Source organism: Ranitomeya variabilis, chromosome 1 (genome assembly GCF_051348905.1).
Source record: "Ranitomeya variabilis isolate aRanVar5 chromosome 1, aRanVar5.hap1, whole genome shotgun sequence".
Lineage (NCBI taxonomy): Eukaryota > Metazoa > Chordata > Amphibia > Anura > Dendrobatidae > Ranitomeya > Ranitomeya variabilis.
In genome coordinates this window covers 457,160,176-457,448,533 of record NC_135232.1, presented here as the reverse complement: position 1 = coordinate 457,448,533, position 288,358 = coordinate 457,160,176, and the positions used below count along the sequence as shown (strand labels likewise).

Genomic DNA, 288,358 nt, shown 5'->3' with positions numbered 1-288,358 from the left:
GTAAATGGCAATACACAGTCCAAGCACAATAAATCACAGTTCCAAGGCACACATGACCTGATTCCTCAGGCTTAAGTAGATCCTGTTCGTGACGCCAAACTGTAGCGCCCCCACTGCCGCAGGGCCGAGGGGTACCCGGTACCGGGCCTCTGAGTCTCTGCTCTGGGGGTTGTCACGGTGGTCAGACCCGGTCCGTGGTCCTGCCGTGGGGCGCTTAGGGATCAAATGTAGCAGAGTTCGGTGTGTGGTGCAGGACGCAATCAATCACAAGGACACAGGGGTGCAGTCTCTTTACCTCTTTACTGAAGGTTTTAGAGTCCTCAGTCCAGAGCGCTGTTACCAGGGCTGTCAGAGACCGGCCGGTCCAAAGGCACATCAGGAGTTCTCTTTACAGGTGGGAATCAGTGTCTACCTTCTAGCGCTGGGTGTTGTAGTTCTTCCCTGCTGAGCTCCCGGGATACTCCTCACAACTGGTTCTGTCTATCTCTGATGTTCGTTCTCTCCGTCCCCCAGGTGATATGGTAGGACGCACCCGTATGACGGGGTAGGCCTGGAGTTCTTCCGGGACCCTAGAGTCGCCCCTCTCCCACAGCTGCCTCCATTGTCTGCTTAGGTGTTAAGTGAGACAGCCAACCTGTAATTGGCTGTCCGGCCGTGGTTTGCAGTGTACTTAAAGTCTCTTACTTGCTCGGCGTTCCTGCCACCGACTGTTTGCGCCTCAGAAGGATGTTGCCTCGGTCTAACAGCACGACTCCTTCTGGTCCCAATTCCTCTTTACTGTATTCCCGTTGTGCACTGGTTAGTTCTGCTCCGAGGAGTCTGTCAGGATCCCATCCCTGACAGGTCCTCTCACTAGCTCTTCCCAGCTACTTCTCCCTGTCTTCCTGTCCAACCCCCAGTTTTACCAGAGTGTGAGGAGTGGCCTACTAGATAGGACCACCCCCCCTGGTGGCCGGAGTGTGAAGTGTAGTGAGGTGTTACCTGGTCAAAGAAACTCCTTTAGTGCAATCAGACGTACCATAGCTCCCCATAGTGACGGAGCCACAGTACTGCAACGACCAGGACTCTGGCGCGCTGCAAAGACATCTCCTTCTGACTCACCACTTCACCCTTATGTAGGTACACCAGGGCCAGATCTGTCCCTCATGGCAAGGTGACCTCCCTGGGGCTCACATTCAAAGCTCTTATGGGGACATGTCCTCGCTGGACCACAGCTATCATACGAGCTATCATGACTTCTTGGTCCACTCCTCCGCCTACCACAGGCTGAAAAACCACTTCCAACCCATCAAGGTTGCGGTGAGCCCGCACTGGAAGGTATACTATAGTTTCTCGCTCGGGAGGTAGGATTACAGGTTCTTTACCAGGAGCCCTGATGACCCCTACCGTCTGATAAGATGGCACACTCTTCTGCGTCCCACAGACGCGGATCAGTCGTTGAAGGGCTTCCTGAGTAGGCTTATGTGGAGTAGCCTTCTTCCAATATCCAGGTCCCTGTTTGGTAAACATAATCTGATCGAGTTCACGTAGGATATTCATTCCCAGCACTACAGGTGTTATGATCTGGTGGCCTAGGAGCAGCATGAGACGTACTCTGGAGAAGGTGGTACCTGTACTGACCGCAGACCCTGAACTTAACACCGCAACTAGAAGTAGCCGTGGGATGTACCTAACACTCCCTAGACACCTCGACACAGCCGGAGGACTAAATACCCCTAGAGATAGAAACGGGAAAACTATCTTGCCTCAGAGAAAATCCCCAAAGGATAGACAGCCCCCCACAAATAATGACTGTGAGAGGAGAGGAAAATAACATACGCAGACTGAAATCAGGATTTAGCAAAGGAGGCCACTCTAGCTAAAATAGAAAGGATAGGACAGAGTACTATGCGGTCAGTATTAAAACACTAGAAAATATCCACCACAGAAAATACAAAATCTCCACATCTAACTAAAGATATGGAGGGTATATCTGCATCTCCAGAGATAAAAGAAAAAATCCAGCTCACCATAGTTGTAGTCCCTGGAGGCTCGGAGCACGGAAACACTGTGTCAAGGCGTGAGGAATGCAGGAAATAGAAAAAAATCCAGCTCGACGAGGTGGTGAAAAAGCAAAGTCTTGGTACTTTATTCACTTCTACGCGTTTCTGGTGACATAGCACCCTTAGTCATGAATAAGGGTGCTATGTCACCAGAAACGCGTAGATAGTGTTTTTAATTATATTGTGCTGTTGTTTTATCCTCTATTTTTTGATATGAAGTGAATAAAGTACCAAGACTTTGCTTTTTCACCACCTCGTCGAGCTGGATTTTTTTCTATTTCCTGCATCTCCAGAGATACCAGCTTGGCTGAATAAATCCTTACACAGACAAGCTGGACAAGACAAAACATGGAAATGCACTGAACTATATAAGGCCCACAGCATGTGGACTGCAGAACAAGCCAGAACTTATCTTTGTTGATATGGACAGCAAAGCAGGAGAGACCAGGCAGGGATGTAAATCCTCCAGGAACAATGGACAACTGGCACTGACCAAAGGGTCAAGCAAGACTAAATAGCCCAGTCAGAATTGCAATAAGTGAACACACCTGATAAATGCTGCGATCCAAAGACAGCAGCGCTACCACTTATAACCACCGGAGGGAGCCCAAGAGCAGAATTCACAACAGTACCCCCCTTGAGGAGGGGTCACCGAACCCTCACCAGGGCCCCCAGGCCGATCAGGACGAGCCAAATGAAAGGCACGAACCAAATCGTCAGCATGAACATCGGAGGCAACAACCCAAGAATTATCCTCTTGGCCATAACCCTTCCATTTGACAAGATACTGAAGCTTCCGCCTCGAAAAATGAGAATCCAAAATCTTCTCAACCACATACTCCAACTCCCCATCAATCAACACCGGGGCAGGAGGATCAATAGAGGGAACAACAGGCACCACATATTTCCGCAACAAAGATCTATGGAAAACGTTATGGATGGAAATAGAGGCAGGAAGAGCCAAACGAGATTGATAATCTCAGAAAACCTATAAGGACCAATAAACCGAGGCTTGAACTTAGGGGAAGAAACCTTCATAGGAACATGACGGGAAGACAACCAGACCAAATCCCCAACCCGAAGCCGGGAACCAACACACCGACGACGGTTAGCAAAACGCTGAGCCTCCTCCTGAGACAACACCAAATTGTCCACCACATGAGCCCAAATTTGCTGCAACCTGTCAACCACAGAATCCACACCAGGACAATCAGAAGGCTCAACCCGCCCTGAAGAAAAATGAGGATGAAAACCAAAATTACAAAAGAAGGGCGAAACCAAGGTAGCAGAACTAGCCCGATTATTAAGGGCAATCTCGGCCAATGGCAAGAAAGCCACCCAATCATCCTGATCGGCAGACACAAAGCATCTCAATAAGTTTCCAAAGTCTGATTAGTTTGCTCGGTCTGGCCATTTGTCTGAGGATGAAATGCGGAAGAAAAAGACAAATCAATGCCCAGCCTAGCGCAAAAGGCCCGCCAAAACCTAGAAACAAACTGGGAACCTCTATCGGACACAATATTCTCCGGAATGCCATGCAAACGAACCACATGCTGAAAAAACAACAGGACCAAATCAGAAGAGGAAGGCAATTTAGGCAAAGATACCAAATGAACCATCTTAGAAAACCGGTCACAAACCACCCAGATAACCGTCATCCTCTGGGAAACCGGAAGATCTGAAATAAAATCCATAGAAATATGCGTCCAAGGCCTCTCAGGGACCGGCAAAGGCAAAAGCAACCCACTAGTGCGGGAACAGCAAGGCTTGGCCCGCGCACAAGTCCCTCAGGACTGCACAAAAGAACGCACATCCCGTGACAAAGAAGGCCACCAAAAGGACCTACCAACCAAATCTCTGGTACCAAAAATCCCAGGATGGCCAGCCAACACAGAACAATGAACCTCAGAAATCACTCTACTAGTCCATCTATCAGGAACAAACAGTTCCCCCACTGGACAGCGGTCAGGTTTGTCAGCCTGAAATTCCTGAAGAACCCGTCGTAAATCAGGGGAAATGGCAGAAAGGACTACCCCTTCCTTCAGAATGCCGACCGGTTCAAGGACCTCAGGAGAATCAGGCAAAAAACTCCTAGAGAGGGCATCAGCCTTAATATTCTTAGAACCCGGAAGATACGAGACCACGAAATCAAAACGGGAGAAAAACAGGGACCATCGAGCCTGTCTAGGATTCAGCCATTTCGCAGACTCGAGGTAAATCAGATTTTTATGATCGGTCAAGACCACAATACGGTGCTTGGCTCCCTCAAGCCAATGTCGCCATTCCTCAAACGCCCACTTCATAGCCAACAACTCCCGATTGCCGACATCATAATTGTGTTCAGCAGGCAAAAACTTACGGGAAAAGAAGGCACACGGTTTCATCAAGGAACCATCAGAATTCCTCTGAGACAAAACGGCCCCTGCCCCAATCTCAGAAGCGTCAACCTCAACCTAAAACGGAAGAGAAACATCCGGCTGACGCAACACCGGGGCAGAAGTAAATCGGCGTTTAAGCTCCTGAAAGGCAGAGACAGCCGCAGGGGACCAATTCGTCACATCAGCGCCTTTCTTCGTCAAATCGGTCAGGGGTTTAACCACACTGGAGAAGTTAGCAATGAAACTGCGATAAAAATTAGCAAAGCCCAAAAATTTCTGAAGGCTCTTCACGGATGTGGGCTGAATCCAATCATGAATGGCCTGAACCTTAACCGGATCCATCTCTATAGATGAGGGAGAAAAAAATGAAGCCCAAAAAAGAAACCTTCTGCACTCCAAAGAGACACTTAGACTAGGGTTGAGCGACTTTTACTTTTTTGGAGTCGAGTCGGGTTTTGCGAAACCCGACTTTGTCAAAAGTCGAGTCGAGTGAAGTCGGCCGATTATCGCAAAAAGTCGGGGATCGACCGAAACACGAAACCTAATGCAAGTCAATGGGGAAGCATAGTCGGCAGTGAGTGGAGGCCAGGAAAACACCTACAGTGCCCATTTTAATGGCAAAAACATCCATTCTTGTTACTGAAGCTTGTCAATCTTAATTTACTTTATAATAATAGATAGGCATTAGAAATTGGGGGTCATTTGGCTAAAGTTGTGGGGGGTAGGGCTGGTTCAAGTTTTTAGTGGGCCCAGGAAACGTGGACTACGTCACGGCGGTGGAGCAGTGAGAGGTAAGTATGTCAAGTTTGCAAGTGCTGTGATCCTGAGCAAGCAGGGGGGGCCCACTCGTTGGCATTGGCACTGGCACAGGGCCCCTCAAAGTACAGCGGTGTGTTTGCACGGCGGGGGCGCCTCCCACCGGCAGCGACACTTTTGCGTACTATGAGGAGCCCTGTGCCAGTGACGTAGCCAACAAGTATGCCCCCCCCACCTGATGAAAGAACCTGCACTTTCATCTGCACCTTCCTCTTTGTCCCTGTGTAAGGTGGTATAGCATGCGGGAAGGGGAACCTTACTTTCAGCAGGGTCAGATTCTGGCTGTGTAGAGTGCAAGGGGAATGTAGTGGTCTGGGTCAATGTACCAGCAGACTCATCTATCAGTGGCTGGGCAATGGGCAGGATGAGGAGGAAACACAGATTTAGGGCCAAAGAATAAAGTAGGATAAATGCAGTTCAAAATTGGTAACAGGACTAAACGGGTGGCATTGCTTTGTTCAGTGGAGTAGCAAACCCAGGAGCAGCAGACACCGTTTTAAGGGCCCAACCACACTAGTAGCCAAATGCAGTTTAATATCTGCTACTATAGGCCGAAAGCCTAAAGACTGAAGCTCAGCTTTATACAGTGGAGGACAACACCAGGGAGCGGCACACACCGTTAGTAGGGCTCAGCCAAAGTTGAAGGCCAAATGCAGTTTAATATCTGCTACTATAGGCCGAAAGCCTAAAGACTGAAGCTCAGCTTTATACAGTGGAGGACAACACCAGGGAGCGGCACACACCGTTAGTAGGGCCCAGCCAAAGTTGAAGGCCAAATGCATTTTAATATCTGCTACCATAGGCCGAAAGCCTAAAGACTGAAGCTCAGCTTTATACAGTGGAGGACAACACCAGGGAGCGGCACACACCATTAGTAGGGCCCAACCAAAGTTGAAGGCCAAATGCAGTTTAATATCTGGTGCTATAGGCCGAAAGCCTAAAGACTGAAGCTCAGCTTTATACAGTGGAGGACAACACCAGGGAGCGGCACACACCGTTAGTAGGGCCCACCAAAGTTGAAGGCCAAATGCAGTTTAATATAACCAAAAAAGCACTACCTGAAAAATATACTAATTGACAACTTTATAAAAACCAAAATATTTTATTGTAATACATAAGACACCAACAAAACACAAACGATATCTGAAAGAGGCACAGATCACTAGCCGAATAAGGCTGTACAAGGGACAATTATAATAGTATTCAATATATGTTAGTATTGATGCCCTAGCATAATTTCATATGCAGACAAGAGCAGCGGTAAGGAGTCACATAAAGTGGGGCCATTACATTAATGAGGAATAAAGGACTTTTTGTCCTAATATAAAGTGCATAATGATTTTCTCAAAAACATTACTGCCATTATGCAGAGAAAGAGATATAATGCCCATGCAATATTTATGTATCAAATCCCCATCGGATACCATTAATAAAGTGCATAGTGCGTTAAAGTATTCTTACCGGTGCTCATGTTGCTGTAACAGTGCCTCAGGAATACACTCCAACGTGCGTTTCGCAGCACGTAGCTTCCTCAGGGAGTGATATAGGGGGAATGTGCTGCCTGCTATATATATGGTGGCCCACCCGTACCGGACCAATAACGGCACTCTAACTGGCGCATCCACTGCCGCCATGATGACGGCGTCCCCGGCACATGACCCGCGGCCACGTCACAGAAAGGCGCCGAAGCGCCGTCTGCGACGCATCAGGCGGACCACATGACAAGGGGCGCCCGCCCTGACCGCAGAGGATGCGCACAGTGCCATATTGGAACCGGGCAAGTATAAGGGCAAAATCCGATTATGGCATTGGTGGTGGCGCATCCCACGTCACCGCCGGACCGGCGCCTCCAGTGCATGACCCGCGGCCGCGTCACAAGGAGGCGCGACCGCCACCAGCGACGCCACAAGCAGGCCACGCAATAGAGATCGCCCACCCCGGTCACAAAGGATGCGCGCATATGTCAAAATCGCCATATTAGAGCCAGGCAGGTAAAAGAAGGACAGAGAAATATATACATAACAAAAACCATAATTGAAAAAGAAAATCATTAAATACTGGCATAAACGAACAAAGAGAGCACCACAAGGCACCGCGGCAGTGAGAGCCCAATGTGCATCCCATAGTAACAGCACAAAAAGGGGCATTAGCACCATCTGTGGTATCACAGGGGGAAAACACAGTGGGCAACGCACGAGGCGGAGATATGAGATGTCCACCGATGTCACATATGTCAGATTAAACACCACAAGCAGATAAATAGAAAGTGCTAGACTGGCAAAAATACATGACAAAACATTGATGGCGGCCATAGAGAGATTCCAGACCACAGAAAAAAGGAGAAGTGAATGTGATGATATATATCAGAAATTTGAATAATGACAAAAAAGGAAAATATATATACAAAATAAACATAATTGAACAATAATAAAGTGAAAAGTGCACAATATATATATATATATATATATATATATATATATATATATACATATATATATGCATATAATATAAAATACAATATTGGGGAAAATGTGCACAAGTGGCCATTAAATGTGAAAAACAGGACTGGAGTTTTCCTCTCTTGGTAAATATATTCATAGATCCTCCTCCTGGTGGGTCCTCATATAGGATATCCATATATCAACAATTTGTCAAATCCCTAGATATAATAAAGGGACAAAAACAATTAGAATCAAAGTAGTTGATTTGCATTTCTAATCTAGCATGAAAGTGGTTCGCAGCAACCATCCCATAAAGAAAATATAATCTATAAGATATGAAAGACAAAACACAAAAATTAAAAAAGAATAAAAACAACAAGAATAAGAAACAAATGCAGTTTAATATCTTCTACTATAGGCCGAAAGCTGTTGTGAATAGCACTTCTGTGAATTCTGCCCTTGGGCTCCATCTGGTGGTTGTAAGTGGAACTGCGGATTGCAGCTGTTTTCACTGATCGCCCCTGTTGGCTCTATATAATCTGGCTCTGGGCTTTATTTGATGCCAGCTGTCAATGTTACAAGGGTGGATTCTGTTTGCTCCTTGGATATTTCTCATGGCCTGTCCAGTTCAGCAAAAGATAAGTTCTTGCTAGTTCTTTGTCCATTTGCTTTGGACTTAATTGCTTAGCTCATGTTATGATTCTTTTTGTCCAGCTTGTCACTATGTTATGTTCAGACTAGCTGGAAGCTCTGAGATGCAGATTTGCCCCTCCACACCGTGAGTCGGTGTGGAGATCATTTTTGTAAAACTCTGCGTGGATTTTTTAGTTTTTTTATACTGGTCGCACAGTGTTCTTTCCTATTCTGACTATCTAGATAGTACTGGCCTCCTTTGCTAAATTCTGTGTTCATTCCTATGTTATGTCTCTTCCTCTCCGCTAACAGTCAATACATGTGGGGGGCTATCTTTCCTTTGTGGGAATTTCTCTGAGGCAAGATAGTTTTCTGTTTTCCTCTATAGGGGTAGTTAGTTCTTAGGCTGTGAAGAGGCGTCTAGGGGGAGGTAGGAACGTCCCATGGCTATTTCTAGTGTTGGTGTCAGGATTAGGGATTGCGGCCAGTAAAGTTACCACCTTCTCAGAGCTTGTCCATTTTTGGTTTTAACCACCAGGTCATTTCAGTATTGCTCCTTAACCACCAGGTCATAACAGTACAGCTGGCCCACATTGTGTTGAATGCATCTCAAAAGAGGGAAAAGAAAGTTCAGAGTTTTTTTTTTTTTTTCTTCCTTGCAGGTTGTTTTGTCTTTTTTTTTTTTCCCCTTAATCTCTGGGTGGTTCAGGATTCTGTTGCTTACATGGAGGTTCAGGGTCTGTCCGTGCGGGTGGATCAACTCGCTGCAAGGGTACAGAGTATCCAAGATTATGTTATTCAGACTCCGGTTTTGGAGCCTAGAATTCCTATTCCTGATTTGTTTGCCGGGGATAGATCTAAATTTTTGAACTTCAAAAATAATTGCAGATTGTTTTTTGCTCTGAGACCCCGCTCCTCTGGTGACCCCATTCAGCAAGTGAAGATTGTTATTTCTCTGCTGTGTGGCGACCCGCAGGATTGGGCATTCTCCCTTGAGCCAGGAAATCCTGCATTGCTTAATGTAGATGCATTTTTTCAAGCGCTCGGATTGCTGTATGATGAACCTAATTCTGTTGATCAGGCAGAGAAAGCCTTGCTGGCTCTTTGTCAAGGTCAGGAAGCAGTAGAAATTTATTGCCAGAAATTCAGAAAGTGGTCTGTGCTCACAAGATGGAATGAGGATGCTCTGGCTGCGATTTTCAGAAAGGGTCTTTCTGAAGCCCTTAAAGATGTTATGGTGGGGTTCCCCACGCCTGCTGGTTTGAACGAATCAATGTCTTTGGCCATTCAGATTGATCGACGCTTGTGCGAGCGCAAGGTGGTGCACCATATGGCGGTGTCGTCTGGGCCGAGTCCTGAGCCTATGCAATGTGATAGGATTTTGACGAGAGCAGAACGGCAGAAATTCAGACGTCAGAATGGGCTGTGTTTTTACTGTGGTGACTCTGCTCATGCTATTTCTGATTGCCCTAAGCGTACTGAGAGGGCAGCTAGGTCTGTTACCATTAGTACTTTACAGCCTAAATTTCTCTTGTCTATTACTCTGATTTGCTCATTGTCATCCTTTTCCGTTATGGCATTTGTGGATTCAGGAGCTGCCCTGAACTTAATGGACTTAGAATTTGCCAGACACTGTGGTTTTTCCCTGGAGCCTTTGAAGATCCCTATTCCCTTGAGGGGGATTGATGCTACGCCATTGGCCAGGAATAAACCTCAGTACTGGACACAAGTGACCATGTATATGTCTCCAGCACATCAGGAAAATATTCGCTTTCTGGTGTTGCATAATTTGCATGATGTTGTTGTGCTGGGTTTTCCGTGGTTACAGATACATAACCCAGTGCTGGATTGGAAATCTATGACTGTGACTAGTTGAGGTTGTTGAGGAATACATAGTGATGTTCCTTTGATGTCAATTTCATCTTCCCCTTCTTCTGAAGTCCCCGAATTTTTGTCAGATTTCCAGGATGTATTTGATGAGCCCAAGTCCAGTTCCCTACCTCCTCATAGGGACTGTGATTGTGCTATTAATTTGATTCCTGGCTGTAAGTTTCCTAAGGGCCGACTTTTCAATCTGTCTGTGCCAGAGCATGCCGCTATGCGAAGTTATGTAAAGGAGTCTTTGGAGAAGGGGCATATTCACCCGTCTTCGTCACCGCTGGGAGCGGGGTTCTTTTTTGTTGCCAAGAAGGATGGCTCCCTGAGACCCTGTATAGATTATCGCCTTCTCAATAAGATCACGGTCAAATTCCAGTACCCATTACCTTTGTTTTCTGATTTGTTCGCCTGGATTAAGGGGGCTAGTTGGTTTACCAAGATTGACCTACGGGGGGCGTATAATCTTGTTCGCATTAAACAGGGTGATGAATGGAAAACAGCATTTAATACGTCCGAGGGCCATTTTGAATACCTTGTGATGCCATTCGGGCTCTCTAATGCCCCATCGGTGTTTCAGTCCTTTATGCATGATATCTTCCGGAGTTATCTGGATAAATTCATGATTGTATATTTGGATGATATTTTGGTGTTTTCTGATGACTGGGAGTCTCATGTGAAGCAGGTCAGGATGGTTTTTCAGGTCCTTCGTGCTAATGCGTTGTTTGTAAAGGGGTCTAAGTGCCTCTTTGGAGTTCAGAAGGTTTCTTTTTTGGGTTTCATTTTTTCTCCCTCGGCTATTGAAATGGACCCTGTTAAGGTCCAGGCTATTCATAATTGGACTCAACCTACGTCTGTGAAGAGCCTTCAGAAATTTTTGGGCTTTGCTAATTTTTATCGCCGCTTCATTGCTAATTTTTCCAGTGTGGTTAAGCCTCTGACCGATTTGACGAAGAAAGGTGCAGATGTTATGAATTGGTCCTCTGCGGCTGTTGAGGCCTTTCAGGAGCTTAAACGTCGTTTTACTTCTGCCCCTGTGTTGCGTCAGCCAGATGTTTCTCTCCCTTTTCAGGTTGAGGTTGACGCTTCTGAGATTGGGGCTGGGGCTGTTTTGTCTCAGAGAACTTCTGATGGATCTTTGATGAAACCTTGTGCTTTCTTCTCTAGAAAGTTTTCGCCTGCTGAGCGCAATTATGATGTCGGCAATCGGGAATTGTTGGCTATGAAGTGGGCATTTGAGGAGTGGCGACATTGGCTTGAGGGAGCTAAGCATCGTGTTGTGGTCTTGACCGATCATAAGAATTTGATCTACCTCGAGTCTGCCAAGAGGTTGAATCCTAGACAGGCTCGATGGTCTTTGTTTTTCTCTCGTTTTGATTTTGTGGTCTCGTATCTTCCGGGATCTAAGAATGTGAAGGCGGATGCCCTTTCTAGGAGTTTTGTGCCTGATTCTCCGGGAGTCCTTGAGCCGGCTGGTATTCTCAAGGAGGGGGTGATTCTTTCTGCCATCTCCCCTGATTTGCGGCGGGTGCTTCAGAAGTTTCAGGCGGATAAACCTGACCGCTGTCCAGTGGGGAAATTGTTTGTTCCAGACAGATGGATTAGCAAGGTAATTTCTGAGGTTCATTGCTCAGTGTTGGCTGGTCATCCTGGGATTTTTGGTACCAGGGATTTGGTTGCTAGGTCCTTTTGGTGGCCTTCCTTGTCGCGGGATGTGCGTTCTTTTGTGCAGTCCTGTGGGATTTGTGCTCGGGCCAAGCCTTGCTGTTCCCGTGCCAGTGGGTTGCTTTTGCCCTTGCCTATCCCTGAGAGGCCCTGCATGCATATTTCCATGGATTTTATTTCTGATCTTCCTGTTTCTCAGAAGATGTCTGTCATCTGGGTGGTTTGTGACCGGTTTTCTAAGATGGTCCATTTGGTACCTTTGCCTAAGTTGCCATCCTCCTCTGATTTGGTCCCATTATTTTTTCAGCATGTGGTTCGTTTGCATGGCATTCCGGAGAATATTGTGTCTGACAGAGGTTCTCAGTTTGTTTCCAGGTTTTGGCGGTCCTTTTGTGCTAGAATGGGTATTGATTTATCTTTTTCTTCGCCATTTCATCCTCAGACAAATGGCCAAACCGAGCGAACTAATCAGACCTTGGAAACCTATTTGAGATGCTTCGTGTCTGCTGATCAGGATGATTGGGTGACCTTCTTGCCGTTGGCCGAGTTCGCCCTTAATAATCGGGCTAGTTCTCCTACCTTGGTTTCGCCTTTCTTTTGTAACTTTGGTTTTCATCCTCGTTTTTCTTCAGGGCAGGTTGAGTCTTCTGACTGTCCTGGTGTGGATTCTGTGGTGGACAGGTTACAGCAGATTTGGACTCATGTGGTGGACAATTTGACGTTGTCTCAGGAAAGGGCTCAACGTTTTGCTAACCGTCGTCGGTGTGTTGGTCCCCAGCTTCGTGTTGGAGATTTGGTCTGGTTGTCGTCTCGTCATGTTCCTATGAAGCTTTCTTCCCCTAAGTTCAAGCCTCACTTTATAGGTCCTTATAAGATTTCTGAAATTATCAATCCCGTGTCTTGTCATTTGGCTCTTCCAGCTTCTTTTTCCATTCATAATGTGTTCCATAGATCTTTGTTACGGAGATATGTGGCGCCCATGGTTCCCTCCGTTGATCCTTCTGCTCTGGTGTTGGTTGAGGGGGAGTTGGAGTATGTGGTGGAGAAGATTTTGGATTCTCGTTTTTCGAGGCGGAAGCTTCAGTATTTGGTCAAGTGGAAGGGTTATGGCCAAGAAGAAAATTTTTGGGTTTTTGCCTCCGATGTCCATGCTGCCGAGTTGGTTCGTGCTTTTCACTTGGCCCATCCTGATCGGCCTGGGGGCCCTGGTGAGGGTTCGGTGACCCCTCCTCAAGGGGGGGGGGTACTGTTGTGAATAGCACTTCTTTGAGTTCTGCCCTTGGGCTCCATCTGGTGGTTGTAAGTGGAACTGCGGATTGCAGCTGTTTTCACTGATCGCCCCTGTTGGCTCTATATAATCTGGCTCTGGGCTTTATTTGATGCCAGCTGTCAATGTTACAAGGGTGGATTCTGTTTGCTCCTTGGATATTTCTCATGGCCTGTCCAGTTCAGCAAAAGATAAGTTCTTGCTAGTTCTTTGTCCATTTGCTTTGGACTTAATTGCTTAGCTCATGTTATGATTCTTTTTGTCCAGCTTGTCACTATGTTATGTTCAGACTAGCTGGAAGCTCTGAGATGCAGATTTGCCCCTCCACACCGTGAGTCGGTGTGGAGATCATTTTTGTAAAACTCTGCGTGGATTTTTTAGTTTTTTTATACTGGTCGCACAGTGTTCTTTCCTATTCTGACTATCTAGATAGTACTGGCCTCCTTTGCTAAATTCTGTGTTCATTCCTATGTTATGTCTCTTCCTCTCCGCTAACAGTCAATACATGTGGGGGGCTATCTTTCCTTTGTGGGAATTTCTCTGAGGCAAGATAGTTTTCTGTTTTCCTCTATAGGGGTAGTTAGTTCTTAGGCTGTGAAGAGGCGTCTAGGGAGAGGTAGGAACGGCCCACGGCTATTTCTAGTGTTGGTGTCAGGATTAGGGATTGCGGCCAGTAAAGTTACCACCTTCTCAGAGCTTGTCCATTTTTGGTTTTAACCACCAGGTCATTTCAGTATTGCTCCTTAACCACCAGGTCATAGCAGAAAGCCTAAAGACTGAAGCTCAGCTTTATACAGTGGAGGACAACACCAGGGAGCGGCACACACCGTTAGTAGGGCCCAACCAAAGTTGAAGGCCAAATGCAGTTTAATATCTGGTACTATAGGCCGAAAGCCTAAAGACTGAAGCTCAGCTTTATACAGTGGAGGACAACACCAGGGAGCAGCACACACCGTTAGTAGGGCCCAACCAAAGTTGAAGGCCAAATGCAGTTTAATATCTGGTACTATAGGCCGAAAGCCTAAAGACTGAAGCTCAGCTTTATACAGTGGAGGACAACACCAGGGAGCGGCACACACCGTTAGTAGGGCCCAACCACACTAGTAGGCCAAATGCAGTTTAATATCTGCTACTATAGGCCGAAAGCCTAAAGACTGAAGCTCAGCTTTATACAGTGGAGGACAACACCAGGGAGCGGCACACACCGTTAGTAGGGCCCAACCAAAGTTGAAGGCCAAATGCAGTTTAATATCTGGTACTATAGGCCGAAAGCCTAAAGACTGAAGCTCAGCTTTATACAGTGGAGGAGAACACCAAGGAGCGGCAGACACCGTTACTAGGCCCCAACCAAAGTAGTAGGGCAACTGCTGTCTTATATAAACAACTACTTAATGAGAGCTTGAAGGTTGAAGCTCAGACAAGGAAACCTGGAGGAGAACACCAAGGAGGAGGAGAACACCAAGGAGCGGCAGACACCATTACTAGGCCCCAACCAAAGTAGTAGGGCAACTGCTGTCTTATATAAACAACTACTTAATGAGAGCTTGAAGGTTGAAGCTCAGACAAGGAAACCTGGAGGAGAACACCAAGGAGGAGGAGAACACCAAGGAGCGGCAGACACCGTTACTGGGCCCCAACCAAAGTAGTAGGGCAACTGCTGTCTTATATAAACAACTACTTAATGAGAGCCTGAAGGTTGAAGTTCAGCTTTTTCAGTGGAGGACAGCGTGATTGAGTGGCGCCGCAGACAGACAAAGGTAGTATGTGTTAACTTAAAAAGTTGGCTCTATGAATTTTTAAATTAGTTACAGGGGTACACAGGTAGCATTGGTGTGGTCAGCGGAGGACAATTGGAAGGAGGGACCGCAGACAGACTTCCTAGGCCTAAAATAATAAAATAGGCTCTATGAAGTTTAACCCCTTCACCCCAAAGCCTGTTTTCACCTAAGTGATACGGCCAATTTTTACAATTCTGACCACTGTCACTTTATGAGGTCATAACTCTGAAACGCTTCAACGGATCCTGGTGATTCTGACATTGTTTTCTCGTGACATATTGTACTTCATGATAGTGGCAAAATTTATTTGATATTACTTGCGTTTATTTGTAAAAAAAACAGAAATTTGGTGAAAATTTTGAAAATTTTGCAATTTTCAAACTTTTAATTTTTATACCCTTGGATTAGAGACTCATATCGCACAAATTAGGTAATAAATAACATTTCCCACATGTCTACTTTACATCAGCAAAATTTTGGAACCAAATTTTTTTTCGTTAGGGAGTTATAAGGGTTAAAAATTAAACAGCGATTTCTCATTTTTTCAACAACCTTTGCAAAACCATTTTTTTTAGGGACCACATCACATTTGAAGTCACTTTGAGGGGCTTATAAGATTTAAAATACCCAAAAGTGACACCATTCTGAAAACTACACCCCTTCAGGTACTCAAAACCACATTCAAGAAGTTTATTAACCCTTCAGGTGCTTCACAGGAATTAACGGAATGTGGAAGGAAAAAATTAACAGTTAACTTTTTTTTCCACATAATGATCTTTTAGCAACAATTTTTTCATCTTCACAAGTATAAAAGGAGAAAATGGACCACAAAAGTTGTTGTGCAATTTCTCCTGAATACACTGATACCCTATATGTGGGGGAAAACCACTGTTTGGGCGCACGGCAGGGCTCGGAAGGGAAGGAGCGCCATTTGACTTTTTGAAACCAAAATTGGCTGGAATTGAGATCGGACACCATGTCGCGTTTGGAGAGCCCCTGATGTACCTAAACAGTGGAAAACCGCCACAAGTGACCCCATTTTGGAAACTAAACCCTTCAAGGAACTTATCTAGCTATGTTGTGAGCACTTTGAACCCCCAGGTGCTTCACAGAAGTTTAGAACATAGAGGCGTGAAAATAAAAAATCACATTTTTTCCCCAAAAAATGATCTTTTAGCAACAATTTCTTTATCTTCACAAGTGTAAAAGGAGAAAATGGACCACTAAAGTTGTTGTGCAATTTATCCTGAATACACTGATACCCCATATGTGGGGGAAAACCACTGTTTGGGCGCACAGCAGGGCTCGGAAGGGAAGGAGCGCCATTTGACTTTTTGAAACCAAAATTGGCTGGAATTGAGATCGGACACCATGTCGCGTTTGGAGAGCCCCTGATGTACCGAAACAGTGGAAAACCACCACAAGTGACCCCATTTTGGAAACTAGACCCTTCAAGGAACTTATCTAGCTATGATGTGAGCACTTTGAACCCCCAGGTGCTTCACAGAAGTTTAGAACATAGAGGCGTGAAAATAAAAAATCACATTTTTTCCCCAAAAAATGATTTTTAGCAACAATTTCTCTATCTTCACAAGTGTAAAAGGAGAAAATGGACCACTAAAGTTGTTGTGCAATTTATCCTGAATACACTGATACCCCATATGTGGGGGAAAACCACTGTTTGGGCGCACGGCAGGGCTCGGAAGGGAAGGAGCGCCATTTGACTTTTTGAAACCAAAATTGGCTGGAATTGAGATCGGACACCATGTCGCGTTTGGAGAGCCCCTGATGTACCGAAACAGTGGTATTCTGCCACAAGTGACCCCATTTTGGAAACTAGACCCATCAAGGAACTTATCTAGCTATGTTGTGAGCACTTTGAACCCCCAGGTGCTTCACAGAAGTTTAGAACATAGAGGCGTGAAAATAAAAAATCACATTTTTTCCCCAAAAATGATCTTTTAGCAACAATTTCTCTATCTTCACAAGTGTAAAAGGAGAAAATGGACCACTAAAGTTGTTGTGCAATTTATCCTGAATACACTGATACCCCATATGTGGGGGAAAACCACTGTTTGGGCACACGGCAGGGCTCGGAAGGGAAGGAGTGCCATTTGACTTTTTGAAACCAAAATTGGCTGGAATTGAGATCGGACACCATGTCGCGTTTGGAGAGCCCCTGATGTACCGAAACAGTGGAAAACTGCCACAAATGACCCCATTTTGGAAACTAGACCCTTCAAGGAACTTATCTAGCTATGTTGTGAGCACTTTGAACCCCCAGGTGCTTCACAGAAGTTTAGAACATAGAGGCGTGAAAATAAAAAATCACATTTTTTCCCCAAAAATGATCTTTTAGCAACAATTTCTCTATCTTCACAAGTGTAAAAGGAGAAAATGGACCACTAAAGTTGTTGTGCAATTTATCCTGAATACACTGATACCCCATATGTGGGGGGAAACCACTGATTGGGCGCACAGCAGGGCTCGGAAGGGAAGGAGTGCCATTTGACTTTTTGAAACCAAAATTGGCTGGAATTGAGATCGGACACCATGTCGCGTTTGGAGAGCCCCTGATGTTCCGAAACAGTGGAAAACCGCCACAAGTGACCCCATTTTGGAAACTAGACTCTTCAAGGAACTTATCTAGCTATGTGATGAGCACCGTGAACCTCCAAGTGCCTCACCAAAAATTATAACGATGAGTCGTAAAAAAAAGTAAACACATTTTTTCTACAAAAATGATCTTTTAGCTACGATTTTTTTATTTTCCCAAAGGTTATAGGACAAAATAGACAGAAAAAGATGTTGTGCAATTTTTCATGAGTACGCCGATACCCCATATGTGGGGAAAAACCACTGTTTGGGCACACGTCGGGGCTCGGAATGGAATAAGTGACGTTTTGGATTGCAGACTTTGATGGAATGGTCTGCGGGCGTCATGTTGTGTTTGCAGAGCCCCTAATGTGCCTCAACAGTGGAAATCTCCCACAAGTGACCCCATTTTGAAAACTGGACCTCCCAAGGAATTTATTTAGATATGTGGTGAGCACCGTAAACCTCCAAGTGCTTCACCACGGACCCCATTTTGGAATCTGGACCTCCCAAGGAATTTATTTAGATATGTGGTGAGCAACGTAAACCTCCAAGTGCCTCACCAGTGACCCCGTTTTGGAAACTACACCCCTGAAGGAATATATCTAGAGGCATAGTTTTATAGTATTGATTTTAATTCTTTTGCTTTTACTGGTGTATGAATTTATAATGTGGTGTTATGTGTAAGATGTGCTCGGTACATCAGATAATAAAAGTGTGTTGTGTCAACAGGGTATAAACTAATTTTATTAATTTGTGGATGTGTGGTATGCTTTGAAGCAATCCTTAATGCAAAGGCCAGGTTTCTCAGGGCAGGTTTCACAATGGTAAGTTGTGTCCTTTCGGATTCCCCTCTTGGAACATACTCTGCACCGTTTTTGTGATCGTCCTGTCCTCGCTGTTTGGGGAACCTGTCCTGGGAAATGTTGACCTGGGACAACACGGGCACTATCAGATTCAGAAGTACTGGGTCCCTCACCTCCCTGTGTGCCAAACATTAGGGCCTTGATGACTACCTCCTGAAACTGAAGGAAGGTCCCCTCCGTATTGCCTGTGGATCGGAACAGCACAAATGCATTGTACATTGCCATCTGTACAATGTGCACGGCCAATTTTTTGTACCATACGTAAGCTTTACGCATGGCACTGTATGGTTGGAGGACCTGATCTGAGAGATCCACACCCCCCATGTACCGATTGTAATCCAGGATACAATCTGGCTTTGGGACTTGTGTTGTGGTCCCACGAACAGTGACAAGGGTGCTGTTGTCACGGTGTATGGTGGTCAGGATAAGGACATCCCTTTTGTCCTTATACTTGACCACCAGCATGTTGTCGCTGCATTTGGCTCTGCTTTCCCCTTTTCTCAGCATTTGTCCCATTAGCGGCTTAGGGAGGCCTCGCTGATTTTTTCGCACGGTGCCACATGCAGCTGTACCTCTGGCAGAGAGGGCCTTGAAGAGTGGGATGCTGGTGTAAAAGTTATCAATGTAGAGGTGATAACCCTTATCCAGCAGTGGGTGCAGCAATTCCCACACAATTTTCCCACTCACCCCCAGGATGGGGGGGCATTCAGGGGGGTTAATTTGGGTGTCCTTACCCTCGTAGACCCTAAATCTGTGGGTGTACCCTGAGGTACTCTCGCACAGTTTGTACAGCTTTATTCCATACCTGGACCTCTTACTGGGCAGGTACTGTCGGAATTTTAGCCTCCCTTTGAAATGAACCAGAGATTCATCAATAGCGATGTCCCTCTGGGGTGTGTACGCCTCAGCAAATTTTCTGCTGAAATGTTCAATCACTGGCCGAATTTTATATAGACGATCAAAGTTTGGATCGTCTCGGGGAGGACACTGCGCATTATCACTGAAATGCAAAAATTTTTGGATCCTTTCAAATCGTGTCCTTTTCATGGCCATGCGGAATACCGGTGTACTGTAGAGAATTTCAGTACTCCAGTATTGCCGAAGCTTTGGCTTTTTGATTATGCCCATATGCAGCACAATTCCCCAAAATGTCATCATCTCTGCTGCATTTACGGGGGTCCATCTGGCGTGAGATGACGTGGGATTTTGGGTGAAAAATTGCTGGGCATAAAGGTTCGTCTGGGCCACCATAAGATTTATTATTTCATCACTGAAAAAGAATTTGAAGAAGTCAATTTCAGTGAGGCCAGTCGTGTCAAACTGGATTCCTGAGCTGCTGCTGAAATCCGGAATGACGGGCTGAAAATTTTCAGGGGGTGCAATCCATACGGGATCGATTGCTGCAGGAGTTGCCTGGGTCCTTCGGCGCCTTGTTGGGGGTCCTTCCTCACCAGATGAGGAGGAGGAGGAGGAGGAGGAATAGAGGAATGTGGGATCTTCCTCACTGGCTGTATCCGTGTCGGACGCAAGGATGGCGTAAGCCTCCTCTGGTGAATAGCCCTTGTTGACGAATGGGCCATTTTTTTCCCCAAACCCTGGGGATGTGTGTGCAAGTGGTGCTTTTACACGTGTAATGTGTGGGGCTTTTGTATAGGGTACTCTTTATTATAACCAATCAGAGAGAAAAAACAAGTAGTGAGAAAAAATGTAGAAGAAACAAGAAAAAAAGATGAAAAGAAAATTCAGATGTAAAAAAATAAGTTTGTATAAAAAAAAGTATAAATTTACCGTACGCAACTAAATCTTTTTTTTGCAAAAGAAAAAACGAACGCCACTAATAGTGTGACGTACGCTCCCCTAATGAACGCGCTAAAAATTAGACGACGCAACTAATTATTCTTTTTACAAAAGAAGAGCGAACGCCACTAACAGTGTGACGTACGCTCCCCTATTGAACGCGCTAAAAATTAGACGACGCAACTAATTATTCTTTTTACAAAAGAAAAGCGAACGCCACTAACAGTGTGACGTACGCTCCCCTAATGAACGCGCTAAAAATTAGACGACGCAACTAATTATTCTTTTTACAAAAGAAGAGCGAACGCCACTAACAGTGTGACGTACGCTCCCCTATTGAACGCGCTAAAAATTAGACGACGCAACTAATTATTCTTTTTACAAAAGAAAAGCGAACGCCACTAACAGTGTGACGTACGCTCCCCTAATGAACGCGCTAAAAATTAGACGACGCAACTAATTATTCTTTTTACAAAAGAAAAGCGAACGCCACTAACAGTGTGACGTACGCTCCCCTAATGAACGCGCTAAAAATTAGACGACAAAACTAATTATTCTTTTTACAAAAAAATGCGAACGCCACTAACAGTGTGACGTACGCTCCCCTAATGAACGCGCTAAAAATTAGACGACAAAACTAATTATTCTTTTTACAAAAAAATGCGAACGCCACTAACAGTGTGACGTACGCTCCCCTAATGCACTAGAGATTATCCGGCGATAGCAGATTTTTTTATGCAAAAAAGACGCTACCTCTCTACCTATAAAACTACTCTGTACGATTTTTTTTTTCTAAAAGATGATCGGTCGTCACTAACGCTGTGACGCCGGCTACACTAACACGCTACCACTAAACTACTCGGTACAATTTTTTTTTTCTCTAAAAAAAAAAGACCGGTTGTCACTAACTCTGTGACACCAGCTAATCTACGTCTAAAACTACACTGTACTAACTACTATTTTTTTTCTAAAAAAAAAAAAAACGGACGTCGCTTAGACTGCAACGTCTGCTACGCTAACTAGCTAAAAAAAAAAGAGTCCTGTGGCGCAGTCTCTGATCAGCAGCGATACTGATCAGAGCGCTGCGGACACAGGAAGAGCACGAATGCTCTGCGCGGGACGCCGCGCACAGGAAAAAAAGCGCAAAAAAGTGCGCAAAAAATTTCAATTGGAGGGTGGGGGAGGGGGAGGGAGGGGGTAGTGGAAGAGGGATGGGGGGATGGGAAAGGGGTGGGGGAGGTGCTGCTGCTGTGATCACAGGCCTCACACAGCACAGGAGGCAGGAGATCGCCGGGACGATCGCACTGGCCACCAATGAAATCTTTGACTCAGGTATCACAGAGGGGCTTAGACCACCGCTCTGCACGCCAAATCTGAGAGAAAGATGGCGTGCAGGGCGGTGATCGGTATTTTAAATTAACCCCTTTGGCGCTGATTGGCTAGAAGCTATTGTTCAGCCAATCAGCGCCATAGGGGTTAATCAGGTGAGGTGACGTGGCGATCACCACACCTACTGTGACGGCTGTGATTGGTGCGACGTCACACAGCATCAATCACAGCCTGTCACATGCTTTTTTTTTTTTTTTTCTTAACTTTATTGTTATTTCGCTGTGATTGGCTGGTCAGAATTGACCAGCCAATCACAGCGATCGCTGATGCGGCGGGGGGCGGTGCAACCCCCCGGAGCTACGTGCAGGGATGGCTGCTGTCAGGGACAGCAGCCATCGGGTCCCGATCACCGCGCGATGCGACGCGGTGACCGGAAAATGGCGGCGCCGTACTAGTTCTGCGGCTGGCACTAATGCAGTGCCGGCAGCGCAGTACTAGTACGGCGCATGTCGCGAAGGGGTTAAATTAGGCTACAGGGGTACACAGGCAGCATTGGTGTGGTCAGCGGAGGACAATTGGAAGGATGGACCGCAGACAGACTTCCTAGGCCTAAAATAATAAAATAGGCTCTATGCAGTTTAAATTAGGCTAGAGGGGTACACAGGCAGCATTGGTGTGGTCAGCGGAGGACAATTGGAAGGAGGGACCGCAGACAGACTTCCTAGGCCTAAAATAATAAAATAGGCTCTATGCAGTTTAAATTAGGCTACAGGGGTACACAGGCAGCATTGGTGTGGTCAGCGGAGGACAATTGGAAGGAGGGACCGCAGACAGACTTCCTAGGCCTAAAATAACAAAATAGGCTCTATGCAGCTTCGATTATGTGGCAGGGGTACACAGGCAGCATTGGTGTGGTCAGCGGAGGACAATTGGAAGGAGGGACCGCAGACAGACTTCCTAGGCCTAAAATAATAAAATAGGCTCTATGCAGTTTAAATTAGGCTACAGGGGTACACAGGCAGCATTGGTGTGGTCAGCGGAGGACAATTGGAAGGAGGGACCGCAGACAGACTTCCTAGGCCTAAAATAACAAAATAGGCTCTATGCAGCTTCGATTATGTGGCAGGGGTACACAGGCAGCATTGGTGTGGTCAGCGGAGGACAATTGGAAGGAGGGACCGCAGACAGACTTCCTAGGCCTAAAATAATAAAATAGGCTCTATGCAGTTTAAATTAGGCTACAGGGGTACACAGGCAGCATTGGTGTGGTCAGCGGAGGACAATTGGAAGGATGGACCGCAGACAGACTTCCTAGGCCTAAAATAATAAAATAGGCTCTATGCAGTTTAAATTAGGCTAGAGGGGTACACAGGCAGCATTGGTGTGGTCAGCGGAGGACAATTGGAAGGAGGGACCGCAGACAGACTTCCTAGGCTTAAAATAATAAAATAGGCTCTATGCAGTTTAAATTAGGCTACAGGGGTACACAGGCAGCATTGGTGTGGTCAGCGGAGGACAATTGGAAGGAGGGACCGCAGACAGACTTCCTAGGCCTAAAATAACAAAATAGGCTCTATGCAGCTTCGATTATGTGGCAGGGGTACACAGGCAGCATTGGTGTGGTCAGCGGAGGACAATTGGAAGGAGGGACCGCAGACAGACTTCCTAGGCCTAAAATAATAAAATAGGCTCTATGCAGTTTAAATTAGGCTACAGGGGTACACAGGCAGCATTGGTGTGGTCAGCGGAGGACAATTGGAAGGAGGGACCGCAGACAGACTTCCTAGGCCTAAAATAACAAAATAGGCTCTATGCAGCTTCGATTATGTGGCAGGGGTACACAGGCAGCATTGGTGTGGTCAGCGGAGGACAATTGGAAGGAGGGACCGCAGACAGACTTCCTAGGCCTAAAATAATAAAATAGGCTCTATGCAGTTTAAATTAGGCTACAGGGGTACACAGGCAGCATTGGTGTGGTCAGCGGAGGACAATTGGAAGGAGGGACCGCAGACAGACTTCCTAGGCCTAAAATAACAAAATAGGCTCTATGCAGCTTCGATTATGTGGCAGGGGTACACAGGCAGCATTGGTGTGGTCAGCGGAGGACAATTGGAAGGAGGGACCGCAGACAGACTTCCTAGGCCTAAAATAATAAAATAGGCTCTATGCAGTTTAAATTAGGCTACAGGGGTACACAGGCAGCATTGGTGTGGTCAGCGGAGGACAATTGGAAGGAGGGACCGCAGACAGACTTCCTAGGCCTAAAATAACAAAATAGGCTCTATGCAGCTTCGATTATGTGGCAGGGGTACACAGGCAGCATTGGTGTGGTCAGCGGAGGACAATTGGAAGGAGGGACCGCAAACAGACTTCCTGGGCCTAAAATAATAAAATAGGCTCTATGCAGTTTAAATTAGGCTATAGGGGTACACAGGCAGCATTGGTGTGGTCAGCGGAGGACAATTGGAAGGAGGGACCGCAGACAGACTTCCTAGGCCTAAAATATTAAAATAGGCTCTATGCAGTTTAAATTAGGCTACAGGGGTACACAGGCAGCATTGGTGTGGTCAGCGGAGGACATTTGGAAGGAGGGACCGCAGACAAACTTCCTAGGCCTAAAATAATAAAATAGGCTCTATGCAGTTTAAATTAGGCTACAGGGGTACACAGGCAGCATTGGTGTGGTCAGCGGAGGACAATTGGAAGGAGGGACCGCAGACAGACTTCCTAGGCCTAAAATAACAAAATAGGCTCTATGCAGCTTCGATTATGTGGCAGGGGTACACAGGCAGCATTGGTGTGGTCAGCGGAGGACAATTGGAAGGAGGGACCGCAGACAGACTTCCTAGGCCTAAAATAATAAAATAGGCTATATGCAGTTTAAATTAGGCTACAGGGGTACACAGGCAGCATTGGTGTGGTCAGCGGAGGACAATTGGAAGGAGGGACCGCAGACAGACTTCCTAGGCCTAAAATAACAAAATAGGCTCTATGCAGCTTCGATTATGTGGCAGGGGTACACAGGCAGCATTGGTGTGGTCAGCGGAGGACAATTGGAAGGAGGGACCGCAGACAGACTTCCTAGGCCTAAAATAATAAAATAGGCTCTATGCAGTTTAAATTAGGCTACAGTGGTACACAGGCAGCATTGGTGTGGTCAGCGGAGGACAATTGGAAGGAGGGACCGCAGACAGACTTCCTAGGCCTAAAATAACAAAATAGGCTCTATGCAGCTTCGATTATGTGGCAGGGGTACACAGGCAGCATTGGTGTGGTCAGCGGAGGACAATTGGAAGGAGGGACCGCAGACAGATTTCCTAGGCCTAAAATAATAAAATAGGCTCTATGCAGTTTAAATTAGGCTAGAGGGGTACACAGGCAGCATTGGTGTGGTCAGCGGAGGACAATTGGAAGGAGGGACCGCAGACAGACTTCCTAGGCCTAAAATAATAAAATAGGCTCTATGCAGTTTAAATTAGGCTACAGGGGTACACAGGCAGCATTGGTGTGGTCAGCGGAGGACAATTGGAAGGAGGGACCGCAGACAGACTTCCTAGGCCTAAAATAACAAAATAGGCTCTATGCAGCTTCGATTATGTGGCAGGGGTACACAGGCAGCATTGGTGTGGTCAGCGGAGGACAATTGGAAGGAGGGACCGCAGACAGACTTCCTAGGCCTAAAATAATAAAATAGGCTCTATGCAGTTTAACCCCTTCATGACCCAGCCTATTTTGGCCTTAATGACCTTGCCGTTTTTTGCAATTCTGACCAGTGTCCCTTTATGAGGTAATAACTCGGGAACGCTTCAACGGATTGTAGCGATTCTGAGATTGTTTTTTCATGACATATTGGGCTTCATGCTGGTGGTAAATTTAGGTCGATAATTTCTGCGTTTATTTGTGAAAAAAATGGAAATTTGGCGAAAATTTTGAAAATTTTGCAATTTTCACATTTTGAATTTTCATTCTGTTAAACCAGAGAGTTATGTGACACAAAATAGTTAATAAATAACATTTACCACATGTTTACTTTACATCAGCACAATTTTGGAAACAACATTTTTTTTTGCTAGGAAGTTATAAGGGTTAAAATTTGACCAGTGATTTCTCATTTTTACAACAAAATTTACAAAACCATTTTTTTTAGGGACCACCTCACATTTGAAGTCAATTTGAGGGTTCTATATGGCTGAAAATACCCAAAAGTGACACCATTCTAAAAACTGCACCCCTCAAGGTGCTCAAAACCACATTCAAGAAGTTTATTAACCCTTCAGGTGTTTCACAGCAGCAGAAGCAACATGGAAGGAAAAAATGAACATTTAACTTTTTAGTCACAAAAATGATCTTTTAGCAACAATTTTTTTATTTTCCCAAGGGTAAAAGGAGAAACTGTACCACGAACGTTGTTGTCCAATTTGTTCTGAGTACGCTGATACCTCATATGTGGGGGTAAACCACTGTTTGGGCGCACGGCAGAACTCGGAAGGGAAGGAGCGCCATTTGACTTTTTGAATGAAAAATTGGCTCCAATCTTTAGCGGACACCATGTCGCGTTTGGAGAGCCCCCATGTGCCTAAACATTGGAGCTCCCCCACAAGTGACCCCATTTTGGAAACTAGACCCCCCAAGGAACTTATCTAGAAGCATAGTGAGCACTTTAAACCCCCAGGTGCTTCACAAATTGATCCGTAAAAATGAAAAAGTACTTTTTTTTCACAAAAAAATTATTTTAGCCTCAATTTTTTAATTTTCACATGGGCAACAGGATAAAATGGATCCTAAAATTTGTTGGGCAATTTCTCCTGAGTACACTGATACCTCACATGTGGGGGTAAACCACTGTTTGGGCACATGGTAAGTCTCGGAAGGGAAGGAGCGCAATTTGACTTTTTGAATGAAAAATTATCTCCATCGTTAGCGGACACCATGTCGCGTTTGGAGAGCCCCTGTGTGACTAAACATTGGAGCTTCCCCACAAGTGACCCCATTTTGGAAAGGAGACCCCCCAAGGAACTTATCTAGATGCATAGTGAGCACTTTAAACCCTCAGGTGCTTCACAAATTGATCCGTAAAAATGAAAAAGTACTTTTTTTTCACAAAAAAATTCTTTTAGCCTCAATTTTTTAATTTTCACATGGGCAACAGGATAAAATGGATCCTAAAATTTGTTGGGCAATTTCTCCTGAGTACGCCGATACCTCATATGTGGGGGTAAACCACTGTTTGGGCGCATGGCAAGGCTCGGAAGGGAAGGCGCGCCATTTGACTTTTTGAATGGAAAAGTAGCTCCAATCGTTAGCGGACACCATGTCGCGTTTGGAGAGCCCCTGTGTGCCTAAACATTGGAGCTCCCCCACAAGTGACCCCATTTTGGAAACTAGACCCCCCAAGGAACTTATCTAGATGCATAGTGAGCACTTTAAACCAACAAGTGCTTTACAGAAGTTTATAACGCAGAGCCGTGAAAATAAAAAATAATTTTTCTTTCCTCAAAAATGATTTTTAGCCCAGAATTTTTTATTTTCCCAAGGGTAACAGGAGAAATTGGACCCCAAATGTTGTTGTCCAGTTTGTCCTGAGTACGATGATACCCCATATGTGGGGGTAAAACACTGTTTGGGTGCACGGCAGGGCTTGGAAGGGAAGGCACGCCATTTGGCTTTTTGAATGGAAAATTAGCTCCAATCATTAGCGGACACCATGTCGCGTTTGGAGAGCCCCTGTGTGCCTAAACATTGGAGCTTCCCCATAAGTGACCCCATTTTGGAAACTAGACCTCCCAAGGAACTAATCTAGATGTGTGGTGAGCACTTTGAACCCCCAAGTGCTTCACAGAAGTTTATAACGCAGAGCCATGAAAATAAAAAATATTTTTTCTTTTCTCAAAAAATTTTTTTTAGCCCTGAATTTTTTATTTTCCCAAGGGTAACAGGGGAAATTTGACCCCAATAGTTGTTGTCCAGTTTCTCCTGAGTACGGTGATACCCCATATGTGGGGGTAAACCACTGTTTGGGCACATGCCGGAGCTCGGAAGTGAAGTAGTGACGTTTTGAAATGCAGACTTTGATGGAATGCTCTGCGGGCATCACGTTGCGTTTGCAGAGCCCCTGATGTGCCTAAACAGTAGAAACTCCCCACAAGTGACCCCATTTTGGAAACTAAACCCCCAAGGGAACTTATCTAGATGTGTGGTGAGCACTTTGAACCCCCAAGTGCTTCACAGAAATTTATAACGCAGAGCCGTGAAAATAAAAAATCATTTTTCTTTCCTCAAAAATAATTTTTTAGCCCGCAATTTTTTATTTTCCCAAGGGTTACAGGAGAAATTGGACCCCAAAAGTTGTTGATCAGTTTCTCCTGAGTACGCTGGTACCCCATATGTGGGGGTAAAGCACTGTTTGGGCACACGTCGGGGCTCGGAAGGGAGAGAGCACCATTTTACTTTTTCAACGCAAGATTGGCTGGAATCAATGGTGGCGCCGTGTCGCGTTTGGAGACCCCCTGATGTGCCTAAAAAGTGGAAACCCCTCAATTCTAACTCCAACACTAACCCCAACACACCCCTAACTCTAATCCCAACCCTAACCACAACCCTAACCCCAACACACCCCTAACCCTAGTCTTACCCCTAATTCCAACCCTAAGGCTATGTGCTCACGTTGCGGATTTGTGTGGATTTTTCCGCAGTTTTTGAAAAATCTGCAGGTAAAACGCACTGCGCTTTACCTGCGGATTTACCGCGGATTTCCAGTGTTTTTTGTGTGGATTTCACTTGCGGATTCCTATTATGGAGCAGGTGTAAAACGCTGCGGAATTGCACAAAGAATTGACATGCTGCGGAAAATACAACGCAGCGTTTCCGCGCTGTATTTTCCGCACCATGGGCACAGCGGATTTGGTTTTCCATAGGTTTACGTGGTACTGTAAACGTGATGGAAAACTGATACGAATCCGCAGCGACCAATCCGCTGCGGATCCGCAGCCAAATCCGCACCGTGTGCACATAGCCTAATTCTAACCCTAATTCTAACCCTAATTCTAGCCCTAAGTGCAACCCTAGCCCTAAGTGCAACCCTAAGTGCAGCCCTAAGTGCAACCCTAAGTGCAACCCTAGCCCTAAGTGCAACCCTAAGTGCAACCCTAGCCCTAAGTGCAACCCTAAGTGCAACCCTAAGTGCAACCCTAGCCCTAAGTGCAACCCTAAGTGCAACCCTAAGTGCAACCCTAAGTGCAACCCTAGCCCTAAGTGCAACCCTAAGTGCAACCCTAAGTGCAACCCTAAGTGCAACCCTAGCCCTAAGTGCAACCCTAAGTGCAACCCTAAGTGCAACCCTAAGTGCAACCCTAGCCCTAAGTGCAACCCTAAGTGCAACCCTAAGTGCAACCCTACCCCTAACCCTACCCCTAACCCTACCCCTAACCCTAACCCTAATGGAAAAACAAAAATAATTATATTTTCTGTATTTTATTATTATCCCTACCTATGGGGGTGATAAAGGGGGTGATTTATTTACTATTTTTTTTATTTTGATCGCTGTGATAGAACTTATCACAGCGACCAAAATGTGCAGGAACGAATCTGCCGGCTGTCAGATTCGGCCGGCGTACTGCGCATGCGCCCGCCATTTTCCAAGATGGCGGCGCCCATGAAGCAGACGGCCGGACACCGGGAGGGACATCGGAGCTAGGTAAGTATGGGGGGGTGGGACCGGAACACGGGGGGGGGGGGGATCGGAGGACCTGGGGAGCGGACAGGAGGACCGGGGGAGCCGACAGGAGGGAGGACGGGAGCGGAACGGAGACCGGGGCAAAAAGGACGACTGGGGGGGCGATCGGTGGGCTGGGGTGGGGGCAGATCGTGGTCTCCAGCCATGGCAGATGCTATTGCAGCATCGGCCATGGCTGGATTGTAATATTTCACCATTTTCATAGGTGAAATATTACAAATCGCTCTGATTGGCAGTTTCACTTTCAACAGCCAATCAGAGCGATCGTAGCCACGGGGGGGTGAAGCCACCCCCCCTGGGCTAAAGTACCACTCCCCCTCTCCCTGCAGATCGGGTAAAATAGGAGTTAACCCCTTCACCCGATCTGCAGGGACGCGATCATTCTGTGACACAGCATATGCGTCACAGGTCGGGAAGGCACCGACTTTCATGACGCATACGCTGTGTCACAGGTCGGGAAGGGGTTAAATTAGGCTACAGGGGTACACAGGCAGCATTGGTGTGGTCAGCGGAGGACAATTGGAAGGAGGGACCGCAGACAGACTTCCTAGGCCTAAAATAACAAAATAGGCTCTATGCAGCTTCGATTATGTGGCAGGGGTACACAGGCAGCATTGGTGTGGTCAGCGGAGGACAATTGGAAGGAGGGACCGCAGACAGACTTCCTAGGCCTAAAATAATAAAATAGGCTCTATGCAGTTTAAATTAGGCTAGAGGGGTACATAGGCAGCATTGGTGTGGTCAGCGGAGGACAATTGGAAGGAGGGACCGCAGACAGACTTCCTAGGCCTAAAATAATAAAATAGGCTCTATGCAGTTTAAATTAGGCTACAGGGGTACACAGGCAGCATTGGTGTGGTCAGCGGAGGACAATTGGAAGGAGGGACCGCAGACAGACTTCCTAGGCCTAAAATAACAAAATAGGCTCTATGCAGCTTCGATTATGTGGCAGGGGTACACAGGCAGCATTGGTGTGGTCAGCGGAGGACAATTGGAAGGAGGGACCGCAGACAGACTTCCTAGGCCTAAAATAATAAAATAGGCTCTATGCAGTTTAAATTAGGCTACAGGGGTACACAGGCAGCATTGGTGTGGTCAGCGGAGGACAATTGGAAGGAGGGACCGCAGACAGACTTCCTAGGCCTAAAATAACAAAAAAGGCTCTATGCAGCTTCGATTATGTGGCAGGGGTACACAGGCAGCATTGGTGTGGTCAGCGGAGGACAATTGGAAGGAGGGACCGCAAACAGACTTCCTAGGCCTAAAATAATAAAATAGGCTCTATGCAGTTTAAATTAGGCTATAGGTGTACACAGGCAGCATTGGTGTGGTCAGCGGAGGACAATTGGAAGGAGGGACCGCAGACAGACTTCCTAGGCCTTAAATAATAAAATAGGCTTTATGCAGTTTAAATTAGGCTACAGGGGTACACAGGCAGCATTGGTGTGGTCAGCGGAGGACAATTGGAAGGAGGGACCGCAGACAGACTTCCTAGGCCTAAAATAATAAAATAGGCTCTATGCAGTTTAAATTAGGCTACAGGGGTACACAGGCAGCATTGGTGTGGTCAGCGGAGGACAATTGGAAGGAGGGACCGCAGACAGACTTCCTAGGCCTAAAATAATAAAATAGGCTCTATGCAGTTTAAATTAGGCTACAGGGGTACACAGGCAGCATTGGTGTGGTCAGCGGAGGACAATTGGAACGAGGGACCGCAGACAGACTTCCTAGGCCTAAAATAATAAAAAGGCTCTATGCAGTTTAAATTAGGCTAGAGGGGTACACAGGCAGCATTGGTGTGGTCAGCGGAGGACAATTGGAAGGAGGGACCGCAGACAGACTTCCTAGGCCTAAAATAATAAAATAGGCTCTATGCAGTTTAAATTAGGCTACAGGGGTACACAGGCAGCATTGGTGTGGTCAGCGGAGGACAATTGGAAGGAGGGACCGCAGACAGACTTCCTAGGCCTAAAATATAAAAAAAAGGCTTTATGCACTTTAAAATAGGTTCCAGGGGTACACGGGCAGGATTGGTGCGGTCAGTGGAGGACTATTGGAAGGAGCGACCGCAGACAGACTTAGTATGCCTAAAATAAAAAACATTAGGCTCAATGCAGTTTGAGTTAACTTGCAGGGGTACACAGACAGCATTGGTGTGGTCAGCGGAGGACGATTGGAAGGAGTGTCTGACACAGTTAGTACTCCCAAAAAATAAATAGATGTTAATGTCTCGCAAAACAACAAAACAAAAAAACAAAAGGGTGGCATACTTAGGTACAGTGGTGGGCTCCTCTGCTGAGTTTCAGACAGAGTTATTTGGCGCTAAGTATTTACTGGTGTCAACATAGGACACTGACCCTGTCTATTTTAACTAGCATCATACATGTCAACAAATTGGTATTGTCAGTGCCAGGCATTGAAGGATGTCAGGGCATAGACTAAACATTGGTGGAGCTGTGAGAGATAATTTTGCACGTGGTAGAGCACAGTTTGAGCTGGGGGGGGGGGAACTCTCTTGTGGCCGGCGGCACAGGCCCAGGGCCCCTCATGTTACAACGGTGTGTCTGACGTTGGGTGCGCGCCACCACCGCCAGAGACACTTTATTGTACTATGATGGACCCAGTGGCAGTGCCGTCGACCAAAAGCGGGCACACCCACCTCTTCAGACAAACGGCACTCTAACAGGTGCTTGCGCCAAGTGGCGAGACCACGCCCCCATGGGGGGAGTTTTCCCATTTAGGGAGGTGTAAACATGTCGTATGCTGGATAACCAGCTGCTGCAAAGTAAGAGATTGGAACACTCCGTAAGACCAGTCCACAAGCAAGACCTTTTTATAGGAAAGCTAGGTGTCAGCCGGGAAAGGTGGGGCAAAATAATTCGAAATCCAGGAGTGGTTCATTTTAATGAAGGTTAGATCATCAACATTTTGGGTAGCCAGGCGAGTCCTTTTTTCGGTTAATATTGAACCAGCAGCACTTAATACTCTTTCAGATAGCACACTAGCTGCTGGGCAAGCAAGCTCCTGCAATGCATATTCTGCCAATTCAGGCCAGGTGTCTAATTTAGATGCCCAGTAATCAAATGGGAATGACGGTTGAGGGAGAACATCGATACGGGATGAAAAATAGTTAGTAACCATACTGGACAAATGTTGTCTCCTGTCACTTTGAATAGATGCTGCAGTACCTGTCCTGTCTGCGGTCATTGCGAAATCACTCCACAACCTGGTCAGAAAACCCCTCTGGCCAACGCCACTTCTGATTTGTGCACCTCTAACACCTCTGCCCTGTAGCCCCCTGCAGCTCGTGTGAGAACCATCACCGGCGCTGTGTGCTGGGAATGCCTGAATCAAACGGTCTACAATAGTTCCTTGTTTGGTTGCTAATATTTGTTCGAGGTTCTCATGTGGCATAATATTTTGCAATTTGCCTTTATAGCGAGGATCAAGGAGGTAGGCCAACCAGTAATCGTCATCGGTCATTTTAATAATGGGTGGGTCCCTTTTGAGGATACGTAAGGCATAATCCGCCATGTGGGCCAAAGTTCCAGTTGTCAAAACAGGCAAATCTACGTCACTTGTCTCCCTCAAAAAAACAGAACCCGGCCTTGCAACGCCACCAATTTCTATTGGCCCAGGAGAAGGTTCCTCATTAAAAATATACTCATCCCCATCATCCACCTCGTCGTCCTCCTCCTCCTCTTCGCCCGCTAACGCGTCCTCTACACTGCCCTGCCCAGACAATGGCTGACTGTCATCAAGGCTTTCCTCTTCCTCGGCTGCAGACGCCTGCTCCTTTATGTGCGTCAAACTTTGCATCAGCAGACGCATTAGGGGGGTGCTCATGCTTATTATGGCGTTGTCTGCACTAACCAGCCATGTGCATTCCTCAAAACACTGAAGGACTTGACACAGGTCTTGTAGCTTCGACCACTGCACACCTGACAACTCCATGTCTGCCATCCAACTGCCTGCCCGTGTATGTGTATCCTCCCACAAATACATAACAGCACGCCTCTGTTCGCACAGTCTCTGAAGCATGTGCAGTGTGTAGTTCCACCTTGTTGCAACGTCGATGATTAGGCGATGGTGGGGAAGGTTCAAAGACCGCTGATAGTTCTGCATACGGCTGGAGTGTACGGGCGAACGGCGGATATGCGAGCAAAGTCTGCGCACTTTGAGGAGCAGGTCGGGTAATCCCGGATAACTTTTCAGGAAGCACTGCACCACCAGGTTTAAGGTGTGAGCCAGGCAAGGAACGTGTTTCAGTTGGGAAAGGGCTATGGCAGTCATGAAATTCCTTCCGTTATCACTCACTACCTTGCCTGCCTCAAGATGTACAGTGCCCAGCCATGACTGAGTTTCTTTCTGCAAGAACTCGGACAGAACTTCCGCGGTGTGTCTGTTGTCGCCCAAACACTTCATTGCCAATACAGCCTGCTGACGCTTGCCAATAGCTGTCCCATAATGGGACACCTGGTGTGCAACAGTGGCAGCTGCGGATGGAGTGATTGTGCGACTGCAGTCTGTGGACGACCTCTCGCTTCTGCAGGAGGACGAGGAGGAGGAGGAGGGGGGGCGAACGCCAACAGCCAACTGTTTCCTAGACCGTGGGCTAGGCAGAACTGTCCCAATATTGCTGTCCCCTGTGGACCCTGCATCCGCCACATTAACCCAGTGTGCCGTGATGGACACGTAACATCCCTGCCCATGCCTACTGGTCCATGCATCTGTTGTCAGGTGCACCTTTGTACTCACAGATTGGCTGAGTGCATGGACGATGCGGTCTTTAACATGCTGTTGGAGGGCTGGGATGGCTTTTCTCGAAAAGAAGTGTTGACTGGGTAGCTCGTAGCGTGGTACAGCGTAGTCCATCAGCGCTTTGAAAGCTTCGCTTTCAACTTACCGGTAGGGCATCATCTCTAATGAGATTAGTCTAGCAATGTGGGCATTTAAACCCTGTGTACGCGGATGCGAGGATGAGTACTTCCTTTTCCCAACAAGAGTCTCATGTAGGGTGAGCTGGACTGGAGAGCGTGGAACTAGCGGGGGTGCCGGTGGACATGGCAGACTGAGAGAGGGTTGGAGATGGTATTCTTGCCGGTGCCCTACATGCACTGTTTCCTACTATGAACCTGCTGATTCCCTGACTGCTTTGGCCTGGCGACGTAAGCTGCACAGATACTGCAGGTGGTGCGGGAAATGGTGAGCTTACAGTGAGGGAATGGATGTAGAGTTGCTGACTAGCTTCATTGGCCGAGGGTGCTGCAACCTTTGGGGACGTTTGGTAGTTAGTCCAGGCTTGCAAATGCATGGTGGTTAAATGTCTATGCATGCAACTTGTATTTAGACTTTTAAGATTCTGACCTCTGCTTAAGGTAGTTGAACATTTTTGACAGATGATTTTGCGCTGATCATTTGGATGTTGTTTAAAAAAATGCCAGACTGCACTCTTTGTACTATCGGATACCTTTTCAGGCATTGCAGACTGAGCTTCTTTAACCGGATGGCCACGCTGTCCTCCAACTGGTTTTGGTTTTGCCACGCGTTTTTGGCCAGATACGGGCCCGGCAGATGGAACCTGTTGTGATGTTGATGCCTGCTGCGGCTCCTCCGCTTCAGAACTACTGCCGCCTGCACCCTGTTCCCCCAATGGCTGTCAATCGGGGTCAACAACTGGGTCATCTATGACCTCCTCTTCTATCTCGTGTGCAACTTCGTCTGTGTCACCGTGTAAGCCGGTGGTATAGCGTTCGTGACGGGGCACCATAGTCTCAGCTGGGTTTGATTCTGCGAGGGCAATGTTCTGGTCTGAGTCAAAGGAACAGCATAGTAATCTGGCTGTGGCTGTGCATCTGTGCACTCCATGTCCGATTCAACTTCTAATGGGCATGGCCTGTTAACTGTTTCACTGTCTAACCCAGGAACGGTATGTGTAAAGAGCTCCATGGAGTAACCCGTTGTGTCGCCTGACGCATCCTTCTCTCTTGTTCTGGGTGAAGAAGACAAGGAAGCGACTTGTCCCTGACCGTGAACATCCACTAACGACGCACTGCTTTTACATTTAGCACTTTCAGAAGAGGAGGCAAAAGAGCTAGAGGCTGAGTCAGCAAGGAAAGCCAAAACTTGTTCTTGCTGCTCCGGCTTTAACCCCTTTACCCCCAAGGGTGGTTTGCACGTTATGGACCGGGCCAATTTTTACAATTCTGACCACTGTCCCTTTATGAGGTTATAACTCTGGAATGCTTCAACGGATCCCGGTGATTCTGACATTGTTTTCTCGTGACATATTGTACTTCATGATAGTGGTAAAATTTCTTTGATATTACCTGCGTTTGTGAAAAAAACGGAAATTTGGCAAAAATTTTGCAATTTTCCAACTTTGAATTTTTATGCAATTAAATCACAGAGATATATCACACAAAATACTTAATACGTAACATTTCCCACATGTCTACTTTACATCAGCAAAATTTTGGAACCAAAATTTTTTTTTGTTAGGGAGTTATAAGGGTTAAAAGTTGACCAGCAATTTCTCATTTTTACAACACCATTTTTTTTTAGGGACCACATCTCATTTGAAGTTATTTTGAGGGGTCTATATGATAGAAAATACCCAAGTGTGACACCATTCTAAAAACTGCACCCCTCAAGGTGTTCAAAACCACATTCAAGAAGTTTATTAACCCTTCAGGTGTTTCACAGGAATTTTTGGAATGTTTAAATAAAAATGAACATTTAACTTTTTTTCACAAAAAATATACTTCAGCTCCAATTTGTTTTATTTTACCAAGGGGAACAGGAGAAAATGGACCCCAAAAGTTGTTGTACAATTTGTCCTGAGTACGCCGATACCCCATATGTGGGGGTAAACCACTGTTGGGGCGCATCATGTAAATCAATGTGAAAAAAAAAAGCTGTGCACATGGTGCAGAAAAATCTGCGCAGAAACACTGCAGATTTCAAAGAAGTGCACGTCGCTTCTTTTGTGCAGTTCTGCAGTGTTTCTGCGCAGATTTTTCTGCACCATGTGCACAGCTTTTTTTTTCACATTGATTTACATTGTACTGCACAGAAACTGCATAGAAACTGCACAGAAACTGCATAGAAACTGCACAGAAACTGCATAGAATCTGCGCAGAAACTGCGCAGAAACTGCACAGAATCTGCACAGAAACTGCACAGAAACTGCACAGAATCTGCACAGAAACTGCACAGAAACTGCACAGAAACTGCGCAGAAACTGCGCAGAAACTGCGCAGAAACTGCGCAGAAACTGCACAGAATCTGCACAGAAACTGCATAGAAACTGCACAGAAACTGCACAGAAACTGCATAGAATCTGCACAGAAACTGCATAGAAACTGCACAGAAACTGCACAGAAACTGCACAGAAACTGCACAGAAACTGCATAGAAACTGCGCAGAAACTGCGCAGAATCTGCGCAGAAACTGCGCAGAATCTGCGCAGAAACTGCACAGAAACTGCACAGAAACTGCACAGAATCTGCACAGAAACTGCACAGAAACTGCATAGAATCTGCACAGAAACTGCATCAAATCTGCAGATGCAGATTTAGTGCAGAAAATTCTGCACCACATTTCCTACGTGTGCACATAGCCTAAGGCTACGTTCACACGATCAGGATTTCCATCCTTTTTTTTTCCTGCCCGTTTTTGGAAAACGGCAGCTAAATTCCGCAGTGAATTTGAGCTGCGTTTTCTGATCCTTTTTCTTCAGCGTTTTCCACTGCGGGTTTCCACTAGCAGTTTCCTATTGGAGCTGCTGGAAAACCGGTGCGGAATCCGCTGAAAGAATTGACATGCTACTTCTTTTTTCCGCTGGAAAATCCGCGCGGATTTTCCAGCGGAAAAACGGATCGTTAGCACAGCGGTTTTGGTTTTCCATTGGGTTACATTGTACTGTAACCAACATGGAAAACTGATCCGGATCCGCAGCTGAAAATCCGCTACGGATCCGGATCAAAATCCGGATCGTGTGAACGTAGCCTAAATGTGATTTTACCAGCCACAAGGTGGCGCCATCGCGTGCAATGCAGTGTAGTTCGGGTACACCACGTGACTGTTTGCCAACCACAAGGTGGCGTCATTGGGCGTGGCGCTGAGAGAAAGCCCCCTAGCTCCTCCCCCTTTGTGTCTATCTGCTGCCTGCGGTGTCCTCGCCGTGTGAGGGGCGGGGTCAGCGGGGTCATGGCGCTGCACACATTGTCCGCTGCTTCCTGCTCGTCCTGCTCCCGGTAACACTGCTGGCCAAGAAGGGAGACGTGGTAGAGATCACTGACGGCAGCTGGAGGGACATCCTGCAGGGGGAATGGATGATCACATTGTAAGGGTTAGGGTGCTGTCTGTACGTCTAGGTGTGCTGGCGCTTGTGGTTCCACAGCGGTGACTTGGACTTTTGCCTACTGGTAATTCTACAGACATTAGTGTCTGCTGATACTTGTGGTTCTATCAGCAGTCTGGTCCCAGCTCCTGGCACTTGTAGTTTTACAGCAGTAGCCTATATCTGGCTCCGAGGTCTTTTGGCTGTAGCACAGCAAACATTAGGAAGCTGAGGAGCCGGGTGCAGACTACTATTGGGGAACTACAAGTGCCAGCAAGTTGCTAAAGGCGTAGGTGCTAGGAACGTTGTGCCGTTGTAGAACCACAAGTCAAAGGAAACCTTTGAGATTTTGCAAGACTGGAGCAGAGACTTGCACATGTAGAACCACAAGTCCCAGGAGCCCAGCACAGGCTATGCTGGTTTATTCTTGCTGAGACTTGTGTTTCTAGAGAAGCCAAGGAGACCGGTATTGGCCACTGGTGTAGGAGAACTGCAAGTTCCAGCAAGTGTAGAACCACATGGCTCAGGAGTGTGGAATAGTGTAGAACTACAAGTCCTAGGAAACTTCTGGGTGTTGTAGGATCGCTGGTGATTGTAGTTCTGCAGATGTTACTCTCTGCCCCACTGTTGGCTTTTCTGGGGCTTGTAGTTCTACAATGACAGATGCTATTCCTGACTCCTGCTCTTCTAGACTTGCTGGCACTTTTAGTTCTGCTGTATCAGCTTCCTGGGACTAATTAGAACTACAGCAAGAATAACATGGCAGCAGCCTGTCCCAGGCTCCTGGGACTTGTGGTTCTACCAGAGTGAGTCTCTGCTCTAATCTTGAAAAATCTCGAAAGTTCCCTTGTGCTTGTAGTTCTACAGCTGTAGACTATTTCCAGCCACTGAGGCTATGTGCACATGTTGCGGATTTTGCTGCTGCGGACCATCAACGGTTTTGACGCTGCGGATCTGCAGCAGTTTTCCCTGAGTTTACAGTACCATGTAAACCTATGGAAAACAAAATCCGCAGTGCCCATGCTGCGGAAAAAAACATGCGGAAACGTAGCAGTGTTTATTCCGCAGCATGTCAATTCTTTGTGCGGATTCCGCTGCGGTTTACACCTGCTCCATAATAGGAATCCGCCAAAAAATAGAGGTAAATCCACAGTTTCCGCTGTCTCTAACATCATGTCCTCCCTCTATCTGAAACTGAACCTGTCAAAAACTGAACTCCTCGTGTTCTCTTCCTCTACTAACCTACCTTTGCCCGACATTGCCATCTCTGTGTGCGGTTCCACCATTACTCCAAAGCAACATGCCCGCTGCCTTGGAGTCATCCTTGATTCCGAGCTTTCATTCACCCCCCACATCCGATCACTGGCTCGCTCTTCTTATCTGCATCTCAAAAACATTTCCAGAATTCGCCCTTTTCTTACTTTCGACTCTGCAAAAACTCTTACTGTCTCACTTATTCATTCTCGTCTGGACTATTGTAACTCTCTACTAATTGGCCTACCTTTTACCAGACTCTCCCCGCTCCAATCTGTCCTGAATGCTGCTGCCAGGATCATATTCCTCGCCAACCGTTACACCGATGCCTCTACCTTGTGCCAGTCATTACACTGGCTACCCATCCAATCCAGAATCCAGTACAAAACTACTACCCTCATCCACAAAGCACTCCATGGCTCAGCACCACCCTACATCTCCTCTCTGGTCTCAGTCTACCAACCTACCCGTGCCCTCCGCTCTGCTAATGACCTCAGGTTAGCATCCTCAATAATCAGAACCTCCCACTCCCGTCTCCAAGACTTTACACGTGCGGCGCCGATTCTTTGGAATGCACTACCTAGGTTAATACAATTAATCCCCAATCCCCACAGTTTTAAGCGTGCCCTAAAAACTCATTTGTTCAGATTGGCCTACCGCCTCAACGCATTAACCTAATTATCCCTGTGTGGCCTATTAATAAAAATACAACAACATAATCACGTTCCTCCATCATGTTCTCATACACTTTATGCAGTTAATAGCCTCTGTGTCTGTACTGCTACATACTTAGGCAGTTAACTGGTTCATGCAGCTTTACATGAACACCCGAGCCTTACACTATGGCTGGTCCAAATAACTAAAGCAATTGTTACCATCCACCTCACGTGTCTCCCCTTTTCCTCATAGATTGTAAGCTTGCGAGCAGCAGGGCCCTCATTCCTACTGGTATCTGTTTTGAACTGTGATTTCTGTTATGCTGTAATGTCTATTGTCTGTATAAGTCCCCTCTATAAGTTGTAAAGCGCTGCGGAATATGTTGGCGCTATATAAATAAAATTATTATTATTATTATTATTATTACAGTTTACAAAAATCAGTACGGAAAAATCCGCACCACTTTCCGCAACGTGTGCATGTGGCCTTAGCTTTGCTGAGGGGCTTGCTGGCACTTCTAGTTCTACAACCAATCCCAGAACACTTTGCGGCATGTGCTGACTACTAATAGAACATTTGGCGACAAGAAGCCTAAAAGAGCTCATGTACAACTACAAATCCCAGGAAACCAAATGTGCACACTGTCAGTAATTGGCAGTGCATGGGACACAGCTCGTGTCCGCTGTCAGCTATTAAACGTGGGTGATTCCGCATGTGATCACTGAACCGTGTGGAATCACTGCATCCAATACATTGTATGGGTGAGATTTATCTTGTGGAAGCTCGTGTCTCTGCAGGATGAATAGACATGCTGCGGTCTGGAGAGATGCCACATGTCCGTCTCCACAGGTGATTCCTCACAAGTGTGACCCCAGCCTAATGCAGATTTTGTGTGTATGTGTCTTTATTTAACTCTTTATGTACCATTGTATTATGTTTATTACTAAACATCGGGCTTGGTATTATCTGTCTGTCTATAGATATATCTATAGATCTCTATCATGTATCTATAGATCTAAATATCTATCATCTATCTATAGATCTATCTATCTGTGTGTGTAAAAATTCTTCAATGGAGTATGTAAATGAAGAGGTTGGACAAGAAATGACATCACAATTGTTTTTTTTTTTGTATTCATTAATACATCTTTATTTAGTTTTCAAAAATTCCTACAAATCTGCATGAAAAAATGCATCAAAAACGCGCAGATTTTTACCTGCGTTTTCTGCCAAGAGAGGAAGAATCTGCACGGAAAATTCCACAGGCAAATCCACATGTGCACATACACTAATGGTTTATAGGGTTGATGTCAGCTGCGTAATGTTAGCTGCCATCAATCCCTGTTTTAACCCCTTCATGACCCAGCCTATTTTGGCCTTAATGACCTGGCCATTTTTTGCAATTCTGACCAGTGTCCCTTTATGAGGTAGTAACTCAGGAACGCTTCAACGGATCTTAGCGATTCTGAGATTGTTTTTTCGTGACATATTGGGCTTCATGTTAGTGGTAAATTTAGGTCGATAATTTCTGAGTTTATTTGTGAAAAAAACGGAAATTTGGCGAACATTTTGAAAATTTCGCAATTTTCACATTTTGAATTTTTATTCTGTTAAACCAGAGAGTTATGTGACACAAAATAGTTAATAAATAACATTTCCCACATGTCTACTTTACATCAGCACAATTTTGGAAACAATTTTTTTTTTTTGCTAGGAAGTTATAATGGTTAAAATTTGACCAGTGATTTCTCATTTTTACAACAAAATTTACAAAACCATTTTTTTTAGGGACCACCTCACATTTGAAGTCAGTTTGAGGGTTCTATATGGCTGAAAATACCCAAAAGTGACACCATTCTAAAAACTGCACCCCTCAAGGTGCTCAAAACCACATTCAAGAAGTTTATTAACCCCTCAGGTGCTTCACAGCAGCAGAAGCAACATGGAAGGAAAAAATGAACATTTAACTTTTTAGTCACAAAAATGATCTTTTAGCAACAATTTTTTATTTTCCCAAGGGTAAAAGGAGAAACTGGACCACGACCGTTTTTGTCCAATTTGTCCTGAGTACGCTGATACCTCATATGTGGGGGTAAACCACTGTTTGGGCGCACGGCAGGGCTCGGAAGGGAAGGAGCGCCATTTGACTTTTTGAATGAAAAATTGGCTCCAATCTTTAGCGGACACCATGTCGCGTTTGGAGAGCCCCCGTGTGCCTAAACATTGGAGCTCCCCCACAAGTGACCCCATTTTGGAAACTAGACCCCCCAAGGAACTTATCTAGAAGCATAGTGAGCACTTTAAACCCTCAGGTGCTTCACAAATTGATCCGTAAAAATGAAAAAGTACTTTTTTTTCACACAAAATTTCTTTTAGCCTCAATTTTTTCATTTTCACATGGGCAACAGGATAAAATGGATCCTAAAATTTGTTGGGCAATTTTTCCTGAGTTCGCCAATACTTCATATGTGGGGGTAAACCACTGTTTGGGTGCACGGCGAGGCTCGGAAGGGGAGGCTGTTGTGAATAGCACTTGTGTTAGTTCTGCCCTTGGGCTCCCTCTGGTGGTTGCAGGTGGAACTGCGGATGGCAGCTGTTCCCACTGATCGCTCTTGCTGGCTCTATATAATCTGGCTCTGGACATCAGTCCATGCCAGCTGTCGTTGTTATAGGAGCGGCTCAGTTTGCTCTTGTATATCCTATTGCTTGCCCTGTTCAACAAAAAGATAAGTTGCTTTGTTCTTTCCATGTGCTTGGAATTTATTGTTCCGCTTATGTTATGCATTTTTTGTCCAGCTTTGTCGCTATGATCTTTTGACTAGCTGGTAGCTCTGAGATGCTGATTTTACCCCTCCACGCCGTTAGTCGGTGTGGAGGTTACATTTTGTAATATTCAGCGTGGATTTTAGGGTTTTGTACTGACTACACAGTTTACCTTTTCTATTCTGCTCTATTTAGATTAGTCGGGCCTCCTTTGCTAAAATCTACTTTCATTCCTATGTTTGTCTCTTCCTCTCCGCTAACAGTCATTATATGTGGGGGGCTACCTCTACTTTGTGGGAATTTCTCTGAGGCAAGAGAGCTTTCCTTTTCCTCTGATAGGGGTAGTTAGTCCTTAGGCTGTGAAGAGACGCCTAGGCCTCATAGGTGCGTCCCACGGCCATTTCTAGTTGTGGTGTTAGGATCAGGGTTGTAGTCAGTAAAGTTACCACTTCTCAGAGCTTGTCCATTTTGGTTTAATCATCAGTCCATCCTGTGTGCTATTTCACTACCTGAGCGTTCAGTGTGCCTCCTTACCTACCAGGTCAATTTGGTGTTACACCTTACCATCAGAACATAACAGTACAGCTGGCCAAAACAGACAAATGTGTTGTATTCATCACAAAAAAAGGAAGAAAGAAGAAAGATTTTGAGTTGTTTTTTTTTTTTTTTTCGGGTGTGTTCAGTTTTGCTTGGTACTTTTTTTTTTTTTTTCTCCTCTCTTCCTCTTAAAATCTGGGTAATTCTGGACTCTGGTGTTTTCATGGAGGTTCAGGGTTTGTCTTTGCGGGTGGATCAACTCGCTGCAAGAGTGCAGAGTATCCAGGATTTTGTTGTTCAGACACCTATGGTGGAGCCGAGAATTCCTATTCCTGAATTGTTTTCTGGGGATAGATCTAAATTTGTGAACTTTAGGAATAATTGCAAATTGTTTTTTGCTTTGAGACCTCGCTCCTCTGGTGATCCCATTCAGCAAGTGAAGATTGTCATTTCTTTGCTGCGTGGTGATGCGCAAGATTGGGCATTTTCACTTCAGCCAGGAAACCCTGCATTAATTAATGTGGATGCATTTTTTTCAAGCGCTTGGATTGCTGTATGATGAACCCAGTTCTGTTGATCAGGCAGAGAAAGCCTTGTTGGCTTTGTGCCAGGGTCAGAAAGAAGTGGAATCATATTGCCAGAAATTCAGAAAGTGGTCTGTCCTCACAAGTTGGAATGAGGAGGCTCTGGCAGCAATCTTCAGAAAGGGTCTTTCTGAGGCCATTAAGGATGTTATGGTGGGATTCCCCACGCCTGCTGGGTTGAGTGACTCAATGTCTTTGGCCATTCAGATTGGTCAACGCTTGCGTGAGCTCAAGGGGGTGCACGATATGGCGGTGCCATCAGGGCCGAGTCCTGAGCCTATACAATGTGATAGAATTTTGACACGAGCAGAATGGCAGAAATTCAGACGTCAGAATGGGCTGTGTTTTTACTGTGGTGACTCTGCTCATGCTATTTCTGATTGCCCTAAGCATACCAAGAGGGTTGCTAAGTCTGTCGCCATTAGTACTATACAGCCTAAGTTTCTCTTGTCTATTACTCTGATTTGCTCATTGTCATCCTTCTCCATAATGGCATTTGTGGATTCAGGAGCGGCCCTGAGTTTAATGGACTTAGATTTTGCCAGACGCTGTGGTTTTTCCCTGGAGCCTTTGAAGGATCCTATTCCCTTAAGGGGGATTGATGTTACACCATTGGCCAGGAATAAACCTCAGTATTGGACACAGTTGACCATGTGTATGACTCCAGCACATCAGGAAAATATTCGTTTTTTGGTTTTGCATAATTTGCATGATAATGTGGTGCTGGGTTTTCCATGGCTACAGACACATAACCCTGTGCTGGATTGGAAAGCTATGATGGTGACCAGTTGGGGTTGTCAAGGAATACATAGTGATGTTCCTTTAATGTGAATTTCTTCTTCCTCTTCTTCTGAAGTACCTGAATTTTTGTCAGATTTCCAGGATGTTTTTGATGAGCCTAAGTCCAGTTTTCTACCTCCTCATAGGGACTGTGATTGTGCTATTGATTTAATTCCTGGCTGTAAGTTTCCTAAGGGCCGACTTTTTAATCTGTCTGTGCCTGAGCATGCCGCTATGCAGAGTTATGTAAAGGAATTTTTGGAGAAGGGACATATTCGTCCATCTTCGTCACCACTGGGAGCGGGGTTCTTTTTTGTTGCCAAGAAGGATGGCTCCCTGAGACCCTGTATAGATTATCGTCTTCTCAATAAGATCACGGTCAAATTCCAGTACCCATTGCCTTTGTTTTCTGATCTGTTTGCTCGGATTAAGGGGGCTAGTTGGTTTACTAAGGGGCGTATAATCTTGTTCGCATTAAGCAAGGTGATGAATGGAAAACAGCATTTAATACGCCTGAGGGCCATTTTGAGTATCTTGTGATGCCATTCGGGCTCTCTAATGCCCCATCTGTGTTTCAGTCCTTTATGCATGATATTTTCCGGAAGTATCTGGATAAATTTATGATTGTATATTTGGACGATATTTAGTTTTTTTCTGATGACTGGGATTCTCATGTGAAGCAGGTCAGGATGGTTTTTCAAGTCCTTCATGCTAATGCGTTGTTTATAAAGGGGTCTAAGTGCCTCTTTGGAGTTCAGAAAATTTCATTTTTGGGTTTTATTTTTTCTCCCTCGGCTATTGAAATGGACCCTGTTAAGGTCCAGGCTATTCATGATTGGACTCAGCCTACCTCGGTGAAGAGCCTTCAGAAATTTCTGGGCTTTGCTAATTTTTATCGCCGCTTCATTGCTAATTTTTCTAGTGTGGTTAAACCTTTGACTGATCTGACGAAGAAGGGTGCGGATGTTATGAATTGGTCCTCTGCGGCTGTGGAGGCCTTTCAGGAGCTTAAACGTCGTTTTACTTCTGCCCCTGTGTTGTGCCAACCAGATGTTTCTCTCCCTTTTCAGGTTGAGGTTGATGCTTCTGAAATCGGGGCTGGGGCCGTTCTGTCTCAGAGAACTTCTGATGGATCTTTGTTGACACCTTGTGCTTTCTTTTCTAGAAAGTTTTCGCCTGCGGAACGCAATTATGATGTCGGCAATGGTGAATTGTTGGCTATGAAGTGGGCATTTGAGGAGTGGCGGCATTGGCTTGAGGGAGCTAAGCATCGTGTTGTGGTCTTGACCGATCATAAGAGTTTGATTTACCTCGAGAATGCTAAGAGGTTGAATCCTAGACAGGCTCGTTGGTCTTTGTTTTTCTCTCGCTTTGATTTTGTGGTCTCGTATCTTCCGGGATCTAAGAATGTGAAGGCGGATGCCCTTTCTAGAAGTTTTGTGCCTGTTTCTCCTGAGGTTCGTGAGCCGGCTGGTGTTCTCAAGGAGGGGGTTATTCTTTCTGCCATCTCCCCTGACTTGCGGCGGGAGCTTCAGAAATTTCAGGCGGATAAACCTGATCGTTGTCCAGTGGGGAAATTGTTTGTTCCGGACAGATGGATTAATAAGGTAATTTCTGAAGTTCACTGTTCAGTGTTGGCTGGTCATCCTGGGATTTTTGGTACTAGAGATTTGATTGCTAGGTCCTTTTGGTGGCCTTCTTTGTCGCGGGATGTGCGTGCTTTTGTGCAGTCCTGTGGGATTTGTGCTCGGGCTAAGCCGTGCTGTTCTCGTGCTAGTGGGTTGCTTTTGCCCCTGCCTATCCCTGAGAGGCCCTGGATGCATATTTCCATGGATTTTATTTCGGATCTTCCTGTTTCCCAGAGGATGTCTGTTATCTGGGTGGTTTGTGATCGGTTTTCTAAGATGGTTCATTTGGTACCTTTGCCTAAGTTGCCTTCATCTTCTGATTTGGTTCCTTTGTTTTTTCAGCATGTGGTTCGTTTGCATGGCATTCCAGAGAATATTGTGTCTGACAGAGGTTCTCAGTTCGTTTCCAGATTTTGGCGGTCCTTTTGTGTTAGGGTACCGTCACACAGTGCCATTTTCATCGCTACGACGGCACGATTCGTGACGTTGCAGCGTCGTATAAGTATCGCTCCAGCGTCGTATACTGCGGTCACACGTTGCAATACACTGCGCTGGAGCGATAATTTCATGACGTATTTGCGATGTAGAAGCCGTTGGTTACTGTGCGCACATCGTATACAACCTGTGTCACACGATGCAATCATGCCGCCACAGCAGGACACTAGACGACGAAAGAAAGTTTCAAACGATCTGCTACGACGTACGATTCTCAGCGGGGATCCGGATCGCAGTATCGTGTCAGACACAACGATATCGTAACGATATCGCTAGAACGTCACAAATCGTGCCGTCGTAGCGATCAAAATTGCACTGTGTGACAGTACCCTTAGAATGGGTATTGATTTATCTTTTTCTTCGGCGTTTCACCCTCAGACAAATGGCCAAACGGAGCGAACTAATCAGACTTTGGAAACCTACTTGAGATGTTTTGTGTCTGCTGATCAGGATGATTGGGTTTCTTTCTTGCCATTGGCTGAGTTCGCCCTTAATAATCGGGCTAGTTCTGCTACCTTGGTTTCACCTTTCTTTTGCAACTTTGGTTTTCATCCTCGTTTTTCTTCAGGGCAGGTTGAGTCTTCTGACTGTCCGGGGGTGGATTCGGTGGTGGACAGGTTGCAGCAGATTTGGACTCATGTGGTGGACAATTTGACGTTGTCTCAAGAGAAGGCTCAGCGTTTTGCTAACCGTCGTCGGTGTGTTGGTCCCCGGCTTCGCGTTGGAGATTTGGTCTGGTTGTCTTCTCGTCATGTCCCCATGAAGGTTTCCTCCCCTAAGTTCAAGCCTCGATTTATAGGTCCTTATAAGATCTCTGAAATTATTAATCCAGTGTCTTTCCGTTTGGCTTTTCCAGAGTCTTTTTCTATTAATAATGTATTTCATAGATCTTTGTTGCGGAGATATGTGGCGCCTTTGGTTCCTTCTGTTGATCTTCCGGCTCCGGTGTTGGTTGAGGGGGAGCTGGAGTATGTGGTGGAGAAGATTTTGGATTCTCGTTTTTCGAGGCGGAAGCTTCAGTATCTGGTCAAGTGGAAGGGTTTTGGCCAGGAGGATAATTCTTGGGTTTTTGCCTCTGATGTTCATGCTGCCGAGTTGGTTCGTGCTTTTCATCTGGCGCATCCTGGTCGGCCTGGGGATCCTGATGAGGGTTCGGTGACCCCCTCCTCAAGGGGGGGGGGTACTGTTGTGAATAGCACTTGTGTTAGTTCTGCCCTTGGGCTCCCTCTGGTGGTTGCAGGTGGAACTGCGGATGGCAGCTGTTCCCACTGATCGCTCTTGCTGGCTCTATATAATCTGGCTCTGGACATCAGTCCATGCCAGCTGTCGTTGTTATAGGAGCGGCTCAGTTTGCTCTTGTATATCCTATTGCTTGCCCTGTTCAACAAAAAGATAAGTTGTATAAAGAAAGCAATGAGCGGCACTGACCCACACTTCTGCCTGGAAATAAGAACGCTGCACGGGATTCTCAGATGTGAACCACTAAACACGCCAAAACATTTGACCTCGGGTGCTCCTTCATGGAAACTAAATCTTCAATACATATCGTCTTTAGAGATGAAAATGATGAGTGCACTCATCGGTCTTCCGTGAAATTACTTCTTTATTGATACTAATACATCCAGAGACAGGTGGAGGCCGGGGGAGAGAGGGAGCAGGGGAGGACGACGGCCGTTTCGCGCTAGTCCTGCGCTTCTACGGGTCCGTAGAAGCGCAGGACTAGTGTGAAACGGCCGTCGTCCTCCCCTGCTCCCTCTCTCCCCCGGCCTCCACCTGTCTCTGGATGTATTAGTATCAATAAAGAAGTAATTTCACGGAAGACCGGTGAGTGCACTCATCATTTTCATCTCTAAAGACGATATGTAAAAAAGATAAGTTGCTTTGTTCTTTCCATGTGCTTGGAATTTATTGTTCCGCTTATGTTATGCATTTTTTGTCCAGCTTTGTCGCTATGATCTTTTGACTAGCTGGTAGCTCTGAGATGCTGATTTTACCCCTCCACGTCGTTAGTCGGTGTGGAGGTTACATTTTGTAATATTCAGCGTGGATTTTAGGGTTTTGTACTGACTACACAGTTTACCTTTTCTATTCTGCTCTATTTAGATTAGTCGGGCCTCCTTTGCTAAAATCTACTTTCATTCCTATGTTTGTCTCTTCCTCTCCGCTAACAGTCATTATATGTGGGGGGCTACCTCTACTTTGTGGGAATTTCTCTGAGGCAAGAGAGCTTTCCTTTGCCTCTGATAGGGGTAGTTAGTCCTTAGGCTGTGAAGAGACGCCTAGGCCTCATAGGTGCGTCCCACGGCCATTTCTAGTTGTGGTGTTAGGATCAGGGTTGTAGTCAGTAAAGTTACCACTTCTCAGAGCTTGTCCATTTTGGTTTAATCATCAGTCCATCCTGTGTGCTATTTCACTACCTGAGCGTTCAGTGTGCCTCCTTACCTATCAGGTCAATTTGGTGTTACACCTTAACATCAGAACATAACAGGAGGCGCGCCATTTGACTTTTTGAATGGAAAATTAGCTCCAATCGTTAGCGGACACCATGTCGCGTTTGGAGAGCCCCTGTGTGCCTAAACATTGGAGCTCCCCTACAAGTGACCCCATTTTGGAAACTAGACCCTCCAAGGAACTTATCTAGATGCATAGTGAGCACTTAAAACCCCCAGGTGCTTCACAGAAGTTTATAACGCAGAGCCGTGAAAATAAAAAATAATTTTTCTTTCCTCAAAAATGATTTTTAGCCCGGAATTTTTTATTTTCCCAAGGGTAATAGGAGAAATTGGACCCCAAACGTTGTTGTCCAGTTTCTCCTGAGTACGATGATACCCCATATGTGGGGGTAAACCACTGTTTGGGCGCACGGCAGGGCTCGGAAGGGAAGGCACGCCAGTTGGCTTTTTGAATGGAAAATTAGCTCCAATCATTAGCGGACACCATGTCGCGTTTGGAGAGCCCCTGTGTGCCTAAACATTGCATCTCCCCCACAAGTGACCCCATTTTGGGGGTAAACCACTGTTTGGGCACATGCCGGGGCTCGGAAGGGAAGTAGTGACGTTTTGGAATGCAGACTTTGATGGAATGGTCTGCGGGCATCATGTTACGTTTACAGAGCTCCTGATGTGCCTAAACAGTAGAAACCCCCCACAAGTGACCCCATTTTGGAAACTAGACCCCCCAAGGAACTTATCTAGATGTGTGGTGAGCACGTTCAACCCCCAAGTGCTTCACAGAAGTTTACAACGCAGAGCCGTGAAATTAAAAAATCATTTTTTTTTCCTCAAAAAAGATGTTTTAGCAAGCAATTTTTTATTTTCACAAGGGTAACAGGAGAAATTGGACCCCAATATTTGTTGCCCAGTTTGTTGTGAGTACGCTGATACCCCATATGTGGGGGTAAACCACTGTTTGGGCGCACGTCAGGGCTCGGAAGGGAAGTAATGACATTTGAAATGCAGACTTTGATGGAATGGTCTGCGGGCGTCACGTTGCATTTGCAGAGCCCCTGATGTGCCTATACAGTAGAAACACCCCACAAGTGACCCCATTTTGGAAACTAGACCCCCCAAGGAACTTATCTAGATGTGTGGTGAGCACGTTCAACCCCCAAGTGCTTCACAGAAGTTTATAACGCAGAGCCGTGAAAATAAAAAATAATTGTTTTTTCCTCAAAAATTATGTTTTAGCAAGTAATTTTTTTATTTTTGCAAGGGTAACAGGAGAAATTGGACCCCAACAGTTGTTGCCCAGTTTGTCCTGAGTACGCTGGTACTCCATATGTGGGGGTAAACCACTGTTTGGGCGCACGTCGGGGCTTGGAAGGGAGGGAGCACCATTTGACTTTTTGAACGCAAGATTGGCTGGAATCAATGGTGGCGCCATGTTGCGTTTGGAGACCCCTGATGTGCGTAAACAGTGGAAACCCCTCAATTCTAACTTCAACACTAACCCAAACACACCCCTAACCCTAATCCCAACTGTAGCCATAACCCTAACCCCAACACACCCCTAACCACAACCCTAATCCCAACCCTAACCACAACTGTAACCCCAACACACCCCTAACCCTATCCGAAACCCTAACCACAAGCCTAATCTTAACCCTATTTCCAACCCTAGCTCTAATTTCAACCCTAACCCTAAGGGTATGTGCCAACGTTGCGGATTCGTGTGAGATTTTTCCGCACGATTTTTTAAAAATCCGCAGGTAAAAGGCACTGCGTTTTACCTGTGGATTTACAGCGGATTTCCAGTGTTTTTTTGTGCGGATTTCACCTGCGGATTCCTATTGAGGAACAGGTGTAAAACGCTGCGGAATCCGCACAAAGAATTGACATGCTGCGGAAAATACAATGCAGCGTTTCCGCATGGAATTTTCCGCACCATGGGCACAGCGGATTTGGTTTTCCATAGCTGTACATGGCACTGTAAACCTGATGGAAAACTGCTACGAATTCGCAGCGGCCAATCCGCTGCGGATCCGCGGCCAATCCGCTGCGGATCCGCGGCCAATCCGCTGCGGATCCGCAGCCAAATCCGCACTGTGTACACATGCCCTACCCCTAACCCTACCCCTAGTTCTAACCGTAGTTCTAACCCTAGTGGAAAAAGAAAAAAAAATATTTTCTTTTTTTATTATTGTCCCTACCTATGGGGGTGATAAAGGGGGGGGGGGGTCATTTACTATTTTTTTTTATTTTGATCACTGTGATAGGTTATATCACAGTGATCAAAATATACCTGGAACGAATCTGCCGGCCAACAGATTCGGCAGGCGCACTACGCATGCGCCCGCCATTTTGGAAGATGGCGGCACCCATGAAGAAGACAGACGGACACCGGGAGGCCCGGTAAGTATGAGGGGGGGGGGGGGGGGGGATCTGAGCATGGGGGGTGGATCGGAGGATGAGGGGGTGGCATCGGAGCACGGGGGTAGCGGGCAGGAGGACGGGGGAGCAGACAGGACGACGGAGCGGAGCACCGGACGAAGGACCGGGGAGGAGATCGGCGGTGGTGGTGGGGGGTACATAAGTGTTTCCAGCCATGGCCGATGATATTGCGGCATCGGCCATGGCTGGATTGTAATATTTCACCAGTTTTTTTAGGTGAAATATTACAAATCGCTCTGATTGGCAGTTTCACTTTCAACAGCCAATCAGAGCGATCGTAGCCACGAGGGGGTGAAGCCACCCCCCCCTGGGCTGAAGTACCACTCCCCCTGTCCCTGCAGATCCGGTGAAATTGGAGTTAACCCTTTCACCCGATCTGCAGGGATGCGATCATTCCATGACGCCACATAGGGATCACAGGTCGGATTGGCACCGACTTTCATGACGCCTACGTGGCGTCAAAGGTCGGGAAGGGGTTAAGTAATGGTGTAAGTAACTACTAGCCCAGACCTGGTGAGATCCAGCGACTCTGAAGAGCGGTGACGGTAGTAACAATACCGCTCTTCACAGTCGCCGAGCTCAGCGCAAGACCCAGAATATCTGAAGAGCGGTGACGTTACTGATGTCACCGCTCTTCAGAGTCACTGGGACTCGTGCTGCGCAGCGGAACCAAAAGTGGCTGTAGGCAAAGTTTATGGAGCATCAGAATGAGGTTCCACAATCCCTTCATTATCTACAAGATCCAGTTATGTAGGTAAAGTAGCAGCTTTTCTTGGTACTGCAACTAAGAGCAGTAAATAGGACTGAGCTGTAATGCTGGATACAGCTGTGATTATATGTTATACTAGATGGTGGCCCGATTCTAACGCATCGGGTATTCTAGAATATGTATGCGTAGTGTATAGCACAGCCCACGTAGTATATTGCACAGCCACACAGTACATTGCGCAGCCCACGCAGTACATTGCGCAGCCCACGCAGTACATTGCGCAGCCCACGCAGTACATTGCGCAGCCCACGCAGTACATTGCGCAGCCCACGCAGTACATTGCGCAGCCCACGCAGTACATTGCGCAGCCCACGTTGTATATTGCACGTATATAGCAATGTGGAGATGATATCCCTATTAAAAAAAAAGAATTAAAGGGAACCTGTCACCCCGTTTTTTCGGTATGAGATAAAAATACCGTTAAATAGGGCCTGAGCTGTGCATTACAATAGTGTATTTTGTGGACCCCGATTCCCCACCTATGCTGCCGAAATACGTTACCGAAGTAGTCGTTTTCGCCTGTCAATCAGGCTGGTCAGGTCAAAAGGGTGTGGTGTCCTCCCCCAGATCTTGCGTAGTGTTCCGTTGGTGGCGTAGTGGTGTGCGCATGCCCAAGGTCCCGAATCCTCTGCCAGGGGTGTGAAAACAACAGCGATGTCCGTTATTCCATTGGTGGTCGGTGGGCGCGGCCATCTTGCTTTGGCCGCAGAATCGGCGCTCTGCTGGCCGCGGCTTCAGGAAAATGGCTGCGGGCATCCGCGCGTGCGCAGATGGCTATCGCGGCGGCCATTTTCGTGAAGCCGAGATGCGAATTCTGCTTCACGAAAATGGTCGCCGCGATAGCCATCTGCGCACAGCTCAGGCCCTATTTAACGGTATTTTTATCTCATACCGAAAAAATGGGGTGACAGGTGCCCTTTAAAATAAAAAATAGTTATATACTCACCTTCCATTGGCGCCTGGATCCAGGAAGCGGTTACCGACGCTTGGGATCCACTGAAGCTGCGCCGAGCCGTTCGCGCCGGCCGCCATCTTCCATTCCCAGGATGCATTGCGAAATTACCCAGAAGACTTAGCGGTCTCACGAGACCACTAAGTCTTCTGGGTAATTTCGCAATGCTTCACCGGGAATGGAAGATGGCGGCTCGGCGGACTACGGAGTGTGAGTATAGCAGGTTTTTTTTTTATTATTATTTTTAACATTACATTTTTTACTATTGATGCCGCATAGGCTGCATCAATAATAGAAAATTGGGGACACACAGGGTTAATAGCAGCAGTAACGGAGTGCGTTACCCGCGGCATAACGCAGTCTGTTACCACCGGCATTAACCCTGTGTGAGCGCTGACTGGAGGGGAGTATGCGGGCGCCGGGCACTGAGTGCGGGGAGTAAGGAGCGGCCATTTTCTTCCGGACTGTGCGCGTCGCTGCTTGGTCGTGGGCGTTTTGCCACGACCAATCAGCGACTTGGATTTCCATGACAGACAGAGGCCGCGACCAATGAATATCCGTGACAGACAGACAGAAAGACGGAAGTGACCCTTAGACAATTATATAGTAGATAGTCGTATTACACTCCCCTCACTTCTTGTAACCTACAAGTGTACAAAGATATTATACAGTCACCATGTGACAAGTGGGCCTGTGTAACTTCAAATGCCAGGGCTGAATTTTAGTCCCAGCCCGGCCCTGCCATAAACAGTACCGGATTTATCGCTGTATGTGTGTGTAATACTTGTGGCAACTGTGTGCCGCATCAGTACCCCACGTATCGGTGCTGGGTTATGAAGACAGTTTGCATCATTCTCTAAATAAAAAAAGCGGCATGGGTTCCCTTATGTTATTGATAACCAGCCAGGCAAAATTGACAGCTGCGGGCTGCAACCCTCAGCTGTCGACTTTAGCAAGGCTGGTTATCAAGAATTCAGGGGTCCCCACACCGTATTTTTAATTATTTAAATAAATATTTTTTAAAAAATGGCGTGGGGTCCTCCCCATTTTTGACAACCAGCCTTGCTAAAGTTGACAGCTGGGGGCTGGTATTCTCCGGCTGGTAATGAGCAATGGATATTGCCCCCGCATACCTATCTTCTTGGGCACCTATCTTCATAGCAAAGTACTGCAGTGCGCAGGTGCCAGGAAAGGTCAGAGAGGCCCAGCGCCTGCACACTGCAGTACTTTGCTCTGACCACAACAGGGCAGACAAAGTACGCCTGCGGCGTGAAGACAAGAAGAGGATGTCATCGTAAGAAGATGGGAGGCGCCGGACCGCGATGCCCATCGGACCCGCACCACAGCGGGACCGCCCCTGGGTGAGTATAATATAACCTCTTTTTCTCATCTTTCAGGATACATTGGGGGCTTATCTACAGCATTACATAATGCTGTAGATAAGCCCCTGATGCCGGTGGCCGCAGCTCATCTTCGATTTTTGGGGTGACAGGTTCCCTTTAAATGTCCAGCCAGTTTTTTTGTCTGAGTGTGTGGAGGAAAGGGAGCCTCCATACTGGAGCTCCTGCGAAAGCTGCCATATGTGTTGTCCCAGAAGTGCTGGGCAGGACTTTGTAGGAACTATTTACTTTCTTTTGAGCCAGAAAGGCTAGTTTTCCAGGTCATCCTTCCTGACAGCACTATGGAGATCGTTCTTATCCTTGCTGGGACAGGAAACAACAAGAGGTTAAAAGGTCCCTCCCATCTCCACCCCATCAGTGTTCCAGTGAGGATAGAAACGACGAGAGAAAAGCTCCGGCGTATCCCTCCTGACTGTACCTGGCAGACCCAGTGCAGATCGAGGGGGGCCCAGCCTCTCCCTTTCCGCTGTCAAGCAGTCTGTGGCCGACACCCTCCAATGGGGGTCCCTAAGCCTACCTTCTGAGCGCTGCTCCTGGGCTGCGAGCCACCTCCTCATGTCAGGAGGCTCTCTGCTCCGGCGTCTGCCTCTGGCAGGCTGAATCCCCTGTGGGTACAATTCCGGTGATGTCATCTCTGCAAGCTGGGCAGAGCACTTCCGGGTCACGGCCAGCATGCGTTCCACGGTGGAACGCAGAAAGTATCCAGACGAAACAAGCGGCCAGCATGCGTTCCACGGTGGAACGCAGGAAGTATCCAGACGAAACAAGGATCCTAGTGGTGTCTTGTCTGAAGGGTATCGTATAAATAGGGTCCTAAATGTCTGTAGGCTGCCCTACTATATACTTGGACATGGAGGAATCTGCCAAAGCTGAGGTTACATCTGAACAAGGTCAGGGTTACGTGAGTAGAAGGGTTAGTGAGATACCCACTTACAGCCCCTTACCTCACACATAGAAACACATGGCACATACTCTGTGTATTCTAGGGGGGGAGCATCCGCCTCTGCAACACCTGCAAGAAAGAAGGGAAATGTAGAAGATGTGCTATCTGAAATACTAAGCTGTCGGACACCTGGCAAAAACATCTATGCGAACCTTTCATTTGAAAGGTCATCAGGGAGGAGCAGTCATCTCTGCTGTCGGATATGAGGTCAATTATCAGAGAGGAGGTAAAGGCCTCTATCTCGGGGCTTATCCAGATGCACGCTTTTCAGCAAGAGTGCCAGAGCAGTTCCCGTGCCAAGAGGCCAAGGGAGATGGCACTGACCTCTCAGGATGTATACTAAGGTGAATCTGATCAGAAAGAAGGGGAAATGATTTCACACCCACCAGAGGGAGGGAAGAGATACCTTTTCTCCTTTTGAGGACACGGACGAACTCCTTCGGGCATTCAGGAGCACTATGCAGGTGGAGGAAACCCAAAAGCCTCTCTCTATACAGGACGAGATGTTCGGTGAATTAAGTTCCCAGAGGAACAGTCTTCCCGGTTAACAACCACAGCCGCTCGATGATCATGGAGGAGCGGGAAGACTCCGAGAAGAGGCTGGTTATTCCCGGAGACTTTAAGCTTCGCCTGCTTTTTGAGCCAGAGGACATTAAAGCCTGTGAGAACATCCCCAAAATCGATGTGCCTATAGCCAAGGTGGCAAAGAGGACTTCAATCCCGTTTGAGGACTCATCTAACCTTAAAGACCTGATGGATCGAAAGGCGGATGGTCTCCTTAAGAGAACCTGGGAGATGTCGGCTGCCATAATTTGTGCCAACATCGTGGCAACCTCAGTCGCTCGGTCCATGCACCTATGGGTCGATGACCTAGAGGAACACCTATAGTCTAAAACTCCCCTCCTAATGCTAGCTACCAAGTTCATGGCTGATGCATCTGCAGAATCTGTTAGATTCGCAGCCAGGAACAAAGCCTTATCTAATGCTGCCCGGTGAGCTATTTGGCTAAAAACATGGTCAGATGATACACAGTCTAAAAAAAACAAGCTGTGTTCCATTCCCTTCTCCGGTGATCCCAGGAAATCGGAACTGACAACTGGGTGAGACCGAACCAATTTTTTATAAACACTGGTATTATTGAGCACTTTATATATGTTGTTTTGTTGTCTGGTACCATGGAAATTTTAGATATAAATTAGTAAAAGCTAAGTTTTAATAATAAGTTGACTGTGCTGGTTTCGGTGATAGTGTTTGGCCTAGTTCTAGATGATATTCTGGAAAAGGCATCAGATAAAAAGATGTGGTTCCCTGAGGATAAACCAAAAAAGTATTAGCCCTTTCGTAGACCCCAACCCAACCAGAGTTTAGGCTATAAGGGGAAGGGGAAGTTAGGCAGATGGAGCTACCCCAAAGGAGGTAGGAGTAAGGACTCTTATCTTCGGTTCACGTTCAGGAAGATAATGGCGCTGTGAGGGGGGGGGGGCTAGGACAGTATCTAGAAAGTTGGCAAGAGATCTCAGAAAATGAGTGGGTGTTGGGGATAATCTCTTCAGGTTTCAGAGTAGAGTTTACCCAGATCACGCCAGGGAGGTTCATAATAACAAGCTTCTCACATGTGGTCAGATGTTCTGGATCTCCTAAAGATCTGAAGAATAGTCCCGGTGCCAGAGGATGAAAGGTGCAAAGGCCACTATTTCAGTCTCTTTTCGGTCAAAAAACCCTTGGGAGAGAGCCGCACAATAATAAACCTGGAACCTCTAAACCGCTGGGTAAAGTACAAAAACTTCAAAATGGAGTCCATCAGGTCCACAGTCCCCCTGATAGACAAAATCGCGGTGATGTGTACCCTAGACCTAAAAATGGCGTACTATCACTTTCCCATCCATGCTTCCTTCCAGCAGTCCTAAGATTCGCTCTAAAGGTCCAGGAGAGGGACCTTCACTGCCAGTTCCATTGCCTTCCCTTCGGTTTAGCCTCAGCGCTCAGAGTGTTCACGAAGCTAATGGCAGAAGTGGTCGCCTATCTAAGGAAGTTAAAGTTAGATATTATCATAGTCCCCTACCTGGATGACTTCCTTATCATAGTCAGCTCCAGGGAAGAACTCGTGGAGCAATGTCGGACCTCAGACTGCACGCTACAAAGGCTGGGATGGGTGATAAGCTGGAAGAAGTCAGATCTCTATCCAGAAAAAGGTTCCTGGAAGTTCTCCTAGTCTCTCACCTAAGAACAGCTTTCTTGTCAGTAGAGAAGCAGACCTTAATAGGGGACAGGATCCGTCAATCCTCAGGAAGCCATTGTTCAATCAAGGAGGCAGTGAATATCCTGGGATTAATGACTTCCTACATCCCCTGTGTTCAGTGGAATCTGTTTCACTCACGGGTTCTACAGGGGGCCATTCTGGCTGCTTGGGACAAGAGCCAACTGTACTTGGATACCATGATGCCCCTCTTTGCCTCAGTAAGGAGATCTCTGCACTGGTGGACCATTCCCAAAAACCTCCAGATGTGAGTCCCCTGGGTTCTCTCTCCCTGCGCAGTGATGACCACCGACACAAGTCAACTAGGCTGGAGTTGTCATATTGAAGGGAGATACTTCCAAGGAACTTGGACTCCAGAGATCAGAGACAAGTCCTCAAATTACAGGGAACTGTGCGCAGTGTGAGAGGTCCTATTCCAGGTCCAGTCAGTAGTCAGGGGCAGGCATGTGAGAGTCCTGTCAGGCTACACGATGACTGTGGCATTTTTACAGCATCAAGTATGTCCAAGACATCCCGCTCTGCAACATTTAGTAGGGAAGATCTTTCGGTGGGTGGAGAGGATGGTGCTATCCGTTTCTGCAGTTCACCTAGAGGGGTCCAAAAACCAAGTGGCAAACTTCCTAAGCAGGCAGAGGATATCTCCGACAGAGTGGGAGCTGAACGAGGAGGTGTTCTGCATGCTGTGTCAGCATTGGGGAGTTCCACAAGTAGATCTCTTCGCATCCAGAGAAAACGCGAAGGTCAGGCAATTTTTCTCGCTAAACTCCCTAGACAATCCATCAGGCATCGACACACTATCCCAATCTTGGAAGGGGTGAACTAACCTACGCGTTCCCTCCTCTCCCTCTGATTCCATGAGTACTAGGGAATGTACAGGAAGGAGGGTAAAGATAATTTTGGTAGTGCCCTTCTGGCTAAGAAGGAGATGATTTCCTCTGCTGAGGAAGATGTCAGTGGAAGATCCCATCCTGCTTCCACTGAGAAAAGACCTCTGCCATGGCCCAGTGTTTCACCAGAACCCGGACAGTCTACAACTTTCGGCATGGATGCTGAGAGGCAGGTCCTGAGGTTAAGGGGGTTGTCCAATGAGGTGATATCTACCCTTCAGGCAAGTAGAAAGCCTGTAACTTCATCCACATATAACAAGATCTGGAAACGTTTCTGAGTGTGGGGGATCCTTGGTGGATACATATCGCCCTGATATTCCCAGGATTCTAGATTTACTGCAGGCAGGATTCAACAGAGGCCTAAGACCAAGTACCCTAAGAGTATGAATTTCAGTGTTAAGCATATTCTTTGATTCTCGCCTTGAAGCCCACCCCTGGATAGCAAGGTTCTCCAGAGCTGTACAAAGGCTGAAAACTTTTGTGTGGAGATCTGTTCCACCTTGGGATCGTAACCTGGTTCTCAATGCGCTATGTAAGCACCCGTACGAGCCTGTAAGAAGGGTAGACATTAGCAGATTCTCATTTAAAATGGCCTTCCTAATAGCTATTACATTGGCCAAGAGGGTAGGAGAGTTACAGGCCCTATCTATCAGGGACCCTTATCTGCAGATATTCGAGGATCGAAAAGTCTTGAGGCTCGACCCGGCCTTTCTCCCCAAAGTTGTGTCGACTTAGAATATGAACCAGGAAGTTGTACTTCCCTCCTTCTGTCAGCATCCTAGAAATCTCAAGGAGCAGAACTTCCACTCTTGACGTGAGACAGATGGTTCTCTACTGCCTGGAAACTACCAGGGACTGGAGACGGGACCCAGACTTGTTCGTACAGTACGGGGGAACAAATAGGGGAAAAAAGGTGTCAAAATCCACAATAGCAAGGGGGATCGGATCCACGATCGGCCTGGCCTAAGAGGCAGAAGGTATAACTCCTCCTAAGATGTTAAAAGCCCATTCAAGTAGAGCAATATCCACTTCATGGGCAGAAAGAGGGGGGCATCAGTAGATCAGATTTGTAGGGCTGCAACATGGTCCAGTCTGAGTACTTTTTCGAGACATTACAAACTAGACATAGTCTCAGGTCAAGTTGCCTTCGGTAGAAAGGTTCTTCACGCAGTGGTCCCACCCTAGATCAGTGCTGTCAGGAGGGTGACCTGGAAAACGGTAATTAGACCTACCCGTAATTGCGTTTCCAGGAATCCATCCTGACAGCACAGCTAGTTCCCTCCCTTCTGAGAAATTCCATACTTATGTGATGTAACGTTTGTGTAAAGAACGGTCAATAAATTCTGTGGCATCCATCCTGGTGTGTTACTTGGAAAAGTCACTGAGGGGTGGAGATGAGAGGGTCCTTTTAACCTCTCGTTGCTTCCTGTCCCAGCAAGAATAAGAAGGGCAACCTCCATAGTGCTGTCAGGATGGATTCCTGGAAACACAATTACCGGTAAGTAATTACTGTTTTCTGTTACCAGTTTGGGTTTTTGGTTTATGACGCAATAAACCATCCGGAGACGTTAGCCAAACGTGGTCCTGTGTCTACCTCGAGGAGCAGCTAAGTGAGCCGACTTTCCACAATATTTATCAAATTTGGCCACAATTTTTGGTTTATAAATGCTTGCTAGCATCCATTTAAACCATTGATTCTATGTAGATGGTATATTTTGCATTGTATTTTTGCTTGTTCTGTATTGAATTGTTATATAACCCCTTTTTCCTCTGGATACTGATGTGCACCCCTTGTTTTCACTACTTGTCTTTAAATTGTTTTGTTATCCTCTCATGACCTGAATGGCAATTAAATACATCTTTTTCACAATTTCCTTGTATTGGGACTTTACGATCGGATCCGTTTTTGTTTTTTCTCATGTGTAGTCACCGACTGTCCTGTTGGTATATATATGTACATAGTCCGGTCCTTTTTTTAGTTGTGTGTGTGTACTGCACATCCTATGTTGTAATTCACTATATATACTTGCCAATTTTCCACCACACAATGGGATCTACCTTTATTCCCTTGTTCTCTATGATTACAGCAGTACCAGATTTATATATTTTTTTTTTAGATTTTGCTATTATCGCACACTAAAAATGGGGTTTAGCGTCACCATATTTTGAGAGCTATAATTTTTCTCTTTTTCTGCCGACAGTCTTGTTTTTTGTGGGATGAGTTGGAGTGTTTATTGGTGGCATTTTTTGGCACATAACATTTTTTGATCATTTTCTATTTCGATTTTAGGGATGCAGAATAGTTTTTCTGTTTGCTTTCTTATTTATTTTGTTCATTGTGTGGTTAAAAGTGATTAGATGACTTTATTCTTTGAGCCAGTACTGTGACAGCAATACCACATTTATATAGGGGTTTTTTGTTTTCTTGGTTATTCAGAATAAAAACCATTTTATAGAAAAAAAAATCGTTTTGGCTTCTCTATATTCTGAAAACAATCCCTTTTTTAGATTTCTCTGCTGACGGAGCTAATTGACGGCTTATTTTTTGTGGTACAAGATGATGTTTTTAACGACACCATTTCTATTTACATTTGTCTTTTATATAGTAGATTTTATTCTACGTCTTGTTCAGCTGTCTAAGGCTACTTTCACACATCAGATTTTTGCCGTCAGGCACAATCCGGCGAGTTTTGAAAAAAACGGATCCGTTTTTTTTTTCTGCCGGATCCGTTTTTTTTTCTCATAGAGTTGTACTAGCGCCAGATTGCGCCTGATGGCCACACGTTTCATCCGTTTTTTTGCCGGATCCGTCAGAAAACGTACCGGACTTCAGATTTGCAGCAGCACAAAATCTTGCGGATATCAGAATATGTGAAAGAACCGTCCTCATCTCGACCGGATAATTGTCCAGACCAGGATGTAAGACCGCCAGATTGGGTTCTGGAGGCATTCTCTGGCCTAAAATGTGTGAGCACAGATCAAAACCCCAAAGTCAGAATGGGAAAATTACCGGACAGTCCCACCACATATGGCTCAAGAAACCTTTTTGCTTGCAACTTCTCCAGCAAAGGGGGGAATAAATTGTAGAGAAGTGAGCTATTCTCCCCGGATAGAGATATCATCTGAGGTGCAGTTTTTTAATCTGCTCTAGGTGATTAACACTAAATCTAGAGGATTTTTGTACTAGACTAATAGCATCATGCCACTTCTGAGGGGATGTAAAGAATTTCAATTATTTTTCCCACTTTATCATGTATGGGAGTGTTCTCTCCAAGGGGGGATTATTGAGTATCTTATAAAAGTAGATAAACCCGAGTTTCCCCTGCCAGTGGAGAAAAGTGTTCTTTTCAGGGAAAAAGTCAAAGGTAGAGTCCAAGGAGCAGGCCCAGTGTAAAGCAAATGCCTAATTTGAAGGTATTTATTAAAGGCCCCCCTCAGGAATGGATGAGAAGTCAGGATATCATTAAATGGAATTAAGGCAAAGTCATCTATAAGGTCTCCCAATGGATTAATAGCCGCAGCGTCCCATCTTGACATGACTTTGGTTTTGATAAAACACAGTGGGCCTACACCAGCAGATGACATGGCTCCCCAAACCATCATTAATTGTGGGTACTTAACACTAGACCTTGGAAATCAAGGTCCCAGAGTCTGGAGGAAGAGTGGAGAGGCCACAATCCAGGCTGCTGGAGGTCTATTCTTGCCATTTGCAAGAATTTCTTTCAGGTGTACGGCTGCCCGAAGCGAATTCACTCTGATCAAGGCGCCTGTTTTCTTGGGAAAGTGATGGAAGAATTGCACCATCTGTACCAGATCGCAACATCTCGGACAACGCCTTACCACCCGCAGGGAAATAGAGTCTGTGAACAGTTCAACCGCACTCTTATACAGATGTGAAGATCGCTGGAGGAAGAGCCTGGAGGCCTGAATGCGTAGCTGAGTTAGTGTGGGTGTAGTTTACTGAAAAAGATGCCCGTAAACTGTATAACCTTTATTCAATATCAATTCAGATTCACATAGTGTAAATACCCCTCAATATAATTGCCTATATAGTTTGGGCTATAGAAGACCACAGGGAGACCACTTCCCCTGATAAAGCTAGAGTGATATATTCCTAGCCAATACCAGCCCCTATTTCACAAAATACATAGAGGTAAGCCCATCCTAATATCTCCTAGCGATTAATAGTACCTTACATCAGTGACATAATTGTGCTGACACATTCTCACTCAATAGATGTGCAGATAAGATATTTCGGATAGGGATGCGTGACTCCCTCTTAGGCTGCTTTCACACATCAGTCACAATACATCGAATTGTGAAAAAAAACGGATCCGACGCAGATTGTGAAAAACTGATGCGACGGATCTGTTTCTTTCGCCGGATCGGACTAGCTGATCCAGCTAATTGGATCCTAAAAAAATCGGAGCATGCTCAGTTAAAAAACGGAATCCATCGCCATTGGCTTCCATTCTAGAAAATGACGGATCCGTCGCTGTCCGTTTCTTTGACGGACACAAAAAACGTTTCTATGTCTGTTTTCTCCGGCCGTCGGATAAACTATTTTCCACGGGTCCGGCAAAAAATGGATGAAACGTGAGGCCATCCGTCGCAATCCGTCACTAATATAAGTCTATGAGAAAAAAAACGGATCCGGCGGCAACTTTTGCTGTATCCGTTTTGTTCACAATTCGACGGATTAAGCTTGACGGCAAAAACCTGATGTGTAAAAGCAGCCTAAATCCTACTCCAGGACCCATATTCCCAGCTCGGACCACAGAACATTTCATGGCAATATGTACATTAGAGTTGTCCACTCTCCCTCCCTATGTTGGTATTAATCTATGTTCTGGTTATAAGGTAATAAATGTAATAAAAAGTGGTAATAATGAAAAGAGATTTAGTGCAATATGTTGTTATCCATTTTGCATGGTCCCGTTATTTACTCATTTGCTTTGTATGTTTTGGTAGTGCTGTCAGAAAAGCTCAGCAAAGTTGTTTTATTTTGTTTGAATACCAATTCTATGCACAGTTTAGAGGGGGTGATGGAGCCAGTCTAACGATCTAGTTAGGACGTCTTCTATGTCAGGGTATAAGGCCACAGACAAAAGGCTCACAGTAAACGATCCCTGAATATCGGGCACATCCATAGCCTTATTACTGCCCCATGAAACAGGACCACACTCTATGGAGAGTCATTGAAAAAAAATGAGGAAACACGAACTCTAAACATTTAACTGATCCATATCATAAAACATGAAAGTAAAAATGTGATGTATTTTATATACTACTAATTCATAATCCAGTTCTGTAGCTATTCCATGGTGTTTCACAATTCAGAGGTGACAGGCTCAATGTCAGACATTACAAATGAACACAGAGTTCTATTCCTACAAGAGGAGGGGAGGATCCTGCTCGAACATTTACAGCTCAGAAGTAAAATGTTGGACACAAAAGGTAATAAGTGTTTGTAGCATAAGGTCCGGCCACCGGCCACTATCTGTATATGGACTGAATTTTATCAGATAACAAAATACATAGTTCAGTTTGATCAATGTGAAAAAAATGTAAGTAAACCTAGAAGTATTTTCATTTATTTTTTATTGTAATTAATAATAATCTTTATTTTTATATAGTGCTAACATACTACGCAGCGCTTTACAGACAATGGGGCTCACAATCTACATTCCCTATCAGTATGTCTTTGGAATGTGGGAGGAAACCGGAGAACCCGGAGGAAACCCACGCAAACACGGGGAGAACATACAAACTCTTTGCAGATGTTGTCCTTGGTGGGATTCCAGCGCTGCAAGGCTGCTGTGCTAACCACTGAGCCACCGTGCTGCCCACATAATTAATAATAAGATAGAAGGATAAGGGAGGGGTAAAACTAGGAACAGAATCAGTAGACACAATCATAGTCAGGGAGTCAGCCGGGGTCAGATGCCAGGTGATCAGTAGAAGATGGTGAAGGTCCTTCTATACAGGTAATTAATAGGATAGAAGGACAATTTTTTATTTTTTTTGTAATTAATAATGAAGGTCCTTCTATACAGGTTATTAATAATAGGATAGAAGAACAATTTTTTATTTTTTTTGTAATTAATAATAAAGGTCCTTCTATACAGGTAATTAATAATAGGATAGGACAATTTTTTATTTTTTTTTGTAATTAATAATGAAGATCCTTCTATACAGGTAATTAATAATAGGATAGAAGGACTATTTTTTATTTTTTTTGTAATTAATAATGAAGGTCCTTCTATACAGGTAATTAATAGGATAGAAGGACAATTTTCTATTTTTTTTTGTAATTAATAATGAAGGTCCTTCTATACAGGTAATAGGATAGAAGGACAATTTTTTATCTTTTGTAATTAATAATGAAGGTCCTTCTATACAGGTAATTAATAATAGGATAGAAGGACAATTTTTTATTTTTTTTGTAATTAATAATGAAGGTCCTTCTATACAGGTAATTAATAGGATAGAAGGACAATTTTTTTTTTGTAATTAATAATGAAGGACTTTCTATACAGGTAATTAATAGGATAGAAGGACAATTTTTTATCTTTTGTAATTAATAATGAAGGTCCTTCTATACAGGTAATTAATAATAGGATAGAAGGACAATTTTTTTTTTTACAATTAATAATGAAGGTCCTTCTATACAGGTAATTAATAATAGGATAGAAGAACAATTTTTTTTTGTAATAATGAAGGTCCTTCTATACAGGTAATTAATAATAGGATAGAAGAACAATTTTTTTTTTTGTAATTAATAATGAAGGTCCTTCTATACAGGTAATTAATAATAGGATACAAGGACAATTTTTTTTTGTAATAATGAAGGTCCTTCTATACAGGTAATTAATAATAGGATAGAAGAACAATTTTTTTTTTTGTAATTAATAATGAAGGTCCTTCTATACAGGTAATTAATAATAGGATAGAAGAACAATTTTTTTTTTTACAATTAATAATGAAGGTCCTTCTATACAGGTAATTAATAATAGGATACAAGGACATTTTTTATTTTTTTGTAATTAATAATGAAGGTCCTTCTATACAGGTAATTAATAGGATAGAAGGACAATTTTTTATTTTTTGTAATTAATAATGAAGGCCCTTCTATACAGGTATTTAATAATAGGATAGAAGGACATTTTTTATTTTTTTACAATTAATAATGAAGGTCCTTCTATACAGGTAATTAATAATAGGATACAAGGACATTTTTTATTTTTTTGTAATTAATAATGAAGGTCCTTCTATGCAGGTAATTAATAATAGGATAGAAGGACAATTTTTTTTGTAATTAATAATGAAGGTCCTTCTATACAGGTAATTAATAATAGGATAGAAGGACTATTTTTTATTTTTTTTGTAAATAATAATGAAGGTCCTTCTATACAGGTAATTGGATAGAAGGACAATTTTTTATTTTTTTAGTAATTAATAATGAAGGTCCTTCTATACAGGTAATTAATTATAGGATAGAAGAACAATTTTTTTTTTTTTTGTAATTAATAATGGTCCTTCTATACAGGTAATTAATAATAGGATAGAAGGACAATTTTTTTTTTTTACAATTAATAATGAAGGTCCTTCTATACAGGTAATTAATAATAGGATAGAAGGACATTTTTTTTGTAATTAATAATGAAGGTCCTTCTATACAGGTAATTAATAATAGGATAGAAGGACAATTTTTTTTTTTACAATTAATAATGAAGGTCCTTCTATACAGGTAATTAATAGGATAGAAGGACAATTTTTTATTTTTTTCAATTAATAATGAAGGTCCTTCTATACAGGTAATTAATAATAGGATAGAAGAACAATTTTTTATTTTTTTTTGTAATTAATAATAAAGGTCCTTCTATACAGGTAATTACTAATAGGATAGGACAATTTTTTATTTTTTTTTGTAATTAATAATGAAGATCCTTCTATACAGGTAATTAATAATAGGATAGAAGGACTATTTTTTATTTTTTTTGTAATTAATAATGAAGGTCCTTCTATACAGGTAACTAATAATAGGATAGGACAATTTTTTATTTTTTTTGTAATTAATAATAAAGGTCCTTCTATACAGGTAATTAATAATAGGATAGAAGGACAATTTTTTATTATTTTTGTAATTAATAATGAAGGTCCTTCTATACAGGTAATTAATAGGATAGAAGGACAATTTTTTATTTTTTACAATTAATAATGAAGGTCCTTCTATACAGGTAATTAATAATAGGATAGAAGGACTATTTTTTATTTTTTTTGTAATTAATAATAAAGGTCCTTCTATACAGGTAATAGGATAGAAGGACAATTTTTTATTTTTTTTGTAATTAATAATGAAGGTCCTTCTATACAGGTAATTAATAATAGGATAGAAGGACTATTTTTTATTTTTTTTGTAATTAATAAAGGTCCTTCTATACAGGTAATAGGATAGAAGGACAATTTTTTTTTGTAATTAATAATGAAGGTCCTTCTATACAGGTAATTAATAATAGGATAGAAGGACAATTTTTTATTTTTATTTTTGTAATTAATAATGAAGGACTTTCTATACAGGTAATTAATAGGATAGAAGGACAATTTTTTATCTTTTGTAATTAATAATGAAGGTCCTTCTATACAGGTAATTAATAATAGGATAGAAGGACAATTTTTTATTTTTTTTGTAATTAATAATGAAGGTTCTTTTTATACAGGTAATTAATAATAGGATACAAGGACAATTTTTTTTTGTAATAATGAAGGTCCTTCTATACAGGTAATTAATAATAGGATAGAAGAACAATTTTTTTTTTTTGTAATTAATAATGAAGGTCCTTCTATACAGGTAATTAATAGGATAGAAGGACAGTTTTTAATTTTTTTGTAATTAATAATGAAGGTCCTTCTATACAGGTAATTAATAATAGGATAGAAGGACAATTTTTTATTTTGTAATTAATAATGAAGGTCCTTCTATACAGGTAATTAATAATAGGATAGAAGGACAATTTTTTATTTTTTTTGTAATTAATAATGAAGGTCCTTCTATACAGGTAATTAATAATAGGATACAAGGACATTTTTTATTTTTTTGTAATTAATAATGAAGGTCCTTCTATGCAGGTAATTAATAATAGGATAGAAGGACAATTTTTTTTGTAATTAATAATGAAGGTCCTTCTATACAGGTAATTAATAGGATAGAAGGACAATTTTTTATTTTTTTTGTAATTAATAATGAAGGTCCTTCTATGCAGGTAATTAATAATAGGATAGAAGGACAATTTTTTTTGTAATTAATAATGAAGGTCCTTCTATACAGGTAATTAATAGGATAGAAGGACAATTTTTTATTTTTTTTGTAATTAATAATGAAGGTCCTTCTATACAGGTAATTAATAGGATAGAAGGACAATTTTTTATTTTTTTTGTAAATAATAATGAAGGTCCTTCTATACAGGTAATTAATAGGATAGAAGGACAATTTTTAATTTTTTTAGTAATAATGAAGGTCCTTCTATACAGGTAATTAATAATAGGATAGAAGGACAATATTTTATTTTTTTTGTAATTAATAATGAAGGGCCTTCTATACAGGTAATTAATTATAGGATAGAAGAACAATTTTTTATTTTTTTTGTAATTAATAATGAAGGTCCTTCTATACAGGTAATTAATAATAGGATAGAAGGACAATTTTTATTTTTTTGTAAATAATAATGAAGGTCCTTCTATTCAGGTAATTAATAGGATAGAAGGACAATTTTTAATTTTTTTTGTAATTAATAATGGTCCTTCTATACAGGTAATTAATAATAGGATAGAAGGACAATTTTTTTTTTTTTTTGTAATTAATAATGAAGGTCCTTCTATACAGGTAATTAATAATAGGATAGAAGAACAATTTTTTTTTTTTACAATTAATAATGAAGGTCCTTCTATACAGGTAATTAATAGGATAGAAGGACAATTTTTTTTTTTTTTACAATTAATAATGAAGGTCCTTCTATGCAGGTAGTTAATAATAGGATAGAAGGACAATTTTTTTTTGTAATTAATAATAAAGGTCCTTCTATACAGGTAATTAATTGGATAGAAGGACAATTTTTTTTTTTTTTTGTAATTAATAATGAAGGTCCTTCTATACAGGTAATTAATAATAGGATAGAAGGACAATTTTTTTTTTTTTTTGTAATTAATAATGAAGGTCCTTCTATACAGGTAATTAATAATAGGATAGAAGGACAATTTTTATTTTTTTGTAAATAATAATGAAGGTCCTTCTATTCAGGTAATTAATAGGATAGAAGGACAATTTTTAATTTTTTTAGTAATTAATAATGAAGGTCCTTCTATACAGGTAATTAATAGGATAGAAGGACAATTTTTTTTTTTTTTGTAATTAATAATGGTCCTTCTATACAGGTAATTAATAATAGGATAGAAGGACAATTTTTAATTTTTTTTGTAATTAATAATGAAGGTCCTTCTATACAGGTAATTAATAATAGGATAGAAGGACAATTTTTTTTTTTTCACAATTAATAATGAAGGTCCTTCTATACAGGTAATTAATAGGATAGAAGGACAATTTTTTTTTTTTTTACAATTAATAATGAAGGTCCTTCTATGCAGGTAGTTAATAATAGGATAGAAGGACAATTTTTTTTGTAATTAATAATAAAGGTCCTTCTATACAGGTAATTAATAATAGGATAGAAGGACAATTTTTTATTTTTTTTTGTAAATAATGAAGGTCCTACTATACAAGTAATTAATAGGATAGAAGAACAATTTTTTTTTTTTTTGTAATTAATAATGGTCCTTCTATACAGGTAATTAATAATAGGATAGAAGGACATTTTTTTTGTAATTAATAATGAAGGTCCTTCTATACAAGTAATTAATAATAGGATAGAAGAACAATTTTTTTTTTTTTTTTACAATTAATAATGAAGGTCCTTCTATACAGGTAATTAATAATAGGATACAAGGACATTTTTTATTTTTTTGTAATTAATAATGAATGTCCTTCTATACAGGTAATTAATAGGATAGAAGGACAATTTATTTTTTTTTTTTGTAATTAATAATGAAGGTCCTTCTATACAGGTAATTAATAATAGGATAGAAGGACAATTTTTTTTTTTTTTTTCAATTAATAATGAAGGTCCTTCTATACAGGTAATTAATAATAGGATACAAGGACATTTTTTATTTTTTTGTAATTAATAATGAATGTCCTTCTATACAGGTAATTAATAATAGGATAGAAGGACAATTTTTTATTTTTTTTGTAATTAATAATGGTCCTTCTATACAGGTAATTAATAATAGGATAGAAGGACAATTTTTTTTTTTTACAATTAATAATGAAGGTCCTTCTATACAGGTAATTAATAATAGGATACAAGGACATTTTTTATTTTTTTGTAATTAATAATGAAGGTCCTTCTATACAGGTAATTAATAATAGGATAGAAGGACAATTTTTTTTGTAATTAATAATGAAGGTCCTTCTATACAGGTAATTAATAATAGGATAGAAGGACAATTTTTTATTTTTTTTGTAATTAATAATGAAGGTCCTACTATACAGGTAATTAATAATAGGATAGAAGGACAATTTTTTTTTTTTTTTGTAATTAATAATGAAGGTCCTTCTATACAGGTAATTAATAATAGGATAGAAGGACAATTTATTTTTTTTGTAATTAATAATGAAGGTCCTTCTATACAGGTAATTAATAATAGGATAGAAGGACATTTTTTTTTTTTTTATAATTATAATTTTATTAACAGAGTCAATAGACACAATCATAGTCAGGGAGTCAGCCGGGGTCAGATACCAGGTGATCAGTAAAAGCAGTGATGGTGGATCTGCTGGACTTCCTGTCTTTCAGATGGTTTTAGGGCAACAGGCGCAACAAGCAAATGCTCGAGCAGCCCTGGATAATCCGCGCCGGCAGGATAACATCCGGCGGAAGATGGAACCTATGAGAAGAGAAGTAAATATAATGTAAGTGATGGGACTCCATATGACACAATACTACTGTGCGGTCACTGTGGCCGGACGGCAGAGGAATATTATCACACAGAGGTCAGGGATCATTGTCAGCCATCATACATGTGAGGTCAGGGATCATTGTCGGCCATCATACATGTGAAGTCAAAGATCATTGTCAGCCATCGTACATGTGAAGTCAGGGATCATTGTCAGCCATCATACATGTGAGGTCAGGGATCATTGTCAGCCATCATACATGTGAAGTCAAGGATCATTGTCAGCCATCATACATGTGAGGTCAGGGATCATTGTCAGCCATCATACATGTGAGGTCAGGGATCGTATGAGAATGTACAGCGCATCCACAGATAAAGGTAATGTAAGTGGTGGCGGACCCCCAATCACCACATGAATGAGGAGCCCCCACCCTCATTGCACATGTGAGTGATGGGAAGAGAGCTGAAGCATAGCAGCCATATGCAAATTATCCTGGAAGTGCACTGGGTGCGTGTCACCGCACTCAGATTCCTTCTTCCCCGCCCCAGTGCACTTCCATCCTTATTTGCATATGGCTTCTACGTTACTCTTCTCCTGACTGGCACATTGGATTTCAGCAAAGAAATTCTTTTTATTAGGGGGGACGTCCTACACCAGTGATGGGCAACCTTTTGAGCTCGGTGTGTCAAAATTCGCCAAAAAACCGAGCATAACTTGGGTGGTGTGTCACCTTGATAAAAAAACATAATTTTGCGACATGTATAGTTTAAATAACAAATATGTATAATTAGAATTAACTTACCTGCTTAGTGACTTCTTTGTTCATCTGTCAGTTGGTTTCTTTTGTTGGTCTTGCTATTATTTAACTTGTGTGGGGTGCCGTGAACTAAGATAAGTGAGGGGGAGGGGGAATTCTTCCAGTGATGGCGAACCTGTGGCACTCCAGCTGTTGCAAAACTACAATTCCCATCTGGTCTTCACAGCCAAAGCCTTTGCTTTGAATGGCCAGCCATGATGGGAATTGTAGTTTTGCAACAGCTGGACTGCCACAGGTTCGCCATCACTGATGCCTCCCTCTCACTTATCTCAGTAATGGCCAATGACACCCCACAGTTCACTGGATGATGGTTGCTGTAGTAGTCACAGGGCCTCCAGACAGCAATGACAGGGCCTCCAGACAGCAATGACAGGGCCTCCAGACAGCAATGACAGGGCCTCCAGACAGCAATGACAGGGCCTCCAGACAGCAATGACAGGGCCTCCAGACAGCAATGACAGGGCCTCCAGACAGCAATGACAGGGCCTCCAGACAGCAATGACAGGGCCTCCAGACAGCTATCTCCTCAGGCCTCAGAAGTGCAGCCTGGGACTTCTGGTCGGTGCAGCCTGGGACTTCTGGTCGGTGCAGCCTGGGACTTCTGGTCGGTGCAGCCTGGGACTTCTGGTCGGCGCAGCAGGGAGCAGCGCAATGTCGCCCAAACAACACAGATCCGACGCAGAGGCCTGGGACTTCCGGGAGCTGCGCCTGGCCTACCGGAAGTCCCAGGCCTAGACGCTCTGCACCGGAGCTCTGTTGTTTGGACCCACAGACCTCCTGCATGGCATCCGATCCGATAAAAAATCGGATCGGATGCCATTGTTTAGCATTCCGATACCGCAAGTATCGGGTATCGGCCGATATTTGCTGTATCGGAATTCCGATACAGAGATCCGATACTTTTGTGGTATCGGGTATCGGTATCGAAACAACATTAATGTGTGTAAAATAAAGAATTAAAATAAAAAATATAGCTATACTCACCTCTCCGACGCAGCCTGGACGTCTGCGAGGGAACCGGCAGCGTTGTTTGCTTAAAAATCGCGGTTTTCCTTCCTTACTTGAAGTCCCGGCTTGTGATTGGTCGGGTGCCGCCCATGTGACCGAGATGCGACCAATCACAGCAAGCCGTGACGTAATTTTAGGTCCTTCAGGATTTTAAAATTACGTTCCGACGTTGTGATTGGTTGCGTGCGGTCACATGGGCGGCGCGACCAATCACAAGCCGGGACGTCACGGGAGGCAGGACACGCGCGCATTTTAAAATGCGCGTGTGTCCTGCCTCCCGTGACAAACAACGCTGCCGGTTCCCTCGCGGACGTCCAGGCTGCGTCGGAGAGGTGAGTATAGCTATATTTTTTATTTTAATTCTTTATTTTACATATTAATATGGTTCCCAGGGCCTGAAGGAGAGTTTCCTCTCCTTCAGACCCTGGGAAAGAAGCAATTTCTATGGGGCCGGCGGCCGGCGTGTCACTGAAAATGACTACGCGTGTCAGCACTGACACGCGTGTCATAGGTTCGCCATCACTGTCCTACACCGTCATCCCACCACTCCTATATGCATCATGTGCTGACAGGTCCCATTCCATGGAGTAGAGAGTAAATCCGCCATTATTTTCTGCTGTGTAATATCTGGATATAATGGGGGGAACATCCTACACCGTCATCCCACCACTCCTATATGCATCATGTGCTGACAGGTCCCATTCCATGGAGTAGAGAGTAAATCCGCCATTATTCCCTGCTGTGTAATATCTGAATATAATGGGGGGAACGTCCTACACCGTCATCCCACCACTCCTATATGCATCATGTGCTGACAGGTCCCATTCCATGGAGTAGAGAGTAAATCCGCCATTATTCCCTGCTGTGTAATATCTGGATATAATGGGGGGAACATCCTACACCGTCATCCCACCACTCCTATATGCATCATGTGCTGACAGGTCCCATTCCATGGAGTAGAGAGTAAATCCGCCATTATTCCCTTCTGTGTAATATCTGGATATAATGGGGGGAACATCCTACACCGTCATCCCACCACTCCTATATGTATCATGTGCTGACAGGTCCCATTCCATGGAGTAGAGAGTAAATCTGCCATTATTCCCTGCTGTGTAATATCTGAATATAATGGGGGGAAAGTCCTACACCGTCATCCCACCACTCCTATATGTATCATGTGCTGACAGGTCCCATTACATGGAGTAGAGCGTAAATCCGCCATTATTCCCTGCTGTGTAATATCTGGATATAATGGGGAGAACGTCCTACACCGTCATCCCACCACTCCTATATGTATCATGTGCTGACAGGTCCCCATTCCATGGAGTAGAGAGTAAATCTGCCATTATTCCCTGCTGTGTAATATCTGGATATAATGGGGGGAACGTCCTACACCGTCATCCCACCACTCCTATATGTATCATGTGCTGACAGGTCCCATTCCATGGAGTAGAGAGTAAATCCGCCATTATTCCCTGCTGTGTAATATCTGGACATTCCTTGTAGATGGTCGTGTGATCGGCTCACCTGCAATCAGATCGCTGCTCGGCTCCGGCTGACTCCTAGTAGGGTCAGGGATTTCCGGGGTCACATTCTCCCCATATTCGTCGTCGCCTTCTGGTGTTTCCTAATAGATATAATAGAGATAATTAATTTGAGGAAGATTTCACTAAATCCCCAAATCCTCCAATCAGGACGGACGAAACCAACATTTACAGATGCCCCTGTTGTAACTCTGAGTCTAGAAGGTGATGGCTCCTTACCGGCAGGGTCCAACTGGCCCACCAGAGAACTGGAGGATTCTCCGGGGGCCCCAGGCACTGACACCTGCTGGCATACAGGGCCGGCAGCTGCCTAGGGCCCCTGCTGCTCCAGGGGCCCCCAGCCAGTGGCGTGTCGCTAAAAGCGGCAGACCACACAGCTGCTATGGGGCCCGTGAGTCAGGGGCACCCGCCTGATGGCAGCGGAGCAGCAGTGAGTGACAGGCAGCTGCAGCTAAAGCCTGTCCCCGCTGCTAAAAAGAAATGAATCTTCTCTCAACCCCACACCCCCATGGGCGTGGAGAGTGGTGAAGATTCATTTCACTTTAATAGCGGGCAGTGTTAGCCGCAGGCTGAGGCTAACACTGCCCCCTATCGTGGCTGGCAGACCAGGGCCCCCGCTCCCACAAGGGCCCCAGCCCACGCAGCTGCTATGGGGCCCGTGAGTCAGGGGGACCCACGGGGCCCCAGCACTCCTCCCCAGTGTGCACCACATTCAACTGTATCGGCATCACAAATAAAAGCAATAATGGAGGAGAGAGCGTCAGACCACGCTCCATCTCCCATCATTCCCCTCTGCCTCTGACACTGAAGGTGTGTGATGACGTGACTTCATCGCGTACCCGCTGTGTGTCGGGCAGATGGCAGTGCAGCTGCTGATACCGGAGCAGAGCCGGGATCAGCGGGGAACGAGGAGGAGAGGTGAGAATTGTGTTTGTTTATATATATCAGAGAGTGAGTCCTAGTGGCCATAAGAGTGTAGGACTGTGGGGCTAGATGATATTCTGTGGGGGGCTACATTATATTATATGAGGGGGGCTGCATTATATTTTATGTGGGGGGCTGCATTATATTATATGAGGGGGCTATATTATATTCTATGAGGGGGGCTGCATTATATTCTATGAGGGGGCTATTTTATATTCTATGAGGGGGGCTACATTACATTCTATGAGGGGGGCTACATTATATTATATGAGGGGGCTACTTAATATTATATGAGGGGGCTACTCCAACCACTGCTATATAATTAAGAAGTGTACGACCTTATATTATACCCTGATATTAGTGTATTTTACCCCACAATTGGTGGTCTTGTATTTATTTCTATATAGCTACCGTACATAGTGGGCCCCAAGAATGATTTTCTCTGGTGGGCCCAAGGTGCTCCAGTCCGACGCTGCTTACCTGGCGGTCCGACGAGCAGTCCGGAAGTTCTAGTACACGCAGGATTTTTTCGGCCAGTTCTGTAATATAAGCCAAGTCTCCAGATTGAGACTTTTTTTCAGCCTATAAAGAAGAAAAGAAAAAAAGAAAAATCTGAGATGATTGGCGGCCATTGTATGTGTGATCTGCTCCTCTCTGCAGATACACTGACTCCATACAGGATTTGGGGACTCGTCGTGTTTTATATTGGAGGAAAGAAGAAGCTTCTGTCCCACCATTATTATCTCTGAGTATAGAGAAGTTGTGTGCGGAGCGTCCGCCACTTACCTGCTGTAGTAAAGTCTTGATGTTGTGACATAAATCTGTCAGATACTCTGACGTGAGTTGATTTTGTCGGTTTTTAGTCAGGCAATCCTTTACTAGCTGCACCACCAGCCGGTGAGTGAAGCAGAGGACGCCATCGGGTGGTAGAAGCGCAATGTTAGGGCGATTGAAGATAAGAACCTCTGATAGCGCTTGTTCCTGAAAACCGTTCAGATGTAATTCAGCCATAGTGAGAAATTGCAAATGCTCTCCGTCACTATAGAACCAAAAATGGCACCCGGAACCCTGCGCGGCTTCTATTTATAGGGGCTGTGATGTCACAATGGCCGAGAATCACCTGTGATGTCACAATGGCCGAGCATCACCAGTGATGTCATCATGGCGAGCATCACCAGTGATGTCACAATGGCCGAGCATCACCAGTGATGTCATCATGGCCGAGCATCACCAGTGATGTCATCACGGAATCTTGATAGAATCTTCCAGCATCGGCTCTGCACAGATAGACAGAAAAAAACGCCAATGCCCCTTATGTGAGGAAGCCAGTCAGGCGACACGGCGCTGTCGGGGTCGCTGTGGGACACTCCAATTTACATTCATGCAAGTTTACTTTTTCCAGCAAGAATCTGCATCTTTGCAAATATACCGTATGTTATCAGCATTGGCGGTTTTTTGGCACTTTACTAGTATTTAAATACCTTTTTTTAGCCCAGCATGCCACTAGATGAGTAAGGGACTACCCTTGTTTTTTGGGCTGTGTATAAGATGGTAGGAACATGTGTTCCAGGATATTTAGATGTATTTTTTATATCCATTTATTACTGAGTGTACACGCTTTTTTGCTAGGCATTGTGAGGTTTTTTCACATATTGCGTGCTATGTTGCTAGTCGTACTATTCCATTATATTTATTTTTGCTGCTAGATTTCACGACATTGTGGATGTAGTCCCCAGTTGTTTTTATAGAGGATTTCCCTGTTTTGTGGTATTGTATTTTATTAATTTTTTGTATTAAAGAAAAGTTTTTTATTCTATTGAAATTTCTTGCTTATGCCTCTTTTTCCCTTATAATATCTACATGGGGATTGGTGTGTGAATATGTATATTTGGAGGTGTGCACAACACTGTCTACGGACTTATGATAAAATTCTTCTTTAACCAGCCTACACAAACTCCATATTCTGCTGCTACCCCTTAATAGTGAAAAACAGCACATTTAAAATAATATTGCCAAGTACAAAAGTGCTCATCTTAGATGCTCAAATAGTTATAATGCTCATTACTGTATTCTGCCATATCTACTGTACAAATTCCTACACTGCTGCCGTATAAAGTAATAATATCCCAAATGCCACTTCTAAAGTAATAATGCCTGACTAGTGCCCCCAAAGATGTTAGAATAACCAAGTGTCCCCAAAAATGAACAATTCATCAAATACCCCCCAGAAATAAGTAATGCCCCTTATGTGCCTGCTAGAGAAGATTGGATCAGGCAAAATTCAGATTTGCCTGTTTGCCCAGATTTTCTCAGGAAATTCAATTTGTAGAGAAGTTATTCTCTGTGATTCCCCAGACTCCAGACCATAAATATAAGAAGATGTAAAAAATAAAAAGAACTCATTATATTCATCTCACCGCTCACCTCTCCAGCACTTCCGCTCCTCGCTGTCACCTGTCCAGTCCTTGCTGTATCTTCTGATCACCACCAAACATGGTGAAATGCTCAGGTCTTTCACTCTAGAGGGCTCTACTGAGCATACTTATCAATTCTGACATATGTCATGACTGTGCAATATTCTTTTTAATGCACAATGACAGTGTGCTCCCTTGCTAGCTCTGATTAGAAGTGATGACCAAGCAATCGGGCGCACATGTGGTCCTTTTTCCTGAGGAAGAAGTTCTTGTAATTTCAAAATGCGTAGAATAAAACCATAATTTATTAATAAGCCACACATGGACTGACGTCTCTTTAATCGTTTAGCAGCGCAAAGGATTTCCACTAAACAATTCTTCTGGATAAAAGTTTCATGAGAGTTGATTCTCCAAGATATTTGGAACAACTTTCCTTCCAAATGCTTTCAAAAATTATGTACAAGTGTGCCTAGAAGAATTGATGCTTTGATGATGTTTTGAAGGCAAAGAGCGGTCAAATATTGACAGTGCACTCTTTTGTTGACTTATCCCTTCTCATTAGAGCGACGGTCACTGCACATTGAAAAGAGTACTGCAAAGTCATGGCTCTGAAACTGAGCTGAGCGGACGCATGGAAAAAGATCTAGAAAATCCTTCCTAATAATCAATTTTTCGGGGCCGAAGACACTCCGGACGAAGAGAAGACCTGGTGTGCACGGAGTTCCTCTGGCAGCTGATTGTGAAAGAGAAGATGGTGCCAATCTTGGCGCAAAGGTCCGGATGGGAGCAGTGACAAATGGAGCCAGGAGGAAGATACAGAGGTGGGAAGAGCCTCAGGGGTTACCCCAGCAATCCAGTGTCCATTGGCTCCAGCGGTTCCAGGTGTCACTTGTCTAGTGGTGGAATCAGATCTCCTGCTGTCATGTGACTGAATAGTGAGTGTGTTACTGAGTCCTAGCACTGCCTTGCCTCCACCACTACGAGAAGAAAAAAGTTACTGGTACAGTCTGTGAGTGGAGGAGACAGCAGGGAGTCTAAAGGTCCACTAGAGAGGCTAAAATCAGGATGAAAGGGAAGCCTATTTGAAGACACCAGGGAGGGTGAGTTGAGTGTTCCTCCAAACTGCTGCCAACCCATCTCTGTAAGTCTTGACAATAATATTTCATAGAACCAGTATATATTTGAGGACAGGACGCTGCTCCTGGTTGCTGATGATCTTAATGGGAGCCTTGAAATATGACACATAGCAAGTGTGCTTGCATGGAAGAGGAAGGGTTTCAATCAGAAACCCAGGAAGATGCAAACCCATCCGTTGGATGGAGACAAAGTGATCTGAGATGGGAGGTGACTGCCCACAGGATCTCGCTACTTGGCTCTACCTGGGAAATCTGATGAAGAGAAGGAGGGTGAATTGGTTCCTTCTTCAGGAGTTCCCATGGGCTTGGAAGAACTTTGAAAGGTGATTGTACAAGGAGCACAAATGAGAAGTCTTCACCTGTTAACTCTCATTCTATGTTGAATGTCTACAAAGCAGTAGGCAAATGTTATTCAACCCTGAATACTCTGACAGGCCAAGTTGGATACATTCAGTAAACAGTTTCCATAGTACCACTGGATGTACAAAGGGGAGCGGAACGCACCACAGCCATTGAAGATCGGGTAAGTCAGTTGGAGGATGCACTCCCTCCAGTTCGAAGAGACGTACAAAATCATACTCAAGCAATGGTGGAGATATTGTTCAGAACTGAGGATCTTGATCTTGGCCAGAGACTTAACAATATTAAACTTGTGGAAGTCTCGGAGAAAGTAGAACGCTATTTGAGAAATAACTTCTGAACACTTTTGGTAAAGAAGTCCTACTCCTTACATATTTATTTGCAGTGGAGAGAACACATAGGGTTCCCACCAGAGCATGACCAGTGGACAGACCTCTTTGGCTTGTTTTAATCAAATTCTGCCTTTTAAGGATTGGGACATAATATTGAGAAAGGCATGGGAGATGCAGGACATTTGGCTTGGGGGGCAAAAGGTCTCCTTTTTCCTGGATTTTTCAGCAGCTGTCCGCTGGAAAAATGTATGTTTCTGGACATCAAAAGAAGATTAAGCTCACTGGGAGTGTCATGCTGTAGTACTGAGGGTTAATGCAGAGTAACACAAACTCCACTAGATGGCAACAGAGAAGAGAGTGAGCTGAATATCCTGTTATGAAGCAGACCCACAGTAATACAGCATGGCTACCACCAGGTGGCAGCAGAGTAGTCAGAGAGCCAAGTCAATACCAGAAGATAATGGAGTATCAAAGGGAAATTCAAGGAACAGAGTCAGATGCAAATGTAATGCCTGCCAGGGCCATGGTTTATTCGGGCTTGGTCCGATGGTTCTTAAGGGAGTGGTCACGGCAGCAGTGACCCGGGCCATGGCCCTGGGCATCCAATGAAAGGTTATTAAAGGGGACTAAAGTTTATAGGGGATTAGTTTGTGATGCCACATGTGGTATTCGGCAATAAGGAAATGGCCGATGCTGCGATTCAGGTCCACTGGGGTGGTTGGTGATGCAGCTATGATGTTACAGCTCTCCACAGGTAGAGCTAGGCCCCAGGGCAGTTAAGGAAGTAAAGTCAATGATGGTGAATGTTGTAATGCAGGGCAGGTGATGCAGTAATAATTCAGAGGACACAGCAGGGTGCAGTTTCCACACTTTACTCACAGTTCTTATATGCAATCCCCAGCCGGGTGCTGTATCCTCCGGGTCTGTGAACCAGTCAGCTCTCAGGTAATTTGGGGTACACTTTGCCAGGACCCACCTTCTTATGTTCCTTCCCTGGCTGTCTCACTGTGCTGGCTCCCACCTCTCCTGCCCTGTGCCTTCACACACAGTGTCCCGAGCCAGCAGTCTCAGATCCTGTCGGGTGATGTCCTCTTGGTCCCCTTGGTCCTATATGGCTGCCTTTTCAGTGAATGTGTGTGGATGTGGCATGTACAGTTACTACAGTCTCCAATTTGCTAGCTTAGTCCTCCATTTCTCCACTAGTCTAGGGCCGGTCCCCTACTGCATCCTGGTCCCTCCACCCAACTACGGTCGGCATGGATTTGGGCCCCATGGGTGGACTCCTCAGTACCCAGACCCCTTCTTCCTCTCTATCTTCCTTTTTCTCTCTCTCTGTCCCCTGGTGCTGGGACGAGCTCCTCCTCAAGTCCCCAGCTCCGACTCCCTCCGTGACTAACCAACTCCTCCCACTTGTTTCCATGACAACTCTTCACTACTGACACTCTCCACCCACATCTTCTACCTAGTCCCTCCCTGGCCTGGAGAGATCTAGTGTTGGGTGCTAGTGTGTGAGTACTGGGCAGTATCCCCTCCTTACCTGAGAGCAACACAGTACCTCTGAGGTGACTGGACCCTCAGGGGTGCCACACAAGCAAAAGGTCAGTACCGGTCAGTAGCAGAGATACCAGAAGGGAGAGACAGAATCAGGTCAGAGCCAAGCTAAAGTCAATACTAAGGAATCCAAACACACAGGAGATAAAGGATCAGGTACGGGTGTGCAGCGCCCCAGAGTCCTGGTCGTTGCAGTACTGTGGATCCGCCACTAAGGGGAGCTATGGTATGTCTGATGGCACTGAAGGAGTTCATCTGACCAGGTATCACAGACACCAATACATTTCACAGTCGGGCCTCCAGGGGGAGCTAAGGGTTCTATTCACTAGGCCACTCCTCACATACTGGTAAAACTGGGGGTCAGGCAGGAAGTTAGGGAGTACGCTACTGGGAATCGAACAGGCAACACCTTGTGGCAGAGGGTGTTGTGGGGAGAGACCAGAAGGGTCTCTGTCAGGTTTGGGACCCTGACAGAGGCTTGGCAACGAGAGAGAAGGCTACGGGACCGTGCCTGCACAGTATAGCGGCGGTGCCCTAAGAAAGGATCAGAAGCAAGATATATTGTGCTGAGTGAGAAACGAGATCAAAGCAAGAAGGAGAATACCAGTAGGAGTCGTGCTGTAAGACCGAGGCAACATCCTACTGAGGCGCACAACCGGCGGCCGGAACGCCGAGGAAGTATTACTATATTCAGCTTCAGGCAATACTTCAAACCAACGGCAGGACAGTCAGTCTAAGGCGGGCTGTCTCATCTAAATCACCTATGCAGTCTTGGGGGGCAACTTGTGGGGAGGGGCGACTCTAGGGTCCCGGAAGAGCTCCGAGCCTACCCGTCATACGGGTGCCGTCCTAACCGCAACATCAGGGAGGGACGGAGGATTAGCAGAACATCATCTAATCGAGTTGTGAGGGAACTTAAGAAACAGACACAACAGTTGTGGGGACTTTCCGTAAGCACAGCAGGGAAGGACCGCAACACACAGCGCTAGCAGGTAGGCACAGATTTCCACCTGCAAGGAGAACTCTGGAGGTGCCATTGGACCGGCCGGACTTGCGCAGCCTGGTGAACCCTATTCCGGACTGAGGACTCAGAGATCTTCAGTAAAGAGGTAAAGAGACTGCAACCTGGTGTCCTCGTTATTTCCCTGCGACCGGCACTGCACCGCACCACTACAGCTCCACACAACGAACTCTGCTGTTCTTTCACTGAGCGCCCCACGGCAGGGCCACGGTCCGGGTCTAGCCGCCGTGACAACCCCAGAGCAGAGACTCAGAGGCCCGGTACCGGGTACCCCTCGGCCCTGCGGCGGTGGGGGCGCTGCAGGCAGGTGGAAGCTCAACAGACACGGGTCGGGTGAGATAAATGCAGCAAGACAGATCAGGAACTCACCAGAGCCAGCTTGCATGCCAAAGGCAAGCAATATAACTGGCACTGCACACAGGTTGCAGCACCAAGATATATCAGACCGGACACGGGAATGAGGAAGGGAAAGTTAACCCCTGACATGATCAGACCGGGAAAGGAAAGACAAAACCAAAACCTGGCCTGGATCATGACAGGGAGTTAAACTTTCTATTATTTTTCCCACCAAATTGAGAGTGGTTGCCCTGGGAACTACAACTTTCTTGGAGACACCCAGGGATGCCCTCAGATGGATGGGCACTCATGAGCATCAGATCCAACAGGAGAGGGAGCTGGAGGGGGGAGGAGGGGAAATCTTGGAAAACAAGGTTGTTGGGTTTTGAAAGTCAGGTGGTCTGGGTCTGCATTTCTATGGGCTTGATATAGTTTAAATGTACAAATGGTAAAGTAATGGTTCAGTTCTATGATTGCATTTAATACTTAATGGTTACCTTACAATTTGGGAGGGGTGCTACTCTGGAGTCATCTGCAATTAGCAACAGAGGCTTGGTGGTACTTGTGACAGTGTGTATAACAAGTTGATTTGAAAAGAATATTGCACAGGGGCAAGATCATTCTGAGCATACATTGGAATTAACTATTATTTATTATTTATTGACGAATGCTCAGTAGAGCAGTCACTAGCTCAGCCCCTGAAATGGACATCACTGATTATGCTTTCTTTCAGGGTGGGGGCAGGGGCTGTGTTCATTTGCACTGATGACGTCTTGTTTGAGTAACCCAGCAAGTACTGTTGTTTCTCAAATGAATCATCATAAAAAAGAAAGTTGTTATATAAAAGCAGTAAGAGTAAAGAGAGAACGAAAGGGACTTTTTCATTAAAGTACATTAGAAAAGAAAATTTAAAATATTTCCAGGACATGCTCGGTGATACACGGATATCACTAGAGTATCTGGTTGCTCGGATGTGCTCGGCACTCGACGAACATTAGCCGGTGTTTGAATTTAAAACTCAAATCCCTGCCCGCATGTTTGGCACCTGTTACACAGAAAATAAGCATGCGAAGATTGCCTGTGAGTCACTGCAATGCTGTAAACATCTTGGTTGTGGCATTACTGCGATTGGCTTTCTGCATGAGTTCGTCAGAGATTAAAAAAGAACAGGCGTCATCGCATTCAGCCCACTGACGCCATTGCTCAGCTCAGGGAGAGTTGTTATTGGAGAGAGTGAGTGCTTGTCCCGGGCTGTGTGTAGACAGTTGAACAAATTAGAGTCCTCTAGACTAAAGGTACCTTCACAGTAAACGATATCGCTAGCGATCCGTGACGTTGCAGCGTCCTGGTTAGCGATATTTTTGAGTTTGACAGGCAGCAGCGATCAGGATCCTGCTGTGATATCGCTGGTCGTTTAGGAAAGTTCAGAACTTTATTTGGTCGTCAGATCGCCGTGTATCGTTGTGTTTGACAGCAAAAGCAACGATACCAGCGATGTTTTACAATGGTAACCAGGGTAAATATCGGGTTACTAAGCGCAGGACCGCGCTTAGTAACCCGATGTTTACCCTGGTTACCAGCGTAAAAGTAAAAAAACCAAACAGTACATACTCACCTTCGCGTCCCCCGGCGTCCGCTTCCTGCACTGACTGAGCGCCGGCCTTAAAGTGAAAGCACAGCACAGCGGTGACGTCACCGCTCTGCTGTAAGGGCCGGCGCTCAGTCAGTGCAGGAAGCGGACGCCGGGGGACGTGAAGGTGAGTATGTAGTGTTTGTTTTTTTTACTTTTACGCTGGTAACCAGGGTAAACATCGGGTTACTAAGCGCGGCCCTGCGCTTAGCAACCCGATGTTTACCCTGGTTACCCGGGGACCTCGGCATAGTTGGTCGCTGGAGAGCGGTCTGTGTGACAGCTCTCCAGCGACCACACAGCGACGCTGCAGCGATCGGCATCGTTGTCTGTATCGCTGCAGCATCGCTAAGTGTGAAGGTACCTTTAATCTGTGCTTTGCAGTTTGTGTCAGATACATTCTACATTCAGCCTAGGGAAGGACAGTTGCCGGAGCAAGGAGAGTGGCAGAATACAGTCTCTAGGCAGGGCTTATTGTTTACAGTCTGTTGCTAAATATAAATCTGCATTTATCTAACACTCAAAAAAGCGTTGAAAATTTTTCTGGATTCAATTAGTCATTCATTGGGGGTGCTTTCTGTTACATTTTGGTGATATATAACACTCCAAAAGAGAGTGAAAAAACATACTGTATCTAGATGTCACGACTAGGGTTGAGCGAAACGGATCGTTCATTTTCATAAGTCGCCGACTTTTGGCAAAGTCGGCGTCTCATGAAACCGAGCCGATCCCTGTGTGGGGTCGGCCATGCGGTACGCGACTTTCGCGCCAAAGTCGCGTTTCAATGATGCTAAAAGCGCCATTTCTCAGCCAATGAAGGTGGACGCAGAGTGTGGGCAGCGTGATGACATAGATGTCAGTCCCCACCATCTTAGAGAAGGGCATTGCAGTGATTGGCTTGCTTTCTGCGGCGTCACAGGGGCTATAAAGGGGCGTTCCCGCCGACCGCCATCTTACTGCTGCTGATCTGAGCGTAGGGAGAGGTTGCTGCCGCTTCGTCAGAAGCAGGGATAGTGATAGGCAGGGTACATAAAGCTGCAAACCGCTTGTGCTGTAGCGATTTCCACTGTCCAACACCACCTTTTGTTTGCAGGGACAGTGGAAGCTACTTTTTTTTTTCCTCAGCGCTGTCGCTCATTGGGCTGCCCTAGAAGGCTCCCTGACGCTGATAGCTGCGTTGCTGTGCCTGTGTGTGTACGCCGCTGTGCAAACCAACTGCTTTTTTCAAAGCACAAATCCTGTTGTTCCTTCCTTTCTGCACAGCTATCTTGTGTGTTTGTCCACACTTTTGTGTGCAGCAGTCCTTTTTATAGCTGCCTGCCATACTTTTCTGAGATAACTGCAGGGAGATAAATATTGGCAACTCTGCCTCCGTGCCATTGCTGTGGGTGGCATCTCTCTCTCATTGTGTGCCACCGAAAAAACCACTGTGTGATACTTGACCATTTTTTTTTTTTTTTTGGCTACATTCTCCCTTTTCCAAAATAAAAATTAGTGGGAGATAAATATTGGCAAGTCTGCCTCCGTGCCATTGCTGTGGGTGGCATCTCTCTCTCATTGTGTGCCACAGAAAACCACTGTGTGATACTTGGCCATTTTTTTTTTTTTTGGCTAAATTCTCCCTTTTCCAAAATAAAAATTAGTGGGAGATAAATATTGGCAAGTCTGCCTCCGTGCCATTGCTGTGGGTGGCATCTCTCTCTCATTGTGTGGCACCGAACAAACCACTGTGTGATACTTGGCCATTTTTTTTTTTTTGGCTACATTCTCCCTTTTCCAAAATAAAAATTAGTGGGAGATAAATATTGGCAAGTCTGCCTCCGTGCCATTGCTGTGGGTGGCATCTCTCTCTCATTGTGTGGCACCGAACAAACCACTGTGTGATACTTGGCCATTTTTTTTTTTTTGGCTACATTCTCCCTTTTCCAAGATAAAAATTAGTGGGAGATAAATATTGGCAAGTCTGCCTCCGTGCCATTGCTGTGGGTGGCATCTCTCTCTCTCATTGTGTGCCACAGAAAACCACTGTGTGATACTTGGCCATTTTTTTTTTTTTTTGGCTAAATTCTCCCTTTTCCAAAATAAAAATTAGTGGGAGATAAATATTGGCAAGTCTGCCTCCGTGCCATTGCTGTGGGTGGCATCTCTCTCTCATTGTGTGGCACCGAACAAACCACTGTGTGATACTTGGCCATTTTTTCTTGTTTTTTTGGTAAATTCTCATTTTTCCAAAATAAAAATTAGTGGGCGATAAATATTGGCAAGTCTGCCTCCGTGCCATTGCTGTGGGTGGCATCTCTCTCTCATTGTGTGGCACCGAACAAACCACTGTGTGATACTTGGCCATTTTTTATTTTTTTTTTGGTAAATTCTCCCTTTTAAAAAAAAAAAATAGTTAGTGGGAGATAAATATTGGCAAGTTTGCCTCCGTGCCAGTCCTGTGTGTGGCATCTGTCTCTCATTGTGTGCCACCGAAAAGCACTGTGTAATACTGGGCCTTTTTGTCTATTGGGTAAATTCTCCCTTTTAAAAAAAATAGTTAGTGGGAGATAAATATTGGCAAGTCTGCCTCCGTGCCAGTCCTGTGTGTGGCATCTGTCTCTCATTGTGTGCCACCGAAAAGCACTGTGTAATACTGGGCCTTTTTGTCTTTTGTGTAAATTCTCCCTTTTAAAAAAAAAAAATAGTTAGTGGGAGATAAATATTGGCAAGTTTGCCTCCGTGCCAGTCCTGTGTGTGGCATCTGTCTCTCATTGTGTGCCACCGAAAAGCACTGTGTAATACTGGGCCTTTTTTTTTTTTTTTTGGTAAATTCTCCCTTTTCAAAAAAAAAATAGTTAGTGGGAGATAAATATTGGCAAGTTTGCCTCCGTGCCAGTCCTGTGTGTGGCATCTGTCTCTCATTGTGTGCCACCGAAAAGCACTTTGTAATACTGGGCCTTTTTGTCTTTTGGGTAAATTCTCCCTTTTAAAAAAAAAAATAGTTAGTGGGAGATAAATATTGGCAAGTCTGCCTCCATGCCAGTCCTGTGTGTGGCATCTGTCTCTCATTGTGTGCCACCGAAAAGCACTGTGTAATACTGGGCCTTTTTGTCTTTTGGGTAAATTCTCCCTTTTAAAAAAAAAAATAGTTAGTGGGAGATAAATATTGGCAAGTCTGCCTCCGTGCCAGTCCTGTGTGTGGCATCTGTCTCTCATTGTGTGCCACCGAAAAGCACTGTGTAATACTGGGCTTTTTTGTCTTTTGGGTAAATTCTCCCTTTTAAAAAAAAAAATAGTTAGTGGGAGATAAATATTGGCAAGTCTGCCTCCGTGCCAGTCCTGTGTGTGGCATCTGTCTCTCATTGTGTGCCACCGAAAAGCACTGTGTAATACTGGGCCTTTTTGTCTTTTGGGTAAATTCTCTCTTTTAAAAAAAAAATAGTTAGTGGGAGATAAATATTGGCAAGTCTGCCTCCGTGCCAGTCCTGTGTGTGGCATCTGTCTCTCATTGTGTGCCACCGAAAAGCACTGTGTAATACTGGGCCTTTTTGTCTTTTGGGTAAATTCTCCCTTTTAAAAAAAAAAAAAAATAGTTAGTGGGAGATAAATATTGGCAAGTCTGCCTCCGTGCCAGTCCTGTGTGTGGCATCTGTCTCTCATTGTGTGCCACCGAAAAGCACTGTGTAATACTGGGCCTTTTTGTCTTTTGGGTAAATTCTCCCTTTTAAAAAAAAAATAGTTAGTGGGAGATAAATATTGGCAAGTCTGCCTCCGTGCCATTGCTGTGTGTGCCATCTGTCTCAAATTATTGGGGCACAGAAAACCTAGTGTGTAACATTGGCCCTGATTTTCCTTTCAGTGTCAGGCACCTATAAAGGTATATATAAATCCTACAGAAGTTTGAGTTCACCTTATCAGTTGTTTTACAGTAACAAATAGCGTTATTTTGGTTACGTTTTGCAAACAATGAGGAAGTCTAGTGGAAGAGGTTGTGGCCGTGGGCGGTCATTGTCAGCTGGTAATGATGGTAGCGGTGGTGGAGCATCAGGTGGTCGTGGTAAAAGCAGTACAGCACCTAAGTCTCGAGTTGTTGAGCCAGGTTCATTGTCTGGCTACACAAGGCCTCCAACGCTCTCTTTTCTGGGAGTAGGAAAACCACTTTTGAAGCCGGAGCAGGAGGAACAAGTATTGGCTTTCATTGCTGACTCTGCCTCTAGCTCTTTCGCCTCCTCCTCGGAAAGTGCCAAATGTCAGAGCAGTGCATCGTCAGTGGATGCTCCAGGTCAGGAACAAGTCGCTTCCTTGTGTCCTTCACCCAGAACAACAGTGAAGGATGCGTCAGTCGACACAACAGGTTACTCCATGGAGCTCTTTACACATACCGTTCCTGGGTTAGACAGTGAAACAGTTAACAGGCCATGCCCATTAGAAGTTGAATCGGACATGGAGTGCACAGATGCACAGCCACAGCCAGATTACTATGCTGTTCCTTTGACTAAGACCAGAACATTGCCCTCGCAGTGTACTGAGCCAGAATCAAACCCAGCAGAGACTATGGTGCCCCATCACAAACGCTATAGCACCGGCTTACACGGTGACACAGACGAAGTTGCACACGAGATAGAAGAGGAGGTCATAGATGACCCAGTTGTTGACCCCGATTGGCAGCCATTGGGGGAACAGGGTGCAGGCGGCAGTAGTTCTGAAGCGGAAGAGGAGGAGCCGCAGCAGGCATCAACATCACAACAGGTTCCATCTACCAGTCTCGTATCTGGCCACAAACGCGTGGCAAAACCAAAACCAGTTGGAGGACAGCGTGGCCATCCGGTTAAAGAAGCTCAGTCTGCAATGCCTGAAAAGGTATCCGATAGTAGAAAGAGTGCAGTCTGGCATTTTTTTAAACAACATCCAAATGATCAGCGCAAAGTCATCTGTCAAAAATGTTCAACTATCTTAAGCAGAGGTCAGAATCTTAAAAGTCTAAATACAAGTTGCATGCATAGACATTTAACCACCATGCATTTGCAAGCCTGGACTAACTACCAAACGTCCCTAAAGGTTGCAGCACCCTCGGCCAATGAAGCTAGTCAGCAACGCTACATCCCTTCCCTCCCTGTAAGCCCACCATTTCCCGCACCACCTGCAGTATCCGTGCAGCTTTCGTCGCCAGGCCAAAGCAGTCAGGGAATCACCAGGTTTGCAGTAGGAAACACTGCATGTAGGGCACCGGCAAGAATACCATCCCCAACCCTCTCTCACTCACCCATGTCCACCGGCACCACCGCTAGTTCCACGATCTCCAGGTCTCCAGTCCAGCTCACCCTACATGAGACTCTTGTTAGGAAAAGGAAGTACTCATCCTCGCATCCGCGTACACAGGGTTTGAACGCCCACATTGCAAGACTAATCTCATTAGAGATGATGCCCTACCGGTTAGTTAAAAGCGAAGCTTTCAAAGCGCTGATGGACTATGCTGTACCATGCTACGAGCTACCCAGTCGGCACTTCTTTTCTAGAAAAGCCATCCCAGCCCTCCAACAGCATATTAAAGACCGCATAGTCCATGCACTCAGGCAGTCTGTGACTACAAAGGTGCACCTGACAACAGATGCATGGACCAGTAGGCATGGCCAGGGACGTTACGTGTCCATCACAGCACACTGGGTGAATGTGGTGGATGCAGGGTCCACAGGGGACAGCAATATTGGGACAGTTTTGCCTAGCCCACGGTCAAGGAAAGAGTTGGCTGTAGGCGTTTTCCCCCCCTCCTCCTCTTCCTCCTCCTCATGCAGAAGCGAGAGCTCGTCCACAGACCGCAGTCGCACATCCACTCCATCCGCAGCTGCCACTGTTGCACACCAGGCATGCCATTATGGGACAGCTAGTGGCAAGCGTCAGCAGGCTGTATTGGCAATGAAGTGTTTGGGCGACAACAGACACACCGCGGAAGTTCTGTCCGAGTTCTTGCAGAATGAAACTCAGTCATGGCTGGGCACTGTACATCTTGAGGCAGGCAAGGTTGTGAGTGATAACGGAAGGAATTTCATGGCTGCCATAGCCCTTTCCCAACTGAAACACATTCCTTGCCTGGCTCACACCTTAAACCTGGTGGTGCAGTGCTTCCTGAAAAGTTACCCGGGGTTACCCGACCTGCTCCTCAAAGTGCGCAGACTTTGCTCGCATATCCGCCGTTCGCCCGTACACTCCAGCCGTATACAGAACTATCAGCGGTCTTTGAACCTTCCCCAGCATCGCCTAATCATCGACGTTGCAACAAGGTGGAACTCCACACTGCACATGCTTCAGAGACTGTGCGAACAGAGGCGTGCTGTTATGTTTTTGTGGGAGGATACACATACACGGGCAGGCAGTTGGATGGCAGACATGGAGTTGTCAGGTGTGCAGTGGTCGAAGCTACAAGAACTGTGTCAAGTCATTCAGTGTTTTGAAGAATGCACACGGCTGGTTAGTGCAGACAACGCCATAATAAGCATGAGCATCCCCCTAATGCGTCTGCTGATGCAAAGTTTGACGCACATAAAGGAGCAGGCGTCTGCAGCCGAGGAAGAGGAAAGCCTTGATGACAGTCAGCCATTGTCTGTTCAGGGCCATGTAGAGGACGCGGTAGCGGGCGAAGAGGAGGAGGAGGACGAGGAGGATGATGGGGATGAGTACTTTTTGAATGAGGAAGCTTCTCCTGGGCCAACAGAAATTAGTGGAGTTGCAAGGCCGGGTTCTGTTTTTTTAAGGGAGACAAGTGACGTAGATTTGCCTGTAACTGCCCCTCCAACCAGCACAAACGCAGATTTGACAACTGGAACTTTGGCCCACATGGCGGATTATGCCTTACGTATCCTCAAAAGGGACACACGCATTATTAAAATGATGAGCGATGATGATTACTGGTTGGCCTGCATCCTTGACCCTCGCTATAAAGGCAAATTGCAAAATATTATGCCACATGAGAACCTCGAACAAATCTTAGCAACCAAACAAGCTACTCTGGTAGACCGTTTGATTCAGGCATTCCCAGCACACAGCGCCGGTGACGGTTCTCACACAAGCTGCAGGGGGCTACATGGCAGAGGTGTTAGAGGTGCACAGATCAGAAGTGGCGTTGGACAGAGGGGTTTTCTGACCAGGTTGTGGAGTGATTTTGCAATGACCACAGACAGGACAGGTACTGCAGCATCTATTCAAAGTGACAGGAGACAACATTTGTCCAGTATGGTTACTAACTATTTTTCATCCCTTATCGATGTTCTCCCTCAACCGTCATTCCCATTTGATTACTGGGCATCAAAATTAGACACCTGGCCTGAATTGGCAGAATATGCATTGCAGGAGCTTGCTTGCCCAGCAGCTAGTGTGCTATCAGAAAGAGTATTCAGTGCTGCTGGTTCAATATTAACCGAAAAAAGGACTCGTCTGGCTACCCAAAATGTGGATGATCTTACCTTCATTAAAATGAACCACTCCTGGATTTCAAATTATTTTGCCCCACCTTTCCCTGCTGACACCTAGCTTTCCTATAAAAAGGTCTTTCTTGTGGACTGGTTTTACTGAGTGTTCCAATCTCTTAATTTGCAGCATCTGTTTGACCAGCATACGACATGTTTACACCTCCCCCAATGGGAAAACTCCCCCCACGGGGCCGTGGTCTCGCCACTTGGCGCAAGCACCCATTAGTTACAGTGCTGTTTGTCAGAAGAGGTGGGTGTGCTCGCTTTTAGTCGACGGCACTGCCACTGGGTCCCTCATAGGACAATGTAGTGTCTCTGGCGGTGGTGGTGCGCACCCAACGTCAGACACACCGTTGTAACATGAGGGGCCCTGGGGCGGTACCGCCGGCCACAAGAGAGTTCCCCCCCCCCCACAGCTCAAAATGTGCTCTACCACGTGCAAAATTATCTCGCACAGCTCCACCAATGTTTAGTCTATGCGCTGACATCATTCAATGCCTGGCACTGTCAAACAATGCCAATTTGTTGACATCTATGATGCTAGTTAAAGTAGTCTGGGTCAGTGTCCTATATTCACACCAGTAAATACTAATTTACTGCCAAATTACTTTGTCAGAAACTCTGCAGATGAGCCCACCCCTGTACCTAAGTATGCCACACTTTTTTTTGGGGGTTGTTTTGCGAGACATTAACATCTATTTATTTTTTGTGAGTACTAACTGTGTCAGACACTCCTTGCAATCCTCCTCCGCTGACCACTAAGCTGCCTGTGTATCCATGTAACCGTTGTAAAACTGCCATGAGCCTACTGTTTGATATTTTAGGCCTTTGTTAGCCTGTCTGCGGTCCCTACTTGCAATACTCCTCCTCCGCTGACCACTAAGCTGCCTGTGTATCCATGTAACCGTTGAAAAACTGCCATGAGCCTACTGTTTGTTATTTTAGGCCTTTGTTAGCCTGTCTGCGGTCCCTACTTGCAATACTCCTCCTCCGCTGACCACTAAGCTGCCTGTGTATCCATGTAACCGTTGTAAAACTGCCATGAGCCTACTGTTTGTTATTTTAGGCCTTTGTTAGCCTGTCTGCGGTCCCTACTTGCAATACTCCTCCTCCGCTGACCACTAAGCTGCCTGTGTATCCATGTAACCGTTGAAAAACTGCCATGAGCCTACTGTTTGTTATTTTAGGCCTTTGTTAGCCTGTCTGCGGTCCCTACTTGCAATACTCCTCCTCCGCTGACCACTAAGCTGCCTGTGTATCCATGTAACGGATGTAAAACTGCCATGAGCCTACTGTTTGTTATTTTAGGCCTTTGTTAGCCTGTCTGCGGTCCCTACTTGCAATACTCCTCCACTGACCACACCAATGCTGCCATTTACCCCTGGAACCTATTTTACTGTGCATAGAGCCTATTTTTTTATTTTATTTAATATTAATAAAGCCATGATGGACTACGCTGTACCACGCTATGAGCTACCCAGTTGACAATTCTTTTGCGAGAAAAGCCATCCCACCCCTCCACCAGCATGTTAAAGACCGCATTGTCCATGCACTCTGTCAATCTGTGAGTCGAAAGGTACACCTGACAACAGACACATGGACCTGTAGGCATGGCCATGGAAGGTTACGTGTCCTTTGTGGCGCAATGGGTTAATGTATTGGATGCATGGTCCACACAGGGGACAGCCTGGTAAGTCTGTCTGCAGTCCCTAATTCAAGTTGTCCTCAACTGAACAAAGCAGAGCTTCTACCTTCTGGCTCTTATTAAGCTTTTGTTTAAAAAAAATAGGTGTTTAGGGCCTACTAACGGTGTCTGCCCCTGCCTGGTGTTGTCCTCAACTGAATAAAGCTGTGCTTCTACCTTCTGGCTCTGATTAAGCTATTTTAAAAAAAAAATTGGTGTTTAGGGCCTACTAACAGTGTCTGCCCCTGCCTGGTGTTGTCCTCAACTGAACAAAGCTGAGCTTCTACCTTCTGGCTCTTATTAAGCTTTTGTTTAAAAAAAATAGGTGTTTAGGGCCTACTAACGGTGTCTGCTCCTGCCTGGTGTTGTCCTCAACTGAACAAAGCTGAGCTTCTACCTTCTGGCTCTTATTAAGATTTAAAAAAAAAATAAATAAATGTTTAGGGCCTACTAACGGTGTCTGCCCCTGCCTGGTGTTGTCCTCAACTGAACAAAGCTGAGCTTCTACCTTCTGGCTCTTATTAAGCTTTTGTTTAAAAAAAATAGGTGTTTAGGGCCTACTAACGGTGTCTGCTCCTGCCTGGTGTTGTCCTCAACTGAACAAAGCTGAGCTTCTACCTTCTGGCTCTTATTAAGATTTAAAAAAAATAAGTAAATGTTTAGGGCCTACTAACGGTGTCTGCCCCTGCCTGGTGTTGTCCTCAACTGAATAAAGCTGAGTTTCCACCTTCTGGCTCTAATAATTTTTATTTATTTTTTTACATTGCTGGATGGGGCCTAATACCTCTGTTTGCTGCTCCCTGGTGTTTGTCCTCATCTGAATAAAGCTGAGCTTCTACCTTCTGGCTCTTATTAAGCTTTTGTTTAAAAAAAATAGGTGTTTAGGGCCTACTAACGGTGTCTGCCCCTGCCTGGTGTTGTCCTCAACTGAATAAAGCTGTGCTTCTACCTTCTGGCTCTGATTAAGCTATTTTTAAAAAAAAATTGGTGTTTAGGGCCTACTAACGGTGTCTGCCCCTGCCTGGTGTTGTCCTCAACTGAATAAAGCTGTGCTTCTACCTTTTGGCTCTGATTAAGCTATTTTTTTTTAAAATTTGGTGTTTAGGGCCTACTAACGGTGTAAGCCTCTGCCTGGTGTTGTCCTCAACTGAACAAAGCTGTGCTTCTACCTTCTGGCTCTGATTAAGCTATTTTTTTAGAAAATTTGGGCCTACTAACGGTGTCTGCCCCTGCCTGGTGTTGTCCTCAACTGAATAAAGCTGTGCTTCTACCTTATGGCTCTGATTAAGCTATTTTTTTAAAAAATTTGGTGTTTAGGGCCTACTAACGGTGTCTGCCCCTGCCTGGTGTTGTCCTCAACTGAACAAAGCTGTGCTTCTACCTTCTGGCTTTGATTAAGCTATTTAAAAAAAAAAATTGGTGTTTAGGGCCTACTAACGGTGTCTGCCCCTGCCTGGTGTTGTCCTCAACTGAACAAAGCTGTGCTTCTACCTTCTGGCTCTGATTAAGCTATTTTTTAAAAAAATTTGGTGTTTAGGGCCTACTAACGGTGTCTGCCCCTGACTGGTGTTGTCCTTAACTGAATAAAGCTGAGCTTCTACCTTCTGGCTTTTGGCCTACAGTAGCAGATATTAAACTGCACTTGGCCTATTAGTGTGTATTGGCCCTTAAAACAGTGTCTGCTAGGGTTGAGCGAAACGGGTCGACCATTTTCAGAAGTCGCCGACTTTTGGCAAGGTCGGGTTTCATGAAACCCGACCCGACCCCTGTGTGTGGTCGGCCATGAGGTCGGCGACCTTCTGAATCTGGTATCGGGATTCCGATACCGACTTCCGATATGTTTGCCATATCGGAAATCGGTATCAGAATCCACATTTAAGTGTAAAATAAAGAATTAAAATAAAAAATATCGATATACTCACCTCTCCGACGCAGCCGGGACATCGCCGCTGGTAACCGGCATCTTCCGTTCTTAAAAATGGCGCTTGAAAGACCTTTCGAATGCTTCACGGCCTGTGATTGGTCGCGGCGGCCCACGTGACCGCTCAGCGACCAATCACAAAGCCGTGACGTCATCAAAAGGTCCTTTCACGCGCTGATTCTTAAAAAGGAAGGCTGCCGGAAAGAAGCAGGGCGCATCCGAGGGTGAGTATATACCTAATAGGAATATACTCACCCTCGGCTTCTTTCCGGCAGCCTTCCTTCTTAAGAATCAGCGCGTGAAAGGACCTTTCGATGACGTCACGGCTTTGTGATTGGTCGCTGAGCGGTCACGTGGGCCGCCGCGACCAATCACAAGCCGTGACGTAATTCTCATGTACCTAAGAACCAGAACAGGACCTGAGAATTACGTCACGGCTTTGTGATTGGTCGCTGAGCGGTCACGTGGGCCGCTGCGACCAATCACAGGCCGTGAAGCATTCGAAAGGTCTTTCAAGCGCCATTTTTAAGAACGGAAGATGCCGGTTACCAGCGGCGATGTCCCGGCTGCGTCGGAGAGGTGAGTATATCGATATTTTTTATTTTAATTCTTTATTTTACACTTAAATATGGATCCCAGGGCCTGAAGGAGAGTTTCCGCTCCTTCAGACCCTGGGAACCATTGGAAACCCAATGCACTGCATTGGGTTTCGCGTTTCGGCCGACCCCGACCCCGACTTTTTTATAGGATCGGCCGATTTCACTCGACCCGACTTTTGAAAAAGTCGGGTTTCGTGAAACCCGACCCGATCCTATAAAAGTAAAGGTCGCTCAATCCTAGTGTCTGCTGCTCCTGGGTTTGCTACTCCACTCAACAAAGCAATGCCTCCTGTTTAGTCCTGTTAACAATTTTGAACTGCATTTAGCCTACTTTATTCTTTGGCCCTATATCTGTTTCCTCCTCATCCTGCCCACTGCCCAGCCACTGCTAGATTAGTCTGCTGGTACATTGACCTAGACCACTACATTCCCCTTGCACTCTACACAGCCAGAATCTGACCCTGCTGAAAGTAAGGTTCCCCTTCCCGCATGTTATACCACCTTACACAGGGACAAAGAGGAAGGTGCAGATGAAAGTGCAGGTTCCTTCATCAGGTGGGGGGGCATACTCGTTGGCGACGTCACTGGCACAGGGCCCCTCAGAGTACGCAAAAGTGTCGCTGCTGGTGGGAGGCGCCCCCGCCATGCAAACACACCGCTGTACTTTGAGGGGCCCTGTGCCAGTGCCAATGCGAACGAGTGGGCCCCCCCTGCTTGCTCAGGATCACAGCACTTGCAACGTTGAAATACTTACCTCTCCCTGCTCCACCGCCGTGACGTAGTCCACGTTTCCTGGGCCCACTAAAACCTTGAACCAGCCCTACCCCCCACAACTTTTGCCAAATGACCCCCAAGTTCCAATGCCCAACTATTATTATAAAGTAAATTAAGATTGACAAGCTTCAGAAACAAGAATGGATGTTTTTGGCATTAAAATGGGCACTGTAGGTGTTTTCCTGGCCTCCACTCACTGCCGACTATGCTTCCCCATTGACTTGCATTGGGTTTCGTGTTTCGGTCGATCCCCGACTTTTAGCGATAATCGGCCGACTGCACTCGACTCGACTCTTGACAAAGTCGGGTTTCACAAAACCCGACTCGATCTTAAAAAAATGAAAGTCGCTCAACCCTAGTCACGACTGTTTGGTGTCTCAGGACCAGATGCGCCTTCCCTGTCAGTAACCTAGCTCACCTTGTTCCCTGAATTACTTCTGATGGTGAAGACACTGGGGCAACGTACCTTAACTTAGCTCCTTAATCCGCCCTCAGTCTGTACCCTTCCCCACCCAGTGAATAGGGAAGTAGTAGTGTACAGTAATAGACCAACCAGACTAACAAGGTAATACAAACAGGGATAAAGGAAAATACATACAAGTATACTCACACAAACAAGAGAGGTAAACACCGGGTAGTGGAGGATGGGGTAAAACCAAAGTAGGAGAAGGAGGAGAAATAGCACACACCCAAAACCTTGCAACAGTCTCAGAAACATCCTCCATTCATCTTCTCAAACAACAACCACAGACCACCATCTCCTAACCATACAGCACAAGTCATTCTGGCAATGAGTGCTGGCCAGGGCCCAGAATGTATAGGAGAGGGGAATGGCGAACAGTGAACATTTAATAACAAGGGGAAGTGCTTCTAAACAGTGCAGGAGTAGGAGAAATCAGTCACTGCAGTCTTCTGGCTCTTCTCTGTCGAGATAAACCCATGGCAGTACCCCTTCTACAAGGGACCCACCTACAGAAACTCAGAACTGGGTTTAATCAGTGTGTGCCACGTAATAAGACGAGACAAACTGTTGTGAATTCCGTTCTCGGGCTCCCTCCTGTGGTCATGAGTGGTACTGTGTGAGTTCTGTTCTTGGGCTCCCTCTGGTGGCTTTTAGCGGTACAGCTGGTCTGTAGCTGGGCTCAGCTGCCTCGTCATCTGCTATTCTGGCCTTCTATTTAACTCCACCTGGACCTTTACTTGTTGCCTGCTGTCGTTGTATTCAGTACTGGTTCTGATCTCTCTTGGACTTCACTGCTGACCTGTCTCCTTCTGGAGAAGCTAAGTCTTGCTAGTTCATGTTTGCTCATTATTGTCTTGAAAATATTTCTCAGTATATGATGAGTTTAGTCCAGCTTGCTTATATGTGATTTTCTCGCTTGCTGGAAGCTCTGGGGAGCAGAGTTGCTCCCCTCACATCGTAGTCGGTGTGGGGGTTCTTGTATTCTCTGCGTGGATGATTTTTTGATAGCATTTTATTCTGACCGCACAGATCCCTTGCTATCTTCTGTCTATTTAGTGTTAGCGGGCCTCATTTGCTAAAACCTGTTTTCATTTCTACGTTTGTATTTTCCCCTTAACTCACCGTTATTATTTGTGGGGGGCTGTCTAAACTTTGAGGTTTTTCTCTGAGGCAAGTGAGGCTTTGCTTTCTCTCTAGGGGTAGCTAGTTTCTCAGGCTGTGAAGAGACGTCTAGGATTTTAGGAACGTTCCACGGCTGCCTATAGTGTGTGTTGATAGGATCAGGGTTGCGGTCAGTATAGTTCCCACATCCCCAGAGCTCGTCCTAATATTCCGGTTTAACTATCTGGTCAGTTTTTGTGATGCTACCACCAGGATCATAACAACAAACCTGGCCACAGGGACTTCAGATGCTGGCACCCACATCCTCTCTTCAGGATCATAACCCTTCCAGTATACCAGATACTGATGCAACCCACGAACTAAGCGAGAATCAACGATCTTAGCTATTTGAAATTCCAAATTTCCATCTACAATGACCGATTATGGAAGTAGCGGTGATGGTACAAAGGACACATCGTATTTTCTGAGTAAAAATCGATGAAACACATTATGAATCCTAAAGGTGGGCAGCAAAGCAAGGCGGAATGCTACAGAATTGACGACGTTTACAATTTTATAAGGCCCAATGAACCTGGTATCCCGTTTCCAAGAGGGAACCTTCAACTTAATGTTCCTTGAGGACAACCACACCAAGTCACAAACACACAGGTCTGGACCCACCAAATAAAAGGCTGGACAATGTCAGGCTGTATGCGAATCGGCGCAGATGCAAAGCATGCAACTACAGAATGGCCCTTTTTACTGTAGTTAAAACTTAATCCCCCTTTATGCTGAACTACAGTTTGATTCCCAGAACCTGTCACCCCACCCAGCTGCATGAGCTCCTCAGATGACTCAGACCAGGTTTCCCTTGGCCCCAGACCTTCCACACATTTGGGTGTCTCTGTATATCTCTGGCGATGCCAGCGATGGCTAAAGACATGGCCACCTCAAGGGAGAATGGAGTCTCATGCAAGGCTAAGGCATACTTCACCCTTACTGATAGCCCCTGACAGAACTGGCTACAGATTGTGGGGTCGGAGCTTGGAGCAATACTTCTCCACTGGCTGGCCTCCCTGCTGAAGCTGACGTAGTATCAGAGTGCACTGTCCATAGTGACTGGGAGTCAAACAGGAGATAGAATGACTATACTTGAGGGTCAACCTGAAGGAGATTACTATCCCCAACCTTTGCTCCTTGGTTTCTTAGGAACAAGGACGTAACTTAAAGTATAGATGGCAGGCCTCCCTGAAAACAAACTTGTCATGGTTGCCCAGAGAACCTGTCAGGCAAAGCAATCTTTGGATCCACCAAGGGTTGCCTGGGAGTCACCGTCCCCAAACCTGATCTGTTAGGGTGCTGCAAAACAACAGTGCATTGATCCGCTATCTCCAGGCTGATTTGTTGCAATTGCTGTCAAAGCAGTGATAGGATCCATAATGGATCAAAAAACGGTTTCTGCCAGTTAATGTCACGACTCTTGTCGGGTATCCCGGGACCAGGGGCCCATTCCCTGTCCCTAACGCAAGGGGCACCCTAGCTTGCCCTATTCCCTGGATTACTTTTGAAGGTTGAAGACACTGGGCTCCTGAATCCACCCTCAGTCTGTACCCTTACCCCACCCATGGAAGAGAGAAGTAAGTGTACTGTAATACACCAGACTAACAAGGTAATACAAAACAGGGATAAAGGTACTAATCATACAAATATAGTCACACAAACAGCAGAGGTAAACACCAGGGAGTAGAGATTGGTTTAAAACCAAAGTAGGAGAAGGAGGGGAATTAGAACACACCCAAAACTTGGCAACAGTCTCAGGTAAATTCAACAAATGCCTTCTCAAACAACAACCACAAACCTCTGTCTCCTAACCATGCAGCATAAGCTATCTGGCAATCAGTGCTAGCTAAGGCCCAAAATAAATAGGAGAGGGGAGTGGCCAACAGTGAATAGGTGAGAGCCTTAATGCAGGAAAGCTTCCAAGAGCTCTCAATTGAGCAGACTAACCCCTACACTGCAAAAAGAAACTTGCACTGTTTAATATGAAGGTGAAGTGCTTCTAAACAGTGCAGGAGTAAAAGAAATCAGATGTTGTGGTCTTCTGGCTCATCTCTGTCGTGGTAAACCCATGACACTGGATTCAATTACTATTCCATACAGTATTAAGTGCTTTCTGTTAAATTCCAGTGGTATATAGCACTCCAAAAAAGCATTAAAGAATTTGTCTGGATTCAGTTAGCCATCCATACAGTGTTAGGTGCTTTTTATTACATTTTGGTGGTATATAATACTCCAAAAAAGGATTGAAAAATTTGTCTGGATTCAATAACTCTTCCATAGAGTATTAGGTGCTTTCTGTGATTTAGAGTGGTTTATAAAACTCCCCCAAAAAACTCCCCAAATTTTTATAGATTCAATTAGTCATCCAAACAGTTTAACGCATAATTTCATTGGTGTGAAATAAAAACTGCTACAGGTGTACAAATTTGGCTATTGTCATATATACTGTAGAACTTGGATTATGTGCAATTGGTTTGAAATAAAAAAACAAATTGGCCTGATAAAGGTGTACAAATTTGGTCCCTTTGTACTCGATCCCCAGTGGCCACTATTTCTCTCTGTGTGGCATCTCCGCCTTGTAGCAGCACATTTCCAGAAACATCACCTGTGTCTGTACCAACATGGTTACTGGGATTGTCCACTTAACGAACGACAAGTGGACAAGCGCTTGTGGATAACTCTGCTTGTATTTTTGGCAAACTTTGCACTGTGCAGAACTTTTATGAGTGTAAGAGGACCATATCTATACTACAGTTGGTGCCTTCATGGGTATATAGATAACCCTGCATTTAATATTTGGCAGGCTTTGCACTTAGAGTATAACCTATATGAATCTAGGAGTACCACTACATGACAATTTGATCAAAAAGTGTATGAGGCCCTTCTTTGTCTAATACTGTACACAATGTATGTGAGTCTCTCTTCCATCACTTTTTGGCAGTTATTTCTTCCTTACTAAATTACACTGAAATTTCCAATTTTTTAATACAAATTTCAATTTTGGTTTACTTACATTATCATTTTTTTTAAATGCTTTTTAAATTTTGCCTTATATACTAGTCATTATACAGGAAAGAATGTTTCTTAACATTCTTTTTTCCTGTAAACTCCAATTTCTCGTTGATTTTGAATGTTTTATTGTAAGTCCTTAAAGTAGAGTAAAAGTGTGACACCATTGATCTAAGCAGCGATCTGGGAGTCAGAGATGCTTCCAGGGGTCTTACCCATGCTGTTTCCCTTCCATTCAGCACTTTTTCCATCCTTTTCAACATTTTCACTTAGCTGCATTATAAAGCAAAAGACAACCCCAGACATACAGCCAAAGACACTAAAAACTATTTCAGCTTAATAAGAACAGGAAGTCCCTGAAGTGACATTTCTTCCCGAGAGAAACCTTAAAATAACCTTTACATTTAAATTTGTTAAAAATTTCTCACAGCAAACTAACTATTAACGCCTTTCCAAACCACAAAGTGGTAAATAATATGATAACAAACCATGCAACATTAAGCACCCTAATGGAGCCCCTATCAATCTGCGGAGGGTGGCACTAGTGATGAGCGAGTATACTTGGAGCGCCCCCACACCGCCGCAGGGCCGAGGGGTACCCGGAGCCGGGCCTCTAGGTCTCAGTCTTGGGGTTGTCACAGTGGCTAGACCCGGTCCGTGGCCCTGTCCGTCAGTGGGGGACGTCCGGTGCAATAAGTGGTGATAATGGTAGCGATGTAGCGGTGCAGTTGTGGGGTGCAGGTCGCGGTAAATAACGAGGACACCAGGTTGCAGTCTCTTTACCTCTTTACTGGAGATCTCTGAGTCCTCAGTCCAGAGTACGGTTCACCAGGCTGCGCAAGTCCGGCCGGTCCAATGGCACCTCCAGAGTTCTCTTCTCAGGTGGAAATCAGTGCCTTCCTTCTATCGCTATGTGTTGTAGTCCTTCCCTGCTGTGCTCACGGAAAGTACCCCACAACGGTTGTGTCTGTTTCCTAAGTTCCCTCACAACTCGATTAGTAGATGTTCTTCTCTTATTCCATCCCTCCCTGTTATTCAGGTTGGAACGGCACCCGTTTGTCGGGTAGGCCTGGAGTTCTTCCGGGACCCTAGCGACGCCCCTCTCCCGCAATTGCCTCCCAAGACTTCATAGGTGATATGTGGTAGACAGCCCGCCTGAGACTGACTGTCCTGCCGCTGTTTGGAGTATGGCTTGAAGCTGTATTCTATTCCACTCCCTCGGCGTTCCGGCCACCGGTAATGCGCCTCAGTAAGGTGCTGCCTCTTTCAACAAAACCCCTACTGGTATTTCTCCTTTCTCTTGATCTCGTTTCTCACTCAGCACAATCTATCTCGCTTCCAGTCCTTTCCTGAGTCCCGCCGCTTCCAGGAGCTGGCGCGGACCCGTTACGTTCTTTCCAATGCCAAGCCTCTGCCAGGATCCCACCCCTGGCAGAGACCCTACTGTCTCTTCCTCCACAACACCCTCTGCCACTAGGTGTTGCTTCGTTCAATCCAGTCAGCGTTCTCCCTAACTTCCTGCCTGACCCCCAGTTTACCCACTATGGTGGGGAGTGGCCTAATGAATAGCACCCTTAGCTCCCCCCGGAGGCCCAGCTGTGAAACATATTGGTGTCTGTGATACCTGATTGGAGGAACTCCTTCAGTGCCATCGAACGTACCATGGCTCCCCTTAGTGGCGGAGCCACAGTACTGCAACGACCAGGACTCTGGGGCGCTGCATACTCACTGCTCAGGTTTTCCCGAGCATGCTCGTGTGGTCTCTGAGTATTTGCAAGTGCTCAGAGATTTAGTATTTGTTGACGGCAGCTGCATGATTTACGGCTGCTAGACAGCTTGAATACATGTGGGGATTCCCTAGCAACCAGGCAACCCCCACATGTACTCAGGCTGGGTAGCAGCCGTAAATCATGCAGCTGCCGTCAACAAATACTAAATCTCTGAGCACTTACAAATACTCAGAGACCACACAAGCAACGAGTATACTCGCTCATCACTAGTTGGCACCCTAACTTGAATGCAATATGTTGCCCCAGCTCACCGCCAGCTGCCCCTAGGATGCCCTAAAATTCCCTATCCTTAGGAGAAAACCAGATACAGATAAGCCCTGGTGATGAAAAATAACTAAACCAATGTAAAAACATCAAGATAGGATGGGGGAAAGAATTGTATGGGTGAAAGGTGGGTATATAACTGGGCGCTGTAAAGGTGGCTACACAAGGAGGCTCTGGCAAAAACAGTTGTGTAAAGCAAAAGCCAAAACTATTCAATAGGACATAGGGCACATTATTGCCAATAGGTGTTAGATCCTTTGACCAAAACAAAACAAAAATGCAGATACCTTAGGGTTTAGCAAGAGATTTCACACTAATAAACCTAGCCCTCAAAAAATCCTGAATCTGTTTTCCTTACCTGACTGCGGAGGTTGGCACCCTAGCTTGTAGGCAACGTGGCATCCCCGCTTAATTGTGGCTCACCCTCTCTCCCCCTAATTACTCTCCCTTAAACTATGTATTAGATTAGGGTAGGGAGTGGGGAAAGAAGGGGGAAAAAAGGGGAATAGGTAGGACAATTAAGACACGGTATTATCATGATAACTTCAGGGTGCCCAAATTGGACTCTATCACTAATATTGCACTGTACCCCATACGGCTAACACCTAATGAAATAAACCTAGATACACATATAACAAATGGCAACTATCATATACCCAAATTGCTCAGATGTCATACAGGTGGATCATAAGTTAAAATCTCCCCACACAATATCTATTTGTGGGTTGTGGGTGTTACTTGTGAGCGAAATATTTTTCTAAAACCTTTTACCGTATATACTCGAGTATAAGCCGAGATTTTCAGCCCAAATTTTTGGGCTGAAAGTGCCCCTCTCGGCTTATACTCGAGTCATGATCGGTGGTGGGGTCGGCGGGTGAGCACTGTCATATACTTACCTGCTTCCGGGGCTCCTGGCGCTGTCCCTGCAGTCACACGGTCTCCGGGTGCCGCAGCCTCTTCCCCTGAACGGTCACGTGGGACCGCTCATTAGAGAAATGAATAGGCGACTCCACCTCCCATAGGGGCGGAGCCGCCTATTCATTTCTCTAATCAGCGGTGCCGGTGACCGCTGATAGAGAAAGAGGCTGCGGCACCGAAGACAGGCAGGGGGAAGGAGCGGGACGCCGGGAGCAGGTAAGTATCGCATATTCACCTGTCCTCGTTCCGGGCGCCGCGCCATCTTCCAGGGGTCTCTCTCTCCTCACTGACTGTTCAGGCAGAGGGCGCGATGACGCATATAGTGTGCGCGCCGCCCTCTGCCTGATCAGTCAGTGCAGAGAGACGCCGGGAAGATGGCGCCGAGGAGCTGCGGCAAGACAGGTGAGTATGTGTTTTTTTTTTTTTTTATTGCAGCAGCAGCAGCTATGGGGCAATAATGGACGGTGCAGAGCACTATATGGCACAGCTATGGGGCAAAGGCTCAGAGCACTATATGGCACAGCTATGGGGCAAAGGTGCAGAGCACTATATGGGACAGCTATGGGGCAACGATGCAGAGCACTATATGGCACAGCTATGGGGCAACGGTGCAGAGCATTATATGGCACAGCTATGGGGCAACGGTGCAGAGCACTATATGGCACAGCTATGGGGCAAAGGTGCAGAGCACTATATGGGACAGCTATGGGGCAATAACGGTGCAGAGCACTATATGGCACAGCTAAGGGGCAACGGTGCAGAGCACTATATGGCACAGCTATGGGGCAATGGTGCAGAGCACTATATGGCACAGCTATGGGGCAATGGTGCAGAGCACTATATGGCACAGCTATGGGGCAACGGTGCAGAGCACTATATGGCACAGCTATGGGGCAATGGTGCAGAGCACTATATGGCACAGCTATGGGGCAACGGTGCAGAGCACTATATGGCACAGCTATGGGGCAACGGTGCAGAGCACTATATGGCACAGCTATGCGGCAATAATGGTGCAGAGCACTATATGGCACAGCTATGGGGCAATAATGGTGCAGAGCACTGTATGGCACAGCTATGGGGCAATGGTGCAGAGCACTGTATGGCACAGCTATGGGGCAATGGTGCAGAGCACTGTATGGCACAGCTATGGGGCAAAGGTGCAGAGCACTATATGGCACAGCTATGGGGCAATGGTGCAGAGCACTATATGGCACAGCTATGGGGCAACGGTGCAGATCACTATATGGCACAGCTATGGGGCAATGGTGCAGAGCATTATATATATGGCACAGCTATGGGGCAACGGTGCAGAGCACTATATGGCACAGCTATGGAGCAACGGTGCAGAGCATTATATATGTGGCACAGCTATGGGGCAACAGTGCAGAGCATTATATATATATGGCACAGCTTTATGTGGAGTATCTATGGGGCAATGGTGCAGAGCATTGTATATATGGCACAGCTTTATGTGGAGCATCTATGGGGCCATAATGAACGGTGCAGAGCATTATATGTGGCACAGCTTTATGTGGAGCATCTATGGGGCCATAATGAACGGTATGGAGTATCTATTTTTAATTTTGAAATTCACCAGTACCTGCTGCATTTTCCACCCTAGGCTTATACTCGAGTCAATAAGTTTTCCCAGTTTTTTGTGGCCAAATTAGGGGGGTCGGCTTATACTCGGGTCGGCTTATACTCGAGTATATACGGTATCTATTTCTGAGAACATTTATTCCTGAGAGCCCTGATCTCAACATTATCTAACCTGTCCAGGATTGCATGAAAAGTCAAGAGAATTTGCTCAAGTCAACATCCACATATCTGTGGTTGGTTCTCCTAGATGTTTGGAAAAACCTCCCTGCCGGATTCCTTCAAAAACTATATGCAAGTGTACAAGAACTGATGCTTTGATGCTGTTTTGAAGATGAAGGGTGTCACACCGAACATTGATTTGATTTAGATTTTTCTTTTATTCATTTCACTTTGCATTTTGTTAAAGGGAACCTGTCCCCAGTTTTTGAGTCTCTGAACATATGTCACCACATTTATCTGCTCTTGAACTGTATTTCATAAATGTGTCTATCATCTTCTGACTCCCCCTGTATACCCTAAAAAATACAATTTTAATTGCTCATGCATTGTATGTAAATGATAATGGTCTTGTCCAATGGACATTCTTACTACGGCATCTCTCCTTATCTGCTCCTCATCGCTGCCCTCTAGCCTTGATTGACATTCATGACATGTCCTGTGTCATCCACACAGTGAAACAAAATCTTGTGCTCGCACAATAGCCCCGCAAGTCAGCGCAGGCACACTTTGCTCTACTCTTCTGCGGGCAGAGCATAAAACATGACCGTGCAAGCGCCAAGCAATGTCATTTGGTGACATTTGCTCAGAGACTGAAAAACTGGTGACAGATTCCCTTTAATTGATAAAAATAGGCTATTATCCCACCTATTATTTAAAGCAATATTACTTTGCAACATTGGCGCTGTTTTGCTTTCCTCTATTTTAGGCATATTGGATAATATTTTAAACTACATTGACCTATGTCAACCATGCTATTTTACTATGAAGTCTAATTGAACAATCAAACAATAAGGGATTACCTCCCATACCTTTCATTAAATGCCCTGAAATGAAAGCTGTCGGATATAAAAAAGGGCCCTGCTCCTCCAATTGGTGACTCTGCAGATTGGTGGAATATAGATTTGCTCCACTGCCCATCACTGAGCCCACTAAGTCATTTGGAGAGCCCAGGTTGGGACAATCAGGTCACCTGGCCACATACCTCACTGTGCTCATCTACATGAGTGACTGCCAAAATCGGGGTACTACTGATTGGGTAGTGGGCCCTGGATTAGTGATGGGTGAACTCATGGATGTTCTGGCCCGGTGGGCTTGGCCAAACAGTTAAAAAAAAGTTTGGTTCGGATACTAGAACAGTACTCAAACTCGGACCCCATTCACATGAATGGGAGGCCCAAAGATCCATTGTTTGCCATGCCATCATCTGCATGACAGTGCAGCAAACACTGCCTCTGATCAGCGGTAAGATCATTACCGCCAGTCAGAGAGCTGTGGTTCTCATGCTGTCAGTTGACAGCGTGCTCCCGTAGCTGTAACAGGAGGTAAAAAGTTTATCTCCAGTCACAGGCATCGGCTGATGGGACCACTACTTGCATCAGCCTGCTCCTGCTGTCAATCATAGCAGCGAGAGCAGGCACTGCTGATGGGGGCATTCATCAGCCGATGCCTGTGCCATAAATAAATAAATGAAAAGTGACGTGAGTTCAACTGTATTTGTGATAAACAGCCAGGCAAAACTGATGGTTGTGGGATACAACCCTCAGCTGTCAGCTTCAGCATGGCTGATTATCAAGAATAAAGGGGTCCCCATGTGTTTTTTTTTAAATTAATTATTTAAATAAATAATTTACAAAAAACAGAGTGGGGTTCCCCCATTTTTGACAACCAGTCAAGCTAAAGTAGACAGCTGGGGGCTGGTATTCTCAGGCTGGTAAGTCTGTGTTCATGGTCCATGCACATACAGTAGGTGTTCGGCACAGACCCCCAAACTTTATTGTTTAGGTTTACACATCTTTACCCTGGATGACCCGAAGTTGTGGAGGTCCCTGGCAAGCAAATGGAAGGGTAAGACTCAGTATAAATGACAATATTGTGTACTTGCTGGGAATGTACTATGTTGTTGACTGTTGGTGATCCAATAAAGTCTTACCGCAGTGTGGTACCCTCTTCCTGTGTTGTCTGATTAGTGTTCTGCCCATGGGGAAGGCATTCAGTAGAATGAGACTTGGCCCGTTGCAGTCTTTCTAAAGAGAGCAAGGCCAGCGGATGAGAGCACCCATTGACCCTCGTGTCTATACAGTCATGTTTTCTCATTTAATGGGAACAATTTTGAAATAAAGGAGGCTTTATTTTCAAAATGTATTAATATAATTTAGCTAATAGTAACTGCTAGGTATCAGTATTTAAAGAGGTTGTTCACTAGTGAACAATCTCATTATAAATGCTAAAGAGACCCACATACGTTATAAAAATGAAATTTTTTATTTATTTATTTTTTTCTGTGGCATATTAGCATTTAAAAAAGGGTTGTCCAGTAATTTTATTTTATTTTTATTTTTTGTACCCTTACAAATAGGGCTTCATTGGATGACTACTATGTTACAATTGATAGTTAAATGGAACCTGCAGTTTCTAAAAATGCTATTAACCTGCAGATATGGCGTTAATCTGCAGGTTAATAGCATTCTGTAACTATGCAGCCACCGACCTGAAAGCCCTGATTCCAGGAGGAAATTAACTTTATTCCCCCTAGCAGCCTCTGACTTTCAGTCATAACAGTGCCGCCGGTGCAGATTCAGTCACTGCTCAGTACACAGTGAGCGGCAGCTGTAACCATGCCCTGGCACGGACTGTCAGTCCAAATAGCACTGAGGCACTGTAGAGCTGACAGTCAATGATATAGTGTGGTTACAGCCGACCATCAGTATATATTGAATAAATGACTGAAGCTGTGCTAGCTGATCCTCTATGACTGAAAGTCAGAGGCTACCATGAAGAATAAAGTTAATTTTCTCCTGGCAACCAGGCTTTCAGTGCTGCAGCCGCACAGCTTTAATACACTTTTAACCCCATATCTGCAGGTTAGTATTGTTTTTTGACATGACAGGTTCCCTTTAACATGTCAAAGTGGATTTGTGTTATGAACGTGTTCACACTTACACTAGAGACACTACGTACCTACACCAAACTGGTCCCTGTACAGACTAGAAACACCCTAGCCGCAGAACTGAAAATACCACCTTGGACCTGGATCCCTAAAAGGCCTTCAAGGGGTTTCTCATACCTCCTGAGGAACCAGAGGGAAGGCCGCAACACACTACCAACAAGGGGAAAGGAAAATGTGAAGAAAGATATGAAAACCAAAGGTGGGAAGCTAATATAAATTAAAATAAGACAGAGGGTCGAAGATTAAGGAGTACCAAAAATAAAGGAACAAGAAAGACCTCTCAAGAACCTAACAGTGGTAAAAGCAAAAGGTGCTGGGAGGGAATGCAAACCAACTTACTGCAAAAATAACACTGGAGTTTACACAGCAAGGTAAACGCCTGAGATAAAGATTTGGAACTCCTAAATATACATTCACCAAAAAATCTAGCCAGCAAGGAGGTGCAAAGAAAGGATACTATTTAAAGCCCCATGCAAAATATGATAGGACAAACCAAAATGGGAACATGGAAAACACCTGGAAAGAAGCAAACCAAGAAGGGAGAATAAGGACTAAAGAACAATCAACATATGGACTGGGAAGAAAAAGAGCAATAACTCCACAGGCAGAAGAACCAATCATGAAGCAACAGGTCACCGGATTGAATCCCCAAACTGAGCCAGGACACATTGTTCTGGGGCCCTGAAAGTTGTACCATCTAAGCAGCCCTTGTGGCAGCTCAGCCATGTGCAATTTTTCTTTTTTTACAAGGAGAATAGTAATACCCACGTGCAAATGTATTAATACATTTACATCAATATAGCAATTATAGGAGGTTGGTTAAGCTTAATCTTATCAATTTGGAAAGTTGGAGACTTTATTCACTCCTTGGACACTGATGGCAACTTGGTCTATTTTTAAACTTCACTCAAACGGCAACATCTGAAAGAATGAGGTAAGGCTGGTTAACAGTCTATGGATGGGGACTAAAGTGTTAACTAAAAAAACTATCATGTGTAATGATGTGCATACATGGCTGCACTTCTATTTTTTAGTATGATACAAGCTTTTCTTGGCATTCTGTCATTGGTGACAAATATTAACCCCTGCACAGCTAGAATGCCCTGTAAACAACTTCTTCCCTTTTGCATTTGTTTAAACACAACAAAAAAAGGCAAACAGCATGAAATTCAGTGTTTCATGCATTAGTAATCATTGCCAAGTGCATTGCTTGACCCTTTAAACTCTGTGAAATTAATATAAGTAGACAACCCAAATGCACTTGGCCCCTGAAGACGTTAGGAAGTTCACTTAAGCTTCCAAATCCCTTTAAAGTTTTATAAGGTGGCTTTTAAAGCAAGTTCTTTGTACTTATTAATGGTGACAGGCAGCATTGCTGCAACTACCGAACCTTTGCTGACCTCTAACCTCAGAATGGTGAAGTACAGTCATCCAGGGAAATATCACAATCACAACTTGTATATTACACTGAGGTCCTGACTCTTGAAAAAGGCCCCTGAAGGCTTCTCAGAGGATGTTATTGAAACACGGAGCAGATACCATGAAGTATTCCCTAGATAACTCCCTTCTATCCCACTCAAAGCATTTAGCCGAAATCACCCTAAATTCCAAGTATGCAACATATCGTACTTTCTGTCTCTTTGTGCGCACTATATTCTCATGGGCTTCTGATTACTGCAGTCATCTACCTAAAGAGGACCCTTCACTTTGGATTTAATTCATTTACTACCAACACCAGGTTCATAAATATACAAATGGGACTCCTCTTGTGTCACCTTACTTGCACTGAATTACAAATACATTTGAGTTGACAAAGGAAAGACATGTTGGATAGTCCTATAATGACTGCAGACGTTTACAGCATCCTATACATGTTCATCAGGATATGCCCTCCTGCAATAGGTCAAGTATCGGATCTATTCTAAGTGTAACTGGTCCTTCTTGTAAGGAGGTAATCTACTTACAAATTGGTGTTTATCCCTTATAATGGACTGGGCAAGCAATAGTAGTAGGTTCCATCTGCAACATTACGCATAAACCAGAGGCATAGCTAGAGGTTTGGTTCAGGGAGTGTCCCTAACCAAGTAATCCTGATTACAAATATGGTGGCACACACTTTTAGTAGATATAGTAGAACCTCAGCAGATGACCGAGCTGTTACTAAAAAAAAACTCTATACAAAGACCAACACTGATATTACTGCCATGCGTTGACATAAAATGGTAGATGCTAGTGCTGCAGAACATGTAAGATTACAGTTTAGTTATTGATGGTGACTTACAGCTGAAGTTCTTTCTGATGGAATCGTTCACTTTCCCATCTTCTCCCACTGGCCCAGACTGACATGACAACTTCTTCCAGCCAGGACATGGCTGCAGAGATTACAACAAAGACACATATGACTTCTCACATTTCATGCACCGTATCCATTTATCCCGAACCTGCACAAACTACTTATCCTGTTGATATGAGCCGCTGCTGCCATATGTGTCCCTATTACTGCACCTGTTGTGTGGTACTCTGTGCCTTCTAATTTTCCTCCTACTGAGCCCTAGATCCCCTTTTCATTGCACTCGCAAAGTATGATGTCAACAAAAGTGCCCCACAAACACTAAGATACCCTTACAGTGAATTCCTCCACAGTACCCTCCACATGCACATTATGATGACCCTACTGTACCCCACCCCTCAACATCCCTGGAAAAGTATGGTGATCCCAACATGGTCCATACAGTATAATGTATCCACCATGGTCCATACAGTATAATGCATCCTCCCATGGTCCATACAGTATAATGCATCCCCCATGGTCCATACTGTATAATGCATCCCCCCATGTTCCATACAGTAAAGTGTATCCCCCCATAGTCCTCACAGTGTAATGTAACCCCCCCTTGTTCCTCACAGCATAAAGCATCCCCCCATGGTCCATACAGTATAATGCATTCCCCATGGTCCTCACAGTATAATGCATCCCCATGGTTCATACAGTATAATGCATCCCCCCATGGTCCTTACAGTATAATGCATTCCCCATGGTCCTTACAGTATAATGCATCCACCCATGATACTCAGTACAGTTTTATAGCCACCACAATGTTGTTAAAAAAAAGCAATAAAATACAATATTCACTTTTCTTCCTCGTTCCTCCTCTGCTTCGGTCTCCGTAGCTTGTCTTCTGAATTGTCGCACATCTCAAGGTTGAGTACTCCATGTAGTGACGTCATCGTGGAGTAATGATGGGGAGGAAGTGTCAGCTGACGCCCCCCACCTCCATAATTTTTTTCAACTGTATTGGCAGATGCCGATACAGTTGAACTTGTGGGGGGCCCCGTTGCCGATGCCGGAACCAGGCCCCAAACTTACGGACCTCATAGCGGTAGTGCAGTGAGATTGTATCTCCCTGTTCTGCCGCAGCGTTTAATTATATTGGCCGGCTCCAGGTTTTCGTGGGCCCCGAACAAAAGAGTCTCAGTGGGGCCCCTTTATCACATACCACTATTCATGATGCACAGGTACGGCAGAGAAATATAGGTATAGTACAATGCCAAAGATTTAACTTACTACTTATACTACATGAGTAATAGCTATTGTAAATTTTACAATAGTTCAGAAACTGTATAGTATAGTCCCCCATACAGTATTATGGGCACAATATAGTGCTCAATACAGAATAATGAGCCCCATATATTTCTCCATACAGTATTATGGGCACCACATAGTGCTGCATACATAATAATGAGCCCCATATATTGCTCCATACAGTATTATGGGCACCACATAGTTCTCCATATAGAAAAATGAGCCCCATATATTAATCAATACAGTATTAAGGGCATCACAGTGCTCCATACAGAATAATGAGTCCCATATATTTCTTCTTACAGAATAATGGGCCCCATATAATGTTTTATATAGAATAATGGACCCCATATAATGCTCCATACAGTATAATGAGCCACATATTTGCTCCATACAGAATAATGGGTCCCATATATTGTTCCTTTCAGAATAATGGACTCCATATACTGTTCTATACAGAATAATTGACCCATATATTGCTCCTTACAGAATTATAGATCCCATATAATGCGCCACACAGAATATTGAGCTCCATATATTGTTCCTTACAGAAAAATGAGCCCCATATATTGCATCATACAATATAATGAGCCCCATATACTGCTTCATACAGAATTATGGACCCCATATATTGCTCCATACAGCATAATAAGCCCCATATATTGCTCCATATAGTATAATGAGCCCCATATATTGCTCAATACAGTAGAATGAACCTCATATATTGCTCTATACAGAATAATGAGTGACGTATTGTAACATCCTTGCCGGCATCAATGCATGGCTTCCCATCTCGCCTCTTACTCACCACTCCGGACCATGCTGTGAGTTCTGTCCTCTGCCAGCTCCATGCTCTGGACCTCATGTCCTTGCTTGCTGCATACTTCCTGGCTGTATGCGTAGGGTGGCGGTCCCGGCACTACCTGTTTCTTATACAGATGGTGTGCACCTTCCTAAGGTGTCCTCAACCAATTGCCAAGAGGTCTCAAGTACTTAAGGCTTCCCCGCCCTTAGGGGGATGCCTGAGCAATGTACTTTCTCAGTTAGTCTCTTGCATACCCTCGTCTGAATCTTTGTTTCTGTGCCTTGTCCCATACCTGACCCTGTGTGAACTGTCCTATCCCTTTGTATCCGTTTGTATCCATGTCTGTAGCCTTCCCTATCCCGCTGTGTGGTTCCCTGTGTTCATTCCCATCCCGCAACCTGTGGCTCTGCTCAGCTCTCTGCTCCACAACTTGTGGCTCTGCTCTGCTCTCTGCTTCGCAACCTGTGGCTCTGCTCTGCTCTCTGCTCCACAACCTGTGGCTCTGCTCTCCGCTTCGCAACCTGCGGCTCTGCTCTGCTCTTTGCTCTGCAACCTGCGGCTCTGCTCTGCAACCTGTGGCTGTCCTCCGCTCACTGCTCCACAACCTGTGGCTTTGCTCTGCTCTCAGCTCCATACTCTGCAGCTTTGTTCTGTTCTCTGCTCCGAACTCTGCGGCTCTGCCCTGCTCTCTGCGGCTCTGCTCTGCACCGTATCCTGTGGTTCTGCTCTGCACCGCATCCTGTAGTTCTGCTCTGCACCGCATCCTGCAGTTCTACTCCACTCTGCATCCCGGGGTTCTGCTTTGCTCCGCATCCTGCGGTTCTGCTCTGCTCCCATTCCGCTCCCTGCAATTCCCGCCCTTTAGTCTGTACTGGCTCCTACCGGTTCCTGTACCTCCAGTCTGAACTGGTACCCACCTGTTCCCTTTTCGCTCTCGTACCAGCCTATGTTCCTGTCCTACCCGAACCAGTTCCAGTCCTGCTAGTCTTGCCCGCCTTCCTGCCTAGAGTGCCAGCCGTGCCCACTTGCCTGTCTTGAGTGCCAGTCGTGCCTGCCTGTCTTGAGTGACAGCTGTGCCTGCCTGTCTAGAGTGCCAGCCATGCCTGCCTGCTTGCCAGGAGTGCCAGTCATGCCAGCCTGCCTGCCAAGAGAGCCAACCATGCCCGCCTGCCTGCCAAGAGTGCCAGCCGTGCCCACCAGAGTACCAGTCGTGCTCCTCCACACTAGCTCACACCTGTTAATAGTGTTCAGTCCCTCAGTGGGATCAGTTGTCACAGCCAGACACTGCCCTGGAGTGGTACCTGGCAGCTACCTGCTGCACAAACCTGCCCTCACCATCAGAGGCTCCAGTGAACACCAAGGTAGCTGCTTAGTCACGCCGCTTCCAGGGTAGTCTGGTTTGTGGCATGGTGGGGCCACAATCCCACGCTTGTGCCACCCAGTCTGGGTGCAAGCGTAACATGTATATTGCTCTATGCAGAATAATGGATCCCATATATTGCTCGTTACAGAATATTGAGCCCCATATATTGCTCCATACAGTATAATGAGCCCCATACATTGCTCCATACAGTATAATGGACCCCATATGTTACTCCATACAGAATGGGCGCCATATAATGTTCCGGTATATATAGTTACATAGTTACGTAGGGTGTAAAAACACCTAGGTCCATCAAGTTTAACTTTTCTCCACCAATTTTTTGGTCACTAAATTAACTATAACCCGCAATGTTATGTGTATCAAGTAAATCATCCAGCCCTTTTTTAAAAGCTGTTATAGTGTCTGCCATTACTACCTCCTGTGGTAGGGCATTCCACAGTCTGACTGCTCTAACTGTGAAGAATCCTTTCCTCTTTACCTGCCAGAATTGCCATTCTTCCACCCGTAAAGAGTGCCTCTAGTCCTCAGTATGGTCTTTGGCAGGAATAAGTCATGTGCCAGTGTTTTATACTGGCCACATATATGTTTATACATATAAACGAGATCCCCTTTGAGGCATCTTTTTTCTAAGCTAAACAAGCCCAACTTTTCCTTCCTCATATGAGAGGCCTTCCATTCCTTGTTATAATCTACTTTCCCATCTTTGAACTGATTCTAACTTCTGAAAATCTTTTTTAAAATGTGGAGCCAAAACTGGATCCCATATTCTAGATGTGGACTCAGCAGTGATTTATAAAGTAGCTATAAAACATTGGGATTGCAGAATTTTATCTCTGTTTTATACATCCTAAAATCTTTTTTGCTTTTGTGGCTGCTGCTTGACATTCAGTACTACTGCTCAGCTTACTTATAACAAGAATACCCAAGTCCTTCTCCTATTCTATAGTCCTGAGTATACTCCCAATTAATGTATATGCAGTAATAGGATTTCTCTGTCCTAGGTGCTTTGCTTTATATTTATCTACATTAAATCTCATTTGCCAAGTGTTTGCTCATTTGGTCATTTTATTCAGGAAGGAAGGGTTAAAGGAAGCACGGAAGGAGAGGTAAACATGCTGAGAAGCAGAACTAATAATACTTAGGATAAAAAAACGGACAAGACGTAACAAAGAAACAGAATTTCACAGTACTGGAGAACAAGACTCAGAGCACAGGAAAAGCGTACGGGCCAGACGCACAAGCAGTAGCTGAGTGACAATCAGGCACCATAATGCAGGAAGGACGGCGTCTTATAAGAGAAGTCTTACCCGGATTGGCTGTAGGAATTCACCTGATCCAAGCGGTCAGAGGAAGGAATGGGGGAGGTGCGCATGGACCTTCTGAAGAGCCCCGCACGCCTGCGCCGACACCGGACCCCCTAGAAGAGCGAGACCCCAGAAGTTAAGAGGAGGAGAACTGAGGACGAGCATGCCGGGACCCAGAAGCAGAGCGGCAGGGATGCGCAGTGGCAGGAGGAACAGACATCGCCACAGAAGAGGAGAAGCCAGCGCGCCACGACCCGGAAGTGGAACGGCGGGGACATGCAGCACCAGGAGGAACGGTAACATGTAGCTTCAGTATAAGGCTATTATATGGAACAGTAACAAATTACCGTATATACTCAAGTATAAGCCAAGATTTTCAGCCCATTTTTAAGGCTGAAAGTGCCCCTCTTGGCTTATACTCGAGTCGTGGTCCCAGGGGGTCGGCGGGGGAGCGGCAGCTGTCACATCATACTCACCCTCCCGGCGCTGTCCCTGGCAGATCCTCCGATGCGATGGTCTCCGGGCGCCAGCAGCTCTTCCTGTGTTCAGCAGTCACATGGTACCGCTCATTAAAGTAATGAATATGGATGTGACTCCACTACCATAGGGGTGGAGGGCATATTAATTACTTTAATGGGCGATATCAGTGACCACTGAACACCAGAACAAGCTGCCGGCGCCCGGAGACCATGGCATCGAAGAAGCTGCCAGGGACACGCCGGGAGGGTGAGTATGAAGGGGGAGGGTGAGCATTGCGCAATATTCACCTGTCCCCTTTCCACCACCGGGTGCCGCTCCGTCTTCCGCATCCTCTGGCTGCGACGTTCAGGTAGAAAGCGCAATGGCGTGTTTAGTGCGCGCCCTCGGCCTGAACGTTACAGCCAGAGGACCCGGAAGACACAGCCCGGTGGTGGAACGGGGACAGGTGAGTATTGAAAATGCCGGTGGCCTGAGTGACGAGAAGTGAGAATGTCATTTTTTTTTGGAGCATCTTATGGGGCCATAATCAACCTTTATGCAGCATTGTATGGGTAAATGTTTCTATGGAGCATCTTATGGGGCCATAATCAACATTTGTGCAGCATTATATGGGGCAAATGTTTCTATGGAGCATCTTATGGGGCCATAATCAACCATTGTGCAGCATTATATGGGGCAAATGTTTCTATGGAGCACCTTAAGAGGCCATAATCAACCTTTGTGCAGAATTATATGGGGCAAATGTTTCTATGGAGCATCTTATGGGGCCATAATCAACCTTTGTGCAGCATTATATGGGGCATATTTTTGTATGAAGCATCTTATGGGGCCCACCATAAACTTTATGGAGCACTATATAGGGCGTATTTTGTATGGAGCATCTTATGGTGCCCATCATAAACTTTATGAAGAATTATATGGGGTGTATTTTGTATGGAGCATTATATGGAGCTCCTGATTCAATATGGATATTCAAAAACACTTAACCTACTGATGTCTCAATTAATTTTACTTTTATTGGTATCTATTTTTATTTTATAAATTTACCAGTAGCTGCGCTATTTCCCACCCTAGGCTTATACTTGAGTCACTAAGTTTTCCCAGTTTTTTGTGGCAAAATTATGTGTCTCAGCTTATACTCGGGTCGGCTTATACTCGCATATATACAGTACTTTGCAAAGTCCAGATTAATCACATCAGCCGCATTACCTACATCCAGGTTTGCATTTACCTCATCATAGAAACCCAACATGTTAGTTAGACATGACTTATTCTTCATTAATCCATGCTGGTTGTCAGTTATTATATTCTTATCTAAAATATATTTTTGCAGGTCATCTCTTATAATGCCCTCAAAGCTTTTGCACACTACTAATGTCAGGCTTACCAGACAGTAGTTGCCTGGCTCTACCTTCTTACCTTTCTTAAATATTGGTACCATGTGAGCCATCCTCCAATCCTGTGTCACCACCACTGTTACAAGAGAGTCTAAGAATATGAGATATAGAGGTCTGTCAATTATTGAGCTCAATTCCCTCAGTATCCGCGGATGAATGCCATCTGGGACGGGGGATTTGTCATTTTTTAAATTGCTCAGATGTAGATGCACTTTTTGTGTTAAACTAGTTATATCAGGTTGTGAATTTTGATTTTTGCCTTGTTGAATGATCCTTCTAACAGACAGTTCATTGGTGAACAAAGATGAAAAGTGCCTGTTTAATATCTCAGCCTTTTCTTTGTCCTCTGTGATTATCTTGTAATTGTCACCCTTTAACGGGCCGATACCATCTATTTTTTTCTTTTCGGCATTGATGTATTTATAAAACATTTGGGGATTTATTTTAATGTAGTTGGTGATTTGTTTCTCTGTAGATAACTTTGCTAGCTCTATTTCTTTTTTACATTTTTTATTTAGACCTTTTTACTCCTGAAATGTTATTTCAGTATTCTCAGCTTTCAAGATTTTGAATGCCCTTTGTTTTTGTCTTATTATGTCATGGGCCTCATATATTGCTCCATACATAATGGGCCCCATATAATGCTCCAGTATGTGATGGGTCCCATATAATGCTCCAGTGTATGGTGGGCCCCACATAATGCTCCATATTTAATGTGCCCCATATAATGCTCAAGTATAGCATTATATGATGGGCCCCATATAGATCTCCTGTATATGATAGGCACCATATAATGTGCCAGTGTATGATGGGCTCCATATAATGCACAATGTATAATGGGCCCAAAATATTGCTCCATATAGAATAATGAGCCCCATATATTGCTCCATACAGTATAATGAGCCTCTTATATTACTCCATAAAGTAAAATGGGTCCCATATAATGCTCCATACATAATGGGCCCCATATAATTCTCCAGTATATGATGGGCCCCATATATTGCTCCAAATACTCACCTCTCCCTGCGGCCACTGCTCTGCTTCAAACTCCTCAGAGTCGGTGTCTTCGGACTCTCTGCACTGTGATTATTTAGAGCATAGAGCACGCTATAGTCACGTCATTGAGCCCTATGACCTGAAACATCACAGAGTCAGAAGATGCTGCAATGGAGTAACAGGGATAGGTAAGCATTGCAAGTACCAGGTCCCTGAGCAAGTGGGGGGCACCCACTGACACTGGGCACCCATAGCGCGCAGGTGTCTCTGATGATGAGTGGGGCCCCCAATTGCTCCGGACCCCATCAATTAGCAGCTGGAAAAAAGATGAGGGCTTCATAAACCATTTCCCAGTCTGCCCATAGTTTACTGTTATGACCTGGTGGTTAGGTGCACACTGAAATGACCTGATGGTTAAAACGAAAACCTAAGACAAGCTCTGAGGAGGTGGTAACTCTACTGACCGCAATCCCTAATCCTAACACCAACACTAGAAATAGCCGTGGAGCGTTCCTAACTCTCCCTAGACGCCTCGTCACGGCCTAAGAACTAACTACCCCTGTAGATGGAAACAGAAAACTACCTTGCCTCAGAGAAACTCCCCAAATGAAAGGCAGCCCCCCACAAATATTGACTGTGAGTTAAGAGGGAAGTGACAAACACAGAAATGAAAACAGATTTTAGCAAATGAGGCCAAATGTACACTAGATAGACAAAGTATAGGAAAGGGAACTATGCGGTCAGTATTAAAATACTAAAAATCCACGCAGAGTATACAAAAAGACCTCCACACCGACTCACGGTGTGGAGGGGCAACTCTGCACCCCCAGAGCTTCCAGCTAGCAAGGAAATATCATAATTACAAGCTGGACAAGAAACATAACATGAACTAGCAAGAACTTAGCTTCTGCTGGAGTGGACAGGCCATCTGAGAAATCCAAAAGAGATCTGAACCAGTCCTAAGACATTGACAGCTGGCCTGGACTAACGACCAGAGCCAAGCTAAATAGGAAGGCCAGCACAAACAATAAGTGAGAGCAGCTGAGAAAGCAAACCTCAAAGATCAGCAGTTCCACTCAAAGCCACCAGAGGGGGCCCAAGAGCAGAACTCACCAAAGTACTATTCACAACCACAGGAGGGAGCCCAAGAACGGAATTCACAACAGTACCCCCCCCCCTTGAGGAGGGGTCACCGAACCCTCACCAGAGCCCCCAGGCCGATCAGGACAAGCCAAGTGAAAGGCACAAACCAAATCGGCAGCATGGACATCGGAGGCAACAACCCAAGAATTATCCTCCTGGCCATAACCCTTCCACTTAACCAGGTACTGAAGCTTCCGCCTCGAAACACGAGAATCCAAAATCTTCTCCACCACATACTCCAACTCCCCCTCAACCAACACCGGAGCCGGAGGATCAACGGAAGGAACCATGGGCGCCACATATCTCCGCAACTAAGATCTATGGAACACATTATGGATAGAAAAAGAAGCTGGAAGGGCCAAACGAAAAGACACAGGATTGATAATTTCAGAAATCTTATAAGGACCAATAAAACGAGGCTTGAACTTAGGAGAAGAAACCTTCATAAGAACATGACGAGAAGAAAACCAGACCAAATCCCCAACACGAAGCCGGGGACCAATACAGCGACGGCGGTTAGCAAAACGTTGAGCCTTTTCCTGAGACAACGTTAAATTGTCCACCACATGAGTCCAAATTTGCTGCAACCTGTCCACCACAGAATCCACACCAGGACAGTCAGAAGGCTCAACCTGCCCTGAAGAAAAACGAGGGTGAAAACCAAAGTTACAAAAAAAAGGCGAAACCAAAGCAGCCGAACTAGCCCGATTATTAAAGGCGAACTCGGCCACGGCAAGAAGGTCACCCAATCATCCTGATCAGCAGACACAAAGCATCTCAAATAGGTTTCCAAGGTCTGATTGGTTCGCTCAGTTTGGCCATTTGTCTGAGGATGGAATGCTGAAGAAAAAGACAAATCAATGCCCATTCTAGCACAAAAGGACCGCCAAAACCTAGAAACAAACTGGGAACCTCTGTCAGACACAATGTTCTCCGGAATGCCATGTAAACGAACCACATGCTGAAAAAATAATGGAAAAAAATCAGAGGAGGAAGGCAACTTAGGCAAAGGTACCAAATGGACCATCTTAGAAAACCGATCACAAACCACCCAGATGACAGACATCTTCTGAGAAACAGGAAGATCAGAAATAAAATCCATGGAAATATGCGTCCAGGGCCTCTCCGGGATAGGCAAGGGCAAAAGCAACCCACTGGCACGGGAACAGCAAGGCTTGGCCCGAGCACAAGTCCCACAGGACTGCACAAAAGAACGCACATCCCGTGACAAGGAAGGCCACCAAAAGAACCTAGCAACCAATTCTCTGGTACCAAAAATCCCAGGATGACCATCCAACACTGAACAATGAACCTCAGAAATTACCTTACTAGTCCATCTATCAGGAACAAACAGTCTCCCCACAGGACAGCGGTCAGGTTTATCAGCCTGAAACTCCTGAAGCACCCGCCGCAAATCAGGGGAGATGGCAGAAAGAATCACCCCCTCCTTGAGAATACCAGCCGGCTCAAGGACTCCCGGAGAATCAGGCACAAAACTCCTAGAAAGGGCATCAGCCTTCACATTTTTAGATCCCGGAAGGTACGAGACCACGAAATCAAAACGGGAGAAAAACAAAGACCATCGAGCCTGTCTAGGATTCAATCGCTTGGCAGACTCGAGGTAAATCAGATTCTTATGATCGGTCAAGACCACCACGCGATGCTTGGCTCCCTCAAGCCAATGTCGCCACTCCTCAAATGCCCACTTCATAGCCAACAACTCCCGATTGCCGACATCATAATTACGCTCAGCAGGCTAAAATTTTCTGGAGAAGAAAGCACACGGTTTCATCAAAGAGCCATCAGCACCTCTCTGAGACAAAACGGCCTCTGCCCCAATCTCAGAAGCATCAACCTCAACCTGAAAAGGGAGAGAAACATCTGGCTGACGCAACACAGGGGCAGAAGTAAAATGACGTTTAAGCTCCTGAAAGGCCTCAACAGCCGCAGGGGACCAATTCATCACATCAGCGCCTTTCTTCGTCAAATCAGTCAGAGGCTTAACCACACTGGAAAAATTAGCAATGAAGCGGCGATAAAAATTGGCAAAGCCCAAAAACTTCTGAAGACTCTTTACAGATGTAGGTTGAGTCCAATCATAAATAGCCTGAACCTTAACAGGGTCCATTTCAATAGCTGAAGGAGAAAAAATGAAGCCCAAAAAAGAAACCTTCTGAACTCCAAAAAGGCATTTAGACCCCTTCACAAACAACGCATTAGCACGAAGGACCTGAAATACCATCCTGACCTGTCTCACATGAGACTCCCAATCATCCGAAAAGACCAAAATATCATCCAAATATACAATCATGAATTTATCCAGATAATTCCGGAAGATCTCGTGCATAAAGGACTGAAACACAGATGGAGCATTAGAAAGCCCGAATGGCATCACTAGGTATTCAAAATGGCCCTCGGGCGTATTAAATGCTGTTTTCCATTCATCGCCCTGTTTTGTACAAACAAGATTATACGCCCCTCGAAGGTCAATCTTGGTAAGCCAACTAGCCCTGTTGTGAATCTGCTTTTGGGCTCCTCCTGGTGGTAGCTGGTGGTACTGGTGACTTGTGTGTGCTTTGCGGTCTCAGTTCACCTGTTCCCATCAGTAGTGGGGAGTATCCTATTTAATCTTGCTCTCCAGTCATTGCCTTGCCGGCCATCAATGTAACCAGAGCCTTTCGGTTGCATGTTCCTGCTTCTAGTCTGCTGATCAGCTAAGTTGGACTCTTTAGTCCTAAATCTGTTTTGCATCTTTGTCCAGTTTACAGTTGTGTATTCTCTGTAGCTGGAAGCTCTTGTGGGCTGGAATTGCCACTCCGGTGTCATGAGTTGACACATGAGTTTAAGGCAATTTCAGGATGGTATTTTAGAGGGTTTTCAGCTGACCGTGAAGTTCCCTTTTGTATCCTTCTGCTATCTAGTAAGTGGACCTCTCTTTGCTGAATCTACTTTCATACTGTGTATGTCTTTTCCTCTGAACTCACCGTCATTATATGTGGGGGGCTTCTATCTCCTTTTTGGTGAATTTCCCTAGAGGTAAGCCAGGTCTGTTTTTTCCTCTACCAGGGTTAGTTAGACCTCCGGCTGGCGCGAGACGTCTAGGGATAAAACGTAGGCACGCCCCCCGGCTACTATTAGTTGTGTGGTAGATTTAGCTCACGGTCAGCTCGAGATTCCATCACCCAAGAGCTCGTCCGTTTATTTATAGGTTCCTGACTTTCCCCTGCCATTGGGAACCATGACAGTATGGCCGGCCCTGTGTTAAATCTATTGGCAGAAGAAAGGAGAGAAAAAGAAGTCTGTAATTTTTTTTTTTTTTTCTCTGTGTTTGCTCTGTAGTTGAATCAGTTGCATTTCAGCTCTAATTACAGTCTTTTGCCTCTCTCTCCTTCTAATCCTTGAATGGCTCTGATTTCACCTGTTTAAAAATGGATCCTCAGAGTTTGGCTACAGGTTTAAATAATCTTGCTACTAAAGTTCAAAATTTACAGGATTTTGTTATACATGCTCCTATATCTGAACCTAGAATTCCTACACCAGAGTTTTTCTCCGGAGATAGATCTCGTTTTCTGAATTTCAAATATAATTGTAAATTATTTCTTTCTCTGAGACCTCACTCCGCTGGAGATCCCGCACAGCAGGTTAAGATTGTAATTTCCTTGCTGCGAGGTGACCCTCAAAATTGGGCATTTGCATTGGCACCAGGGGATCCTGCGTTGCTCAATGTGGATGCGTTTTTTCTGGCTTTGGGGTTGCTTTATGAGGAACCTAATTTAGAGATTCAGGCTGAAAAAGCCTTGATAGCCCTATCTCAAGGGCAAGATGAAGCTGAGATATACTGCCAAAAATTTCGTAAATGGTCTGTGCTTACTCAGTGGAATGAGTGCGCCCTGGCGGCGAATTTCAGAGAGGGTCTCTCTGATGCCATTAAAGATGTTATGGTGGGGTTCCCTGCGCCTACAGGTCTGAATGAGTCCATGACAATGGCTATTCAGATTGATCGGCGTTTGCGGGAGCGCAAGCCTGTGCACCATTTGGCGGTGTCTTCTGAGAAGGCGCCAGAGAATATGCAATGTGATAGAATTCTGTCCAGAAGCGAACGGCAGAATTATAGGCGAAAAAATGGGTTGTGCTTTTATTGTGGTGATTCAGCTCATGTTATATCAGCATGCTCTAGACGCACAAAGAAGGTTGATAAGTCTATTTCAATTGACACTTTACAGTCTAAGTTTATTCTGTCTGTGACCTTGATTTGTTCATTATCGTCTATTACTGCGGACGCCTATGTGGACTCTGGCGCCGCTCTGAGTCTTATGGATTGGTCCTTTGCCAGGCGCTGTGGGTTTAATCTAGAGCCTCTGGAAGTCCCTATACCTTTGAAGGGTATTGACTCTACGCCATTGGCTAGTAATAGACCACAATACTGGACACAAGTGACTATGCGTATGACTCCAGACCATCAGGAGGTGATTCGCTTCCTTGTGTTGTACAATCTACATGATGTTTTAGTGCTTGGATTGCCATGGTTACAATCTCATAACCCAGTCCTTGACTGGAAAACAATGTCTGTGTTAAGCTGGGGATGTCGGGGGGCTCATGGGGACGCACCTTTGGTTTCCATTTCGTCATCTATTCCCTCTGAGATTCCGGCATTTTTGTCTGATTATCGTGATGTTTTTGAGGAGCCTAAACTTGGTTCACTCCCTCCTCACAGAGATTGTGATTGTGCCATAGATCTGATTCCTGGCAGTAAATTTCCAAAGGGTCGTTTGTTTAATCTATCTGTACCTGAACATGCTGCTATGCGAGAGTATATTAAAGAGTCCCTGGAAAAGGGACATATTCGTCCTTCTTCATCTCCTTTAGGAGCAGGTTTTTTCTTTGTGTCTAAAAAAGATGGCTCTCTGAGGCCTTGTATTGATTATCGACTCTTGAATAAGATTACAGTCAAATATCAGTATCCTCTGCCATTGCTGACTGATTTGTTTGCTCGCATAAAGGGGGCTAAGTGGTTCTCTAAGATTGATCTTCGTGGGGCGTATAATTTGGTGCGAATTAAGCAAGGGGATGAGTGGAAAACCGCATTTAATACGCCCGAGGGCCATTTTGAGTATTTAGTAATGCCTTTCGGTCTTTCAAATGCCCCTTCAGTCTTTCAGTCCTTTATGCATAACATTTTCCGTGAGTATTTGGATAAATTTATGATTGTGTATTTGGATGATATTTTGATTTTTTCGGATGACTGGGAGTCTCATGTTCAACAAGTCAGGAGGGTTTTTCAGGTTTTGCGGGCTAATTCTTTGTGTGTAAAGGGTTCAAAGTGTATTTTTGGGGTTCAAAAGATTTCTTTTTTGGGGTACATTTTTTCCCCTTCTTCCATTGAGATGGATCCTGTCAAGGTTCGGGCTATTTGTGACTGGACACAACCTGCTTCTCTTAAGAGCCTTCAGAAATTCTTGGGCTTTGCTAATTTTTATCGTCGATTTATAACTGGTTTTTCTGGCGTTGCTAAGCCTTTGACTGATTTGACTAAAAAGGGTGCTGATGTTGCCAATTGGTCCCCTGCTGCTGTGGAGGCCTTTCGGGAGCTTAAGCGCCGCTTTTCTTCTGCCCCTGTGTTGCGCCAGCCTGATGTTTCTCTTCCTTTTCAGGTTGAGGTCGATGCTTCCGAGATCGGAGCGGGGGCGGTTTTGTCGCAGAAAAGTTCCGACTGCTCAGTGATGAGACCTTGTGCGTTCTTTTCTCAAAAATTTTCGCCCGCCGAGCGAAACTATGATGTTGGTAATCGGGAGCTTTTGGCTATGAAGTGGGCGTTTGAGGAGTGGCGTCATTGGCTTGAGGGTGCTAGACATCAGGTGGTGGTTTTGACTGATCACAAGAATCTGATTTATCTTGAGTCTGCCAGGCGCCTGAATCCTAGACAGGCGCGCTGGTCGCTGTTTTTCTCTCGGTTTAATTTTGTGGTCTCATACCTTCCAGGTTCTAAAAATGTGAAGGCAGATGCCTTTTCTAGGAGTTTTGAGCCTGACTCCCCTGGTGATTCTGAACCTACGGGTATCCTTAAGGATGGGGTGATATTGTCTGCTGTTTCCCCAGACCTGCGACGGGCTTTGCAAGAGTTTCAGGCGGATAGACCTGATCGTTGCCCGCCTGGTAGACTGTTTGTTCCTGATGATTGGACCAGTAGAGTCATCTCGGAGGTTCATTCTTCTGCTTTGGCAGGTCATCCTGGAATTTTTGGTACCAGGGATTTGGTGGCTAGGTCCTTCTGGTGGCCTTCCCTGTCTCGAGACGTACATGTTTTTGTGCAGTCTTGTGATGTTTGTGCTCGGGCCAAGCCTTCCTGTTCTCGGGCTAGCGGATTGTTGTTGTCCTTGCCTATCCCGAAGAGACCTTGGACGCACATCTCTATGGATTTTATTTCTGATCTCCCTGTTTCTCAGAAAATGTCTGTCATCTGGGTGGTGTGTGACCGTTTTTCTAAAATGGTTCATTTGGTACCCTTGCCTAAGTTACCTTCCTCATCTGAATTGGTTCCTCTATTTTTTCAAAATGTGGTTCGCTTGCATGGTATCCCGGAAAACATCGTTTCTGACAGGGGAACCCAGTTCGTGTCTAGATTTTGGCGGGCATTCTGTGCCAGGATGGGCATTGATTTGTCTTTTTCGTCTGCATTCCATCCTCAGACTAATGGCCAGACTGAGCGAACTAATCAAACCTTGGAGACTTATTTGAGGTGTTTTGTGTCTGCGGATCAGGATGACTGGGTTGCCTTTTTGCCATTGGCAGAATTTGCCCTTAATAATCGGGCTAGTTCTGCCACTTTGGTTTCTCCTTTCTTTTGTAATTCGGGGTTTCACCCTCGTTTTTCATCCGGTCAGGTGGAATCTTCGGATTGTCCTGGAGTGGATACTATGGTGGATAGGTTGCATCGGATTTGGGGACAGGTGGTGGACAATTTGAAGTTGTCCCAGGAGAAGACTCAACATTTTGCTAACCGCCGTCGTCGTGTTGGTCCTCGTCTTCATGTTGGGGACTTGGTGTGGTTGTCTTCCCGTTTTGTCCCTATGAGGGTTTCTTCGCCTAAGTTTAAGCCTCGGTTCATCAGTCCTTATAAGATTTTGGAGATTCTTAACCCTGTGTCCTTTCGTTTGGACCTCCTGGCATCTTTCGCTATCCATAATGTTTTCCATCGGTCGTTGTTGCGGAGGTATGAGGTGCCGGTTGTTCCTTCTACTGAGCCTCCTGCTCCTTTGCTGGTTGAGGGTGAATTGGAGTACGTTGTAGAGAAGATCTTGGACTCCCGTATTTCCAGACGGAGGCTTCAATATCTGGTTAAGTGGAAGGGCTATGGTCAAGAAGATAATTCTTGGGTAACTGCCTCTGATGTTCATGCCTCTGATTTGGTTCGTGCCTTTCATAGGGCTCATCCAGATTGCCCTGGTGGTTCTTGTGAGAGTTCAGTGCCCCCTCCTTAAGGGGGGGTACTGTTGTGAATCTGCTTTTGGGCTCCTCCTGGTGGTAGCTGGTGGTACTGGTGACTTGTGTGTGCTTTGCGGTCTCAGTTCACCTGTTCCCATCAGTAGTGGGGAGTATCCTATTTAATCTTGCTCTCCAGTCATTGCCTTGCTGGCCATCAATGTAACCAGAGCCTTTCGGTTGCATGTTCCTGCTTCTAGTCTGCTGATCAGCTAAGTTGGACTCTTTAGTCCTAAATCTGTTTTGCATCTTTGTCCAGTTTACAGTTGTGTATTCTCTGTAGCTGGAAGCTCTTGTGGGCTGGAATTGCCACTCCGGTGTCATGAGTTGACACATGAGTTTAAGGCAATTTCAGGATGGTATTTTAGAGGGTTTTCAGCTGACCGTGAAGTTCCCTTTTGTATCCTTCTGCTATCTAGTAAGTGGACCTCTCTTTGCTTAATCTACTTTCATACTGTGTATGTCTTTTCCTCTGAACTCACCGTCATTATATGTAGGGGGCTTCTATCTCCTTTTTGGGGAATTTCCCTAGAGGTAAGCCAGGTCTGTTTTTTCCTCTACCAGGGTTAGTTAGACCTCCGGCTGGCGCGAGACGTCTAGGGATAAAACTTAGGCACGCCCCCCGGCTACTATTAGTTGTGTGGTAGATTTAGCTCACGGTTAGCTCGAGATTCCATCACCCAAGAGCTCGTCCGTTTATTTATAGGTTCCTGACTTTCCCCTGCCATTGGGAACCATGACATAGCCCCCTTAATCCGAGCAAACAAATCAGAAAGCAAAGGTAAAGGGTACTGAAATTTGACCGTGATCTTATTGAGAAGGCGATAATCTATACAGAGTCTCAAGGAGCCATCCTTTTTGGCAACAAAAAAGAACCCCGCTCCCAACGGTGACGAAGACGGGCGAATATGCTCCTTCTCCAAGGACTCCTTTACATAACTCCGCATAGCGGCATGTTCTGGCACAGACAGATTGAAAAGTCGTCCCTTAGGGAACTTACTACCAGGAATCAAATTAATAGCACAATCACAGTCCCTATGAGGAGGTAGGGAACTGGAACTGGGCTCATTAAACACATCCTGGAAATCCGACAAAAACTCAGGGACTTCAGAAGAGGGGGAAGAGGAAATTGACATCAAAGGAACATCACTATGTATCCCCTGACAACCCCAACTAGTTACAGACATTGATTTCCAATCCAGTACTGGATTATGCACCTGTAACCATGGAAAACCCAGCACAACAACATCATGCAAATTATGCAATACCAAAAAGCGAATATTTTCCTGATGTGCGGGAGCCATGTACATGGTCAACTGAGTCCAGTACTGAGGTTTATTCTTGGCCAATGGCGTAGCATCAATCCCCCTTAAGGGAATAGGGCTCTGCAAAGGCTCCAAGGAAAAACCACAGCGCCTGGCAAATTCTAAGTCCATTAAGTTCAGGGCAGCGCCAGAATCCACAAATGCCATAACAGAAAAGGACGACAATGAGCAAATCAGAGTAATAGACAAGAGAAATTTAGGCTGTACAGTACTAATGGTGACAGACCTAGCGAACCTCTTAAGTACGCTTAGGACAATCAGAAATAGCATGAATAGAGTCACCACAGTAAAAACACAGCCCATTCTGACGTCTGAGTTCTTGCCGTTCAGCTCTAGTCAAAGTCCTATCACATTGCACAGGCTCAGGACTCCGCTCAGAGGACACTGCCATATGGTGCACAACTTTGCGCTCGCGCAGGCGCCGATCAATCTGAAAGGCCAAAGACATTGATTCATTCAAACCAGCAGGCGTGGGGAACCCCACCATAACATCTTTAAGGGCTTCAGAAAGACCCTTTCTGAAAATCGCTGCCAGGGCATGCTCATTCAATTGTGTAAGCACAGACCACTTTCTAAATTTCTGGCAGTACACTTCTGCCACTTCCTGACCCTGACACAGAGCCAGCAAGGTCTTCTCTGCCTGATCCACAGAATTGGGTTCATCATACAGCAATCCGAGCACTTGAAAAAATGCATCTACATTGAGCAATGCAGGATTTCCTGGCTCAAGGGAGAATGCCCAGTCCTGCGGGTCGCCACGCAGCAAAGAAATAATAATCTTCACCTGCTGAATGGGGTCACCAGAGGAACGGGGTTTCAGAGCAAAAAACAATCTGCAATTATTTTTGAAGTTCAAAAATTTAGATCTATCCCCAGAAAACAAATCAGGAATAGGAATTCTAGGCTCTAACACCGGAGTCTGGACAACATAATCTTGGATACTCTGTACGCTTGCAGCGAGTTGATCCACACGAGAGAACAAACCCTGAACATCCATATCAGCACCTGAGTCCTGAACCACCCAGAGGTTAAGGGGAAAAAAAAGACAAAACAAGCTGCAGAGAAAAAAAAATTGACTCAGAACTTCTCTTTTCCCTCTTTTGAGATGCATTAACACTTTGTGGGCCAGCTGTACTGTTATGACCTGGTGGTTAGGTGCACACTGAAATGACCTGATGGTTAAAACGAAAACCTGAGACAAGCTCTGAGGAGGTGGTAACTCTACTGACCGCAATCCCTAATCCTAACACCAACACTAGAAATAGCTGTGGAGCGTTCCTAACTCTCCCTAGACGCCTCGTCACAGCCTAAGAACTAACTACCCCTGTAGATGGAAACAGAAAACTACCTTGCCTCAGAGAAACTCCCCAAAGGAAAGGCAGCCCCCCACAAATATTGACGGTGAGTTAAGAGGGAAGTGACAAACACAGAAATGAAAACAGATTTTAGCAAAGGAGGCCAAATCTACACTAGATAGACAAAGTATAGGAAAGGGAACTATGCGGTCAGTATTAAAATACTAAAAATCCACGCAGAGTATACAAAAAGACCTCCACACCGACTCACGGTGTGGAGGGGCAACTCTGCACCCCCAGAGCTTTCAGCTAGCAAGGAAATATCATAATTACAAGCTGGACAAGAAACATAACATGAACTAGCAAGAACTTAGCTTCTGCTGGAGTGGGCAGGCCATCTGAGAAATCCAAAAGAGATCTGAACCAGTCCTAAGACATTGACAGCTGGCCTGGACTAACGACCAGAGCCAAGCTAAATAGGAAGGCCAGCACAAACAATAAGTGAGAGCAGCTGAGAAAGCAAACCTCAAAGATCAGCAGTTCCACTCAAAGCCACCAGAGGGGGCCCAAGAGCAGAACTCACCAAAGTACCATTCACAACCACAGGAGGGAGCCCAAGAACGGAATTCACAACAGTTTACACACACAGCCCATTACACACAATATGCAACATGTAATGCTCAATTTATCCTGTGGTCGTGCTGTAGGAAAATTGAACATTTAAGCCCTGATTTAAAATTTACGTGTTTTTTAAGTCACTTTTCTATTTAGTCTTGCAGTTTTACTTGCTTTTTGTCACCAAATTAATCAAAGTGGCGCACGCAATTCAGAAATTTGGTGCATATTTAAAAATTAGCTTTCTTTCTCTTGAACTATTTTTGCAACTTTTGGTGCCAGTTGATGTTAAAAGTGGCCAAAATTACATACTCAAAAAAACACTATAGGGGGACTGGAGTGAACATATGACAAATTTTGTGACTTTTTAAAAAGTCGCAATCGATAAATCAGGCTAAAACACCTGTAATTCCTAGACTCTGTCCAGAAAGCCGAAAACAAAACAAAAATAAAAACAGACCGCAAAAAAAAGACAAATACAGGTTATTTGCACAAAATTAGAATATCATCAAAAAGTTAATTTATTTCAGTTCTTCAATACAAAAAATTAAGCTCATATATTATATAAAGTTCATTATCTCACTAATTTACAATAATTAACAAAAAAGACCTGCAAAGGCTTCCTAAGCATTTAAAAAGGTCCCTTAGTCTGTTTCAGTAGGCTCCACAATCATGTGGAAGACTGCCTTGATAAGATTGATAAAGGGAACCTGTCACCCCCCCCCCCCCCCAGGCGTTTGAAACTAAAAGAGCCACCTTGTGCAGTAGTAATGCTGCATTCTGACAAGGTGGCTCTTTTAGTTATTGGTGCTGTAACTGCAGAAATATTCAGTTTTGCAATTTGTCCTAAATACCTTTCTTCAGTCCTGGAGGCAGGCCTTTCCCCCCCTGCTGCAGACGCCACACAACCGTCACTCAAGTCTTCTTGGCGCCGGGCACCGCCTCCTCAGTGCTGTTTGGAAATCAGCCGGCGCTTGCGCTCTTTTGTCATGACTTGTGAATAAATCAGAAGACACTGGGATTCACAGGCAGGGCGGCCGCTCAGACACAGTCAGCTAGACTGCATATGAGGACAGAGGACGGGCAGCGCTCACTGCGCCTGCCCAAGGTTCCCTTTAAGAAAAGGCCATTCAAAAAATTGGGGGATATTCACATGGAGTGGACTGCTGCTGAAGTCATTGCTTCAAGAGCCACCACACACAGATGTATGGTGAACATGTGCCACAAGTGTCGCATTCCTTGTGTCAAGTCACTCATGACCCATAGACAATACGAGAAGCGTCTTACCTGGGCCAAGGAGAAAAGAACTGGACTGTTTCTCAGTGATCCAAGGTTTTATTTTCAGATGTAAGTAAATTTTGCATTTCATTTGGAAATCAAGGTCCCAGAGTCTGGAGGCAGAGTGGAGAGGCATACAATCCAAGCTGCTGGAGGTCTAGTGTGAGTGAAGTTTCCACAGTCAGTGATGGTTTGGGGAGCCATGTCATCTGCCGGTGTAGGTCCACTGAGTTTTAACAAGATCAAAGTCAGCGTATCTGTCTACCAGAAATTTTAGAGCACTTCATGATTCATTCTGCCGACAAGCTTTTTGGAGATGGAAATTTCATTTTCCTGCAGGACTTGGCAACTGTCCACACTGCCAAAAGTACCAATACCTGGTTTAAAAACAATAGCATCACTGTGCTTGATCAGCCAGCAAACTCGCCTGATCTTAACCCCATAGAGAATCTGTGGGGTATTGTAAAGAGGAAGATGAGAGACACCAGACCCAACAATGCAGTTGAGCTGAAGGCTGCTATCAAAGCAACCTGGGTTTCCATAACACCTCAGCATTGCCACAGGCTGATCTCCTCCATGCCATGCCGCATTGATGCAGGAACAGATGCAAAAGGAGCCCCGACCAAGTATTGAGTGCATTTACTGAACATATATTTCAGGAGGCCAACATTTCGGATTTTAAAGGCAACCTGTCAGCAGACTTTGCCGCTATAAGATGCGGCCACTACCTTTCAGGGCTTATCTACAGCATTCTATAAGGCTGTAGCTAAGCCCCCGGTCCGACCTGCAAGTGAAGAAAAATAAGTTATATTATACTCACTCGGGGAGGTGGTCCGGTCCGATGGGTGTCGCAGGTCCGGTGCCTCCCATCTTCTTGCAACACCACCCTCCTGCTTGCTTCTTCATCTGTTGAGGGCAGAGTAAAGTACTGCAGTTGCAGGCCCTGGGCCTCTCTGACCTTACCCAGCACCTGCACACTGCAGTACTTTGGTCTGCCCTCAACAGGACAGAAAAGTACACCTGCCCTGGAGCGCGATGAAGAAGCAGGAGGGCAACGTCGCAAGAAGATGGGAGGCGCCGAACCCAGACCTGCGATGCCCATCGGACTGGACCCCCCCCAAGTGAGTATTAAATAACTTATTTTTCTTCACTTGCAGGTCGGTCCGGGGGCTTATCTACAGCATTATAGAATGCTGTAGATAAGCCCTGAAAGGCAGTGGCCTTATCTTATAGTGGCCAAAACTGCTGACAGGTTCCCTTTAAAATCATTTTTCAAGCTGGTATTATACAGTTGAAGCGATGGCCGGGGGACCACCACTGTGCAGGAAGACTACTGTACACAAGATGAGGTGCAAACAACAAAGGGTAGATTTATTGGGAGACAGGTAATGGAAGGAACAAGGAAGATGCAAACAGGGGTTTACAATAGCAAAAGATAATGAATATGAGTAGTGTTGAGCATTCCGATACCGCAAGTATCGGGTATCGGCGGATATTTGCGGTATCGGAATTCCGATACCGAGTTCCGATACTTTTGTGATATCGGGAATCGGTATCGGGATCAATATTAATGTGTAAAATAAAGAATAAAAATAAAAAATATTACTCACCTCTCCGACGCAGCCTGGACCTTACCGATGTAACCGGCAGCCTCCATTCCTAAGAATGAGCGCTTGAAAGACCTTAGATGACATCACGGCTTGTGATTGGTCGCGTGAGCGGTACTTTTCGGGTATCAGCCGATACTATCCGATACCGATACTTTCAAGTATCGGACGGTATCGCTCAACACTAAATATGAAATATCTTGTCCGTAAAATAGCACGGTGCTTCAACAATTACAAACTCAGAATTTGTCTCACAAGCAACTTTCAACAATAAAACAAATATCGATGCTACTCTATGTATGACCTCCCTGGCCTTTACTACGCAGGCTACTGAAGCCTGCACTAGGCCCTAACTGGTGCACCATACAGGAACAGACTCACGGTGATGTTGGGGACACAGGTTCAGTCCCAGGGGGCCCCCAGAAGTCCAACACGGTGGTGCGCATGGATTCCTGTTAGCTCTGCGAAGCGTGGTCTTCTCCTTGCTTCTGGATACTGTAAGTCCCTTTCTCAGTATCTTCGTGGCTTCACAAACTAGCACAGAACAGCCACCTATGGGAGGTGGAGCCGCATATTCATTACTGTAATGAGCAGTACCATGTGACCGCTCAGTACAGGAAGAAGCTGGGGCACCAGGAAGCAGGGACCTGCAGGAACCGCGCCAGGAGTAGGTGAGTATGATTAGACAGCCCCCGCTCCCCCTCCCCTGCCGAACCCTGGGTATGACTCGACAAGGAGCCTCCTTGGACCGCTGCATCATCAGGTGGCCCACTGGCCCCCCCTGTCGGCTGCGCCCAGGGCACATGCCCCGGCTGCCCCCCCCTGGATACGCCACTGGGTGCACCATACAGGAACAGACTCACGGTGATGTTGGGGACACAGGTCCAGTCCCAGGGGGCCCCCAGAAGTCCAACACGGTGGTGCGCACGGATTCCTGTCAGCTCTGTGAAGCGTTGTCTTCTCCTTGCTTCTGGATACTGTAAGTCCCTTTCTCAGTATCTTCGTGGCTTCACAAACTAGCACAGAGCAGCCACCTTTGCTGTAAAGTCTTGCAAATTTCAGAAGTTCACTCTGTCCCAGCCTGGGACCTTTCTTGTAGCAAACAACACACGGATCTCTCTAGAAGCTTCTCCTCTCACACGCAGCTCAGGCTCAACTCCTCCCCTTATTCTCGGGCAGTTCATTTTCACAATCTAAGCAGGGAAAAGCAGAACATTCCATCACACCAAACAAGGGGGTGCTGTCTCTTAAAGTGGCAGCGTGTTACTGTCCATAACAGCACCACCCTCTTACATGCCTCCCTTCTTAATGATGGTCGTCCTCGGCCATCACAGTATCAAGGTCGAAGCGTAATGAAGGAACGTGCAATGCGGAAACAGCACCTATAGAGGAGGCAACCAAGGTGTAAAAACAGACAGAGCACTCTGTTCTACATATCGGACTGGTGGAACCCCTGCATTAGATCTCTGGGATCTCCGAAGCTCTTGGCTGTCAGGCAAGGCTTGACTATCTTCCAGTGGAACACTTGTTGCAGGAGACATTGTGAGCTCCTGTCTGGTCTCGTCCTCGCATGGCGGTACTGGTACATCCATGGGATTACCATCTCTGGGCGGCTGAGGACCCCCTGCTGTGTCAGGGACGGTCCACCACTCATCGATTTGGCCCTCAGGCATGACAGATTCAGGGAGTGGAGTGGCGCCTTCAGCCGACATTGGCGTAGAACAGACCTCAGACCGGCAAGGCCGCAGCATATTTCTGTGAAGTACTCTAGGGGTGGATGCCCCATTCTCAATCTGTACCTTGTAGACAGGGCCGTTAGCATACACTCGCTCGATAACCTTGTACGGTTGTACTTCCCATCTCTCACTTAGTTTTCCCTTAGGGCGTTTCTCTCTGACTAATACTCGGTCTGCAGGTTGGAGCGGTAACTCTTGAGTCGGTTTGCGGCCCGTATGTTCTTTTTCATGCAGTTGCTGACCCGCCAACCGCCGTATCGTTTGCAATCGTTGCCGATGCTCTTTCACCCATGAGGTGACATTTCGCTCCATCAGCTCCTCTGGCTGTTCCAAATTCAGCTCAATGATCTCTCGTCCAGCTCTTCCAAACAACAGTAGATAGGGGGTGTAACCCGTGGTGGAGTGGACCCGATTGTTGTAGGTCCAGACCAATTCTGGCAGATAGTCTGGCCAACACGCCTTCTTATCCTCCTCCAACGTTCTCAGCATCTGAAGCAAGGTTCTGTTGAAGCGTTCACAAGCTCCATTGCCTTGCGGGTGGTAAGGGGTGGTCCGGGACCGCTCGATGCCATACATGCGATACAATTCTTCCATCACCTTGCCTTGGAAACATGCGCCTTGGTCAGAGTGGATGCGCTTTGGGCACCCATACACCCGGATGAAGTCTTGACAGATGGCTCGCGCCGCCGATTCCGCAGTCTGGTCTCTAGTCGGAGTGACTACTGCGAACTTAGAGAAATGATTGGTCATCACCAAACAGTATTGCAGCCCCCGGGCCGAGTGTCCCTAGAGGAGATAGTCGATCATCAAGACTTCCAGCGGTTCCTTAGTTTGTATGGTCTGGATGGGGGCCCTCTGTTCAGTACTCTTAATGAGGTCACATACTCGACATTGCCGGCAAACCTTCTCCACCACAAGCTCCAACTGGGGGCAATACATATACCGCTGCAGCCATTGGTAGGTCTTTGTGAGGCCGAAGTGCGCTCCGAATTCGTGGGCTTCTTTAGCTATTTCTTGAGCCATTCTTCCTGGGATGACCACTTGCCACCTTACTTCCATATCTTTTGGCTGTTGCCTGTTACGATATAGTACTGACTCTCGCACTTCCAGTCTATCCCACTGGTGCAACACACTCCTCATTTCAGAGTCCAGATGATCTCTCTCTTGTTTGCCAGGCTTCCGCTTTTGCGTTACCCACCATTTCATCTGTCTCAGCCCTTCGTCTTCATCCTGAACGTGTCCCCATTCCTCATTGGTTCTCCCCAGGGACCGGGGTAATGTGCAGGCCTCCCTTCTTGACTGGGCCACAACCATTGGGGGCTTAAACTTATTAAAGTCTGGGGCTTCCTCCTCTTCAAGTTGCTCATCAAGATCCCCCACTGGAGTCTCCACAGGCACTCTTGACAGCCCATCCGCATTTGCGTTTTCGGTAGCAGAGCGATAACGGATGGTAAAGTTGAACTTGGCTAGGCGAGCCATCCACCGTTGTTCTAAGGCGCCCAATTTAGCATTCTCAAGGTGGGCCAGGGGATTATTGTAGGTTCGAACTTGAATTTTGGTACCTGTCAGGAAGCCTGCAAATTTTTCTGTCATGACCCACACAAGGAGCTCTAACCGGAAGGAGCTGTAATTGTGAGGGTTTCTTTCGCTGTCTCGCAGGGACCTGCTAGCATACCCGATGACTCTCTCATGTCCATCCTGTATCTGAGAAAGTACTGCACCGAGTCCATGAAGGCTACCATCAGTGTACAACAGGAACGGTTGATCGAAGTCTGCATAGACCAAAATCGGGGCCGAAGTAAGGGCATTCTTTATAGCCTGGAAGGCCTCGTGTTGTCCCTGTGCCCAGGGGATGCACTGAGTCTTCAGCACTCCCGCGGTCCACCTCAGCAACTCATTGAGAGGACCTGCCACCTTCGTGAAGTCTTTAACAAACCGGCGGTAGTACCCAGCGAGTCCCAGGAAGGCCTGGAGTTCTCTCACTGTTTGAGGGACTGGCCACTTCTGGATAGCAGCCACTTTTTCTGGCAAGGGTAGAACACCATCTTGTGACACTATGTGGCCTAGGTACTCGATCTCTCTCTTGAAGAGGTGGCATTTTTTTGGCTTCAACTTCAGGTTATGAGCCCGCAGTCTTCCGAGTACCTGTCCAAGCCGGGCAAGGTGGTCTTCGAATGAGGCTGAAAAGACAATAATGTCATCCAGATAGATCAGGGTAGCCTCAAAATTTAAATCTCCCAAACACTTTTCCATCAGCCGTTGAAAGGTGCCTGGGGCATTGGAGAGCCTGAAGGGCATCCGGTTAAACTCGAACAGCCCCATAGGGAGGATGAAGGCAGTTTTCTCTGTCTTTCTCTGCCACGGCTACTTGCCAGTATCCGCTTGCTAGGTCCAGGGTGGAGAAGTACTTGGCTTTCCCCAATGCTGTCAAGGATTCCTCGATGCGGGGCAATGGATACGAGTCTCGAACAGTGCAGGCATTGAGTTTCCTGTAATCTACACAGAACCGGATGGTCCCATCCTTTTTCTTGACGAGCACCACCGGGGCTGCCCAAGGGCTCTGACTACTCTGCACCACTCCTGAATCCAGCATCTGCCTCAGTAATGTCTTCACCTCTTGATACATCTTGGGCGGGATCTGCCGGTATCGTTCTCGAATTGGACAAGCTTCCCCAGTCGGTATCTCATGCGTGATGGCTTCAGTACAGCCGAAATCTTCGGCATGACGAGCGAATGCGGCCTGATTTTCCCACAGCATAGCTTCTATTGCTTGTACACGCTCAGGGCCCATAGCCTTCACATCCACTTCCATTTGATCAAGGATGACCCTTCCACTCCACTCCGGGGATGGTGTCTTTTCGTCTCCCGCAGCAACTGCTAGGGTCCACCCCACGCCTTCTTTCGGTGATAAAGATGTAGCGCCCCCACTGCCGCAGGGCCGAGCGGTACCCGGTACCGGGCCTCTGAGTCTCTGCTCTGGGGGTTGTCACGGTGGTCAGACCCGGTCCGTGGTCCTGCCGTGGGGCGCTTAGGGATCAAATGTAGCAGAGTTCGGTGTGTGGTGCAGGACGCAATCAATCACAAGGACACAGGGGTGTAGTCTCTTTACCTCTTTACTGAAGGTTTTAGAGTCCTCAGTCCAGAGCGCTGTTACCAAGGCTGTCAGAGACCGGCCGGTCCAAAGGCACATCAGGAGTTCTCTTTACAGGTGGGAATCAGTGTCTACCTTCTAGCGCTGGGTGTTGTAGTTCTTCCCTGCTGAGCTCCCGGGATAGTCCTCACAACTGGTTCTGTCTATCTCTGATGTTCGTTCTCTCCGTCCCCCAGGTGATATGGTAGGACGCACCCGTATGACGGGGTAGGCCTGGAGTTCTTCCGGGACCCTAGAGTCGCCCCTCTCCCACAGCTGCCTCCGTTGTCTGCTTAGGTGTTAAGTGAGACAGCCAACCTGTAATTGGCTGTCCGGCCGTGGTTTGCAGTGTACTTAAAGTCTCTTACTTGCTCGGCGTTCCGGCCACCGACTGTTTGCGCCTCAGAAGGATGTTGCCTCGGTCTAACAGCACGACTCCTTCTGGTCCCAATTCCTCTTTACTGTATTCTCGTTGTGCACTGGTTAGTTCTGCTCCGAGGAGTCTGTCAGGATCCCATCCCTGACAGGTCCTCTCACTAGCTCTTCCCAGCTACTTCTCCCTGTCTTCCTGTCCAACCCCCAGTTTTACCAGAGTGTGAGGAGTGGCCTACTAGATAGGACCACCCCCCCTGGTGGCCGGAGTGTGAAGTGTAGTGAGGTGTTAACTGGTCAGAGAAACTCCTTTAGTGCAATCAGACGTACCATAGCTCCCCATAGTGGCGGAGCCACAGTACTGCAACGACCAGGACTCTGGGGCGCTGCAAAGACATCTCTGTCATGGTTCTCTAAAGGCAAGAGAACATAAATACAGACTAGCTCTTGGAAGATGGCATCTCGAGCTGACCGTGAGCTAAACCTATCGCACAACTAGCAGTGGCCGGGTAGCGTGCCTACGTTTTTATCCCTAGACGCCCAGCGCCAGCCGGAGGACTAAATAACCCTAGCAGAGGAAAGTACAGACCTGGCTTACCTCTAGAGAATTTACCCCAAAGGCACACAGAAGCCCCCCACATATATTGTCGGTGAATGCAGAGGAAATTGACAAACGTAGTATGATGATAGGTTCAGCAAAGGGAGGTCCGCTTACTAGATAGAAGAAGACAGAAAAGGGAACTTCACGGTCAACTGAAAACCCTTACAAAAAACCATCCTGAAATTACTTTAAGACTCTAATATCAACTCATGATACCAGAGTGGCAATTTCAGCTCAACAAGAGCTTCCAGTCACAGAAATAATCAATCACTGAGAACTGGAACAAAAATGCAAAACAAACATGGGACAAGAGTACCTGCCTAGAACCACACCTTCTTAAAACTATTCCCAGACACTTCTTTGAATTCCATAAGTGTAACCCTAAAGGATTTTCCGTCAGGGGTATCGATCGCGTATACATGGGTATACGCGGTGGCAATCTGAAACAAAAACTATTACAAAAAGAAACGCGCTGGATTGTCACGCTTGATACTCTGGCACCAAATGGCCTCAATGAGACCATTAGCTTCAAGCCCTTTCTTTAAATATCTTGTGAGCGTTATTTTAATTGGGTTATGGTATTTTATGTTGGTGTTTTTTAATCATGTTGTATGTATGTTGTGATATTTATTTCTCCTCTTTATTTCCTATTTGATATAGATGTTTGGCTAACCATCCAGGAATCCTCTAGTACTATTCCGTATAAATTCTGTGGTGCAATTATCGCGCACACTATATTCGATCTGGGGAAAAGGAGAAAGGAGTGGAAAAACAAATATAAGAAAACGTCTTCCAGCAGGATTCGGCGTAACTGCTCTAAATCTCTATTTTTGATTTTTAGTAATTGCGCGTTCTTTTTTCTAATTATTTGATTGATTGATGGACGACTTATTGTTATACGGTTTATTTACTTATATTATTTGCCCATCAATCTTTATCCTATTTATTGGTAACTATACCCTCAAGGTTCTATATGTTTATAATATATATGCATGGCTCTTTTGTCTATGTATTGGTATATATATTTATATCCGTTTATAACTTGTATCTAAGGTGAGCTGCATTTGTCTCGGCGAGTTGCATTTATATGTAATTACACCCTTTTATATATATATTCTGGGGTGGTCACATGCACTTGCAATACACCGCAGTCTATCCGTTTGGGTATCTTTGAGGTCATATACCTACATTTATATTAAGCGCTCTGTTTTCTAACAGGGTGACTTTTGATCTCATCGGAAGTGCTTTTGCACTTTGATTCACCTGCTTTTAGACCAAGCACTTACGCACTAGTCCTCTCCATCTGTGCCCCACAGGCGCAGAAGCACCCCCTGTATGCGCTGTACTCTCCCGGCGGGGTCGCGGTCGGGACGCGTCGCTATGGTGATGGTGAGTGATGACGATTGTCCTCCTCCCCATCTCTTGTGCGGCGCGCCGGATGCGCGTCATCGCCGGGTGGGATATCATGCACCGTGGCGCTTCGATTCGCCGAAATTAGGTTCCAACACCATATATATTGTCCGTTTCCCCGTTCCCAAGCCACGCCTCCTGACGAAGCCGAGGACGGTGAAACACGTGTCGAGGCTACTGTGTGGCTCACTGACGCCCCGGCATACAGCCTGCACGATGACCCAAGGTAACAGATCCTTATGATTACCTCACTTAATATCTTTCTCACCTTATGCTTACTGCAGGGAATACTCACCTCATTTTAGTGCTCATTACCGGCAGTGATTGGGCTACTTCACATTAAGCTAGCCGGTTGTAGTGTGCACTATATGACGGGTCATTTACTTCTACTGGTTAGTTTCAGCACATTATTATAATAATTTTTTTCTTTTACTTTGTTCATTACATTTCTAACAGTAGATGTCCAATCGTGCAGTGCTTTAGGTGCACACAATTTAGTGTCATTAGGCACCTTGCTGTGGCGTTAGAATCCACACAGTTTGTTCATCTTTTCTCTGTTTGGCATTTATGGATTTCCACATTGCCGACTCTCTTCAGCTGTCTTTGTACCGTATTACCTGTTTGTCTGTACACTTTATATTTATGCAATAAAATTATATATTTATAGTTATACCCCGCCTTATTCCTTTTTTGGTATCCTTGGGTAGTTAAATATAATTTTCATTTAATTATATTTCTATATACACTTTTAATATAAAAATTTGCTCAGATCCAATCAGGAACTTTTTTCGGTTTTTCATGTATTTAGCTGCGAGGGTATGGTCCCAAGTAGCTATGGTGACCTTTTTGTAGGTTTTTAAACATGGGACAAGAGTCCAACTTAGCTGATAGTTGACTAGAAGCAGGAACATGCAACAGAAAGGCTTCTGGTTACATTGATGGCCGGCATAGGAATGACTGAGGAGCAAGGCTAAATAGAAAACTCCCACATCCTGATGGAAACAGGTGAACAGAGAAGGTGAAGCACACAAGTTCAATACCACCATTGACCACCGGGGGAGATTCACAAAAACCAAAATCACAACAGTACCCCCCCCCTCAAGGAGGGGGCACCGAACCCTCACAAGAACCACCAGGGCGATCAGGATGAGCCCTATGAAATGCACGGACCAAATCGGAGGCATGAACATCAGAGGCAGTCACCCAAGAATTATCCTCCTGACCGTAGCCCTTCCACTTGACCAGATACTGAAGTTTCCGTCTGGAAACACGGGAGTCCAAGATCTTCTCCACAACGTACTCCAACTCACCCTCAACCAACACCGGAGCAGGAGGCTCAACGGAAGGCACAACCGGTATATATTTATTTATATTTTATTTATTTATTTATGAGTATCTAATCCGATACCGATACCCGATCCCAATGCAAGTCAATGGGACGAAAATATCGGAATTAAAATAAACCCTTTCTTTCCTTGTAGGTTCATTCTACATGAAGGAAAACAATTAAGAATAATGTAGGATGTATTGGGGGAGGTGGCGGAGACATTAAAGGCACAGAGGTTTAGCCCAATCTAATAGAATAGCAGGATTTTGTGGGTTTTTTTATGACGTTCGGCGTTAGAAAGATTTTGACTATGTTAATTTTTTTTTTTATTTTGTCAGATATTGATGTTTCACTACTTCCACGCCCTTCACCTTCTTTTTTACTTCTCCCACACTTTCTTCTTCATTATCCTCATCATCAGCTTCTTTGACATCAACTTCTTCACCTTATTCATCTTCTTCTTCATCTTCTACCTATTATTTTTTTTGTTACATTGTTCATATTCTTTTTATTTTACAATTATCTTCTTCATATTCAAATTCTTCATCATATTCTTATTTGTGACAGGCATTCCCGTAGTTGTTATCTATAAAAGTTTAAAGATTACACCTTCCGTTCTGCCTGTCACAAAACAGTTACATTTGTCCGCGTTCAGTTTGGCCTGCAGCATCAGGCTTTATCCAGGGGCACCACGAGGAGGAACGGACTCACCCCCATACACTGCTTAGTCTTCTTCTGCTTATAATTTAGATAATATCTTTTGCTCTGATATTTAGTCTTATGCTTAATGTTCTTCTGCTCTTTGTTCTGCAGCCTCTTGTTCTTCTGCTTCTCGGTCTTCCGGGTCGTCGTCTTTAGGGTCTTGAACTTGGAAATGTAGCAGAAGGTACAAGAAGGCTGAGAAAATGCAGAGAAACAGCTGATGGAACTGGAACTCAGATGGCTACCCGAAGGTCCAAGAGCCAATGGAACTACCGAGGACCAGCTGACGTTACTGGAACCCGGTTACTAAGCAGGAGGTACCCGTGCCTGAAAGCACTACCAAGGACCACCTGACGTTGGTGGAACTCGGATACCCAGAGGGAGGCACCTAAGCCAAAGGCTCTGCCCGGAACCAGCTGACGGTACTGGAACCTGGATGGGGAGCAGAAGGTACAAGAGCAAAAGACACTGCCGAGAACCAGCTGACGGTACTGGAACCCGGATGGGTAGCCGAAGTGTTGTGAATTAGACTTTTTTGGCTCCCTCTTGTGGTCACTAGTGATATGACTCTGGGATTGTCTTTCCTCAGTTTGGCACCCACCTGGGTCGTTAGTCCAGGGGTGTTGCTATATTAACTTCCTGAATTCTCAGTCTGGTGCTTGGCATCGTTGTAATCAGTCCTTTCTGTTTGCTCCTGTCTGCTGATCCTGGTTCTTGCAAAATTAAGCTAAGTCTTGCTTCCTTGATTTTTGGTTATTTGCATAGCTCTTATTTTTTGTCCAGCTTGTACTAAATGTGATTCCTGTTTTTGCTGGAAGCTCTAGGGGGCTGGTATTCTCCCCCCGGGCCGTTAGACGGTTCGGGGGTTCTTGAATATCCAGCGTGGAAATTTTGATAGGGTTTTTGCTGACCGTATAAGTCATCTTACTATATTCTGCTATTAGTCAGTGGGCCTCTCTTTGCTAAATACCTAGTTCATTCTTACGTTTGTCTTTTCTTCTTACCTCACCGTTATTATTTGTTGGGGGCTTGTATCCAACTTTTGGGGTCTTTTCTCTGGAGGCAAGAAAGGTCTATCTTTTCCCTTCTAGGATTAGTTAGTTCTCCGGCTGGCGCGAGACGTCTAGAACCAACGTAGGCACGTTCCCCGGCTGCTGCTATTTGTGGTGCTAGGATTAGATATACGGTCAGCCCAGTTACCACTGCCCTATGAGCTGTTTTTTTGTGTTTGCAGACGGTATTTATTTCTGAGACCCTCTGCCATTGGGGTTATAACAGTATGCCCTTAATAATCGGGCTAGTTCCGCTACTTTGGTTTCGCCATTTTTCTGCAACTCTGGTTTCCATCCTCGTTTTTCCTCGGGACATGTGGAGCCTTCTGACTGTCCTGGGGTAGATTCTGTGGTGGATAGGTTGCAGCAGATTTGGAATCATGTGGTGGACAACTTAAAGTTGTCACAGGAGAAGGCTCAGCGTTTTGCCAACTGCCACCGCGGTGTGGGTCCCCGACTTCGTGTTGGGGATTTGGTATGGCTGTCTTCTCGATTTGTTCCTATGAAGGTCTCCTCTCCTAAATTTAAGCCTCGCTTCATCGGTCCTTACAAGATATTGGAAATCCTTAATCCTGTGTCCTTTCGCTTGGATCTTCCGGTGTCGTTTGCCATTCACAACGTGTTCCATAGGTCTTTGTTGCGGCGGTACGTTGTACCTGTGGTTCCTTCTGTTGAGCCTCCTGCTCCGGTGTTGGTTGAGGGCGAGTTGGAGTACGTGGTGGAGAAGATCTTGGATTCTCGTCTCTCCAGGCGGAGGCTTCAGTATCTGGTCAAGTGGAAGGGCTATGGTCAGGAGGATAATTCCTGGGTGGTTGCCTCTGATGTGCATGCGGCCGATTTAGTTCGGGCCTTTCACGCTGCTCATCCTGATCGCCCTGGTGGTCTTGGTGAGGGTTCGGTGACCCCTCCTTAAAGGGGGGGTACTGTTGTGAATTAGACTTTTTTGGCTCCCTCTTGTGGTCACTAGTGATATGACTCTGGGATTGTCTTTCCTCAGTTTGGCACCCACCTGGGTCGTTAGTCCAGGGGTGTTGCTATATTAACTTCCTGAATTCTCAGTCTGGTGCTTGGCATCGTTGTAATCAGTCCTTTCTGTTTGCTCCTGTCTGCTGATCCTGGTTCTTGCAAAATTAAGCTAAGTCTTGCTTCCTTGATTTTTGGTTATTTGCATAGCTCTTATTTTTTGTCCAGCTTGTACTAAATGTGATTCCAGTTTTTGCTGGAAGCTCTAGTGGGCTGGTATTCTCCCCCCGGGCCGTTAGACGGTTCGGGGGTTCTTGAATATCCAGCGTGGAAATTTTGATAGGGTTTTTGCTGACCGTATAAGTCATCTTACTATATTCTGCTATTAGTCAGTGGGCCTCTCTTTGCTAAATACCTAGTTCATTCTTACGTTTGTCTTTTCTTCTTACCTCACCGTTATTATTTGTTGGGGGCTTGTATCCAACTTTTGGGGTCTTTTCTCTGGAGGCAAGAAAGGTCTATATTTTCCCTTCTAGGGTTAGTTAGTTCTCCGGCTGGCGCGAGACGTCTAGAACCAACGTAGGCACGTTCCCCGGCTGCTGCTATTTGTGGTGCTAGGATTAGATATACGGTCAGCCCAGTTACCACTGCCCTATGAGCTGGTTTTTTGTGTTTGCAGACTTGGTATTTATTTCTGAGACCCTCTGCCATTGGGGTCATAACACCGAAGGTCCAAGAGCCAATGGAACTACCGAGGACCAGCTGACGTTACTGGAACCCGGTTACTAAGCAGGAGGTACCCGTGCTGAAAGCACTACCAAGGACCACCTGACGTTGGTGGAACTCAGATACCCAGAGGGAGGCACCTAAGCCAAAGGCTCTGCCCGGAACCAGTTGACGGTACTGGAACCAGGATGGGGAGCAGAAGGTACAAGAGCAAAAGACACTGCCGAGAACCAGCTGACGGTACTGGAACCCGGATGGGTAGCCAAAGGTCCAAAAGCCAATGGAACTACCGAGGACCAGCTGACGTTACTGGAACCCGGTTACTAAGCAGGAGGTACCCGTGCCTGAAAGCACTACCAAGGACCACCTGACGGTGGAACTCGGATACCCAGAGGGAGGCACCTAAGCCAAAGGCTCTGCCCGGAACCAGCTAACGGTGCTGGAACCAGGATGGGGACCTATTCAAGCTTGTCTTCCTAGAGCCCCAACTAGCGGTGTTGGAGCTAAGGGTCAGCAGGGGGAGCAGAGTGTAGGCAGAAGCCTGCACTGGAGGCATTTGTAGGTCTGTTGTGCCTGCGTGGCTGTTGCAGGACACGTTGCCGGCTACACGGCAGGGGAACAGCTGGCGGTGATGAACCCCACTGACACATTGGCTGGTGTTTTTCTCTGTGCAGCTAGCAGTACCGGGCCCCAACTGGTGGTGTTAGAGCCCAGGGTCAGCAGGAGGAGAGGGAGCAGAGTGTAGGCCGAAGCCTGCACTGGCGGCAGCTTTGTGTCTGCGTGGCTGTTGCAGGACACGATGCCGGCTACACAGCAGGGGAACAGCTGGCGGTGCTGAACCCCACTGACACATTGGCTGGTGTTTTTGTCTGTGCAGCTAGCAGTACCGGGCCCCAACTGGCGTTGTTAGAGCCCAGGGTCAGCAGGAGGAGAGGGAGCAGAGTGTAGGCCGAAGCCTAATTGAACCAATTTTAAAGGTAACCTTTAACCCCCCCTCAGGTGTTACAAACTAGAAGAGCCACGCCTTATGCAGCAGTAGTGCCGCACAAGTCACAGGTTGCTCTTTTAATTTTGTTCCTTGCACAAGCTGAATGAAACACATACAACATTTTGGCCCTTATACAGTCAATCTGTCTTGGAGGCGGGAGTTCCCTTTGTAATGAGAGGCAGCACAGCTGGCAAAAATACCACCTTGGTGCTGGGCGCGGCCTCCTGAGCATCGCATTTTGCTGTACAGGAGTCTGCGTTGTTGCGTTATCCCTTGGCCATGCGCTGCCCGTCTTCTGACATCATTTCATGTCGGCTGGTGCGGTTCGCGATGCCCATGAATCCAAGCCCCGCAGTGTCTTTACAGTGTTTCACACTGCGGGGCTGGGATTCATGGCCTGGCGCAGTACATATGTTCGCCTCTCGCTCGTGTCCTTACACCTGCTACAGACTGTGCGGCGTCAGCTGATCCCTTATCGCATGCCACGGCCATAAAGCCGCACAGTCTGAAGAAGGCGGAAGGAGCTGAGTGACAGCCTGGCGAAGATATGCACTGCTCATGCCCGTCAATCACACCCTCGCAGTCAAAATAAATAAGACACCGAGGGGCGTTGTGTCGGGCAGGGCGGCCGCAGAGGCGCAGCCAGCCAAACAATGATGTCAGAAGAAGGGCTGTGCTACCAAGGGGGTTGTTGCGTGTCATTACAAAGGAAAGTCACACCTCAGGGACGTTTTAATGGTCTCAGGGGACACATTGTAGACGTGTTCTGTTCCACGTGTGCAAGGAGAATAAGTTTATGAGCCACCTTGCACACATGCAGCATTACTGCTGTACAAGGTGGCTGTAAAACATACAAACACCTGGGGGAGGGGGGACAGGTTCCCTTCAATTTCAGTTCTTGTGTCTGCGTGGCTGTTGCAGGACACGTTGCCGGCTACACAGCAGGGGAACAGCTGGCGGTGCTGAACCCCACTGACACATTGGCTGGTGTTTTTCTCTGTGCAGCTAGCAGTACCGGGCCCCAACTGGCGGTGTTAGAGCCCAGGGTCAGCAGGAGGAGAGGGAGCAGAGTGTAGGCCGAAGCCTGCACTGGCGGCAGCTTTGTGTCTGCGTGGCTGTTGCAGGACACGTTGCCGGCTACACAGCAGGGGAACAGCTGGCGGTGCTGAACCCCACTGACACATTGGCTGGTGTTTTTCCTTGTGCAGCTAGCAGTACCGGGCCTCAACTGGCGTTGTTAGAGCCCAGGGTCAGCAGGAGGAGAGGGAGCAGAGTGTAGGCCGAAGCCTAATTGAACCAATTTTAAAGGTAACCTTTAACCCCCCCTCAGGTGTTACAAACTAGAAGAGCCACGCCTTATGCAGCAGTAGTGCCGCACAAGTCACAGGTTGCTCTTTTAATTTTGTTCCTTGCACAAGCTGAATGAAACACGTACAACATTTTGGCCCTTATACAGTCAATCTGTCTTGGAGGCGGGAGTTCCCTTTGTAATGAGACGCAGCACAGCTGGCAAAAATACCACCTTGGTGCTGGGCGCGGCCTCCTGAGCATCGCATTTTGCTGTACAGGAGTCTGCGTTGTTGCGTTATCCCTTGGCCATGCGCTGCCCGTCTTCTGACATCATTTCATGTCGGCTGGTGCGGTTCGCGATGCCCATGAATCCCAGCCCCGCAGTGTCTTTACAGTGTTTCACACTGCGGGGCTGGGATTCATGGCCTGGCGCAGTACATATGTTCGCCTCTCGCTCGTGTCCTTACACCTGCTACAGACTGTGCGGCGTCAGCTGATCCCTTATCGCATGCCACGGCCATAAAGCCGCACAGTCTGAAGAAGGCGGAAGGAGCTGAGTGACAGCCTGGCGAAGATATGCACTGCTCATGCCCGTCAATCACACCCTCGCAGTCAAAATAAATAAGACACCGAGGGGCGTTGTGTCGGGCAGGGCGGCCGCAGAGGCGCAGCCAGCCAAACAATGATGTCAGAAGAAGGGCTGTGCTACCAAGGGGGTTGTTGCGTGTCATTACAAAGGAAAGTCACACCTCAGGGACGTTTTAATGGTCTCAGGGGACACATTGTAGACGTGTTCTGTTCCACGTGTGCAAGGAGATTAAGTTTATGAGCCACCTTGCACACATGCAGCATTACTGCTGTACAAGGTGGCTGTAAAACATACAAACACCTGGGGGAGGGGGGACAGGTTCCCTTCAATTTCAGTTGTTGTGTCTGCGTGGCTGTTGCAGGACACGTTGCCGGCTACACAGCAGGGGAACAGCTGGCGGTGCTGAACCCCACTGACACATTGGCTGGTGTTTTTCTCTGTGCAGCTAGCAGTACCGGGCCCCAACTGGCGGTGTTAGAGCCCAGGGTCAGCAGGAGGAGAGGGAGCAGAGTGTAGGCCGAAGCCTGCACTGGCGGCAGCTTTGTGTCTGCGTGGCTGTTGCAGGACACGTTGCCGGCTACACAGCAGGAGAACAGCTGGCGGTGCTGAACCCCACTGACACTATGGCTGGTGTTTTTCTCTGTGCAGCTAGCAGTACCGGGCCCCAACTGGCGTTGTTAGAGCCCAGGGTCAGCAGGAGGAGAGGGAGCAGAGTGTAGGCCGAAGCCTAATTTAACCAATTTTAAAGGTAACCTTTAACCCCCCTCAGGTGTTAGAAACTAGAAGAGCCACGCCTTATGCAGCAGTAGTGCCCAACAAGTCACAGGTTGCTCTTTTAATTTTGTTCCTTGCACAAGCTGAATGAAACACGTACAACATTTTGGCCCTTATAAAGTCAATCTGTCTTGGAGGCGGGAGTTCCCTTTGTAATGAGACCCAGCACAGCTGGCAAAAATACCACCTTGGTGCTGGGCGCGGCCTCCTGAGCATCGCATTTTGCTGTACAGGAGTCTGCGTTGTTGCGTTATCCCTTGGCCATGCGCTGCCCGTCTTCTGACATCATTTCATGTCGGCTGGTGCGGTTCGCGATGCCCATGAATCCCAGCCCCGCAGTGTCTTTACAGTGTTTCACACTGCGGGGCTGGGATTCATGGCCTGGCGCAGTACATATGTTCGCCTCTCGCTCGTGTCCTTACACCTGCTACAGACTGTGCGGCGTCAGCTGATCCCTTATCGCATGCCACGGCCATGAAGCCGCACAGTCTGAAGAAGGCGGAAGGAGCTGAGTGACAGCCTGGCGAAGATATGCACTGCTCATGCCCGTCAATCACACCCTCGCAGTCAAAATAAATAAGACACCGAGGGGCGTTGTGTCGGGCAGGGCGGCCGCAGAGGCGCAGCCACCCAAACAATGATGTCAGAAGAAGGGCTGTGCTACCAAGGGGGTTGTTGCGTGTCATTACAAAGGAAAGTCACACCTCAGGGATGTTTTAATGGTCTCAGGGGACACATTGTAGACGTGTTCTGTTCCACGTGTGCAAGGAGAATAAGTTTATGAGCCACCTTGCACACATGCAGCATTACTGCTGTACAAGGTGGCTGTAAAACATACAAACACCTGGGGGAGGGGGGACAGGTTCCCTTCAATTTCAGTTCTTGTGTCTGCGTGGCTGTTGCAGGACACGTTGCCGGCTACACAGCAGGGGAACAGCTGGCGGTGCTGAACCCCACTGACACATTGGTTGGTGTTTTTCTCTGTGCTGCTAGCAGTACCGGGCCCCAACTGGCGGTGTTAGAGCCCAGGGTCAGCAGGAGGAGAGGGAGCAGAGTGTAGGCCGAAGCCTGCACTGGCGGCAGCTTTGTGTCTGCGTGGCTGTTGCAGGACACGTTGCCGGCTACACAGCAGGGGAACAGCTGGCGGTGCTGAACCCCACTGACACATTGGCTGGTGTTTTTCTCTGTGCAGCTAGCAGTACCGGGCCCCAACTGGCGTTGTTAGAGCCCAGGGTCAGCAGGAGGAGAGGGAGCAGAGTGTAGGCCGAAGCCTAACTGAACCAATTTTAAAGGTAACCTTTAACCCCCCCTCAGGTGTTACAAACTAGAAGAGCCACGCCTTATGCAGCAGTAGTGCCGCACAAGTCACAGGTTGCTCTTTTAATTTTGTTCCTTGCACAAGCTGAATGAAACACGTACAACATTTTGGCCCTTATACAGTCAATCTGTCTTGGAGGCGGGAGTTCCCTTTGTAATGAGACGCAGCACAGCTGGCAAAAATACCACCTTGGTGCTGGGCGCGGCCTCCTGAGCATCGCATTTTGCTGTACAGGAGTCTGCGTTGTTGCGTTATCCCTTGGCCATGCGCTGCCCGTCTTCTGACATCATTTCATGTCGGCTGGTGCGGTTCGCGATGCCCATGAATCCCAGCCCCGCAGTGTCTTTACAGTGTTTCACACTGCGGGGCTGGGATTCATGGCCTGGCGCAGTACATATGTTCGCCTCTCGCTCGTGTCCTTACACCTGCTACAGACTGTGCGGCGTCAGCTGATCCCTTGTCGCATGCCACGGCCATGAAGCCGCACAGTCTGAAGAAGGCCGAAGGAGATGAGGGACAGCCTGGCGAAGATATGCACTGCTCATGCCCGTCAATCACACCCTCGCAGTCAAAATAAATAAGACACCGAGGGGCGTTGTGTGGGCCAGGGCGGCCGCAGAGGCGCAGCCAGCCAAACAATGATGCCAGAAGACGGGCAGCGCTACCAAGGGGGTTGCAGCGTGTAATTACAAAGGAAAGTCACACCTCAGGAACGGTTTAATGGTCACAGAGGACACATTTTAGACGTGTTCAGTTCCACGTGTGCAAGGGGAATAAGTTTCTGAGCCACCTTGCACACATGCAGCATTACTGCTGTACAAGGTGGCTGTGAAACATACAAACGCCTGGGGGAGGGGGGACAAGTTCCCTTCAATTTCAGTTCTTGTGTCTGCGTGGCAGTTGCAGGACACGATGCCGGCTACACAGCATGGGAACAGCTGGCGGTGCTGAACCCCACTGACACATTGGCGAGGTGTTTGGCTCTGTGCAGCCAGCACTTCTGGGCCCCAACTGGCGGTGTTAGAGCCCAGGGTCAGCAAGAGGAGTAGAGGGAGCGGAGTGTAGGCCGAAGCCTGCACTGGCGGCAGCTTTAGGTCTGTTGTGTCTGCGTGGCTGTTGCAGGACACGTTGCCGGCTACACAGCAGGGGTACAGCTGGTGTTGCTGAACCCCAGTGACACATTGGCTGGTGTTTTTCTCTGTGCAGCGAGGCACATCTGGGCGCCAACTGGCGGTGTTAGAGCCCAGGGTCAGCAGGAGGAGCATAGTGTAGGCCGAAGCCTGCACTGGAGCAAGTTGAAAGGGGACCTTTAAACCCCCCCCCCCCCCTCAGGGGTTTGTAGCTGAAAGAGCCATATTGTACAGCACTAATGCTGGAAAAGGTAAACTTAGCTCTTTTAATTATGGTCCTTGCAAACGCTGAACTTGACACTTATGAAATGTGTCCCCTTACACCGTTAAACCGTCCGGTCGGAGGGACTTTCCTTTGTCATGTGACGCAGCACAGCTGTCATTCTTACCCCCTTGGCGCCGTGCGCCGCCTCCTCAGCGTTGTTTGAATCTGTCCCGGAGCCTGCGCTGTTATTTTAGCCCTTGTCCATGCACACATTTTGCGCTGCCCATCTTCTGACATCATTTGGTGTCAGGCTGGCTGCGCCTGTGCGGCTGCGCTGGCCAAGATCCCGCCTCTCTGTGTCATCTAATGTAATCACTCTGCGGACCTGTGATCCATGGGCATGCGCAGTGCATATCCTTACCTCTCACTCCCCTCCTTCCAGCTTCTTCAGACTGTGCGGCGTCATGGCCGTGGCATGCTATTAGGGATCAGCTGACGGCGCACAGTCTGAAGAAGGCTGAGGGAGATGAGAGAGAGGCGGAGGTTAAGATATGCACTGCGCATGTCCATGGATCACAGGACCGCAGTGGGATTAAATCAGAAGACACTACGAGGCGGGATCTCATCCAGCGCAGCCGCACAGGCGCAGCCAGCCTGACACCAAATGATGTCAGAAGATGGGCAGCGCAAAATGTGTGCATGGACAAGGGCTAACATAACAGCGCAGGCTCCGGGACAGATTCAAACAACGCTGAGGAGGCGGCGCACGGCGCCAAGGGGGTAAGAATGACAGCTGTGCTGCGTCACATGACAAAGGAAAGTCCCTCCGACCGGACGGTTTAACGGTGTGAGGGGACACATTTCATAAGTGTCAAGTTCAGCGTGTGCAAGGAGCACCACAAAAAGAGCCACTTTTTCCTTTTGCATCATTATTACTGCTGAACAAGGTGGCTCTTTCAGTAACAAACGCCTTGGGGGGGGGACAGGTTCCCTTAAATTTAATTTGCTGTGCCTGCGTGGCGGTCGCATGACACATTGCCGTATACACAGCAGGGGAACAGCAGGCATTACTGAACCCCACTAACACATTGGCGAGGTGTTTGGCTCTGTGCGGACAGCACTTCTGGACAACAACTAGCGGTGTTGGAGCCCAGGGACAGAAGGAGGAGGAGGAGGTGGAGGAGAGAGGAGGGATTGCCACACACACAGCTGGGGAACAGCTGACGTTACTGAACCCCAATAACAGAGGAGCGACTGTTGACTGTGCGTACAGCACTACCAGGCAACAACTAGCGGTGTTGGAGCCCAGGGACAGAAGGAGGAGGAGGTGGAGGAGAGAGGAGGGATTGCCACACACACAGCTGGGGAACAGCTGACATTACTGAACCCCAAAAACAGAGGAGCGACTGTTGACTGTGCGGACAGCACTACCAGGCAAAAACTAGCGGTGTTGGAGCCCAGGGACAGCAGGAGGAGGAGGTGGAGGAGAGAGGAGGGATTGCCACACACACAGCTGGGGAACAGCTGACGTTACTGAACCCCAATAACAGAGGAGCGACTGTGCACTGTGCGGACAGCACTTCCGGACAACAACTAGTGGTGTTGGAGCCCAGGGACAGAAGGAGGAGGAGGAGGTGGAGGAGAGAGGAGGGATTGCCACACACACAGCTGGGGAACAGCTGACGTTACTGAACCCCAATAACAGAGGAGCGAGTGTGGACTGTGCGGACAGCACTTCCGGACAACAACTAGCGGTGTTGGAGCCCAGGGACAGAAGGAGGAGGAGGAGGTGGAGGAGAGAGGAGGGATTGCCACACACACAGCTGGGGAACAGCTGACGAGACTGAACCCCAATAACAGAGGAGCGACTGTGGACTGTGCGGACAGCACTTCCGGACAACAACTAGCGGTGTTGGAGCCCAGGGACAGAAGGAGGAGGAGGAGGTGGAGGAGAGAGGAGGGATTGCCACACACACAGCTGGGGAACAGCTGACGTTACTGAACCCCAAAAACAGAGGAGCGACTGTTGACTGTGCGGACAGCACTACCAGGCAAAAACTAGCGGTGTTGGAGCCCAGGGACAGCAGGAGGAGGAGGTGGAGGAGAGAGGAGGGATTGCCACACACACAGCTGGGGAACAGCTAACGTTACTGAACCCCAATAACAGAGGAGCGACTGTGGACTGTGCGGACAGCACTTCCGGACAACAACTAGCGGTGTTGGAGCCCAGGGACAGAAGGAGGAGGAGGAGGTGGAGGAGAGAGGAGGGATTGCCACACACACAGCTGGGGAACAGCTGACGTTACTGAACCCCAATAACAGAGGAGCGACTGTGGACTGTGCGGACAGCACTTCCGGACAACAACTAGCGGTGTTGGAGCCCAGGGACAGAAGGAGGAGGTGGAGGAGAGAGGAGGGATTGCCACACACACAGCTGGGGAACAGCTGACGAGACTGAACCCCAATAACAGAGGAGCGACTGTGGACTGTGCGGACAGCACTTCCGGACAACAACTAGCGGTGTTGGAGCCCAGAGACAGAAGGAGGAGGAGGAGGTGGAGGAGAGAGGAGGGATTGCCACACACACAGCTGGGGAACAGCTGACGTTACTGAACCCCAAAAACAGAGGAGCGACTGTTGACTGTGCGGACAGCACTACCAGGCAACAACTAGCGGTGTTGGAGCCCAGGGACAGCAGGAGGAGGAGGTGGAGGAGAGAGGAGGGATTGCCACACACACAGCTGGGGAACAGCTGACGTTACTGAACCCCAAAAACAGAGGAGCGACTGTTGACTGTGCGGACAGCACTACCAGGCAAAAACTAGCGGTGTTGGAGCCCAGGGACAGCAGGAGGAGGAGGTGGAGGAGAGAGGAGGGATTGCCACACACACAGCTGGGGAACAGCTAACGTTACTGAACCCCAATAACAGAGGAGCGACTGTGGACTGTGCGGACAGCACTTCCGGACAACAACTAGCGGTGTTGGAGCACAGGGACAGAAGGAGGAGGAGGAGGTGGAGGAGAGAGGAGGGATTGCCACACACACAGCTGGGGAACAGCTGACGTTACTGAACCCCAATAACAGAGGAGCGACTGTGGACTGTGCGGACAGCACTTCCGGACAACAACTAGCGGTGTTGGAGCCCAGGGACAGAAGGAGGAGGAGGAGGTGGAGGAGAGAGGAGGGATTGCCACACACACAGCTGGGGAACAGCTGACGAGACTGAACCCCAATAACAGAGGAGCGACTGTGGACTGTGCGGACAGCACTTCCGGACAACAACTAGCGGTGTTGGAGCCCAGGGACAGAAGGAGGAGGAGGAGGTGGAGGAGAGAGGAGGGATTGCCACACACACAGCTGGGGAACAGCTGACGTTACTGAACCCCAAAAACAGAGGAGCGACTGTTGACTGTGCGGACAGCACTACCAGGCAACAACTAGCGGTGTTGGAGCCCAGGGACAGCAGGAGGTGGAGGAGAGAGGAGGGATTGCCACACTCACAGCTGGGGAACAGCTGACGTTACTGAACCCCAATAACAGAGGAGCGACTGTGGACTGTGCGGACAGCACTTCCGGACAACAACTAGCGGTGTTGGAGCCCAGGGACAGAAGGAGGAGGAGGAAATGGAGGAGAGAGGAGGGATTGCCACACACACAGCTGGGGAACAGCTGACGTTACTGAACCCCAATAACAGAGGAGCGACTGTGGACTGTGCGGACAGCACTTCCGGACAACAACTAGCGGTGTTGGAGCCCAGGGACAGAAGGAGGAGGAGGAGGTGGAGGAGAGAGGAGGGATTGCCACACACACACAGCTGGGGAACAGCTGACGTTACTGAACCCCAATAACAGAGGAGCGACTGTTGACTGTGCGGACAGCACTACCAGGCAACAACTAGCGGTGTTGGAGCCCAGGGACAGCAGGAGGAGGAGGTGGAGGAGAGAGGAGGGATTGCCACACACACAGCTGGGGAACAGCTGACGTTACTGAACCCCAATAACAGAGGAGCGACTGTTGACTGTGCGTACAGCACTACCAGGCAACAACTAGTGGTGTTGGAGCCCAGGGACAGAAGGAGGAGGAGGTGGAGGAGAGAGGAGGGATTGCCACACACACAGCTGGGGAACAGCTGACGTTACTGAACCCCAAAAACAGAGGAGCGACTGTTGACTGTGTGGACAGCACTACCAGGCAACATCTAGCGGTGTTGGAGCCCAGGGACAGCAGGAGGAGGAGGTGGAGGAGAGAGGAGGGATTGCCACATACACAGCTGGGGAACAGCTGACGTTACTGAACCCCAATAACAGAGGAGCGACTGTGGACTGTGCAAACAGCACTACCAGGCAACAACTAGCGGTGTTGGAGCCCAGGGACAGAAGGAGGAGGAGGAGGTGGAGGAGAGAGGAGGGATTGCCACACACACAGCTGGGGAACAGCTGACGTTACTGAACCCCAATAACAGAGGAGCGACTGTTGACTGTGCGTACAGCACTACCAGGCAACAACTAGCGGTGTTGGAGCCCAGGGACAGAAGGAGGAGGAGGTGGAGGAGAGAGGAGGGATTGCCACACACACAGCTGGTGAACAGCTGACATTACTGAACCCCAAAAACAGAGGAGCGACTGCTGACTGTGCGGACAGCACTACCAGGCAACAACTAGCGGTGTTGGAGCCCAGGGACAGCAGGAGGAGGAGGTGGAGGAGAGAGGAGGGATTGCCACACACACAGCTGGGGAACAGCTGACGTTACTGAACCCCAATAACAGAGGAGCGACTGTGGACTGTGCGGACAGCACTTCCGGACAACAACTAGCGGTGTTGGAGCCCAGGGACAGAAGGAGGAGGTGGAGGAGAGAGGAGGGATTGCCACACACACAGCTGGGGAACAGCTGACGTTACTGAACCCCAATAATAGAGGAGCGACTGTGGACTGTGCGGACAGCACTTCCGGACAACAACTAGCGGTGTTGGAGCCCAGGGACAGAAGGGGGAGGAGGAGGTGGAGGAGAGAGGAGGGATTGCCACACACACAGCTGGGGAACAGCTGACGTTACTGAACCCCAATAACAGAGGAGCGACTGTTGACTGTGCGTACAGCACTACCAGGCAACAACTAGCGGTATTGGAGCCCAGGGACAGCAGGAGGAGCAGAGGAACACAGTGTAGGCCGAAGCCTGATTGGAGAAAGTCAAAAGGGAACCTTTAACCCCCCCCAAGGCGTTTGTAGCTGAAAGAGCCAGCTTGTGCAGCACAAAGGATGCAAAAGGAAAAGGTGGCTCTTTTCATTATGCTCCTTGCAAACACAGAACTAAACACTTATAAAATGTGTCCCCTGATACCGTGAGACCGTCCCGGAGGTGGGACTTTCCTTCGTAATATGACGCAGCACAGCTGTCATTCCTACCCCCTTGGCGCCGTGCCCCGGCTCCTCAGCGTTGTTTGATTCCGTCCCGGAGCCTGCGCTGTTATGTTATCCCTTGGCCAGGCACACTTAGCGCTGCCCATCTTCTGACATCATTTGGTGTCAGGCTGGCTGCGCCTGTGCAGCCGCGCTGGCCGAGAGCCCGCCTCGCAGTGTCGTCTAATGTAATCCCACTGCGGGCCTGGGATCCGTGGCCATGCGCAGTGCATATCCTTACCTCTCACTCCCCTCCTTCCAGCTTCTTCAGACTGTGCGGCGTCATGGCCGTGGCATGCTATTAGGGATCAGCTGACGGCGCACAGTCTGAAGAAGGCGTAGGGAGATGAGTGTGAGGCGGAGGTTCAGATATGCACTGCGCATGTCCATGGATCTCAGGCCCCCAGTGGGATTAAATCAGAAGACACTGCGAGGCGGGCTCTCGGCCAGCGCGGCCGCACAGGCGCAGTCAGCCTGACACCAAATGATGTCAGAAGAGGGACAGCGCTAAGTGTGCCTGGCCAAGGGATAACATAACAGTGCAGGCTCCGGGATGGAATCAAACAACGCTGAGGAGCCGGGGCACGGCGCCAAGGGGGTAGGAATGACAGCTGTGCTGCGTCATATTACGAAGGAAAGTCCCACCTCCAGGACGGTTTTACGGTATGAGTGGACACATTTTATAATTGTTAAGTTCTGCGTGTGCAAGGAGCTAAACAAAAATAGCTACCTTTTCCTTGTGCAGCATTACTGCTGCACAAGATGGCTCTTTCAGTAACAAACGCCTTGGGGGGGGGACAGGTTCCCTTACATTTCAGTTGTTGTGTCAGCGTGGCGGTCGCAGGACACATTGCCGGCTACACAGCTGGGGATCAGCTGACGTTACTGAAACCTAAGAACACTGGGTCGTATGTTTTGACTGTGCAGACGGCACTTCTGAGCCTCAACTGGCGGTGTTGGAGCCCAGGAATTAAAGTTCAGGTGGTAGAAAGATGAACACAACAGGAGACCTGGATACTGTAGACAGTCACCTAATTATTTAATCAGGAAGAGGAGTGGCAAATTCCTGCGAGATCCAGGCCTTGTTCATTTTCAGGAAAGTAAGCCGGTCAACGTTATTGGAGGATAGTCGCATGCGACGGTCAGTTAGTACACCACCTGCAGCACTAAAGACGCGTTCCGATAATACACTAGCCGCAGGGCAAGACAGCACCTCCAATGCATACTGGCTTAGCTCTGGCCATGTATCCAGCTTTGAGACCCAAAACTTGAAAGGGGAAGAGCCGTCTGGGAGTACAGCAAGAGGGCAAGACATGTAGTCTGTCACCATCTGACAGAACCGTTGCCTCCTGCTGACTGGAGCCGTCTGTGATGGTGTAGACTTTTGTGGCGGGCACACAAAACTGTGCCACAGTTGGGCCATACTGGTCTTGCCTTGGGCAGAGGCACTGCTTCTGCTCCCTCTTTGTGCAGAGCCTCCTCCACTGCCTGGACGCACTGAGCTGCTTTGTAATGCACTAGCAGCACTTCTCTCAGTTGGAATGGAGAAGATGATGGAATTCACCAGTGTGTCTTGGTACTCCCGCATTTTTCGCTCCCGGTTCAACGGTGTGATGAGGCTTTCTACGTTGTCCCGGTAGCGAGGATCGAGGAGGGTGAACACCCAATAATCAGACATGTTGAGAATGTGGGCGATGCGGCGGTCGTTTCTCAGGCACTGCAGCATGTAATCCACCATGTGCTGCAGACTGCCAACTGCCCAAGAAACGCTGTCCCCTGCTGGAGGCGTGATCTCTGCCCGCTCGTCATCACCCCACCCTCGCTGTACACACTGAGTACTGAACAATTGTGTAACTCCCTCCTCTGGACGGATGTCTTCCTCCTCCATTGACTCCTCCTCATCCTCCTCACAAAGTGTCCCCTGCCTACGCGTTTGTGAGGAACCACGTGGCGCTGACTGTCCAGAAGATGATGGAAATGGTGAATCCTCATCCTCCACCTCTTCCACAACATCATCCCTTAGCGCTTGCAGTGATTTTTCAAGCAGGCAGATAAGGGGGACAGTCATGCTGACTAGTGCATCATCTGCACTTGCCATCCACGTGGAATAATCGAAGGGACGCAAAACCTGGCAGACGTCCTTCATAGTGGCCCACTCTGTGGTTGTGAAGTCTGAACGGCGCGGAGTGCGACTTCTTTGCGCCTGATGCAGCTGGTACTCCATTACAGCTTGCTGCTGCTCACACAACCGCTCCAACATATGTAACGTGGAATTCCACCTGGTAGGTAGGTCACATATGATGCGATGTTCCGGCAGGCGGTGTCGGCGCTGCAGAGCCGCAATGCGCGATTTTGCCGTGCTGGAACGCCGCAAGTGAGCACACTCTAGGCGGACCTTGAGCAGCAGTGCATCAAGATCCGGATAGTCCCTCAAAAAACTCTGCACGACCAAATTGAGCACATGTGCCAGACATGGGATGTGAGTGAGGTTGCCGAGGCCCAGAGCTGCCACCAGATTTCGGCCATTATCACACACTACCATGCCTGGCTGGAGATTCGCTGCCACAAACCACACATCGCTCTCCTGCTTGATGGCATTCCAGAGCTCCTGCGCTGTGTGGCTTCGATTCCCCAAAGAAATTAATTTCAAAACGGCCTGTTGACGTTTGGCCACGGCTGTGCTCATGTCGGTCGTAACAGGTAAACGTTCATCACGGGTCCATGTGGAGGTGGACTGTGACGGCTCCTGCAGTGATGATTCTGAGGAACTGGTGTAAGAGGAGGAGTCAATGCGTACAGAATGGATTCCTGCAATCCTTGGAGTGGGCAGGACACGTCCTGCGCCACTCGCACAATCTGTACCCGGCTCAACGACATTAACCCAATGGGCAGTGAGGGAAAGGTATCGCCCCTGTCCATGTTGACTGGTCCACGCATCGGTGGTGAGGTGGACCTTGCTACTGACGGCGTTCAGTAGCGCGTGTTTTATGTGTCCCTCCACATGCTTGTGCAGGGCAGGGACAGCTTGCCTGCTGAAGTAAAAGCAGCTGGGCACATTGTACTGTGGGACTGCCAATGACATCAAGTCACGGAAGCTGTCAGTCTCCACCAGCCTGAATGACAGCATTTCCAGTGACAGAAGTTTGGCAATGCCTGCAGTCAGAGCCTGTGCTCGTGGGTGGTTTGACGAGAAAGGCCGCCTTTTCTCCCATGCCTGTACTACCGATGGCTGTAGACTGGGCTGGGAGTGTGTGGATGACTGGGAAAGTGGTGCTGCGGGTGGAATTACAGTGGGTCTCTGGACAACAGGGCCAGAGGTTCTTCCACGGCGATCCTGGGAGGAAGCCGAACCAGCTGCGTGTGAGCTGGAGGAAGAGGCAACACGAGCTGAAGAGGTGGTAGCTGCCGCTGTTGGTTGGCCTAGCTCTTCAGTGTGTTTTTCTAACTCCGCCGCGTGTCTGTTGCGCACATGTTTCCACATGTTGGAGGTATTGAGGTTGCTGACATTTCAACCTCTTTTGACTTTGTGATGACACACCTTGCATTTGACATAGCAAATGTCATCTGCAACCGTGTCAAAAAAGGGCCAGACACTGCAAGTCTTGGGAGCGCCCTTTTTGGCTTTTGGAACAGACATGCTCCTAACGGGTGCCAAAGTGGAGGCTACAGGCTGCGCAGTCTTCCCCCTCCCTCTACCTCTTTGGCCCGTTCTAGGAATCTCTTCCTCGGAGCTGCTCCCACCACCTTCCTGTCCCTCACGCCACGATGGGTCAAGGACCTCATCATCTACACTACCCTCTGCCACCAACTGCTCCTCCTGGGTAGTCTCAGCAGCAGAGCACGCACCAGAAAGTGGCACCTGAGTGTCATCATCAGCGGATGCGGCCTGCGATGTGGTGACCGGAGGCACTGGCCCACCCGCCTCTTCAGACTCAGAGAGAAAAAGCTGTTGGGCATCACTGCACCCTGCCTCTTCTTCCATTTCTCCAATGCTGCTTGGCTGGCCCCCTGTTTCCAAGCCAAGAGATTCAGAGAACAGAAGTAGAGACGGCTCCTGTCCTGGGCTCTCTGTCTGCCTGGCCAATTTGGCAGGTGGTGAAGAGACAGATGGCTGCTCTCCAGTGCTCTGTGTCTGAGAGGATGTGGCACTAATTGAAGTCGATGCGTTAGCTGCCATTCATCCGACAACGGCTTCAATTTGGTCTTCACGCAGCAGCGGTGTACGGCGCTCTGCGACAAAGCTGCGCATGAAGGACTGTTCCTTGGTGAAACTGGGTGCTGAGGAGTCACCGGTGCCCGCAGCAGGAACAGAATCCCCACGTCCTCTCCCTGCTCCGCGCCCACGTGCCTTACTCCCTGCCTTCTTCATCTTGGTTGACTGATAAAGATAAGCAGAAAAGTACTAACTGCTTTGTGTGCTTATTCCTGAACAGCTCCGAGTCCTAACAGGTATAGGAAACACTAATTTTCTAAAGTGTGGACTAGACTTTAATATGAGCTAATGTGGCCTACACAAATGTAAAGTGGTGTGTTTGGTGAACTTTATTATTTATTTATTTTTTGGGGGCTGAACTGACAACAGAGAGAGTTGCAGTCACACGGAGACCGTGCAGACAGCCGTGAACGGCGCTGCAAGGCCCAAAAAAACTCCTCTACTTTATCCTATGTAGTGTTTTTCCACAAGTTAGCTGGATACGGGTGGAAAGACACTAATAGGAATTTTTTGAAAAAATGTGCAGCAGCCTGCACTACTTAAAACAAAATGAAAATTGATTTTGCGGTATGACGCAGTGAAGAACCCTGAGCTGGATACAACCAGGCTATGGCTGCTCACAGACTACAGGGCGAGCTGCAGTCACACGGAGACCGTACAGACAGCCGTAAACGGCGCTGCAAGGCCCAAAAAACCTCCTCTACTTTATCCTATGTAGTGTTTTTCCACAAGTTAGCTGGATACGGGTGGAAAGACACTAATAGGAAATTTTTGAAAAAATGTGCAGCAGCCTGCACTACTTAAAACAAAAGGAAAATTGATTTTACGGTATGACGCAGTGAAGAACCCTGAGCTGGATACAACCAGGCTATGGCTGCTCACAGACTACAGGGCGAGCTGCAGTCACACGGAGACCGTGCAGACAGCCGTAAACGGCGCTGCAAGGCCCAAAAAAACCTCCTCTACTTTATCCTATGTAGTGTTTTTCCACAAGTTAGCTGGATACGGGTGGAAAGACACTAATAGGAAATTTTTGAAAAAATGTGCAGCAGCCTGCACTACTTAAAACAAAAGGAAAATTGATTTTACGGTATGACGCAGTGAACAACCCTGAGCTGGATACAACCAGGCTATGGCTGCTCACAGACTACAGGGCGAGCTGCAGTCACACGGAGATCGTGCAGACAGCCGTAAACGGCGCTGCAAGGCCCAAAAAACCTCCTCTACTTTATCCTATGTAGTGTTTTTCCACAAGTTAGCTGGATACAGGTGGAAAGACACTAATAGGAATTTTTTGAAAAAATGTGCAGCAGCGTGCACTACTTAAAACAAAATGAAAATTGATTTTACGGTATGACGCAGTGAACAACCCTGAGCTGGATACAACCAGGCTATGGCTGCTCACAGACTACAAGGCGAGCTGCAGTCACACGGAGACCGTGCAGACAGCCGTAAACGGCGCTGCAAGGCCCAAAAAACCTCCTCTACTTTATCCTATGTAGTGTTTTTCCACAAGTTAGCTGGATACGGGTGGAAAGTCACTAATAGGAATTATTACAAAAAATGAGCAGCAGACTACACTACTTGAAAAAAAAAAAAAAAAAAGAACAGTATGAGGCAATGAACCACCCTCCCTGAACTGAATACAACCAGCTATGGATGGCCTATGGCTGCACACAGACTAGAGAGTGGGCTGCACTCACACACACACACACACACACAGACCTTGCAGATCGCTGTGAAAACAGCGCTGCCAGGCAAAAGCAAGGTGATTAGTAGGTGAACACAGCGGCCATAATATCAACCAATACCTTGCATACATTGTTATGTTTTTGGTGCACTGTACATTTTTCCAGGGTGCGCCTGGGCCCTAGATGGCTCTGTACACTGTGGCCTCTGTTCACACAGGATGCATCATGGTTAGCCCGCTATATTTATGGCGTCATTAATAGGCTTTTCACCATATACTTTGCAGTCCTGTGTGAACATGCCACATACAGACTATTTTTTGCACGGGTGCTCCAAGCAGCCAATTCCTGATTGTAGGTTGGCTGCATCGGTATTATTTGCACCTGTGTTGTTTGCTATCTTTACTTGGGCCTGGTGCACCCTGGGTAGTGCAATTGTTGGAGGCCTTGAACAGGTAAGCATGCCTGTGTTCTGGTGTTTTTTTTGAGTTTAGTGGAGGTTTTCCTCCAATGGTGTTTTTTTAGATTAGGACTGCCAAGATACAAGGACCCTTGACGTGGGTTGGCAGCTTCAATATTGTGGCCATAATATCAACCAATACCTTGCATACATTGTTATGTTTTTGGTGCACTGTACATTTTTCCAGGGTGCGCCTGGGCCCTAGATGGCTCTGTACACTGTGGCTTCTGTTCACACAGGATGCATCATGGTTAGCCCGCTATATATATGGCGTCATTAATAGGCTTTTCACCATATACTTTGCAGTCCTGTGTGAACATGCCACATACAGACTATTTTTTGCACGGGTGCTCCAAGCAGCCAATTCCTGATTGTAGGTTGGCTGCATCGGTATTATTTGCACCTGTGTTGTTTGCTATCTTTACTTGGGCCTGGTGCACCCTGGGTAGTGCAATTGTTGGAGGCCTTGAACAGGTAAGCATGCCTGTGTTCTGGTGTTTTTTTTGAGTTTAGTGGAGGTTTTCCTCCAATGGTGTTTTTTTAGATTAGGACTGCCAAGATACAAGGACCCTTGACGTGGGTTGGCAGCTTCAATATTGTGGCCATAATATCAACCAATACCTTGCATACATTGTTATGTTTTTGGTGCACTGTACATTTTTCCAGGGTGCGCTTGGGCCCTAGATGGCTCTGTACACTGTGGCCTCTGTTCACACAGGATGCATCATGGTTAGCCCGCTATATTTATGGCGTCATTAATAGGCTTTTCACCATATACTTTGCAGTCCTGTGTGAACATGCCACATACAGACTATTTTTTGCACGGGTGCTCCAAGCAGCCAATTCCTGATTGTAGGTTGGCTGCATCGGTATTATTTGCACCTGTGTTGTTTGCTATCTTTACTTGGGCCTGGTGCACCCTGGGTAGTGCAATTGTTGGAGGCCTTGAACAGGTAAGCATGCCTGTGTTCTGGTGTTTTTTTTGAGTTTAGTGGAGGTTTTCCTCCAATGGTGTTTTTTTAGATTAGGACTGCCAAGATACAAGGACCCTTGACGTGGGTTGGCAGCTTCAATATTGTGGCCATAATATCAACCAATACCTTGCATACATTGTTATGTTTTTGGTGCACTGTACATTTTTCCAGGGTGCGCCTGGGCCCTAGATGGCTCTGTACACTGTGGCCTCTGTTCACACAGGATGCATCATGGTTAGCCCGCTATATTTATGGCGTCATTAATAGGCTTTTCACCATATACTTTGCAGTCCTGTGTGAACATGCCACATACAGACTATTTTTTGCACGGGTGCTCCAAGCAGCCAATTCCTGATTGTAGGTTGGCTGCATCGGTATTATTTGCACCTGTGTTGTTTGCTATCTTTACTTGGGCCTGGTGCACCCTGGGTAGTGCAATTGTTGGAGGCCTTGAACAGGTAAGCATGCCTGTGTTCTGGTGTTTTTTAACACAGCGGTTGCTAAATTAGCCTTGGAAAAGCACAAAGAAGCAAATCGCTATCTCTAAACTGGCCCTCAGTCAGCAAACAGCGTCCTGTCACTAACTGAATTCACAGCAGAGTGAGCGAAAAATGGCACCAGCGACTTTTAAACTGCATCATGACATCATTTCAGCAGCCAATCACAGCCTTGACAGTAGTTTCATGCCCTCCATGCTGAACAGGATGTGCCCACACTTGGAATCATTCTCATTGGCTGATTTCGTGAAAATTTGTGCGGTTTGAATCCTGGGAACTTCCGATTCCGGTATCCGATACGCGGCAAGTATCGGATCTCGGTATCGGAATTCCGATACCGCTAAGTATCGGCCGATAACCGATACTTGCGGTATCGGAATGCTCAACACTATTATTGTATGTTTCTGTGCTTTATTTAAGAAATTATCATTTATGAAATGACTGTCTTTGATTAGGTAAAGAATGAAAAACAAATAATGTAAAACACATGAAGAGGTTGTCCACTACTCGGACAATCACTTCTCAATCCTTATGTTTCCTTCTCTTAAAACAATAACACTTCTGCTCATCTCGGTAGCTGGCGCTGTTCCAGTAGTGACAGTATTGGCTCTCCCGTGGCTCACGTGAAATTATTTCCTCCAGATGTCTGTGATTTCTTCGAAGGCAGGGAGAGTTAAGCCAGTTCTGATTAGCCATAGGGATCACTTGGTGTAATAGACTCTCGCCTACCATCGAAACCTTCAAAAAGAGCCTGAAGACCCACCTCTTCCGACAAGCCTACAACCTGCAGTAACCACCGATCGACCAAACCGCTGCACGACCAGCTCTACCCTCACCTACTGTATCCTCACCCATCCCTTGTAGATTGTGAGCCTTCGCGGGCAGGGTCCTCTCTCCTCCTGTACCAGTTATGACTTGTATTGAATAAGATTATTGTACTTGTTTTTATTATGTATACCCCTCCTTACATGTAAAGTGCCATGGAATAAATGGCGCTGTAACAATAAATAATAATAATAATAATGTCACACGATCTAGGGGAGAGCTAGTGCCAACACCGCTGGAACAGCACCGGCACCAGAGGTGGGTATAAGTCTTGTTATTTTACAAGGGGGAAACATAGGGATTCAGAAGGGGTTATCTGACCAGCGGACAACTCTTTTAAAGAACAAAAAGCTAAAGACAACAAGATCATTTTTTATTTTTATTCAGTGTAATAGAAAAGGGACAACTGTAATCTGGGTTGCTATGAAGAACTGCTATAAGTTTTGTCCAAACTATTTTTCAGATGCTCAAATTATTAGTAAAGCATCAGATTAACAGCTCAGCTCTTTTATTTTGACTTTCAGTAGAAATCAAGGCAACTTAAATTATTTGGCAGTTATGATGGCTTTTCCAGTGTTCTCCCCTTTAAGCATTCCAATAAAAGCAGAGGGCATGTTGTCAAATCCCCTAGTAATGTGCTCATGGTACTTTAATTTCCCCTGTGAAAAAATGAATAAATTATTGAATATGACAATAATAGCAATAAGGATACTAAAAGAAAAAGGAACATATTGATATTTAATACAAAGTATGAATAGATCTGAAAGAATAGGAAGCAACACATTATATATAGCACATCAACTAGTAATACTGTGTCATTCACAGGCCCTTATTTTCCCTTACGCATGGCGGTTCCAGTGCCTAGGGCAGCGGGTTGCAGGGGCAGTGCCTGGAACAAAATAAAAAAAATATATCTATCTATCTAAAGAAAATTTGGCAGCACTTTTTCTGATTATCTATCTATCTATATATCTATATATGATTGATAACATGCTTAAGTGGGCCAACTGCTAGTCTGGGGACACTAATGTCCCATCGACTAGTCAAAACCTCATTTGCATATCATACATGAACTTTAGAAATACTTTTTCTAAATATCTGTTTTATGTGTGTAATGTAATACAGGGACTGTTAGGCTGGGTATTTGAGTATTCATATATGCAGACACAACTGCTGTTAGTTCTGGGGGCACGAGAGACCTGACAGGTTCCCTTTAGTAGCCCTCTGTGACTGTACTTGTACACATACTGGCTGGTGACCAGTTCATGCAATATTATGTGAATCCTCTATTTATTATATTGCTGGCTGGACCATACAATATAAGCACTTTTTACCATTTATCTTTCATGTCCCCCCTCATAGATTGTAAGCTTGCGAGCAGGGACCTCACACCTTTTTGGTATCTGTTGAGTTATGTTATTCTGTAATGTCTGCTGATGACCACCGTGCCTGTCATTACGATAATCCTGTGAACACTGACTTGTGGTCGGTAGGGTTGAGCGAAATGGATCGGTCATTTTCAAAAGTCGCCGACTTTTGGCAAAGTCGGGTTTCATGAAACCCAATCTGATCCAGAGCGTGGGATCGGCCATGCGGTACATGATCTTCGCGCCAAAGTCGCGTTTCCAATGACGCTTAAAGCGCCATTTCTCAGCCAATGAAGGTGCACGCAGAGTGTGGGCAGCGTGATGACATAGGTCCTGGTCCCTACCATCTTAGAGAAGGGCATTGCAGTGATTGGCTTGCTTTCTGCGGCGTCACAGGGGCTATAAAGGGGCGTGCACGCCGACCGCCATCTTACTGCTGCTGATCTGAGCATAGGGAGAGGATGCTGCCGCTTCGTCAGAAGCAGGGATAGCGTTAGGCAGGGTAAATTAACCCCAAAACCGCTTGTGCTGTAACGATTTCCACTGTCCAACACCACCTTTTCTTTGCAGGGACAGTGGAGACTAGATTTCTGTGCAACAGCTCTGTAGGTTATAAGGCTCCCTGATAGCTGCGTTGCTGTGTGTACGCCGCTGTACAAACCAACTGCTTTTTTCAAAGCACAAATCCTGTTGCTCCTTCCTTTCTGCACAGCTATCTTGTTTGTTTGTCCACACTTTTGACTTTTGTGTGCAGCAGTCCATTTTATTGCTGCCTGACATACTTTTCTGAGATTACTGTAGGGAGATAGTAATTGTAGTATAGTCCGTTTTTTTTTTTTTGTTTTTTTTGTTATATCTCTTCAAGCCACTTTCTGCCACAGAAAATATACTCTAATACAGTGGCCCTGATTTCTTCACTAGTCTCCCTGAAAAAAAAAAAAGGGGCAGATTAAAATTGGCAAATCTGCATCAGTGCCAGTCCTGTCTGTGGCATCTGTCTTTCATTTTCTGCCACAGAAAACCTACTGTATAACAGTGGGCCTGATTTCTTCACAATTCTCCCATAAAAAATAAAACAAGTGGGAGATTAAGATTGGCAAATCTGCATCAGTGCCAGTCCTGTGTGTGGCATCTGTCTTTGTTTTTCTGCCACAGAAAACCTACTGTACAACAGTGGGCCTGATTTCTTCACAATTCTCCCATAAAAAATAAAACAAGTGGGAGATTAAGACTGGCAAATCTGCATCAGTGCCAGTCCTGTGTGTGGCATCTGTCTTTCATTTTCTGCCACAGAAAACCTACTGTATAACAGTGGGCCTGATTTCTTCACAATTCTCCCAGAAAAAATAAAACAAGTGGGAGATTAAGATTGGCAAATCTGCATCAGTGCCAGTCCTGTGTGTGGCATCTGTCTTTGTTTTTCTGCCACAGAAAACCTACTGTATAACAGTGGGCCTGATTTCTTCAAAATTCTCCCAGAAAAAAAAAACAAGCGGGAGATTAAGATTGGCAAATCTGCATCAGTGCCAGTCCTGTGTGTGGCATCTGTCTTTCTTTTTCTGCCACAGAAAACCTACAGTATAACAGTGGGCCTGATTTCTTCACAATTCTCCCAGAAAAAAAAAAAAAGTGGGAGATTAAGATTGGCAAATCTGCATCAGTGCCAGTCCTGTGTGTGGCATCTGTCTTTCTTTTTCTGCCACAGAAAACCTAGAGTATAACAGTGGGCCTGATTAAATCACTTGTCTCCCATATCCAAAAACATTTTTTTAAATAAAGGGAGAATAATCTTGCCAAATCTGTGCATCTGTGCCAGTGCTGTCTGTGGTATCTGTCAGTCATTTTGTGCCACAGGAACTATACTGTGATATAGTGGGCCTGATTAAATCCCTTGTCTCCCATATCAAAAAAAGAGGGACATTTCTTTTGCCAGTGTGTGCATCTGCGTCAGTCCTGTTAGTGTCATATCTGCCAGCCTCTTTCTGCCAATCAAACTGTGTAGTGTAATACAGTGGGCCTGATTTTTCCCTGCATTCTCCCACACATAAAGAGGGACATTTCTATTGCCAGTGTGTGCATCTGCGTCAGTCCTGTTAGTGCCATATCTGCCAGCCTCTTTCTGCCAATCAAACTGTGTTGTGTAATACAGTGGGACAGATTTTTCCCTGCATTCTCCCACACATAAAGAGGGACATTTCTATTGCCAGTGTGTGCATCTGCGTCAGTCCTGTTAGTGTCATATCTGCCAGCCTCTTTCTGCCAATCAAACTGTGTAGTGTAATACAGTGGGCCTGGATTTTTCCCTGCATTTTCCCACACATAAAGAGGGACATTTCTATTGCCAGTGTGTGCATCTGCGTCAGTCCTGTTAGTGCCATATCTGCCAGCCTCTTTCTGCCAATCACACAGTGTAGTGTAATACAGTGGGCCTGATTTTTCCCTGCATTCTCCCACACATAAAGAGGGACATTTCTATTGCCAGTGTGTGCATCTGCGTCACTCCTGTTAGTGCCATATCTGCCAGCCTCTTTCTGCCAATCACACAGTGTAGTGTAATACAGTGGGCCTGATTTTTCCCTGCATTCTCCCACACATAAAGAGGGACATTTCTATTGCCAGTGTGTGCATCTGCGTCAGTCCTGTTAGTGTCATATCTGCCAGCCTCTTTCTGCCAATCAAACAGTGTAGTGTAATACAGTGGCCCTGATTTTTTCCTGCATTCTCCCACACATAAAAAAGGGAGATTTAAATTCACAACAAGTTCACGTACACCTTCTACCTGGTTTTACAGGACCACATAACGGTTGTTAGTTTGGTTACATTTTTCCAAGAATGAGGAAGTCTGGTGGAAGAGGTCGTGGCCGTGGGCGTTCATTGCCAGCTGGTAATGATGGTAGTGGTGGTGGTCGTGGAGCATCAGGTGGTCGTGGGAAAAGCAATATAGCCCCTAAGTCTCGAGTTGTTGAGCCAGCGTCATCGTCTGGCTACACAAGGCCTCGAAGGCTCCCTTTTCTGGGAGTAGGAAAACCGCTTTTGAAGTCGGAGCAGCAGGAACAAGTTTTGGCTTTCATTGCTGACTCTGCCTCTAGCTCTTTCGCCTCCTCCTCGGAAAGTGCCAAATGTCAGAGCAGCGCGTCGTCAGTGGATGCTCCCGGTCAGGAACAAGTCGCTTCCTTGTGTCCTTCACCCAGAACAACAGTGAAGGATGCATCAGGCGACACAACAGGTTACTCCATGGAGCTCTTTACACATACCGTGCCTGGGTTAGAAAGGGAAATTGTTAACAGGCTATGCCCATTACAAGATGAATCGGACATGGAGTGCACAGATGCACAGTCACAGCCAGATTATTATGCTGTTCCTTTGACTCAGATCAGAACATTGCCCTCGCAGTGTACTGATCCAGAATCTGACCCCGATGAGACTATGGAGCCCCGTCACGAACGCTATAGCACCGGCTTACACGGTGACCCAGAGGAAGGTGCACAGGACATAGAAGAGGAGGTCATAGATGACCCAGTTGTTGACCCCGATTGGCAGCCATTGGGGGAACAGGGTGCAGGCGGCAGTAGCTCTGAAGCGGAGGAGTAGGAGCCGCAGCAGGCATCAACATCGCAACAGGTTCCATCTGGCAGGCCCGTATCTGGCCAAAAATGTGTGGCAAAACCAAAACCAGTTGTAGGACAGCGTGGCCATCCGGTTAAAGTAGCTCAGTGTGCAATGACTGAAAAGGTATCTGATAGTAGGAAGAGTGCAGTCTGGAATTTTTTTAACCAAGATCCCAATGATCAGTGCAAAGTCATCTGTAAGAAATGCTCAAGGACCTTCAGCAGAGGTCAGAATGTTAAAAATCTAAATACAAGTTGCATGCGTAGACATTTAACCACCATGCACTTGCAAGCCTGGACAAACTACCAAACGTCCCTTAACGTTGTAGCACCCTCTCACAATGAAGCTAGTCAGCAACGCGACATCCCTGCCCTCACTGTAAGCCCACCATTTACCACACCACCTGCAGGTAATGTGGCGGTTTTGTCGCAAGGCCAAAGCAGTCAGGGAATCACCAGGTTCATGGTAGGAAAAACTGTATGTAGGGCAACAGCAAGAATACCATCACCAACCCTCTCTCAGTCACCCATGCCCACCGGCACCCCCGCTAGTTCCACCCTATGCAGCTCTCCAGTCCAGCTCACCCTACATGAGACTCTCGTTAGGAAAAGGAAGTACTCATCCTCGCATCCGCGTACACAGGGTTTGAACGCCCACATTGCTAGACTAATCTCTTTAGAGATGATGCCCTACCGATTAGTTGAAAGCGAAGCTTTCAAAGCCCTGATGGACTACGCTGTACCACGCTACGAGCTACCCAGTCGACACTTTTTTTTCGAGAAAAGCCATCCCAGCCCTCCACCAGCATGTAAAAGACCGCATTGTCCATGCGCTCAGGCAATCTGTGAGTAGAAAGGTGCACCTGACAACAGATGCTTGGACCAGTAGGCATGGCCAGGGGCGTTACGTCTCCATCACGGCACACTGGGTTAATGTGGTGGATGCAGGGTCCACAGGGGACAGCAATATTGGGACAGTTCTTTCTAGCCCACGGTCTAGGAAACAGTTGGCTGTAGGCGTTCGTCCCCCCTCCTCCTCCTCGTCCTCCAGCAGAAGCGAGAGCTCGTCCACAGACCGCAGTCGCACGACCACTCCATCCGCAGCTGCCACTGTTGCACACGAGGTGTCCCATTATGGAACAGCTAGTGGCAAGCATCAGCAGGCTGTATTGGCAATGAAGTGTTTGGGCGACAACAGACACACCGCGGAAGTTCTGTCCGAGTTCTTGCAGCAAGAAACTCAGTCATGGCTGGGCACTGTACATCTTGAGGCAGGCAAGGTAGTGAGTGATAACGGAAGGAACTTTATGGCTGCCATAGCCCTTTCACAACTGAAACACATTCCTTGCCTGGCTCACACCTTAAACCTGGTGGTGCAGTGCTTTCTGAAAAGTTATCCGGGGTTACCCGACATGCTCCTGAAAGTGCACAGACTTTGCTCGCACATCCGCCGTTCGCCCGTACACTGCAGCCGTATGCAGAACCATCAGCGGTCTTTGCAACTTCCCCAGCATCGCCTAATCATCGATGTTGCAACAAGGTGGAACTCCACACTGCACATGCTTCAGAGACTGTGCAATCAGAGGCGTGCTGTTATGTATTTGTGGGAGGATACACATACACGGGTAGGCAGTTGGATGGCAGACATGGAGTTGTCAGGTGTGCAGTGGTCGAAGCTAAAAGACCTGTGTCAAGTCCTTCAGTGTTTTGAGGAATGCACACGGCTGGTTAGTGCAGACAACGCCGTAATAAGCATGAGCATCCCCCTAATGAGTCTGCTGATGCAAAGTCTGACGCACATAAAGGAGCAGGCGTCTGCAGCCGAGGACGAGGGAAGCCTTGATAACAGTCAGCCATTGTCTGCTCAGGGAAGTCTACAGGACGAGGTGGCGGGCGAAGAGGAGGAGGACGAGGAGGATGATGGGGATGAGTATTTTTTGGATGAGGAAGCTTCTCAGGGGGCAATAGAAACTGCTGGCGGTGCAAGGCCGGGTTCCGGGTTTTTGAGGGAGACAAGTGACGTTGATTTGCCAGAAAGTGTGCCTCAACCCAGCATATGCACTGACTTGACAACTGGAACATTGGCCCACATGGCGGATTATGCCTTGCGTATCCTCAAAAGGGACCCACGCATTATAAAAATGATGACTGATGACGATTACTGGTTGGCCTGCCTCCTTGATCCTCGCTATAAAGGCAAATTGCAAAATATCATGCCACATGAGAACCTCGAACCAATATTGGCAACCAAACAAGCTACTCTTGTAGACTGTTTGATTCAGGCATTCCCAGCACACAGCGCCGGTGATGATTCTCACACGAGCTGCAGGGGGCAACAGGGCAGAGGTGTTAGAGGTGCACAAATCAGAAGTGGCGTAGGACAGAGGGGTTTTCTGACCAGGTTGTGGAGTGATTTCGCAATGACCGCAGACACGACAGGTACAGCAGCATCAATTCAAAGTGACAGGAGACAACATTTGTCCAGTATGGTTACTAACTATTTTTCCTCCATTACCGATGTTCTCCCTCAACCGTCATTCCCCTTTGATTACTGGGCATCCAAAATAGACACCTGGCCTGAATTGGCCGAATATGCATTGCATGAGCTTGCTTGCCCAGCAGCTAGTGTGCTATCAGAAAGAGTATTCAGTGCTGCTGGTTCAATACTGACCAAAAAAGGACTCGTCTGGCTACTCAAAATGTTGATGATCTAACCTTCATTAAAATGAACCAATCGTGGATTTCAAATTATTTTGCCCCACCTTTCCCGGCTGACACCTAGCTTTCCTGTAAAAAGGTCTTGCTTTGGGACTGGTGTTACTGACTGTTCCAATATCTTAATTTGCAGCTGCTGTTTGTCCAGCATACGACATGTTTACACCTCCCTAAATGGCCCAACTCCCCCCACGGGGCCGTGGTCTCGCCACTTGGCGCAAGCACCCGACAGAGTGCCGTTTGTCTGAAGAGGTGGGTGTGCCCACTTTTGGTCGACGGCACTGGCACTGGGTCCCTCATAGTACAATGAAGTGTCTCTGGCGGTGGTGGCGCGCACCCAACGTCAGACACACCGTTGTAACATGAGGGGCCCTTGGCTTGTACCGCCGGCCAGGAGAGACTGTCCCCCCCCAGGTCAAACAGTACTCTACCACTTGCAAAATTATCTCTCGCTGCTCCACCACTGTTTAGTCTATGCGCTGAAATACTTCAATGGCTGGCACAGACAATAACAATTTGTTGACATGTATGATGCTAGTTAAAATAGTCAGGGGCCCTGTCCTACATTTACACCAGTAAATACTTTGCGCCAAATTACAATGTCTGAAAGTCAGCATAGGAGCACACCCCTGTAAGTATGTCACCCTTTTTTTTTTTTTTGGGAGTACTTAGTGTGTCAGACACTCCTTCCAATTGTCCTCCGCTGACCACACCAATGCTGCCTGTGTACCCCTGCCACATAATGGAAGCTGCATAGAGACTATTTTAATAATTTAGGCCTAGGAAGTCTGTTTGCGGTCCCTCCTTCCAATTGTCCTCCGCTGACCACACCAATGCTGCCTGTGTACCCCTGTAGCCAAATTTAAGCTGCATATAGCCTATTTTATATTTTTAGGCCTAGGAGGTCTGTCTGCGGTCCCTCCTTCCAATTGTCCTCCGCTGACCACACCAATGCTGCCTGTGTACCCCTGCCACATAATGGAAGCTGCATAGAGCCTATTTTATTATTTTAGGCCTAGGAAGTCTGTCTGTGGTCCCTCCTTCCAATTGTCCTCCGCTGACCACACCAATGCTGCCTGTGTACCCCTGCCACATAATGGAAGCTGCATAGAGCCTATTTTATTATTTTAGGCCTAGGAAGTCTGTCTGTGGTCCCTCCTTCCAATTGTCCTCCGCTGACCACACCAATGCTGCCTGTGTACCCCTGTCACATAATGGAAGCTGCATATAGCCTATTTTATTATTTTAGGCCAAGGAAGTCTGTCTGCGGTCCCTCCTTCCAATTGTCCTTCGCTGACCACACCAATGTTGCCTGTGTACCCCTGTAACCAATGTAAAACTGCATAGAGCCAACTTTTTTAGTTAACACATACTACCTTTGTCTGTCTGCGCCACTCAATCACGCTGTCCTCCACTGAAAAAGCTGAGCTTCAACCTTCAGGCTCTCATTAAGTAGTTGTTAATGTAACACTGCAGTTGCCCTACTACTTTGGTTGGGGCCTAGTAACGGTGTCTGCCGCTCCTTGGTGTTCTCCTCCAGGTTTCCTTGTCTGAGCTTCAACCTTCAGGCTCTCATTAAGTAGTTTTTAATGTAACACTGCAGTTGCCCTACTACTTTGGTTGGGGCCTAGTAACGGTGTCTGCCGCTCCTTGGCGTTCTCCTCCTCCTTGGTGTTCTCATCCAGGTTTCCTTGTCTGAGCTTCAACCTTCAGGCTCTCATTAAGTAGTTTTTAATGTAACACTGCAGTTGCCCTACTACTTTGGTCGGGGTCTAGTAATGGTGTCTGCCGCTCCTTGGTGTTCTCCTCCTCCTTGGTGTTCTCCTCCAGGTTTCTTTGTCTGAGCTTCAACCTTCAGGCTCTCATTAAGTAGTTTTTAATGTAACACTGCAGTTGCCCTACTACTTTGGTTGGGGCCTAGTAACGGTGTCTGCCGCTCCTTGGTGTTCTCCTCCAGGTTTCCTTGTCTGAGCTTCAACCTTCAGGCTCTCATTAAGTAGTTGTTTATATAAGACAGCAGTTGCCCTACTACTTTGGTTGGGGCCTAGTAACGGTGTCTGCCGCTCCTTGGTGTTCTCCTCCTCCTTGGTGTTCGCCTCCATGTTTCCTTGTCTGAGCTTCAACCTTCAGGCTCTCATTAAGTAGTTGTTTATATAAGACAGCAGTTGCCCTACTACTTTGGTTGGGGCCTAATAACGGTGTCTGCCGCTCCTTGGTGTTCTCCTCCTCCTTGGTGTTCTCCTCCAGGTTTCCTTGTCTGAGCTTCAACCTTCAGGCTCTCATTAAGTAGTTGTTTATATAAGACAGCAGTTGCCCTACTACTTTGGTTGGGGCCTAGTAACGGTGTCTGCCGCTCCTTGGTGTTCTCCTCCAGGTTTCCTTGTCTGAGCTTCAACCTTCAGGCTCTCATTAAGTAGTTTTTAATGTAACACTGCAGTTGCCCTACTACTTTGGTTGGGGCCTTCTAACGGTGTCTGCCGCTCCTTGGTGTTCTCCTCCTCCTTGGTGTTCTCATCCAGGTTTCCTTGTCTGAGCTTCAACCTTCAGGCTCTCATTAAGTAGTTTTTAATGTAACACTGCAGTTGCCCTACTACATTGGTTGGGGCCTAGTAACGGTGTCTGCCGCTCCTTGGTGTTCTCCTCCAGGTTTCCTTGTCTGAGTTTCAACCTTCAGGCTCTCATTAAATAGTTTTTTATATAAGACAGCAGTTGCCCTACTACTTTGGTTGGGGCCTGGTAACGGTGTCTGCCGCTCCTTGGTGTTCTCCTCCTCCTTGGTGTTCTCCTCCAGGTTTCCTTGTCTGAGCTTCAACCTTCAGGCTCTCATTAAGTAGTTGTTTATATAAGACAGCAGTTGCCCTACTATTTTGGTTGGGGCCTAGTAACGGTGTCTGCCGCTCCTTGGTGTTCTCCTCCTCCTTGGTGTTCTCCTCCAGGTTTCCTTGTCTGAGCTTCAATCTTCAGGCTCTCATTAAGTAGTTGTTTATATAAGACAGCAGTTGCCCTGCTACTTTGGTTGGGGCCTAGTAACGGTGTCTGCCGCTCCTTGGTGTTCTCCTCCTCCTTGGTGTTCTCCTCCAGGTTTCCTTGTCTGAGCTTCAACCTTCAGGCTCTCATTAAGTAGTTTTTAATGTAACACTTCAGATGCCCTACTACTTTGGTTGGGGCCTAGTAACGGTGTCTGCCACTCCTTGGTGTTCTCCTCCAGGTTTCCTTGTCTGAGCTTCAACCTTCAGGCTCTCATTAAGTAGTTGTTTATATAAGACAGCAGTTGCCCTACTACTTTGGTTGGGGCCTAGTAACGGTGTCTGCCGCTCCTTGGTGTTCTCCTCCAGGTTTCCTTATCTGAGCTTCAACCTTCTGGCTCTCATTAAGTAGTTGTTTAGATAACACTGCATCAGGCCTACTACTTTGGTTGGGGCCTTCTAACGGTGTCTGCCGCTCCTGGGTTTCCTCCTTGGGTTTGTTTTTCTTGAGCTTCAACCTTCAGGCTCTCATTAGGTAGTTGTTAATGTAACACTGCAGTTGGCCTACTAGTTTGGTTGGGGCCTAGTAACGGTGTCTGCCGCTGCTTGGTGTTCTCCTCCACTGAACAAAGCAGTGCCGCCTGTTTCCTACTGTTACCAATTTAGAACTGCATTTAGCCTAGTTACTTATTTGGCCCTACTCACTGTGTCAGCCTCTCATTACAGTTGTCCTCCACTGAACAAAGCAATGCCGCCTGGTTAGTCCTGTTACCAATTTTGAACTGCATTTAGCCCACTTTATTATTTGGGCCTAGATCTGTGTTTCCTCCTCATCCTGCCCATTGCCCAGCCACTGCTAGATGAATCCGCTGGTACATTGACCCAGACCACTACATTCCCCTTGCACTCTACACAGCCAGAATCTGACCCTGCTGAAAGTCAGGTTCCTCTTCCCGCATACTATACCACCTTACACGGGGACAAAGAGGAAGGTGCAGGTGAAAGTGCAGGTTCCTTCATCAGCATACTCGTTGGCGACGTCACTGGCACAGGGCCCCTCATAGTACGCAAAAGTGTCGCTGCCGGTGGGAGGCGCCCCCGCCGTGCAAACACACCGCCGTACTGTGAGGGGCCCTGTGCCAGTGCCAATGCGCCCCCCCTGCTTGCTCAGGATCACAGCACTTGCAACGTTGAAATACTTACCTCTCCCTGCTCCACCGCCGTGACGTAGTCCACAATTCCTGGGCCCACTAAAAACTTTAACCAGCCCTACCCCCCACAACTTTAGCCAAATGACCCCCAATTTCCAATGCCTAACTATTATTATAAAGTAAATTAATATTGACAAGCTTCAGTAACAAGAATGAATGTTTTTGCCATTAAAATGGGCACTGTAGGTGTTTTCCTGGCCTCCACTCACTGCCGACTATGCTTCCCCATTGACTTGCATTTGGTTTCATGTTTCGGTCGATCCCCGACTTTTCGCGATAATTGGCCGATTTCACTCGACTCGACTTTTGACAAAGTCGGGTTTCGCAAAACCCGACTCGACCCCAAAAAAGTAAAAGTCGCTCAACCCTAGTGGTCGGTATTCATAGGAGATGCTAAAGACTTGCTATGTATAGCACAGGTGACAGGAGAATCACAGCTTCAAGTCTCCTAAGGGGACTATTAAATAAAGTTAAAAAAAAAAAAAGTTTTTAAAATATACAAAAAAACCCCACAAAAGTTAAAATCACCCCCATTTTGCCCCATCAAAAATTCAAAAAGTAAACATATTTGGTATCGCTGCAATCAGATATGTCCAATCTTTCAAAATATAAAATAAATTAATCTGCTTGGTAAACGGCATAAGGAGAAAAAAAAATCAAAATGCCAAAATTATGTTTTTTTGGTAACTAAAACATTGCAATAAAATGCAATACGAGACAATCAAAACATTGTATCTACCCCAAAATGGTATCAGTAAAAATGTCAGCTGAGGGCTCAAAAAATAAAGCAGCCTTTATTATTTCTAATTAAAAACACCCCCATAGACAAACACAAAGATATTTATATAAGTGCCAAACAAGTTGTTATCCTACATCGCAGATAGAGAATGAAGGATAAACTAAAAAATAATTGCATGGTCCACCACCGTCTCAGAAAGTGGTGACAAAAGCAGATTTTTTTTAAATGCAAATTTCTGACTTGTTTTTTACTAATTAAATACAAAAAACCTAATACTTGTTTGGCACCTGCGCACTCGTACTGACGAGGAGAATCATATTGGGAGGTAAGTTTTACTAAATAGTGAACATGACGAATAGAAAAACCAAAGGGACAATTGTGGATTTGCACTTTTTTTGGAATTTCACTGCACTTGGATTTTTTTCCCCAAAAATGGTGTCATTCAAAAGAACAATTTGTCCCACAAAAATATTCTTTATTGACGGAAAAATAAAAAAAATGATTGCTCTTGGAAGAAGGAGAGGAAACAATGAAAACGGAAAATGTGAAGATGTTAAATGACCGCCGATTTGCTATATGAAGCCGATCAGCAGTCGTTTAATAGCCTTTCTAGACAGAATGTGGCCTCACCTTCACCTTCAAGAGGAGCAGCGTGGTGCTGGATAGTGAAGAAGACAGCAATCGGTGAGTATATTAACACACTACACTTACATTTACACAGGTTTAGGGGAAAATAATTACCTATTTTATGTTTAATTTACAAAGGAGGGCACTAAGGTGCACCCTTTGCGCTACCAATCCCTTGTTATTATTGACAGCGCTCCTTTGGTAAGAGCGAGCACTGCGTAAAATTAGTTTCCAAGTCTGACACTGGAGGAGTGCAGCTGTTTTCTCCATGTCTCAGTGTGGACACACACAATGTGGCTTCATGCTTGATCTGATGAGTGATGACTGGTTCTTGCCCGTCTTTGGCAGCCACTCGACCGGCATCAGTGAAGAGGACGGGTGTTGAAGTGAGCAGATTTCGCAAGACACAAGGCCTGCTCCTCCTCACTGAAACCGTTTGCTTACTATTCTTTTAGAGCATCGAGTGGCAGCTGCAGACAGGCAGTGACCTAGTGTAAGAACATGCCCACAGCCACATTTTATGCACACCCGCATTGACACTTGGAGAGCGCAGCTGTGCTACTCCAGCATCAATTCACATCACAAGTGGAGAGCACGAAGTGGTCTTAGACAACGCGTGCCCTTTCTAATTGTGCGCTGTCATTCAAGACATGGGACTGGCAAATATCTATTATATAATTGTCTAAGGGTCACTTCCGTCTTTCTGTCTGTCCTTCTGTCTTTCTTTCTGTCTGTCATGGAAATCCCAAGTTGCTGATTGGTCACGGCAAAACAGCCACGACCAATCAGCGACGGGCACAGTCCGGCGGCAAAATGGCCGCTCCTTACTCCCCGCAGTCAGTGCCCGCTCCATACTCCCCACCAGTCAGCGCTCACACAGGGTTAATGGCAGCGTTAACGGACCACGTTATGCCGCGGTGTAACACACTCCGTTAACACTGCTATTAACCCTGTATGACCAACTTTTTACTATGCAGCATCAATAGTAAAAAGATCTAATGTTAAAAATAATAAAAAAAATAAAAAATAGTTATATACTCACCCTCCATCAGCCCCTCGGATCCAAAACAGGCCTTTCCCACTCCTCGCGACGCTCCGGTGACCGCTCCATGCATTGCGATCTCGCGAGATGATGACGTAGCGGTCTCGCGAGGACCAGAGCGCGCGAGGAGCATCGGTAAACGCTTCGCCTGGATCCGGGGGCCAATGGAAGGTGAGTATATAACTATTTTTTATTTTAATTCTTTTTTTTAACAGGGATATGATGCCCACATTCCTATATTCTACATGGGCTGTGCAGTATACTACGTGGGCTGTGCAATATATTACGTGGGCTGTGCAATATATTACGTGGGCTGTGCAATATACTACGTGGGCTGTGCAATATACTACGTGGCTGTGCAATATACTATGTGGCTGTGTTATATACTACGTGGGCTGTGCTATATACTACGTGGGCTGTGCTATATACTACGTGGGCTGTGCTATATACTACATGGGCTGTGCTATATACTACATGGGCTGTGCTATACACTATGTGGGCTGTGTTATACACTACGTGGGCTGTGTTATACACTACGTGGGCTGTTATATACTACATGAGCTGTGTTATATGCTAAGTGGGCTGTTATAAACTATGTGGCTGTGTTATATGCTATGTGGGCTGTTATACACTCCATGGGCTGTGCTATATACTCCATGGGCTGTGTTATATACTACGTGGCTGTGCTATATACTCCATGGACTGTGCTATATACTCCGTAGGCTGTGCTATATACTACGTGGCTGTGCTATATTCTACGTGGCTGTGCTATATACTACGTGGCTGTGCTATATACTACATGGCTGTGCTATATACTCCGTGGACTGTGCAATATACTCCGTGGACTGTGCTATATACTCCGTGGACTGTGCTATATATTATGTGGCTGTGCTATATACTACGTGTCTGTGCAATATACTCCGTGGCTGTGCTATATACTATGTGGCTGTGCAATATACTACGTGGCTGTGCTATGTACTACATCAGGGGTGTCAAATTGCATTCCTCGAGGGCCTCAAACCATGCGTGTCTTCAAGATATCCTTCTCATTGCACAAGGTGCTGGAATCATTCTGTGCAGGTGATTAAATGATCACCTGTGCAATACAAGGAAATCCTGAAAACATGACCTGTTTGCAGCCCTTGAGGAATGCAGTTTGACACCCCTGTACTACATGGCTGTGCTATTTACTACGTAGGCTGTTATATACTACGTGGCTGTGCTGTATACTATGTGGCCGGCCGCGAACAATCAGCGACATGCGCAGTCCAGCCGCGAATTGGCGCGGGATTTGAACCACGCTTCGCTAGTTGGTCGCGGTTGGCCGAATCCTGTGTATTCAATGTAGTATTCTAAAATCTTCATAAATAAACTACATACATATTCTAGAATACCCAATGCGTTAGAATCGGGCTACCATTTAGTTAGGACATAACAGTGCATGATATTAGATCGATAATTAATTTCCGATTATCGGCTGCAGTGATTATTTTTTATGTTTCAGGTCCAATAATTCTGAGCAGATTAGTGGGGAACTTAGTCCTAACACCCCACCAAAAGCTCAAAAGACCTCCGATAAGGACACAGCTCAGAAGTCAGGAGAGTGCACAGTGCAGAGCTGATACAGTAGAAAGTCATAGTCTGGTCTCCTAAGCTGAAAACCGTTTTGCGCAATCAGGACAAAGACCCTCTCCAATCTACTCATAATTATTGGACCTAAAACATATAAGATATCTCCCAAAAATTAAGTTATTCATTAAATATTTAATAGTACTACTGCCTGTGTCTAATTAGTACTGTGGCTCCTGTATGATCTGCGGTCTAATGGCTGATAATAATACTGTTGTCAATGGGCATCTGTCACCCCCTGGATGATTTGTATCTATTACTATGGGCATTCAGGTAATTGAATGGTTAAACCACTTTAAGCCTCATAACTGCGGTATAGACATTGAGAAACTTATTTATAATCTTTTATGTAAATGATTTCTTCCAGCCACCTGGAAAATGGTCTAGCCATTTCTTCTACCTGAAGCAGTTAAAGAAAGCTCAAAAGACCAAATATATGAACCGCAATGACTTCATTCTTATTTAGCGCTCTTTTCAGGCAAGTTACACAGCAGATCTGCCTGAAATAGATGTTGTGTGCACATTATCTTAGGGCAGGTGAACATGACCATATTTTTGGCCTGAGTGCAATCTGACAAAACTTCAGATTACACTTGGACCAATATTATTTTACTAGATTGTGGCCCGATTCTAACGCATCGGGTATTCTAGAATATGGATGTCCCCGTAGTATATGGACAATGATGATTCCAGAATTCGCGGCAGACTGTGCCCGTCGCTGATTGATCGAGGCAACCTTTATGACATCATCGTCGCCATGGCAACCATTATGACATCTACGTCGATACTGTGCCCGTCGCCTGGCGGCCTCGACCAATCAGAGATGCGGGATTTCCAGGACAGACAGACAGACAGACAGACAGAAAAACCCTTAGACAATTATATATATAGAGCTCGTGCACACTATTATATTACAGTTCTGTTTTTTACAAAACCGTGATAGGACATCCACAAAGGTGGATGAGCCCTCTACTAAACCTTTGTATATTGCAGGTTCCATATTGAGTCATAGATAGACCTCTGTCTTATCTATCAAATCCTAAATGAATCCAACAAAAAACAAATATTGGTACGCGTCATCAGACTTAGCTTCTCACATTCTTCATACATAGGCATACAACCTGTACTCTATAATCTGTATGTATGAACCAAATAGCACATGCATAGCTCTATAATACAAAGCTGAAGAGATTTAAAGGGAACCTGTCACCAGAAATAACACTATTAGGCCGGCGTCACACTCAGCGTATGTAAATACGGTCCGTTTTTTACGGCCGTAATACGCAGAAAAGTCCCCAAAATAGTGATCCGTATGTCATCCGTAGGCAGGGTGTGTCAGCGTATTTTGCGCACGGCATCCTCCGTATGTAATCCGTATGGCATCCGTACTGCGATATTTTCTCGCAGGCTTGCAAAACCGACATCTAATGGATTTATGTGCTCAAATGTTCGTTAAAACATATATACAGTATATATATATATATATATATATATATATATGTCATTGAGACACATATATATATATATTCTGTATTTATATTTAATTCAGCGCGAGATATGTGAAAAGCCGGTAATTCAATTGCCGGCTTTTCATTTCTCCTTCCCAAACCCGACAGGATATGAGATATGGTTTACATACAGTAAACCATCTCATATCCCTTTTTTTTTTGCATATTCCACACTACTAATGTTAGTAGTGTGTATGTGCAAAATTTGGGCACTGTAGCTTGTAAAATAAAGGGTTAAATTGCGGAAAAAATTGGCGTGGGCTCCCGCGCAATTTTCTCCGCCAGAGTGGTAAAGCCAGTGACTGAGGGCAGATATTAATAGCCTAGAGAGGGTCCATGGTTATTGGCCCCCCCTGGCTACAAACATCTGCCCCCAGCCACCCCAGAAAAGGCACATCTGGAACATGCGCCTATTCTGGCACTTGGCCACTCTCTTCCCACTCCCATGTAGCGGTGGGATATGGGGTAATGAAGGGTTAATGTCACCTTGCAATTGTAAGGTGACATTAAGCCCGATTAATAATGGAGAGGCGTCAATTATGACACCTATCCATTATTATTCCAATAGTACTAAATGGTTAATAAAACACACACACATTATTTACACGTATTTTAATGAAATAAAGACAAATGTTGTTGTAATATTTTACTAGACTCTTAATCCACCTGAAGACCATCGTCCTGAAACAAAGTTAAAAAAACAAACAACAATATTCCATACCTTCCGTCGTTATGTCCCACGATGTAAATCCATCTGAAGGGGTTAAATCATTTTAAAAACCCCGGGTACTGAATGGAAAGCAGTTTGATCTGTAGTTACCTTGAGTCGTGGTGATGCGCCCTCTGCTGAATGTCCTCATATGAACTTGAGCGTGGGAACTTTTCCAAGGCTCCAGTTCATGAGGACATCCAGCAGAGGGCGCATCACTGCAACTCAAGGTAACTACAGATCACCCTGCTTTCCATTCAGTACCCGGGGCTTTACAGGCAGGAGCGAGTGCTTTAGCACAGCTCCTGGCTGTAAAATGATTTAACCCCTTCAGATGGATTTACTTCGTGGGACGTGACTGATCATCGGAAGGTATGAGATATTGTTGATTTGTTATTTTTACTTTTTCACAGAACGAGGGTCTTCAGCTGGATTAAGAGAATAATAAAATATTACACCAACATGTGTCTTTATTTCATTAAATAATGTGTGTGTGTTTTATTAACCATTTAGTACTAATGGATTAATAATGGATAGGTGTCATAATTGACGCATCTCCATTATTAATCTGGCTTAATGTCACCTTACAATAGCAAGGTGACATTAACCCTTCATTACCCCATATCCCACCGCTACACGGGAGTGGGAAGAGAGAGGCCAAGTGCCAGAATAGGCGCATCTTCCAGATGTGCCTTTTCTGGGGTGGCTGGGGGCAGATGTTTGTAGCCAGGGGGGGCCAATAACCATGGACCCTCTCTAGGCTATTAATATCTGCCCTCAGTCACTGGCTTTACCACTCTGGCTGAGAAAATTGCGCGGGAGCCCACGCCAATTTTTTCCGCGATTTAAACCTTTATTTTACAAGCTACAGTGCCCAAATTTTGCACATACACACTACTAACATTAGTAGTGTGGAATATGTAAAAAAAAAAGGGATATGAGATGGTTTACTGTATGTAAACCATGTCTCATATCCTGTCAGGTTTGGGAAGGAGAAATGAAAAGCCGGCAATTGAATTACCGGCTTTTCTCTCTAACACCGCTGCGTATTTCTCGCAAGTCACACTGCTGGTCCGGGTGTAATCCATATTTTTCTCGCCCCCATAGACTTTCATTGGCGATTTTTTTTGCGCAATACGGTGACAAACGCAGCATGCTGCAATTTTGTACGGCCGTACAAAACCGTATAATACGGATCAGTAAAATACGGCTGATAGGAGCTGGGACATAGGGAATCATTGGGCCGTGTGTTATGCGTATTTTACGGGTGTATTTTCTGCGCTCATACGTCCGTAAAACTCGCCAGTGTGACGCCGGCCTCAACCTGCAAATATGCAGTTAATCTGGACGTTATTAACATTATTATGCTGCTGGGGCCTACACGTATCGAGGAGAAAATGAACTTTATTCTCCCAGCCAGCATTCAGTTTCAGTCATGGGGGCACCACGGTTGTGAATACCAAGAACGTGTGCAACGTTCGAATATCGTCTGGTAACAATATCCACCTTCCCCCCATCATTTCATCATTGACATAGCTCCACCATTTTCTATCATATTTTTTGGACACTTTTTTGTTTTTTAAAGAAACCTTGAATAAAGAAGCTTGTTGTTTTTACAAGAACTTGGCGTCCCATGAGCTGGATCTTCCTTCACTCTCTTTTTAGAGCGATGACTGAACCCATGGCGTCCCGCCCGCGTGGCTGAAACCGAATGCTGGCGGGGAGAATAAAGATCATTTTTTCCCCGCTGCATCCGTGCAGGGGCCGGACAGCATCATAGCGCTGTTAACCTGCAGATTAACCCTATATGTGCAGGTTAATAGCATTGTTTCTGGTGACAGGTTCCCTTTAATGTGTCTCCATATCCAAAGCATTAGAGTAGAAAAGTTACCTCAACAACCCATTGCATCAGTTTCTCCAAACCCTCATTATATCTGTTCATCCAGCGTAGCACTGTGAAGCCTTCCATCCGCAGTTCTTGGAAGATTAAGGGAAGATGGACATATTCTCCTGCAGCAAATCAAGGCCATTAGTTCATATCATTCCTAAATGTACGTCTTAGGGCTCATTCAGATATCAGTTTTTATTGTACAAGCGCCATTTTATCAAAATCTGGCATTTGTCGCTGGTATGTGGTAATAACTTTAGAATGCTTCTACCTGGTGATTCCAAGAATGTATTTTTTTTTTTCTGTTTAAAAGTTTTTTATTGAAGGATGTAATATTTATGTTCACAAAATTATGTAATACAATAATCCATACATTAGTATACAATTCAATGTCTCATGAGCATCAAATATTTGAAACATGTAAGATTATAAACAGAGTCCATGAGAGTAGTAAACACAATAGTATCACATATTCAAAAGAAAAATGACCTTCATTTTAACTTATTTTTTGTTTCAGTTTTAAGCAATAAAATAAAGATTATAAAACAAACAATAACTTTTCATTGTTGAATCTATCACAACCTACAAAGAACAGTTATTTAGTGTATTGTCACTTCCGTCACACCCTGACATGTCAATTAATCAAACCAACAATATCCCTCTATTGTAAGAACCTTCCTAACCCACTGGCAACAATTATTTGATGATTTGTCACTCCTGTCCCATCCTATCCTGTCCAGTAGATCGGATCGGGGGGTCGCCTGCCACCATCCTCGTAATATACCATGAGGACTGTTCAAAACAAGCTGTAAGATGAGTTTTTACCTCTTCAGAGAACAAGTCAATAAAACTCTCCCATGTATCAAAAAAGCGGGGCACCATGCGATCTTCCCCCAGCTGCGTCTCTATCCATTCCATACGGAACACATGTTTTAATTTATTTAAAAACATTATCAGTGTTGGAGGTTCTGCTGTTATCCATTGTTGTAATATACATTTTTTCCCTACCATGGACACTATGGATGCCAAACGTTTGGCCCCTCTTGTAATTCGTAAAACTTCTCTAGGCCATATTCCCAATATCGCCCACTCTGCCGTATAGGGTATATAATTCAAGAGGTGATCTAGACAGAAGCTTTTTACCTCCCCCCAAAACCTTATAATAACCGGGCAATCCCAAAATTGATGATAAAGGTCTGCCCCAGAAGCTGCACACTTCAAACAATTAGCCGATTGAGATAGACCCATAAGAAACGAACGATGTGGGGATATATATGTGCCATGGTACAATCTAAGTAACATTTCCCTATAAGAAGAGGCCGGCAAAACCTCAAGAATGTATTTTTTTTGTAGCACATGGTACTATATGTCAGTAGTAAATTTAGGACAATATTCAAAATTTTTATTTTATGCCCTTAAAACAATCATACTACACAAAACATTTATCATATTCCTACCATCCTTTTATTTTTTAGGAATTTAGAAGCAATTATTCAAGGCATTTTCCGAAACCTAATTTTTTAGGAGTCCACCTGCCTGTTAAAGCCCAGATTTTGCAGGAATTGTGTTCAGGCGCCTCATTGCTGCTCACCAGGCAGCATAAGTGACATGACAACTTAAGGCCATGTTCACACGATCCTTTTTTTGATCCTTTTTTTGATCCTTTTTTTTTCAGGTCCTGATTTGGAAAACCCGCAGTGCAAAACTGCACTGCTGATTTTCCTGCAGTTTCTTCTGTGGATTCCTCTGCGGGTTTTCAACAGCACTTTCCTATTGGTGCCTGTTGAAAACAGGAGCTGAATCCGCAGAAAGAAGTGACATGGTACTTCTTTTTTTCTGCAGGCAAATCCTCGCGGATTTGCCTGAGAAAAAAAGGATAATGGGCACAGCGGTTTTTGTTTTCCATAGAGTAACATTGGACTGTACCCTGCATGGAAAAAGGACCTGAAAAAAAAAAGGATCAAAAAAAGGATCGTGTGAACATAGCCTTAGTCTCTGTTTCAGTACATTTACAGCTGTACTAAATTTATAAAGTTTTTTTTTACATTTTGCTTTTTTACAGACTAAAAACATTAAAAAAATATTTGTTTATGAGTCGTCCGCCAGGGCAGTGGGGTTACTCGGTATCGGGTCATGGTGGCTGCCACCCAGTCCGTGGCCCTGGGCGCTCAATTAAAAGGGGAACGGTCTTTTAAGGGGAATTGTAATAAAGATTGTGTTCGTGATGCCACCTGTGGTTCTTGGTCAGAGGGGACCGATGCTGCTTAACCCCTTCATGACCTTGGGATTTTCCGTTTTTCCGTGTTCGTTTTTCGCTCCCCTCCTTCCCAGAGCCATAACTTTTTTATTTTTCCATCTATATGGCCATGTGAGGGCTTATTTTTTGCGGAACGAGTTGTACTTTTGAATGACTTCATTGGTTTTACCATGTCATGTACTAGAAAATGGGAAAAAAATTCCAAGTGCGGCGAAATTGCAAAAAGAGTGCAATCCCACACTTGTTTTTTGTTTGGCTTTTTTGCTAGGTTCACTAAATGCTAAAACTGACCTGATATTATGATTCTACAGGTGATTACGAGTTCATAGACACCAAACATGTCTAGGTTCTCTTTTATCTAAGTGGTGAAAAAAATTCTTTTTTTTATTGTTTTATTTTGAATGGGGCGAAAGGGGGGTGATTTAAACTTTTATATTTTTTTATTTTTTTCAATTTTTTTTTTACTTTTTATATTTAACTTTTGCCATGCTTCTATAGCCTCCATGGGAGGCTAGAAGCTGGCACAACTCGATCGGCTCTGCTACATAGCAGTGATCATCAGATCGCTGCTATGTAGCTCTATTGCAGGCTTGCTATGAGCGCCGACCACAGGGTGGCGCTCACAGCAAACCAGCATCAGTAACCATAGAGGTTTCAAGGACTTCTATGGTTACTATGCAGAAGCATCGCTGACCCCGATCATGTGACGGGGTCGGCGATGCGCTCATTTCCGGCCCTTTGGCCGGAAGCGCCGGTTAAATGCCGCTGTCTGTGTTTGACAGCGGCATTTAACTAGTTAATAGCAGCGGGTGAATCGCGATTTCACCCGCCGCTATTGCGGGCACATGTTAGCTGTTCAAAACAGCTGACATGTTCCGGCTTTGATGTGGGCTCACCGCCGGAGCCCGCATCAAAGCGGGGGTTCTGACCTCGGACGTACTATTCTGTCTGAGGTTAGAAAGGGGTTAAAGGGGTCCTCTGGGGTGATGTTACTGTAGCAAAGATGGTGACACTTCCCACTGGTGAAGCAGGGTCCCCAGGGCTCCAAAGGTGTATGGCAAGGATGGTGTGGTAGCTGCCGGCAAATAAACGGAGGACACAGAGTTGTAACGTCTTCACATGGTTTACTGGTGGTAGCAGGCCACAGTCCAGGGTAAAAGGAACAGGTGATCCCTCTCCCATGTGAGGTCCTTAAGCGTACCTTCTTGCACTCGTATGCGAGGTCCTTGCTGCCTGTGGCTTCAGTACAAAGTCCTCTCTCCTGTATTGGGACAGTTACCTGTATGATGGGCTGTTGTGAATTTATCTTTTTGGCTCCCTCTAGTGGTTACTAGTGATTTGACTCTGGGATTGTCTGCCATCCCTTGTATGCTCACCTGGGTCGTTAGGTCAGGGGTGTTGCTATATAAGCTCCCTGGACCTTCAGTTCAATGCCTGGCAACGTTGTAATCAGAGCTAACCTGTTGTGCTCTGGTCTACTGATCCTGGTTCCTTCTAGATTAAGCTAAGTCTGCTTTCTTGCTTTTTGCTATTTGTTTTTGTTTGCATTTTTGTCCAGCTTGTACATAATCTGTATCCTAACCTTGCTGGAAGCTCTAGGGAGGCTGGAGTTCTCCCCCCGGGCCGTTAGACGGTTCGGGGGTTCTTGAATTTCCAGTGTGGATTTTTAATAGGGTTTTTGTTGACCATATAAGTTATCTTACTACATTCTGCTATTAGTAAGTGGGCCTCTCTTTGCTAAACCTAGTTCATCTCTGTGTTTGTCATTTCCCCTTACCTCACCGTTATTATTTGTGGGGGGCTTGTATCCTACTTTTGGGGTCTTTTCTCTGGAGGCAAGAGAGGTCTTTATTTTCCTCTTCCAGGGGTAGTTAGTTCTCCGGCTGGCGCGAGACATCTAGCGACCAACGTAGGCATTTTCCCCGGCTACTTCTAGTGTTGGCGTTAGGAGTAGATATATGGTCAATCCAGTTACCACTGCCCTATGAGCTGGATTTTTGTATTTTGCAGACTCACTTATTCCTCTGAGACCCTCGCCATTGGGGTCATAACAATGGGCAGTGTGAGCCTTTTTATAGGGTCTCTATCACGACCCGGGATCTTAGAGTACTGCTGCACCTTCAGGTGTGGATGCAGCCAAATTACATAAAGTCCTATGCCCTCCAGTTCTGCCGTGCGACCCGGAGTACAACACAGCCTCGGGCTCCGAGTGCCCGATTCCTGCGCTTTGGCTCTGAGGGTGCCTGGTCACAGTTCCCCTCTGAGCCCCTTTCCTTCTACTGTGCTTCTTTCCTCTGATGCCTCACTACAATCCAACACTTCAGGTTTCCTTCCTTTCCAGGAGCTGCAGCTCAGTCCTGGCTGCATGGCTCCACTCTCTGCTCTCACTCCTTCCTCTTCCACAGTCTCTCCAGACTGAACTGACTCCTCCTCCAGGCAAGAACACTTAAAGCTGGGGAAGCTTCCCTGAATCCGGGTTCAGAGCTCCCCCTTCTGGCCTGGATTCAGAATGTGTTGCATGTGGGTGCATTACCTGGTAAAGGGAATCCTCCTTGCTTTCAAGCATGATATTGCCCTCCCCAAAAGGATGGCAACATCACTGTAACAACCGGTTACCTGGGGTGTTACATTTATGCATGGCGATATTCTGAGAGGCATACATTATCTGTTTTCTGGTGACAGAGCTCTGTGAATACTTATTTTTTTGCAGGATAATTTGACATTTTCAGTGATTTGTGTTTCTTTATTACATATTTAATTTCAGTTTTTTATTTGCTATGGAACTTGAAAGACTTCTAGCCCTTGCACTGACACACAGCCTATTAGACCCAGACTAATGGAGACAGTAGCTGGCAGACCCAGAGACCAAGGCCGCTGCCTACCATAACAGCCATAGGCATCAGGTTGCAGGTAGCCAATGGGTTGAAAGAGGGTGCCCCCTCCTGTAATAACCTAGAAGCATATTATATATGCCATTGACCATGGTATCAAGGGGGTGAAACAGCTAGGTGCTAGCTCCAAAATTGGCTGTGCTATGGAGCTTAGCTGTAATTTATACCAACCTACTGTGTCTGCCTGGTCACCATGACATAAATGCACATCAGATGTCAGCAATTGCTTCTTGACATGTAGGTCATTTGCTGGGAAGGGGTTAAAATTTTACCTTGTAAATATTGTGAGTAAAAACTTTCTAGAAGTTTCCTGAATCTTATAAATTTACATTGAATCTTGTTAAAAAAAGGCACAAAACTTCAGAATGTGCATCCTGTCCTGATAAAAGTCTGCTGTTACTCTATGTGCATGCAGACTTCTGAATCCTTACAGCCTGCGATCCCCACTCTGTCACAATTCTCCAGTGTTGCTGGCGAGAGTGGATGGTTGTGTGTAATTTGCTTATTTCTGGCCACATTCCGACTAGACATGCTTGGCTCGCTCAATACACGTGACTTGCTCAAGACCGAGAACTTCTTCGAATGCTGGATCATGTTTGAAACATGTCAGTGTTTCTGTGTACACCAAGTGGTATTTAACCCCTTAACGACCGCCGATACGCCTTTTAACGGCGGCCGCTAAGGGTACTTAATCCACAGCGCCGTTAATTAACGGCGCTGTGGAAAAAGTGAATAGCGCCCCCCAGAGTCGGATTTTCTCTGGGGTCTCGGTTGCCGAGGGTAGCCGAGACCCCAGAGAACATGATTCGGGGGGGTTTTACCGACCCCCGAGTTGCGATCGCCGGTAATTAACCGTTTACCGGCAGTCGCAACAAAAAAAAACAAAACGCGATTTGCCGTTTAATTTCTCTGTCCTCCGATGTGATCGCACATCGGAGGACAGAGAAATGTGGTCCCCGATGGCCCCCAATAGCCCCCCAATACTCACCTACCTCCCCCGGTGCTCCTCGTGTCTCCTCATGGGCGCCGCCATCTTTTTTCCGGGAAAAAATGGCGGGCGCACGCGCAGTGCGCCCGCCGCCCGGCACCCGGAAGATCTTTGGGGTCTCGGCTGCCGGGGGTAGCCGAGACCCCAAAGAACATGATCGGGGTCGGTTTGCACCGACCCCTGCTTTGCGATCGCCGGTAATTAACAGTTTACCGGCGACCGCAAAAAAAAAAAAAAAAAGCGATCAGTTATTTCTCTGTCCTCTGATGTGATTGCACATCAGAGGACAGAGAAATAGGGGGATTCGGGGACCCTATCATACTCACCCGGGGTCCCTGGGTCCTCTTCTGTCTTCTCCTGCCAGCCGGCTTTTTCATCATGGCGGGCGCATGCGCAGTGGGCCCGCCATCTGCTGCCATCTGCCGGCCGGCAGGAGAAGGCAAGTTGGGGCTAAAATTAGGGTTAGGGTTAGGGTTAGGGTTAGAGTTAGGGTTAGAGTTAGGGTTAGGGTTAGGGTTAGAGTTAGGGTTAGGGTTAGGGTTAGAGTTAGGGTTAGGGTTAGAGTTAGGGTTAGGGTTAGAGTTAGGGTTAGGGTTGGGGCTAAATTTAGGGTTAGGGTTAGGGCTAGGGTTAGGGTTAGGCTACTTTCACACTAGCGTTTTTTGGCTTCCGTCGCAATGCGTCGTTGGAGAAAAAACGCATCCTGCAAAAGTGCTTGCAGGATGCGTTTTTTCTCCATTGGCTTGCATTAGCGACGCATTGCGACGGATTGCCACATGTCGCATCCGTCGTGCGACGGATGCGTCGTGCTTCGGCGGACCGTCGACACAAAAAAAACTACATGTAACTTTTTTGTGCGACGTGTCCGCCATTTCCGACCGCGCATGCGTGGCCGGAACTCAGCCCCCGCCTCCCCGCACCTCACAATGGGGCAGCGGATGCGTTGAAAAAACAGCATCCGCGGCACCCGTTGTGCGGCGCTTACAACGCTAGCGTCGGTACGTCGGCCCGACACACTGCGATGGGCCGAGTACGACGCTAGTGTGAAAGTAGCCTTAGGCTAAAAAAAGTCAAATGGTACTCCCTCCCTTCTGAGCTCTGCCGTGCGCCCAAACAGTGGTTTACCCCCACATATGGGGCATCAGCGTACTCGGGATAAATTGGACAACAACTTTTGGGGTCCAATTTCTCCTGTTACCCTTGTGAAAATAAAAACTTGGGGGCTAAAAATCTTTTTTGTTGGAAAAAAATATATTTTTTTATTTTCACTACTCTGCATTATAAACTTCTGTGAAGCACTTGAGCTTTCAAAGTTCTCACCACATATCTAGATAAGTTCCTTAGGGGGTCTAGTTTCCAAAATTTGGTCACTTGTGGGGGTTTCTACTGTTTAGGTACATTATGGGCTCTGCAAACGCAATGTGACACCTGCAGGCCATTCCATCTAAGCCTGCATTCCAAATGGCGCTCCTTACCTTCCGAGCCCTCCCATGCGCCCAAACAGTGGTTCCCCCCACATATGGGGTATCAGCGTACTCAAGACAAATTGGACAACAACTTTTGGGGTCCAATTCCTCCTGTTACCCTTGTGAAAATAAAAATTTTGGGGCTAAAAAAATCTTTTTTGTGGGAAAAAAAATATTTTTTATTTTCACTACTCTGCATTATAAACTTCTGTGAAGCACTTGGGCATTCAAAGTTCTCACCACATATCTAGATAAGTTCCTTGGGGGGTCTATTTTCCAAAATGGGGTCACTTGTTGGGGGTTTCTACTGTTTAGGTACATTAGGGGTCTGCAAACGCAACATAACGCCCGCAGACAATTCTATCAAAGTTTGCATTCCAAAATGGTGCTCCTTCCCTTCCGAGCTCTGCCGTGCGCCCAAACAGTGGTTTACCCCCACATATGGGGTACCAGCATACTCAGGACAAATTGGACAACAACTTTTGGGGTCCAATTTCTCTTGTTACCCTTGTGAAAATAAAAACTTGGGGGCTAAAAAATCTTTATTGTTAAAAAATATATATTTTTTATTTTGACGACTCTGCATTATAAACTTCTGTGATGCACTTGGGCATTCAAAGTTCTCACTACACATCTAGATAAGTTCCATGGGGGGTCTAGTTTCCAAAATGGGGTCACTTTTGGGGGGTTTCTACTGTTTAGGCACATCAGGGGCTCTCCAAACGCGACATGGCGTCCGATCTCAATTCCAGTCAATTTTACATTGAAAAGTCAAATGGCGCTCCTTTGCTTCCGAGCTCAGCCATGCGCCCAAACAGTGGTTTACCCCCACATATGGGGTGTCGGCGTACTCAAGACAAATTGTACAACAGCTTCTGGGGTCCATTTTCTCCTGTTACCCTTGGTAAAATAAAAATTTGGAGGCAAAAAGATCATTTTTGTAGAAAAAATGCGATTTTTTTATTTTCACGGCTCTACGTTATAAACTTCTGTGAAGCACCTGGGGGTTTAAAGTGCTCACCACACATCTAGATAAGTTCCTTAAGGGGTCTAGTTTCCAAAATGGTGTCATATGTGGGGGGTCTCTACTGTTTAGGCACATCAGCGGCTCTCCAAACGTGACATGGCGTCCGATCTCAATTCCAGCCAATTCTACATTGAAAAAGTAAAACGACACTCCTTCTCTTCCAAGCTCTGCGGTGCGCCCAAACAGTGGTTTACCCCCATATATGGGGTATCGACGTACTCAGGAGAAATTGCACAACAACTTTTGTGGTCTAATTTCTCCTGTTACCCTTGTGAAAATAAAAATTTGGGGGCAAAAAGATCATTTTTGTAGAAAAAATGAGATTTTTTATTTTCACGGCTCTACGTTATAAACTTCTGTGAAGCACTTGGGGGTTCAAAGTGCTCACCACACATCTAGATAAGTTCCTTAAGGGGTCTAGTTTCCAAAATGGTATCACTTGTGGGGGGTTTCCACTGTTTAGGCACATCAGGGGCTCTCCAAACGCGACATGGCATCCGATCTCAATTCCAGCCAATTCTGCATTGAAAAAGTCAAACGGTGCTCCTTCACTTCCAAGCTCTGCGGTGCGCCCAAACAGTGGTTTACCTCCACATATGGGGTATCGACGTACTCAGGAGAAATTGCACAACAACTTTTGTGGTCTAATTTCTCCTGTTACCCTTGTGAAAATAAGAATTTGTGGGCGAAAAAATCATTTTTGTGAAAACAAATGCGATTTTTTTATTTTCACGGCTCTACGTTATAAACTTCTGTGAAGCACTTGGGGGTTCAAAGTGCTCACCACACATCTAGATAAGTTCCTTGGGGGTCTAGTTTCCAAAATGGTGTCACTTGTGGGGGGTTTCCACTGTTTAGGCACATTAGGGGCTCTCCAAACGCGACATGGCGTCCGATCTCAATTCCAGCCAATTCTGCATTGAAACAGTCAAACGGTGCTCCTTCACTTCCAAGCTCTGCGGTGCGCCCAAACAGTGGTTTACCTCCACATATGGGGTATCGGCGTACTCAGGAAAAATTGCACAACAAAATTTGTGGTTAAATTTCTGTTTTTACACTTGTGAAAATTAAAAAAAATGGTTCTGAAGTAAAATGTTTGCAAAAAAAAGTTAAATGTTCATTTTTTTCTTCCACATTGTTTTAGTTCCTGTGAAGTACGTAAAGGGTTAATAAACTTCTTGAATGTGGTTTTGAGCAGCTTGAGGGGTGCAGTTTTTAGAATGGTGTCACACTTGGTTATTTTCTATCATATAGACCCCTCAAAATCACTTCAAAGGTGATGTGGTCCCTAAAAAAAAATGGTGTTGTAAAAATGAGAAATTGCTGGTCAACTTTTAACCCTTATAACTCCCTAACAAAAAAAAAATTGTTTCCAAAATTGTGCTTATGTAAAGTAGACATGTGAGAAATGTTATTTATTAACTATTTTTTGTGACATATCTCTCTGATTTAAGGGCATAAAAATACAAAGTTTGAAAATTGCAAAATTTTAAAAATTTTCGCCATATTTCCATTTTTTTCATAAATAATCGCAAGTAATATCGAAGAAATGTTACCACTAACTTGAAGTACAACATGTCACGAAAAAACAATCTCAGAATCAGCGTTCCAGAGTTATAACCTCATAAATTGACACTGGTCAGAATTGTAAAAATTGGCTCGGTCATTAAGTACCAAATTGGCTCTGTCACTAAGGGGTTAAACCCCGTAGCCAAAATAAGACATACTGGTATGTCACACGCCAGCTCCCTGACTGTGATGCAGGATCACACACCGAGCCTGCATCTTTCCCGGTAGATGATGGCTGATTCAATCAATAGAGGTGCTGAGCGGGATTACAGGGCCAGCTCTTTGTCTTTCTGCTCCTTCTCTCATGTCTGCCAAATTGCATACAGGTATAACAGAGAGAGGGAGGAGGGCCGTTTGGGGAAGGAAAGCCATTGGACAATAAGTGACACATTGCATTCTGGGTAATGAGGGCAAGGAACTGAGAACACAGATCAAGAGTAAGTATCCATTCCAATTAGAGTGAATGGAAAAATGGTGACAATTCATAGACATTAGAGGATTGCTTTGTACACGAGAAGCAGTTTTAAAGTGTGGGGTGATGATGGTAGAAAGACTATGCTTTTACTTTAGTATTTGGGTGGAATAACAGGGACACTATAGAGGCAATATTTATGTTATCTAAATTGTTGCATAGAGGTATTCCTACTTCCCTGTCTGTAGATTGTTAAAATAATGATATCAGGTGATAGAATTTTGCTTATAAATATTATAATTACCTTTTTTAGGTGTTGTATCATTGTACAAGGCAATAGCTCCACAAACAGCGATTCTTCCATATTTTCTCATCTGAAGTAAGGCCGCATCTGCAAAATGTCCTCCAACCTAAAGCAGATAAAAGGCAGAGACACACAAGTTCTTCAATAGCATGGATATACAGTTGTGTGAAAAAGTGTTTGCCCCCCTCCTGATTTCCTATTCTTTTGCATGTTTGTCACAGTTAAATGCTTCAGATCACAAAGCAAATTTAAATATTAGACAAAGATAACACAAGTAAACACAAAATGCAGTTTTTAAATGAAGGTCTTTATTATTAAGGGAAGAAGAAATCCAAACCTACAGGGCCCTGTGTGAAAAAGCTATCTCCCTCACTTAAAACATAAATTAACTGTTGTTTATCACATCTTTAGGAAGCTGAGTAATGCTTTTGGGCTTTTCACGCAGATGGGCAAAGCATACTACGTGTGCGCGAGGCAAGATTGCATTACGAACGCGCGAACTATGGAGGAAACCTACTCAAATTCCTGAAAATATTGCTGACAGCGGGGAAGGATTGGGAGGAGGAAAGAAGACAAAACACCGTCCATCTGACCGAACACAGCACATTTACATAGCCCGCCAATTTGAGGTGACAGATGTGGAGCACCCCCACTGCCGCAGGGCCGAGGGGTACCCGGTACCGGGGTCTCTCTGTCTCGGTTCTGGGATTGTCACGGTGGCTAGGCCCGGTCCGTGACCCTGCTGAGGGGTGTCCAATGAAAGTGGAGAGTGAGGACGGTGTGGTGCAGGTCGCGATGAATAACGAGGACACCAGGTTGCAGTCTCTTTACCTCTTTACTGAAGGTGAATGTGTACTGTTTGTTTTTTTTACTTTTACAATGGTAACCAGGGTAAACATCAAGTTACTAAGCGCGGCCCTGCGCTTAGTAACCCGATGTTTACCCTGGTTACCACTGTAAAACATCGCTGGCATCGTTGCTTTGGCTGTCAAACAAAATACGACGATACACGCCGATCTGATGACCAAATAAAGTTCTGAACTTTCAGCAACGACCAGCGATATCACAGCAGGATCCTGATCGCTGCTGCGTGTCAAACACAACGATATCGCTATCCAGGACGCTGCAACGTCACAGATCGCTATCGTTATCGTTGCAAAATCGGTTAGTGTGAAGGTACCTTAACCCTAAAGGTCACAAAATATCCCACAATAACAGAAAACTGCAGGCCTCACTTGCCTCAGTTAAGGTCAGTGTTCATGACTCCACAATAAGAAAGAGACTGGGCAAAAATGGCTTGCATAGCAGAGTTCCAAGATGAAAACCACTGCTGAGCAATAATAGCATAAAGGCTCATCTCAGTTTTGCCAGAAAACATCTTGATGATCCCAAAGACTTTTGGGGGAATACTCTGTGGAATGGCGAGACAAAAGATGAACTGTTTGGAAGGTGTATATCCCATTACATTTGGCGTAGAAGCATTTCAGGAAAGGAATATCATACCAACAGTAAAATATGATAGTGGTACTGTGCTGATCTGGGGCTGTTTTGCTGCTTCGGACCTGGAAGACTTGCTATAGTAAATGGAACCATCAATTCTGCGGTCTACCAAAAAATCCTGAAGGAGAATGTCCGGCCAACTCTTCAATGTGGCTCAATTACAACAATTCTGCAAAGATGAGTGGGCCAAAATTCCTCCAGAGCGTTGTAAAAGACTCATTGCCTGTTTTCGCAACCGCTTCATTGCAGTTGTCGCTGCGAAGGGTGACCCAAGCATTTATTAGGATAAGAGGGCAAATACTTTTTCACACAGGGCCCTGTAGGTTTGGATTTCCTTTTCCCTTAATAATAAAAAACTACATTTAAAAATTGCATTTTGTGTTAACTTGTGTTATCTTTGTCTAATATTTAAATTTGTTTAGTGATCTATAAATGTATGTGTGTCAAACATTAAAAGGAATAGAAAATCAGGAAGGGGGCAAACATTATCACATAACATGATGGAGCAAGGATGAAGTACATATATAGCAGGATAGAGGATGTATATATATCAGGATGGGGGCTCCCTGTCCAAAACTTGCACTCGGGCCCATTAGACTCTACTTATGCCACTGTCAGGAAGGCTCATCTATTCACACTACATTTCTGAAAATTTTTAATTAGTCTGTTGTATAACAGGGTATTGTCAATCATTCTTTAACAAGTAGAAAATGTACAGAAATTTGCTGACACTGATGTAAAGTAAATACAGAAGTATAGTATATTTAATTACAATACATTCCACAAAAACTGGTTTTACTCCTTCACCCCGGGCCCTTTTTCCGTTTTTTGTTTTTCCCTCGCCTTCTTCCAAGTGCCATAACTTTTTATATTTGTGTGTACACATAGGCGTATGAGGGCTTGTTTTTTGCAGAATGAGTTGTACTTTTGAATGTCATCATTAATTTTACCTCATAGTGTACTGGAAAGCGGGAAAAAAAACTTTAAGTGTGGTGAAATTCCAAAAAAGTGCATTCCACAATTGTTTTTTGAGTTTTTTATATACCATGTTCACTATATTGTGAAACTGACCAGGCAATATGATTTCCCAGTACGAGTACGCAAATACCAAAGATGTATAGTTTATTTTTTATGTAAGTGGTAAAAACAAATCAGAAATTTACATTAAAAAAAAGTTTTTGCGTTTTTGCCATTTTCCAAAACCCGTAATGTTTTCATTTTTCTGTGTCTGGGGCTGGGTGATGGCTTATTTTTTGTGCCCTGAGCAGACATTTATATTAACATCATTTTTGGGTAGATACAATGTTTTGATCGCCTCATTATGCATATACAGTATATTTTCAATGGGGCAAAAAGGGGTGATTTGAATTTGTTTTTTTTTTTTTTTTTCACATTTTTCAAAACTTTTTTCCCCCACTTTTTACTGTCTTCAATCATGTTCTTAGGATACTTGAGAGCAGCATAATGTAGGGTCAGTATTTTATCAGCAGGATAGGCTAATCTACATAACTCCACCATGCTACTGACATGGCAGTTTGCTGAGAATGTACAAACACAGCTCAGCATTCTGAGCACTGCTACATCTACAGCAGAGAAAACAGAGATTCTATCAAAACTACACTGCTCAGTAAGTCATACATCACTGGAATCAGGGTCTCTGCCCCTTCACCATGCTGCTTTCAGATTCCATAGCAAAAAAGCGGCTGGCAGATTATCTTTAAAAAATATATAATATTTTATAGTTACTTGTATTTTATGAGAATGTGCATCAGGATGTTATGAATGCTTTAGTTGGGCTGCCTACAATTTGGAAAATCATCGCTGTGTTTCTGAATTATTGAACTAATAATAATAATAATACTAATAATGATAATAACATTCTTACATTCTCAAAGAAGCAGTCATAGCCCTCAGGGGATGCCTTCTTTAACGCCTCCTCCAGCGAGCCCACGGTCTTGTAGTTGAAGGCTTCATCAAACCCAATATCTTTCAGATATTGAACTTTGTCATCTGAGCCAGCTGAACCAACCACCTTACAACCCTGAGATAAATAGCATATGTCAGCTGGTAACAGTATTAACCAATTATAGCATTTGATAAAGTCAATATAGTCATTGCATCTTTTACCGAAGAGCCACTGAGATGGTAGGAACCGATCTCAAATTGCTCTATCCTACCGAAGCTCAGAAGCTTGGCAAAATCCCCCAAAATTCTATAATAAGAATTTAGAAAGCAACAACATATTCTCAAATCCGTCCAGATATTTTAGAATACATAACTGTAACTTATGAAAGTGGTACTGTTGTGTTGTTTATAACTTTTTGTGTGAAATTTCCACAAACTTACTGTTTTATACTGCTATCTTAAAAATATATACTAAAGAGATTAGGATATTACTTGACTATATAATTGTTTCACAATTTTTTCACATAGCATCACATAGCATTAGCTGTGAGGACCTCCCTGATAAATCAGAATAATCGGGCAGCACGGTGGCTCAGTGGGTAGCCCAGACTCCAGCAGTCCTGGGTTCAAATCCCATCAAGGACAACATCTGCAAGGAGTTTGTATGTTCTTCCCGTGTTTGCATGGGTTTTCTCTGGGTACTCCAGTTTCCTCCTACATTCCAAATTAGATTGTGAGCTCCCTCAGGGACAGTGATGATAATGTGTGCAAAATGTAAAGAGCTGCGGAATATGATAGCGCTATATAAAGATTATTAATAGGTTATATAAGACAGGGGTTTCTAAACTACGGTAAATAGTTTACTGGACATATAAACTGCTCAAAAAAAAAAGGGAACACTAAAATACCACATCCTAGATATCGCTGAATAAAATATTCCAGCAGCAAATCTTTATTCCTTACATAGTGGAATGTGTTCAGAACAATAAGAAATGTGTGTGTGGCCTCCACGTGCCTGTATGTTCACCCTTCAATGCCTGGGAATAATGGCAGTCAGGGGACCTCTGGCTAGCACATGGAGGGCTGTGTGGCCCTCCAAAGAAATGCAACCCCACACCATTACTGACCCACTGCAAAGCCGGTCATGCTTGGAGGATGTTGCAGGCTTCAGAACATTCTCCATCACGACTCCAGACTCTGTCACATCAGTCACATGTGCTCAGTGTGCACCTGCTCTCATCCGTGAAGTGCACAGGGCGCCACTGTCTAATCTGCCAATCTTTGTGTTCTCTGGCAAGTGCCAATCTCCCTGCACGGTGTTGGACTGTAAGCACCACATCCCCTTTTGAACACTGGGCCCTCATACCACCCTCATGGAGTCTTTTTCTGACAGTTTGAGCAGACACATGTATATTTTTGGCCTGCTGGAGGACTTTTTTGCAGGGTTCTGGCACTGATCCTTCTATTCCTCCTTGCACAAAGGGGGAGGCAGCGGTCCTGCTGCTCAGTTGATGCTCTCCTACAGCCCTCTCCCCATCTCCTGGTGTACTGGCCTGTCTCCTGGTATCTGCTCCATGCTTTTGACACTGTGCTGACAGACACAGCAACCCTTCTTGCCACAGCTCATATTGAGATGCCATCATGTATGAGCTTCATTACCTGAGCAACTTCTGCCTATGATACTGTACATCTAGGTGTGAGAGCAATGACAAAATGCAAAAGTGACCAAAACAATGGCCAAAAAGGATGAGAACACAGAAATAGTCTGTGGTTACCCCTTGGAGACCACTTCTTTATAGGGGTTATCTTGTGAATTGCCTAAAATTTCTACTTGTCTGTTCCATTTGGACAACAGCAGGAGAAGATGATTCACAATCAGTGTTGCTTCATAACTGGACAGGTTGATTTCACAGATGTGTGATTCAGTTGGAGTTACATTGTGTTGTTTAAGTGTTCACTTTGTTTTTTAGCAGTGTATGATTAATACATCTGTTTTGAAGAAATGTACTACCACATAGAAATTTGTTCTTAGGGGTTGAGGAGGTATAAATGCAGAAGGGTCAGGCCTGAAGTGGCATTCGAACCGGCTCTCTGCTGGGCAATTTTTCAGTGGGCTGTACTGCCCGACTGCACAGTGGGCTGCATTTGGTAAATCTCATAATGTTTTTTACAGTTCCTTAAAGATAGTGAGGAGATGTTTGCTCAACACATTCACTATAAGCCCATCAGTGTACTCAGGTACTGCATATGCAGACAGCAGCATGTAGAGTAGGCATACTGGGGACATAGGGGCCCTAAAGGGTCGGGGAGCTCAGCTAGACTGCAGTGAATCAGGATGTGAGGGTGTAAACAACCTAAAATGTGGAGATTGTGGGCAAAGCCTAATGGGAAAGAGGTTCACAGTTTTGTAGTCCTTTAGCTTACCGATGGAATCAAGTGTCAGTCACAGATAACCATAGCCTGTCTATATGTTTGATATGTGTGTATCATATGTCTAATGTAATTAGGGTATATTTCCACGGTCAGTAAACGCTGCGGATTGGACGCTGCATACAGCTGCAGTGTCCAATCCGCAGCGGCGAGATGTTATAGCATAGTGGATGGGATTTTATGAAATTCCATCTCCACTATGTGTGCAGGGACACCCGCAGCTTCCCTGCATATACGCACATGCGGTGCGTCTTTCTAGACTGCAGCATGATACAGGAAAGAAATATATCTTGGTACCGTGTTAGCCAGTAGACTGCAGCATGTCATTTATCTTGTGGAGACGCTCCGTCTCTGAAAGATAAATATCACAGACCAATGTATAGGATGCGGTGATTCCGCATAGTTCAATGAACACATGTGGAATCACCGTGCGTACAAAAGTCGTCAGCGCTTTAGACAGAGTGGACATGTTCTGCTTCCAAAGCGCTGCCAATACTGACAGTGGAAACATACCCTTAGTGATATCAGTGTTTGGTATATATCCAATGTGTGAGTTTCGTATGTGATATATGTCCATATAGTGAGCGATATGTATTCTACAGTATTTTTCGTGTGTAAGTGCTGCATATGATATATATCCAGTGTGTGAGTGTTGCATATGATATACAGGGGTTGGACAAAATAATGGAAACACCTGGAAATATCAGCAAAAGTTAGTTTAATTTGGTATAGGTCCACCTTTTGCGGCGATTATAGCCTCAATTCTCCGAGGTATGGATTCATACAAAGTGTGAATTGTTTCCACAGGAATTTTAGCCCATTCTGCAGTTAAAACACCCTCCAGTTCTTTGAGCGACGATGGCGGCGGAAATCAACGTTTAACTTGAATCTCTAAAATCGACCATAAATGCTCAATAATGTTGAGGTCTGGGGATTGTGGGGGCCAGATGAGATGCTCAACTTCATTAGAATGTTCCTCGCGCCATGCTTTAATGATTCTAGCTGTATGAATTGGTGCATTATCATCCTGAAAGATGTCGTTCCCCTCTGGGAACAGTGCTTGAACCATTGGGTGCACTTGGTTGCCCAAAATGCCTAAATAATCTCGGCTGTTAATTCTTCCATGAAGGGATATCATTGGCCCAGCGGATCTCCATTTAATAGCACCCCAGATCATCACAGAACCTCTGCCATGATTTATGGTTGGGAGAAGGCAGTCTGGATGGAATGCTTCTTTCAGCTGTCTCCAAGCGTACACTGGGCCGGAGGTCAGAAATAGGGTAAATGATGATTCGTCTGAGAATATCACATGTTTCCACTGCTCGAGGGACCAATTCTGGAGGTTTCTACACCACTTAAATGCTTGGAAACATTTGTCATGGAAACTGGGTTCTGTAGGTGTTCATTGAGCTCAGCAGTAGTGTTGAGCATTCCGATACTGCAAGTATCGGGTATCGGCCGATACTTGCTGTATCGGAATTCCGATACCGAGATCCGATATTTTTGTGGTATCGGGTATCGGTATCGAAACAACATTAATGTAAAAATGTGTAAAAGAAAGAATTAAAATAAAAAATATTGCTATACTCACCTCTCCGACGCAGCCTGCACCTTACCGAGGGAAGCGGCAGCGTTCTTTGTTTAAAATTCGCGCTTTTCTTTCCTTTACGTGAAGTCCCGGCTTGTGATTGGTCGCGTGCCGACCATGTGGCCGGGACGCAACCAATCACAGCAAGCCGTGACGTAATTTCAGGTCCTTCAGGATTTTAAAATTACGTTCCGGCGTTGTGATTGGTTGCGTCGCAGTCACATGGGCAACGCAACCAATCACAGCAAGCCGTGACGTAATTTCAGGTCCTTAAGGATTTTAAAATTACGTCCCGGCTTTGTGATTGGTTGCGTCGCAGTCACATGGGAGACGCAACCAATCATAAGCCGTGACGTCACGGGAGGCTGGACACGCACGCATTTTAAAATGGGCGCGTGTCCAGCCTCCCGTGACGTCCCGGCTTGTGATTGGTTGCGTCGCGATCAACCAATCACAAGCCGGGAGGCTGGACACGCGCGCATTTTAAAATTTTAAAATGCGCGCGTGTCCAGCCTCCCGGCTTGTGATTGGTTGACCGCGACGCAACCAATCACAAGCCGGGACGTCACGGGAGGCTGGACACGCGCCCATTTTAAAATGCGCGCGTGTCCAGCCTCCCGGCTTGTGATTGGTTGACCGCGGCGCAACCAATCACAAGCCGTGACGTCACGGGAGGCTGGACACGCGCCCATTTTAAAATGCGCGCGTGTCCAGCCTCCCGTGACGTCACGGCTTGTGATTGGTTGCGTCTCCCATGTGACTGCGACGCAACCAATCACAAAGCCGGGACATAATTTTAAAATCCTTAAGGACCTGAAATTACATCACGGCTTGCTGTGATTGGTTGCGTTGCCCATGTGACTGCGACGCAACCAATCACAACGCCGGAACGTAATTTTAAAATCCTGAAGGACCTGAAATTACGTCACGGCTTGCTGTGATTGGTTGCGTCCCGGCCACATGGTCGGCATGCGACCAATCACAAGCCGGGACTTCACGTAAAGGAAAGAAAAGCGCGAATTTTAAACAAAGAACGCTGCCGCTTCCCTCGGTAAGGTGCAGGCTGCGTCGGAGAGGTGAGTATAGCAATATTTTTTATTTTAATTCTTTCTTTTACACATTAATATGGTTCCCAGGGCCTGAAGGAGAGTTTCCTCTCCTTCAGACCCTGGGAACCATCAGGAATACCGTCCGATACATGAGTCCCATTGACTTGTATTGGTATCGGGTATCGGTATCGGATTGGATCCGATACTTTGCCGGTATCGGCCGATACTTTCCGATACCGATACTTTCAAGTATCGGACGGTATCGCTCAACACTACTCAGCAGTGATTTTCGGAGCCGTGGTCTTGCGATCCTCTCTCACAATTCGCTTTAGAGTCCAACGGTCTCTCCCAGTCAACTTCGACTTTCGGCTGGACCTGTGCTTTGCTGCGGACGTTTTTCCTTCTCTTTCAAATGCAGTCATTACTTTGGAGACAGTACCTCTTGACACGCCAAGCATTCGGGCACTTTCTGTTACACTAGCGCCTGCCATACGAGCACCATCAATTTGGCCTCTTTGAAAATCTGAGAGGTCTGCCATTGGTATCAGGTTTTCATCAATGTACTTACAATTCAGCAAAGCAAACAGTTAATTTACATACACATATCACATGACACAAATAATCAACTACAAAACATTACCATATGTCACGGTTTGCATGTTTATAACATGTTCGAAGATTATTATGCCAAAATGTTAGGTGTTTCCATTATTTTGTCCAACCCCTGTATATCCAGTGTGTGAGTGCTGCATATTATATCCAGTGTGTGAGTGTTGCATATGATATATATCCAATGTGTGAGTGCTGCATATTATATACAGTTGTGCTCAAAAGTTTACATACCCCAGCAGGATTTTTGCTTTCTTGGCTTTTTTCAGAGAATATAAATGATAACACCAAAACTTTTTATCCACTCATGGTTAGTGGTTGGTTGAAGCAATTTACTGTCAAACTAGTGTGTTTTCTCTTTTTTTTAAATCATAATGACAACCCAAAACAGAGTAGTGTAGTAGCATGGATTTGGCAGTTAGTAGGTCGTTGGTTACTTTAGTCACAGTTTCAGTGGAATGATGTGGTCAGAAGCCAGATTGTAAGTAGTCAAAGGGGGAGCAGGAGGAGAGGAGAGGTGGGAGGACAGTTCAAAATGGAAGTGTTTTTCCAGTAGTTTTGAGTCATAAGGGAGGAGTGATATGAAGCAATAGCTAGACAGAGAGGCTTTGTCAAGGATGAGCTTTTTGAGGATGGGGGTGATCAAGGCATGTTTGAAGATTGAGGGGAAGACACCAGTTGTTAGTGACAGGTTGAAGAGATGGGTTAGGGTGGAGATTGGGTCAAGTTCAAAGGTGGTAAGATGTGATTTGGAGAGTAAATAGGAAAGTTGATCTTCTGTAATGTTGGAGAAGCTGGTTTTGGAAGAGAGTGGCTGAGTAGTTATGAGGAGGGGCTGTAGGCTAAAGCTTTCTACAATGTTATTGATTTGCTTGAAGAATGAGGCAAAATCTTCAGCTGAGATAAGAGGGAGAAGGTGCTAGATGAGAGAATTGAAAGTGTTGAACAACGTTTTTAGGGTTGTGAGTCGAGGAAGATATTAGAGATATGAAGTATTTTTGTTTTGCTGCACTGAACATGGTCTTAAAAGTAGTGAGGGATTGTCAGAATGCGATGAAGTGCTCATTGGAGTGAGATGTTTTCCATTTCTGCTCAGCAACCCTGGAAGCCCGCCTCAGTTCTTTAGTCAGGCTGGTGTGCCAGGGTTACCTTTTGATTGTGCAAGTTTTGGTATGTATGAGGAGGGCAATCGAGAGCTGCAGCTGTTGTGGTGTTATATAAATCAGCAGCAGCATCTGCATTGTGTAAGAAACATGTCTTTAAGAGGAAGATGGAAGGGATTCAGAAAGTGAGAGTTGGTCGAGGTATTTGAGATTTCTGCAAGGGTGTACAAGTTTGTGGAGTGGGATTGTGCACCTGGAGCGGAGAGGGAAGGAAATGTAAGTAGAATGTGGTCACAAAGAGGGAGAAGTTAGTTAGAGAGGTTAAATAGGGAACAGAGCAGGGTGAAGATGAGATTCAGTTTGTAGCCATCTTTGTGAGTGGCTGCGGAAGACCATTGAGCAAGGCCAAAGGAGGAAGTGAGAGATAGAAGCCATGGCGATAGTGGGGATGTCAGCAGAAAGGAAATGAAGTAGCCAGGTGGTGAAGAGGTCGAAGGTGGTGGTGGTGGCCCTGGACCAGTATCATGTATTATATAATGAACTAGGGAACATTGATCTCTGTCTTTTCCCAAAGTATTATCAGGTAGCCCAGGGACAGACGACGTACGAGCGGGGGCGCCAACCTCCGCAGATAGGAAGGGGTGTATTAGCTTACACTAGGAATTGAGAACCCCTCTGTCACTTTCTGTATATAGCTCTAGTATCATACACTTTTTCACTTTTTACATGTGCACTTTATTTACATTTTTGTTTGGTTTTGAATGAACAATTTTGGCATTTACCTAATAAAGGTTATATTTTAATAGAGTTTTTCTTGGAAGTCCAATGTAAGTACTGTTATTCTTGCTGTTATAAAATGTCCAGCATGCTCAGTGATTGGCTGCAGCATTGACATGTGCTATGGTCGTGACATCACTGCAGCTAAAACACAGAGACCAGAGCAATTAGTTAGAGCCTTTGCTGAACCTGGAGAAGAGGAGAACTATCTGTGTTTGTTTTTTTACATGAATAAAAGTTCTCGGGACTGCGGCGCTGTTAATAAACCCCTTTACTTGGTTGTTACGATATCCAATAGATATCACTTCTGGTCTCTTCTTCAGTTGTAAAGGACAGCCACACTGGGACCTGATGGCTTTTAGCATCAGAAGATAGTGTGTGGCATTTTTTTTATATATAATAGTTGCTTTAAGGGTATGTACACACGTAGAAAGGTCCACTGTGAATTTTTCCGCAGCAGATTTGATAAATCCGCAGGGCAAAAGCACTGCTTTTTTCCTGCGGATTTATTGCGGATTTACCACAGATTTACTGCGGTTTTTGTGTGGATTCCACTGTGGTTTTACACCTGCGGTTTTCTATTATGGAGCAGGTGTAAAACCGCAGCGGAATCCGCACAAAGAATTGACATGCTGCACTCTGTAAACTGCTGCGTTTCCGTGCGTTTTTTTCCGCAGCATGTGCACTGCGGATTGCGTTTCCCATAGGTTTACATTGTACTGTAAACACATGGGAAAATGCTGCGGACCCGCAGCTGCGGAAACGCTGCGGATCCGCAGCAAAATCCGCAGCGTGTGCACATACCCTAAGGGAACAATTGAATCCTTTATAGATAATCTCTTGCTGTCCATTTAACACCAGTTTTTTCATATTCACTATGATCTATTGTAAATATACAGTATATATATATTTCGGTTAATGATGGATTGAGGGGCTTTACAAAGCAAAACAAAACTTGCTAAAACTGAAGTTGTACACAGACATATTTCTGGGAAATTAAAGGGTCGTTAGTTTTCATGGGCTTTTCTGGTTTGTGTGCCAGGGTGGCCCTTAGGTGTGCACAGAGGGTAATAGAAAAATAATGAGGATATCAAAGCCTGCAAAAAGTCTACTAAGAAACGCTAGTCTTTACCTCAAGCTACTAAAAATAATATAAACTAATGTGAAATAGAATAATAATAAAAATATGAAGGCAACATTTTTTTTGTCCTCATGGTGATTGTACTCACAATAATTTTTGCGATCTGCCCAACTAATGATCCAACAGCCCCAGCAGCTCCATTAACCAAAACAATTTCACCTTTTTTAGCAAAGCAGATCTCTTTTAAGCCAAAATATGCTGTTAAACTGTAAAACAGAATAATTATTCAATTGTTAGCATTCATTACTGGCATATTAGCTTTTATCCTGACTTATATTTCTTTTATTCGTTGTCTACACTATTTAAGGAGCAAAATGGGATCAAGCTTAGTAAGCCAAGAGAACATTCGATCTTTACCTTTTAGTACCTGAATACACTGTATGAATTAAGTCAAAACTTAGATACAGTAGCAGGCGATACATTAACAGCTGTATATTCAACATCAAATACAGAACAAAAAACAACTACAACACAAATTTTTGCCTGCTTAATAAATGGCTCCATATTAGAGATGAATGGATTAGATTAAAGGGACTGTATCAGCACAGAATGACTATTCAAACCAAATACTTAATGGTGCATCACAGTGGGGTCAATCATTTATATACTCCTTCCCACCTGCTTGGTTTCCATCTATCTCCTTCCTTTTCTGGATCTATGCAGCCAAAGCTGTTAATCAAGGAGGGGGGGGGAGATTTAGAGAAAACATGCAGGTAGGAAGGTGTATATAAATGTCTGGCCACGCCTTGATTCGCTAAGCTCCTGTACTTGATTTGAACAGTCATTCTGTGCTGATGAGACCCTATAATGGATACTCACCCCGGCATTCCAATTGTTCCAAGAGCCAGAGACTTGGGAATGTGGTCAGGCCAATTTGCTAATAATGGAGTCAGATCTTTGCCTTGAGAGATTGAATGAGTTGTCCAACCAGCGTTTGAAAGAACATAGCTGCCGACCGGGAAAGTGGTATTATTGCTTTCCAAAACTCTATGGAGACAAAATTATAATTATTAATGTATATCTTGTCTATCACATTTATTGAAATGAATGGATCAATAATCATGTTTTTATGTACAACCAGTGCGTCAGTGCCGGCCGTAAAGCACAGCACAGCGGTGACGTCACCGCTGTGCTCTGCTTTTACTTTACGGCCGGCGCTCACAGTCAGTGCGGGAAGCTGACGGCGAGGGACGTGACAGACACCGGAATGTGAGTATGTAGTGTTTTTTTTTTTTACATTTACAATGGTAACCAGGGTAAACATCGGGTTACTAAGCGTGGCCCTGCGCTTAGTAACCCGATGTTTATGGAGCGCCCCCACACCGCCGCAGGGCCGAGGGGTACCCGGAGCCGGGCCTCTGAGTCTCGGTTCTGGGGTTGTCACGGTGGCTAGACCCGGTCCGTGGCCCTGTCCGTCAGTGGGGGACGTCCGGTGTAAATACGTAGTGTTGAAACGGTGCAGTTGTGGGGTGCAGGTCGCGGTAAATAACGAGGACACCAGGTTGCAGTCTCTTTACCTCTTTACTGGAGATCTCTGAGTCCTCAGTCCAGAATACGGTTCACCAGGCTGCGCAAGTCCGGCCGGTCCAATGGCACCTCCAGAGTTCTCTTCACAGATGGAAATCGGTGCCTTCCTACTAGCGCTATGTGTTGTAGTCCTTCCCTGCTGTGCTTACGGAAAGTACCCCACAACTGTTGTGTCTGTTTCTGATGTTCCCTCACAACTCGAATTAGATGATGTTCTGCTAATCCTCCGTCCTTCCCCGATGTTCTGGTTGGGACGGCACCCGTTTGTCGGGTAGGCCTGGAGTTCTTCCGGGACCCTAGAGACGCCCCTCTCCCGCAATTGCCTCCCAAGACTGCATAGGTGATATGTGTTTAGACAGCCCGCCTTAAACTGACTGTCCTGCCGCGGTTTGGAGTATTGCTTGAAGCTGAATATTATTCTACTCCCTCGGCGTTCCGGCCACCGGTAGTGCGCCTCAGCAGGATGTTGCTTCGGTCTTACAGCACGACTCCTGCTGGTATTTCTCCTTTGCGTGATCTCGTTTCTCACTCAGCACAATCTATCTCGCTTCTAATCCTTTCTTGGGGACTGCCGCTACCCGGAGCTGGCACGGTCCCGTAACGTTCTTTCTTGTTGCCAAGCCTCTGTCAGGATCCCACCCCTGACAGAGACCCTACTGTATCTTCCCCCACAACACCCTCTGCCACAAGGTGTTGCCTGGTTCCAACCCAGTCAGCTTTCTGATCTAACTTCCTGCCTGACCCCCAGTTTACCCACTATGGTGGGGAGTGGCCTAATGAATAGCACCCTTAGCTCCCCCCGGAGGCCCAGCTGTGAAATGTATTGGTGTCTGTGATACCTGATCAGATGAACTCCTTCAGTGCCATCGAACGCACCATGGCTCCCCATAGTGGCGGAGCCACAGTACTGCAACGACCAGGACTCTGGGGCGCTGCACTCCCCCCTGGTTAAACACAGTACTCCGGGACTGGAAAGAAAACAACAATACAAGTTAGCAAAAAGACATACAATTTTGTTGAGTGCAAAAACAATAAGTATACTTGAACAGGCTTCCCTTTATGGGAGGTGAGGACACTTGAACGTTACAAACATGGTTAACATTATAAATTACTGGCTATAAATAACTCCTGTTACCCAACCGGGTATTCTACTAAGTGCAAAATTATTGAACAATAATTTAACATTGCCTTTAAGGATTCACACTCTAAACCCACTAAAGACCCTCCTATAATCACATTATAAGGTATTTTAACTTTTTCATTCTCCTACTTTGGATCTGCAGGACCGCCTGTCCCATGGGCACCAGACCTACTGCCTCTCCTTTCTGTTACAGGACCGCCCCGTTCATCCAGGGCCTACTGCCTTTTCACTACTATACACAGTATAGAACATAACTTTTCTTTCAATTTGAGAACACTGAGCCGGCTCTGCTTGGCTCCTATAAGGACTCACTCACTAACCCCTACGGGTTCACGTTCTGTCCTTAGTAACACATTACTAACTTTCGATGGGGAACGCAGGGTCTACCTTCTATCCCCCCCCTTCTTTTAGAAAACATTATCAGCATTCCTTTACATCTAACTAATTGCATACATATAACTTCTACATGTAAATATTATCATCACTTTTCTTTATCAACATTATTGCTAATGGCCTTAAAGCAATATCACCATTACGTGCAACAAATGAACATCCCCTTTAAGAGGGGCCAAGTCTCTGTGAGGTAGCGCGTCTTCTCAAGCTACCAGTCCATACTCAGCAAAGGCTCCGGTGTGGTATCTTCGCAAAGAGTCTCTTTGAGTAAAACCAGTAGGGAGCACCTTTAATAAGGTGCAAACTATATACAAAGGAGTTCGGATCATGCATAGTTCATGATTTCAGCAGTTCTATAAACTTTGTGCAAAAACTTGGAAAAATCAAATAAAAGCAAAACAATAGGGATCCCAAGTCCACAGAAGGATCCATAAAGAATTAACCCTGGACGGGTTCAGTAGCAAAATAAGGGAACAGTAACTATATACATACGATGCAGTGTTTTTCTTATTGGAACCACGCAGGCGGCAGCACCGGTGGAGACAATCCCGCAGGATACTGCGCACCACCTGGTACTGCATAAGGGGGAGTGTTGTCCCATCTGGGGGTCTGCGTACCCACCGTATTCCGCTCTGGCACAGCAGGAACACTGGTCACCTGGGGAAGCGCCTCCTTAGCCACCACAGCGGTGGTGGTAGTAATGCTGCAGGTCGTGGTCTTCACCAGTGTACAAGCGGGAGTGACCACGGTGGTCTGGGTGGTGGTCGTGGGCCAACCACAAGGCAGCACCTTGGCCACAGGGGACGGTTTTGCTGGCACCCTGGTCGGGGATTCCGTCGGCTTCCTCTTGTACACGTTTAAAGCAAACCACCCCTTCTCACCAAGGTGCCTGGTGTAGGTAACGCTGTCCCCCGGGTAGAGGTCCCGGTCAGGGTGGCCCTCTCGAAGATGAGACTCGACATCCCGGCGGTTGACAAAGATCTCTGCGTATAGTCCCGGCTCTTTAATGAAGCCCCAGCCTCCACGGAGCTTGAAGTCAACTACAATGCCCTGCCTGCGCGGGGCCTGGTGAGTGGTGGGGTCCTTGCGGGCCCGGTCCTTGACCGCCAAATCTTTTTGATGGTGGGCCTCCCGCCCGGCCTGATGTGTTTTCTCCTCCTCCTTCCACCGTTGTTCCAGCTGGACCCGGTATTCCTCCCACCTTAGGGCCTATACCATCTCCCCCTTCTGGGTCTCCACCCCGGGGAACCCCAAAAGATTGGATCCGGGGTTCACCCAGCGGCACACCGTGCGCTCCGCGTGGACCTCACACAGCAAGGGAGTAGGGGTGATTGGGGCTCGCATACGATGTTCCATGCCCGTGGCTTCCTCCCATGGTAGCAGGCGCTGGAGTCTATGGGTTCCCGGGAGAGGTGGTGCTGCTACGGGACCCACTAGCAAGCCCTCGGCCAGCGGGACGGGGTCGGCGGACTCACCAGCCGATGCAGGTTCCTCTTCCGCGGCGGGTTCTTCCGGCGGTGTCTGCGAGGATCCCAGCGGTGGCTCCGGTGACGGTGACGGGTCCGACGCCTGAGGACCTTCTTCCGGCGCTGCCTGGTGCGGAACCTGGGCCTTCACGTTCAGTTGGAGGAGTTGGTTGATCAGGCTCTCCATCTCGACCCGCAGAAGTTCAGTGTTGTCCACGGAGAACGGGCTGCGGGGCTCATCCGGGTAGTCGGGGGAGACTTCCACTTCAACCCCACTGTCGGGTTCGGAGCTGCTGGCCATAGCGTCCTCCACGTGGGTCACTTCCTGGTCTTTTTCCCGCTCTCTCCTTCGTGGGCGGTGTCGTTTTCTCGGTCTCCGCCCTCCATTGAGGATCAGGAGGCGGATCTCTGCTGCTGACGGACACGTCCTCACGGTGCAGAAATACTTAGACTGGGCGGCCATTGCTGTTCGCGCTCTCCAGCTTGCCTACGCCCACTCCACGCCCCTCTTCTTCTCCTGCGCTCTCCTCAGCGCTGCAATGGCGGCGGATTTTGGCGGCAAATGGCACAGCACAGTCCTTGCAATAAAGTACAGTCCAAGCACAGTAAATCACAGTCTCTAGGCACACATGACCTGATTCTTCAGGCTTAAGTAGATCCTGTTCGTGACGCCAAGTTTGGAGCGCCCCCACACCGCCGCAGGGCCGAGGGGTACCCGGAGCCGGGCCTCTGAGTCTCGGTTCTGGGGTTGTCACGGTGACTAGACCCGGTCCGTGGCCCTGTCCGTCAGTGGGGGACGTCCGGTGTAAATACGTAGTGTTGAAACGGTGCAGTTGTGGGGTGCAGGTCGCGGTAAATAACGAGGACACCAGGTTGCAGTCTCTTTACCTCTTTACTGGAGATCTCTGAGTCCTCAGTCCAGAATACGGTTCACCAGGCTGCGCAAGTCCGGCCGGTCCAATGGCACCTCCAGAGTTCTCTTCACAGATGGAAATCGGTGCCTTCCTACTAGCGCTATGTGTTGTAGTCCTTCCCTGCTGTGCTTACGGAAAGTACCCCACAACTGTTGTGTCTGTTTCTGATGTTCCCTCACAACTCGAATTAGATGATGTTCTGCTAATCCTCCGTCCTTCCCCGATGTTCTGGTTGGGACGGCACCCGTTTGTCGGGTAGGCCTGGAGTTCTTCCGGGACCCTAGAGACGCCCCTCTCCCGCAATTGCCTCCCAAGACTGCATAGGTGATATGTGTTTAGACAGCCCGCCTTAAACTGACTGTCCTGCCGCGGTTTGGAGTATTGCTTGAAGCTGAATATTATTCTACTCCCTCGGCGTTCCGGCCACCGGTAGTGCGCCTCAGCAGGATGTTGCTTCGGTCTTACAGCACGACTCCTGCTGGTATTTCTCCTTTGCGTGATCTCGTTTCTCACTCAGCACAATCTATCTCGCTTCTAATCCTTTCTTGGGGACTGCCGCTACCCGGAGCTGGCACGGTCCCGTAACGTTCTTTCTTGTTGCCAAGCCTCTGTCAGGATCCCACCCCTGACAGAGACCCTACTGTATCTTCCCCCACAACACCCTCTGCCACAAGGTGTTGCCTGGTTCCAACCCAGTCAGCTTTCTGATCTAACTTCCTGCCTGACCCCCAGTTTACCCACTATGGTGGGGAGTGGCCTAATGAATAGCACCCTTAGCTCCCCCCGGAGGCCCAGCTGTGAAATATATTGGTGTCTGTGATACCTGATCAGATGAACTCCTTCAGTGCCATCGAACGCACCATGGCTCCCCATAGTGGCGGAGCCACAGTACTGCAACGACCAGGACTCTGGGGCGCTGCATTTACCCTGGTTACAAGCGAACACATCGCTGGATCGGCGTCACACACGCCGATCCAGCGATGACAGCGGGTGATCCAGCGACGAAAGAAAGTTCCAAACGATCTGCTACGACGTACGATTCTCAGCGGGGTCCCTGATCGCAGTAGCGTGTCAGACACAGCGAGATCGTAAGTATATCGCTGGAACATCACAGGTCGTGCCGTCGTAGCGACCAAAGTGCCATTGTGAGACGGTACCCTAAGATGCAATACCAGACACAGATATTTGACCAAGCGAGGTGCTCTTTCTGAAATGTGATCATCTAAACTGCTTATGAAAAGCTTTCAAATAGTATTTTGGCATATGCATCTTGGTATTTCAACATCCTTTAACAGTTTACCTATCAAGATATTAATGAGTAAGTTTGCTAGTTCTCCGGTTTAAATCCAACGGGGCTTGGACCTGTGGCCCATAGCAAGCAAACACAGCTATGCCTGATTCAGAGTCAGTGCAGCACATAGTTAGGCAAGTATATAAACGCTGTTTAATTCTTAGAGCAACCAAACTTAGATCAAACTTAGACTTTAAAGGGTGATCCTTTTCACAGTCAACCTCTTCTAAATCAGTTATCCCCCAGATGTGTATCTAGTTTTTGTAGCACTCGGGGCAAGAATTCAGTTTGGCGCCCCCGCCCAAGCACATATGCGATTTGCACACTTAGGCCGGGATCACACATGCGAGAAATACGTCCGAGTCTCGCATGGTAATACCCGGCACTGCCGCCGTCACTCAGGAGGAGAGAGTACGGCCACATAGCAATACATGGAGTCGCACGCTCCACTCCAGACAGACGGCGGCAGTGCCGGGTATTACCATGCGTGACTTCGACATATTTCTCGCATGTGTGATCCCGGCCTTAGTCACGTGCCGATGAGCTGCTCGTCCTAATTCTTTCAATGTTCAGTGAAAAACTGAGAGAAGCAGGAAGAGAAGCTAGATGTCACCTGACTGTAAGACTGAAAATCGTATATCAATGAAGTGTCCATGTGATGACTGCTGGAATGAGCAAGCAGAGCTGAATCCTGACAGTGAGTATATTACATGCTGCTAGGATTGGAATGATACAGGGGTTCATTTTATAATTAAAGGGTGCATCCAGGTTTGAGATGAAAGTCTAGGTGACAGCAGGCTTCTGAATTCTCACAGCACATACACCGCACACTTTTAGGATTCTCCCTGGCACAAGTGTGCAATTTGTATACTTCTGGCCACATTCCGACTAGACTTGTCCATCCTCACTCAATTCATTTTCATTGAGTGAGGCCAGGCATGTCTAGTCGGCACGTGACCACATGTATGCAAATCGCCGGCACCAGAGAATCCTGACAGTGTGCAGTGCACACTGAGAATCCAGAAGTCTGGAGTCACATAGAATAAGTAGAAAAAATAATGCTAGCTCACCAATTGTCATAGTCCAGTGTGCAGGGAAATCACGATCCGAATATTTGTGTGACAATGAGAAAAAATAGAAAAAAAATATTTCTAGCTCCTGGTAAAATTCCCTAAAGCTTTATTCCATCATAAGCTAAATAATATCATTCTGATACAAAGCAGAAATGCAGAAAGCGATGCGTTTCAAATAGATGCAACTGTTCTTTGTCAAAGCACATAGAATGATTGCAGACTCATCACAAATTTTTACAACCCCTTTAATGCTCCTTACATAAATGCAAATATGAGAATTAGTCAGTATCACAAAAAAAACATTTACATCCAAGTACCTTTTAGATGACATTGTCTCTGGAGTTGTTCTCTTTCTTTTCTTCTTCATCGTGTCCAGATGCCATGATGACTGTTCACATCCACAGCTCGTCTCTACAGACTTCCATATTCTCCAGGCTTCTGCAGCACATCTCCACACGATGCCCTTAGATATAGCAGTGTAATTATAATGCTGCTGAACAAAAATATCTGCCCTACACTGAGCTGATAGCTGAATAAATAATTGCCGCTCACTATATTCCCTGCACAAAATATGACCCACACACTACTGTCCCTCTTATGGTACATACCCTTTGAACTGCCCTCTCCTTTCCATACTGGGCCCCCTCTTCACAATGTCCTCTCACACTGTGCTCCCCCTATAGGGCCCAGTCTCTAAACTGTGCCCCCTCATCACACTCCCCCTCCTTGGCTTACTATCCCTTCCTGGCTTACTATCCCTTCCTGGCTGTGCCCTTATACTGTCCCCATGCTACCCCCTCCCACACTACTCAATCTTCATTCTGTGCCCACTCACACTTTTCTCCCCCATACTGTCTCCTTTCATAATTTCCCTCAATAATCTCCTCACATGTTTCCTGCTCCCTCCTCATATATTTACCTTCTCATTCTCCATATTGCCACCTCACACATCCCCCGACTCCCCATACTGTGTCTGCACCTATTCCATTACCCTTGCTCCCCACACTGTGTCTGCACACATTTTCCCCTCGCTCCTCATACTGTGGTCGAAGAGGGAGCATCCACTCACCATACTGTGTCCCACCCATCCCCCACTCATCATACTGTACACCCATCCCCCATATTGTTTCCTCATACATGCTCCCATGCCACCGCACACATTAAATCTCCCCCACCACAGTACGTCTCCCACACACAGTAAATCTCCGCCACACACAGTAAATCTTCCCACACACACAATAAATCCCCCGACCACATTAAATCTTCCCCCACCACAGTAAATCTCCTTCACCCTAAATCTCCCCCCTGTTACATTTAATCTTCAGGTGTCTTCAGCTCCAGTGGTCTGGATCACTTACCACCAATGTTCTTCGCACTTCTGCGCATCGGCGAATGACGACAGTAGTGTAATCACCTGACCTGATCATGCTGCTGATGTACCTCTGACCCGGCGGTCTGAAAGACGCAAGTACAAATGTTCACTGGGAAGCAGCATGCTGCACATTCTGTGAGCTGGCTGTCAGCTTGACAGTTGGCTCAGAGAACGGTCGACTCCCAGTCCAGGGGAGTGGTAAAATGCATTAGGCAGCCCTACTGCACCCACTTGCCTGCTGTGCCAGGGCACATGCCCGTCTGCCCCCCCCAGATACCACTCCTTTCACTCTCCTCAGCCTCATGCTGTGCCTTCCCGCCAACTCTGTCTGTTCCCGCATGCTGTGCTGCCCCCGGTCACAATTAGCCATGCCCCCTGTCAGCCCATGCAGAGATTGGTCCGTTTGCCTAAACTTTCCCCCGGACAACAGAGGAGACAGCCCCAACAGTTCTGGACCCAGCACAAGAAAGGCACCCCCAGCCCTGTTTCTCTTCTTACACTAGTCCTTGCAGGTTGATAGATCTGGCATATTTTAAGATTGTCTAGTCTAAGTTTACACCACCTATTAGTTGACTTTATGCCAGAAATTTGGGCTAAAACTTTGGCGCACGGTGTCATTTTTTAGGCTACACTTCTTTTACAATAAGCCATACCCTTAAAAGCAAGGCCACACCTCCTTGTTGTAAAAAGCTCAGAAAGTGTCTAAAACACTTATGGTGCAAGTTATTTGAGATAGCTTTTTGATGTAAATTACAACATTATTTTAACTAATTTAATAGAACAAAAATGCTTCATTATGTTAACCAACATTTTGGGCAATTATAGCTCTGATGGGTCCAAGCTTTTATGCTAGAAAGCTACTGTAAAAAGCTTTGAAAAGCCAAACAATTTTTGAGCGATACGCAGCTGCGCAAAAAATTGTGACTTTTGGCATTCTCCCGCTATTTTGTCTAACTGCAATAACGTGGACGAAGCTGGGGAATGATGGGGTATATTGACCCCTGCTTCTTTGAGGTCCACTGGAAATAATTTGTTCTATAAAAAATACACTATTATACTATACATAGAGTATGAAAAATTACAGAGAGTTACCATGAAATACTACAATACAAAAATCAAATAATATCGCCACATCATGACCTAGAATTACCACCACACAGTGTCTCAATAATACCATAATGTTACTGACAAACAGCAACAAATAAACACAGTGACCATATAGAGGTAGATAGATACCAGTTCAATATTGCAGACCATATAGGTTAATACTGTAAAGTTACATCCAATTACTCTCAGGTCTTCTCTAATTGTACTCAATCTCATCCCTTTTTTTCTCCCATCAGATTAGATTGCCATGATGATTTTTCTTAAAAACCTCAGATTTGCTGGATAAACATATTTACCCCTCTCCTCTGCAGCCCATCATTACCCTCTGTAGCAGGGGTGTCCAACCTTTTGGAGTCTATGATCCCCATCAAAAGACCAGTTGTCTTGTGCCACACATTAAATACACAAAAACTAATGAAAGATGATGAGCAAAAAATTGTATCATTTTTCTGATTTCTGCCACTGCAGGAGTCAGTCGTCGAGCAAGTTCCAAGATTATAATTACTAATATAGAAAATGTAGAATAAAATGCTACACTTAGGCTGAGGTATACATCACATCTGATACATTGGGACTGTGCTGCATACATCACATAGGGTACACTGAGACTACACCGGGTCGCATGCAGGTCGTGGGAAAGACACCCCTGCCCTATAGAGCAACACTACTAGGCATTCTACCATTCTACTGCTACCAATACCGCAGCGTTTCAGAGACAAACATACATGGCTGTGATCATACAGCCAAGGTTTGGGCAGCAGGTATCACCTACCAGGTTCCTCCCTATCTATATATATAATTGTCTAAGGGTTTTTCTGTCTGTCTGTCTGTCTGTCCTGGAAATTCCGCGTCTCTGATTGGTCGAGGCCGCCTGGGCCTCGACCAATCAGCGACGGGCACAGTATTGACGTAGATGTCATAATGGTTGCCATGGCGACGATGATGTCATAAAGGTTGCCTCGACCAATCAGCGACGGGCACAGTCTGCCGCGAATTCTGGAATCATCATTGTCCATATACTACGGGGACATGCATATTCTAGAATACCCGATGCGTTAGAATCGGGCCACAATCTAGCGACGGGCACAGCATGGCGACGATGATGTCATAAAGGTTGCCTCGACCAATCAGCGACGGGCACAGTCTGCCGAGAATTCGCCTCGACCAATCAGCGACGGGCACAGTATCGACATAGATGTCATAATGGTTGCCATGGCGACGATGATGTCATAAAGGTTGCCTCAACCAATCAGCGACGGGCACAGTCTGCCGCGAATTCTGGAATCATCATTGTCCATATACTACGGGGACATGCATATTCTAGAATACCCGATGCTGTCTGTCCTGGAAATCCCGCGTCTCTGATTGGTCGAGGCTGCCAGGCCTCGACCAATCAGCGACGGGCACAGTATCGACGTAGATGTCATAATGGTTGCCATGGCGACAATGATGTCATAAAGGTTGCCTCGACCAATCAGCGACGGGCACAGTCTGCCGCGAATTCTGGAATCATCATTGTCCATATACTACGGGGACATGCATATTCTAGAATACCCGATGCGTTAGAATCGGGCCACAATCTAGTAGTATATAAAGGCCCCATATATTGCTACATACAGTATAATGAGCCCAATATATTGCTCCATACAGTATAATGGGCCCCATATATGGCACTATACAATATAATGGGCTCCATATATTGCTCCATACAGCATAATGGCCACCACATAGTGCTCCCTACAGTATAATGGGCCCCATATATTGCACTATACAGTATTATGGGCCCCATATATTGCTCCATACAAAGTATAATGGGCACCACATAGTTAACCATACAGAATAACGAGCCCTATATAGTATATATAATTGTCTAAGGGTTTTTCTGTCTGTCTGTCTGTCCTGGAAATCCCACGTCTGATTGGTTGAGGCCGCCAGGCCTCGACCAATCAGCGACGGGCACAGTATCGAAGTGGATGTCATAATGGAAATCCCGCGTCTCTGATTGGTCGAGGCCGCCAGGCCTCGACCAATCAGCGATGGGCACAGTATCGACGTAGATGTCATAATGGTTGCCATGGCGACGATGATGTCATAAAGGTTGCCTTGACCAATCAGCGACGGGCACAGTCTGCCGCGAATTCTGGAATCATCATTGTCCATAATAATAATAATAATAATAATAATTTTTATTTATATAGCGCCAACATATTCCGCAGCACTTTACAATTAAGCGGGGACATATACAGACAAATTCAATACAAGTTAAGACAATTTAAACAGTGACATTAGGGGTGAGGTCCCTGCTCGCGAGCTTACAATCTACAAGGAAATGGGGGGACACAATAGGTGAAAAGTGCTTGTTATTTCAGGTCTGGCAATTATAATACATAGGGATTTTCATATAAAGCTGCATGATCCGGTCATCAGACCGTGTGGTTAAGTGCAATAGTCAAGTATCAAGTGCAGTTATCGTGTGCATGGAGGGTGTGGAGACAGATGAATAGTAGAGTGCAGATTCAGAATAATATTTGGAAGGAGGGAGCAGGGCAAAGTTAGTTTACTGAGTAGTTGATGTGGTAGGCTTGTTTGAAGAGATGGGTTTTTAGAGCGCGCTTGAATAAGTCGGGGCTAGGTATCAGTCTGATCGTCTGGGGAAGTGCATTCCAGAGAGCTGGCGCAGCACGAGTCCATATACTACGGGGACATGCATATTCTAGAATACCCGATGCGTTAGAATCGGGCCACAATCTAGTACAGTATAATGGGCCCCATTTATTGCTCCACACACAAAAAAATAAATAATTATATATTCACCTCTCCTTGCTCCCCTCAGCTGCGGTCTCCTGACCCTGCGTCTTCTGGCCCTTTGCGCTGCTTGGCAGAGGGCACGCTGTAGTGACTTTACTGTGCCCTATGCCATAAGATGTCCCAGAGAGTCAGAAGACACTTAAAAGAATTGAGCAGCAGGGAGCGACGTGAGGTGAATATTTGAGGGGGGTGCCCGGCTCCTCCGACTCATGAGCCCCATAGTGTGCTGGTGTCCATGACGGCGAATGGGCCCTGTCCGTCCAGGGCCCGGCTGGGCTGGGTGATGATACCGGCCTTGAGAGGAGGACAAAAAAGGAAACTTTCAATCATGAACCCAGAATCCTCATACTTCAGTAAAATCTGGTCATTTTTAGTTAATTTAATTTCAATATTAGGCATTGCTAATATGTGTATATCTACAACAATAATATTTATATACATTTTTTTCTTTTCTGTTCTCAGAAAAATTGATTAGTCTAACTGTATCATTATATGCATTTCATAATTCATATAATATTAATGGGTACTGTTACTATATCTTGATCATCTTTGATACAAATTTCAATTTATCCCTATATGCACACTACCAATTAAAGTATACAGTGGGGGAAATAACTATTTGATCCCTTGCTGATTTTGTAAGTTTGCCCACTGACAAAGACATGAACAGTAGTGATGAGCATTCCGATACCGCAAGTATCGGGTATCGACCGATACTTGCGGGTATCGGAATTCCGATACCGAGATCCGATACTTTTGTGGTATCGGTATCGAAACAACATTAATGTAATAATGTGTAAAAGAGAGAATTAAAATAAAAAATATTGCTATACTCACCTCTCCGACGCAGCCTGGACCTCAGCGAGGGAACCGGCAGCGTTGTTTGCTTAAAATTCGCGCGTTTACTTCCTTACGTGAAGTCCCGGCTTGTGATTGGTCGCGTGCCGCCCATGTGGCCGCGACGCGACCAATCACAGCAAGCCGTGACGTAATTTTAGGTCCTTCAGGATTTTAAAATTACGTTCTGGCTTGTGATTGGTCGCGTCGCGGTCACATGGGCGACGCGACCAATCACAAGCCGTGACGTCACGGGAGGCTGGACACGCGCGCATTTTAAAATGCGCGCTTGTCCTGCCTCCCGTGACGTCACGGCTTGTGATTGGTCGCGTCGCCCATGTGACCGTGACGCGACCAATCACAAGCCAGAACGTAATTTTAAAATCCTGAAGGACCTAAAATTACGTCACGGCTTGCTGTGATTGGTCGCGTCGCGGCCACATGGGCGGCACGCGACCAATCACAAGCCGGGACTTCACGTAAGGAAGTAAACGCGCGAATTTTAAGCAAACAACGCTGCCGGTTCCCTCGCTGAGGTCCAGGCTGCGTCGGAGAGGTGAGTATAGCAATATTTTTTATTTTAATTCTTTCTTTTACACATTAATATGGATCCCAGGGCCTGAAGGAGAGTTTCCTCTCTTTCAGACCCTGGGAACCATCAGGGATACCGTCCGATACTTGAGTCCCATTGACTTGTATTGGTATCGGGTATCGGTATCGGATTGGATCCGATACTTTGCCGGTATCGGCCGATACTTTCCGATACCGATACTTTCAAGTATCGGACGGTATCGCTCAACACTAATGAACAGTCTATAATTTTAAGGATAGGTTAATTTAATCGTTGAGAGATAGAATATCAAAAATAAGATCCAGAAAATCACATTTTATAAATTATATACATTTATTTGCATTTTGCAGTGAGAAATAAGTATTTGATCCCTCTGGCAACCAAGACTTAATACTTGGTGGTAAAACCCTTTTTGGCAAGCACAGCAGTCAGACATTTTTTGTAGTTGATTATGAGGTTTGCACACATGTCAGGAGGAATTTTGGTCCACTCCTCTTTGCAGATCATCTCTTTTAACCCCTTCACCCCCAAGGGTGGTTTGCACGTTAATGACCGGGCCAATTTTTACAATTCTGACCTATGTCCCTTTATGAGGTTATAACTCTGGAACGCTTCAACGGATCCTGGTGATTCTGACACTGTTTTCTCGTGACATATTGTACTTCATGATAGTGGTAAAATTTCTTTGATATTACCTGCGTTTATTTGTTAAAAAAATTGAAAATTTTGAAAATTTCGCAATTTTCCAACTTTGAATTTTTATGCAATTAAATCAAAGAGATATGTCACACAAAATACTTAATAAGTAACATTTCCCACATGTCTACTTTACATCAGCACAATTTTGGAACCAACATTTTTTTTTGTTAGGGAGTTATAAGGGTTAAAAGTTGACCAGCAATTTCTCATTTTTACAACACCATTTTTTTTAGGGACCACATCTCATTTGAAGTCATTTTGAGGGGTCTATATGATAAAAAATACCCAAGTGTGACACCATTCTAAAAACTGCACCCCTCAAGGTGCTCAAAACCACATTCAAGAAGTTTATTAACCCTTCAGGTGTTTCACAGGAATTTTTGGAATGTTTAAATAAAAATGAACATTTAACTTTTTTTCACACAAAAATTTACTTCAGCTCCAATTTGTTTTATTTTACCAAGGGTAACAGGAGAAAATGGACCCCAAAAGATGTTGTACAATTTATCCTGAGTACGCTGATACCCCATATGTGGGGGTAAACCACTGTTTGGGCGCATGACAGAGCTCGGAAGCGAAGGAGCGCCATTTGACTTTTCAATGCAAAATTGACTGGAATTGAGATGGGACGCCATGTTGCGTTTGGAGAGCCCCTGATGTGCCTAAACATTGAAACCCCCCACAAGTGACACTATTTTGGAAAGTAGACCCCCTAAGGAACTTATCTAGAGGTGTGGTGAGCACTTTGACCCACCAAGTGCTTCACAGAAGTTTATAATGCAGAGCCGTAAAAATAAAAAATCATATTTTTTCACAAAAATTATCTTTTAGCCCCCAGTTTTGTATTTTCCCGAGGGTAACAGGAGAAATTGGACCCCAAAAGTTGTTGTCCAATTTGTCTTGAGTACGCTGATACCCCATATGTGGGGGGAACCACTGTTTGGGCGCATGGGAGGGCTCGGAAGGGAAGGAGCGCCATTTGGAATGCAGACTTAGATGGAATGGCCTGCAGGTGTCACATTGCATTTGCAGAGCCCATAATGTACCTAAACAGTAGAAACCCCCCACAAGTGACACCATTTTGGAAAGTAGACCCCCTAAGGAACTCATCTAGATGTGTTGTGAGAGCTTTGAACCCCCAAGTGTTTCACTACAGTTTATAACGCAGAGCCGTGAAAATAAAAAAAAAATTTTTTCCACTAAAATTATTTTTAGCCCCCAGTTTTGTATTTTCCCAAGGGTAACAGGAGAAATTGGACCCCAAACCTTGTTCTCCAATGTGTTCCGAGTACGCTGATACCCTATATGTTGGGGTAAACCCCTGTTTGAGTGCATGGGAGAGCTCGGAAGGGAAGGAGCACTGTTTTACTTTTTCAACGCAGAATTGGCTGGAATTGAGATCGGACGCCATGTCGCGTTTGGAGAGCCCCTAATGTGCCTAAACAGTGGAAACCCCCCAATTATAACTGAAACCCTAATCCAAACACACCCCTAACCCTAATCCCAATGGTAACCCTAACCACACCTCTAACCCAGACACACCCCTAACCCTAATCCCAACCCTATTCTCAACCGTAAATGTAATCCAAACCCTAACCCTAACTTTAGCCCCAACCCTAAACCTAACTTTAGCCCCAACCCTAATTGTAGCCTTAACCCTAGCCCCAACCCTAGCCCCACCCCTAACCCTAGCCCTAGCCCTAACCCTAGCCCTAACCCTAGCCCTAAACCTAGCCCCAACCCTAACCCTAGCCCTAACCCTAGCCCTAACCCTAGCCCTAACCCTAGCCCTAATGGGATAATGGAAATAAATCAAATTTTTTAAATTTTTTAATTTTTCCCTAACTAAGGGGGTGATGAAGGGGGGATTGATTTACTTTTATAGTGGGTTTTTTAGCGGATTTTTATGATTGGCAGCCGTCACACACTGAAAGACGCTTTTTATTGCAAAAAATATTTTTTGCGTTACCACATTTTGAGAGCTATAATTTTTCCATATTTGAGTCCACAGAGTCATGTGAGGTCTTGTTTTTTGCCAGACGAGTTGACGTTTTTATTGGTAACATGTTCAGGCACGGGAGATTTTTTGATCGCTTTTTATTCCGATTTTTGTGAGGCAGAATAACCAAAAACCAGCTATTCATGAATTTCTTTTGGGGGAGGCGTTTATACCGTTCCGCGTTTGGTAAAATTGATAAAGCAGTTTTATTCTTCGGGTCAGTACGATTACAGCGATACCTCATTTATATCATTTTTTTGTGTTTTGGCGCTTTTATACGATAAAAACTATTTTATAGAAAAAATAATTATTTTGGCATCGCTTTATCCTGAGGACTATAACTTTTTATTTTTTCGCTGATGATGCTATATGGCAGCTTGTTTTTTGCGGGACAAGATGACATTTTCAGCGGTACCATGGCTATTTATTTCCGTCTTTTTGATCGCGTGTTATTCCACTTTTTGTTTGGTGGTATGAGAATAAAGCGTTGTTTTTTGACTCTTTTTTTTTTTTTTTTTTACGGTGTCCACTGAAGGGGTTAACTAGTGTTATAGTTTTATAGGTGGGGTCGTTACGGACGCGGCGATACTAAATATGTGTACTTTAATTGTTTGATTTTTTTTATTTAGATAAAGAAATGTATTTATGGGAATAATATTTTTTTTTTTTCTTTATTTAGGATTTTTTTTTTCTTTTTTTTTTTACACATGTGGAAATTGTTTTTTTTACTTTGTCCCAGGGGGGGACATCACAGATGGCTGATCTGACAGTTTGCACAGCACTCTGTCAGATCACCGATCTGAGTTCCAGTGCTACAGGCTTACCAGAGCCTGGTCTGCACCCGGAAGTAATCCCTGCAGAATCCGGATGCAGCCCCGTGGCCATTTTGGATCCGGGGCCTGCAGGGATAGGAGGTAAGAGACCCTCGCAGCAACGCGATCACATCGCGTTGCTCCGGGGGTCTCAGGGAAGCCCGCAGGGAGCCCTGTTGTGAATTCCGTTCTTGGACTCCCTCCTGTGGTCATGAATGGTACTTTGGTTAGTTCTGCTCTTGGACTCCCTCTGGTGGCTTTGAGCGGAACTGCTGGTCACTGAGTTTGGCTTTGTCAGCTGCTCTCGTTTATTGATTGCTGGCTTCCCTATTTAACTCCACTCAGATCGTTACTTGATGCCAGCTGTCAATGTTTCAGTATTGGTTCAGATCTCTCTTGGACTTCTCTGAGGACCTGTCTACTCCAGCAGAAGCTAAGTCTTTGCTAGTTCATTTGTTGCTACTGCTTCCTGAATGTATTTCTTAGTACTGCTAATTTCTAATCCAGCTTGCTATCATGATATTCCCTTGCTAGCTGGAAGCTCTGGGGTGCTGAGTGGCACCTCCACACCGTGAGTCGGTGTGGGGAGTCTTTTGTGCTGACCGCTTAGTTCCCTTTTCTATCCTCTGACTTATTTAGTGAAGTCTGGCCTCCTTTGCTGAAACCTGTTTCATTCCTGTGTTTGTGACTTTCCTCTTAACTCACAGTCAATATATGTGGGGGGCTGCCTTTACCTTTGGGGAATTTCTCTGAGGCAAGGTTAGGCTTCTATTTCTATCTTTAGGGGTAGTTAGCTCTTAGGCTGTGAAGAGGCGTCTAGGGAGAGTTAGGTACGCTCCACGGCTATTTCTAGTTTGTGTGATAGGAGTAGGGTTTGCGGTCAGCAGAGTTCCCACTTTCCCAGAGCTTGTTCCGATTACTAGTTTACTCATCAGGTCATTCCGGGTGCTCCTAACCACCAGGTCCATAACAGAGCCCCCTCCCTGCGCGATGCTTCCCTGTACCGCCGTCACACCGCGATCATGTTTGATCACGGTGTGCCGGGGGTTAATGTGCTGGGGGCGGTCCGTGACCGCTCCTGGCACATAGTGCCGGATGTCAGCTGCAATCGGCAGCTGACACCCAGCCGCGATCGGCCGCGCTCCCCTCGTGAGCGCGGCCGATCGCGCTGGACGTACTATTCCGTCCTTGGGAATTAGGGCCCACCCCACATGGACGGAATAGTACGTCCAATGGCAGAAAGGGGTTAACTATTAAAATTTTGAGGCTGTTGCTTGGCAACTCGGAGCTTCAACTCCCTCCATACGTTTTCTATGGGATTAAGGTCTGGAGACTGACTAGGCCACTCCATGACCTTAATGTGCTTCTTTTTGAGCCACTCCTTTGTTGCCTTGGCTGTATGTTTTGGGTTATTGTCTTGCTGGAAGACCCAGCCACGACCCATTTTTGATGTCCTGGCGGAAGGAAGGAGGTTGTTACTCTGGATATTATGGTACATGGCTCCATCTATTCTCCCATTGATGCAGTGAAGCAGTCCTGTGCCCATAGCAGAGAAACACCCCCAAAACATATTGTTTCCACCTCCATGCTTGACAGCGGGGTCGGTGTTCTTTGGGTCACAGGCAGCATTTCTCTTCCTCCAAACACGGCGAGATGAGTTAATGCCAAAGACCTCAATTTTTTTTTTCAACTGACCACAGCACCATCTCCCAATCACTCACAGAATCATCCAGGTGTTCATTGACAAACTTCAGATGGGCCTACACATGTGCCTTCTTGAGCAGCAGACCTTGCGGGTACTGCAGGATGATAAACCTTTACGGTGTAATGTGTTATCAATGGTTTTCTTGGTGACTATGGTCCCAGCTGCCTTGAGATCATTAACACGTTCCCCCTGTAGTTTTAGGCTGATCTCTCACCTTTCTCATGATCAAGGATACCCCACGAGGTGAGATTTTGCATGGTGCCCCAGATCGATGTCGATTGACAGTCATTTTGTATTTCTTCCATTTTTTACTATTGCACCAACAGTTGTATCCTTCTCACCCAAGGTGTTACTTATGGTTTTGTAGCCCGTTCCAGCTTTGTGCAGGTCTATGATCTTGTGTCTGACATCCTTATAAAACTCTTTGGTCTTGCCCATGTTGTAGAGGTTAGAGTCTGACTGATTAATTGAGTCTGTGGACAGGAGTCTTTTATAAAGATGACTATGTAAGACAGCTGTCTTTAGTGCAGGTAACAAGTTGATTAGGAGCGTCTAACTGGACTGTAGGAACCAGAACTCTTAATGGTTGGTAGGGGATCAAATACTTATTTCTCACTGCAAAATGCAAATAAATGTATATAATTTATACAATGTGATTTTCTGGATTTTATTTTTGATATTCTATCTCTCAATGTTAAAATGTTAAAATTAAGAACAGCACTAGAATCCGCCCTTCTCTCACCCTAGAAACAAGAAAAACTCTCACTGTCTCCTTGATCCACTCCCGTCTGGATTACTGTAACGCTCTATTAATTGGCCTCCCCCTCACTCGACTCTCCTCTCTCCAGTCTATCCTTAATGCAGCAGCCAGGGTTGTCCATCTATCTAATCGGTATTCAGACGCATCCGCTCTTCGCCAGTCGTTTCACTGGCTGCCCACTTATTATAGGATCCAATTCAAAGTACTTGTTCTCACCCACAAAGCTCTCTACAGTGTGGCACCCCCTTAGATCTCCTCCCTTATCTGTCTATCGGCCTAATCGATCGCTGCGCTCTGCAAAGAACTTTCGACTAACCTCTGCACTAATCCGTACCTCCCATTCCCGACTCCAAGACTTCTCGTTCACGGCACCAATCCTCTGGAATGCTCAACCCCAAGAAATTAGGACCATCCACAACTTGCATAGTTTTAGGCGCTCCCTCAAATCACATTTGTTCAGAGCGGCATATCACGTTCCCTAATCAAAGTTATTTTATGTGTTAGTGTGCATGTGTAGCACATTCACTATCTCCATCTATTCCGGCTACCGGTTTCTGCACCTCAAAAGGAGGCAGCCTGCTCGGGGCTGGTCTCCCCCTGGTATCCTCTCCTGTGCTTTGCTCTCCTGCATGCTCTCTGCAATCAATTCAGCTTTCTGATAATCTCTTTCCGGGAACTGCTGCACTGCGGCTAAACAGCTCCGTAAACCTTCTTCTGCCTCAGACTGATCCAGTCTGTTTCCTGGCAAGAACTAACTGACTTTCCCTCCAAAAACTACCTTATATATGGGGAGTCACCTAGTAAATAGGATCAAAAGCTCCCCCTGGGGGCCTGGAGTGTGAATGTGTTGCATGCTTGTGTTTACCTGGTTACAATTATCCCTTCTTGCCTCCAAACGTAACATCACTCTCCCCATGAGGAGAGCAATGCTACTGTGATGACCAGGACCCTGGGGCGCCACACTAGCATTTGGGGCTCCAATTTAAACTTTTACTTAGGTCCCCACTTTGCCTGAAACCAGCCCTGCTGCTGGGTTAGCTGTATTGGAAGATGTGACAGTCTCAATTATATAATTTCTATTCTTGTGACATTTATTCCACTTCGGTGGTGTCAGGCCCTCATTTTTTAAAATGTGAAAACTCCAGGCTAGATGTCCATCTGCTGGTTTGGGTGTAGTGGAAGACCTGTCAGTCCCTATTATACTATTTCTACTGTGGTGAAATTGATGCCTCTTTGGTATTGTCTGCTAATATTTTTTGGAAATGTGAACACTCCTGGTTGGGTGTCCATCTGCTGGATTGGATGTAGTCAGTGTCAGACTGGGGTTCCAAAGGCCCACCAGTAACATTGACTTTGGGGGGCCCACTATTCACCTGCATACAAATATTACACTACCCTCGTTCACAAATTTACCTTTATCTCTATGTAAAAATAAACTGGGCAGATTGGTTAATGAATGATGAGATGTTGCTTTTTTCTGCAGAGTGAACCAAGTGAATTATGCCAAGTACTGTCCATACAGTGGGGTTGGGAGCCCAGATCTTCACAAGGGCCCACCGGGTGATTCCCCTGTTACCCTATGGGCCAGTCCGAGCCTGGATGTAGTGGAAGACCTGTCTGTCCCTGTTATACTATTTCTTCTGTGGTGAAATTGATGCTACTTTGGTAGTCTGCCAATAAATTGTTGAAATGTGAGCACTCCTGGTTGGGTGTACATCTTCTGGATTGGGCGTAGTGGAAGACCTGTCGGTTCCTATTACGCTATTTCTACTGTAGCAAAATTGATGCCACTTTGGTATTGCCTGCCATTAACTTTTGGAAATGTGAATACTCCTGGTTGGGTGTACATCTGCTGGATTGGGCATAATAGCAGACCTGTCGGTCCCTATTATACTATTTCTACTGTGGTGAAATTGATGCCACTTTAGTATTGTCTGCCAATAATTTTTGAAATGTGAACACTCCTGGTTAGGTGTCCATCTTCTGGATCCTGCGTAGTGGAAGATCTGTTGGTCCCTATTATACTATTTCTACTGTGATGAAATTTATGCCTCTTTGGTATTGTCTGCCATTATTTTTTGGAAATGTAAATACTCCTGGTTGGGTGTTCATCTGCTGGATTGGGTGTAGTGGAAGACGTGTCAGTCCCTATTATACTATTTCTACTGTTGTGAAATTGATGCCACTTTTATAGTGTCTGCCACTAATTTTTGAAAATGTGTAGACTCCTGGTTAGGTCTCTTTCATGCGTGTTGCCTGTAGCAGTAGGCCTCCTAGACCGTCTGGCCTCCACTTCCTTTGACTCAACTACCAGTGTTGCAGTCCTTAAATTTTTCTGACAATGGTAGTCTACAAAACTGATATTTGTGCCACCTGAGTGTGGCTCAGCATGAAAGCAGGTAGAGGTATTGCATGTGGTATCAGGATTCCCAGCAAAGGAGTCCTACACTGATCCCTCACCCACCTCATCTTACTTTGAAGTTTAATTGAATGCTATAAATGCTGTTCCAGACCCCGATACCTCACGCTTGGCTGATTGCTGCAGCGCCATGCTACAATTTGTACTGTGGGTGAATCAAGGCCACTTTATTGTGTCTGTCTCTCATTTGATTTGTTTTGGCGAATATTCGTCAAATTAATTGGCGAATATTCGAAATTCGCCTATCATAATCTGAACCGAACATTGAAATGCTCGCTTGTCTCTGGTCACTACCTGCTCTATTTTATATATATATATATATATATATATATATATATATATATATACATATATATATATATATATATATATAGCTGCAATTTGTAAATATTGACTTTAAACTTGATTGTTTTCCTTCTTGTCATGTTTTGCATGTTAATATATTTTTTCATATTTACACCAATATTAGTCTTTTTACAAATTTTAACTAATTTATCTAATCGTTCATGCTCAGGTGAACAGTTCCCGCTTTTTAAATGGTGTTTCTACCTCCGTATTTAGCCTCTTTAAGATCATGTGGCATAATAGTATGTCTGACTCCCCGTTTAGTGCTGGCTCCGGCGCTGAACCCGCACCTTTCCAGGCACATACCAGCTAATCTATGCAGCTGACATGTGTCCGCAACAGCCACGGGTGGAATCTGGATCCACCCGCAGCTGTTGACTTGTTAAAAGCCACTGTCAATCTCTGACAAGGTCATTTAACTCGCGCTTACAGGAAGCGCATCACTAATACCGCCTATCGGTGACCCCGTCACATGATCGCGATAGCAATGATGTGCGCGAATACAGTATGTTCTTATGATAGACTGCGCCTGCACCAGTTCCTGTTCCTGGTGCAGTGGGCAGTATCTGGAGCAGAAGACCAGTGGTGAGATAGAAAAGACATACTAAGATCAGTAGTGAGATAGAAAAGACATACTAACCAATGCTCATGCCTCCACACCAGGGCCGGACTGGGACTAAAATTCAGCCCTGGCATTTGAAGTCACACAGGCCCACTTGTCGCATGGTGACTGTATAATATCTTTGTACACTTGTAGGCTACAAGAAGTGAGGGGAGTGTAACACGACTATATAACATATAATTACAGCTGTATCCAGCATTACAGCTCAGCCCCCATAGAATGTAATACAGCACAGCCCCCATAGACTATAATACAGCACAGCCCCCATAGACTATAATACAGCACAGCCCCCATAGAATGTAATACAGCACAGCCCCCATAGAATGTAATACAGCACAGCCCCCATAGAATGCAATACAGCACAGCCCCCATAGAATGTAATGCAGTACAGCCCCCATAGAATGTAATACAGCACAGCCCCCATAGAATGTAATGCAGCACAGCCCCCATAGAATGTAATGCAGCACAGCCCCCATAGAATGTAATGCAGCACAGCCCCCATAGAATGTAATGCAGCAAAGCCCCCATAGAATGTAATGCAGCACAGCCCCCATAGAATGTAATGCAGCACAGCCCCCATAGAATGTAATGCTGCACAGCCCCATAGAATATAATACAGCACAGCCCCCATAGAATGTAATACAGCACAGCCCCCATAGAATGTAATGCAGCACAGCCCCCATAGAATGTAATGCAGCCAGCCCCATAGAATGTAATACAGCACAGCCCCATAGAATTTAATGCAGCACAGCCCCCATAGAATGTAATGCAGCACAGCCCCCATAGAATGTAATACAGCACAGCCCCCATAGAATGTAATACAGCACAGCCCCCATAGAATGCAATACAGCACAGCCCCCATAGAATGTAATGCAGTACAGCCCCCATAGAATGTAATACAGCACAGCCCCCATAGAATGTAATGCAGCACAGCCCCCATAGAATGTAATGCAGCACAGCCCCCATAGAATGTAATGCAGCACAGCCCCCATAGAATGTAATGCAGCAAAGCCCCCATAGAATGTAATGCAGCACAGCCCCCATAGAATGTAATGCAGCACAGCCCCCATAGAATGTAATGCTGCACAGCCCCATAGAATATAATACAGCACAGCCCCCATAGAATGTAATACAGCACAGCCCCCATAGAATGTAATGCAGCACAGCCCCCATAGAATGTAATGCAGCCAGCCCCATAGAATGTAATACAGCACAGCCCCATAGAATTTAATGCAGCACAGCCCCATAGAATATAATGCAGCACAGCCCCATAGAATATAATGCAGCACAGGCCCATGGAATGGAATGCAGCCAGGCCCATAGAATATAATGCAGCACAGGCCCATAGAATGTAATGCAGCCAGCCCCATAGAATATAATACAGCACAGGCCCATAGAATGGAATGCAGCCAGCCCCATAGAATATAATGCAGCACAGGCCCATGGAATGGAATGCAGCCAGCCCCATAGAATATAATGCAGCACAGGCCCATGGAACGCAGCCAGCCCCATAGAATATAATGCAGCACAGGCCCATGGAATGGAATGCAGCCAGCCCCATAGAATATAATGCAGCACAGGCCCATAGAATGGAATGCAGCCAGCCCCATAGAATATAATGCAGCACAGGCCCATGGAATGGAATGCAGCCAGCCCCATAGAATATAATGCAGCACAGGCCCATAGAATGGAATGCAGCCAGCCCCATAGAATATAATGCAGCACAGGCCCATGGAATGGAATGCAGCCAGCCCCATAGAATATAATGCAGCACAGGCCCATGGAATGCAGCCAGTCCCATAGAATATAATGCAGCACAGGCCCATAGAATGGAATGCAGCCAGCCCCATAGAATATAATGTAGCACAGGCCCATGGAATGGAATGCAGCCAGCCCCATAGAATGTAATGCAGGCAGCCCCCATAGAATGTAATGCAGGCAGGCAGCCATTATAGAATGTAATGCAGGCAGGCAGCCCCCATAGAATGTAATGCATGCAGGCAGCCCCCATAGAATGTAATGCAGGCAGGCAGCCCCCATAGAATGTAATGCAGGCAGGCAGCCCCCATAGAATGTAATGCAGGCAGGCAGCCCCCATAGATTGTAATGCAGGCAGGCAGCCCCCATAGATTGTAATGCAGGCAGGCAGCCCCCATAAAATGTAATGCAGGCAGGCAGCCCCCATAGATTGTAATGCAGGCAGGCAGCCCCCATAGAATGTAATGCAGGCAGGCAGCCCCCATAGAATGTAATGCAGGCAGGCAGCCCCCATAGAATGTAATGCAGGCAGGCAGGCAGCCCCCATAGATTGTAATGCAGGCAGGCAGCCCCCATAGATTGTAATGCAGGCAGGCAGCCCCCATAGATTGTAATGCAGGCAGGCAGCCCCCATAAAATGTAATGCAGGCAGGCAGGCAGCCCCCATAGATTGTAATGCAGGCAGGCAGCCCCCATAAAATGTAATGCAGGCAGGCAGGCAGGCAGCCCCCCCCCCCCCCCAGCTCCACAATCCAGTCATCACTCATTGATAAAAAAAACCAAACACTCTACTCACCTCTCTCCTCGTGCCCCGCGCTGCTCCTGGCTCCGGCCTCAGCAGATGCAATCTGCCCGGCGCCCGGTCACACAGCAGGTGCGCGATGATATGACGTCATCGCGCACCCGCAGTGTCAGCGGCAGGCAGAGCGGGGAATGATGGGAGAGGGGGCGTCAGCAGACAGACGCTCTCTCCTCCATCATTGCATTCAACTGTACCGGCGTCTATGACGCCGGTATAGTTGAATGCGGGGCCGGGAGTGTGCCGCGACAGCGTGGGGAGTGTGCCGACAGCGGCACACTCGAGCGGCCCACTACTGCCACCGGCCCTTCTGGCATTTGCCAGAACTGCCCTATGGCCAGTCCGGCCCTGCTCCACACTATCAATCTTGGTCTGAGTCTATGTTTTGTTATCTGTTTCCACATCCTGATAATCCAGAAACAGTTGAAAATAGTGGTTGCTATTTGTATAGTGATAGCACAGGAGGCTTCTTTAAAAAGCAATTTGCCAGTTACACTTGCATAGTTATAGGCAGGCAAAATTCTATATAGTAGGTCACCTGATTTGATTAATAGTAGCATGTATAGATACGTTTCTCTAAACTTATTTTAATTTTGGATGCAACAGAACAAATTGCCCCCCCCAAAAAAGCCATAGAAACCACTGCTTAAAAAGAATAAGTATTTGAAGAGTTGAGGGACAAGAGTTCCTTGGCAGGATACATTTTTCCTCCAATATATAAAGATTTCTTTAGACGTGTCTCTAGTTCATACACATTTTTTGAGAAATCTCCGCACTGAAGAAATAAACAAATCTATCACTTACCTTGCAACCTGAGTCCCAAGCATTACATCTCCCTCCATCATTCTCTTACTGTATGGCCTTTTGAAACAAAAAAAATAGAATACATTTCAACAAACCTCAAAATTTATTTTATCCAGTTCAAGGCCAGACCATTTACTCCCATTCCTAACCAGGCACCGTTTTTTCCCCTTACATGCTGAACTGCGGAGTTATAGAGCTATAACAAATGTTCTCACTTGGTTATACAAGCACCTTCTGCATCGTTACATTCGGCTTAATTTTTATATCATATGTCATTGTTCTCCTTTTTTTGGGTGGTGATATCAGTGGAAAAAAATATATATTTTTCCCATTTTTTTAAATGACCACCCATGACCATTAAAAAAATATATAAAAAATGTTCTCCCTATTCTGTAGCAAATATTTTTATATATCTGGCACTTTTTTTGATACAGGGCTTGGGAGTGAAACAGCTATTTGGATTAACAGTTGCTTCTTTTCATTATTTATTTATTTTCCCAGATATTTTATTATTTTTTTTATTGTTTTACATTTTGCCCCACCCTATAAAGTCATAAAAAATCTTTTGGGGGCATTTAAGTATTGAAATATTGTTTGTTTCATCTTCTTTCCCTTGTAACTTGTATATTTGCCTCAGGTAAATGCAACCTGCTGGCTGCATAGCGGCGGTGCATGGGTCTCCTATGACCCATCAGCGACTGCTCCCTCCCTATACACAGAGATCATATGATCTCTGTGTATAGAGGAGGAACCGCTGCCAGAACTTCCTATTAGTGTACACAGCGCTTATTTAGCACTGTATATACCTCGATAGAAAAGGTGTGCAGAGGGTAATAAATAGTGATGAGCGAGCGTGCTCGGATAAGGAGTTATCTGAGCATGCTCAGGTGCCAACCGAGTATCTTGAAACATACATTAGAGTCATTGCGACTGCATGTCTCGTGGCTGTTTGACAGCTGTAAGACATGCAGGGATTGTCTGTTTGCTAGGTAATCCCTCTGTGGCTGACGTACAGCCGCAAGACATGCAGCCGCAGGGACTCAAACATATTATTCAAGCATGCCGAAGTCACCTGAGCATGCTCAGATAACACTTTATCTGAGGACGCTCGCTCATCACTAGTAATAAACCATCTCTGCTTTCTCCATAGGCAATGTTACCGCAGAACAGCACAGCATATATTGGCAGTCCAACCAGGAACCATTTAATAAAAGAAGGACAACACTGGTCAATACAAACTGAAGGTTAAAAAGATTATGGGATAAATACTCCACATCAGTGGCGAACACTGACAGCTTTGGGCCCCTGTGCAAGAAATGTGTCTGGGCCCCCCTCCCTGCCCAGCATCATACCTCCCAACTTTTGAAGACGGGAAAGAGGGACAAAGTTTGCGGCGCGCAACGCGCGCCGTGGCAAATCTTAGGCCACGCCTCTGGCCACACCCATTCATAACTAGCCACACCCATATCCACGTCCCAACCACACCCATTTAGCACTGCTGATCACACTGTTTCATAAAGAATAATTATAAACAAAAAAATATGGCCACACAGTGCTCCATACTGTATAATGGCCCCATATGATGCTCAATACTGTATAATGGCCACACATGATGCTCCACACTGTATAATGGCCACACATGATGCTCCATACTGTATAATGGCCGCACATGATGCTCCATACTGTATAATGACCGCACATGATGCTCCATACTGTATAATGACCGCACATGATGCTCCATACTGTATAATGACCGCACATGATGCTCCATACTGTATAATGACCCCACATGATGCTCCAAACTGTATAATGGCAGCACATGATGCTCCATACTGTATAATGACCCCACATGATGTCCTTACTGTATAATGACCGCACATGATGCTCCATACTGTATAATGACCGCACATGATGCTCCATACTGTATAATGACCGCACATGATACTCCATACTGTATAATGACCCCACATGATGCTCCATACTGTATAATGACCGCACATGATGCTCCATACTGTATAATGGGCACACATGATGCTCCATATTGTATAATAGTTACGATCTCGCTGTGTCTGACACGCTACTGCGATCAGGGACCCCGCTGAGAATCGTACGTCGTAGCAAATCGTTTGAAACTTTATTTCGTCGCTGGATCACCCGCTGACATTGCTGCATCGGTGTGTGTGACGCCGATGCAGCGATGTCTTCACTGGTAACCAGGGTAAATATCGGGTTACTAAGTGCAGGGCCGCGCTTAGTAACCCGATGTTTATCCTGGTTACCATTGTAAATGTAAAAAAAATACCACTACATACTCACATTCCGGTGCCTGTCACATCCCCCGGCGTCCGCTTCCCTGCACTCCTCCTGCATCCTGTGTCAGCGCCGGCCGGCCGTACATCAGAGCACAGCGGTGACGTCACCGCTCTGCTTTACGGCCGCGCTTACACAGGATGCAGGAGGAGTGCAGGGAAGCGGACGCCGGGGGATGTGACAGGCACCGGAATGTGAGTATGTGGTTTTTTTTTTTACATTTACAATGGTAACCAGGGTAAACATCGGGTTACTAAGCGCGGCCCTGCGCTTAGTAACCCGATGTTTACCCTGGTTACCCGGGGACTTCGGCATCGTTGGTCGCTGGAGAGCTGACTGTGTGACAGCTCCCCAGCGACCGCACAAGGACTTTCCAACGATCACGGCCAGGTCGTATCGCTGGTCGTGATCGTTGGAAAGTTGCTGAGTGTGACGGTACCCTTACAGTACAGAGAGATCTACAGAAAGCAGATAAGAAAGCAGGAATGAGATGAAGCCCGTCACATACCTCCTGCCCCGGGACCCCATGGCTTTCTACTAACTTCATCTCTCCTCCAGGCCTCCGGCAGAGTGAAACAGGCGCGCAGGTGACGTCAGATCAGCAGACACACAGCCTGCTGTGTCTGCAATAGGAGGATGCCGGCCGGCACTTGTACACTGCTAATACAGTGCGGGGTCTGCACCGATCTACAGCAGCAGCAGAAAGCCGGGGCCCTTTATGCCCCTGCCTGCAAGGGCCCCCCTCCACCTCCGGGCCCCGGTGCGGCTGCACCAGTTGAACTGGCGGTAGGTCCGCCCCTGCTCTACATAAAACCCAATGCCACTGTATGGTGACATCTAACTATTCTCACCAGAAGTTTTGTTGGTAATGCAGCATCTGAGGGAGCTTGTGTCAATATTTGTATTGGAAATGGAAGAAAAATTACAGTTAGCATCCATAATGCAGCCACGACTATTAGTTCATTATGTGTAACTTCCAACAAGTCCCTTGCTATATTTATTTTTTCTTTGCATATTGGTCAGGAAGGATCTTCCCTTGCAGAGAACAGCATGGATGGACGGCCTAGGCTTTAGTGTAAGTACAGCTCTGGCAAAAATTGAGAGACCACTACAAAATGTTCTGTTTGTCTGATTCCTCTCTTTATAGGTATATTTTTGAGTAAAATGTAAATTGTTGTTTTATTCTGTAAACTACTGACAACATGTCTACGAAGTTCCAAGCAATAAATTTTGTATTTATTTTCTGAAAATGAGAAATGGTCAAAATAACAAAAAAAATGCATTGCTTGCAGACCTCAAATAATGCAAAAAACCAAGTTCATAATCATTTCGAAACAACAATACTAATGTTTTACCTCAGGAAGAGTTCAGAAATCAATATTTTGTGGAATAACCATGATTTTTAATCACAGCTTTCATGCGTCTTGGCATGCTTTCCACCAGTCTTTCACACTGCTTCTGACGCAAAAATGTAAGCAGTTCTTCTTTGTTTGATGGCTTGGACTATCCATCATCCTCTTCATTACATTCCAGAGGTTTTCAATGGGGGTCAGGTCTGGAGATTAGGCTGCCCATGACAGGGTTCTCATGTGATGATCTCTTAATTTTTTCCAGAGTTGTATAATGATTCAACCGCACATTTTATCCCTTTTTTGTATGTTGTTATGTCACCGTCCAATATTTGCATTGTATTAAACAAGGATTTTTAATCATTTTGTTCAAAAGATGCAGCTAAAAATCACAAAGGGGCGTATTTGCCAATGTGTTTATATATGTTACCCATTAAAAAGCTGATCCAAAAGCTCATATTCATGAAACCTGTGTGCCACTTTAGCTCCTGTGTCAAAAAAAGTTTGCATGGCATCAGAACAACTCATTTTCTTATTTTCTCCAGCATTTGTCTGACTGATGTTTCAAGCTTGCACCATATTCTTTAGCACAGCGTTTGCTTTGAACTGTTCTGAATCTAATCTAAACTCAGCTGCCTGACTAATCCACCTGTCCCCCCACTATTCCCCGGCCTCTCCCCTCTTTCAATCCCTTCACTGGCTCCCCATTGCCCAGAGACTCCAGTACAAAAGCCTAACCATGACATACAAAGCCATCCACAACCTGTCTCCTCCATACATCTGTGACCTCGTCTCCCGGTACTTTCTTGCACGCAACCGCCTCACAGGATCTCCTTCTCTACTCCCCTCTTATCTCCTCTTCCCACAATCACATACAAGATTTCTCTCGCGCATCACCCCTACTCTGGAACCCTCTACCACAACACATCAGACTCTCACCTACCATCGAAACCGTCAAAAAGAGCCTGAAGACCCACCTCTTCCGACAAGCCTACAACCTGCAGTAACCACTGATCGACCAAACCGCTGCACGACCAGCTCTACCCTCACCTACTGTATCCTCACCCATCCCTTGTAGATTGTGAGCCCTCGCGGGCAGGGTCCTCTCTCCGCCTGTACCAGTTGTGACCTGCATTGTTTAAGATTAGTGATGAGCGAGTGTACTCGTTGCTCGGGTTTTCCAGAGCACGCTCAGGTGACCTCCGAGTATTTATGACTGCTCGGAGATTTAGTTTTCATCGTGGCAGCTGAATAATTTACAGCTACCAGCCAGCTTAATTACATGTGAGGATTCCCTAGCAACCAGGCAACCCCCACATGTACTGAGCCTGGCTAATAGCTGTAAATCATTCAGCTGAGGCGATGAAAACTTAATCTCCGAACACTAACAAATACTCAGAGGTCACCCGAGCGTGCTCTGGAAAACCCGAGCAGCGAGTACACTCGCTCATTACTATTTAAGATTATTGTACTTGTTTATATTATGTACACCCCTCCTCACATGTAAAACGCCATGGAATAAATGGCCCTATAATAATAAATAATAATAACAGTACTCATAAACACTCCTAAATGTTGAAATTGCAAGACACAGAAGTAAAAGTTGAGGAATTATGAAAATCACAGGTTCAATAAAATTTGACATGATATATAATTATAGTGATATGCAAATGACGAAAACCACAGGTTCAATAGACAATGATATGATAATGATATGCAAATTATGAAAAAAAAATAGAAAATAGAAACAAAGTAAAAAAAATCTCAATTTATTCAGTATTGAGTATGAGCACCATACCTGCACAAAAAATGAGATGAATCCTTAACACGGGACATTTGGAATAAGAGTGAATTTGGTTCTGCTTTATGCACTTTTGTGTGTATGTACTGTATTTAACAAGGTTAGTTCAGTGATGAATGCATGAACTTCACAACACATTGTTAGTAATAGTGAATAAATGGATTTATTTATACCTCATGTACGGATCCACACTGAAACACTCAGCTTCCACCAAAACCTCTGTAGAGCAGAAATTCACAAATATTAATTTGCATGTAGCATTCAAATATTATTAAGATTACTATTTTCTAGATTGTCACTTTCACTGACAATCATGGACCGTATTTTTAGTCACCTGCACTGCTCCCCTGAATAACATTGGTCAGAGTGCTGTCTGTTTTTTTCTCATGGACTGCACTCGGACCTATAGTATGTTATTCAATGGGGCAGCGCAGATGAGCGATTTTTTTCACTGACCGAATCTGCGTGTGAAAAAAAATCACAACGTGCCCTAGTTTCTTCTGTAGATCGGATGAGACTCGTCCATTCAAGTCTATTGATCGGATACCATAAGGAGCCACAGTATAACATCCGATCTTTAAGGATACATTACAATTACGGCTTGTAACATAAGAAATTGTAAATGGTCCTGTAAATGATAATAGCTTCTGAGTATAAAAACGGATTGTATACAGACAGCACACGGATGACAAATGAGAAAAAAATCATCTCACTTTTCTGGATGGAAATATATAAACGATTTGTTATACTGTCATGTCAACCTGCCCCACTGTGTACTATTTAAATGCAACCTATCATCTGCCTTAATCTGCCACCATTTTTAATATCAAGGTGGCTCAGTGGTTAGTAGTGATGAGCGAGTGTACTCGTTGCTTGGGTTTTCCAGAGCACGCTCGGGTGGTCTCCGAGTACTTGTTAGTGCTCGGAGATTTAGTTTTTGTTGATGCAGCTGCATGATTTACGGCTGCTAGACAGCTTGAATACATGAGGGGATTCCCTAGCAACCAGGCAACCCCCACATGTACTCAGGCTGGATAGTAGCCGTAAATCATTCAGCTGGGTCAACAAAAACTAAATCTCCGAGCACTAACAAATACTTGGAGATCACCCGAGAATGCTTGGGAAAACCCAAGCAACGAGTATACTCACTTATCACTAGTGGTTAGCAGTGCAGCCTTGCAGAGCTGGGGTCCTGGGTCCAAATCCCACCAAGGACAACATCTGCAAGGAGTTTGTATGTTCTCCCCGTGTTTGTGTGGTTTCCTCCGGGTTCTCCTCTTTTCTCCCACATTCCAAAGACATACTGATAGGGAATGTAGATTGTGGGCCCCAATGGGGACAGTGATGATAATGTGTGTAGGGCGCTGTGGAATTAATGGCGATATATAAGTTAATAAATTAATAAATAAATTATATACTGTTGTTATGTGAATGTCTCAGAACTAGTCCGGCAAGGCACTGATTCCCCCAAACTAGTCCTGCTGCCCATCCGAAAGCACCCCTCACATCCACAATTTGCATAAATTCACTGTCAGCTCCCTGAAAATCTTGCGCATGCATGTGACAGCCGGCCGCCCTGGGCATGCACAGTATGTCTATGAAGCTGGGGAGCAGACACCCAGCTTCGTTGTGCATTATGGGAAAGGCAATATAACGTGTGCATGCAATTTACAAGGAATCAATTTTAATGTCACTCTTGAAGATTATGTATATCGTGCACAGAGGGGCATGCTTGCAAGCAGGGGATGTCCAAGGGAATCAAAAGTCCAAAGACATTTGCATAATGTGAGTGTAGAATTAAATTTGATTTTTAAAATGTATACTGTAGCTATTGTAAAGTACACAAAGGGGGTTGTTAGATTGCAGAAATAGCAAGGAGTGGAGAAATGGTAGCAGTTTAGGGGTCTTATCTGGCTGACTAGTTCCCTTTAAACAATTCTTATACTTAAATGCTTTCCATCATTTCATAAGAATCTATACTATGTGTCTAAAGTATGCTCTGTGTTTAAACTAGCTCTATTATGTACTACATGACTATTAAAGTGTTGTTCACATTTACTGTATATTGGACCTAACATGTGCACCACTACCCTGGAAAAGCAAGAGTTATGTTACACAGTCCATCCTAATGTGTATTCTGACTGATATTGACCCATAATTGTTTTTCATGTGATGCATTGTGTGGCCAGAAGATACTATGATGCCATGGAATTGTTAAGATGTTGGTATTTCATGGCTATGGACACTATTGACATGGAAAGGATGAGGTTTACAAATGCTGCATATGTTATTGGTTACCTTTTGATAATGGAGTTGTCCAGTTTTGACGTGAACGTCTACAGTCACATATGAATCCTCACATTGTGCATAGTACGCGCTGTCAGAATTCTCTAGTGCCGTCGGCGAGACCGGTCGGTCATGTGACTGTAAGTATCCGATCTGCATACTTCCAGCCACATTTTGACTAGATGTGCACGGCCTCGCTCGATTCACTTGTGTTGAGTGAGTTTCCGCACATCTTGTTGGAATGTGACTGGGAATATGCATTTCACATACATGCGGTCACTTGACCACCTGCTCCCAGAAATGTGAAATCCTCACAGCGTGTGTTATGCACGCTGTGAGGGTTTACAAGTCTGCTGTTACAGAGTGACTTCAGTCTTTGGTGCCAAACCTGGACAATCCCTGTAATGACCTTGCAGTCTGTAATTTTAATTTCTCTGCTCAATTTCACACCTTCTGATGCATACACTCCTTAGCACTGAAATTGCAACACCAGTAAGCAAAAGTCAAGCACATAAAATATAAAAATAAGGATAAAATAAGGAAACATTTTTCAAAATATCTGATTTATTCTGTATTGATTATAAGCAGCACACTCAGAAAGATATGCACTTACACACCTTAGCATGATATTAATTGGGTTAATTGTTGTCTGAAGAATGCGCTGCCACAATGAAAGTACTTGGGCAAATCATCAAGATTCGCTGCTGACAGCTCTCTTTGCAATTGTTGACAATTAATGTCCCATATGTCCTTGATAGGAGACAAGTCCAGAGATGCTGAAGGCTATTGTAGCACATTTAGGCCATGCAGGCTGCTCATTGTTGCACAAGCAATATGCAGCTTGTGATTATTGTGATGAAAAATGTCCTCTGAGAAGGTGTGAGCTGGATGTCGGCTGAGGCAGACTTGTTTCTGAGAGCTCCCATTTCCCTAGCCACCCAACTGCAATTTTAGCAACAAAAGAAGACTTTTTTTCTTACACTTTTTATTAGATGTTACTTATATCTAAGAAATAATATGCAAACAATATCTGAAGAAGGTCAGAAGCGGTTAACTGCTTTTTTGTTTTCTTTTTTACAAAAGTGAATACTCGTAAGTATACTAAAGCCATGGAGTTCTCTCAGACTGCAAGACCCAAAGAAGGATAAACCAATAGCCCGAGATTCACAAACCTAAAGAAGATAGTCCCTTGAAAAGCAAGCCAGCATCAGCTTCAAGGGTGGATCCAGCTATGGGGGAGTGGGAACTGTTAAAAGAATAGGAACCAAATCATCTGTGGTAAGATCTCCCTTGGCGTCCCTGGAAGAGGATGTGAGGAGCCCTCTAGATGGAAGTTACTTTCTACACCCTCTTCCAGCCCAGAGAAACAATGTCCCATGCTGCCATCTGAAACCGAACAACCAGAAAGTATGGGATTGGACTCTGGGGGCACTGATTTGCTGGATTTACTGACTACAACTGGTCAACCCCTCTTAAAACAATTTATTAGTAGTACTATTTGAACTTTAAAATTGCTAACGTACTGGTTCACATTGAAATAAATAGCCCAATCTTTTGGCAGCATGTATCAGGCACTTGCTTCATTATCTCAGCTAGGCATGTTTGACTCTGAAACACTGCAGTGTTTCAGGGAAAAAAATACTTTAATAGCATATGGGGATCAAGCCACTCTGCAGACTAGTCAGACAGGTGGGTCCCCCAGTTGCTTTTCCCCACCCACTGTCCTAGATTGACAGGTCTCTGCCTACATGCTCTGGGTGTCTTTTAAAGTATGTTTTTCTCTGAAATGCTGCAGCCAGTGCCTTAGGGTAGGTTCACATTGTTCTAGGGCGATCTGTTTAACGGATCGTTTGCTTAGCGACACTAACGCAATGTAACGGATCCGTTAACGTGCCCATGGACTTACATTGTCTTAACACATCCTAACGCATGTCAAAACCGGCATGCATTAGCGATGATGCGCACCCCTGAATGCAGTTTACCGCGTTTTCAGGTACGTTAGGTCTAAAGCACAGCGAATGGATGCATTCACTGTGCATAGACCTCTATTGCTAACGCATGCTAATGCAATGGTACCGTGCATTAGCGCATGCGTGTTATGACCCCAATGGCGAGGGTCTCAGAGAACTATGTAAGTCTGCAAAGTACAAAATTCCAGCTCATAGGGTAGTGGTAACTGGGTTGACCATATATCTACTCCTAACGCCAACACTAGAAGTAGCCGGGGAACATGCCTACGTTGATCGCTATATGTCTCGCGCCAGCCGGAGGACTAACTACCCCTAGAAGAGGAAAACAAAGACCTCTCTTGCCTCCAGAGAAAGGACCCCAAAAGTAGGATACAAGCCTCCCACAAATAATAACGGTGAGGTAAGGGGAAATGACAAACACAGAAATGAACTAGGTTTAGCAAAGAGAGGCCCACTTACTAATAGCAGAAAGTAGTGAGATAACTTATATGGTCAACAAAAACCCTATCAAACATCCACGCTGGAAATTCAAGAACTCCCGAACCGTCTAACGGCCCGGGGGGAGAACACCAGCTCCCTAGAGCTTCCAGCAAGGACAGGATACTGATTAAGTACAAGCTGGACAAAAATGCAAACAAAAAAACAAATAGCAAAAAGCAAAAAGCAGACTTAGCTTAATTTAGCAGGAACCAGGATCAGTAGACCAGAGCACAGCAGATTAGCTCTGATTAAAACGTTGCCAGGCATTGAACTGAAGGTCCAGGGAGCTTAAATAGCAACACCCCTGAACTAACGACCCAGGTGAACATACAAGGGATAACAGACATACCCAGAGTCAAATCACTAGTAGCCACTAGAGGGAGCCTAAAAACAAATTCACAACAGTACCCCCCCCTTAGTGAGGGGTCACCGAACCCTCACCAAGACCACCAGGGCGATCAGGATGAGCGGCGTGAAAGGCACGAACTAAATCGGCCGCATGCACATCAGAGGCGACCACCCAGGAATTATCCTCCTGACCATAGCCCTTCTACTTGACCAGGTACTGAAGCCTCCGCCTGGAGCGAAGAGAATCTAAGATCTTCTCCACCACATACTCCAACTCGCCCTCAACCAACACCGGAGCAGGAGGCTCAGCAGAAGGAACCACAGGCACAACGTACCGCCGCAATAAGGACCTATGAAACACGTTGTGAATGGCAAACGACAACGGAAGATCCAGGCGAAAGGATACCGGATTCAGGATTTCCAATATCTTGTAAGGACCAATGAAGCGAGGCTTAAACTTGGGAGAGGAGACCTTCATAGGAACAAAGCGAGAAGAAAGCCACACCAAATCCCCAACACGAAGTCGGGGACCCACACCGCAGCGGCGGTTGGCAAAACGCTGAGCCTTCTCCTGTGACAACTTCAAGTTGTCCACCACATGATTCCAGATCTGCTGCAACCTATCCACCACAGAATCCACCCCAGGACAGTCAGAAGACTTCACATGTCCCGAGGAAAAACGAGGATGGAAACCAGAGTTGCAGAAAAATGGCGAAACCAAGGTGGCGGAACTAGCCCGATTATTAAGGGCAAATTCAGCCAACGGCAAGAAGGCCACCCAATCATCCTGATCAGCAGAGACAAAACACCTCAAATAAGCCTCCAGAGTCTGATTAGTTCGCTCCGTTTGTCCATTAGTCTGTGGATGAAAAGCGGACGAAAACGACAAATCAATGCCCATCCTACCACAAAAGGATCGCCAGAATCTGGACACAAACTGGGATCCTCTGTCTGACACAATATTCTCAGGAATGCCGTGTAAACGAACCACATTCTGGAAAAACACAGGAACCAGATCGGAAGAGGAAGGCAGCTTAGGCAAAGGGACCAAATGGACCATCTTGGAAAAATGATCACATATAACCCAGATGACAGACATGCCCTGAGACACCGGAAGATCAGAAATGAAATCCATTGAGATGTGGGTCCAAGGTCTCTTCGGGACAGGCAAGGGCAAGAGCAACCCGCTGGCACGAGAACAGCAAGGCTTAGCTCGAGCACAAGTTCCACAGGACTGCACAAATGACCGCACATCCCTAGACAAGGAAGGCCACCAAAAGGACCTGGCCACCAGATCTCTGGTGCCAAAAATTCCCGGGTGCCCTGCCAACACCGAGGAATGCACCTCGGAAATGACTCTGCTGGTCCACTTATCAGGCACAAACAGTCTATCAGGTGGACAAGAGTCAGGCCTACCAGCCTGAAATCTCTGCAACACTCGTCGCAGATCCGGAGAAATAGCGGACAAGATAACTCCCTCCTTAAGGATACCAACAGGTTCAGCGACTCCAGGAGCATCAGGCACAAAGCTCCTAGAAAGAGCATCGGCCTTCACGTTCTTTGAACCTGGTAAATACGAGACCACAAAGTCAAAACGGGAGAAAAACAATGACCAGCGGGCCTGTCTAGGATTCAGGCGTTTAGCAGACTCGAGATACATCAGATTTTTGTGATCAGTCAAGACCACCACACGATGCTTAGCACCCTCGAGCCAATGACGCCACTCCTCAAATGCCCACTTCATGGCCAACAACTCCCGATTGCCCACATCATAATTTCGCTCTGCCGGCGAAAACTTCCTAGAGAAAAAGGCACAAGGTCTCATAGTAGAGCAACCAGGACCTCTCTGTGACAACACGGCCCCTGCCCCAATCTCCGAAGCATCCACCTCAACCTGAAAGGGAAGTGAGACGTCAGGCTGGCACAAAACAGGCGCCGAAGTAAACCGGCGCTTCAACTCCTGGAAAGCCTCCACGGCAGCAGGAGCCCAGTTAGCTACATCAGAGCCTTTCCTGGTCATATCCGTCAAAGGTTTAACAACGCTAGAAAAATTAGCGATAAAACGACGGTAGAAGTTAGCAAAACCCAAGAACTTCTGCAGACTCTTAACTGACGAGGGTTGAGTCCAATCATGAATAGCTCGGACCTTGACTGGGTCCATCTCCACAGCAGAAGGGGAAAAAATGAACCCTAAAAAAGGAACCTTCTGTACACCAAAGAGACACTTTGAGCCTTTAACAAACAAAGAATTTTCACGCAAAATCTTAAAGACCATCCTGACCTGCTCCACATGCGAGTCCCAATCATCAGAAAAAAACAGAATATCATCCAGATAAACAATCAAAAATTTATCCAGGTATTTCCGGAAAATGTCATGCATAAAGGACTGAAAAACTGAAGGCGCATTAGAAAGCCCAAAAGGCATCACCAAGTACTCAAAATGACCTTCGGGCGTATTGAATGCGGTTTTCCATTCATCACCTTGCTTAATGCGCACAAGGTTGTACGCACCACGAAGGTCTATCTTGGTGAACCACTTGGCACCTTTAATCCGGGCAAACAAGTCTGACAACAGCGGCAAAGGATACTGAAATTTGACAGTGATCTTATTTAAAAGCCGATAGTCAATACAAGGCCTCAAAGATCCGTCCTTTTTGGCCACAAAAAAGAATCCCGCACCAAGAGGGGAAGAAGAAGGACGGATATGCCCCTTCTCCAGAGACTCCTTAATATATGAACGCATAGCGGTATGTTCAGGTACCGACAGATTAAACAGTCTTCCCTTAGGAAACTTACTGCCTGGAATCAAATCTATTGCACAGTCACATTCCCTATGAGGAGGCATTGCACTGGACCTGGACTCGCTGAAGACATCCTGATAATCAGACAAATACTCCGGAACTTCCGAAGGCGTAGAAGAAGCAATAGACACGGGTAGGGAATCCCCATGAATCCCACGGCAACCCCAACTTGACACTGACATTGCCTTCCAGTCCAAGACTGGATTATGGGTCTGTAACCATGGCAACCCCAAAACAACTAAATCATGCATTTTATGCAAAACAAGAAAACGTATCACCTCCCGATGTTCAGGAGTCATGCACATGGTGACCTGTGTCCAAAACTGCGGTTTATTTTCTGCCAACGGAGTAGCATCAATACCCCTGAGAGGGATAGGATTTTCTAATGGCTCAAGAACAAAACCACAGCGCTTGGCAAATGACAGATCCATAAGGCTCAGGGCAGCACCTGAATCCACAAACGCCATGACAGGATAGGACGATAGTGAACAAATCAAAGTTACAGATAGGATAAATTTAGGTTGCAAATTACCAATAGAGACAGGACTGACAACCTTAGTAAGACGTTTAGAGCATGCTGAGATAACATGTGTAGAATCACCACAGTAGTAACACAAGCCATTCTGGCGTCTATGAATTTTCCGCTCATTTCTAGTCAGGATTCTGTCACATTGCATTAAATCAGGTGCCTGTTCAGACAGTACCATGAGGGGATTTGCGGTTTTGCGCTCCCGCAACCGCCGGTCTATTTGAATGGCCAGGGCCATGGAATCATTCAGACCTGTGGGAATGGGAAAACCCACCATAACATTCTTAATGTTTTCAGAAAGGCCGTTTCTAAAATTTGCAGCCAGTGCACACTCGTTCCACTGGGTCAGCACGGACCATTTCCGAAATTTTTGGCAATACACTTCAGCCTCGTCCTGGCCCTGAGACATAGCCAGCAAGGTTTTTTCTGCCTGAATCTCAAGATTGGGTTCCTCATAAAGCAAACCCAGCGCCAGAAAAAACGCATCCATATCAGCCAATGCAGGATCTCCTGGTGCCAGCGAGAAGGCCCAATCCTGAGGGTCGCCCCGTAAAAAATAAATAACAATTTTTACTTGCTGAGTGGAGTCTCCAGATGAACAGGGTTTCAGGGAAAAAAAACAATTTACAATTATTCCTGAAATTTCTAAATTTAAATCGGTCTCCGGAAAACAGTTCAGGAATCGGTATCTTAGGTTCTGACATAGGATGTCTGGTAACATAATCTTGTATGCCCTGCACCCGAGCAGCGAGCTGGTCCACACTTGTAATCAAGGTCTGGACATTCATGTCTGCAGCAAGCTTAAGCCACTCAGATGTAAAGGGGAAAAGAAAAAAAAAAATGAGAAAGAGGAAAAAAAACTCAGAATTTTTCTTTCTTATAATCCCGCTTCTGCAATGCATTAAACATTTAATACTGGCCTGGCAAACTGTTATGACCCCAATGGCGAGGGTCTCAGAGAACTATGTAAGTCTGCAAAGTACAAAATTCCAGCTCATAGGGTAGTGGTAACTGGGTTGACCATATATCTACTCCTAACGCCAACACTAGAAGTAGCCGGGGAACATGCCTACGTTGATCGCTATATGTCTCGCGCCAGCCGGAGGACTAACTACCCCTAGAAGAGGAAAACAAAGACCTCTCTTGCCTCCAGAGAAAGGACCCCAAAAGTAGGATACAAGCCCCCCACAAATAATAACGGTGAGGTAAGGGGAAATGACAAACACAGAAATGAACTAGGTTTAGCAAAGAGAGGCCCACTTACTAATAGCAGAAAGTAGTAAGATAACTTATATGGTCAACAAAAACCCTATCAAACATCCACGCTGGAAATTCAAGAACCCCCGAACCGTCTAATGGCCCGGGGGGAGAACACCAGCTCCCTAGAGCTTCCAGCAAGGACAGGATACTGATTAAGTACAAGCTGGACAAAAATGCAAACAAAAAAACAAATAGCAAAAAGCAAAAAGCAGACTTAGCTTAATTTAGCAGGAACCAGGATCAGTAGACCAGAGCACAGCAGATTAGCTCTGATTAAAACGTTGCCAGGCATTGAACTGAAGGTCCAGGGAGCTTAAATAGCAACACCCCTGAACTAACGACCCAGGTATAACAGACATACCCAGAGTCAAATCACTAGTAGCCACTAGAGGGAGCCTAAAAACAAATTCACAACAATGCGTTAGCGTGATTGTATAAAAAAAGAGATTTTGGCCATCAGCGTTAGCGCATCCGTTAAACGGATGGCACTAACACGATGTGAACCTAGCCTTATACAGTTGTGCTCAAAAGTTTACATACCCCGGCAGAATTTTTGCTTTCTTGGCCTTTTTTTCAGAGAATATGAATTATAACACCAAAACTTTTTCTCCACTCATGGTTAGTAGTTGGGTGAAGCCATTTATTGTCAAAGTACTGTGTTCTATTTTTCTAAATCATAATGGCAACCCAAAACATCCAAATGACACTGATCAAAAATGTACATACCCTGGTGATTTTGGCCTGATAACCTGCACAGAAGTTGACACAAATGGATTTAAATGGCTACTAAAGGTAAGATCTTCACCTGTGACCTGTTTGCTTGCTCAGTGTGTGTGCATAAAAGCTGATTGAGTTTCTGGGATCCAGACAGACTCTTGCATCTTTCATCCAGCCACTGACGTTTCTGGATTGTGAGCTATGGGGAAAGCAAAAGAATTGTCAATGGATCTATGGGAAAAGGTAGTTGAACTGTATAAAACAGGAAAGGAATACAAAAAGATATCCAATCCAAGGAATTCATAATGCCAGTCAGCAGTGTTCAAACTGTGATTAACAAATGGAAAATCAGGGGCTCTGTAAAAACAAAACCACGGTCAGGTAGACGAACAAAAATTACATCCACAACTGCCAGGAAAATTGTTCGGGATGCAAAGAAAAACCCACAAATAACATGAGCTGAAATACAGGACTCTTTGTAACCTAGCGGTGTGGCAGTTTCAAGATGGACAATAAGGAGGCACTTGAAGAAAAATGGGTTGCGTGGTCGAGTGGCCAGAAGAAAGCCATTACTGTGCAAATGCCACAAAGTATCTCGCCTACAATATGCAAAACAGCACAGAGACAAGCCTCAAAACTTCTGGAACAAGGTAATTTGGAGTGATGAAACCAAAATTGAACTTTTTGGCCACAACCATAAATGTTTCATTTGGAGAGAGGCAACAAGGCCTATGATGAAAGGAACACCATTCCTACTGTAAAGCACAGAGGTGGATCGCTGATGTTTTTGGGATGTATGATCTACAAAGACACAGGAAACTTAGTCAAAGTTGAAGGAAAGATGAATGCAGCATGTTATCAGCAAACACTGGAGGCAAATTTGCAATCATCAGCCTGGAAGCTACGTATGGGACGTACTTGGATGTTCCAACATGACAACGATCCAAAACACAAGGCCAAGTCGACCTGTTATTGGCTACAGCAGAACAAAGTGAAGGTTCTGGAATTGCCATCTCATTCTCCTGACCTCAATATTATTGAGCCACTCTGGGGCGATCTCAAGCGTGCAGTTCATGCTAGACAGCCCAGGGATTTACAGGAACTGGAGGCTTTTTGTCAAAAAGAGTGGCCAGTAGTGTTGAGCATTCCGATACCGCAAGTATCGGGTATCGGCCGATACTTGCGGTATCGGAATTCCGATACCGGGATTCCGATACTTGCCGCGTATCGGATACCGGAATCGGAAGTTCCAAGATTCAAAATGCAGAAATTCAGCCAATGAGATTGATTCCAAGTGTGGGCACATCCTGTTTAGCATGGAGGGCATGAAACTACTGGCAAGGCTGTGATTGGCTGCTGTAATGATGTCATGATGCAGTTTAAAAGTCGCTGGCGCCATTTTGCGATCACTCTGCTGTGAATTCAGTTAGTGACAGGACGCTGTTTGCTGACTGAGGGACAGTTTAGAGATAGCGATTTGCTTCTTTGTGCTTTCCAAAGGCTAATTTAGCAACCGCTGTGTTCACCTACTATTCACCTTGCTTTTGCCTTGTAGCGCTGTTTTCACAGCGATCTGCAGGGTCTGTGTGTGTGTGTGTGTGTGTGTGAGTGCAGCCCACTCTCTAGTCTGAGTGCAGCCACATAGGCCATCCATAGTTGGTTGTATTCAGTTCAGGGAGGGTGGTTCATTGCCTCATACTGTTCTTTTTTTTTTTTTTTTTTTCCAAGTAATGTAGTCTGCTGCTAATTTATTCAAAAAAATCCTATTAGTGTCTTTCCACCCGTCTCCAGCTAATTTGTGGAAAAACACTACATAGGATAAAGTAGAGGAGGGTTTTTGGGCCTTGCAGCGCCGTTTACGGCTGTCTGCACGGTCTCCGTGTGACTGCAGCTCGCCCTGTAGTCTGTGAGCAGCCGTAGCCTGGTTGTCTCCAGCTCAGGGTTGTTCACTGCGTCATACCGCCAAATCAATTTTCTTTTTTTTACAAGTAGTGTAGTCTGCTGCTAATTTATTCAAAAAAATCCTATTAGTGTCTTTCCACCCGTCTCCAGCTAATTTGTGGAAAAACACTACATAGGATAAAGTAGAGGAGGGTTTTTTGGGCCTTGCAGCGCCGTTTACGGCTGTCTGCACGGTCTCCGTGTGACTGCAGCTCGCCCTGTAGTCTGTGAGCAGCTATAGCCTGGTTGTCTCCAGCTCAGGGTTGTTCACTGCGTCATACCGCCAAATCAATTTTCTTTTTTTTCCAAGTAGTGTAGTCTGCTGCTAATTTATTCAAAAAAATCCTATTAGTGTCTTTCCACCCGTCTCCAGCTAATTTGTGGAAAAACACTACATAGGATAAAGTAGAGGAGGGTTTTTGGGCCTTGCAGCGCCGTTTACGGCTGTCTGCACGGTCTCCGTGTGACTGCAGCTCGCCCTGTAGTCTGTGAGCAGCTATAGCCTGGTTGTCTCCAGCTCAGGGTTGTTCACTGCGTCATACCGCCAAATCAATTTTCTTTTTTTTCCAAGTAGTGTAGTCTGCTGCTAATTTATTCAAAAAAATCCTATTAGTGTCTTTCCACCCGTCTCCAGCTAATTTGTGGAAAAACACTACATAGGATAAAGTAGAGGAGGGTTTTTGGGCCTTGCAGCGCCGTTTACGGCTGTCTGCACGTTCTCCGTGTGACTGCAGCTCGCCCTGTAGTCTGTGAGCAGCTATAGCCTGGTTGTCTCCAGCTCAGGGTTGTTTACTGCGTCATACCGCCAAATCAATTTTCTTTTTTTTCCAAGTAGTGTAGTCTGCTGCTAATTTATTCAAAAAAATCCTATTAGTGTCTTTCCACCCGTCTCCAGCTAATTTGTGGAAAAACACTACATAGGATAACGTAGAGGAGGGTTTTTGGGCCTTGTAGCACCGTTTACGTCTGTCTGCACGGTCTCCGTGTGACTGCAGCTCTATCTGTTGTCAGTTCAGCCCCAAAAAAATAAATAAATAATAAAGTTCACCAAACACACCATTTACACCACTTTACATTTGTGTAGGCCACATTAGCTCATATTAAAGTCTAGTCCACACTTTAGATAATTAGTGCTTCTTATACCTGTTAGGAGGAGTTGCTCAGGAATAAGCACACAAATCCGTTAGTACTTTTCTGCTTATCTTTATCAGTCAACCAAGATGAAGAAGGCAGTGAGTAAGGCACGTGGGCGTGGGAGCCGTCGCGGAGCAGGGAGGGGACGTGGGGATTCTGTGCCTGCTGCGGGCACCGGTGACTCATCAGCACCCACTTTCACCAGGCAACAGTCGTTCATGCGAAGCTTTGTGTCCGAGCGCCGTACACCGCTGCTGCGTGAAGAACAAATTGAAGCTGTTGTCGGATGGATGGCAGCTAATGCATCAACTTCCATTAGTGCCACATCCTCTCAGACACAGAGCACTGGAGAGCAGCCATCTGTCTCTTCACCACCTGCCAAATTGCCCAGGCAGACAGAGAGCCCAGGACAGGAGCCGTCTCTACTTCTGTTCTCTGAATCTCTTGGCTTGGAAACAGGGGGCCAGCCAAGCAGCATTGGAGAAATGGAAGAAGAGGCAGGGTGCAGTGATGCCCAACAGCTTTTTCTGTCTTCCTCTGAAGAGGCGGGTGGGCCAGTGGCTCCGGTCACCACATCGCAGGCCGCATCAGCTGATGATGACACTCAGGTGCCACTTACTGGTGCGTGCTCTGCTGCTGAGACTACCCAGGAGGAGCAGATGGGGGCAGAGGGTAGTGTAGATGATGAGGTCCTCGACCCATCTTGGCGTGAGGGACAGGAAGGTGGTGGGAGCAGCTCTGAGGAAGAGATTCCCCGTACGGCCCAAAGAGGGAGAGGGAGGGGGAAGACTGCGGATCCTGCAGCCTCCGCTTTGGCACCCGTTAGGAGCATGTCTCTTCCCAAAGCAAAAAAGGGCGCTCCCAAGACTTGCAGTGCCTGGTCCTTTTTTGACACAGTTGCAGATGACATTTGCTATGTCAGATGCAAGGTGTGTCATCAAAAAGTCAAAAGAGGTCGAAATGTCAGCAACCTCAATACCTCGAACATGTGGAAACATGTGCGCAACAGGCACCCGGCGGAGTTAGAAAAACACACTGAAGAGGTAGGCCAACCAACAGCGGCAGCTACCACCTCTTCAGCTCGTGTTGCCTCTTCCTCTAGCTCACACGCAGCTGGTTCGGCTTCCTCCCAGGATCGCCGTGGAAGAACCTCTGCCCCTGTTGTCCAGAGACCCGCTGTAATTCCACCCGCAGCACCACTTTCCCAGTCATCCACACACTCCCAGCCCAGTCTACAGCCATCGGTAGTACAGGCATGGGAGAAAAGGCGGCCTTTCTCGTCAAACCACCCACGAGCACAGGCTCTGACTGCAGGCATTGCCAAACTTCTGTCACTGGAAATGCTGTCATTCAGGCTGGTGGAGACTGACAGCTTCCGTGACTTGATGTCATTGGCAGTCCCACAGTACAATGTGCCCAGCCGCTTTTACTTCAGCAGGCAAGCCGTCCCTGCCCTGCAGAAGCATGTGGAGGGACACATAAAACACGCGCTACTGAACGCCGTCAGTAGCAAGGTCCACCTCACCACCGATGCGTGGACCAGTCAACATGGACAGGGGCGATACCTTTCCCTCACTGCCCATTGGGTTAATGTCGTTGAGCCGGGTACAGACCGTGCGAGTGGCGCAGGACGTGTCCTGCCCACTCCAAGGATTGCAGGAATCCATTCTGTACGCATTGACTCCTCCTCTTACACCAGTTCCTCAGAATCATCGCTGCAGGAGCCGTCACAGTCCACCTCCACATGGACCCGTGATGAACGTGTACCTGTTACGACCGACATGAGCACAGCCGTGGCCAAACGTCAACAGGCCGTCTTGAAATTAATTTTCTTGGGGAATCGTAGCCACACAGCGCAGGAGCTCTGGAATGCCATCAAGCAGGAGAGCGATGTGTGGTTTGTGCCAGCGAATCTCCAGCCAGGCATGGTAGTGTGTGATAATGGCCGAAATCTGGTGGCAGCTCTGGGCCTCGGCAACCTCACTCACATCCCATGTCTGGCACATGTGCTCAATTTGGTCGTGCAGAGCTTTTTGAGGGACTATCCGGATCTTGATGCACTGCTGCACAAGGTCCGCCTAGAGTGTGCTCACTTGCGGCGTTCCAGCACGGCAAAAGCGCGCATTGCGGCTCTGCAGCGCCGACACCGCCTGCCGGAACATCGCATCATATGTGACCTACCTACCAGGTGGAATTCCACGTTACATATGTTGGAGCGGTTGTGTGAGCAGCAGCAAGCTGTAATGGAGTACCAGCTGCTTCAGGCGCAAAAAAGTCGCAGTCAGCGCCGTACAGACTTCACAACCACAGAGTGGGCCACTATGAATGACGTCTGCCAGGTTTTGTGTCCCTTTGATTATTCCACGCGGATGGCGAGTGCAGATGATGCACTAGTCAGCATGACTGTCCCCCTTATCTGCCTGCTTGAAAAATCACTGCAAGCGCTAAGGGATGATGTTGTGGAAGAGGTGGAGGATGAGGATTCACCATTTCCATCATCTTCTGGACAGTCAGCGCCACGTGGTTCCTCACAAACGCGTAGGCAGGGGACCGTTTGTGAGGAGGATGAGGAGGAGTCAATGGAGGAGGAAGACATCCGTCCAGAGGAGGGAGTTACCGAATTGTCCAGTACTCAGTGTGTACAGCGAGGGTGGGGTGATGACGAGAGGGCAGAGATCACGCCTCCAGCAGGGGACAGCGTTTCTTGGGCAGTTGGCAGTCTGCAGCACATGGTGGATTACATGCTGCAGTGCCTGAGAAACGACCGCCGCATCGACCACATTCTCAACATGTCTGATTATTGGGTGTTCACCCTCCTCGATCCTCGCTACCGGGACAACGTAGAAAGCCTCATCACACCGTTGAACCGGGAGCGAAAAATGCGGGAGTACCAAGACACACTGGTCAATTCCATCATCTTCTCCATTCCAACTGAGAGAAGTGCTGCTAGTGCATTCCAAAGCAGCTCAGTGCGTCCAGGCCGTGGTGGAGGCTCTGCACAAAGAGGGAGCAGAAGCAGTGCCTCAGCCCAAGGCAAGACCAGTATGGCCGAACTGTGGCACAGTTTTCTGTGCCCGCCACAAAAGTCTACACCATCACAGACGGCTCCAGTCAGCAGGAGGCAACGGTTCCGTCAGATGGTGACAGACTACATGTCTTGCCCTCTTGCTGTACTCCCAGACGGCTCTTCCCCTTTCAAGTTTTGGGTCTCAAAGCTGGATACATGGCCAGAGCTAAGCCAGTATGCATTGGAGGTGCTGTCTTGCCCTGCGGCCAGTGTATTATCGGAACGTGTCTTTAGTGCTGCAGGTGGTGTACTAACTGACCGTCGCATGCGACTATCCTCCGATAACGTTGACCGGCTTACTTTCCTGAAAATGAACAAGGCCTGGATCTCGCCGGAATTTGCCACTCCTCCTCCTGATTAAATAATTAGGTCACTGTATACGTTATCCAGGTCTCCTGTTGTGTTCATCTTTCTACCACCTGAACTTAAATTCCTGGGCTCCAACACCGCCAGTTGAGGCTCAGACGTGCCGTCTGCACAGTCAAAACATACGACCCAGTGTTATTGGGTTTCAGTAACGTCAGCTGATCCCCAGCTGTGTAGCCGGCAATGTGTCATGCGACCGCCACGCTGACACAACAACTGAAATGTAAGGGAATCTGTCCCCCCCCCCCCAAGGCGTTTGTTACTGAAAGAGCCACCTTGTGCAGCAGTAATGCTGCACAAGGAAAAAGGTAGCTATTTTGGTTTTGCTCCTTGCACACGCAAAACTTAACACTTATAAAATGTGTCCACTGATACCGTAAAACCGTCCCGGAGGTGGGACTTTCCTTCGTAATATGACGCAGCACAGCCGTCATTCCTACCCCCCCGGCGCCGCGCCCCGGCTCATCAGCGTTGTTTGATTCCGTCCAGGAGCCTGCGCTGTTATGTTATCCCGTGGCCAGGCACACTTAGCGCTGCCCGTCTTCTGGCATCATTTGGTGTCAGGCTGGCTGCGCCTGTGCGGCCACGCTGGCCGAGAGGCCGCCTCGCAGTGTCTTCTGATTTAATCCCACTGGGGGCCTGGGATCTATGGACATGCGCAGTGCATATCTGAACCTCCACCTCTCACTCATCTCCCTATGGCTTCTTCAGACTGTTCGGTGTCAGCTGGTCCCTAATAGCATGCCACGGCCGTGACACCGCACAGTCTTAAGAAGCCGTAGGGAGGGGAGTGAGAGGCGAGGATATGCACTGCGCATGGCCATGGATCCCAGGCCCCCAGTGGGATTAAATCAGAAGACACTGCGAGGCGGGCTCTCGGCCAGCGCGGCCGCACAGGCGCAGCCAGCCTGACACCAAATGATGTCAGAAGATGGGCAGCGCTAAGTGTGCCTGGCCACGGGATAACATAACAGCGCAGGCTCCGGGACGGAATCAAACAACGCTGAGGAGCCGGGGCACGGCGGCGGGGGGGGTAGGAATGATGGCTGTGCTGCGTCATATTACGAAGGAAAGTCCCACCTCCGGGACGGTTTCACGGCTTCAGGGGACACATTTTATAAGTGTTTAGTTCTGTGTTTGCAAGGAGCATGATGAAAAGAGCCACCTTTTCCTTTTGCATCTTTTGTGCTGCACAAGCTGGCTCTTTCAGCTACAAACGCCTTGGGGGGGGGTTAAAGGTTCCCTTTCGACTTTCTCAGGCTTCGGCCTACATTGTGTTCCTCTGCTTTTCCACCTGCCCCTGGGCTCCAACACCGCCAGTTGCCGTCCAGAAGTGCTGTACGCACAGTCAACAGTCGCTCCTCTGTTATTGGGGTTCAGTAACGTCAGCTGTTCCCCTGCTGTGTGTGTGGCAATCCCTCCTACCTCCTCCAACCTCCTCCTCCTCCACCTGTCCCTGGGCTCCAACACCGCCAGTTGCCGTCCAGAAGTGCTGTACGCACAGTCAACAGTCCCTCCTCTGTTATTGGGGTTCAGTAACGTCAGCTGTTCCCCTGCTGTGTGTGTGGCAATCCCTCCTACCTCCTCCAACCTCCTCCTCCTCCACCTGTCCCTGGGCTCCAACACCGCCAGTTGCCGTCCAGAAGTGCTGTACGCACAGTCAACAGTCGCTCCTCTGTTATTGGGGTTCAGTAACGTCAGCTGTTCCCCTGCTGTGTGTGTGGCAATCCCTCCTACCTCCTCCAACCTCCTCCTCCTCCACCTGTCCCTGGGCTCCAACACCGCCAGTTGCCGTCCAGAAGTGCTGTACGCACAGTCAACAGTCCCTCCTCTGTTATTGGGGTTCAGTAACGTCAGCTGTTCCCCTGCTGTGTGTGTGGCAATCCCTCCTACCTCCTCCAACCTCCTCCTCCTCCACCTGTCCCTGGGCTCCAACACCGCCAGTTGCCGTCCAGAAGTGCTGTACGCACAGTCAACAGTCGCTCCTCTGTTATTGGGGTTCAGTAACGTCAGCTGTTCCCCTGCTGTGTGTGTGGCAATCCCTCCTACCTCCTCCAACCTCCTCCTCCTCCACCTGTCCCTGGGCTCCAACACCGCCAGTTGCCGTCCAGAAGTGTTGTACGCACAGTCAACAGTCCCTCCTCTGTTATTGGGGTTCAGTAACGTCAGCTGTTCCCCTGCTGTGTGTGTGGCAATCCCTCCTACCTCCTCCAACCTCCTCCTCCTCCACCTGTCCCTGGGCTCCAACACCGCCAGTTGCCGTCCAGAAGTGCTGTACGCACAGTCAACAGTCCCTCCTCTGTTATTGGGGTTCAGTAACGTCAGCTGTTCCCCTGCTGTGTGTGTGGCAATCCCTCCTACCTCCTCCAACCTCCTCCTCCTCCACCTGTCCCTGGGCTCCAACACCGCCAGTTGCCGTCCAGAAGTGCTGTACACACAGTCAACAGTCGCTCCTCTGTTATTGGGGTTCAGTAACGTCAGCTGTTCCCCTGCTGTGTGTGTGGCAATCCCTCCTACCTCCTCCAACCTCCTCCTCCTCCACCTGTCCCTGGGCTCCAACACCGCCAGTTGCCGTCCAGAAGTGCTGTACGCACAGTCAACAGTCGCTCCTCTGTTATTGGGGTTCAGTAACGTCAGCTGTTCCCCTGCTGTGTGTGTGGCAATCCCTCCTACCTCCTCCAACCTCCTCCTCCTCCACCTGTCCCTGGGCTCCAACACCGCCAGTTGCCGTCCAGAAGTGCTGTACGCACAGTCAACAGTCCCTCCTCTGTTATTGGGGTTCAGTAACGTCAGCTGTTCCCCTGCTGTGTGTGTGGCAATCCATCCTACCTCCTCCAACCTCCTCCTCCTCCACCTGTCCCTGGGCTCCAACACCGCCAGTTGCCGTCCAGAAGTGCTGTACGCACAGTCAACAGTCCCTCCTCTGTTATTGGGGTTCAGTAACGTCAGCTGTTCCCCTGCTGTGTGTGTGGCAATCCCTCCTACCTCCTCCAACCTCCTCCTCCTCCACCTGTCCCTGGGCTCCAACACCGCCAGTTGCCGTCCAGAAGTGCTGTACGCACAGTCAACAGTCCCTCCTCTGTTATTGGGGTTCAGTAACGTCAGCTGTTCCCCTGCTGTGTGTGTGGCAATCCCTCCTACCTCCTCCAACCTCCTCCTCCTCCACCTGTCCCTGGGCTCCAACACCGCCAGTTGCCGTCCAGAAGTGCTGTACGCACAGTCAACAGTCGCTCCTCTGTTATTGGGGTTCAGTAACGTCAGCTGTTCCCCTGCTGTGTGTGTGGCAATCCCTCCTACCTCCTCCAACCTCCTCCTCCTCCACCTGTCCCTGGGCTCCAACACCGCCAGTTGCCGTCCAGAAGTGCTGTACGCACAGTCAACAGTCGCTCCTCTGTTATTGGGGTTCAGTAACGTCAGCTGTTCCCCTGCTGTGTGTGTGGCAATCCCTCCTACCTCCTCCAACCTCCTCCTCCTCCACCTGTCCCTGGGCTCCAACACCGCCAGTTGCCGTCCAGAAGTGCTGTACGCACAGTCAACAGTCCCTCCTCTGTTATTGGGGTTCAGTAACGTCAGCTGTTCCCCTGCTGTGTGTGTGGCAATCCCTCCTACCTCCTCCAACCTCCTCCTCCTCCACCTGTCCCTGGGCTCCAACACCGCCAGTTGCCGTCCAGAAGTGCTGTACGCACAGTCAACAGTCCCTCCTCTGTTATTGGGGTTCAGTAACGTCAGCTGTTCCCCTGCTGTGTGTGTGGCAATCCCTCCTACCTCCTCCAACCTCCTCCTCCTCCACCTGTCCCTGGGCTCCAACACCGCCAGTTGCCGTCCAGAAGTGCTGTACGCACAGTCAACAGTCCCTCCTCTATTATTGGGGTTCAGTAACGTCAGCTGTTCCCCTGCTGTGTGTGTGGCAATCCCTCCTACCTCCTCCAACCTCCTCCTCCTCCACCTGTCCCTGGGCTCCAACACCGCCAGTTGCCGTCCAGAAGTGCTGTACGCACAGTCAACAGTCCCTCCTCTGTTATTGAGGTTCAGTAACGTCAGCTGTTCCCCTGCTGTGTGTGTGGCAATCCCTCCTACCTCCTCCAACCTCCTCCTCCTCCACCTGTCCCTGGGCTCCAACACCGCCAGTTGCCGTCCAGAAGTGGTGTACGCACAGTCAACAGACCCTCCTCTGTTATTGGGGTTCAGTAACGTCAGCTGTTCCCCTGCTGTGTGTGTGGCAATCCCTCCTACCTCCTCCAACCTCCTCCTCCTCCACCTGTCCCTGGGCTCCAACACCGCCAGTTGCCGTCCAGAAGTGCTGTACGCACAGAGCCAAACACCTCGCCAATGTGTTAGTGGGGTTCAGCACCGCCAGCTGTTCCCCTGCTGTGTATACGGCAACGTGTACTGCGACCGCCACGCAGGCACAACAAGTTAAATTAAAGGGAACCTGTCCCCCCCCCCCCCAGGCGTTTGTTACTGAAGGAGCCACCTTGTGCAGCAGTAATGATGCAAAGGGAAAAAGTGCCTCTTTTCGTGGTGCTCCTTGCAGATGCTGAACCTAACACTTATGAAATGTGTATCCTCACAGCGTTCAACCGTCCGGTAGGTGGAACTTTCCTTTGTCATGTGACGCAGCACAGCCGTCATTTTTACCCCCTTGTCGCCGTGCGCCACCTCCTCAGCGTTGTTTGAATCTGTCCCGGAGCCTGCGCTGTTAGGTTACCCCTTGGCCATGCACACATTTTGCGCTGCCCGTCTTCTGACATCATTTGCTGTCAGGCTGGCTGCGCCTGTGCGGTTGCGCTGTCCGAGATTCAGCCTCGCGGTGTCGTCTAATGTAATCCCACCGCGGGCCTGGGATCCGTGTCCATGCGCAGTGCATATCCTCGCCTCTCACTCCCCTCCCTGATCCCTAATAGCATGCCACGGCCATGACACCGCACAGTCTTAAGAAGCCGTAGGGAGGGGAGTGAGAGGCGAGGATATGCACTGCGCATGGACACGGATCCCAGGCCCGCGGTGGGATTACATTACACGACACCGCGAGGCTGAATCTCGGACAGCGCACCCGCACAGGCGCAGCCAGCCTGACAGCAAATGATGTCAGAAGACGGGCAGCGCAAAATGTGTGCATGGCCAAGGGGTAACCTAACAGCGCAGGCTCCGGGACAGATTCAAACAACGCTGAGGAGGCGGCGCACGGTGACAAGGGGGTAAAAATGACGGCTGTGCTGCGTCACATGACAAAGGAAAGTTCCACCTACCGGACGGTTGAACGCTGTGAGGGGACACATTTCATAAGTGTTAGGTTCAGCATCTGCAAGGACCATAATTAAAAGAGCTAAGTTTACCTTTTGCAGCATTAGTGCTGTACACGATGGCTCTTCCAGCTACAAACGCCTGGGGGGGGGGTTAAAGGTTTCCTTTCAACTTGCTCCAGTGCAGGCTTCGGCCTACACTCCGCTCCCCCTGCTCCTCCTGCTGACCCTGGGCTCTAACACCGCCAGTTGGGGCCCAGATGTGCTAGCTGCACAGAGAAAAACACCTCGCCAATGTGTCAGTGGGGTTCAGCACCGCCAGCTGTTCCCCTGCTGTGCAGCCGGCAACGTGTCCTGCAAAAGCCACGCAGACACAACACACCCAAAGCTGCCGCCAGTGCAGGCTTCGGCCTATACTCTGCTCCCTCTCCTCCTCCTGCTGACCCCGGGCTCTAACACCGCCAGTTGGGGCCCGGTACTGCTAGCTGCACAGAGAAAAACACCAGCCAATGTGTCAGTGGGGTTCAGCACCGCCAGCTGTTCCCCTGCTGTGCAGCCGGCATCGTGTCCTGCAAAAGCCACGCAGGCACCAGAACTGAAATTGAAGGGAACCTGTCCCCCCTCCCCCAGGCGTTTTTACGTTATCCAGCCACCTTGTACAGCGGTAATGCTGCATGTGTGCAAGGTGGCTCATAAACGTATTCTCCTCGCACATGTGGAACTGAAAACACGTCTGAAATGTGTCCTCTGTCTGACCATTTAACCGTCCCGGTGGTGTGACTTTCCTTTGTAATGACACGCTGCATCCCCCTTGGTAGCGCTGCCCGTCTTCTGGCATCATTGTTTGGCTGGCTGCGCCTCTGCGGCCGCCCTGACCCACACAACGCCCCTCGGTGTCTTATTTATTGGGACTGTGAGGGTGTGATTGATGGGCATGATCAGTGCATCAGTTCGCCTGTCCCTCCTCTCCTTCCGCCTTCTTCGGACTGTGCGGCTTCATGGCCGTGGCATGCGATAAGGGAACAGATGACGCCGCACAGTCTGAAGCGGGTGTAAGGACCCGAGTGTGAGAGGCGAACATATGTGCTGCGCCAGGCCCTGAATCCCAGCCCCGCAGTGTTTTAACAATGTTAAGACACTGCGGGGCTGGGATTCATGGTCATCGCGAACCGCACCGGCCGACATTACATGATGCCAGAAGATGGGCAGCGCTAACAGCGCTAGGCCAGGGGATAACACGACAGCGCAGACTCCTGTACAGCAAATAACAACGCTCAGGAGGCTGCACCCAGCACCAAGGTGGGATTCTTGACATCTGTGCTGCGTCTCATTACAAAGGGAACTCGCGCCTCCAACACAGTTTGACTGTATAAAGGGCTAAATGTTATGCGTGTTTCATTCAGCGTGTGCAAGGAGAAAAATGAAAAGAGCAACCTTTGACTTGTGCAGCACTGCTGCTGCATGAACTATGTGGCTCTTCTACTTTGTAACCCCTGAGGGGGGGTTAAAGGTTACCTTTGAAATTGGTTCAATTAGGCTTCGGCCTACACTCTGCTCCCCCTGCAGAGCCCGGGCTCCAACACCGCCAGTTGGGGCCCGGTACTGCTAGCTGCACAGAGAAAAACACCTCGCCAATGTGTCAGTGGGGTTCAGCACCGCCAGCTGTTCCCCTGCTGTGCAGCCGGCATCGTGTCCTGCAAAAGCCACGCAGGCACAACAGACCCAAAAGCTGCCGCCAGTGCAGGCTTCGGCCTACACTATGCTCCCTCTCCTCCTCCTGCTCCCTCTCCTCCTCCTGCTGACCCCGGGCTCTAACACCGCCAGTTGGGGCCCGGTACTGCTAGCTGCACAGAGAAAAACACCAGCCAATGTGTCAGTGGGGTTCAGCACCGCCAGCTGTTCCCCTGCTGTGCAGCCGGCATCGTGTCCTGCAAAAGCCACGCAGGCACCAGAACTGAAATTGAAGGGAACCTGTCCCCCCTCCCCCAGGCGTTTTTACGTTATCCAGCCACCTTGTACAGCGGTAATGCTGCATGTGTGCAAGGTGGCTCATAAACGTATTCTCCTCGCACATGTGGAACTGAAAACACGTCTGAAATGTGTCCTCTGTCTGACCATTTAACCGTCCCGGTGGTGTGACTTTCCTTTGTAATGACACGCTGCATCCCCCTTGGTAGCGCTGCCCGTCTTCTGGCATCATTGTTTGGCTGGCTGCGCCTCTGCGGCCGCCCTGACCCACACAACGCCCCTCGGTGTCTTATTTATTGGGACTGCGAGGGTGTGATTGATGGGCATGATCAGTGCATCAGTTCGCCTGTCCCTCCTCTCCTTCCGCCTTCTTCGGACTGTGCGGCTTCATGGCCGTGGCATGCGATAAGGGACCAGATGACGCCGCACAGTCTGAAGCGGGTGTAAGGACCCGAGTGTGAGAGGCGAACATATGTGCTGCGCCAGGCCCTGAATCCCAGCCCCGCAGTGTTTTAACAATGTTAAGACACTGCGGGGCTGGGATTCATGGTCATCGCGAACCGCACCGGCCGACATTACATGATGCCAGAAGATGGGCAGCGCTAACAGCGCTAGGCCAGGGGATAACACGACAGCGCAGACTCCTGTACAGCAAATAACAACGCTCAGGAGGCTGCACCCAGCACCAAGGTGGGATTCTTGACATCTGTGCTGCGTCTCATTACAAAGGGAACTCGCGCCTCCAACACAGTTTGACTGTATAAAGGGCTAAATGTTATGCGTGTTTCATTCAGCGTGTGCAAGGAGAAAAATGAAAAGAGCAACCTTTGACTTGTGCAGCACTGCTGCTGCATGAACTATGTGGCTCTTCTACTTTGTAACCCCTGAGGGGGGGTTAAAGGTTACCTTTGAAATTGGTTCAATTAGGCTTCGGCCTACACTCTGCTCCCCCTGCAGAGCCCGGGCTCCAACACCGCCAGTTGGGGCCCGGTACTGCTAGCTGCACAGAGAAAAACACCTCGCCAATGTGTCAGTGGGGTTCAGCACCGCCAGCTGTTCCCCTGCTGTGCAGCCGGCATCGTGTCCTGCAAAAGCCACGCAGGCACAACAGACCCAAAAGCTGCCGCCAGTGCAGGCTTCGGCCTACACTATGCTCCCTCTCCTCCTCCTGCTCCCTCTCCTCCTCCTGCTGACCCCGGGCTCTAACACCGCCAGTTGGGGCCCGGTACTGCTAGCTGCACAGAGAAAAACACCAGCCAATGTGTCAGTGGGGTTCAGCACCGCCAGCTGTTCCCCTGCTGTGCAGCCGGCATCGTGTCCTGCAAAAGCCACGCAGGCACCAGAACTGAAATTGAAGGGAACCTGTCCCCCCTCCCCCAGGCGTTTTTACGTTATCCAGCCACCTTGTACAGCGGTAATGCTGCATGTGTGCAAGGTGGCTCATAAACGTATTCTCCTCGCACATGTGGAACTGAAAACACGTCTGAAATGTGTCCTCTGTCTGACCATTTAACCGTCCCGGTGGTGTGACTTTCCTTTGTAATGACACGCTGCATCCCCCTTGGTAGCGCTGCCCGTCTTCTGGCATCATTGTTTGGCTGGCTGCGCCTCTGCGGCCGCCCTGACCCACACAACGCCCCTCGGTGTCTTATTTAATGGGACTGCGAGGGTGTGATTGATGGGCATGATCAGTGCATCAGTTCGCCTGTCCCTCCTCTCCTTCCGCCTTCTTCGGACTGTGCGGCTTCATGGCCGTGGCATGCGATAAGGGACCAGATGACGCCGCACAGTCTGAAGCGGGTGTAAGGACCCGAGTGTGAGAGGCGAACATATGTGCTGCGCCAGGCCCTGAATCCCAGCCCCGCAGTGTTTTAACAATGTTAAGACACTGCGGGGCTGGGATTCATGGTCATCGCGAACCGCACCGGCCGACATTACATGATGCCAGAAGATGGGCAGCGCTAACAGCGCTAGGCCAGGGGATAACACGACAGCGCAGACTCCTGTACAGCAAATAACAACGCTCAGGAGGCTGCACCCAGCACCAAGGTGGGATTCTTGACATCTGTGCTGCGTCTCATTACAAAGGGAACTCGCGCCTCCAACACAGTTTGACTGTATAAAGGGCTAAATGTTATGCGTGTTTCATTCAGCGTGTGCAAGGAGAAAAATGAAAAGAGCAACCTTTGACTTGTGCAGCACTGCTGCTGCATGAACTATGTGGCTCTTCCACTTTGTAACCCCTGAGGGGGGGTTAAAGGTTACCTTTGAAATTGGTTCAATTAGGCTTCGGCCTACACTCTGCTCCCCCTGCAGAGCCCGGGCTCCAACACCGCCAGTTGGGGCCCGGTACTGCTAGCTGCACAGAGAAAAACACCTTGCCAATGTGTCAGTGGGGTTCAGCACCGCCAGCTGTTCCCCTGCTGTGCAGCCGGCATCGTGTCCTGCAAAAGCCACGCAGGCACAACAGACCCAAAAGCTGCCGCCAGTGCAGGCTTCGGCCTACACTATGCTCCCTCTCCTCCTCCTGCTCCCTCTCCTCCTCCTGCTGACCCCGGGCTCTAACACCGCCAGTTGGGGCCCGGTACTGCTAGCTGCACAGAGAAAAACACCAGCCAATGTGTCAGTGGGGTTCAGCACCGCCAGCTGTTCCCCTGCTGTGCAGCCGGCATCGTGTCCTGCAAAAGCCACGCAGGCACCAGAACTGAAATTGAAGGGAACCTGTCCCCCCTCCCCCAGGCGTTTTTACGTTATCCAGCCACCTTGTACAGCGGTAATGCTGCATGTGTGCAAGGTGGCTCATAAACGTATTCTCCTCGCACATGTGGAACTGAAAACACGTCTGAAATGTGTCCTCTGTCTGACCATTTAACCGTCCCGGTGGTGTGACTTTCCTTTGTAATGACACGCTGCATCCCCCTTGGTAGCGCTGCCCGTCTTCTGGCATCATTGTTTGGCTGGCTGCGCCTCTGCGGCCGCCCTGACCCACACAACGCCCCTCGGTGTCTTATTTATTGGGACTGCGAGGGTGTGATTGATGGGCATGATCAGTGCATCAGTTCGCCTGTCCCTCCTCTCCTTCCGCCTTCTTCGGACTGTGCGGCTTCATGGCCGTGGCATGCGATAAGGGACCAGATGACGCCGCACAGTCTGAAGCGGGTGTAAGGACCCGAGTGTGAGAGGCGAACATATGTGCTGCGCCAGGCCCTGAATCCCAGCCCCGCAGTGTTTTAACAATGTTAAGACACTGCGGGGCTGGGATTCATGGTCATCGCGAACCGCACCGGCCGACATTACATGATGCCAGAAGATGGGCAGCGCTAACAGCGCTAGGCCAGGGGATAACACGACAGCGCAGACTCCTGTACAGCAAATAACAACGCTCAGGAGGCTGCACCCAGCACCAAGGTGGGATTCTTGACATCTGTGCTGCGTCTCATTACAAAGGGAACTCGCGCCTCCAACACAGTTTGACTGTATAAAGGGCTAAATGTTATGCGTGTTTCATTCAGCGTGTGCAAGGAGAAAAATGAAAAGAGCAACCTTTGACTTGTGCAGCACTGCTGCTGCATGAACTATGTGGCTCTTCTACTTTGTAACCCCTGAGGGGGGGTTAAAGGTTACCTTTGAAATTGGTTCAATTAGGCTTCGGCCTACACTCTGCTCCCCCTGCAGAGCCCGGGCTCCAACACCGCCAGTTGGGGCCCGGTACTGCTAGCTGCACAGAGAAAAACACCTCGCCAATGTGTCAGTGGGGTTCAGCACCGCCAGCTGTTCCCCTGCTGTGCAGCCGGCATCGTGTCCTGCAAAAGCCACGCAGGCACAACAGACCCAAAGCTGCCGCCAGTGCAGGCTTCGGCCTACACTATGCTCCCTCTCCTCCTCCTGCTCCCTCTCCTCCTCCTGCTGACCCCGGGCTCTAACACCGCCAGTTGGGGCCCGGTACTGCTAGCTGCACAGAGAAAAACACCAGCCAATGTGTCAGTGGGGTTCAGCACCGCCAGCTGTTCCCCTGCTGTGCAGCCGGCATCGTGTCCTGCAAAAGCCACGCAGGCACTTGCTCTTGTACCTTCTGCTCCCCATCCTGGTTCCAGTACCGTCAGCTGGTTCCGGGCAGAGCCTTTGGCTTAGGTGCCTCCCTCTGGGTATCCGAGTTCCACCAACGTCAGGTGGTCCTTGGTAGTGCTTTCAGGCACGGGTACCTCCTGCTTAGTAACCGGGTTCCAGTAACGTCAGCTGGTCCTCGGTAGTTCCATTGGCTCTTGGACCTTCGGCTACCCATCCGGGTTCCAGCACCGTCAGCTGGTTCTCGGCAGTGTCTTTTGCTCTTGTACCTTCTGCTCCCCATCCTGGTTCCAGTACCGTCAGCTGGTTCCGGGCAGAGCCTTTGGCTTAGGTGCCTCCCTCTGGGTATCCGAGTTCCACCAACGTCAGGTGGTCCTTGGTAGTGCTTTCAGGCACGGGTACCTCCTGCTTAGTAACCGGGTTCCAGTAACGTCAGCTGGTCCTCGGTAGTTCCATTGGCTCTTGGACCTTCGGGTAGCCATCCGAGTTCCAGTTCCATCAGCTGGTTCTCGGCATTTTCTCAGCCTTCTTGTACCTTCTGCTACATTTCCAAGTTCAAGAGACTAAACACGATGACCCGGAAGACCACCCCTAAGATGACGACGACAACAGAGACGACAACCACCGTGATGACGACGACCCTGGAGACGATGACCCTGAAGACCACCCCGATGACGACGACCCCGGAGACCACCCCGATGACGACGACCCCGGAGACGACGACCCTGGAGACGACGACGACCTGGAAGACCGAGAAGCAGAAGAACAAGAGGCTGCAGAACAAAGAGCAGAAGGACATTAAGCATAACACTAAATATCAGAGCAAAAAATATTATCTAAATTATAAGCAGAAGAAGACTAAGCAGTGTATGGGGGTGAGTCCGTTCCTCCTCGTGGTGCCCCTGGATAAAGCCTGATGCTGCAGGCCAAACTGAACGCGGACAAATGTAACTGTTTTGTGACAGGCAGAACGGAAGGTGTAATCTTCAAACTTTTATAGATAACAACTACGGGAATGCCTGTCACAAATAAGAATATGATGAAGTAGAATATGATGAACATAATAGTAAAATAAAAAGAATATGAACAATGTAACCCAAAAAATAATAGGTAGAAGATGAAGAAGAAGATGAATAAGGTGAAGAAGTTGATGTCAAAGAAGCTGATGATGAGGATAATGAAGAAGAAAGCGTGGGAGAAGTAAAAAAGAAGGTGCAGGGCGTGGAAGTAGTGAAACATCAATATCTGACATAAAAAAAAAAAAAATTAACATACTCAAATTCTTTCTAACGCCGAACGTCATAAAAAAAAAAAAAAATCCTGCTATTCTATTACATTGGGCTAAACCTCTGTGCCTTTAATATCTCCGCCACGTCCCCCAATACATCCTACATTATTCTTAGTTGTTTTCCTTCATGTAGAATGAACCTACAAGTTTATAAAGGGTTTATTTTAATTCCGATATTTTCGTCCCATTGACTTGCATTGGGATCGGGTATCGGTATCGGATTGGATCCGATATTTTGACGGTATCGGCCGATACTTTCCGATACCGATACTTTCCGATATCGGAAAGTATCGCTCAACACTAGTGGCCAGCTTTACCATCTGAGAAAATAAAGAACCTCATCCACAACTACCACAAAAGACTTCAAGCTGTCATTAATGTTATAGGGGGCAATACACAATATTAAGAAATGGGGTATGTGAACTTTTGATCAGGGTCATTTGGATGTTTTGGGTTGTCATTATGAGTTAAAAAGAGAAAACACACAGTAGTTTGACAATAAATGGCTTTACCCAACCACTAACCATGAGTGGAGAAAAAGTGTTGGTGTTATCATTCATATTCTCTGAAAAAAGGCCAAGAAAGCAAAAATTCTGGTGGGGTTTAAAAACTTTTGTGCACAACTGTACATAGATACATTGGGAAGCATGTATCAGCTGTCATATTCACTTCAACTAAAAGTATGAGCACTAAGAAAGGAATGCAAGTTTCTAATCACTCAGTTGCATTTGAGGTAGGCACGAGAAGCCTACTTTAGGTAAAACGTCAAGGCTGGTTTATATAGACTCCATAAACCATGCCTTGTTGCGTTTAGAGAACTCTTGATGTGCCTACACAGTGCCATAATAAGTGCCCACAAGTGACACCATTTTGAAAACTAGATCCCCAAAGGAACTTATCTAGATGTGTGGTGTGCATTTTGAACCCCCAGGTACTTCACAGAAGTTTATAATGTTGAGCCGTGAAAAAAAAAAATCTAATTTTTTCCACAAAAATGATCTTTTATCCCCAAAATTTTTATTTTCATAAGGGTAATAGAAGAAATTGGATCCAAAAAGTTGTTTAATTTCTACCAAGTATGCTGATACTCCATATACGAGGGAATTGAGAACGAACACCATGTCGCATTTGGAGAGCCCCTGAGGTGCCTAAATAGTGGAAACCCCCTACAAGTGACCCCATTTTGTAAACTAGGCCACCAAAAGAATGTATCCAAATGTGTGGTGAGCACATTGAACCCCAGGTGCTTCACAGAAAATTATAACATTGAGCGGTGAAAATAATAAAAAAAAATTTTCCATAAAAATTATGTTTAGACCCCATTTTTTTATTTTCACAAGGGTAACAGGAGAAAATGGCCCCCAAAATCTGTTGTGCAATTTCTTCTGAGTATGTGGAGGAAAACAACTGTTCAGGCTCATGGCAGGGCGTGGAAGGGAAGGAGTGACATTTTAGAATGCAGACTGTGATTGAATGGCCTGCGGGTGTCATGAAGCGTTTGGAGAGTCCTGATCTACCTAAAAAGTGGAAACTCCCCCACTAGTGACCCTATATTAAGACTGATCTAGTGTTTTCCCGACATGTGATTTTTTTAATGTAGTGTCATATATGAGTTATATTTATGTAGTGTACGTCAGGTTGGCATACTTGAGTAGTGAACAATGCATCAGGTTGGCATTTGAGTCGTGTGATGAACGTCAGGTTGGCATATGTGAGTTGTGTGAGTTGTGTAAGTCAGAAGTTCATTTATTAGTCGGTGGATGAGCGGTAGACTGAAACATTCTTACATGCACTGTGACGGAGTATGCGACAGAATAGAAAGAGACACCAGGCCGATAAACAATCCAACAAGATTTATTGGAACAGGGAACAGGGACAACACAAATGAAAGTAATTCTGTAGCGTCCGCAATGAGTCCAGAATGAGTCCACACAAAGGGAGCAGATCCGGGGGCGCCACGTGGCAATCCGATGCCAGGGAAATAGAAATAGTCCTTGAGTGAATTCAATGGCTTCAGCAGATGAGGGCCACAACACAGTCCAATGTGGCAGCTTTTAACCCTCCACACACTGGAACCAGGATCTCGCCTCAGCATAAGATCCCAGCCCTTCGCAAGTCGCCCCACAACTGAATCAGCCAACACATGAGTCTGTTGTTCTGTGTCCTGGGATCCACCCTTCCATGGGGGAGGGCTCCCCCCACTGGTTGTTAACTCAAGCCTGATTACATGGCAGTCCAGGGACACAGGCTGGGGGAGGGACACACTGTTACATACACGGACCAGGTTTGTCAGGACAGGTGTTAATAAATGGTCTCCTTTCACATCTCCTTTCTGTAATACACTTTGTACCTTTTTTGCATCTTTCCTTTTATCAGGACTTCACCGGGGAAATGTTGCCCTGGTCCAACACGGGCGCTTTCAGTTCCAGAGGTACTGGGGCCCCCTCCTTCCTGACATCCAAATCTTAGGGCCTTAATCACTGCTTACTGCAACTGAAGGAAGGTCCCGGTCTGGCCTGCACATCGTTATAGTACCAAAGCATTGTACATTGCCATCTGTACAATGTGCTCGACCATCTTGTTGTACCACGCCTTGGTTTTTCTCAAGGCATTGTACAGCTGGAGGACTTTATCAGAGACATCAACTCCCCCTATGTTCTTGTTGTACCCCAGTACACAGTGTGGTTTGAGGATCTGTGTAGAGGTACTTCATACAGTGCTGGGGGTGCTGCCATCATTTATTTATGGTGGTCAAGAAAAAGACATCCCTCTTGTCCTTGACCACCAGCATGTTGTTGCTACATTTGGCTCTGCTCATGCCCTTTCTGAGCAGCTGCCCAATTAGCATCTTAGGGAGTCCTCTCTGATTTTTGTGGACACTACCACAGGCTGCGGTAGCTGGCGCAGGGAGGGACTTGAACAGTGGGATGCTGGTATAAATGTTATCTACATAGAGATGAAAACTTTGATCCAGTAGTGGGTGAACCAAATCCCACACAATTTTCCCACTCACTCTCAGGACAGGGGGGCATTCAGGGGGTTGATTCCAGATGTCCTTCCCTTAATAAATCCTAAACCCTGAGGTACTCACACACAGTTTGTATAGCATAATCCCATACCTGTCCCACTTATTGGGAAGGTACTGTCAGAATTTAAACCTCTCCTTAAAATGGATTTGGTAGAGGATTTCATCCACGCAGATGTTCCTTTGGGGGTTATACACCTCAGCAAACTTGTTGCTGAAGTGCTCAATGACCAGCCAAACTTTGAAAGTGGGTCAAACTTGGGTTCATCTCGGCAGTACATTGTGCATTAGCACTGTAATGCAAGAATTTGTGGATAGGTTCAAATGCGGTACAATGGAGCGTTATACAAAACGTCAACAGTTTAATATTGCCAAATTTCTGGCTTCTTCACTATCCCCATATGAAGAGCCAGTCCCCAAAACTTGATAACATAATTTCTGAGGCATCTACAAGGGTTCAGTTGGCAAATGTGTTTACAAATTGGACTGCGACACCATGAGATTTACATAATCCTCAGAGAAAAGGACTTTGATAAAGTCCATTTCTGTGAGTCAAGTGGTGTCAAATTGGATTCCTGATTGCGCCACAGAATCAGGATTCTGTGACTCATAATTTTCGGAAGGTGAGGCCCATACGGAATCAGTAACAGTGGGCGCTGGTTCATTTTCTGCCCTGGGGCGTCTGTGTGGTGGTTTGGTATTACTAGAGGAAGAGGAAGAGGAGTCGTAAAAATAAAGAAAGGTGGAATCCTCTCCCTCTCTGTCAATGTAGGAGGCAAGGAAAGCGTATGCCTCCTTTGTTGAATTATGGGTTTGGGACGAGTGGGACAAGATTTTTTCACTAATGTAGTGTTTGTGTGTGTGTACCAAATTTTATTCAGGTGTGTTTATGATTGGTGTAAACTTATTTTTTTATTTATAAGGAAAAAAAAAAGAAATGAATATAGAAAGAAAAATATAAAAATTTAGTCAAATGAAAAACAAACTTGCTAAACAGACGTCAGTAAAAAACAAGCCACTGAACGCTCGAAACTGACACCAAACCTGATTCCATTCACTAAAAAATACTGTAGTAGTTGACGCTTACTATGATATATTTTACTGTCCCTAATCTAATTTATTTTTTGATTCTCTTTAAAAAAAAAAAACCTCCAACAACTAGAGATAGATCACTGATGTGCGTCAGTGATGAGCGCTTAACGGCTGTAAGACGCACGGAAGATTCTTTTTTACCGCGCTGACACAAACTCAATTCAGTAAAAAATACTGTAGTAGTCGACGATTAGTATGGTACATTCAATTGTCCCTAATCTAAATTTATTTTTTTAATTCTTTTTTTTTATAAAAAAAAAAAACTCCAATAACCAAAGATTGATTATTGATGCGTGTCAGTGATCAGGATCAGCGCTCAACGGCTGTAAGACGCACAGATGATTTCTTTTTCCAAACTGACACTAACTCAATTCACTAAAAAATACTGTAGTAGTCAACGATTACTATGGTATATTTTTCTGTCCTAATCTAAATTATTTTTTGATTCTCTTTAAAAAAGCAAAACTTAAATAACAGGAGGTTAATCCCTGATGTGCATCAGTGATCAGCGCTCAACGGCTGTAGGATGCAAGGATGATTCTTTTTTCCTTGCAGACACAAACTCAATTCAGTAAAAAATACTGTAGTAGACAAGGATTACTGCAGTATGCTTTTACTGTTCCTAACTAATCTTATCCGCTAATCTAAATTATTTTTTACTTGTATTCTTTTTACACCAAAAAACAAATGGAGGCCTGTCAATGATGTTCGTCACTGACCAGTGATTAACGGCAGTGGAACGTGCACACACAGACGTAATGCAAAAAAAGGATGAAAAAATACAGGAGGAAAAAAAAGGCCTTGCCAAAAATGAGCACAGATGCTAATCAGTGGTGTACGTCTGATAAGCAGCTCAGTGGCTGAAGGACACAAACACGGAGATGGTGCAAAGGTGGCTGGGTTGGGGAATAGTGTAAAAAATAATTGAAAACAGTGAGGACTGATCAACGCTCAGCGGCTGCAAGATGCACATACAGAGGTGGTGCATAGTTTGTGGGGGGAGAGGATAGAGATAAAAAACAAAATTCCTGGAAACCTGTGAGCACGGACGTTGATCAGTGATTTTTGTCACTGATCAGCGCTCGGTGGCTGCAAAACGCATGAAAAATAATAACACCTGCCAAAAAACAAGAAATCTAATACTGATCTGCGTTCGGTGGCAGAAGGGGAAGAGGGTGGAGAAGGGGTGAGGGGTTGGAAATGGGGGGAAGGGGTGAGAGGGGGAGTAGAGAAAGATCAGGCAAGGATGTTATGTGATCACATCAGATGAGAGAGAAATTAAAGAAAAAATTCTGACTTTTTTTTGCAGTCACCGTTAAGCCATCAATAACGGCAATTGCAACACTGGGGTTGGTAAAAACGGACCCGAATATTGTTTTCTGGGGTCTCAGCTACCTATGACAACCGAGACCCTGGAGAAATTCCGACTCTAGGGGCTCTATATACTTTTTCCACAGCTCCGTTAAAAAACAGTGCTGTGGTTTAAGTACCCTTAATTGCAGCCCTGAAAAGGCGTATTGGCGGTCAGGGGGCACGAAGGTGCTGTCCGAAATGCGCGTCAGGGTGGACAGACGTACCCTCTGGACCCCACTGCTACATGATAGGTAATTGTACGGAACTTTTCATTCAAACTACCCTGACTCTGTATATACCTTATAGTTCAGCACTATGGCACTTTATTATATGTTACAATGACTATGCCGTGCTACATATTAAACAGCTGTGCACCATATGGCAGCATTATGATTTCTGAGATATACTCACTTCCCTATGACATTATACTGTCTAAATGGCGTTAATATTATGCAAGAATGATTTACTTGGTACTGTTGCACTCAATTGGGAAGTAATTTCTCTTCTGCCTGTATTTTGTCCATTGTGCTATTGTCTGTCCTTAGCGTTTTTAATGTGATATTCACAGTGGTTGCAAAATCCTCTTTTACTGCTTAATAATAAAGTTTATTTGTTCATAATTTTTGGACTGATTCCGATTGTTATTTTTTCTTCTCTCTTGTACTTATGGTAGCTGACGATTAGTCCATATTTAGCCCTAATTGTTTCATTGGTGTGGCAATTCCCTATATGTTTCTATGATTTGGATATTTACATTTAAACCAATGTTATTCATTAACTATCTTTATACCATTGGATAAGTAAAATTTTAGAAAGTTTTACCCTCCCATACACTAAGCTTCCTAGAGGCAGGAATGACACTTGAGGTTCCTCAGGAGCGGAAACATTTTTGAGGGGTTCCTCTACAGTAAAAGGTGAGAAAACAGTATAGAAAAAAGAAAGCTAGGGTTTCGTAACCAAACGTCACACACATTTGTAATATTTGTGAGATGCCGTTAGGCATTCAGTATCTGTGTTACAAGGTCTGACGGTAATCTCCATACCAGCTACACTTTTGACAGTTCTAACATAGTAAAGCATTACATTTTATTATGGTCATTGTTGTGAATTTGGTTTGTGGGCTCCCCCGGTGGTCTGTTATGGTAGTGCCTCTTATGTGCCTTCCTCCATCTCTGATTACCTGTCGCCACCCTTTAGGGGAGTTTCCTATTTAAGGCTGCTTGGCTGTTAGTCATATGCCGGCCAACAATGTGTCAGTAGCATTCTGTTGCATTCTCCTGCCTCAAGTTCCTGTTCAGCTAAGTGGAATTTCGTTTCTTGTTTATGCTATTTTTGTCCAGCTATCTGCTATGTGACTCTTCAGTGCTGGAAGCTCTCGGGGACGGAAATTACTACTCCAGTGGCATGAGTTGTCACTGGAGTTTAAGGTAATTTCTGGATGGTGTTTTTTGAGTAGTGTTTTTTAAGTTGACCGTGAAGTAACTCTTTCCTATCCTTCTGCTATCTAGTAAGCGGACCTCACTGTGCTAAATCTGCTGTTCATCCTATGTATGTCATTTCCTCTGAACTCACCGTCAATATCTGTGGGGGGCCTGCTATCTCCTTTTGGGGTCATCACTGGAGGTAAGGCAGGCCTGTATATTCCTCTTACAGGGGTAGTTAGATCTCCGGCTGGCGCGTGGTGTCTAGGGCATCGTAGGTACACCCCCTGGCTACTTCCAGTGTTGTGTCAGGTTCAGGTCACGGTCAACTTTAGTTTCCATCACCCGAGAGCTAGTCCGTTTGTTATTTTTATTTCCCCTGCCATTGGGGTAATCATAACAGTTTGGCCGGCCCGTAAAAATCTATGTGTTGGAATATGCACTAAAGCAGGAAAGGAGGAGAAAAGGTTTTTTTTTTTTCTGTGTTAGAAAGTGCACCCTGGTTGCTCATTTGTATTTCTTGCTTAAACTGCAGTCTTCAGCCTTTTTTTTTTTTTTTTTCCTCCTCTCCTCTTAACCTCTGAATGGCTTGGGTTACACCCATTTGTATCATGGATCCACTGAGTTTAGTTGCAGGTTTGAATAACCTTGCGACAAAAGTACAGAATTTACAAGATTTTGTTATACGTGCTCCAATGTCTGAACCTAAGATTCCTCTGCCTGAATACTTTACCGGAGACAGATCCCGGTTTTTGAGTTTCAGAGAAAATTGCAAATTATTTTTGTCTCTGAGATCTCACTCTGCTGGTGATCATATACAACAAGTTAAAATTGTTATTTCTCTACTGCGCGGCGACCCACAAAGTTGGGCATTTGCATTATCGCCAGGGGATCCTGCGTTGTTAAATGTAGATGCGTTTTTCCAGGCTTTGGGGTTGCTTTATGAAGAACCTAATCTAGAGATTTTGGCTGAGAAAGCCTTGATAACTCTTTCCCAAGGGCAAGAGGAAGCTGAGATATACTGCCAGAAATTCCGTAAATGGTCGGTGCTTACTAAATGGAATGAGTGCGCTTTAGCAGCTAATTTCAGAGAAGGTCTCTCTGATGCCGTGAAGGATGTCATGGTGGGGTTCCCTGTACCTACAGGTCTGAATGATGCCATGAAATTGGTTATCCAGATTGATCGGCGTTTGCGGGAGCGCAAATCTGTGCACCATATGGCGGTGTCTTCTGAGGAAAAATCTGTGCACCATATGGCGGTATCTTCTGAGCAAAAACCTGTGCACCATATGGCGGTGTCTTCTGAGCAAAGACCTGTGCACCATTTGGCGGTGACCTCTGAAAAGGCACTAGAGAATATGCAATGCGATCGTGTTTTGTCTAGAGGCGAACGTCAGAATTACAGGCGCAAAAATGGGTTGTGCTTCTACTGTGGAGATCCAGCTCATGTTATATCAGCATGCTCTAAACGTATAAATAAGCTTGATAAAAAGGTTGATAAAAGGGTTGATAAATCTTTTTCCACAGGTACCTTGCAGTCAAAATTTCTTTTGTCCGTGACATTGATTTGTACCTTATCATCTGTTACTGTGAATGCTTATGTGGATTCTGGCGCCGCTCTGAGTCTCATGGATTGGTCCTTTGCCAAGCGTTGTGGGTTTGATTTGGAGCCGTTGGAAGTTTCTATTCCCCTGAAGGGTATTGATTCTACACCTTTTGGCTAGCAATAAACCACAATATTGGACACAAGTGACTATGCGTCTTACCCCAGACCATCAGGAGATTATTCGTTTCCTTGTGTTATACAACCTACATGATGTCTTAGTGCTTGGATTACCATGGTTACAGATTCATAATCCCGTCTTGGACTGGAAATCTATGTCTGTGTTGAGCTGGGGATGTCGGGGTATTCATGGGGATGCACCTTTGGTTCCCATTTCTTCATCTACTCCCTCTGAGATCCCAGCATTTCTGTCAGATTTTTATGATGTCTTTCAAGAGCCTAAAATTGATTCTCTCCCTCCTCACAGAGAGTGTGACTGCGCTATTGAATTGATCCCCGGTAGTAAATTTCCTAAGGGTCGCTTATTTAATTTGTCTGTACCTGAACATACTGCTATGCGGGAGTATATCAGAGAGTCTTTGGAAAAGGGTCATATTCGCCCCTCTTTGTCTCCACTAGGGGCAGGATTTTTCTTTGTAGGTAAAAAGGATGGTTCATTGAGACCTTGTATCGACTATCGACTTTTGAATAAGATTACAATTAAATACCAGTACCCGTTACCTTTACTGACTGATCTGTTTGCTCGCATAAAGGGGGCTAAGTGGTTCACTAAGATCGATCTACGTGGTGCGTATAATTTGGTGCGGATTAAGCAGGGGGATGAGTGGAAGACCGCATTTAATATGCCTGAAGGCCATTTCGAGTATTTGGTAATGCCTTTCGGTCTCGCGAATGCCCCTTCCGTTTTTCAGTCCTTTATGCACGATATTTTCCGTGAATATCTGGATAAGTTTATGATTGTGTATTTGGATGATATTCTTGTTTTTTCGGAGGACTGGGAATCTCACGTTCAACAAGTCAGGAGAGTTTTTCAGGTTTTGCGAGATAATTCTCTTTTTGTAAAAGGCTCAAAGTAGTTTTGGAGTTCAGAGAATTTCCTTTCTGGGATATATTTTTTCCCCTTCATCTATGGAGATGGACCCTGTCAAGGTTCAGGCTATTTGCGATTGGATACAACCTACTTCTTTGAAGAGTCTGCAGAAGTTCTTGGGTTTTGCTAATTTCTATCGCCGATTTATAGCGGGTTTTTCTGCCATTGCTAAACCTTTGACTGATTTGACCAAAAAGGGTGCTGATGTTGTTAATTGGTCCTCTGCGGCTGTGGAGGCCTTTCAGGAGCTTAAGCGCCGCTTTTCTTCCGCTCCTGTGTTGCGCCAGCCTGATGTGTTGCTTCCGTTCCAGGTTGAAGTAGATGCTTCGGAGATCGGAGCAGGTGCAGTTTTGTCGCAGAAAGATCCTGACTGCTCAGTGATGAGACCATGTGCGTTTTTCTCCCGAAAGTTTTCGCCCGCTGAGCGAAATTATGATGTGGGAAATCGGGAACTTCTGGCCATGAAGTGGGCGTTTGAGGAGTGGCGTCATTGGCTTGAGGGTGCTAGACACCAGGTGGTGGTCCTCACTGACCACAAGAATCTAATTTATCTTGAATCGGCCAGGCGTCTGAATCCTAGACAGGCGTGCTGGTCGTTGTTTTTCTCCCGATTTAACTTTGTGGTGTCATATTTGCCTGGGTCTAAGAATGTGAGGGCGGATGCTCTCTCTAGGAGTTTTGAGCCTGACTCGCCTGGTGATTCCGAACCTACCGGCATCCTGAAGGATGGGGTGATATTGTCAGCTGTCTCCCCAGACCTGCGGCGTTCTTTGCAGGAGTTTCAGGTGGATAGGCCTGATCGCTGTCCGCCTGGTAGACTGTTTGTCCCTGATGATTGGACCAGTAGAGTTATCTCGGAGGTTCATTCTTCCGCGTTGACAGGTCATCCTGGAATTTTTGGCACCAGGGATTTGGTGTCTAGGTCCTTCTGGTGGCCTTCTTTGTCTCGAGATGTGCACATGTTTGTGCAGTCTTGTGATGTTTGTGCTCGGGCCAAGCCCTGCTGTTCTAGGGCCAGTGGGTTGTTGTTGCCCTTGCCTATTCCTAAGAGACCTTGGACGCACATCTCTATGGACTTTATTTCTGACCTTCCGGTTTCTCGTAGGATGTCTGTCATCTGGGTGATTTGTGACCGTTTTTCTAAGATGGTTCATTTGGTACCTTTGCCCAAATTGCCCTCCTCCTCTGACTTGGTTCCTCTATTTTTTCAGAATGTGGTGCGTTTGCATGGTATTCCTGAGAATATAGTGTCTGACAGGGGTACTCAGTTTGTGTCTAGATTCTGGCGGACGTTCTGTGCCAGGATGGACATCGATTTGTCTTTTTCATCTGCATTCCATCCTCAGACTAATGGCCAGACTGAGCGTACTAATCAGACCTTGGAGACTTACTTGAGGTGTTTTGTGTCCGCTGATCAGGATGATTGGCTTGACTTTTTGCCATTGGCAGAGTTTGCCCTTAACAATCGGGCCAGTTCTGCTACTTTGGTTTCTCCATTTTTTTGTAATTCAGGGTTTCACCCTCGGTTTTCGTCCGGTCAATTGGAGTCTTCGGATTGTCCTGGAGTGGATGCTGTGGTTGATAGGATGCATCGGATTTGGGGACAGGTTGTGGACAATCTGAAGTTGTCCCAGGAGAAGACTCAACAGTTCACTAATCGTCATCGGCGTATTGGTCCTCGTCTTTGTGTTGGGGACCTGGTGTGGCTGTCTTCTCGATTTGTTCCTATGAAGGTCTCGTCTCCTAAGTTTAAGCCTCGGTTTATCGGCCCTTATAGGATTCTGGAGGTTCATAATCCTGTGTCCTTTCGTTTGGACCTCCCAGCATCTTTTACTATCCATAATGTTTTCCATCGGTCATTATTGCGGAGGTATGAGGTACCGGTTGTTCCTTCTGCTGATCCACCTGCTCCTGTGTTGGTTGAGGGTGAATTGGAGTATGTGGTGGAAAAGATCTTGGACTCCCGTGTTTCCAGACGGAAACTTCAGTATCTGGTTAAGTGGAAAGGTTATGGCCAGGAGGATAACTCTTGGGTGACAGCATCCGATGTTCATGCTCCCGATTTGGTTCATGCATTTCATAGTGCTCATCCAGATCGCCCTGGTGGTTCTGGTGAGGGTTCGGTGCCCCCTCCTTAAGGGGGGGGTACTGTTGTGAATTTGGTTTGTGGGCTCCCCCGGTGGTCTGTTATGGTAGTGCCTCTTATGTGCCTTCCTCCATCTCTGATTACCTGTCGCCACCCTTTAGGGGAGTTTCCTATTTAAGGCTGCTTGGCTGTTAGTCATATGCCGGCCAACAATGTGTCAGTAGCATTCTGTTGCATTCTCCTGCCTCAAGTTCCAGTTCAGCTAAGTGGAATTTCGTTTCTTGTTTATGCTATTTTTGTCCAGCTATCTGCTATGTGACTCTTCAGTGCTGGAAGCTCTCGGGGACGGAAATTACTACTCCAGTGGCATGAGTTGTCACTGGAGTTTAAGGTAATTTCTGGATGGTGTTTTTTGAGTAGTGTTTTTTAAGTTGACCGTGAAGTAACTCTTTCCTGTCCTTCTGCTATCTAGTAAGCGGACCTCACTGTGCTAAATCTGCTGTTCATCCTATGTATGTCATTTCCTCTGAACTCACCGTCAATATCTGTGGGGGGCCTGCTATCTCCTTTTGGGGTCATCACTGGAGGTAAGGCAGGCCTGTATATTCCTCTTACAGGGGTAGTTAGATCTCCGGCTGGCGCGTGGTGTCTAGGGCATCGTAGGTACACCCCCTGGCTACTTCCAGTGTTGTGTCAGGTTCAGGTCACGGTCAACTTTAGTTTCCATCACCCGAGAGCTAGTCCGTTTGTTATTTTTATTTCCCCTGCCATTGGGGTAATCATAACAGGTCATGCTTACCTCCATTTTTTATCTTTGGTAATTGCGCCTCCTTTAATTTGAAGTCTGATAATTTTGGGGCTCCCTCGAAGTGTTTCACAAGGGTCCAGGCACGAGACAGCACCATTCTGTGAAGGCTGAGAGTCAAAGAACCAATGAGAGTCTAGTAAGAGTTTTTACTGAGAAGTCTTTAATACTGATATGTGGATATAAAAGCGCATTGTTAATAATGTCGCATTCATCCCTCTAAATTACCTTGCCAACAAACCTATCCCTGATTACATTTCTACACAGTTGGTTGAACAATTTTTGTTTGGTTATTTGCTAATATTTGTTTTACGGGTGTGTGCCAGAGATATAACTTCTAGATATGCACAGCATAATAATCTGAGATAGAGCAATGACTTTGCAAATATCATGTATAGAAATTCTCACACTGACTTGACTTTTGGGAATATAGAGCAAGAGAGTAGTGTAAGAAAAGTAGGCGCTGGTTGCATTTATTAATATAGAACTTTACTTTTCCTGTTATTTGTTTTAAGGCACTGGTGCTTCAGTGCCTAGAGTGGCAGGTTACGGCAGCAGGTACCTGGACAGTTTTATGTTTTTATTTTTTGCTAATCTAAGTACACCCATAGTCACAGCCCAGTCAGCACCGCTGAGAAAGCATCTGAGACTGCTGTCACTGCCACATTTTTTCATGCAGGCGTCACTTCCATCAACAATGAAGTGTAAGAAACTTAAATTCAATTTAAATTGTCTCTGTATTTGCCTTTTTGTGCTGGCACTTGAACATTCTTGTTGGTGAACACATTGTTTAGCTGCAGTTTACTATCCAATAATGTAATTAACTTACCTACACTTACAGTTGTGTGAAAAAGTGTTTGTCCCCTTTAGAAATAACTTTCTAACTTTTTCCAGACTGATATATCTCAATTACTTTTTTTCTCATTTGTTCCAGAATTTCTTTTGGATCGTGGCATGATGTCCAGCTTTTGAGGAACTTTTGGTCTACTTCACTTTGTCTGGGAAGTCTTATTTAAGTGATTTCTTGATTGAGAACACGTGTGGCAGTAATCAGGACTGGGTGTGGCTATGGATTTTCAACTCAGCTTCTCAAAGATGTGATAATCAACACTTAATTTAACCGCTTAACCCCCAAGGGTGGTTTGCATGTTAATGACCGGGCCAATTCGAACTACTGTCCATTTATGAGGTTATAACTTTGGAATGCTTTCATGGATCCTGGTGATTTAGAAACTATTTTCTTGCGATATATTGTACTTCATGACAGTGGTAAAATTTCCTCGATATTACTTGCATTTATTTGTTAAAAAAATGGAAATTTGGTGAAAATGTTGAAAATTTCGCAATTTTCCAAATTTGAATTTTCATGCCCTTAAATGACAGAGATATGTCACACAAAATACTTAATAAGTAACATTTTCCACATGTCTACTTTACATCAACACAATTTTGGAACCAAAACTTTTTTGTTAGGAATTTATAAGGGTTAATAGTTGACTAGCGATTTCTCATTTTTACAACACCATTTTGTTATTTAGGGACCTGATCACATTTGAAGTCACTTTGAGGGGTCTATATGATAGAAAATACCCCAAATTTACAACTTTCTAAAAACTGCACCACTCAAGGTGCTCAAAACCACATTCACGAAGTTTATTAACCCTTCAGGTGCTTCACAGGAATTTTTGGAATGTTTAAAAAAAAAAAGAACATTTAACTTTTTTTCACAAAAAAATTATTTCAGATCCAATTTGTTTTATTTTACCAAGGGTAACAGGAGAAATTGAACCCCAAAAGTTGTTGTATAATTTGTTTTGAGTACGCATATACCCCATATTTGGGGGGAACCACTGTTTGGGTGCATGGTAGAGCTCGGAAGGGAAGGAGCGCTGTTTGACTTTTCAATGCAAAATTGGCTGGAATTGAGATAGGACGCCATGTCGCACTTTGGAGAGCCCCTGATGTGCCTAAACAGTGGAAACCCCCCACAAGTGACACCATTTTGGAAAGTACACCCTCTAAGGAACTTCTCTAGATCTGTGATGAGCACTTTGACCCCCCAAGTGCTTCACAGAAGTTTATAATGTAGAGCCGTAAAAATAAAAAAATCATATTTTTTCACAAACATTACCTTTTCCCCAATTTTATTTTCACAAGGGTAACAAAAGAAATTGGACCCCAAAAGTAGTTGTGCAATTTGTCCTGAGTACACCAATACCCCATATGTTGGGGTAAACCCCTGTTTTGGCGCATGGCAGAGCTCAGAAGGGAAGGAGCACCATTTGACTGTTCAATGCAAATTGGCTGGAATTGAGATAGGATGCCATGTCGTGTTTGGAGATCTCCTGATGTGCCTAAACAGTAGAAACCCCCCAGAAGTGACACCATTTTGGAAAGTAGACTCCCTAAGGAACTTATCTAGATGTGTGATGAGCACTTCAAACCCCCAAGTGCTTCACAGAAGTTTATAATGTAGAGCCGTAAAAATAAAACATCATGTTTTTTCACAAAAATGATTTCTCGCCCCCAATTTTTTAGCTTCCCAAGGGTAACAGGAGAAATTGGACACCAAAAGTTGTTGTTCAATTTGTCCTGAGTATGCTGATACCCCATATGTGGAGCTAAACCACTGTTTGGGCGCATGGCAGAGTTCGGAAGGGAAGGAGTGCCGTTTGACTTTTCAATGCAAAATTGACTGGAATTGAGATGGGACGTCATGTTGCATTTGGAGAGCCCCTGATGTGCCTAAACAGAGGAAACCCCCCAAAAGTGAAACCATTTTGGAAAGTAGACTCCCTAAGGAACTTATCTAGATGTGTGGTGAGCACTTTGAACCCTCAAGTGTTTCACAGAAGTTTACAATGTAGAGCCGTAAAAATAAAAAAATCATATTTTTTTCACAAAAATGATCTTTTTGCCCCCAATTTTTTATTTTTCCAAGGGTAACAGGAGAAATTGGACACTGAGAGTTGTCCAATTTGTCCTGAGCATGCTGAAACCCAATATGTGGGGGCAGACCACAGTTTGGGTGCATGGCAGTGCTCGGAAGGGAAGGAGCGCCATTTGGAATGCAAACTTAGATGGAATTGTCTGCGGCGTCACGTTGCATTTGCAGAGCTCCTGATGTGCCTAAACAGTAGAAACCCCCCCAATTGACCCCATATTGGAAACTAGACCCCCCAAGGAACTTATCAAAGTTTACAATGCAGAGCCGTGAAAATAAAAAATCATTTTTTCCCCACAAAAATGAATTTTAGCCCCCAAATTTTAATTTTCCCAAGGGTAACAAGAGAAATTGGACCACAAAGGTTATTGTCCAATTTGTCCTGAGTACGCTGATACCCTATATGTGGGGGTAAACTACTGTTTGGGCGCACGGCAGAGCTCGGAAGAAGCACTGTTTTACTTTTTCAAAGCAGAATTGGCAGGAATTGAGATTGGATGCCATGTCGCGTTTGGAGAGCCCTTGATGTGCCTAAACAGTGGAAAGCCCCCTAATTCTAACTCCAACCCTAACCCGAACATACCCCTAACAGTAATCCCAACCCTAACATAACCCTAACCACACCCTTAACCCGAACACGCCCCTAACCCTAATGCCAACCCTAACCATAAGCCTAACCACACCCCTAACCCTGCCACATCCCTAACCCTAATCCCAACCCTAATCCCAACCGTAAGCGTAATCCAAACCCTAGCCCCCATCTGTACCCTAACTTTAGCCCCAACCTTAACTTTTGCCCCAACCCTAACTTTAACTTTAGCTCCAACCCTAACTTTAGCCCTAACCCTAACCCTAAGGCTTCTTTTACACATACTGGATTTTTGCGGCCCGTTATTGCGGGCCTTTCTTGCCGGCCTTATCGCTGCAATTTTCACAGTCTGCCACATTAACATACCGCAAAAAACGTGCAGATCGCCGTTTTTCAGGTTTCCAATACTATGGAAATAGTATTGGAAAAAAAACGATGTTCCTAAAAACCGGAAGTCACAGTGCACTGCAAAAACAAACTTCCGTTGTTTTTGCGGCCTGTTGTGAATTCGCTTTTTGCTCCCTCTAGTGGTTACTAGTTTTTTGGACTCTGGTTTTTCTGTCATCCCTTTTATCCGCACCTGGGTCGTTAGTTAGGGGTGTTGCTATATAAGCTCCTTGGACCTTCAGTTCAATGCCTGGCAACGTAGTTATCAGAGCTAGTCTTCTGTGCTCTTGTCTACTGATCCTGGTTCCAGTTATATCAGCTAAGTCTGCCTTTTGCTTTTGCTATATGTTTTGGTTTTTGTATTTTTGTCCAGCTTGTTCCAATCTATATCCTGACCTTTGCTGGAAGCTCTAGGGGGGCTGGTGTTCTCCCCCCGGACCGTTAGACGGTTCGGGGGTTCTTGAATTTCCAGTGTGGATTTTGACAGGGTTTTTGTTGACCATATAAGTTACCTTTTCTTTATTCTGCTATCAGTAAGCGGGCCTCTCTGTGCTAAACCTGGTTCATTTCTGTGTTTGTCATTTCCTCTTACCTCACCGTTATTATTTGTGGGGGGCTTCTATCCAGCTTTGGGGTCCCCTTCTCTGGAGGCAAGAAAGGTCTTTTATTTTCCTCTACTGGGGGTAGCTAGATTCTCCGGCTGGAGCGTGTCATCTAGAACCAACGTAGGAATGATCCCCGGCTACTTCTAGTGTTGGCGTTAGGAGTAGATATATGGTCAACCCAGTTACCACTGCCCTATGAGCTGGATTTTTGTATTCTGCAGACTTCCACGTTCCTCTGAGACCCTCGCCATTGGGGTCATAACAGTTTGCCAGGCCAGTATTAAATGTTTAATGCATTGCAGAAGAGGGATTATAAGAAAGAAGATCTGAGGTTTTTTTTTTTTTTTCTCTTCTTCCCCTTTACCTCAGAGTGGCTATGCTTGCTGCAGACATGAATGTCCAGACCTTGATTACAAGTGTGGACCAGCTGGCTACTCGTGTGCAGGGCATACAAGACTATGTTATCAGAAATCCTAGGTCAGAGCCTAAAATACCGATTCCTGAACTGTTTTCCGGAGACAGGTTTAAGTTTAGGAATTTCGTGAATAATTGTAAATTGTTTTTGTCCCTGAGACCCTGTTCATCTGGAGACTCTGCTCAGCAAGTGAAAATTGTTATTTCGTTCTTACGGGGCGACCCTCAGGATTGGGCTTTTTCGCTGGCGCCAGGAGATCCGGCATTGGCTGATATTGATGCGTTTTTTCTGGCGCTCGGTTTACTTTATGAGGAACCCAATCTTGAGATTCAGGCAGAAAAGGCCTTGCTGGCTATGTCTCAGGGGCAGGACGAGGCTGAAGTGTATTGCCAAAAATTTCGGAAATGGTCCGTGCTGACACATTGGAACGAGTGTGCACTGGCCGCTAATTTCAGAAATGGCCTTTCTGAAGCCATTAAGAATGTTATGGTGGGTTTTCCCATTCCCACAGGTCTGAATGAT

General features: G+C 46.1%; 2 protein-coding genes across 3 annotated transcripts; both read right to left on the bottom strand.

Moving 5' to 3' along the window:
• Positions 1-70,121: 70,121 nt before the first annotated feature.
• LOC143776702 (microtubule-associated serine/threonine-protein kinase 3-like) lies at positions 70,122-75,728 on the bottom strand. The gene is made up of 4 exons (XM_077266781.1): positions 75,443-75,728; positions 75,137-75,238; positions 73,716-73,815; positions 70,122-70,353 (listed from the first exon to the last, which is right to left on the bottom strand). The coding sequence occupies exons 1-4, from the start codon at positions 75,665-75,667 to the stop codon at positions 70,259-70,261; spliced, it is 522 nt and encodes a 173-aa protein (XP_077122896.1). The 5' UTR covers positions 75,668-75,728; the 3' UTR covers positions 70,122-70,258.
• An 89,989-nt stretch (positions 75,729-165,717) lies between these two features.
• On the bottom strand, positions 165,718-282,996 carry LOC143777595 (prostaglandin reductase 1-like). Of its 2 annotated transcripts, XM_077267359.1 has the most exons (9): positions 282,891-282,996; positions 241,171-241,216; positions 235,538-235,594; positions 209,135-209,302; positions 208,404-208,521; positions 199,599-199,754; positions 196,214-196,319; positions 185,303-185,421; positions 165,718-165,949 (listed from the first exon to the last, which is right to left on the bottom strand). In XM_077267359.1, exons 1-9 carry the CDS (start codon positions 282,994-282,996, stop codon positions 165,836-165,838), a joined length of 990 nt encoding a protein of 329 aa, XP_077123474.1. In that variant the 3' UTR covers positions 165,718-165,835. The 2 variants fall into 2 exon arrangements, with proteins under 2 accessions (XP_077123474.1, XP_077123558.1); XM_077267443.1 differs by lacking the exons at positions 235,538-235,594; positions 241,171-241,216; positions 282,891-282,996 and adding an exon at positions 216,438-216,546.
• Between the last annotated feature and the right edge of the window lie 5,362 nt (positions 282,997-288,358).

Bases quoted from the DNA above. Each gene is read 5' to 3' on its own strand.
- LOC143777595 (XM_077267359.1), bottom strand. From the start codon at position 282,996: ATGGTGCTGTCTCGTGCCTGGACCCTTGTGAAACACTTCGAGGGAGCC. The intron at 235,595-241,170 runs GTATAAATAAAT...TTGTTTCAAAAG, and splicing joins AGTGTGGATCCGTACATGAG to GCCATACAGTAAGAGAATGA. The intron at 199,755-208,403 runs GTGAGTACAATC...TATTTATCTCAG, and splicing joins GGCAGATCGCAAAAATTATT to GGTTGTAAGGTGGTTGGTTC.
- LOC143776702 (XM_077266781.1), bottom strand. From the start codon at position 75,667: ATGGCTGAATTACATCTGAACGGTTTTCAGGAACAAGCGCTATCAGAG. The intron at 75,239-75,442 runs GTAAGTGGCGGA...TCTTCTTTATAG, and splicing joins TCAAGACTTTACTACAGCAG to GCTGAAAAAAAGTCTCAATC. The intron at 73,816-75,136 runs GTAAGCAGCGTC...TATATCTATTAG, and splicing joins ACTGCTCGTCGGACCGCCAG to GAAACACCAGAAGGCGACGA.